The sequence below is a fragment of the Meleagris gallopavo genome, chromosome 1 (assembly GCF_905368555.1).
Source record: "Meleagris gallopavo chromosome 1, MGAL_WU_HG_1.1, whole genome shotgun sequence".
NCBI lineage: Eukaryota > Metazoa > Chordata > Aves > Galliformes > Phasianidae > Meleagris > Meleagris gallopavo.
The window spans coordinates 71,494,913-71,783,270 of record NC_139404.1 but is presented as its reverse complement, the minus strand read 5'-3'; the positions used below and the strand labels follow the sequence as shown (position 1 = coordinate 71,783,270).

Below are 288,358 nucleotides of genomic sequence, written 5' to 3'. Positions count from 1 at the left end.
CAACCTTAATGATTCTATAGGTTTTATGAAATTGCTTTCATCAATGAGAAGCCAATTAAGTAAAATATTCACAAGTATGGCTATTCAGTAAGAAGAAATCTAAGAAATGGTAGTTCCAGAGAAAAGTTTGAATCTTTAAATATTAAACTGAATTAATGCAGTGTGTAAGAAACCAACAGAATCTACACAAATACCTTAGATAACAGCAGGAATGTAGTAATCTTCCTATAATCTGGTTTCACGTAGGCTATTGAAATGGTTTATTCACTACATGTATGCAACCTGTCTTGAAACAAAAACAGCTAGATGAATTGTCCTAATTCACTGAGTTAAAGCCTGGTTATCTAAAAAGTGTGAGGACCAAAAATAGAAACCTCATTTCGCAAATAAAATAGAGAAGATAAAATTAGAATATTTGATATAGACCCTTTAAATCAGAAGAACAGTCTCACAAGAGGAATGGGATTCTTTTGAAACTTAAGAACATTTAAAACCAGCCTAGAAAAATCTTCAGAAGTATTCTGTGAGGAGAAATCATACATCGGGCATGACAAAAAATTTACAGTCTTCCAGCATTCACTTATGAAGTTTGCCCACAATGGTAGAGGCAGATATTGGTGGTAAAACAGCAAATTGCAGTGTGACTGATGGCAACAGAGGAGTTGTCAGACAAAATGGCATCTAACATGGAAACGTGTATGAAGCAAAATCATGGAACTAAATTCCTCCATGCAAAAAAAAAAAAAAAAAAAAAAAAGGCACCTATTGATTTTCATTGATGCTTGTTGAACACTTATGTAAACGAAACAGTGAATGTGAGCACAGTGAGTTGGTGGGAGGTGCTTTTAAGCGGTGTTGACAGCAGAAGAGTGTCACCTCTGCTCGTGCAGACTTTTATGAGAATGTCATAAAATCTCAATGGTGAAATCACTCAGTGGGTGAAAATGGTGGTGACTATGTTGAAAAATAGTGTTTTGTAGTTGAGAATTTACATTATCAAAGACTGTACTCTCTGTATCTGTTGTAATTTTCATGGAAATATACAGGAGGCACTACTTCCGGAGTAACCTGTGTACTTGTGTAAGTTTTGGATATCTGGGTAGGGGATATGGGCTAGGGAAGTGTGGAAGATCTCAGCCTGGGTATCAGTCATTTTATTCAATGTGGTGTGGGATAGTTTGAGAAAGAAAAAGAGAAAAAAAAGAAAGAGAATTATTATGGAAAACTCTCAGGGGGAATTTTTAAAGTAAACCAAGATTTTCCACTTTTTGCCTTGTAAGAATGTTATGGACAGAGTACAGACTAGGATATATTTATCAGTGCAGGTGAGAAATAATCCATGTATTCCTACAAATTATCACCGTTTTGATATTGTGTCTCTCTTTCCTAAGTTCCTCACATTATTTCAAGACAATCTACCATGTCTTTTTTCAAGATCTGTCTCTATTTCTTATTGTTTTCTTATATTTTTCTTACATTTATTCAGAGTTAAAGTTTTCAAACTTGTTTAAATTCAGAAGAAAGAAAAACAAAACATCAAAAATACTTTTGAGGCTTCTATACCATGAGAACATTATTTGTATACTATACCTCTATCAGGGTCAGAAATTTGAACAGAAAATAAAAGAAAAAAATCTTACCCCAGATGGACTGCAACTGGGGAAAAGGAAAGAATATAACAACATTGTCAGAAGAAAAACTTGAAAAAATCTTTTATAGCAGGTTTTTTATTTCCTGGTCATTTTCTTCATTTCTAGTGAGGTCTGCTGTGCAAACTGCATCACAGGCTTTTATCTCTCCAGTTAAAACAACTGATGGTTGTTTCTAATGATCATGGCTAGCTCTAAAACTGTGTCTATATAAATGGAAATGCTTTAGAAAACATGCTGAGAGTGCAGATCCAAAGCAACTCGTGAAAATAGGAGTGTGTGGTTACTGCAAGGCGTAGACTCATCTTCCCCTGTTTTGATGTTGTATCCTGCCCCTTCCCTATCCTGTCCCTACAGTCTTACTCTGAAACTGATGTGGGAAGTTGAATCTCTTCTATGATCCAGTTGAAAACTGCTCACTTTTCTTTTGTACAGTAAGTTTTGTTATTCAGACAAAAATGCTTTCACATATGCTCTTCAGCTGACTGCATGTCATTAAGCCCTATTTTAAAAACAGCAGGTAGGAATTAGTTGCATGCACCAGGCCAAATGGATCTTTTTCTCTCTTACTCATTCATAGCTTTCTAGGAAGGAGGGAATATCGGGCAGCAGGTAGGAGAAATACGCTGAAGTTATTTTTCTTTCAGGTGTTTCAAAATGCTGAAATATTTGTGCTGTTTCTTCATGTAAATTTTAACCTAATAGTTTGGTTTTGGCCTTGATTATTGTTGGGTAATAGTTTCACTAGCTTTAGTTAAGCACTAGCACAGTCTTCTAAAAGGCTTGGATCTTCTTCTCCTTCCAAAGCATTACATCCCTGTGAATTACATAAATGAAAACGATGTAAGTTAGATCATCTCTGGCAACAATAAACTTTTATCGTGTGCAGCAAGTACAGTGAACATATATATATATGAACAGGATTGGCAAAGTGTCATAGATCTTTCAGGGGGTGACAGAGTTCAAGGGACTGATGGGGATTCATTGCTCTTAAACATATTCTAGATTAGTGCTCCTGGGAATACTATGATTATGTTTTGGTTCAACACAAGCAATTCAGTATTCAGTATATGGCTTATTCAGATCCTAATAAGCAGCTCCATACACGACTTAATGTGTGACCAAGGCCTCTGCTTCTCTCTCAGCTTCGCATTTAACATTTAAGAGAAACAGATACTCATGCAAGAAGAACATGGACATCACTGGCTACACTCAAAGATAAAATTCCAAGTTATAAAAAAACAACAAAAAACAAAAACAAAAAAAAACAACAAAACATTAAGTTTCAGAAAGTACCTGCTATTCTATTTTATTATATACTTTGTCAAAACCAAATGCAGTGGAATTGCCAGGTCACAGCCCAAACCAATGGTTAAGCAGCAGGTGAGAAGGCATAGCTAGCCCACAGAGCTTCAGCTGCAAGCAATACATCTGAGTGACCAGATGGGGTGGAGCTTGTATTCACTCCTCCTCACCCTTATTTAAAGGTAAGCAGCTAAGGGAATAGTATCTCTCTAGATAAAGACTACACTTTTCTTGAGCTGTCAGAAATCACTGGAAGGGGTGAGCCCATTTTCATTCTTTATTACCTATTACTGCTCTGTAGTGCTTGTATCCCATTCGAAGGCACAGTCATTACCTTCTTTTGCTGTACACCAAATAATGTGAGTAAAAGAGAAGCTCTCCCATAATACTTCAAAGTTTTCAATGCCTTTGACAAGATCAACTTTGAGGGTAGCGTGATGCACATGTGACAGATGCTGTAGTTGTGGTTGGGAGGGTAAGTGGTACAAGGTCCCTTCCGCAACAGCTGAACAATGCAGCGAGTAGTGTGGGCTCTGCACATTTCTATTTGCTATGTTTTCCCAGGAGAGTGACCAAGGGACTGCTGCAGGAGAAATTGAAGGCAGTAGCAACTTTGTGGTGTCCGACCACTTTAAACTGCCCCAGCAGAGTGAACGTTAGTAATAATACTGTTGAGTCGTTGTGGCCACTCATTCCTTCCCAGATAGTAGCAAATCCTGCCGAGATACAGACTTCTGACTGAGTGAAGTCCAAAGTCTTTATTTCACTCCTTGCTATGAGATCAGATGGCATGAACCTGCAGTTTGCATCTAATTTGAAATTGTCAACTGATATTTGTGTACGGTATAAATTATGAAATATACTTTTTATTGCAATGGTGTAAATAATTCAGGGTGGAGTGTAATGCTGTAAATAAGACTCTTTTTTGTAAATAAGACATTCTTTTGTTTTAAGGAAAAAGTGGATTTTAAAACGACACTGACAATAGCAGTTGTCAAATCATAGGATCATGGAATCATATAATGGCTTGGGTTGGAAGGAACCTTGAAAATCATCCAGTTCCAAACTCATTCTGTGAAGAGGGTTGCCACCTGCTTGACCAGGCTGCCCAGGGCCCCATCCAATTTGGCCATGAAAGCATCCAGGGATGAGACATCCACAGTTTATCTGGGCAACTTGTTCCAGTGCTTCAACGCCCTCTGAGTAAAGGATATCCTGCTAATAACTAATCTCTCCACTTTTTGTTTAAAAATCATTCTTCTTTGTCTTGTCACTGCCTGCTCAAGTAAAATATCAGACTCCCTTCTGTGAAGTACTGAGAGGCCGCATAAAGGTCTTCACAGAGCCTGTTCTTTAGACCAATCAAACCAGCTTCCTCTTAGCCTTTATTAGTAGGAGAGATGTTCCATCCTTCTCATCATCTTTGCAGTCCTCCTATGGACCTGTTCCATCAGCTTTGCATTCTTCCTCTGCTGAGATCCCCGGTCTGGACACTATTATAGATGGGGCCTTGTGAGGTTAGAGTAGAGAGGGACAGTTACCTCACTCACCTTACTGGTAATCCATTTTTAGATGCAGCCCAGGTTCTGGGTAGCAAGTGCATGCTGATGGCTCATATCAAGCTTTTTATCCACCAAAACCCCCAACTTCCTCTCCGTAAGGATGCTCTCAATCAGTTCTCCCATTCTGTATACATATCTGGGATTGCCCCATTTCAAGTGCAACACCTTGCACTTGGCCTTGTTGAACCTCTTTAGGTTTTCACTTTTCAAGCTTATCTAGGTCCTTTTGGATGGTACTCCTTCCTTCTATTGTACCAACTGCATCACTTGGTGTCATCTGCAAACCTGCTGAGGGTGTACTCAATCCCATCATCTGTGTCATTGATAGAGATATTTAAGAACGCTAGTGCCAAGATGGACCATTTGGGGACACACTGGTCTCTATTTGGACATAGAGTCACTTACCACAATCCTCTGGCTGTGCCATTTCAACCAATCCTTGTCCATTGAATAGCATGCACTTCAAATCCGTATTTTTTCAGTTTAGAGATAATGTGGTGGGATGTGGAGACTTCCAACTTGTCATGTGTAGTGGAAATGCTAAGTCACATCTTGAAACAATGATTGGGCACCTGGTAGGAAGGCAGGGCCAACCCAGGAGAGCTCAGGTGCATGCAATGCATCGGTTGATGGTAAGGGGTAGAGCCAGGATCTAGCCCTTCTCAGACCTCATTTAAGGGGAGGTAGTGGAGGTAAAGCTATCTCTTTGGAGGTTGCTGTGTAACTGAGACCTTTTGAAGGTAAGCAGCTTCTTTTACTTATTTATGTGCTTGCTGCTGTTTTGTTTGAGTGAATCCTTACTGACAGCAGCTTGGGATCTTGCTGCTCTGTTCTCGTTGTTGTACTTTCCATTGTATTATGCAATGTCACTTTTATTTTTATTTCTTAATTGCCTGTTTGTAGCTGAATAAATTTGTTGGCTATCGTGAGAGCATGAGTAGATTAGGTAAATATAAGCAATTTGTGGAATTATTTTTGTATTCAAGTACACGTAATTTTATTTGGATTAAGGATTATCTAAATAATGCATCTTGATCCTGTAGTTTTTCAAGCTTTTTCTGGTTGGACATAGTATGACGTGGAAACATATTAGTCTCACATATGGTAACTGAAGTAATTATTTAGAGAAAAGAAAAGTTGGGTTTTTAAGTTCTATTATATCTCTTTCTACGTTCTGAAGGAAGATTGGGTATTATCTGAATGAGTTATTCTTTAGAAAAACTGCTTATGGTTCTCTATCAAAAAGATGTTTCTTTTTGTTAATGACATAATTACTACTCCCTAAAAAATTAAAGAAAAATCATACACCAAAACTTCAGAAGAACATAACTTTTTTCCTTCCTTCCTTTCCTTCAAAGAAAGACCTTTTTGTTTTGGTGTTTCCAGAGCATAAGTACTACTGTGATTCAATTAGCAACTCAAGTGTCATTTACCAAACAATACTTTCTGCCTCTGAAGTATGATCTCCTTAAACCAAGATCTGTAATGGAAAGTGGTAACCTTTGATATATCATCAAATTGTGAGATATATAAAATTGATATTAAATAATATAAATATTAATGCCAGCTGAGTGTGAACTTCTAAAATTTGATGACAGTGAAGTTCATATAGGGACAGAAGTAAATACTGAATAATTTCTTCAGAGAATATCATTCAGTATTGTATAGTGCCACTTTACAAGTTTCTCTCAGGTAAAAATACTTATAGTAATCTCAGTTTATTTGTAGGCCTGTTACACACAGAAATCAAGGTCAGTAAATATAACTAGAACATGCAATCTTTGTTCTTTCATGGCTGATGGAAATTTAATTCATCATATACGACAAATAAGTACACACTTAAAAAATGAAATGCCAAAATAGCCTTTCTATTTAAATCTATGTGTCTGTGCCATTTCAAATATGAGATACACACAAAAAAGCTAACTATATTTCAATAACAGCAGCTAAGGATTTTTTGATTGTTTATTTCTGAACCACAAAAACATCAGAAAGCTTTGTTTTTCTGTGAAACTATCATTCACATCAGTTCTCAAAAAGTAACTATTGGTTTCCAGAGGAATGCTCCCCCTGCTTTATGTGTCATTCTACATTACTTTTGCATTTCATTCTGTTTTCAAATAAGATAAAAAAAAAAAAAAGTAAAATGTAGTAATAAATACAGTGGTAGAACTACTTCTAAGATGCTATGAAAACCAGTCTCTTATAATTAAGTTTTAATATTTTTGTCAGTATCAGACCATTGCTGCTCTGCTAATATACTATTTGTTGACGTTTTATGTAAAAAAAATAAAATAAAATAAAAATCAAAATCAAAAACATCTTAACATCAAGGTACTTGATTTTCAGTATCTCTTTACAGTAGTTGACAACGCAGATAAAAAATAGGAAAGCCGCTTGATAATTATGGCCACTTAAATATTGAGTGTCAGAAATGCATTTTTTAAGAGCCTGGACTGAACAATAGCATTTGAAAAGCAGGTGTAATTAGGTGTTTTCCTATCTGTTTGGTTGAACAAAGGAAAAAAATAAATATATTCCACTGTCCTCCTTCAGTCCATATGCAGCCATTTTCTTCATTTGAATCTTAAAAATGGTAGAAGAAAGTGTAGGAGTTTGAATTTCCTCTTTTTTTTTTTTTTTTTTTTAAAGACAAATAATTCATGCAATTAAACATCCTGGCATACAGTGGCAGGGCTTGGAAACAAAAACTGAGCCTGAATTCCAGGAAATTATATTGATTTTTCTAGCTTCATCCATAAGCTGGATGCGTGTTGAGAAAGATTTGTTCTTGGGTTTTGATCATTGCTCAGATTTGCTTCCTTACCATTTCTTCTTTGGAAGTCACAAGTTACTGATGGAAGTGGGATAATAGCCACTGTTTCAAACTTGTGTGGGAAAGTGTCTGTACTTTTGCTTGGATGAGAGAAGGGCTGAAGTATATATTTTTAATAGTGCTTGAATGTATGTTTACCAGAAAGCCTGCAGAGGGCCAAAACCAGAATCTAAAGGGGATAGCTGGTTAGACCAATGTCAGGAATATTTTCCTGTTTCCTAAGATGCTGAGGGAAAAGAAATCAACACATGCAGAAGAGAGGCAACCAGTTTAAAGACAGTATTGCACTGAAATATGGCTACTGTCCCAAGAATTGGAGAAGTAACCAGCAGACACTGAAGGGAGACCTAAGCCTTTCCCTTTAGAGCAGCTTGGTGGGGCACGAACTTTAAGAAACACCAGTTCACACAGTAATCTACTCCCTCAAAAAATGTGTTTTGTCTGCCTGGACAAGAAGTATCTATTTCATTGCTCACTTGTCATTGTGTAGCTCTAAAAGAAGAAAAGATGGGGAAAAAAAAAACAACCGAACAACAAAGCAGAATCACATATTGCATACACATGTCAGGAAGAGTTGGCATGATTACCAGATGTTTAAGTCCACCTTAGTAATCAGGCACCATGCAGACCTGAATAATAGATAAAGAACTCTTTTCCCTGTAATGATATACGCTTCCTAGAGAGATGACAGATCAATTCAGCTGTAGTGAAAGTGATTCATTGCTTCATAATGACAAAGAAAAAACCTCATGAAGAATATGCTTCTCTCCTTGTTACTTTTCCATGAGTGAAGAACAATGTGGCCTCAATTACTTATTAATTATAAGGATTTTTTTACATGTAGGATGCTAAGTTAATGTGCTTTGCTAACAATAGTTAATTTGTTTCTGAGCAAGACTTCTGAAATATTTGAGTAATTTTCTTCATGTTATATACCCAGATTTGGGAGATTAATTGTCCAGATGTTTCCTTGGGTTTTGTTCTCTCTTTCTCACATAATAAAAATCTTTCAGCACTTTTTTTTTTTTTTTCCAGAAAGCCCGCAGTCCATCTGTTATACTTTGCTGGAGATATAAAGCAGCACTTGCATGTGTATTACAATCATTCTGAAGAGTAAATCTTCACTGTTTCTTTTACAAATAAGGTGAAAGACTCAATTTTTATTTGTTAAGCAATGTCTTGATATGTTGTCCTTTGCCCTAAAACCCTAGTTCTGTTCCCTAATGCCTTCACCTTTGATTTTACTGTCATGTGCTATTATCTTTAAATCCCGAGTCAGAACATCAGATATTCCTGTCTCTTAAAGCAGAAACTTGAGAAAAATATAGCTAAGTCTTTAATACTATCTCCTGTTTAAATACAGCAAAACTCCTTCAGAACATTTTAGAACTTACCTGTCTCAGGATGTCATGAGTACAATTAAATGATAGTGTGCATTTTTATTTCTGTATGTTTAATGAAAAGAGTTCATTCAGTAAGCAGAGCAAGTGAAAAGTTCGTTTAAACTGATACTGAATTTTTTAGCTGTAGCTATAGGAAATTGTAGTTCTGGGTTTTTTTTGTTTGGGAAACAAAACATGAATGCTGCTTTCAACTGATAATTTGGTTGTTAATATTTAAAGCATTTATATACATATCTCAGAAACCTCTCTCATCTCTAACTTTCTGAAGTCTCTCACTGAAGTTAAAATGGGATAACGTTTAATAGAATAGTGAGATCATGTCAAGAGAAGGGACCTGAGGAAGTCAGAACTTTTGCAGATTTCAACGATATATTTGTCTAACAACAACGTTATGATTAGTCAGATAAAATTTGAAATGGATTTCAAATGTTTGGAAAAATATTTCAGAGCCTTGGAGGTTTGCTAAATCATAAACAGGTTTCCAGAGGGAAAAGTAAAAATTGTTGAAAGCTTGTATGGGAACAGATGGACTTGGCAGGATATAGCATTCACAGAATCACAGAATTGTGAAGGTTGGAGAAGACCTCTAGGATCATCAGGGCAGACCACCAGTTGATCATCACCATGCCCACTTAATCATGTCATTCTGTACTGCAGCTACATGTTTCTTGAAAACCTCCAGAGACAATGTCTTTACCACCTCCCTAGGCAGCTTGTTCCAATATCTCACTACTCTGAGAAGTTTTTCCTAATATCTAACCTGAACCTCCACTTGCGCAACTTAAGGCCATCACCTCTCATCACTTTCTTAAGAGAAGAAACCAACCCTTGCCTTGCTACAACCTCATTTCAGGTAGCTGTAGGGAGTGATGAGGTCTCCACTGATACTCCTATTGTCCAGATTAAACAATCCCAGTTCCTTCAGCCACTCCTCATAAGGCATGTGTTCCAGAGCATTCAGCTTTGATGCTCACCTTTGAATGTGCTTCAAAGGCTCAATGTCTTTTCTGCAGTGAGGAGGGCCCAAAACTGAACACAGTGTTACAGGTGTGGCCTAATAAGTGTCAAGTACGGGGAATCACTTCCCTGCTCCTGCTGACTACACTATTTCTGATTCAAGCTGGGATGTGACTAGCCTTCTTGGTACCTGAGCACTCTACTGCCTCATGTTCAGTCAGCTGTTGACTAATGTCCTCAGATCCTTTTCCTCCATGCATCTTTCCAGCCAGTCTGTCTCAAGCCTCTTGCATTGTGTGGAATTTTTATGACTGAAGTTCTTGTTAAATATCATGCAATTAGTTTCAGCCCATCAATTTGTATGCTAAACTGTGAAGAAAGATGGTCTGAAAACCACCAGCATTCCCCAGCTGAATAGTCCCCTTCTAAAGCTAGGTGAAAAGTCAGCTGCTTTGCCTTGGATCCCTTTGGATCCCTCTGAGAGTTGCCTGGGGGGAACATATAGAGAGGATTGGTGCAAGACAGATTTTCAGCCAAAGGTATGAATGTATACTCTATCTAGTTTTTGGAGTCCTGGGAGAAAAACTTTGTTCAGCAGAGGGTCACCTAGATGGCTGTGGAGTACAGAATTGCAGGGTTTGGAAGAATCCTCAAGAGATCATCATGTTCAACACCTGTGCTAAAGCAGTTTTTCTACATCAGATTGCACAGGTAGGCATCCGAGCAGGTCTTGAATGTCTCCATGGAAGGAGACTCCACAACTTCCTTGGGCAACATGTTCCAGTGCACTGTCACCCTTGTGAAGAAGTTCTTCCACATCTTTGTATGGAACTTCCCATATTCAATCTTAGGTCATTGTTCTTTGTCTTACTACATGCCACTGTGAGAAGTCTGACCTCATCCCTTTGTATTCCTCCTCTTTTTAGATCTTATTAATCAGATTTCCCCCCTCCCCCCCCCTCAGTTTTCTTTTCCCCTGGGCTAAACAGACCCAGGTTATTCAGTCTTTCCTCATAAGGTAGAAGCTTCAGGCCCATAATCATCTCTGTGGTCCTCCACTAGATTCCTTCTAGGAGATCCCTGTCTTTTTTTGAACCAGGGAGCCCAGCATTAGATGCAGTATTCTAAATGTTTCCTCACCAGAGCAGTGTAGAGGATCACCTCCCACAAGACACTGGCTACGCTCTTTTAATGCAACTAGGGATGCCAATGGCTATCTTTGCCAAAAGGGGCATACTCATGGCCAACCTATTATCCACCAAGACAATCAGGTCCTTCTCTTCAGAGCTTCTTTGCAAAAGGGCAGCATGAGGTTATTCCTCCCAATGTGCAAGATTCTTTTTGCATTTTATAGACCTTCATCTTTCCTTTTAGTTTATTCATGAGTTCCTTGCTCATCTGTGCAGGCCTCCTATCACCTTTCCCTGATTTCTTACTCTTACGGATGCACAGATCTTGAGCTTAGAAGAAATGGTGTTTAGGTGTTTCATGGGTCCTCTTACCTTCTAAAGTTCTAGCCTATGAGATACCTCCAAGTATGTCTTTGAAGAGGTCAAAATCAGCTCTTTTGAAGTGAGCAATCTGCTGTTGAAAATGCCCACACCTAGGCTTGCTCATCCAAAGAGAAAACCCAGCCTTCCTCATATGCAAATACTGTATTGTCACTAAAAGAACTCCAAGTCATGATCGTTGTTGTGGTTTAACCCGGGTCCTCCTCAAAATGGAACCATGGAGAGAACTGGAAACAAAACAGAACTTGTGGGTTGAGATAAAAAGTATTTATTGAGAAAGAAGAAAATGGATACAAAAAAAGCAGCAATAACTATAAATACAGCTGCAATGCAATCACCCTACCAACTAATGCCCTGCGATTCTGAAGAATGGCCTTCTGTGTTGTTGTACAGTACAGAAGGCCCCCTTGGCCTAATTCAGGCACTGCCCTGGCTTTGCATCACCCCTGTATCATGCCATCATTGCAGCCCCTGCCAAGTGTCCCAGCCTAGGCCTGGATGCACACCCATCACTTAGCAGCAATCAAAACTGTTTCAGATAAAACCAGGTCAATCATCTAACTAGAAAAAAAAAGCTGCAGTATCAATAAAATATTGCAAAAGGTCACTTTACATAGGCACTTCTTTATGTGTGCCAAAAACCACCAAAAAAAAAGTTAATTAAAAAAGCTTTTTATAGAGCAAGTGATGGGTGGACTATTGAGCGAAACTTAATTACAAGTCTAAGTGTCTACTTGTCTTTGGTTCATACCTTAACTTCCAACTACATCTCATACAAAAATGTTTACCCAATCACTAGCCATAGTCTTTTGGAGAAGAACACCTTAGTTCTCAAGTTGCAAACCTGGTCTCTTTTTTCACATCATAAGCTGTAGTTTTTAAGTAGCATGCCAATTTTCTTAAAATCCTTCCTAGGTCATTATCTTCAGTGTTTGTCTCTAACGTCAGTTGGTTTCTGTCTCTATCCTCAAATGATGACAGAAATGTACTTTCAGATTTCTATAAAAACCTTGAAGCACTTAAGTATAGCTAGAATTTAACTCACAGTTACTGATTATGTATGATTTGAATAACCATGTACAAGAAGCCACTCATTTCAGAGTAGCGTGATTTAGTTTAGCTACTCTAATCTTGATTCAACCCAGATATATTATAAAGGCCCCTTGGTTTTCCAGTTCTTCTTTGCAGATACTCGGAGTCTGTAGACTATCTAGAAGAAATGTGATAAATGAGAGCCAATTTATTTATGCTGTGCATTTTGTTTCCACACACACTGGAAAATCATTGAGATCCATAAACTGAAAGTACTTAAAAAACTACTACTTATGATTATTTTCTGGAAATCTGGTGGTAACCAGCTCTCAAAAAGTGAGAAGACTGTTTCAGAAGAGCCTAGAAGAGGAAGAAGAATCAAGGCAGGAAAGGAGATAATTTGTTTCCTCCATGAAAGCCCAACATTTCTCTTATTTTCAGGATTCAGAAATGAGGAAAGAATGAGAAAATGTAGAAGGCAGATGAAAATAAATCAAAAGTTTTGTGTTACTGAAAGTTCAACCTGATTGTTTTTCTTTTGGAAAACCACTCCTTTAGATTGATTGTGAATTTTTTTAATGGCAATGTCTGTACATTGCATCTACTCAAGACAACACCACAATGCAAACATTGCGTCCTGATACTAGGATGCCAGGGGGACCATGACCGCTTTGTGGCACTCAGCATTTAAAGTCAACATAGACAGTATTCAAGTTGTTGTAGGGCAAGTACTGTTGCATGTTTGAACATTAAAATAAAACATAACCAAACAGGTCCAATTAAGTATACCATTTTTTTAAATGACAATCATCGCAGTTATCACTGTAAACTAGTTATTACACCAACCAGCATGTGCTGAATTCAGACAATTTTCAAGAAGGAAGGAAAGTATTTTTCTTATCAAAGGCATTCAGTATGAGAAATGGCACTTGCTAATGTCTTACTGTTGCCAGAATTCCTAAGTTGGTACAAAAATCTTTTTATGTGCTGACATAATTTGAATTTCTTTTTGTTACCATTACATAAAATGCTATTTTAAAGTTTATAAAAAAAGGCCCCCAAAAACATAAGACAAAAAAATCTGAATGTGTATTAACATCTCTTTAACTGTGGTGTTTTTAAAGGTTGCAATTACAGTAGCTTTTTAGTAATACTTAATTATTAATAGATGTAGCAATGTCTTTTATAAATGGTGGGTACCTTTTACAGAGCTGAGTGGAACTATTCTTTACAGCAGCTCACCATATGGTATTCCTATGAAGGTGGCACTGATAAAAGTAATTTTGAACCTGAAAGGCCTATTCTGCTGCTGTTCTCTCCATTCACCTGTATTAGGAGTAAAGTTGATTCACCTGTTTCCTTTATGCTGTAGTTAGCACGTTTCCTGGCTGTTTATATCACCAGGATTGAATAGATTGTTACATTATTCTTCCTATATTTGATTTGCAGCATGTAAACAGAGAAAGGCACAAATTCAGCAATTAAAAATAAAGGACTGAATCTTGTGTCCTTCTGTCAGCTATCAACTACTATAAAGAACCTACAATACTCTTGATAAGATTACTGTGTCAGATGGAATGGTTAAAATTCAATCACCGCTGCATTTTCATTTCCATCCTCTTTTGTGTGCATGGAGCATCTGATTCCACTGAAGAGATACAATACTGCATTGAATCTGGCCTGAGATCATTTAAAGTGAACAGAGAAAAAAAACAAATCACCTCTCTGTTTATGATCTCTTTTGGTAAGTTACTTCTCTTCAATTGGAACTTGCATACAACTGCGTGAAAACAACTACTTTTGTTGTCTGCTCAGTTCCTACCTTCTGTATCCCATATTCTCCTTCCCATTTGAACATTTCCATTTCCTCCCCCAAATTTTAGGGTCTGAATCTATGCTATGCATATTTCTTGGGGACCACATACATGCATTGTCTTGTCTGGCTGGCTCCTGTCAAGCAGACTATTTAATAGTCATATTTTACTTTTTATTCAGTAGAGGCCTTAACTTCAAAATCTTTTTTGTACCAGGGGCAGGTCTGCATGAAAAAGCAAGTTGTGCCTCTATCAATTTGAGTTGAAATTTGCCCTGAGTTCAAAGTGTTGAGGTGAAAATACTAACAGCAAAAAAACAGAGGTCTCACCTCTGCTGAAAGAAGGAAGCCTTAAAGATAATTATATTAATGGTGTTCCCGGTTTTAGTTGCCAAGACACTTTCAATGATATTTGAAAATTTGTGTCAGTCAGGTGAAGGACCTAGTGACTGGAAAAAAAAGCAACATTGCACCCATTTTTAAGAAAGATAAGAGCAATGACACAGGAAACTACCAACCTGTCAGTCTCACCTCTGTGCCAGGAAAGATCATGGAAGAGGTTCTCCTAGAAGCTATGCTAAGGCACATGGATGACAGGGATGTGATATGGGATAACCAGCATGGCTTTACAGAGGGCAAGTGCTGCCTCACCAACCTTGTTGCTTTTTATGATTGTGTAACTGTGTCAGTGGACAAGGGAAGAGCTACTGATGTAATCTACTTGGACTTCAGTCAGGCATTTGATATTGTCCCCTATAACATCCCTCTTTCCAAATTGGAAAGATGGATCTGATGGGTGGACTCTTCAATGGATGATGAACATCCGTTCGAGGTCATACCCAGAAAGTGGTGGTCAATGGCTCAGTGTCCACGTAAAGATCAGTGATGAGTGGTGTCCCTCAGGGGTCATTATTAGGACCAGTGCTCTTTAACATCTTCTTCAATGACATCAAGTGGGATTGAGTGCACCTGCTGGCACAAGACTGTGGGTGACACCAAGCTGAGTGGCACAGTCAACATGCCCAAGGGACAAGATGCCATCCAGAGAAACTTAGACTTAAGCAGTGAGCCCATGTGAGTCTTGTGAAATTCAACAAATCCAAGTGCAAGGTCTTGCACCTGGATCACAGCAACTTCCACTACTCTACTGTCAATACAAGATGGGAGGTGAAAGGATAAACCACAGCCCTGAAGAAAAGGACACAGTTATCTGATTTTCATTCCAACTGCCTTTTTTGTTGGTGTGTTTGTTTGTTTGTTTGTTTGTTTTTAGGACTTCAGGCATCGATCAGACTTTTGGTGGAGAAATCATTCTTAGGTGATATGTCAGCAGAATTGTCTCAGTGCTGTGCTAGTTTGGGTATGTCTGTCCTTTATGTGTTGTTATTTTTAGCACAGCCACATCCACAAAAGGTTCGGACTGTGAAGAACTTGTTCTTTCTTGTTACTTTACAGAGCATGAAGTACTTGTCAAAGTTATGCTTTTGGGCAATCTGTGTTACAATGTGTGCTTCAGAAGATGTATGCTTCTGAAGTAACCCATGACACTCTACAACCTTTACAAATCTACAGATTTCAAATTCTGTGCTATCTTTTGGAACTATCTAGACAGGCACTCAGTAAAGCACATCTGATCAGTGATATTTTTATAAACTTTCAGCATAATTTTGTCCAGAAACTGCTTGTTTCTGTGTATTCTAGTGTCAGCAGGACAGTGCTAAGCATACTGCACTTAAAGGAGTATCTGAAAGCCTTAGAAATAACTTAAACTGTCTACTTTGTGCTTGTTTGTCTTAAGTCAGAAAATAATCTTACATCTCCCTTTTTTATTTGAAACATTCAGAAAAATGCCTTGTGAATGGCTTATTTTGCAAGTTTTGCTGACATAATGTGCTGTTTCCACTTAAATAACCAAATTTTCTTCAGACAAGTAAATCTACTTTATAATTCCAGACATAAGCACTTTTTTTTTTTTTTGCACAATAGTACTTATTTTTTATTAAAATTTCCAAAAATCAAAACGACTACTGCCAATTTATATTACTGAAAACAGAGCTATTCGGCCATAATATTTTCATATAATTTTATTGGCTTAAGAAGTTTTCCTCTTGGATGAGGCAATCCAGATATAAAGTCTAGTAAAGCTATTGAAGAAAGAAAAGTTTAGAAGAACGTTTGAAGTTAGTTTGGATGAAACCTGAACCTTACGTTAGTGGAGGAAAAAAAAATGCTTGAAGAATTTTGTATTTTATTTCTTCCTGGAGACTGGCATAACAGCTAAATCTTGGCTTGGTTTTTTGGGGTGTTTGTGTTGTGTTGTTTTTTTTTTTTTTTTTTTTTTTGCTATTCTCTATGTGTTTGCCATTCACTAAGCTTCTAACAGAGTTTAGCTTCTAAACTCTTTAAAATTATTGTGTTGGAAAAAGTCACCTGCCATGTAATGAACATCTGGATAGAACTTGAGGATTTTACAGATAAGGAGATGCTGGTTGGTGCTTTGGAAAACTTACATGATAGATAAGGTGGTTTTTATTTTGTTATATTTTTATTTCTGTTGATAGTTTTTTGGTTCCATGAATTAGGAAATCCTCCTTTTTTTATTTTTATTTTTTCCAGATTTTTTGGGCAGAAGTATCTTTAAATCTGTCTGTGGAAATGCATATGTTACAAGCCCCATTTGAAGTTTTTTTCCTTCAACTAACTACCCTGCATTTGTGGCTTATTATTACAGTCCTTCAATTCAGTTTCTATTCCTGTATTTTAGGCATGCATGGTAGTTACGCTATTGCCACAAAAAAACTGCAGTGTTTAGATGATGATGCCTGGGAGAACCTATGAAGTGAATTTAGATGAAGAAGTAACCTGAATTAAATCATTAAGTCACATCAGATAAAAATTAATTACATGTTGTCATGTGGTCAAGTTACAGGAAGAAGTTTTGTGAAGTAAAAGAAAGCTGGATAAATTGGAGATGAAATGTTAATTCATAAGTACTTCTGCAGTGCACTTATTTCCAATGATCTCACAGATGGCCTCATAAAGGTATAGAAATCTGGAGACCTTCCTGAAAAAGAAGGGCAAAACAGTATTTCTCTGTAATCAGGCTGTAGAACTTCAACACTGTCTTATTCCTATCATCTTTCATCTTGTATGATTCCCTCTGTTCACTTGCTTTGCATTAAAGTTCAATTGTTTTAGTAACACAATATTTGTCTTTGACTGTCAAAGCAATTGTAGGGTACAGATTTTCAGTAGCTAGATCTCTGGAACTTTTTGTTTTATCAGTTTTTCTAGGGCAACACAGGAGTTGTGTGGAAAAAAAATCATGCTCCTTTTCCTGCATGTGCTTACCAGGACACATGCTCTGGGGGTTATTTAAAATTATAGTAATATTTTACATTAGCACTGGCTGCCTCAGCAGACTTCTTGTGTTTTGCCAAAATTTTCCTCTGATTATCTGTTGGTCTCGTGCAGTAAAATACAATAAAGTGCTTTGTGAACGTTTCAACGCATCAGTTTTCAGCTTTAAGAAAAGATGAATCAGTGGGCAGCGTGCTTACCTATGACATTGGAAAGACTGTGGCTTTTGTTCACACAGTAACGATAGGCAATTCATGGATAGGCAACAATACAAAATCATAAGCCTGGAGTTGAGCAGATATATTGCCACTGCCAGAAAGAATAATTTTGATGAACTGTTAAATTCATTATTCAGTTCCATTACTCTGTCATAACATCTATTCAATCTGTGTCTAGGTTATGTTTGGGTTGTTGTTACAACTTCTGTAGTGGAAGTCAGCTGCAGCGTAACCTTTGTCAATAAAGGACCAACACAAACAGCTGGCTTTTGTATGCTATTGGACATGCTGTCATGGACTTTTTGTTTTCCTCTCTGCTGTCTGCTGAGGTCAGACATCAGTCTCAGGGCAAACAGAAAAACGCTATGATGGTATAGAGATTACCTCATTAAATTGCTATGTGCTATATTAATAGTGACTTTGGCAATGTTATTTTAGGTAAATCTTGCTTTTTCTGTAATAATCATTACAGAAATACTTCCTGTTAATAATGAGCTTCCATCTTTGGTGACTGTAGAACAGGCAGACAACATGGATATGCCACTAAGCTCAATTTCTAGCTCCTTGTTTGGTGTAGATAATAAATCAGCGTTATGATGGTGGCTGAATGGCACATAAATGCATAATGCGTTCTGAAAGGACAGAGGAATGGAAATAGGAGTGAGTCAACTGATTTTCTCTTCTTGCCTCTGCCTCATTTTTTAAAGACTTGTGTTGAGAATCAGTGAGTTAACTTAAGAAACAAGACGTTATATTTGGCCACACCCTTCCAATTAAAAACCTGTCAGTGCTGTAGAAATCCCTCTTTCAGCTGTGCACAGACTTTGCCCAAATGTATCTTAGGATGACCTCTCAAAGGCAGTGCATATGCCCTTCTGACCACAAGACTCCCTTATTGGGAATTTTTCCTCATTGGATCTGAAGCTTCTCTCTGCCACTGCACCAGAGAGAGATGTGAATGCTCACCTGCCTCATTGGGTGAACATCTGGAACCAAACAACCCCTCTGTCTTCTTTATGGTGGCACCTTAAAAAAGAAAGACTGATCATGTGATTTTTAAATTGGCCTTTAAGAAAGGAGTCTTTAGCAAGACATGTTCTAAGGTATCCAAGATCTGATTTATTTTATTTATTTCTATTTTGATGATGGTATTCATTTTGGAAGTATTTGAGACTCTCAGCCTTGACTGGCAGTGTAAAGCCCTTGCTTTAGTGATTCTTGAGATAAAAATTTATTCCTCTTGTGTTGCTGTCCCAGCAGATTTTTTATCTGGCTCTTGTATAACTTTATTCTCTTATATGCACAAAGTTGTCTGTGTGGCTTTGAATATGTTGTTACATTTTTATAATCTGTTAAATGGCATTGCATTTTTAATGGCATAAGTCTATTCACTGAGACTGGAAAGATTGTTAGAGAAAATCATTAAAGACATAAAATGTTTCAGCTTTGTAAATCTCCTGTTATCCCATGTTGTCTTTTGAAAGATTCACTTGACAAAAAATTAAGTATGTCTCCTAAGGTAATTCCCCTGTATTATTTGTTGTTACTCCAGAGAACAATTTTGACATACAGCTTCAGCAAAAAGAAAAAGAAAAAAAAAGAAAATAAGAAAAAATTGAGAAAAGGGGGAAAAAAACAAAACACATTTATCTTGTGATTTTTTTTTCTTTTCTAGTCCAGTTGAAAAGGATGCCATCAAAATATTTTTGGTTTAATGGTTCTTATTTATTATTATCTTGTTAATTATAGTTATCCTTTGGTGGTTTGAGTATAACATTTATGGAACTCTGTCTTTCTTCTATTCTTTAATCAGTTCTTGTGTTGATCATACAAGTTGCAAGATACAGACATTTAAAAACCATATTCTTCTTTAAAAACAGAAGCCTTAGTAGTGTAAAAATTGGAAAATATTCATCTTGCAAGTTAAGTAACTTACAGGAAAAAGAAAAAGGGAAAAAAATGTTGTTGTTAGTTGCTCCAGGTACAATATTAGCTTTCTATCTTAAAAAATACTTACTTTCTTTTAAACAGCGTACCACAGTTTTCTCCTTACTGAACTGATTGCTGAATAGCAAAATCTGTGTAATAGGATCACTATCAGGCAAGTTCCTGATTGCACAAAATCTCAGATGTATAAATATTTTTTCTTAGCACATTAGCGCTATTATTTCTTAAAATAATTGGATATTTAACAGTTCATATTTGTGCTTTATCATTAGAAGGGATTGTTTCCAAGTCTTTGAAGGAAGGATAATGACAGTAGTTCTAATAGCGTCTTCTCAGTGACTGATTTTTCTGGCAGAAGTCTTGAGAGGAAGTGGGAAAATATCAGGATACAGTAGCACAGTAAACATAAAATATTGCATTGTTAAGGCCAGTAAGATCTAGACAAAACATGTTAAAGTAGATCAAAGTTGTATTTTGTATTTATAGCTTCAATTTTTTTTTAAATTCTGTACAAAATCTTTGTTCCAAAAACTTCATCATATTTCTTCAACAACAAAACAAAAAGAGATAATACAATATATTATGATTACTATTATCGTGTTGTACCCAACAGCAGGTTTAGGGAAGAACATGAGTTTCTGAATTTGATGAGAATTTGAATACTGCAATTTTTATGTAGAACTTCAAATTTCATATTTTTACTATGAAGTGTTATCTAAGTAAATTCAGTATTTTATCAGAGTGAGAACAATGTCATTCCTTTTACTACTATTGTCATTCCAAATTCTGCTTGAATATGATTTCATAAGGAACTCTTCAGGTTATATGAATCTACATAAGCCATTCTGCCTTAAGGTATGAGTCAGCTAAGAGCACTGAAAACAGGTCATTGGTAACAGACTTACAATACAGTGTGCGGGTACAGATGCAATAGATTTACTGCGCTGTGTATTTTACAGTTACTGTCCATGTGGAGTGAGCCCACATTTATGACACCTGAGTGTCCCTACGTTTGTGCACATTCTCTGATTTGTCTGCATTTTCCAAGTCCCTAGGAAAAAATACTTTGTGAATAATTTTTTTTAATCGCTAATTAGAAAATGAATGTCCCCTTATTTTTGTTTTCACACATCTGTGTGATGGTGCTAAAGCCCAGTAAATGAAATCAAGTCCCCATATGGCATTTCAGACTCTGAAGACCTTCTTGCTCACAGTGAGCTCTTCCCAACAACTGGCTGTGATGAAAGAAGGAAATAATGCACATTTTGTTAAACTGCCCTCACTGAGGAAAGGCTGATTTTTTATTATCAGTATATAGAGGCAGCAGGCATGATTCAGTTTGAGTGTTGTAATTCGGAGGACATTATTGAAGATAGTTTAAATCAGAACACTGAATACACTGTTTGCTTTCATTTGCAACCTGACTCCCGTGCTGTTTGAAACATGGCTTGACAGACTGCATAATATTAGGGTCTCAATTAAGTATCTTTCCAATAAGAATACTCTTTTGGTTTATGCACTGTGACCTTTGCCTTTTAACATGGACAATAAATTTGCTTTAGATAACCTTTCTAGCTGAACACAGCATTGTCTGCTGAAATTACATAAAATAAAGTGAATTATTTCTGGGTCTGGAAACCAAAATGTGAAGCTCATAATTTGATCAAATGAAAGCATGTACCTGAAGGGGAAAAAAAGGACAAGAAACTCCTGACATGTACCTCTGTAGATATGTCCTATAGATTTTTCTGCATAGTTATGGGTTGGGGAAATAGGACACCTTTGTTAATTTCAGCTATTGCTGGAAACAAGAAGGTCAGAAGTAAGTTTTTTGGCTCTATAGGTTTGTGTCCACAAGAAATACCTTCTTAAAATTTGTAACCAGTGGTTTTGACCATAGTAACTGAGATTGCAGTCCTAGTTAAATAAGGGTGGTATCTGAAATCATTTAAACCACCATTTTGTCATGTCCTATTCAGAGTATACCAGTTCAAAAGCTGCAATTTCATCTATGCTGACCTTGCAAGAGGAACCTCTGTGGTTGTTCCCTGGTCTATATACACAGCTTTTCAGCATCCGTTATTTAGCTCTTCACAAGGCAGGGCCAACTGCCCTGTGATTCTCAGGCCATCCTCAGATAAATCCTGTGAAGTCCTATTGGAGGAGACTTTGCTTTATGAATGAGCTCTTTAAAGCACGAGGTGTAGAAAAACTCAGGATGCCAGAGGCTACTGTGAGGCTTCTGTGCACTTCAGTAGAGATGTCAAAGCTACTGAGGATGGAAATGATGCCCAGATAAACCTACATTCCATCCCTGTCTTGTAATAATAGATCTTGTGGTGTTCTGGTCGGGCTTCTTTAACTGCTTGGACTGCTGAGATAGGAGATGGTAAAAAAGAGAGATGAACTTGATAGGAATGAGGCAAATACTAAAAATTAACGAACTGGGAGATGTCATGGTTTGGGAAGACTGAGACACTGTGGAGTGGTGTGGAATAAGAGGAATCTGAGTTCCTGGAGGTTTCAATTACTGGCCATAAAGCAGTGATAGACAAAAGTTGGAATAGGAAGAATCCTTGGGTTCAAATCTTCTGGCACAGAACTCATCCAAGGGAAAAACCTGAGAAAAGGGGACTTGAGTGGGTAAACGTTATTTATTGTCTTTCTTTCTTTTTTTTTTTTTTTTTCTGTTTTAAAAACTGGCCTTCTATGGCAGAAGATGTTAAGTTGCTGTAGAAATAATGATGAATATTATGATACAAACATCTGAGAATTAGATGTCTCCAGTAGAAAAATTAGTAGTATCAGATTTGCAGCGCTCCCACAGTTTTTCACTTTCAGAGAGTAGCTTTTGGCTGGGAATCAGAAAATACTGCATAAACATAAACGTGTATGAATAAAGGAAGACTGACCCATGGGAATGTTTGATTTTTTTTTTTTTTTTCCTGAGATCACACTTTGAAGCCTGGTGAAAGAATCAGGAAGAGTGCCAAAGTTTCCTAATTTGTTGTACATTGTTCTTGCAGACAGTATCTCCTGTACTCTGTAGAATAGTGATTGCATTTATTGACTTTTTCATTTATACCAGTGTTAATGAAATAGAATTAAATATCTGGTAGATCTGATTCTAAATGTATTCTCTGTGAGGAGTGACACTTATTAAATCTGGTTTCCTATGGGTTTGAATTTTCAAGTATCATGTTTTTTTCTTCCTAAGTAAAACATTAATATGTGTCATTATTTATATGATTTACTAAAAGAAGGTAATATGTCAAATATTATACTTCAGATATTTAAATATAGAGTACTCTCACATCTATAAAAACAATTAGGCTGACTGGTAATAGTGAGTAAAAATGCTTCAAGATTCCTAAGGCATGGAACAAATCCAATAGCAGCAAGGTCTGTGAAGACAGGCAGAAATACTAGAAGTGAGAGAGTTTATATGATCCAGAAGTAAAAACGATTGAACAGTCAATTACTTCTAGAAACTGTTTGTTTAAACACTTAACTACTGCTAGCACTTAAGTGCTCTAGCTAGCCATCTGTGAACAAGCAACAGTGCTACTGTATGTCTCTCAGACATTAACTACAAACCTTTAAGATCAATTCCATTCCTACTCTCTCAAATCCGTATATGTTTGAAATTAATGTGGGTTGTAAATTGCACATGACTGAAAAAAATAAAAAATTGTGATTTAGCATAGCCAATGAAAACATTTGTTTCACAAGTTTAAACTTTCCCATGGGAATACTGAAGCAGCCCTTCTGATCTCTGTGTGTGCATTCAAAGGAAACAATACAAATGCTTGGGAAAATATACTGGAACATAGATGTTGCTTCTCACAGAAATATGACATACTTGTTGGATTTTGTTTGTAGTTAGGGGTAAAAAACTAAAACTGAATTGCAAACTTTTTTTGGTCTGTGGTTTTTATGGTAGGAGTCTCATTTTTCTGTAAACAAGTCTTTCTACACTGTAGAGTAGCTGAGCAAATGATAGTTGATGTGACTGCAGTTAAGTGACTGATGCACCTGCATTTAGGCCAAATACAACAACATCACCACCCAAAGGACTTCCTCAAAATAGCCTCAATGAAACAGACAACAGAGAAACTTCTATTCACTTGATACTTAGGTAAAAAGATCAATACTAAAGGCATGATAACTCCATAAGAATCCTATTCCTCCATCTGTGTTGATCATGATTTTCTGTCTTTCTATCATAAAACCCCCTCTTCTAAGATTGTTGATATTATTTGAGAGAAAAACAGGTGTCTTTCCCTTCAGAACTCAGATACTACTGGCTTGTATCTCTGAAGTAAATGAGTTACAGTGGCTCTATTGTGTAGATTTTTGTCCATTTTGCATATATCCATTCCGGGGGACTTGCTGGGGGAGTACCAAGAATGATCTTCCTCTCCTAACTTGCTGGGACTCTGGCGTCAGCTAGCCAAATAAAATGTTTTCATGTCATTTTAAAAGTACTTGAGAATTAGCAGAAGTAGGTGTATGAATTGTATTACAGGAAAATAAGTTATCAGTCCAACATTATCCCATTCAAAATTGAATGAGTTCTGCCCCCTCTCTCAAGTGACTATCTTGAAAGCACTTGTCAAGGGCAATGGAAAGTCTCCAGACTGTTTCAAGCTCTTCCTTGAAATATCTTGCTGGAATCAAGTGCCTAAATATTTGTTGCCATCACACCTAAACTCATGGGTGTCCAATCTTTTGGCTTGCCTCGGCTTCACTGAGTGAAGAGGAAGTGTCTAGGTCCGCATTTATGCAGGTTGCTCCTATAGTAACACCTCCTAATTATTTATATGGAAACTACAATAGCTACAAAGAACACAATAACAGTATTTAATAAATTATTAGCTACAAATCACTATTTTTCAATATAGTGACCATTTTCAGCAGTGATGAACAAGAGCCTGCATGACTTACTTGTAAAATCAGCACCAATGCAGGTGAACAACTATCGATGCTGCCACTGCTGAAACACTGCGCTCACCACCTCAATATGCTTACATCTACTGTTTTGTCTACTTAAATGTTCAGCAAGCATTGATGAGTATCAATGGATGCAATACCACCAACATCCACCCCTAATGTCATCGGCCAACATCATAAAATAGGAGGCGCTACTTTCAGAGCGCACCTCATAAAATGTATAATACAGTTAATTTATAAGTAACAAAATGTATTTTAATTTTAAATGTTTTTTTATTAAAACATATAAAAATAGAATAAAAACATAAAACTTGTGAGATAATTGGCTTTATGAAACTGACTCATCAGTTTGTTCGATGGAAGTGATTGAAATTCTTAATGAGTTTTCAAGTTTCTTGTTGAGGATTTATGATAAAATATTACTCTTTCTGTGCTTCATCCTTGAAAACAGTTGTTCGCAAATATTTGTACTGCCAAATAATGATGATAAATAAGGCATGATTGTGAAGCAAGGGATATTTCTCTTTGGTAAGACTGGGCGTATTAAAGTCTTACAGAGACATGATAAAATTTTTGATTGCAACTCTACACATTCAATTTGAAAATTCACAAGTAATGTTGACTGAAAATGGAGCTGCAAATAAAGAATTGTTTTGTTTTGTTTTGTTTTGTTTTGAATCTTGAAACTTATTCTCAAATTTCTTTATCAAAATGGAAAGCCAAGCTACATATTTTTTAGTGACTGTGGTTAGCCAGTGTATCAAAATCCACAAAGTTTTTTCCCATAACTTGAGTTAGCACAGCACTGCGCCCTCCCTGTGGCCTTGGTTAAGCACAGATAAGGTTAATTGCACACTGATGTTCAGCTTGTGCTGAGTGACAGTTGCATACATAGCCCAGAAAAGCAGATCCTCCAACACGGTGGCACAGCAACAGGAGGCAGGCCTCATTGCAAGCTGGGCTGGGCCGCAAGCAACCTGTGATCTGCAGCTTGGACATATCTTTCTAAAGTAATCACCTACTCTTTGTGATATCAATGTAATCCTCAGTAGTTGTTTTGTTAGTTTTCTGATTTAGTTTTGAATTATTGCTTTCATATCATGAGCCAACAGTTCAGACCTGTCTTTTCTAAGAGCTCTCAGTACTGTCCCACTAAAATTCCCAACATTTCCAGTAAAGCGAATTTTGCATTGCTTAAAACAACGAGTGAACTTCAATACTGTTTTCTTTCTGCTCTGATCTCAGTGTGGATTCTCAGTGAGTTCATTGTCATGGCTTCTTTTGGAAAAGACCATATTGAAATCACTTTTTGCAGTCATCCAAATGGCATTTGCAGAATATAATCTAATTGAAGTTCTAGCTTTCTCTCTACATATTGAGTTTTGGATATTTGATATTTGACTATGATAGACCAAAAATTTTAGGCATTATTAGATCCTTAAGTGGATTTCAAAGTGGTTTTCTATTTAAGAGTAATTGTGATCTTTCTCTCTCTAAGTGTCAAAACAGATTCCAGTTACGCCAAAAAGCAGTGATTTAGTATGGTGCATTAACCACAGTTAAAAGCTGTGATCTTGACATATGAGTAGGCCTTGTTGCTGTCTTAATAAAGATGTTGTGAATAATGTATTTGTACCCACTGAATTCCAATGCCAAGTTCATCCCAGAAAGCGTCATTTAATCAACTACATGTAGAAAACACTGACAGAGTGTCTGACATTCTTTACTCCAAATTAAATTTTGGTTTTGTATTCAGACTAACACACTGATATTTCCTTTCTCTGAGATGTGAAAAAAAAACCACAACCCATTGCCATATCTATATAGACTATAGATTATCTATGTAGCCATAATGAAGAGATATACCAGCCTTCAATTATGCCAGTATCTTACTGTTTACACTTCTCAAGCACATACAAGTTTAGAAAGAGAGACACTCCAAACAAATCTGTGCCAAAGGAAGTTATATAGTCACTACCTGTGGAGGCATTCAAGAAACTTTTAGATGTTGTACTATGGGACATGATTTAGTGGGGAAATATTGGTAGTAGGTGGATGGTTGAACTAGATGATCTTGGAGATCTTTCCCAGCCTTGGTGATTCCATGACTATATGTGTAAGCAGAGTTACTTTTTACTGATTGTACATAAATATCTCACCAAAAAAACCACCTTTTTTAGAAGCTTGTTTAAAAGGGAATTAATTTTCATTCAAAGTATTGCCTGTATTCAGTGATATCATGAGAGCAACTTCATCTGTTGCAATATCTGGTTTCATACTATAATGCAAGTATTATTGAACATCACATTTTACACCATATATGTGTATTGACTGTCTTAGTAATAACAGCACCAGATAGGAAATGGAAGGTTTTACTGATGAGCAGCAATTGTTCAGGACATTAGGAGAATACATTATGTGTGCACAGTCAAAAACTTCTTGGAGTACTCCAAAGCACACCAAGAGGCAGTAGACACAAACTAGAGCAAAGAGGACTTCCACATATGTAGAAGTAAAAATATCTTCACAGTGAGGGTGACTAAGCTCTGTAACAACTATCCAAAGATGTATGATTTCTATCTCTAGATACATTCACGTCTCAGGTAAGCAATATGCCAAGTAACTTCATGTAACTTGAAGAGTTGGAGCAGAAACCTCCAGAGATCTTCAGCTATAGATATCTTCCAGCCTACATGGTGATCACTTTTTGTCTCCCTGCATTCCAACTCCGTATGGCTCTTTTTGCAAGTGTGACAGGTATAGACAAATGATCTAATCCAGAGGATTTGCTCTTGTTGCAATGCTGGAATCATATTTTTGGTATAACAATAGGACAGGTAACACAATATTTAAATCTTATTTTCTTTTTTGAAAACCTCCTGCTTTTCAGCAGGGAAACTGTAGATTCTTATTTTACTTATTATTATTTACTTATTTACACAAGACCAACTGTATTCTGGACGGTATCAAAAGAGGGGTGACCAGCAAGGTGAAGGTGATGATTGTCCCCCTCTGCTCTGCTTTTGTAATTAATCCATCCAAAATAATTGGAGTAATCCATCCAGACTTGGGGTCCCCAGCACAAGAAAATGCAGAGCAGCTGGAGTAGGTCCAGAAGAGAGTTGCAAATGTGATTTCAGGGCAGGAGCACCTTTCTTGTGAAGATAGGCTGAGGGAGCTAGACTTATTCAGCCTGGAGAGGAGAATGCTCAAGGAAGACTTCATTATGGACTTCTAGTACCTAAAAGAGCCTACAGAAAAACTGGGGAAGGACACTGTCAAGGTGCATAATGACAGAGCAAAGGGTAAGGGTATTAAACTAAAAGAGAGGAGATTTAGGTTAGATACGGGTCATCAGATAGAAGGAGGGGACCTGGGAGGGAAGAAGGGATGGAAACATGTTCCTGTTCAGGATGGCAGGCAACCCCCAGGCCTACCTCACCTTCCCAGATGCTTGTACAACATGTATGAAGCCCTGGGACTTAAGTACAAGCAAGTGAAACATTGAAGAAAATACATCCAGAGGACTGTCTAAGGTGAGGCAGTCAACCTCACACATTAAGACAGCCTCTGCCAAGAACAAAAGAAGGTGACTCCTTTCTGAGAACAGAAGCCTTGGGCCAGGGATATCATGAAAATCTCAGGCCTGGCCTTATACAGCCTTCTGGTTATAACCTGCTACAGGTACTTTGCGTAGGAAGTGATGAGGTTATGGGGAGAAGCCTGAGGTCTTTCTACAGGGACTTCAGGGCATTGGAGTGGTTAGTTTATGGTACAGGAGCTCGGGTGGTCTTTTCCTCAGTCCCTTCAGTAGAAGGGAAAGATACTGAGAGATCAGAAAAACCTACCTGATCAATACATGGCTGAGAAGCTGTCAGAGAAATATTTTTTTTTATCATGGGGCAGTTTATCTGGCACCAGGTCTGCTGGCAACAGATGGGGACCACCTGGATCAAAGGGAGAAAAAGATTCTAGTCCAGATGTTTGTGGGATTCACTAACAGAGCTTTAAACTGCATTTGAAGGAGGAAGAGGTTAAAACTAGACTCACTAGGGATGAGCCAAGGAGCAGCATAGAGACTTCAGACTGTAGAACACTGGCTGGAAGAATCCCTTGGGAAACAGAGTAAAGAAGTCCAGGAAGGCTGGACAATCCTCAAGAAGGAAATCTTATAGGTTCAGGAGCAGACTGTTCACCCATTCCATAAGATGAGCCAGCAGAGAAGACATCTGGCCTGGCTGCACTGAAAGATTTTGCTAAGACTCCAGAAAAAGAGAGTTTAGGATCTTTGAAAAGAGTCGGGCAACTCAATAAGTATATGAAGATGTGGCTGGAAATGCAGAGGAAAAACTAGAAAGGCAAAATCCCAGTGAGAATTTAATCTAGCCACCAGAGGTAAAAATAAAAAGAGGTTTTACAAATGTATTAACAGCAAGAGGGGTAAGAAGAATCTCCCACTTTTATTGGATGCAGTGGGGAAAATTATCACTGAGAACAAGGAAAAAGCTTATATTATCAATGCCTTGTTTATTTCTGCCTTTAATAGTCAGGCTGCTTATCCTCAGGGTAAATACTCGTGAGGCTGCACCTCTAATGCTGTGTTCAGTTTCGTGCTTCTCACTACAAGAAGGACATTGAGGCCCAGGAGTGTGTCCAGAGAAGGGCAACAAAGATAGTGCAGGTTTTGGAACACAAGACTTAGGAGGAGTAGCTGAGGAAACTGGGATTGCGTGGTCTGGGCAAGAGGAGGCTCAATTATGACTTTTTCACTCTCTACAACCTCCTGAAAAGTTGGTTGTAGTAAGGGTCTGAAAGGAGGTTGTAGTAAGGTGGGAGTCAGTTTCATCTCCTAGGTAACAAGGGATGGGGTGAGTGGTAGTGTCCTCAAGTCAATTTAGGGAAGGTAAACTTGGATGTTAAAAAAAATTTCTTCTCCGAAAGAGGAGTCAAGCATTGGAACAGGCTTCCCAGAAAAGAAGTGGAATCCCCATACCTGCAGATTTTAGATAAACGGGTAAATGGGGTTCTTAGAGTCATAGTTTAGTTGGCATAGTTGGTTAATTGCTGGTCTTGATTATTCTAGGGATTTTTTTCAACATTAGTGATTCTATCATACTCTCAGTATGAGGATAAAATACGCACCAAATCTTCATAAAGGTGTATTTGTAAAAAACAGATTTTGTTTCAGAAGATTATTGAGTTGCTTGTGACAGTGAATAGACTTTAGGTAGCATTCTTCTTGGGACGTCTGTCCCCTCTATGTTATGAGTACAGGATGAATATTTATAATTACTAGAATTCTCTTGACTCCCTACTCAGAAGAGCAGAACATAGCAACATGGATGACATGATGCATAACTTGCATATCCACAGTACCCATTTTGACATCATTTTAAATTTTTCTGAAGTCTAAACAGAGTGAATTCAAATGAACTTTTTTTGGAACAATATTGTTCATCTGGCTCTTTGCATATGACCTCTTTTAAAATGCTGGGGTCAAGACATAGCCTGTTGGTCTTGTCTTTCTTCTTCTATACTTGACTGAACAATCTCTTTCATACCATGACTATTTGTGAAGGTCTATAATCCTCAGGAGACTTTTTCTTTATCCTGATGAGTTTTTTCATTGCTTTTGTTTTTTTTCATTGCTGTTTGTTTGATTTAGTTTTTCTGCCATGAAACAAAAGAGAAATTCTCACCCACACAAAAGTTACCTACAACTTATTACATATCCAGTTGAAAATAATTTTTGCTCATTTGAGATTTCATTGGGGTTATTTATTAAGGAAATGTAAGCATAATATTATTCCCCAGTGTTGACCACACCACTGGGAGTATGTCTTGGTCTGTGATCTGTATTTGACTGCAGACTTGCAGTAGATTGATGATAATGAGATTTACTGCAATTAATAAGAATATTCCTCTGTGGTTTATTTCATCATAAAGGAATGATTTGTAATTTCAGATAAAGATTTGAAATTTAACTTATTGTTGCAATTGTATTCTTATTCTCACTGTTGGAATTTTCATATTATTGTAAGGTTTTTAGGTTATAAATCTTTGGCTAGAAGTTCTTTGCTTTTTTGATCCAAGGAAATATTACTCGAGCTATTTAAAGCTTCTCACAATCATTCATTTTCTTCAGTCTCTTCCTTTTCAACTTCTGCGCAAGTATAGATCCTTGTTTGGATTTGAAATATTAAGAAATGAATGGATAAAAAAGAAAGGATTTCTTTTCTGAATTTCAGTATAAGACTACTCTTAAAAAATTATTTACTGTCCTAGAATTTCATACCCAAGGAATGGTTTTATTTAGAGTTTTACTCAATATTACTCTCCGTGTGAACACGTAAAGCCCAGAGCAATTTATTATGCAAGCTGTTTTTCTTGCTGAACTTCAAATTGCAATATTATTTTTTTTTCACTGGGGAGATGGAATGCTAGAGATTCAGTTACAGTTTTTTGTTTGGTTTGGGTTTTTTTTTTGTTTTTTTTTTTTTTTTTTTTTTTTTTTTTTTTTTTTGCCCCTTAGGAAAATTCTGGGCTGAAACAGTCATTGCTTTCATATAGCAAACCTACTAGTTTTTGCTTAAAAATATTGTTATGTCAGTTTGGCTAAGATAAATAGGTGAATTTTCATAGGAACCTCCATTACTGTGGAATGTTTCCTGTTTGACAAATGTAGTATGTGTAGATGGACAACAAAACACTTAAAGGAGGGACATACTATAAAGCTGAAAGCCTTGCTGTCCGCAGTTCGGGGAAAAAAAGCACAGTAACCCTAACTGTCTGCAAGTTTTCAAGAGCAAATATCTACTTTTTATAAATACTATTTGCGCCACAGGGTAGCTGAAACAGCAAGGAAGAGTCACAGGGATCAGAGCCTCATGCATCTTAGACTAGTGGCATGCAATTTATGCAGTCTCTGCTGGCTCACTTTGCTTTCTTTATCTCACATCTCTATTCTGCCTACAAAGATATACAGTAGGTGGAATCTGTCAGGCACGAATCCAGCAGGCAATATGAAAGTGAAGACTGCTGGCGTCAGATTGATTAAGCCTGTGCACGTGTCTGGAGAAAGGAGACATTGCTCTGCCTGAAATTTTAATCACTCTGCCTGAAATTCTTTCTGTTCCTTTTCTCTCCTACTCAGGGCACAGTGGGAACACTCAAGTAAAGCAGAAAAGTAATCAAGGATAAAAACTTATTATCTTACCCCTATTGCTTTGTTATCAACAGAGGTGTATGAAGCATGTGCATCTTAAAAGAACTTCTAACAGGTCTGCTGAACTTTTCTTTATGCAGCATTCATAATGAACACCACATGTTGGAAACATACCTAAAGATTATTTGAAGCAACATTTTGGAAACACCAGTCTCATAGTTTCTCAGCTTACATCTTTAATCTTTGTTTTGTTTACTAGAGAGGACAAAGCAGAAAAGTATTTTGCTTATAAGCTCTTCTGAGAGCAATTCATTATATTTTTAAAATACATGCATATTCATTTTTTATTATTTTAAAATGCAAAGTGATTCCCCAGTCTGTAAAGCATGGAAGTATCCATAGAAAAAATTGTATGTTCACTGTGCAAACTGACAAAGAACTGCAACATGCTGAATTTGCTAAAAATTTTATTGTTGAAGACATTTGCTAGTCTTGTTTGAATAGAAATGCAAGGGTGAAAGATGCTAAAGGGAAGAAAAACCCAAAATAAGAGAAGAAATAAAAAAAAAAAATTAAGAGAATAATTCAGTTTTTCTGTTGTAGAAATTGTTACCTCTAATGTATTTCAGAGTTATCGACTCTGAAAGAACATTGCCTGTGGTACACTAATTGTTTGTTCAATTTCCATATAGTAAAACAATGTGCATGGCAGGTTTTCATTTTTTCTAATCCCTCATGGAATAGATGTCAGAATGTCCTACATTCCTTTTTTTGAAATAAGGGAATGAAATATTTTATACCCCCAAAATTTTCAAAATTGGACTCTTTAGCCCTCTGCTTTCTTTAAGATTTTTTTTTTTTTTTTTTTTTTTTGGCTTGTTTCAGGCGTATGGTACCTAATGTGTTCCATGTATCTCCAAGTCTCTGTGTCTGCTGAGCTTGTATGTTGCCTCTTTTCTCCTTACAAAACCAAAGTTTCTGCAGATTTAGAAGTATATATGACTATTCATAAATACTTATATTATAGTATGTTTGGGTCTCTGTTGAGTAGGTTTTACCACAAATGAAAGGAGAGCAGAGACGTAATTCAGATTCTGGATACAGCAGTGATAATGTTTTACACAAAGAGGAAATACGGGATAAAAACTGAAACAGACAGGCATGCAAGACTTTAATTTTAACTTGCAGATCCTATTAAGTCATAACTATTTGGCTGAATTCCAAAGGCTGCAAATTAAAAGGATTGAACTGAACAGAAAAGTCTTTGATAACATTTAGTCTTTAATATTACAATTCTTGCTTACTGATATTCTAGAACACAGTATAGATAAACTAAATTTATCCAAAACTCTGCTTTTGACTCACAGAGTGGTATGTTTTGCCCAAGAGATGAAAACAAAGCTCTGAGCATTCATAGTTTCTAAAGTTCCCATGATATACTTGCAAAAGCTGAAGGTGTTAATCCTTGTGTCTTGACCAAACTGTTACTTGAGTGGTTGCATTGTACATTTTCTTATCAGAACGTGGTGGTATTTGTCTCTGAAATTCATTTCTAACATTAATAACTATGTAATGTTGCTGAGCCTTATAAAATAGTGTTGCTTTGCTTCTTTGTTCTCCACATGTTCAAAACTCAGCTAGTACACCTTGGACATGTAAGTATTTCATATTATATGTTCTTCCATACTTTACCAGTGGATATAAAGCAGGACCCTTTCACTGAGTTTACCTTCCATCCTTTGAGCTGATCTTCATTTGTGAAGGCTAAATCTCTTGCTGTAAATCAGTACTGCAAATATTAGAAAATAAATTTCTGTCATGCTGAGTCAGATCCTTCAGTCACAAAGAATCTCTCCTGCACCTGTTATTCCTCACTGTGTGGAATCTTGATTCTGAATAAGTATTTTCTCCTCTTGTACACTGGGATCCAGCAGATAGGCAAAGAAATGTCCTTTGCTTAAAAATGTAACTACTGAGCTTGATTATATTTTTTTACTCATTTTCCGAGAATCTGTCATAGCCAAGACTTACATGAGTACAGAACAGGAATAGTGAAACAAAAAGTTTTGCCTATCTGAAAGGAGAAGTTGTATTGCATTTTATTAACCAGAAAGAACGTCTTAGGCGAATAGATGCAGTTCCTTGCTACACTGGGCACCACATCAGAAATTGTTATGAAATTACTTACAGAAGAAGCCCTTTTTTCTCTTCTGCCTATCTGTATGCCTAAAAATTCTACTGCTCTCATTTGCACACCTTAGCAAATGCCATATTTTGAACAAACATAAAAGTGTTTAAAGCTAAAATAATTGCTTCTCATGGTAAAATTCTTCCTTTCACTTTTTTTGAAATTACTCAATTCTACCTACACTCTATTTGACTTCATTGACCTGCACTGTCTACATTTCACATCGTAGTGTGATGGAATTTAAATAACCTGTGCTGTCCTGTGCAATTAAATCAAGGCTTGCATAAGCAGCCATTCACTGAGGGAAACCTTTTCTGTTATTGTCTTCCATTGATCTACTGTGTGCCCTATATGAGCCTGAAGTAATGAGAACTAGTCATCAGTTCCAAGAGCATACAGATAAACCTGTTCTTTCACTACCTGCCTTAGGTGAGGTTCCTTCAAGGCTGAGCACAGATTTTATGGGGAAAAGTCCACTCTCCAAAGTTAGCGACATCATACTTTTCAGCAACAGAAATCCCAGCCTTTTCCGACACACCATTTTTTCCCACATTTGTGCCACTCCATAAGTTCCCTAATGTATGCCTTCCACTAGGATTGTGCAAAAAGTAGTGATGGCATTTTTCTAAGGCTTGTTAGAAGCTTGTAGAACACATATCCTTTAGTTAGGGATTTAGTTCGCTCAGAAGTAGGCATTTGTTTTTATAATTATGCCTCATTCGAGACTTGAAACAATCGCTTTAAGTTTTATCATGCTCATTAGGAGGCCCTGTGTTTCAGCAGTGTTATTGGATTATGTGGCATCTGTAATTATGCTGTAATATCAGCCCCTGCAGCCCTGCTGAAGCATTTTGTTCCTCCCCCAATCTTGCTATGCTACATTGTGTCACAAACAGCCTGTTGTTGTTGTAAACACAGAAGAAACAGGCTTGCGCACAGACAGTCTGTTGACAGTTGAGAGAGATGCAGAAGACAATTGGTCACATTGCTTGGGAAAAAAAAATAGACAAGGAAGGGCATGTTTTTATGAATGCAGACAGTCTTAGTTCCAAAAGTAATTGTGTCTCCAGCCACTGATAATTAAAGGGGGAAAGGAGAGAGTTGAAACAATGTGTTTCCCTTTGATCTGTAATTTACCTCATCAGAAAAAATGTGCATACGTGTAACAAGACAGGTTTGGTGTATAGGTCATCTGGCTTTGTTTTAGAGAGGTAAACAATGGTTAAAAAAGTGGTTCAGGACCATTTTAGGACTACAGGATTTGTATACACCAAGCTTTATATGGCACTGGGAGAGGAAGAAGTACCTTCCTATATTCATTCTGAGAAACATTAAATGTGGCTCTGTCCAGAATATCATGGCTAAATGCATGAGACCATCTCACTAGACAGGGCAAACTATAACTTGCTAAGTCTGTCAGCATCTAATCTTCAGACTGCAAAAGAGGTTACAGAAACAGAGACTGTGCTATTTAAAGTGCACACCAGGCTGCCAAAAGGCTTCTTGTTTTGCTGAACCAAGTCAACAGAAGATGGGTATGAGAGAAAATAACTCTGGCAGCTACATCCAGTTTTGAGCTTGATTTTGAGTTAATTCATCAAGGTGAAAAAAACACATCCTTTTAAATAAGTACCAAACTGGACAGATTCCGTTTTCAGATTTGGAGAGCAGAATTATATAACGCTGTATGCCTCACCACACTGTTGCATCCACCCTAGCCCTCACACCAAAAGGAGCTAAGGGGAAAAACACTTGGAGCCATATGGGCTTATCTCCTTCCTGTAAGTTTCTGAAATGATAATCCCCCAAATGTCTTGATGTTCTTCAGCTAAGAGAAACAGTCTGAGTTCCAGCTGCATTTTGTACAATGTATAGAGCAAGCAGAAGATTCAATCTTCACATACAAAACCGCTTTACTTAAAAACAGAAAATCATGACACACCAAAAAATAAAAAACAAAACAAAACAACAACAACAACAAAAAAAAACACCAACAACAACAAAATCCACAATGTTTTTGCTACATTTGAAATAGTAGTTCACTGTGGACAGCATTAAAAGAATACAACATGCTTATTCTCATTCTGATAAATATAACAATAAAAAATCATTCTGGACAGTCAGATAAGAGAAAGGCTTTAGAGGTGTTGAAAGAAAATAACATATCATTCCACATTATTCTGTTCCCAATAACTCTTTCCTCAATTGGTCTGTTCTGTAACTACAAAAATATAAAATCAACTTTTCCACTCTTTACAAGATGTCATATCACATTCACTACCAGATCTGCACTATACAGTGTATCTGTCACATGCTGTTTGTTAGCTTGGCATGTTAGCCCTGACAATATTCATGTTCATACCTCTGTAAATTGATTTTAGTACAATATCTTCAGTGTTTAAAGTTTGAAACAAAAAGCAGACAAAATCAGGAAGGTGTATTAAGTGTCGTAAAATATATATAAAGATAGTTTTGAGGGATAGAGAGGTAGTGCTTACAACAGTCACCAGAAGTTACATACGAATTTATACTGTCAACTTTGTGACTATAATTTGATATCACAAAATTGGAGAGAACATTAGGTATCAATGACTGAGAGAACAATAATGGTGATTTCACCATTTAAAACAGGAACTTTATTTCCTTTGCAAGTGAGTGCAATCCTTGCTGTATACAACTGCTCTCCTTGGCAAAGACAAGAACCTTGACTCAGATCATGTAAACTACTTTTCCATTGTTGCAAGCAATGTTGTCATACAATAGTTTATCTTATTACCTCTGTAAGAGCTGTAAAATAGGGACTGTGTGATTTTCTCTATGCCATTCTCTGCTTTCCAGAGACTGCAATATAGAATAATGTCAGAATTTGAGTGCTTTTCTTCGAATATTTTTCTTTAAATGCTAAGTGACAGAAATGTGTCTTGGTCAGCTAATAAGAAATTATGATTCTTAAGGAGAAAGAATATCAAAGCAATTCATTTTACTAAAAGTTTAAACATATTTTGCAGAAGCGCACTTGGGAAGGTTAGTTCAGTATTCAATGTTGTTATTGCAGAAACACAGTATATTTAATTTAAACTGGGAATCAGATTTCTTCCTGGATGGACTCATACACATTCACTGCCATTGTGGAAAGAGCTAACATTTTTAAAAATGACTAATGATGTTGGGTGACTAACCTGACATCTCAAAGAAATCTGATGTCTGGACACTGCAGGTCATTTGTCATTAGAAAAAATATTGTACTTTACTTATGTTCCCAGGAGATCGGAAGTACAAACACATGGTGCTTCACTGTGGGAAAAGCGCTGCTTCAGCTATGCATAGGTACTCATATGTTCAGTTCTAAACAAACTCTGTTGTGCAACCAACAACAACAACAACAAAAAGTAAAAAAAAAAAAAACAAACTTAGGATTTGGGTTACTGAACATCAAGGCGTCATTATGCTGTGCGTAATGGAAAAACCAAAGAGTTTAAGTCTGATGAACGATACAAGAGAGTAAATATTAACTGTTTCACACTGAATTAACTCATGAGTATACTACTACAGTCCAAAGCTGCCCACTCTTTCATTAATTACCTATTAAATTTATGCCAGTGAAGACTCTAACAGAACAAAGGTGCCCAGAGCCCCACAGAACTGACTCTTTTCCTGCTAACAACTTGTTTACATTGCAGTATTTGATCAGGATAAAGGAACTCCTCCTGTCATAGAACTCTCATTTTCACTACAGAGTATGCAGGACACACATCCATGTGGCCATGGCAAGTTGCAGGCACAGAATTCTGCTTTTACCATATCTCTGCCACTTTAATTTCTATTCTTTGCTGGTGGGTTAGAGAATTTATACATCTTTAGATGACTTTCAGGCTTTAAGTTAGTTATAAAAGCAGGGGAAATCAGTATTTTACATTTTTGCAAGGAAGATAATAACTATTTAGCAGCAAATATTTCCCCAATGTCCATGTTGAAAGTATACTTTGCTTTTGTCCTAATCCATATTCAGTGTTCTTCTCAAAATCCTCACGTGCTTTACTTCATAAAACAGCAGACGCTTACCTGTATCAGCTGTCTCTTGGCAGGAGACTTTAGTTTGGAATTTGCTTCGACTGAATAGACAAGTGTTCTGAGTTTACAGAGCTGAAACATTAGTTTTTTCAGCAAATATTTTGAACAAGGACTGCAACTTGTATGTATCAGAACTAATCCATGGAGACTGGTGGCTAAGAAGAGCATGAGTGTTACATTATCAAAATAAAACTAATCAAAGTACTTGCAGTCATTCTTCTGCTGTTTGCATCCTGCTTCATTTTATTTTCATTTAAAAAAAAATAGTATCTGATATTGAGCTTATCTGAACTCAACAGTAGTATATGATTTACTTACTCCAAGATAAGCTGAAAAATCTTACCAAGCATTCTACTACTGAAAGTTGAATAGCAGCATCATTTCTACTGGAGGACTGGCCCCATCCTGCAAACTTTACTTGCCAAATGTGTTCTAATATAGGTAATGGAATCTGCTCTTGTGACTTAGGGAAACTAAAGATACCAGACTTCTAAAACAGAAAAACTACTTCTAACTGCCATCCTACCCTCCACCTCCCCCCGCCAAGAGAAAAAAATAAAAATAAAAATAAAAATAAAAATAAAAATAAAAATAAATAAAAATAAAAATAAAAATAAAAATAAAATTGAACGTATTTGTATTAATGGATTAGATTTACTCTCTTTAGAGAAGGTTGAAGGGTATAAATCCATGTATTCATTTTCATTTCAGATCCAAATCTAATCTGACCCAGTGATTCCCATTCCCAGTGTCTTTGCAGACAGCAGAGAGTACCGAATTTTGTTTACTTATTTATTAGTTTTAGTGGAGAGGCAGAGCTAGTAATTTAAATTTACTAGTAATTTAAATTTACTAGTAATAGGTTTTCTTTCCTTTACAGATCCTTTAAGGTTAACCCAGGGACAGTGCAATATTTGCATATTGCAGGCTGAAAGATAATGATTTAAATAGTTCCATATGTTAGGCTGCATTGCACTGTTATTGTGTCATATTGTGTCATATTGTGTCATAATTTTATGATGAGTTTATTTGACGTTCTACTAAGTGAATACATGGATAGAAATGAGGAATAGTGGAGATAAATAGGCTAGATTGTAGCCTCGTTGTTTTGCTGTTGTTTCAGTTTTTGTTTGTTCATTTGTTTTGTCTTTTCAAATATATTTAAAGCAACAGGTCTGTAGGAAAAAAAATCCTGACATGATGTTGACTCCACAGGCCTTTATGAGCAGAAAGCATGAAAAAGAATTCTACACTAGTTAATTTAAAATTCTCTAACAGTTGTGTCTGTCTTCAGATCCCATCAGTAGGAGGAACAAAGCTTTATGGGCTGATATCCCAAACCATCTTTTTAAACAAAACAACTATCCAAAGCTCTGTAGTATAATGCAAGTTAAAGAGTAAGTGCATTAAAGCACATTACCAGTTGTTGTAGCATATAATACAATAGAAATGCCATGACTGAATAGATTTTCAGTGCACTCATCTAGCACATATGTATCAGCCCATTTCTGATAATATTTTCTATATAAATTTTGTAAAACACCTTTCCCCTCCTTAAAAGACACTTCACAGCATTTGTACACCGTTTTGTAGATGGGTCTGAAATGCATTTCAAATGTGGATTCTCCATCCACTTTTGAACACAAAAACCTGACATCACAAATGAGTCTAATATCAATAACTGTTTATGGTTATTTTTAAACATAATTTTAGTGGATTGGACCTCAGCTCATCAACCACTTCTACTCATTGGTCAGAATGTCAATATACAAAAAATGTGCCATGTTTCTAAACATCAGGCAGAGGGTAATCATTATTGTCTGTCTGTTTAAACAGATAAAAAATCTATAGTCTAATAATCTAATCTTGTAGTTCAAGTTCTAAACTGACATTTTCACTGTATTCTTTAATTAACTATGATATGATGGATCTGTGCTTCAGTTTGAACTCTGAACAGAATTTTAAATTGATGCACAAAAACTGTAGATGTAAATAATTGCAGCTACTCTGTCTCTCATAATTTACTCATGTCATTACTCACGTATACTCGTATTACTCATTATATGCTCTTGTATATAATGAACAGCACAGCCAGAAGTTCAGCTAATGTTACTATTCCAAGACATCCTAAAGCTGCAAGCCAGAAACCTAAAAAATCACATAGCATTATTAGTATTCATTTTACATTCTTACACATTTAATTCAAAGTTTTGAATCTCAGATCCTGTACTCACAAATCTGTCTAGAGTCCTGGGAACTGGATGTTTCCCTTAATGAAAGCACTCTTACATTCCTCGTTGCTAGTTCCATAGCATTCTGAAAAAAAAAAAGAAAAACAAAAAGAAAAACAAAAAACAAAGAAACCACATAAAACAAGAAGTATTATGAGATTCTCCATGAAGTCATGAAAGTAAATATTTATTGTCACTTTGGAGATCTAATTGCATGTTTATGAACAAGTGTATTCAGGCTGAACGCCCAAATTACCCAAATTAGATTTTTATCTGCAATATTTTATATGCTTCTTTCCAACATGGATTGCATCTAACCTGTTTTTAAAAAATTTTGCCTATTTCCCTTCAAGGAATTATCTGAAGCAGGGTTTGAAGCAGAGTTTCACATCTCAGTGAAAGTCCTTCTGAGTATAAAATAGGATCTTGACCATCACTACTGTATCCAAAATAATTTGTTGCATATTTTGAGTGTGTTTGTTGCAAAGTAGTGTGAATATAATTTCATAATATTATTTTCATCATTTGTTGCTGGTTAACTTATGGGTTTTGAGCCTAGCAAGAATCTAGTCAAATCCAAGTGTTCAAGTGCTGCCAATTACCATTTTGTTAGATTATTGACCCCCCTCTTTTTCGTCTCTGCTTGTACTAATGACCAATTTTCAAGAGATTGTTGTTTAATTAATTCTATCACATGATGATTAACATTGCCAAATATTTAATATCTGTTTTGAAAGTGTGATAAGAACTAAACTTGCAGATTTTTGTTATTGCTGCCAGAAGTCCAGTGAGTTCTTGACTTCAAGGTAATATAGAACTTTCCATGGAAAACATGAGAACATTATCACTTTCTACAGATACATCTTAAAACTGTTGCACGTATAACATTTGCTGTATTCTTTGAAAGACATTTTAATATTTTTTCCTGGTAATTTAGGTAGAAAGGGAAATTAGGTAGGTATCCACTGCAGTTGGCAATTCTGCAAGCAGACTGTAGATCAATAGTTAAATATTCAGAACGCCTCAATCCAGTAGATAAGATAGTGACTAAGATTTAGCCTAAATATTTCACCAGTATCTTCTACTTATTTTCTTCTCATTTCCTTGCTTCTTGCAGCACAGAGGCTACAGAAGAGGGGGAAGAGTAGACCACTGTTGCAATTTTCCATTACCCATTTTCTCTTCCTATAAATAGATCTGTGTTTTGGTTACAATAAAAAGCAGATTTTCATTTTTTGCATCTTAGGTTTTAAATTCAGCGTTCAGTAGAAAGTTGTCCTGAGTTAGGCACCTTGTTTTTCAGTTTCTTCAGTAATACTGAAGTTGCCAGAAGGAAAATGTTTAGTCTGTTGATCACAGCTAAACCTGAGGGTCTTGAGAGCAAAGTGAACATGCCACTGTGGCTTATTCTTCGGGTAAAACTAGCTAGAACTGCTCATTATGCAGCCTCTGTAGATTCCCAAAGGAATTCTTTAAGCTAAGTGGTCATATAGTTTGGCCATCTGAGCTTCCAGAGAGAAATTACTCAAATTTTTAAACAGCTTTAGATTCAGACAGAAAATGGTCATAAATAAAAACTTTGTTATAAGTAAGACTGTAATACTGATTTAATTAAGCTGCATTTCAGATTCCTAGGAATAATCAGAGTTCTCTGGTTCTCTTTCCTGACCTGAGCACTTTCCTAACACAAGTTACTTTTTCATACATGTGTTTCAGAGCAAGTGCACTACTGAGAAAGGTCCCAGATTCACTACACATTCTTTTTAATCTGAAAACATATTTGATATGCTTATAGGATTTTTTTTTTTCGCATTTACCAGCAGAACTAAGCAGCTGCATGAAAATCATAGAATTTTAAGAAAATAAAAGTAAAAAAGTTGTACAGCTGTTTTTTTTTTTCTTTTAACAGGAAATTCCACCCTGAGTGCTAGTGACAAATAACTTCTTCATCCCCCCAGCCATTCTACAGCAGAGGTTTCAGTCCCTTGTCATGTCAATGGGAGACATCACTGGAGAAAGTGCAGTCACCCCAGAACGTAACCCCTGAAACAAAACATTGAGTCACGGAGTATGCTATCTCAAAGACTTGGAGGGCTGAGGTCATGGTTCTAATAAGGGTGTGTTTTAATTGGTTTCTACTTTTTCTCCTCTGACATCCTTCTTCTCGTTCCCTCCTCCTGTTCACCAGCCTTCACACCTTTGATCCCTTAACTGCTGTGCCTCTAAAACTGCATGAAGAAAATTTCAATTATACAAATATCACAATTACCATGACACATTACAGATAGGGGGAGCACAGATCCTCCACTACTAAGTAATCCTGTAAATTGCTTAAAATAACATTGAAGAGTACTATACACTTTTCTCATCCATTGTCACACAGAAATAAATAGGTCTTTCTTCAACAAGCCTAATCCCACTAAACAGTACAAAATCCTATTGCTCAATGAATTTTAAATCCTGCTTTAGCACCTCATTTGTCCTGGAGTGTTTCATTGTGAAAACTAGAAATTCAATACCTTATTTTAGTTACAAAATCCCTAGCACGTTTGATTTTCCCCTCTCTCCCCCCAGCCTCTCCTCCCATGTTGATTGTTCTCAACAAGCTTTGTGTTACAGCCCTTACAGTCCCTAGTGCAGAAAGTAAGAGCAGCACTGGCCTGCTGAAAACCAACATGCACATTTCTGTACCTACATTTTCTCTGTGAACTTTTGGAAGGTAATGCAACTCTGATACAAGACCTTGCTAAGCTAATACTGTAGTGAACCTCTTTCAAATCATATTTCTTCTTTAAATGCTCTTATGTTAGCAGTATATCTCTGTTGTTTATCCCTTGTTTGTGTTGTGAAACATAATTCTCATGAGTTTCTCATGTTCTTCACAATTGAAGACTTTTGCTTACTAAATTCCTAGGACCCTGAAGATGCACCATAATTGCCTAAAACGTAGGTAGACACTGGGTCTTTTCCTTGATAGTGTGGTTATGCAGCTTGCAGAAACTACATGTACCAGTGGGCAGTGCCTCTTTCAAATACCTGCTATGATGTATGGATTTATGACTACAAGGAAAAATCACTGAACAGTCAGCATCAAGTTTATGAGACCATCATAAGAGGGTCATTGTGGTTATGAAGGAGAACTGGGGAACAAAGCAGGAATTTTACAACATGTAAAACCCACATGAAAACTATTGAATAAGAGCAAAGCTAAGTTTGATTTGTTTTCTGTGGTTGGGAAGATGTGAGTCAGACACACCTCCTGACTGTACTGGAGGAAGTGAGGAGGGAACATAAAACATATGTTTTTGCCTCGCACTGAAAGGATTTATACAACTAAGGGCCAAATCCCTGAGACTGTCTCAGAAAGTTGCTAGATGTGTTGTGAAGAACAACATACAGGATATCAGCAGACAGGTTATTATAGCCAGAAATCTCCCCTTCTTCCTGGATGTAAGTTAACTGGAATTTACTAGAGGTTCTACCTGTCCTAGATCTGCCTCTGCGGTTGTAAAATTCAAAGCTTAACCTCAGAAGTGAAAGTATTGTGTTGCAGAATATATGCCATACATATCTGATATGTAGTCTGAGATCTGTTTTATCTTGCCGTGTCTAAGTACTGTTTAAGAAGTGATTAGAACATTTGCTTTAACTAAAGCTTTTTTAATGGAATTCATTTCTAATGAATTCTAATGGGGAGCTATAAGAAAGAAGGGGACAAGCAAAATCAAACAAATCCTGATTATTCTAAGATCATTAGAGGTAAAACCATGAAATTAAAATGATCGTGGCATAGCCACTAACTGCTTGATGACTTCATTTTCAAAAAGCAGTCTTTTATTGAATCTGGAGCACAACACTTACGAGGAGTGGCTGAGGCAACTGGAATTGCTTAGTTTGGAAAAGAGGAGGATCAGGGGAAGACTTAGTTCTCTACAGTGACCTGAAAGGAGGTTGTGGTGAGGTGGGTTGGCCTCTTCTCCCACATAACTGGGAGTAAGACTAGAGGGGATGGCCTCAGGTTGGCAGCACGGAAGATTCAGGTTGGGTGTTAGGAAAAATTTCTCTGAAAGGATGGTAAGGCACTGGAATAGGCTGCCCAGGGAGGTGATGGAGTCACCATCCCTGTTGGTGTTCAAGAAACATTTCAGTGTAGTACTGAGGGATGTGGTATAGTGGGAAATATTAGTGATGGGTGGATGGTAGAACTAGATGATCTTCAAGATCTTTTCCAACCTTGGTGATAGTAAACTCTTTAGCAGGATCTGTTGTGATAGGACAAGTGAAAAAGTTTTCGAACTAAAAGAGGAGAGATTTAGATTGGATATAAGGAAAATGCTTTTTACAGTAAAATGTGGTAAGGCACTGGCACAGGTTGCCCAGAGAGGTGCCCGTTCTTGAAGACACACAAGGTCAAGCCAGACAGGCTTCACTAGACAGGCCTCAGAGCAACCTCATTTAGCTGTAGATGTCCCTTTTCATTGCAGGGAAATTGCACTATATGATCCTTAATTGTCCCTTCCAACTCAAAGGATTCTATGATTCCATGATAACACATGACCACATTTGTATTGTGCCTGCTTCTGTGTTTTATTTTTTTTAGAGCTTTATGTAATTAAAAATTCCATTTCTTTCCAAGACACAATAGAATAGACACAGTAATCTTGACCTCCAATCTTGATATAAAATTGGGAACTACAAACATTTCATGATTTCTGAATTAACTCAAGAGAAATTAAAAATTCATCTCTCTTATCAAGTGTAAACATTTAGAGATTAAAAAAAAAAAAGTCAATCATAGCAAATAAGTTTTCCTTCTGCTGAGTGGAAGAATGAGGTTGTGGAAAGAATTCAGAGTCTGAGATACAAGAGAAACAACTAAAGAGGATGCTACAGCTGTAAAAAGTGACCACAAAATAAATATTGTACGTGCTGATACTGATTAGAAGGAAAAATATCCAGATGGAAAGCACTAATGTTTAGTATTTTAGATCGTACCTACAAAAGACAGGAAAAACAAAGCCATGTCTGCATCTTAAGATATGGAGGAACAAGAGTTATCTCATTAGTAAAGGTTTATTGAATGGATTTATGCATAGTTTGATGTATTCTACATGAACATGATTGAAGGTAGTATTACTGTTGATGGATTTTTTTTATAAATATTATTTTATGTTTAATGTACAAAAGTTACAAATTTCTCTCTCAGACATTTCAGTTTGAATCCTCAATATTTGCTGGCCTGTTCACTCATGAGTAATGTTAAACATGTGAATCAATTCCCTTGAACTCATTGAAACTGAGCATGTGAGCAGTGATATAAAAAGATGAGGAGAGAGAAAAAACACAATATGAGAAATCCTTGTAGTGAATACTACAATGAGGCAGAGCTGAAATGTGCAGGGCTACACATTAAATTGCACAGAAAGAAATTGATGTTTTTCCTTTGCCTATCTGCATCTTTGATTCTTCTGTCTAATCCTTTCCTATGTGTTCTTTCCTATCCACTTCAGTCCACATTCTGTCCCTTCAAGTAGAAAAGTGTCATTTCCTATGCTTTTGCTGAAGTGAACCAGAGCAAAGCCTTTGTATTCATAACATGCTAAACTGTATTTAAATTTTTCATCGATTCTTTAAAAATATCTCTTTCTCTCTCCGTCCCCAACATCTGAAGGAAAAAAAAAAAAAAAAAAAAAAAAAAAAAAGTGAGTGAGTAACAGGTTATCTTCAGGACAGATCCTGAGATCCTGACAACAAGGTTTGCTACAGGTCAAAGTGGAGACTTACTTACTGAGCTGCACAGGGTCTGAAAAATGGAAGTAGGTTCTAATGAACATCAGACTGGCACTAGTGAAGAGCTGCAAGGCAGCCTGAGGAGAGAAAGCTGGGAAAACTCAGCATAGATGGAAAAGGAGGTCTTGGCAAAGCCTTTGAGGAGCTCCAGAACTGGAATACCAAAGGGTGTCAGAGATCAGGATAGAGGAGTTTTGGCAGAGCTGCACAGAAACACTAGACTGAAATAACAGGATATGAAACTAAGCACTGGCATTGACAGAGATGCATGGGAGACAACTGAGCAGAAGAGCCTGCCTTGCTTTGGCTAAAATGCTGTTACTCCTGCTCTTTAAAATGTGCTATATTCACCCTTGACTAAAAAAAAATTCTTTCTAAATTCTGCTCCTCTATTGTCTTAAAATGTCATTTTGTATGTAAGAAATGATAACACAAATGACAACAGTGATCAGATTTTTATGTTAGTAACTGATTTATGTTATTAACTGATTTGAAAAGCAAAGCAAAAGTGAGTTTTCAAAGGATCTTGGGAGGTTTGGGTTTACGTAAACACAGAATCTGCAGGGAACGTGTGAAGACGTCACTATACAGTATCATATTTTGTTTTGCCCATTACTGGATTAATTCTAAAGAGGCACAAACCATACACATTATCCTGCAGGCCAAATGCAGGTAACTGAGCTCTATTTTTACAAGGATGTGGAAATCTTTCTTTTGCCACTGCCAATACTCACAGTGGGAACTGCTTGACTTTCTTTGAAACAGGCCTAGTTTCAGACTATATGCAGCAGATAGGGCTGGGTTCCAGGCACCAATATAGAATCTCCCAGAAGGGTCCAAATGCCGGTGAATGGTGGTACTGGAAACAACTCTCACACCTACGAGACTGACATGTCTGGATTGAAACAGGAGAGAAAAACCAGCTGCAACAGTGAAAATAGTTTTTAATTCCCTACATTGTTCTCTTTCTTTCAAAGGAAGGCCTACATTCAGAAGAGCAAAAATAGGGAAATCTGTGATAGAAATAAATATTGACAATGCAGAAGCATTGGTATAGTTCTCATGAATTTACATTTTTAATAGGGTACAATGAACAGATCACTGTGGTTTTTTTTTAATAAGAGTTTTTTAATAAGAGTTGTTAATAAGAGACTAGATTAAATAAAATAAATATGTGTTTCTAATCACCAGGTTTACTACAAATGATGTAAAATAGCAGCTTATGAACTCAGATGGAACAGTAAATCTCTCTGCATTTGAATACGTATAATGGTACGCTGGTTACAAACATATTTTCCTGTAATTGTTTGTCTCATGCAGTTCACTGCGCTCATCATTCTGTTATGCTCACCCCTATAGTTAAAGCTAGAGTACTAGCCTTTAATCCCTGATTGCTAAGGCAAGGAATACAATTAAACACAGTTTTAGAAGCAGTAACTCTGTCCATTTTCAGCATTAACACTCAAGTGCATACTTAACAAAGAGGTTATTCTTGACCTTAAGTGCTTCACTGAACTACAGACTATAAATCAGGGCTATAGCTGGTCCCTGAAGCACAGATATTAACTGATTCTGCACTTTTTTAGCAGATTTGAAATTAAAACAGTAGAATGCAAATATATATAACAGGAAATAGTGCAGAGTGTAGATAACTCACAAAAAAAAAAAAAAAAAACCCACAACCAATTACATGGCAACTGTTTGTTGCTGATATGCAGTACAATGAGGCCATAGATTGTATGTGATTGTGTAGGATTTTCCAAACCTTTAATTGCAACTGGAAACATTTTGTAAATATTTCAAAATGTTTCCCACATTTGACAAGCGAGTTTTATAAGAAAACTACACCACTGAAATGATGCTTCTTGGTACAGTGTTGATCATGAGAGTCATTCCTCAGTTAAGAAATTCATATCAAAAAGTATGCTTTTAAAAAGTAAAAAATGTTTATGAATGTGCAGGAATATTTTTATTTATTTGCTTATTTATTTTCACTTGGAAGATTTTCATTCGTATGAGTAAGAAATCTGTAGTTACAAGGCTTAGTTCTTTATCCATGAAACATTAATCTAAGTCTTCAAGGACTCCTATTGAAAGCAATAGTGTAATTCATGAGCATTAAATTGGGAGCGAGCAGGTCTGGGCCTGAGTAAGGGACTCTGCATGATACATTTGTCTCTAGAAGCCATCCATTTCACTTTTTCGTTTGTAAATACATTTTTACACTTTGTAAAAGTTCAGTAAAGCAGTTGAAACATGAAATGGGAAAGAAAAGTCTACAAACACGAATAAAAGTTTAGTCACTACTAAGAGGTATGTAAGTGATTAGCACTAGCAAAATATTAAACATCAGAAATCAGAGTTTTTCATGACTTGCATGATTTAGCTCTGAAAAGCATGAACCTGGGGTCTGCTTTAGAGTCAGTTAACAGCTCTTTCTACTTTTCTCTTTCAAGGTGTTTGTGGAAAGCACCCATTGGTGCAGACTATACTGTACTTAATTTCTGCTCTGATTTATGTGTTGCTTACAAATTCTGGCAGAGATGTAGAAAGGGACCCTTCAGCAATATGTATTAGTAAACATGCTTACCACATTCAGCTTTAGGATTTCTTAATAATGATAAAGTCCTAAGCAGATTTGTAGATTTGACTGTTAAAGGTCTGATATATTTAAAAATCTTAAATACTTCAAACTCTGTTAGCATTCAAAAATTGACAGACCAAATTAGCCAGTCCTCTTTTCCTTGTTCTCCTTGAATTTCCTTTTCAATTTTCAAGTTTTGCATAGCACAACCAGCTTCTTAGTTCCATATTTTTACAGAAGAATATTTATTAATTAACACCCATTCACTGAATTAATATATGTATATACATATTATTTCTTACAGCTCATGGTTGGTTCCAATTCACTAAAAACATGTTCACGACTGAAAATCACTAGGAAAAAAAGTCTTCTTTTCTATGATGAACAGAACTCTTCACTCTGTTTGTAAATGACAAGTGGAAACTGTCCAGCCATTAGAGTGCAATACCCACTGTCTCTCTGCTACTAAATATACCCTTGGAATGAAAGTGTCTGTTTCTTTCTCATTCTAAACACCAGAAATCTGGTATGTGCTCAAAGAAGGTATTTAATTTTGATCAATGTATCTGCATGAGCAGTTAGGCCTGCTCAGGATATTACCAGTCTTTAACATTTGACCTACTGATGCAAAATTTTTACCTTAAATAAGACAGTTCTAAGATTCTGTATGGAATATTTTTTCAACAGTTCTGCAAAGATTGAGAATTTCAAATATCTGTAAATCATGCTTCATTCTTTACCCTTTTTTTTTCCAAAATTTGCACCCCAACCCAAGCATATTGCTAGCTCAAGAGATCCTCCACCATTTCTTCCTTTTCCAGCATCTTCTCCAGTGCCTCAGAGATCCTAATTATCATTACATTTACAAGTATATTGTTTCTATTCTTTCCATACCCTGCACATACAGTACATATGTTTCCTTTCTATAATTCTTCATCCAATAGCAAATGAAAGTGAGTTTCAGCATCTTCCTTGTTTAGAAGCATCTTAAAATCTAATTCATGCCTTTGGTATCAGGCTCAGGTCTGGGAAAAACAAATTGCAGGCAAGTTATACTCATAATTAATTAATTGCTTTTGCTGGCTGATCCGAGAGTCTGTTCTTTGTCTTATGTATCAGATAGTGTCATGACTCTAAGATTCCTTATAGCCATAGCAGCTAATGCACCTTAATGTGTTTGTTTTGCAGAGTCTTTAGATGGATTCCAAGCTGCAGTCTTATTAACAGAAACCAGAGCATGGTGTAAACAGCCTTCCTGATAACCATGCGTTTGAGGCCTCTCATTTTGACTCTTCTTCCTTGCTTCTACCTGAACTCTTTCATTCCACTCACAATTTAGGTACAGCAAAATAATCCCTTCTTACAGTAACAAACACCTTGCATTCCCTTCTCTATTGTTTCCAGCCTCACATTTTGTGCTGGCCAAAAAATCACTTTTGTAAACATAGTCTGATTCCAGCACATTCTGTTCCCAAAGCACAGGCATCCACTACAAGGATGAATGAGGAATCCTCCTATGCTCTATGAGATTTAGGGCTCATGATTAAAATTACAATGACATCCAGGTGTGAGGTGCTGGCTTTATATCTGAAGCAAGGGAGCAGTAGAGTTAAAATGTAGTATGCAAATGGCAACATTGGATTAAGCTGCTATTTTTACTTGTTTGAAATGCTTGTTTTAAAATCAATCAGATTTATTGTAGTAGAACTACAGCTAATATATATATATATACCGCACAGAAATCCTGGGCATCAAAGGGATCTGAGAGGATTTAGTCTTTCTCTCACCATCTCTCATCTTCGTAGTTCACAAAAACAAGATTGCTGAAACCCCAGGATACATGAATCAGAAGTCCATTGAGCCTAATTGCCTGTCTCCAACAGTGATATGGATGCTTTGGGATAAGTAATAGAACAGGCACAGAGACATACTTGCTGTGGTTCTTCATACTTGCTCAGGTTTGCAGCATCTATGGCTTAGAGGTTCCTCAGATCTTAAGCAAATATTTAGATTATAGGTGCAAAGAGTTAGATGCATCCAAATATTGTGTTTTGTGCAGTTAGTAAAGGTATGCGCAAAAAAACTTTTGAGAACTGGAGGTATCACATTTCTTGTGCTACGTCTAGGCACTAGTGTTCCTTGCAATATTTACTAGTTAAATCTTACAGATTTGCTGTATGAAACTAGGTATGCTTAGATAGTGTAGCACATGCAACAATATTTTCCTTTAGGAATTTGGGTACAGAGAAACAGAAAAAAAAGAACAGAAGATGTCTTCTTGAGAAAGAACAAAGCTGTTAAAGAACAGCTGTGAAGCTGAAGGAACAGTGGTTTGCACTGAAGACTTACAATGCCATTTAATAAAACTAAGTAATCAGAAGCATCAAAATAAAAGTAACAGACAATAAAAGGGAGCCAAGAATCATGCAAGTCTTATCAAAGTGAGCCAAGGATGGGATGGAGCAGGGGGTGAGGATTTCAGCCAACTTTTGTTAGCAAACCTGTGAATGTAAGAGCTAATGAACTTCATGGGACCACCAGAATGGCAGCTGGATGTCCTTTCTTTACCACTCATAACCATGACATTCTGGCAAATTCTTAAATGAATAATCAGTCTTTTTTTTTTTTTTTTTTTACAAAGCTTATGAATTTCACATTCAGAGATTTCATAATAAACTCATGCAAATAAGTGCTAATGGGTTCAGTTTTCATGTGTGTACTTCAGAGTGTGAAACAATTTGCAGTTTTTGTCTTCTCACTTAATAGAAGTGATGTTTTGACTTGCAGTGAGTCAAGTGAAGTGCATGTTCTTCCTCTGTGCTGTACATAAAAACAGGAAAAGCCAGTCTTTTGGCTGTGCTTTTTCTTTTATCATTGGCTGTTTGACATGTTTTTCTATTACAGTTCACAGCAGGGAGCATTTATCTCCATTATGAAAACTAGTTGGCTCATTGTTAGGAAAAAAAGCTGAACTTCCCCACTAGGAAGTAAAATGTCTCTGCAGTGAAGTAGGAGGGCATTCTGCAGCTGAAGTCAACATGTGCTGGTGCTAGGTGACTACATGCAGCTATGGAGACTGGTGCTCCTTTCTCTGATTAGAACAAACAAGTTTCCCTCACATACATTGGGAACTGGTGATATGCATAGCAGGCATTTGCAAATCCAGTAGTGTTCCTACTTCCTGCCCACTAGAGGTGGGGAGAAATTTTGGTGGCAATGTCTTTTTGAGCAACATTACTAAGAAGAAGCTGTGAGGTTGTTTTCTTTCTTTTCTGACAGTGGTTATTTTGATGGAAATCTGCTACCTCCTGAAAAACATCTGCTTTGTTCACTCAGAAGTGTAATAATTGAATTTTTTTTCTACTTGTTCTTTCCATCCAAAATAATAAGAAATACAACATTGTTTTCAGTTGTATTTTACTCGTGATCACTCTCTTTAACAGTTTTCATACTGAGAACTAATTTTTCCTTTTTTTCCAATGCAAATTTCATAACATTCATACTAATTAGTGCCCTATTATTCACGTGGAAGTGTCTTAGAATTTACCTTTCTGTTCAGCAAGCTTGGTACATATAACATTTAACTCAAAGGTACAAGCAAGACAGTTCAAAATCAAGTCACAGACTGATTTGCTTCTAACAGTAGACTTACTGGATAGCGTTTGAGTTACACTACATCTTGGAGAAAAGCTGCTCATTACAATCAGTCCAGATTTAATAGACATTATTTCATCATTCTAGAACAAAGGATAAAATGTATTTTAAATTTAGTTGAAATAACTGATCAAGGACAGAAAGCTCAAGCTGCATGGCATTTCATAATGGACTTGAATCAGAAATTTGTATCTACCCTTTTCAGCAAAACTCAGATCTGCAGGCAAACTTTGGATATGCATAATGCTATTGCCAGAACCAGAATCAAGAATAGGGAAAGCCAGATCTTAACATTGATGCATATTTTATGACTTGGTAATATATCTGTTAATGTTTAAAATGACTAAGTCATTTACTTTGCATTTTTTTTAATTCATTGTTCTACGGCATGTTGGATAGTTGTTTATCGATTTGATTAATCTTATTATTGTATAATCCTGTACTCATTATTTTGAATATTTCTCTTGGGTGAGCATTTCTTATTATAAATAGGTTGCAAGCTAATAACAATACCTGTAAGACTAAAAACAAAAACAAAAACGAAGATAATACATAACTGATTTCTCACTTTTACCAACTGCTAGTTAGTTACTCACCTTTTATTAACTGCTAATATAATGCTTGGGTTTGTGCACTTGCCTTTTGGGCTCAGTTTGACCTTTTAAACAATATAAGGCTAGGAGACCAGACTCAAGAGTTCATATTGTAGCAACAGCCATGCACTGTAATTTTTTCAGAGAATGCCAAACAATTGTTTTAGTGCAAGTTATAGTAATTTCATATGCTGTCAATTACCTTTGAAATTTGCATTTCTTTTGTTCTTTTATTAAAACCTTAGAAATTCTGAATACCACATTATATCTGTGGGAAAATTATTTATACCATCTTATACATCTTATTTATCTTACTAAGATAAATAGGTCATGAAATGCTTGCCAATTATAGCTTATGTAATTATGGATAAAAAGCAGTACAAGAAAAATAAATGACTCTAATGAAAAAATACAAAGCAAACAAATTCCAAATATTGGGGTGTGTTTGAGTTTGTTTTCCTAAGATTTTAGAATTCCATGTGGCAAAGAATATAAACTTCCTCATCAAACTTTTTATTAAGAGTCTAATCTGCTAGAACTGCTCTGAAAGTAATGACTCCTATTTCGTTATGTAGGCCCATGATGTCAGAGGTGGATGCTGACAGTATGGCAGTAGACCTTCCTAGCAACATTCCATTCCATTTTGTTGTTGTCTACTTTAAATAATGTACATTGAGATAGAAGTGAATACTGTTATTTGCAGAAGTACTTCTGCTCATAAATCTATGAATTAAAATAGAATAGAAAAGGATCTAAAAATCTTTGGAATATTTAGATTTTAAAGACATGTCTTAGCATTGTATAAACAAAAAAATCAAGCTGTAATTCTTAAATCTTAAGATTTAGCTTTACTTATCAAGTTGTATAATCAATAGAAGAGTTCTGAACTTCCCAAGAGTAGAAGTTCATTCTCTGGTAAAAGATAGATGTCAAAAACACTTTGGAAGGGAGATCAAAGTGAGTTTTCATCCATTAGCAGAGTTTACTTCTAAAGAGCAAATACTTGCCTTTGAAATGGAGTAGAATTCCCCAGGTATAAAGTGTCTCCAAAAACATTCCCATAAATACCAAAGATAACATCCTTTAGCTCTTATTTTGAGTCATAGTAGTATGTATGCTATATCATATTATCCTACAATATATTTTAGGAAGGAAGGACAAATATTTCCAGCAAGGACACTTTTTGCTTACTCCTATTTGCTACCTCCTTCTGAAACTGTTTTCCTTGACAAGAAAATATAAATGAAGGATTCCTGATATGTCAGTAGATTATTCCTTCTTTTAGAAGCATCCTTGGAAAGGAGCTAAAAATTTTACTGGAGTCAACAATAAAATTCTCGTGGACTTAAGCAGATACATTCATTCATGGTTGAAGTGGGAACCCTTTTTGAAAAGACATCCAAGATAATGATAAATAGTCATTACAATATTTCACTAAAGCTTGACAAATAAAGAGGATACTCCTGAAGACAAGTTTTAATAAAAAAAAATAAATGGTTGGTGTCATTATGAAAGGCAACAGGGTGAAATTCCACAGATTAATAGTGAAAACATCAGAAAGTGTTTTATGCATTTTATGCATTCAAAGCTCTTAAACATCTTGGAACAAAACACAAAATTCATAAATCACATGTAACAACGACCTGCTGTAACAGATGCCTCGAATAGACCCAGAATTGATCTTCAGTATTCAGTCTGTATAGCTGTTCACTGGCATACATTTTCAATGTTATTTTGTCCTGCTGCAATAACTATGCATTAAAATCGACAGGACTTTTTAATAAAAGAGTCAGTAAAGCTTCTCATTTGTAAATCTAATCCCTATTATATTTGCCTAATTTGGTTACATCTTCATTGTTACTGCAATAGCATGTATAGATCTCATGCAAGATCAGGAGCTTGCAGTACCTAGACACTGCACAAATAGAGAATATGAGACAGTCCCTCTCCCTAAAGCACTCCCAGTCTTCATAGACACAGCAGGAAAGAATGCAGAAGCATGAAGCACTGAAGTGATTTCACCTAAGGTCACACAACAGTTCATTAGTAGTTTGAGGGAGATGAAGCTGGTCTTTCTGCTGCTATTCCTAAACCTCTTAAACTACACTTCTTGAGTGTTGATTGAAATTTTCTTTAACATTTACAGTCGTGATGTTGCCCTTCTTAGATTTTTAAGTAATATGTTGGAGATTTGCTTGTCACAGAGCTGATCGCTACTCCTATTCATATATTAATGTTAAAACCTTTAAAAGTGACATTAGTTTTGGCATAAAAGTCCAGATTCATCGAAAGGAAAGCTGTTCTTCTGAAAATAACGATTTATAAATAATAAAATTTTGTCACAGTTGGTATCTGTTGAACAGTTTCCAGTGCTGATTAATGAACTCTTCCTTCTTCTAATCCTTGCTATAAACTCACTTTGTACAGGCACGGCCAGTGGTACTTTTTTGGTCAGGAAACGGAGCTGATTGTTTTAGAATTATCTGAACTGTGATAGACCTGAATATATCTAACATACAGTGATAACTGTAGTCACATATTTTATCTGTTTTTGAACCAACTTCAATGCTCACTAAGATTATTTTGTTAACAGATATGATTTCTACGGAACTTTTTTGGTTCTCTGGAAGAATTTTGGTGAGGATTGAAGGAAAGTACAACCAGGATCATCCAGTGTGTCATTATAATACAGCAGAATGGAATTTTGAATGTATCACTTTAACTGTGACTGTCAGGTTTTTTTAAGCAATGCTGGAATACAGTTTGCCAGCCTTTTGGGCCTATGGTATTACTTTTCCAGCTAGCCATAGATTCTGTATTTTCAAAATTTTTGAGAAACCTGATCTTAAGTTTATATAAGCCCTGTACTGATATTCCAGCCTACATGACTATATGATTCTCTTTTTTAGAGATGACAGAATCACTTTGTTCTCACACTTCTTTTATAGCTTGGGCAGGACATCATCTAATTCTGAAAGTTTTACGATACCAGTTCTTTCAACACAGCATATGCAAGCAGCTAAGCCCACATTTTCACTTTGCCCTTTTTGTCTGTATCTCAAAGTGCATCCTTCAGCTTCACTTGCAGAGTGGATCCACTACTTTTTGTTCTTTTGGCACTGAGGAAGCACTGGTGTTGCTCAATTTCTATGTTCTGATAGATTTAGAGACTTGAAGACATGTTATGTTTCTCTTGCAGAGGTGCTATATGTATGTATCAGATTTATAAGGCTGACACGGGAATCAGTACATGCTGTCTACTAATTGCATTCGTCTTCAGTGTCCTATTTACTTGATGTTGCTGGTTTGGCAGCCTCTCATGTAAGCAGGAAGTTTTTGGATGAAAACTTCAGAAAAGTGTTTTCTTTAAAAGCACTTCAATCACTGCCATGTTTTTGCTTTTGTTGTTCTTTTTCCTTTCTTATTCTTTATTAGCCAGATAGTTTGAAGGGAAAGGAAACCTTTTTTATCTGAAAAGTTCATCTTACTCTGGTAAACATTTCCCACCTGAAGGCCTTAACCATGTCCACTGTAGCCATTTGTTCAGTTTCACACAGAGGATTATGCTTCAGGTGGGCAAAAAAGCAGTGAGAACAGATGGAATCCCAGGAAACAAAGAAACCATTCTCATGTAAATCCGTCTCCAAAAGAGGAAAAAAAAATACATTCAGTGCAAACAGTCCTTTAGTGAAACCTTATGATCAAGAAGTCAAAGGCACAAAAGTCAGAAGTTTCAGCAGTAGGGTTTCCACAGCAACTCTAAACTTGACTGTCTTGTTGAATTTTTCATGACACTGTTAGCTTTTGTGTCTACCTTCTATCCCAAATTGCTGTGATGGATCTGACCCTTAATGTTTGAGAAAGTTAGAAGTTTGGATTTTAAATGTCTGACAAAATTCCACCTCTGTTTAGCACCACAGTTTAACTTCACAAACTATGAGCATATGTATCTAGAAAAGGGCTGAAGTTGTTTCTGTGGGAACTCTGAGTTGACCTATCCGACTTCTGCAGATCTAAAAAGTCTACAATAAAGATGCATAAGTAGAAAATTTTTATATTATGTTTCTTTTTCATTGCATTTTTTTTTAATATAGTGGGAAAGTATATCATCTGTAGTTCCTTGCAACATAATAAGATAGAAGGCACTACTTCCATAGCAGCCCTCATAGTTGAACTATATGCCTAGTCTGTCTGCAAGTGTTTCAGTCTCCTTATGTTTGTTAGTTCAGTCCAAGTAGTTAATTTTCCCACCACCTTCAGGGATTGTGTGTATGTGTACAGGAATTAGCTAGACTTCATGTTGCCAAATAAGAAGAAGATAAACATTACTGAACATTATGGAATTTTCTCTTTCCCAACTTGCCAAACTGTATTGTATTGAGAAATAGAGAACTGATCTGCTGTTTAGAGATCAGTCTGCTATTTAGAGATGTGTAACAAAAGTGGGTAATATAATTGTGACTACTAGTGTGATTGTGATTTTCTTTTTAAGCAACTACTGAGGTGATGCTTAGGTTTCTGTGGTTAGAAGTGATTTATAGACTACAAGAAAACAGTTAATAATTCTGAAAAGAAGAAGAAAAATATGCCCCCCCCACCCCCTTCTTCTTCTTAAAAAAAAAAAAAAAAAAGGATATAAAAATGACAAGAGCCCAGAATGCATTGAGTTCTTGCTGGTCACTGATATCAATGGGAGGAAGAAGAAGTGTTTCCATCTGCTGGCAAACATGCTAGAACTTCAAGAGATTTTTCCCCCTTATTTGGGGGGACAAATGATGTACCCTTTATTTGAGTACATCTAAACAATTCTTGAGGATTATTAAATTGCTGGTATAAATGCCCACAGACCATGATTTTCTCTGTGCTGTTCCCCTGACACCCATTATCTAAAACATCCATTTGCAGCTGTCTAGGTACTTACCATCTGCACCACTGACACTTTCAAAGGGAGATTAGCAGCCAGACATGAGGGATTTCTGCAGAGCAGACTTGCAGTGGGGAGACTAGGGACCAAGCTATGGCAACTGGCATTTGAAGGTGGAAGAGGCCAGTGAATGAGAACAGGCTAGGGAGAGAGAACTACAGAAGTATGGTGAGGTACATGCTCTTGAGGAAGCTAGAATGTGGCTAAGCAGAACAAAATGTACTAGTTAGGGGAGAGGTTTGCTGAAGAGGTGTCTGTAGGTGTGCTGAGCATGTGATAAAACTGAGTTCGAGCTGGTAGTTATTCATGGTAGGCCTTTTGGTAAAGATTTAGAGAAAGAAGAGGGAGAAAAATGGCTTTCAATGAAAGCACCCAGTCACTTGTCCCATGTATCATCTAGGAATGTTATTGAGGTTGTGCATATGATTTGAGGACTTTTTGGAACCTCCTTGAGGCAAAATCACTGACATTAAAGGAATTTCTTTGCCAGCAGAAATGATGGTGCAGAACAGAACTCTTACTCCGCTACCCGGGGGATTTCCATGATGTGTGCTAAGCTACTGCAAGTCTTCAGATGGCTGCCCAGCTTGTAATTAAGGTTCTGGGGTAGCTAAAGGAGCATATTCAAAAATGTCTTGAACCACACATCATGGCTTTAGTTTTCTATTTTGTAAGGAGTCAAATTTATTAACAATTTGTATACTTGAAGCTCCGTATGCTGGGCAACACACCCCACTCTTATAATTGTTAATGGCGATAGAAAATATGCACATAACCCCACTGCATAGTGCCTAGGCAATTTGTTTCTAACAGTGAAGTTACTACAAGAGAAGAAAATGCTTATATCTTGACTTTATTTCACCTTAAATCTCAGCATTTAAAAAACATTAAATTACTTGGTAGTAATCAAAACAAGCTGGTTAAATTTACCTTTTAGATATCTGAAATGGATCCCTGATTTATAGCTTGGAATATTGTTATTTAGGAAGATACGGTTGTGAGAACCTTTGACTGATCTGTAGTAAAATATTTTACTGCTTTCATTTGCCTGAACAAATATTTTCAGAACATTAACAGAAGAGTTCAACAAAAATTTAAAAGCCGATAGTATAATTTCATGTACTAGTATTTATATACATGGTCCCACGGAAGCTAAAAATATAATGTTTTTGTAGATGATACACAACATAACGTATACTGGCCATACAGTACATAGTATCTAAAAGGGAAGGAGGGAGAAGATTCCTTCAGTATCTTCAATAGTACATCATTCATTCTAAATGCAGCTTCTACATGTTAGCAAAATAGAAATTTTATTCTGATAAATAAAAAAACTAATATCACTAAGGAGATGCTGTTGATGGTAATGTCACAAAGAACGCAACTGTAGAAAATCTGTGTGTTACAGAATGCAGCCTTTGCCTTTACTGACTAAATTTTCTGTCCCCCAGTAGTTCTACCCTATTGCTCTTGACAGGTTGCTACTCCTTAGGTGTTTGAGAGGAGGTTTGCAGTGTAGGTTCATCTCATCTCTGAATCTTTTATTCAAGCACAGTCCCATCTACTGTTCACATCATTAAAAATTAAACCTGAGTTCAAGCATCTCTGACCCTCATCCAGGAAATTGCCAGTAGCCCTGTGCTCAGGACAAGAAGATAAGCCCTACCTTACATTTATACTTAACATACATGTACTTACATGAATAAGTACAGCCAGTTCAAATTAGAATAGCCTGTTTTCACTACTAACTTTTTCTCCTTCCCTGCCGTATGAAGTTACAAGTCAATACCTGGTTCTCAGACTTGCCAAGCTTCACCTATTTTTTTCACGAGCTGTCAAAGGCTTGTTCTAGCACACCCAGTTGAAACAATGAGTTCAGTTTGGGTCCAAGCCAATATGACAGCTCACCTCTGCCAGCAGGGGCAAGACCTACTTCAGCTGCACACTGCTTTCCTCTCTCCTCTATCCATAGTAATGCAATACTGTTCTGAGCCAGTTCACAGCACAGATAACTGTGTCAGCACAAGAGCAGTCTGACAAAACTCATGTACTCCTTCTGCCAGATCAATGAGACTGACCAGGTGAGTTGCAACTAATTGTCAAGGATGGTGGGAAGGGGAAACAAAGTGAAAAAGTACTGTTCCTTTCTATATTAGTAATTAAATGTCAGTTTGATTAAGCTGAAAATTTTAACATTGCCTTCCAAGAAGTTGTTTTTTTTTACCACTATTTAATCTTATTATTTCTGCTTTTGACTCAATGAAGTTCTTCTTTGCCCCACACTTCATCTGCTTTCTTCAGCTGTATTATCATCAATTAATCTTATCCAAAATTAACCCCCCAGTTCCTTCTGTGTTATTTACTTTGATATTAGCACCCATATGGCCCCAAAGTAGTCAAAGAACTTGAGCTGACCTGTGGTGCATGCCTTTCTTAAAGGCAGGTAGGAAGGGGTAGGAGGGGAAAAAGAGGAGAAGTTTTGCTTGAGTTTTAACATAAGAGCTAGTAGACAAGTGAGAATGAGCAGGACCACAACTACACAAAAAGAACAGTAAGAAAAATGAGTTAACAAAGATAAGCACAAAAAATTTCTGCCCCACTTAGGCAGTGCCGTTAGTACAGTGTGTCATAGAGCTGCAAGATCTGGCTGCTCCCAAAAAAGGTGGGCAAGCTGAGATTCATGGGTGACTCTAGCTTTGCAGTGCCCCCACTGATGAGGTGCAGACCACCAGGATGAATCCAAGTAAGGCAGAACTGAGGGCTGTTAATGTGTCCATCAACAACCATAGTCAAGGCGAGAGCCAGGTCCAGGGCCTGGTCAGGAGATGAAGGAAACAGCATAAGGGACAAGACAAGGCCACAGTGTGTGTCAGTGTATTTACTAGGTTCATTCTGGAGACAGGCACAGAGACAAATACACTACAGCATGGGTGTCCAGCCTTTTGGATTTTCTGGGCCACAGTGAGTGAAGAGGAATGGTCTACGGCTGCTTATAAAATGTATCTAATATTGTTAATGTATATAAGTAACAAAATTTATTTTATATTTTTATATTTTTTATTAAAACATTAAAAAAAGAGCAAGGAAACTCATAAAACTAGTGGAATGTTTGACCATGTTTTTGTTAAACTAATATATCAGACTGGTTTGATGGAAGTGGCTGCAATTCTGACTGAGTTCTCAAGTTGTTCATCATGAGTGTACATACTGCCAAAAAGCAATGACATGAATAAGGAATGATTGTGAAGTGAGGGATATTTTTCTCTGGTAAGATAAGTCTCATAAAAGCCTGGTTAAAAACATGATCAAATTTTTCAGTTGAATATCTGATTGCAGCTCTTATACATTCAGTTTGAAAATTCACAAGTAATGTATTTATGTCAACAGAAAATGGAGTCACAAGTGTACCCCAAAAAATGATGATTTTTTTGACCAGTGTTGAAACTTCTTCTCAGATTCCTTTAATAAAAGCTGTACTTTTTTCACTGTTCACAAGACTGAGTTCAGTTAATGTATCAAAATGCATATTTTTTTCCTCATAATTTGGGTCTGCTCTGCACTTCCCTTCCCTATGTCTTTGTTTCAGGACAGACAGTGCCAATCACACACTAGAGTTTGGTTGTTGTTGAGTGATAGATGTGCACTAAGGCCAGATCAGGCCACTCAGCATGACAGAATCACTGCTGTGATGGCATGGGGCAGCTGCAGGGCAGGCTGGACTGGCCCTCATGCAGAGCACAAGCCATGGGTTGGACATATCTGCACTACAGCATCCCTCTGGCAGTGTCCAGTGCACCAGTGGGTGCCCAGGCCTGGGTTTAAATGGGGCTCCTGGGCCAATGGGCATGGGTGTGGAAAGGCCAGAATGAGTCCCGTTAGGGCCATTAAAGCCTCTGAATGTTCCCAGGCCCTGACCCTTGGGCAACCTTTGTAAAGTGAGGCTGGTTAGGGCTACTTACTTGGGAGGTTTTTGCTGTGGGTTCAAATTCTTTTTGTTTAATAACTGTCTATGAATAAATATTTGGACTCAAAAAACCTTTGTCACCAAACTTCTAGTTGAAACCCAGTTTGCTAGGACAGTGTGTACATACCTTGCTTGTTTCATGACAGTTAAACTACTGCAAACCAACTCTTCCTCCTCCCTGTTTCTCTCCCCAGCTACTCACTGCTGTCACTGTCTGTACAAGTACCCTTTAGAGCTGCAAGAGAAAGGCTACATTAATGTATTCTGTGACATTCAGTAGTCTCTGGTTATGCTCCTGCTTTGTGTTCTGTTATTTACCTTGTACATACTATGATTCATTTTTTGCAAACTGGTTTCTACTGTGTGAGTAGGTTAGATGTTGTCTTCCATTTTGGTAGGAGCTGTTGCAGTTCTAATTCTGATGCTGATATTTTTTTAACCTTATGTAAGAGATTATTTAATTTTCATTGTCTCAAAGCTTGCTGGGGACACAAGTCCAGGCAAGTCCAGGCAGGGGTTGAGAAATCCTTTGTCTGGGGGACACAGGTGGACAAGGCCAGGGGCAAGGAGAGAGAGAGACAACCTACAGATTAATACCTGTGAAGAGGTCTTTTGTGTGGATTTACCTCAGGATGATGGCCATCTCAGGGGGTACTCAGATGACTCTTGCTCAAGCACCCAGAGATGTCAAGTAGGCAGGAGAATAAGCAGGATAAAAGAGGAATCGAAAACCATGAGGTTTAGGTTTTTCTGGCAACAGATTCCTCGTGAAGAAGAACAAAGGTGTCTGCCATCAGATTCCTCACTACGGAATTCCTGCATGCTGACGAAGTCTCCTGGGCCTGCTACCTGAGTCCTGCTGTTTCCTCCTGGATTGACTCCGCGACTTCCTCCTGTCACCTGTTGCTCTCTCCCCACTGCTGCTTTTGCCTCGGACCTTAGAAACGTTGTGCAACGGGACTGCTGCTGGATCCTGGTGGTGACTCTATCCCCGCTTTACACAATTCTTGCTTCTTTTCTATCTTTTCTATTGCCCTCCTTCCCTTCCCCATCTCCCTGATTAGGATTTATAATAAACTGGTTGGACTAACATATGAACCGTTGTTTCTTAATCTCACGCTGGGTATACAGATATTAAAAGAACCTCATCTCCCTCCTATAAATTGGAGCGAGACACATTAGTGTGCTTATTGATCATTAATGTAACCATCTCATGGATTTTTAAACTATGGAAGAGTTGCTGTAAATATGAAAGCATAGTATAATGTTAGTGCTTTTGTCAGGAATTTGAAGGCAATGGAAAGAAATAGCCAAGGACTGTCCAGGACAAATATCTAGTACTTACATGGAATTTACATTCTTTGAGTTTGGGGGAACCTACATATAATTTTTCACAGGACTGCTTGATTGTAATTCCCTAGATGATTCCTAAAGATTCCAAGATTTCAGACTGTATGAATACTCTTGACTCTATTTTAAATCAGAACCGAATAGACTAATCTGAATTTACCTATTGGTAATGAGTTCAGGACACTAACAACATTGGGCAAAAGAAATATACCTGAACAGTGTGAGGACCATTAACTTTAACATTTGCCAAGTGATGAGAGAGTAGTCCAGACCATGTGTCTGTCCTTTACTGTATATTTCTTTGTTTTGTGATGATTTGCATTTGGAAACATAAAGAGATTCAAAGTTAGAGATGTTGCCATAATGACCTCTTTAATCTTGCGTGCAAAACATCTCAGTTTACTTGCTGTCTCTGTTTTTCAGTGGCAAGCATTATAAGACAGAGCATTCATGAGCTGTTTGTAGATAAATTTAGTTTTTATATCCCTTTTTTTAAAATCCTGATTTCAGCATATTTTCTTTTGAATGGGTTTAATTTTCCACTGCTAATATCCTAAAACTCTATTAGTTATTAATGGCGGCAACTCATAAACACAGTTTAGAGTCTTTGGAAAAGCATGCCAGGAGACCAATATGAAATCAATTCTGAAGTCTCTTGACCTCAGAATTGAAGGTTGATAATTTACTCATTGCTTACATGACCTGGAGAATGAAAGATTACCAAGTCAGTTTAAACTAAATTACTTTTGACCTTAAACTAAGCATTCACATGCAATTAAAACCACAGCTAAGACATTGTTGAGATTATTTTGAGTTTGTACAAGGGCTGCTCTGAAGGTAATGTCTCCTATTTTATTACGTTGTAATGGATCAGCAGCAGAGGGGCAATGAGACAAGATGGTATCTGTCATGGAACCAAGATATGAAGCAAAGTTGTGTCACTGAATGCCTCTATGCAGAAAATAATCTAACCATTGTCATTCATCAGTGCTTGCCAAAAGTTTATGGAGACCAAACTGTGGATGTCCACACAGTGAATTTATGGGTGGTTTTTTAGCAGTGATGACAATCTATTAAACACTCAAAGGAAAGGTTGGATGGGGCCCTGGCTGATTGAATACTTGTTTTAGCAGCTGACAACATTGCCTGTGGCAAGCAGATTGGAACTTAATGATACATGAGGTCCCTTCCAACGCAAGCCATTCTATGATTCTGTGATTCCATGATTCTATGAAAGACAAGCCACATTCTGGATGGCCATGAAGATCTTTATGTGTGCAACATGCAGACTCCTGTTCATCACAAGTGAAAATGCATAGCTAAAGGTGATGACTATACCAAAAAAGTGTTTTGTAGCTGAGAATTTGCTCTAACAATGATGTTATTGTGCTCTTTTTATCTGTTGTCATTTCCATGGTAACAAATAGGAAGAATTACTTTCAGAGTGCCATCCATTTATCCTTTGTGCAATGTAATAGAGCTGGAATTTTAAGATGGAGGTGGGAGACTTAAAGCATAAGAGTATTGGGCTTTTTTGGAAGCACAGGTTGATAACAGGAGAGATAAAATTTTTGTGTTTAATACAGATTATGCACATTGTGTTCAAGAAGTGTTTCTGTCAGTGAATTTATGTACCTTTGATTCATGGAGTGTTGCATAAACGTTTGATGATTTCTATCTGTTCTGATTTACACTTCTGCCCTGAGGTTTGCTTTTTGTTTGGGTAAAACAAAATTATCAAAGAAAACTCACTTTAAGTTACAGTGTTTCAAGTGGTTTTTCTTTCCAACCCATGCTAAACCTCAGATTTTGCATAACTTAATTTTGCGTAATTTCCAGGGAGAAAGATAAATTGTCTCAGACTTACTTGGAATGAGTTCGAGGCTTATAGATTTATGAACCTTTATAATACTAAGTGTGTAATTCATTATCAAACAAATTCAATATTGTGACTTGCTGGAGGTTGGGAGGATCCTAGGGAAGTTCTACACATCAAAGTCGGTTGGAAGAGAATGTGTTCTTATTTCAGCTTCATATGGTCAGATGATAATTACACATTTCACACTGTGAATACTCAAGCTGCCACCTCATCTCTACAGCAAGTACCTCCAGATCCAACATGAAGCCAATTGCTCAAAAACAAGATGAAGATAATTTGCAGCACCTATATGCCTGTTCCATGGATTAAAAAAAAAAAAAAAAAAAAAGAATAACAGTTCAGTGTTAGTCCAGATAGCATCATTCTCTATTTTTATTTTGTACTCACATAAAGCTTGCAAGAGAAGCTTGAAAGTTGCCAGAGAACAATCAGTGGAAATGCATAAAATGAAATAAAGAACACCTCTTCCTCTTTTTTTTGTTTGGACATATTTCTGAATCTAGATCTTCTAAATGGCCTTTGGGATTGCCAATATAATTGCATGTAATAAGCTTTCTTATTACAGAAATTCAAGTAGTTAGCTACCTAATGAGTGTATAATTATTTAGGAACACTTGATTGCAATACTGGCATCCTCAAAGCCTATTTAAAAAATGAAAAACAAAACCCAAACCTAAAAGCTGCAGACTTTGAAGCATGGATACTAGAATCATAGAATCATAGAATAGCTCAGGTTGAAAAAGACCTTCAAGATCACGAAGTCCAACGAACCTAACCATACTACCCCCGCCACTAAATCATGTCCCTGAGCACCAAATCCAAATGGTTTTTAAACATATCCAGGGATGGTGACTCAACCACCTTCCTGGAGACCCTATTCCAGTGCTTAACAACCTTTTCTATAAATAAGTTTTTCCTGATATCCAATCTAAACCTCCCCTTGTAATTATCCTGTCAATTAGACAGCCTCATATGAATGTGCAAATACTTCCGTATGAATATATTTTTCTTCTGTCAGATCTTCAATTGCTAATAACTTTTAGTGAACATAAGTGGAAAAAAAAGTCTTCAGAATGGACTTTGCCCATGACAAAACTTTGAGTGGCTTTTTTTGAATCCATCTGCAGAATTTGTTAAAAAAAAATAATGAGGCAAGCATATTTCAGAACACTACTGATTAGCTGAAAATTGTTGTAGTTAAGGCCATACCAGTATTTGAACTGGATCTGTCCAGCCTAATCTGCTGTGTCATAGGATTCACATCTTATATATATAATTCCTTATAGTAGTATCCTATAAAGGAGACTACCTCTTCTCTGAGGCATGTGGTTATCATTCTGTCCCAGGCAGCACATGGTAGAGCACATCTTCAGGTAGAATCTCAGTCACTTTGAGGAGAAAATGCATTAATTTTATAAGATAGGAAAACATTTCCCCTTTGAAACGTGGCTACTAAAGTGGGACAAAATGAAAAATATTGTCATTTCAGACTTCAGTATTTTCAGAATGTTTTGTTTCATAAGAACTTTAAAAGTATTTTCCTTGTGAGTCAGGATGGAAACAAAGACAGGAAAATTAGCACAGATTTTCTCACTCACTTTAAACAAATAATTTTTCCTGTTCTTTAATAGTAAGTCATCATTAGCTGGTGTATTAACATTTTCCTTCTGTACATTCACTGGCTAGCCTAAAAGTCTGCAAGAAAAAATTGCAAATAAATTGCATCATTTCCCTGAAGGTAAAGTAAAAATTCACAATTTTTTAACAAAAGCAGATTCTCAATAAGCAAAATAAATGAAATCTCTTACAATAAGTAGCTAAGAAAAACAGTTTTCACTGAAAATTTTGCATAGGTCTTGCTTGCAGCTTTTAGGAAGAAATTAATTTCTGTGGTAAATGCAATTGGGCAAATGAGTCATTTAAAAAAAAAATTATGAATGTTCTTATATGAAATACATCCTGAAAAAATAATAATTGTGTCTGTTCAAAGTTTTCTGTGAGCTTCTCTGTGTACAATCACTGTTGTCTGTAAAATGGTTTATGCATGCAGAAATATTTAAGAAAAAGAAGATCATTATATTTATGGGTTGTTGAAATGTCAATTCCCATAATGTTGAAGTGATTCAATCATTCTGTGAGTCTGTGATTTTCTTGGCACAAAGAGTATTAAAAACTGATGCTGGAGGTCCAAAAGGGGCTGTAACTTTGGTGATGGGGGGTCATTAGGCAACTGTGAGAACATATGTGTTGTTGACAAGGCCTTTGAAGGGTGAGTTTGAAAGTGAACTAACAGTAAGCTAATTTTAAAATTAGATTTCAACAAACATTTCTGCTGGCATAAAGTGTTTTTTGTGTATCAGAACTCAATGCAAGACATTAGGGGAGGACAAATTGATTTTATTACAAGACAGTTAGCTTCAAGGATTCACAGTTATAAATGTATATTCATAAACAGAAAATGTATGTGCCCAGTTTTGTGAATCATTAGAATTTATTCTCTGCCCTTTGTTACTTTATCAGGGTGTTTTAAGAACCCTGCCCTCTTCTCTAATGTCTTCCACTGTCTTTTGGTGACTGGCGTGGTTTTTTGCATTCTGGATGGAGGCATTCCTTACTGTAGGCTGTCTTTCTAGTTTCTGAATCAGCATCCTAAGAAGCTAAACACAAATGTTCTGTGATATTGATGAATAGGGTCCTAACAAGCACCCACAATACTCTTAGAGTTTTTTCCGCTGTTTTTCCCTCTCTGACACGGACCTTCCCATTTATTTTCCATTCCTGCCCATCTAAGCATTTCCATTATGATTCTCTATAATTATTGTGTGCATGACTTACCACAGGCAGAGTAAAAATTATAAAAACATTTTATGCTTTCAGACTCTTGTGCTTCCCCAGGGAGCAATACACTCCCTTCCCTACACCGCAGCCTGGCCTCCCTGCTGGGTCAGAGGCAGCACATTTGGCACTGCTGAGGGTCTCCAGGAAAAAGACCTGGAAAAGGTAAATGATTGTTTCTGCTCTGGTTGGAGAGAGGAGGCTAAAAGCTGAATACTGCCAAACTTAAAGTAAAATAAGACGCTTTGATACAGCATATAAAAATCTATATATAAAGGCCAGATGCCTTTCTGGAAAGTTACTTTAGTCTTAAATAAGGTTTTCAACTCAGGGCAAGGGCAGCTGTGTGAAACGCAATCTCCTATTACTGTTGAGTGGTCATCTTCATGATCTAACGGTCTTGTTTGATTTGAGATGCTGGTAATGTCTTACAGTGCTGAGTATCTGGGAAAACAGGGTAATTGCGAGACAGGTTGCTCAGGCACTCAGGAGAAGGAGAAAGAGCTTATATAATGGACAGGGAAGAAAGCTTTAGAAAATGACCTCTGGTTAGGAGGAAATGCAGTGGCAGTTTACATTGAGCCTGCAGAGCAGTCTCTTTTTTCATCTTCATTAAGGCAACAATTTGGTATTTCAGAAAATCAGTCCTTGCCAGGCATTATATTCTCAAGACAGAAAATAATTGAGGCATAAATACAGTGCTCAGTCGTTGCTATATATTAACAACACCATGTTGCTCCCATAAATGCTAATATAGTAAAGAGGAAAACACAATTTGGATTGTGGCATTTTTTGAAGTGAGTAAACCAGGCAGCATTGCTTTAGTTTGTCTGTGTCTCTGCAAACACTGTTCGGGTTCCAGAAAGGCATTTTTCTGCTGGGAGGCTGCCTGAGCTTGGTGGAGGTCGTCTCTCTGATGTAGTTTACTAGTTCTGCCTGTATTTTTAAAAAAGGTGATTCAGTGAAGGATCAAGTCATAATGAGGTAGAAATGAAAAGATACTCTTTTCTAATAGTGGTAGTTTTAATAGGTGGAACAAAACCATGTCATTGTCAGCATTTCTCTGTTTTCTAAGCAAATGAGAACTGGCATGGGGACAAAGGCATTTCAGCTGTCTTAGTACCAGAAGTAGTCATGGTACAATGCTAAGTCAGGAAGCTATTGTGGAAATTTCTAGAAGCAATTTGCTCAGAAAATATACATACATATCTTTTTGTATTTGTATTTCCACATTGAAAGGACAGTCCTATCACATCATCTGATTTGTACTGGCATGGCAGGAAGAATGGAAGAAATAAAATGGCAGAAAAGAGACCAGACACTTTCATTTTGCTGCCAACAAAACGTAGAGGAAAGATGTAACCAAAATACCCAGAGGTTCCTTTAATTCTCAGATACAATTTCACAAATGAATTGTTCAAGAGCAGCTGGGCTCCCAGGCATGAGAACATTCTATAGTAAGCTTAATTACTCACGCAATTTAATTAAAAGGAGACTAGCACAGAGTTTTTCTCCCACTTTCTCAATAAACCCACCTTGTAATATTACAGAGCAAACTTGTAACTGAAAACTCCAGCTGTCCAGAGCTAAGAAATACAACACAAAGTGTAAGGAGATTTTTTTTCTCATTAAATCACATTTGGCAGACAGGTTACATCTACCTCCAATTATTTTCAGAAACTTTCTAGGTTTTTTTATTCTGTTGATGATCATCTTCAGGAAAATACCCTACTCCACTGCTTATCCTACTGGCATTTCCTCTGTCAATACGCTGTTTTGCCAATTCCTCCCTATTAATGATGTCTTAGTTCTTCCTCTTCTAGTGACATTTCTTCTCAGAACTCTGCTTTTTCTGTTCCTACACAACCAGTCTTCCCCACTTGAACCCCTGGCAGCTTTGCTGTAGGAAATCTACTTTCTTTCTCACTTCAAGGATGGCCAAGTTAGAGAGGGAAATAACATTCTGGATTGAATTCAGAGAGGCAGCAGTGTACAACGGTAGTGGATGGAGATGATAAATGCCACAAAACCTTCAGCAAAATAACAAGAAAACAGACTGCAACCCTCTCCCCTGTACATATCATTTTTGTATTTTTTCCTCCTTTACCCAAGGCTGTACCTATGAGCAATTCCTTCATAAATTCAGGTTGTCAGCAGCATTTGTTGAGGTCAAACAAGCCTTCAGAAAGCCTGTTTTTATAGAAGCATATTCTATTTTATTTATTTTTCTCATCCAAACATGGACTTGAAAAGAAAATGTTCAGGTAAGGATATGTTTAGAATAGAGATGAGATAGGCTGAAGGAGGAATTGTGATAAGGAATAAAGGGTAAATATTTTATACAATATTCTCTCAGGTTCCAGTACAAATGGCATCTTAGGAAATGTCAGAAATCTGAGTGGTGGAAATTCTCCAAAGGTATCTGTTCTTCAAAAGGCTTTGATGAAAACTTACAAGACTGGAAACCTCTCTTGTAATATTTATTTTGTACTGGTCCTGGCTTGGGATGGGCTCTGGAATCAGAATCATTGTTTGCTATCTGCAGATGTTTGCATACCAAATTCAAACTGCACAATTTCTTAACCTGAACTGTTTAAAAGACTTTGAGACTTTTTTTTTCTAGCTCTGCTTAGCTGAAAGCAATACTAATTTAATTTTTATTTATTGGTAAGAAGAATATTTTTTATTTTGGGTTGTTTTGATGGCAGCAATTCTTTCAGTGAAAATAAGGCTTGGTTATACCTTATTTAATAAACTCAGTTGAGATAAGTGTACAAAAGGAAAACTAAAGTTACAACTGAGAATCAAAGCTATTTCCCAGAAATGGAGGATAAAAGTGAGTTCTTTAAATGCAATGGGAAAACAAAAAGGAAGATTGAGGCTGAGCTTTTCAAATAACTTATTTATATTTCAGTTGCCATCACGGACCCAGTCAGTGTTTGTGCTGGCTTAGCAACCTATGTCAGCTGAACAGCTCCATAACAGATGGTACTGAATGTTACTCTGAGCAGGAGTTAAAACATTATCCAATGACCGGTACTAAAATACAGTTAGTGTAACTTCATATGTGTTTTCTCTTTTACTTTAAATGTGTATCCTCAAACTAGTTTTGCAAATAAGAACAGAGAGCTGTAATTGATCTTGCTGAAGTGGCCTTTATTTTCCACAGTTCAAGATCAAAGCAGTTATGTTACATTAAATAACTCTTCTAATTAACGACATCTGAATAAACGACACTAAAAGCAGCCTGGAATGCTCGTCACACAGTCTGCAGCCATTCTGTATCACATTTGAATAAAGCTGCTCCTCTTGCCTCCACAGCTAAGTGAACTCTTAATAATTAAAAAATTATTCTGGATTGAGAGCTAAATCAGGTTGATAACAGGCTTGTTAGGGGACTTGCATTGTGCTTCAGTGCGACCTGGAATTATTCTACTTTTCCCTGGCTTCAGATCCATATCTGTTTTTCTCTTGAAATATTCTCTGTCTGTTCCAAAGCAAGTTAGTCTGAAAGTTATCAGACTCCATACAAAATAAGAAGAAAAATACAAGCTTTGAACTAACACTAACTTTCAACAAACAGAATGGTGTATAAAAACAGAAGAAATAAAAATCCCTGAGATTAGTTTCCAGAGTCAGTTTGTATTTAGTCGTACCTCTTTCCTTCTTATTTTAAACTGAACATGTATGACTTCTTTGGCTTAGGCTACTGCCTTGCTACAACTGAGGGGAAAAGTCTTAAACACATCCAAGTTTTTAAGCTAGAGGCAGTGACTTTTCATAGTGAGACAGAAGCAGAGAATCAGACCTGGGGCTGTAGAGCCTCCTTGGCATGCTGCAGTCCCACCAGGCTCTGCAACCTCAAAGTCATGCTCAGCATCTGCAGAGCTGAAAGCTGAGCGAGCCAAGCAAGAGGGGCCCCATTCCCCCTCACCCACTAGCACGGTTTCTGGATAGTTACTCAACATTGAAGCAGGGTGGGATTGCTTATAGCACACAGGTTCCAGGTCCTCCACCCACTCCCTATCTTCTTTTTCCTGGCCCTACCACATTGATATGATAGACCTGGTATTCATAAGCCAAACCAGGAAAGACTCACTGTAGTTAAGAACAGCTTTGATTGTTCTTAAAATTGAGTATCCTTCTGAGCAACCTATTAGTGGAAAGGCAAGGAACACATGCTTTTGGCAAAATGGCTCAAGGCTTTGGTCCTCTTGGTAGACATAGTTAAGATGATGTCAGTATTGTTTATGAATCCAAATATGTGCTGCTTCATTATTACAGATGGTTATAGGCTTCCACTATTATTTTTTCTTTATACTCTAATAATTTTTAAAAGTCCTGATCACTTGTTGAATCCAGTTGGGGGATTTTTTTTACAAGACCTGACATGTTGCTAAGCTTAAAATATGGGAAAGCATTCTGTTGTCTGCTTGTCTGCTGACACAATTCTAATCATATTCTTTATAATTGAACCTACACAAAAGCATACACAAAACTGCCCCACCTAATAGTAACATCCGTAAGGAGGTGTAAAGTTTATGCTTGATTTTGTGGGTAAAGCTTTTGAACTATTAAAATCAGTTTGATGTACACACGCTCTTTGTGTGTGTGTGCCCTCTGCTGCACAGATGCAGGAGAGCATGGCTCCTCCCATAGGGGCAGAGGTGTAGTGACCCATCTTTATTCCTGTTTAGAGCAAAAGTCAGGTCTTACTGATTTCATTTCAGAACCAGAGCTATATAAGGAGTTAAATTTTCACATCTGTGGCATAATACTTGCAAGCATCTGGACATTTCTATCGGCTGTCAGTACAAAATAGCATGCAGAAGGGTATGCAACTGTGGTGTTCACTACAGTCCCCCTACACTGTTGTTTCAGGAATTGCATATCCCAAAATATCTAGGAGATTCACTGCAAGCATTGTTGTACTTCTCTTGAGCATTACGGAAACACAACCTAAATTATCTCTGACCTTTGTTCTAGCCTTTTCCATGGTTCTAACATATTATAGACTGATATCCTCAAAGGATTTTGCTTTATCCAATTTACTGAGCTAAGATGTAAAGATCAGCAGAATAAATATATTGGGATAAATATATTGGGATAAATATATTGGACTCCATTTATTGGACAAGTGTAACCTGGACAATAATAGATGCATTTATTAATCCTAGGAATCAGAGCTAGGAAACAAAAAATTGACTAAAATCTCTGAAAATATTTAGAGCTGTAGCTAGCCACACTGCCACTAAACCTGTTAGGAGGATAGCTCTGTCTTTTACACTGAGCAGGAAGGTAACTCATCAGCGAGTTGCTAGCTGACATTGTGGTTCTTACAGATTTAAAGTTGCGATTAAGGTAGCATATCCACATATATTAATACAAAATTTGAATTAAAATCTGTTGGGTTTTTTGTGATTTTTTTTTTTTCCCTTTAGTTAGATCTAGTTTTCTTTCTGTTGTAGTTCACAAATAACTGTCATTTTTGTCTTAAAAGTGTATTCAATTGTGTGTCTGCTTGCAAGGCAAACTTAAAGAAACATTGGAGACCAAATACTGAAGCCCAATTTCTGCCGAAGGATGGAATTAGGAGTAAATGAATGCCCTGATTCATTTCCATTTCTGACATTGATCAGCTTATCTATATGAGCCTGTTTAAACAATCTATTAACCATTTATATAGATTACATTTAAAAAGAAAAAAGAAAGAAGAAACAAGAAACAAACAAACAAAAAAACCTCTTAAGTACATATATGAAATTTCACGTCAGTTATATCTAGAGGATAGTTTAAAGTTTTTATTTTTACTGGCACACAAAGCAGATAGGCTAAACCTTAAACTTGTATTTTTATATATGATTCCTTGGTTTTATATATGTATGAAGTATCCTTAGTATGGGTTGACTGACAAAGATTTCTCTATCAAATACGTACCATTTACAAGCAGAATGCTGTCTCCATTCTTTCTTGTCACCAGCCCCAGGAGCTCTGCTGGGGCCTTGTTGTCAAGCTGAGAGCTTTTCTTTCTCCATAATAAAGGTCCTGCAGGCTAAACTACTGGTGAGCCTTCAGTGACACTCTGAAATGCCTTTGATGGGCTTACACAAATGGAAAGATTGGTACTTAACAATGCTGTTGATGGTATACAAGAAGTTTTTTAATCGTACTCACCCTGCTTGTCTGAGTGTACATACATGAGTATGTGTCTGATTATACATAAGTATGTGAAATGTAAGGATTTATGTAATAGAAGCATTTGAATTTCAGCCATATTTGTGCATGTATGTAATTATTAAACAGGGACATCAAATAGAAACAGCAACAAAATGCTGCTTAAAGCTTATTTAAACAAACACACATTATGTGATTGTTGCACCTCACTCCAATCAGAAATGCTGATTTTATTAAAGAGAAAGTATAAAAATTGAAATATAATTCATTTTTAAATAAAAGCCCTCTTTATATCTTAATTACATCATTTTGAAATAATACACTGTGCTTTTTCCACATTTTAAAGGCTTCATCTCCAAAACGTGACATCCAAATATGTGACTGAGCCAGTGCTTCTTTTTTCCCAGTTAGGTGCCCTGGTAGGAGGCAGCAGGCTGTATTTTCAGGAGACTGAAACTTGCTGGCAAGTTTTCTGGGGCTATCATCACATGTCAGAGACGATGATTGCATGAAACACAGGCTTCTTATCAATGCTGTTTCCTTGGAAGTCAGATTTTGTTTTTCTTAGTTCATTCCCTTTAAATGAATGAAAAATCCCATGGAGAAGGAGTCAGTCATCAAATAAAATTCTTTTTCTTATAATTGCCAAATTCATTCTTCCTCATAACGCTGCCAAAATTTTTCATTGGTAAAGGGTGAGATGGTTAATTGCGTGGTACACTCATCTCCAGTAACGTGGCATAGTTGATGTGGCACAAATACACTATCCTCTGGGTAAAATCCTATAGGTAAGTTACAAGTTCTGTGTTTGAGTACCAACACAGACAGCCACATGCACACACATAAGTCCAAATGGCATGTCAAGTTCCAGTTTTCCTGGTACTAAGCTTTATCTTTTCTACTTCCTAGAGAATTCTTTTAAAATTCTTTCTAAAATTCTATTTAAGTAGTACTTTTTAAAGGACTTGTTTTCTGTGCAGATCTCATGGGCAACCACTCAATAAAAGCAAAATGAGGAATGCAGTCATGGTTCTATAAACATTTCACATTCTTCAGACTGATGCCAGTTGTATGCATTGACAGTAATCCTGTCTAATCCCCTCCACACGTATTATCTTTGTACACCTACTTTCATTATCTCACATACCATGTCTATATTCTTATAACCACAATATACAAGAGGGTAAAGAATCAGAACAAAATGCACATGGGCACACAGTGTTCTATGCTACAATTCTGCATTATGATCTTAAAATTTATTCGTAGATTTGGTGCATAAAGTCAACATCTTAAGATATCATTAAGATAACACTAACATAGTTCTCCTTCTGTTTGTTTGTTTGTTTTCCCTCCCACTGGTGCATATCTGTGTCTGTTTTCCTTGGCAGGTTAACTGAAGCACAATGCACAGCTGTAAAAGTCATCAGGAACATGCAATATTTTGTAGTCAGAAGAAGGTAGATGAAGTTTCAGGTAAGCAGCACTGCTGAATATAAGGCCTTCTTGTAGTCTTAACTACATGATATTGAAAATGCTCTGGGAGTTTATTTGTCTTTATGTGCATTGATTTAGTAAGTCAAGGATACCCTTTAGGCTCTCAGCCTCATATTTACCCTAAGAGATGCTTTTCATGATGTGTGCAAAACTGCCATCTATAGATACAGTGTAATATGCAAAGGTCCTGAATTTGTGGAGACTGCATAGTTATCTTTCAATTCTCATTTTTACAGCATTTCGCTTAACTTTGATTTTTTACTATACTGACCAACATATAAACTGCTACTCATCCACTAGTAGAAATGAAAACAGGATTCTGTTAGGTTGTTTTCTCAAATGCCATTATTGTCTACTCAAATCATCTAACAGATGATTAGATGATGCTCAACTAATTGTATGCTACACATGGTTCAGATATCAATTGATTTTACTGAATAATACTACACTGCATAAATTTTCTTTCCAAAATTCTTTCCCAGAATGAGACATCATAGAGATGCTTTATTTTATTAAATTCTGGATCTTCTGGAAATTTGATGTCTTTGTGTAGCCTCGTTATATTTTGCATTGAGGTTGCAGAGTGAACAATGTACATGTGTTGCTGCAGGAAAAATAAAAACAAAAACTGTCATCTTTTGCCTGTTTTCTAAGGCCTGGTATGATAAAAATTGTTTGGAACTTTAATCTGGTGTCATCCTTCTAACAACCCATGTACCAGTGTTGCCATGGAAATAAGTAACCTAATTCTAGGCTGATTTTCAAAGCCCCTGTTATTTCCATCTGAAGATTCATACTTTTTTTCCAAGAGTTTCCACAGTGAGTTAGTCAGCTTTCATACTCCTTTTGAACACGTTTAAAAAAGATAAAGGAAAAGTCCGAATTTCAGGCAAGTTTGATTAGAGCTAAGCACTTAGTTGCCTGGTGTAGAAATCTTAGATAAACTTGCCCTGCTCAGAGCCCTCTATTTGGGGTGACAGACTAGCACATACAGTTCCCAAGATCATGCAAAAATGTATCTTCAGATGGCCTTATCTTATGAAAGAAGATTAGGAAAAGTTGGTTTGTTCAACTCAGCAAACAAGAGGCTAACACAACTGTACTAGAAACACATCAGAGAAACTGCTCCCATCAGAGCCTTCTCTTCTCTAGGGTGAAGAGCCCCAGCTCTCTCAGCTTGTCCTTGTAAAGGAGGTGGTCTAGCCCTTTGATTAACTTCATGGTCCTTCTCTGGACTCACTCCAATGACTTGATGTCATTCTTGTGCTGAAGGACCTGGAATTGGACACAGTATTCCAGGTCAGGTCTCACCAGAGTAGATAGAGGGCAAAAACACCGCCCTTGACCTGCTGATCATGCTTCTCCTGATGCAACCCAGGATACTGTCAGCCTTCCAGACTGCAAATGCACACTGTCAGCTCACATTCAGTCTTTCATCAAGAACCCCCAGATTCTTCTCCTCAGGGCTGCTCCCCTGTCATTCTCCATCCAACCTCTCTCTGTACCTGAGATTGCTCCATTCCAAGTGCAGGAACTTGCACTTGGCCTTGTTGAACTTCATGAGGTTGGCATGGGCCCACCTCTCAAGCCTGTCCAGGTCCCTCTGGATGGTATCCCTTTCCACTAGAGTGTGAACTGCACCACTCATCTTGATATCACCTGCAAACCTGCTGAGCGTGCACTCGATCCCAATGTCCATTTTGCCTACGAAGATGTTAAATAGCACTAGTCCCAGCACTTATTCCTGAGGATTGACACTAATCACTGATCTCCACTTGGACATTGAGCTGTAGACTGCAACTCTCTGATTGTGACCATCCAGCCAATTCCATATCCGGCAAGTAGTCCATCCATCAAATCCATTTTTCTCCCATTTAGAGGCCAGAATGTCATGCAGACAGCGTCAAATGCTTTGCACACATCCAGGTAGATGATGTCAGTTGCTCTTTCTTTTTCTTCCGACACACTAACACCATTATAAAAGATTACCAAGTTTGTCAAGAACTATTTGGATTTAGTGAAGCCATATTGGTTACCACAAATCACCTCCTCTTTTTTCCATGTGCCTTAGTAGGGCTTCAAGAGGATCTGCTCCTTGATCCTGCTGGGCACAGTGGTGAGACTGACTGACCTCTAGTTCCTTGGATCTTCCTTTTTTCCTTTCTTGAAAATGGTGGCTATGTTTCCACTGTTCCAGTCAGTGGGAACTTCAGCAGGCCGATATGACTTTTCCGATATGATGGAACCACATTACACTCTCCTCTAAGTTGCATTGTACATCCTAGTATATCTTAATATACATGACAAGGGATTCGTGCCTGCAAATTTTGGCGGTACATAAAATGCTTAGATCTAGGCTTTATGGAAAAGGAGGAAATAGAAATGGTGAAAGTTGGAAGGATATTTTACTATGCTTTAGAGGGCTCAGGCAGAGTGCAGCTTTCAGTACTTCACTACTGAAAGATTTAGAGTTAGTGATTTAGTGAAAGGGATAACAGATAGAGGACCTCTACTGAGAAAGAAAGGAAATTTCATTGGTAATGAGTAGAATTAATTATGCACATAGTTGCCCATGGAGGAGAGGGGAGGAGGTAAGGAAAAATCCCTAGCACATCTAGGCACTGCGCCATGCATCATGTTTAAATAGAGTGTCCAAAGGAGAGGACAGAAAATTTAGCCAACATGTTCTCAGAGCACCCCCACTAGTCAATCTAAAGTGTAATACTGGCACTGTTTCTCTGCAAGAAGACAATAGACTGCTTTTCTGGCCAGAAATAGTGATGTGTCAGCGTCTGCAAGAAATGAAGCTGGGAAAGGGAAAAAAACAAAAACAAAAAAAGGTGATAAACTCAAAGCTGAAACCTTCCTCCTGCCAAAATATCTCTTCTCAGAAATGCACAAAAACGAATGTGCATGCTTTCAAATCCATGAAATCTTCTGAAAGTAATAATGAAGGTAAGGGCTGGTAGCTGAGCTCAAGAGAGGCATTTTGTCATGAGGAGCTTTTGTTTCTTCATTCATTTCACAGAATTTGTTTCCATTCCAGTTCCATGCTTTCATTTGAAATTTCTAGGATCCTGTGGCTGCCTTCCAAACGACTCCAGCACATACTGTAGGTGTTCAATGCATGAGTGCACTGGTGCATGCTAATGGCTCTGGCTGAAGCTGTGACAGAGTGGAAACAGACAACAAGATGACTAATGAGCTGTTTTCAGTAATTTCCTATTACCAGATTTGCAGTTTACCTTTCTTTTTTTAATTATCTTCTTGAGTCAGACCCAAAAAGGAGACATCTTGCCTCACGTTTCCCAAGAGGGTTAGATAGATTTCCAAAAGGAATATAATTTATACTTATTCCACTCTCTACACAAAATATTTTTACTTGATGAAATTTTATCTTGTGCACTTGTTATAATCACATCACTTTACACAAGTTCTCTAAACTTGCTTCAAAATTCTGCCTTTTTATTCACAAGAATAAACCACGGCTTGGCAGAAGCGACTGGATACTCATTAGAATGGGAATAAAGCTGGGCAGATGGCAAATTTTTTAAGCTCTTTTGCAGTTTTTGTCCGCCCATTTTTTTTTTATTTGAACTTTTTGTCTGATCTAGTAAGCAACATTAGAGACGAAGAACCAAGAAGTCTACATGCAGCTGTCTTCACACTTATGAATCTGTCCTCCCATTTACTTAAACAATAACATTTCTGTCACCGGTCATCTTTAATCTTCAGAGGCATTTAATTCTGCATCCGTGTGCTATGAATTGAGCCTGCCTCTGTGGTTCAGTTCTCTGATGTTATCATTAATGTATGATTTTGGAATTAGCTGAGAGATAACACGTGGTAGTTTTAGTTAAGTTATATGAGGGCTGCTCTGAAAGTACTGTGTCCTATTTTATCATGTTCTCTTACAACATCAGAGCATCAGTATGGCAGGTTGAACGTTCCCACCAATATTCCATTCCATTTTGTTACAATGTGACAGATGACAGCAGAGGGGCAGTCTGACAAAATGACATCTGACATGGAAGTGCCTATGAAGCAAAGGTGTGTCACTGAATTCCTCCATGTGGAAACAATTGCACCCATTAACATTCATCAATGCTTGCTGAAAGTTTATGTAGACCAAACAGTGGATGTTAGGACAGTTAAAGTTGGGCTGCCTGGGCAACATTTTCTTAGCAATGACAGTCATTATAACAGTGAAACAGTGGGTTATCTCCACTGGTGCAGATTTTTACGAGCACAGCATGCAGGCTCCTGTTCCGCACTGGTGATAATACATAGCTAAAGGTGATGACTATATTGAAAAATAGTTTTTTGTAGCTGAGAATTTGCTCTATCAAATCATGTTACTATGCTCCTTGTATTTGTTGTAGTTTCCATGGAAATAAATAGGAAGCATTACTTTCTAAGTGATCTTCATGTACTTTGGGTTTGTGTTTTCAAATACACTATGGAGGTCTACTATTTTGCTCAGTTAGAATTAACATGATGATATGACTCTAACTGACACTAATCAGAATCATTTGTCTCCATCTCCACAGTAAACATACACTTCTGCAATGCTTACATGTTTTTTTATTCATTGCAACAGCCATTGCAAAATGGAAAACAAAAAACATCTGAAAGACAAAAAAAATAAAATAGAATGGAGATCTGTCTGAAATAAAAATCAAGATTATAATATGCTTACCTTTCAATCTCATGACTCTTTCACAGCAAGCTCAGAAACCATATGACGTACATGATGTGATTGAACAGTACTCATAAGGACACCTCAATATGATCGTTCAGATAAAGGAACTTCAAAGAAGTTGTGTCCTGTTACTCATGAAGTATTTGATTTCTCTGGTGCCAGCTGGCTTTAGGGGAGATGTGTTCTTAATGAACTGTAAATGTCCGAAATTGCAAGCACAACAGGGAGCACAGTATCTAGAGTATTTAATTTAGAGTTATTTTTAACCTTTTCTATGATCAAGTGTACAATTCTCATTTATTCTCCTCCCTCCCTTCAAATGAAATTTAAAAAATGTTAAGGTGCATGCTGTGAAATTTATAGTACGATGTGAGCCTTTCTGCTCACCTTTTTTTAGAATAGAAAAGCTTTTCAAAGAATGATTTACCTTTCTGCCTCCTCTATGTTTCTCCACAGTTTAGAGAAGTTTTGATCATTTGCACTATTCTCTCTTTCTGGAGCTTTTTCCTGCCCACATTCCTTCTTGCACAGACTTTGTCTGAGTTTTGGAATTGCAGCTGAGGCATTTTGCCACAAAACTATTATATTTATTTTCAGCACAAAGTGTACTTTTCTGTACAAATAATCAGACTGAACTCCTTTGGCTCTTAAATGAAATGAAAAAACAAACAAACAAACAAACCCCCCCACTTACACGCAGAAAAAACCCTACTGTGTTTTCCTTGCCAACATATACAGATATGAAATCTATCTACATGAAATTCAAGGAACCATTGTGAATAATAATAATAATAATAATCCATTCTGACTGTGTAGTCTTCATTAACTTTGTTATCTTTATTATTAGACAACATTTGAGGAAGGAATACCATGATTTGTTTACAATATAAAAGCCTAAGATATAAAATGTTAGTACTCACAAAAAATAAAAATAATAATATGGTTTGATTCTGGACAAAAGCCTTCTAAGGAGCTAAAGTGCTGATTGCATTTATGTGCAGCAAATCAAGTTAGTCTTGTGGTTTTAGTTTAAAACTATAAATTCTAATGTTAATTATTCTCTTATGCTTTTCTTAGTAGCAAAGTTTAAGTTGCATGGTAATTCCACTGCCAGTAATTCTCTGTTTGCTTTTCAGATTGAACCATTCCTTGGGAAAGCTAGGCCTTTTTTTCCCAGGTATCTTGACTGTATTTTAAGTATTTACCTTCATAACTTGTTGAAAATACCTGTGGTTGTAATAATATGGGTTTATAACCTAGTCAAATATGAATTAATATAATCCTGTTATTAGGCTCTGAAAAGTCTGTGGGAATTAAGAATAAATGTTAGAAATGTGTATCAGCGCATGACAAGTTGGAAATATCTGCCTGGAAAATTTTTCCACAAAATTTATTCTTTCTAGATCTTTTGTGCATGACTTAGAATATATGTTGATTAAAAAGATTTCTTCCTTTCTAGACAACCTATAGATTTTAGTTTTGGAAAGCTCAAAGGTAGATCAAAGGTACAATTCTGGAGGAACTGGGATAGCTTGAAAGCTAGAGTGGTAGAAATGTTATGAAATTCAGTCATGAAAAATGCAAGATCAGGCACAGGAAACTAGTTTAAAAGGAAAAAAAACAGCAACCCTACTTGCTAGTAGTAGTGATCCATCTGGCATATTTGAGAATAAGAGTTTTTATGCTAATTAATTTTAAGAAAATACCCATTGAATGTAAGAAAATGTTCTTATGTAGCTATGAAAAAATTATTCTGATCCTAGGATCAAGAGACAGAGTTTCAAGACATACAGGAATGTATGTATATAAATGCACAAGATCCAGGTAAAACCTTATATAAAGTACTGTGTAAAATTCTGATTCCACATCTTTAACATGCACTAACAACAAGAAACAGAGAAGAAATATTAGGATGGTCAGTTCAAAATGAGAATTTGTTCTATTAGCATTTTTTAGCCAGCAAAACAAAGCACTGGAGAGATTAGCCTGGTCATTTCGCAAAGGGAATAATTACCAGTGGGGCAAAAGAATTTCGTAAGATGAAGGACAGTATAAGCAGAAAAGCAAACATTTATAAACTGGTCATAAATACTTTTAGGCTGAAAACTGGAGGAAATTCTCTGACCATGCAGAGCAGCGAGATTCTGTTAGAAACTTCTGGTGGGAATCGTGGATATCAGAAATCTGAGAATGGGAGGAACTGAAAGAAGTGACCATTTGTTATAATAAGAAATTGTCTTCAGATTTCCAGAAGTCTCATCTCATTCTCTGTCCCTATAAGCTCAAAAAGGGCTTAGGAAATCATGTTCCATATCCTTAAGTAACTTTGAGCACACATGGACATATGTGTAAATGAGAGTCAAGGAGTGCCAAAGTTATTTCAGAGCCTTTAAAAAATGCCTTCATACTACCAGAGGTTAAAATTGTTTGTAAGAATGAGGAGTGCCTCTCAAAACACAACACATTTTTGACATCTGATTACTGCAGAAGGCTCAGAAATACAGTCCTCTTCTGTGTAGATGATGTGGTTTAAGACCACAAGAAAATAATCAGTCAGCTTGAGTACATCCTTAAATATTTATGCTTGGGAATTCATTCCAAAGCATGAAAAATGTATTGTTTTATTTCAGATTTAATATTACCAAATAAGAACTGTAATTTCTACTAAAAAAATAATAATTGAGGTCCTTTTTATGAAGCAGCATCTTGTTTCAGTGGTGTGGAATAATTAGAAGCATTGGCTGCAAATAAGTTAACTGTGAAATAGCTTTCTGAGTAGTTTGAGTAGTGCCAAATTTAGCCACCAAAGGTCATAGCAACCACGGGGAGGATCTTAGATGGCTCTTTGCATTTGACTGAGTGTTCAGAATTACTGAGAAATAGCCCTGGGGTTATGTCTATGAACTATCATTGGTTCAGTCCCGAACAAGTCAAATGGAAAACCTACACGTAGAACAATAAAAGTAGACCTGAGGTAACACACTAGAACTTACTGTTCCCGGCACATCCTGCAGAAAGATCCTTCAAATATAATACCAGCTGACTACAAAGTTTGAGAAAAGTCTGCTACAGGGTTTTTATCTTTTGTTATCATTTTTTTAAATTAAACAAATTCTTGCTTTTACTTTATATTTGGAAAAAAATATTGCCAGTTTCTACTGAAGTTAGATAAATTTTTATAGGTTTGTCTCTAATTTTTTTATATGATGCATAGTCTTACTGGAGAGAGCCCTACAGGACTTCATAGAAATGTGGGTGAACCATAATCTGTGCTCTGGAGAAGATTGTGTCTTTCAGTTATCTTCCCTTGTTAGTCTTCTCTTACAACAAGGTTATACTGCTGATAAACTTTGATACACCTGTCTCAGGTGGAGAACCAAGGTGACCTTGTGATGTCTATCTGCACAACTCGCTAACTGTACAGTGTTACACCTCTTGCATGGATGTATGGACTGAATGAATATTTAGTGAGAAAACTGAATGAATACTTAGTGGGAGAAGTAACAGTTGTTAGGGCTACAAAACTAGCTAAGGTCAGTTACGGTTTTGCAATACCAAACCCAGAAGTTTTCTGATCTAGTAGTTATTTTATCTACACCCTCCACAAATCCAAAAAAAAGTAGTTCAAGATAAATAGTTTGTAGAACTAAAACTAAGGTTGATTTATTATTAGTCTCAGTATTATCCAACTCACCAATAATCATGTGACAGATAGAGATGAATGGTTATGGTATTGGTCTTGTTTGAGTGGAAACATACTTTTGCACTATCTTCCTCCTCTGGAATTAGAGTTCAGCTTGAGTTTTTTTCAGAATGAATAGGCAATTATACATCAAAAATATTTTTTTCTGTCTGATATATCTTTCCAATTCAAAGAAATTACTAAAAACATAATTTAAAAACAGTAAAGGAGGCTGTTTCTTCCAGTATATGTTATTTTTGTATTGATGGCAAGCAAAAGAGAAATTACAATGGAAAGAAAATGAGACCAGCAAGAAAAACATGAGAATAATTTTCAATCAATCTTCTATTTTCCTTTTTTTATTTTACTCTTATTCAAAGAATCTTAGGATCTGATTCTAAGCCTGTTGAAATGAATGGGAGTCTTTCCAGTGACCTCAGTGGGTTTTGGATCGAGCTGTTACTGAAACCCTGTTGTCAACACTGATAATAATACATGAAGTAATTTCAGTGTGCCTATTGTATTACTCCTTTTCCAAAAGTGAATGATGTCATAAAAGATCTAGAATCTGAATTCACTGGAAGCAGTTTTTTCTGTTGTTTAAAGTTATTTTCTCAAACATAAAAAGTATTAAAATCTGTGTTAGAACAAGATAAGGATTAAATAACGGAACAACAGCCAAGCTGGATCAGGGTGGTCCTGTCTGTGATGAAGCCAAAAACAAAAGTGCTTTGGGAAATGTATAAGAAAAGGGCATGCAAATGCCTCTAACCTTCCTGTAAGCTTCCAGCCATTTGCTGATCAGAGATTTCCCGATGTTGTTTCTGTCTATTTAGTAGTCTAATTGGTTTGCACTTAACAAGCTTGCCTGGTTTCTCCTGAACCCTATGTAAAATTTGAACGTCTGTGATATCCCGTGACCAAAGTTTCGTGAGTTAACTTGCATATACACATATTGTCAGGATTCCTCCCTTTCTGCTTGTTTTGATCTGGACTTCTACCAGCTTTCTTTGAAACTTCCAGTATCAGGAACAGATTTAAAAATATTAAAGTAATGAATGCATATTCCAAGGAACTAAATTCCATGTTTATGAATTTGCCCAGAAGAAAGTTCTAACTTTACTGAAAGTCCATTTCTCTGTTCCAGATAACACAAATTATTCTGTAAGATGAAACAAAGATTCCTGTAATAATTGGCAAACATCTTAATAATTTCAAAGTATTGCAATAGAGACAAAGAGTACATTAATAAAATTTACTGAATTAACAAAGAAGACATATTCTTAACAATGTAAATAAGAGTGTAATGCTTAATCTTCACTGTACATGATGAAGTTAATTGGTTTTGAATGCAATTTTTGAGACTTACTGTAGTATTTCAGGGGCAAAGGTCAAGAAAAATGCCAAGATAAAACAAAGATACAGTGTCTGGGTTCATGAAATTAGGTAAAGTACTGACATTTATCTGTAGATCATCCTAACCTTTTGTGTCCACAAGAAGAGAGGCAGAAAAAGGCTTTACTGCAAATATTGGCAGTCCCACTGCTTTATTCCTCATTTTCTGTAGTCCCGGTGCTTAATTTGAAATAATTTCCTGAGGTTTTGATGTGTCTTTAGCAATCTGGAATAATAGAGGTGTAGCACAGCTCAAATTCTTACTTTTCTGTTTGAAAAAATAATGAATTTCAGAGAGATTTAAAAATTTCTTGAGTTAGCTGACTTATATTGGTATTCACTGTAGAAGTGAAAAGGAGGAAGGACCACCAATTTTTGAAGTAGAGTGGTCATTTCCAGCTTTCATCATTTTCAGACCATCCTGCTGCAATTTAATTTCTGTCCTAATGCTCTCTGTAAATATTTTTTCTAACCAAAATACAAACCTGTTTTCTTAAAAATTTGATATATTCTCATGAGATGAAATAAAGTAATTGAGTAAAAAATTAAGATCAAAGTATTGTCTATCATTTGGTTTGTTCTTTTATTCATTTCAAATGGAATTGTGTGGGTTTTTTTGTAAAAGTAAAAAAAAAAAAAAAAAAGAAAAGAAAAGAATAACCAGCAAAGTTTGTATCATTTGTCATTTGTATCATGTTCTACCACTTGGAGAAAGATTTGAGGTTGGTCTTTCTTGTTTTCTCAGCTACTAAATATTTTAATGTTTTAAGTTTTTAAATTTTTTGTTTTTTGTTTCTTTGTTTTTTACAAGACGCATCTTATGTTGATCACTAGAAAAATGGATATGGCACTATTGTGAAAATTTAGGAAGTAAATGAATAGCCATGATGTTTTGAAAGCTGCGTAGTGTGTATATACATTAGCGAAGGTGAGATATTATGTAGATGACCCAGTAACTATTCAGTCTCCTTCAGGAGAGTGTATAGTATCTATTGCTTATAGTACTATATTATATGATGGAAGTCTAAATATACTAAATAATGGTTTTATATCTGCCATGTGATACATGCTTGTTTCAGGACTTTTTTTTTGTTTTTGCTTTTGAACTAAAATTTTTCCACATGTTTTGCAGTCTCATTATAAATGACTATCTACTTTCTTAATGATGATGCATGTTTCCTTTCCATCTGTACCTTTAACATATATATGCATTGTTAGTAGAATGTGTTAGATTATCTGTATCTTTTATTGCAGATCAAATAAAACTCAATAGTGAAAGAAAGTTATTCTGGATTACAAAGAAAATAATGTAAAAACTAAAATATTTCAGATTTGTAGCTATAATATATTTTCAATTACGTAAAGGTAATCAATCCAACATAGAAAGTCTAAAGTCATATTCTTTGGAAAGATACAAAAAAGAAAACATAAACGTGAGATAAAAATCAAATGTATATGTGCAATGATATCTAAACTTCTGTCTGCCCTTCTTACCTCATTGTTCTGCACACTGCATAAACACATTTAGATAAAGATGGTCTTTATCTGAGTGAAATGGTTGCAAATTAGAGCTGAATGCTGACTTAAATAGAGGCTTATAAGAAATGGGAAAGAGTGTGGTCTTCTGTGACATGCAGCATGATTGTCAGTAAAAGGATGGAGAGGACATAGCTACATGTGGGTATGCCATGCTTTTCTCTTCAGCTGACAGCAGTGCTACATGCCACAAAATAATTTCTTACTGCTTATCTGATTCCTATTTTCTTGTTTTCTGTTCCATGCCACATTCAAGAATAGATAAAATAAGAGAAGTTATTAACTTAGTTTGCTGGTCTGTTCATGTCCTAGTGATTAGAAGGACATATTTAGAGCTGGTGAGGAAACTATCCTTAACAAAAAAGATTTGATCAAAAAACTATGCATGTTTATTCACATACGTACTTTGAAAGATGATAACTGTCTAACGATTTACTAACTAGACTGCAGAATCAATTGCTTCATGTTAGACAGAAATGAATATATTGATAAATTTAAGCTTCATTTCCTTTTCTTTTAAGAGGAGTATGTGATTGTGGACTAATCAATGATGAAGAGAATATATGTATCAGTCAAGTTGCGATACTTATTTTCTCTGCCCTCATAGTGTCCTTGAACACTATTGGAATTTTCTCTCAATAACACCTCAAATTTTCTGATGCCTTTCTATTGCTTGGGCAAAGCTGTCAAGAGACTACATTTTCAATGTTCTAGAATAGGAGAAAGAAGCTAGGTAGATTTGCTTTCCAAAGAAGTCATTACCCAAAGTCCTGTGCATGAATACAAGTTATCTGGAGATGAACTTTGGTTACTAATGTATAACTGAACACATCACATTAGCAAATGTATACTCTGCTAGTAGGAAAGCAAGACTAATCACTGAGGAATGCAAGTATGTAAGTTTCCTGCAGGATGAGCAATCATAAGGCAGTGAGGTTGTAGGATGATGCACTGTAAATTTACACTTCGCCTTGCCAACCCATAAGCCCTTTACATTGTGTTCATGCCCTAGACAGAATGTGCTGAAATTGCCCTAAAAATGTAAGACTCAAAAGGTCGTAAATTTGATAATTTACGGAACAAATGAGGAAAAATTACTACAGCTGAGTATTGGAAAAAGTTTAGATAAAAAGTGTATCCAATTTCCTTTACAAGGGATTCTAGGTTACTTTAGAATTTTTGTTGTTTTTATGTTTTGAGGAGTATTTTTTTTGCTTGTTTGTTTTGTTTTCTTGTGAATGTTTTCTCCCAGCTCAAAATATATGCGTTCTTATGTCTTGTTTCCTGTGAAATAACACCCCTAAAGTATGACATTCCTTTGCAATCAGCCTTGTAAATACAAAGATATCCTCTGCTCTACACTGCTTTCATTCTTGACTCCCCATCCCACTATTTGCAGTGTACAAGTGAAGTAAATTGAATGACTGGTTTTAGATAAGCAGGACTCATTAAGGCCAGAAAGGAAAACGAGGATGAATATGTGAAGGCTTTTCCTAGCACCACTTCACAGTAGGGGCAGATCTCTTCCATTCCCAGTGCCAAGTCCCAAGTCCAAGGGGGCTATCTCTTCCACCAACAAAATAAATTAAATCTATCTATATTCCTTTACATAAAAATAATGTACATTGCACAACTCAGTTATACTCAAAAAGGAGTTTATAGCAATGGATTATACCTATTCCATCTAATTATGTGCAGCTGATTGAGATAATTAAAGAAGGAATCAGATCAACTTGGACTCTCTCTGTAGATCTTCATGTTCACAGATTTCACCAAGGTCTAGGTTGCCCTTTAGACTAAGATAACCCAGTCAGTTAGACAAATTAACTCCTATCTTTTCCACTACCTTCTTACTCCTTTGTACACTTTGAAAAATTCTCTCTTATGTTGCTGTTGTTTATACTACCCTCTCTTTTACCAGCCTCTCTTTTGACAGAAATACCAATACCAATACCAATACCAATTGATAATTTGTCAGAGTTTATTCTCTGTCTAATGAATATCACATTTTTATTCAGAAAAAAGGATAGAGAAAGGATACCATACTATAGGAGCCAGACTAATTCTGGTAGATGATAAGATATTTATATGAAAGCTTTATTTTTTTCTAAGTAATCATATCTTATCTACAGACATGCAAAATAGTATCTTAGGATGATTTACTTTAGAATTACAGAGCACCATAGTAAAGAATAATATCCTAATTTTTGAAAGAGTGTTGATGAAGAATCTTGTGCATGTCATTCAGCACTTTACCTGCCATTCAGATTTAGTTCTTGATTTTAAAAGGGATCACTGTCATGTTGATGCCAAATCACACATTCTGTAGACAGGAACTGTGACCAGACAAGGTGTTTGACTTACCAAAATTAGTGAGTTAAACAGACAGGCTACTATGAAGAGCCTTTGAAAATAGAAATTGTTGATGTCTCAGTTACAGTCTTGACGATTTGTAATGTTTATTTTATTTTCTCCCTCTGCAGTTATCTTTGCATCATTTCTGCCCCTCCCCTCACTGTCTTCTCTTCAAGAATATGTTCAGCTGTGCTATTAATTGCACAGAAGTATGCCTTAAGTCCAAAGCCCAGTGAGACTGTATTTTTTCTCCTGATTCCAAATATCCTCAAAAGTTTTTCCTAGTTGAATGATAACAAAAGTACAAGTTTGCTTAGAGAAGGAGTCTATTTTTCTAATAGTTAATATGCCTATCCCTAAAACAGTGGTGATTCTAAAATAGTATGCTTTCCATGAACAGTGGCACAGTAACTTTTGTGTATAATATGGTGCAATGTTTCAGACAAAAGCCCACTTAAATTTAGCACATGCATGGCTTATTTGTGTCCTTTTATTACTCAAATTTGTCATGCAAATTTTCTTTTCCTGTTTTCGCGAAAGAGATGAGAAGCAAGTTCATTCAGATTTCTTGACTATGCTTGTAGAAACATCCACAACATGGATTTGAAAATTTAGCAATAAAATTGTTTGTTATAAAAATTGAATTGTTTTGTGTGAGAAACATTGCTAACATTGTAAATACTTCTGGAAGAAGCTGTTCATGATCTCCTGACCCGTATTTATGAAGAAAAGAGGTCAGAATGTTATGAAAGTGTTTGCCAGTGGTTCAGATTTCACATAATATGCTGTGGATTTGATAACTTTTGATTTCAAAGTCTTAATTTGAGTACTGCAAGATATCTTCTTGTAAGAAGAGGAATACAGGAAATGTCTGCATACACAGACATCTTATGCTCTGCCCTTACAGATTAAACCCATAGACCAAATTCTAGTTCATTCCAAAGACTACTATCCTCATCGATGCTGTACTAATTGTAAATGCTTAGAGAGATGATGAAGAAAAATGGTTTATCTTAATCATATTAAATGCCTATTTAATATGATCTTAATGTCTATAGAAAGCAAGTAGAAGGCAATAAAAATATGTCAAGATGTTTTCATAAGATGATGCTACAAAACATATTCAATCATTGCAGCTTCTTTCTAATTCTCAAACCAAGATACAAGTGTGATACAGTCCAGGGCATTTGTTTCTTTCAGTACAGATTAGCCTTCTGGTAGGTGTACTGAACTTTTATGTTTTTGCCAAGTAAGTAGAAACAGTGTGCAAAAAGGGCAAACTTTTTTTTGTAGAATTTGTTTCATTTTGGTGCTTTTGTTTTGTTTTAAGTATTTGTAACTTTTTGGCTCTATATCTTAATGCTAAGATACGTGTTTACATAGTGAAAACAAAGTTAAGCTTCCCAGATATCTCTATTCTAACAGAACAATAGAAACAACTGCATCCTGCTGTCAAACTGTTTCCCCTAAACTATTTTCCCATGTCTACTGGGCTCTCCTGCTTTAATAGTTCAGTGCATAGTAGCTGCTTTGTGCCCAAATGTAGGACAATATTGAAATCAGGAAGGACAAGCTGGGTTTCAACTTCTGAGGAGAATAAATGAAGTCCGCACATGTTTGACATCAGGCTCCAGCTAGTGGCGAAAAATTATCTTTCCCTTGGAACTAGAAACCTTTGAGATTAGCCTCATCCCTGGAGAAATTATTTTAGCATTCAGTCACCAGCATAGCCATGGCAGCCTCCCAGCCAAGTGACATATCTGATAGCATGATACATTTATGGACAAAGGCCAGTTCGGTGTAGCTTGATGAAAAGGCAGTGCAGATTTGAATGTTGCATCTGCTGAATAATTTGTATCAATAAGCTATTAGGACAAGTCTAGCTCAAACTGTTTTTTCTTTCCAGTATTTTCCATTTCATTTTTGCTGTTTCTTTGGAAAGGAACTGAAAAGTATTTCACACATTCATAGCTGTGCATAGTCCTATATAAAGCTATATTTATGTTTTGGCAAATTTTGAGAGGGAGGGAGAGAGAATTGTGCATTTTTGATTGTTAGGATGAATTTCACTCCTTTTAGATGTTTGCCACAATTTGGGTTAAATTGTTAAATTTGTTGTGCAGGAGGTGTAGGCACAGGTTTCTGAAGGAAGTGGTTGCCTATTTATTAAAAAAAATGTCCAAAAGTTTCAGTGATAACAGCCTTCCCTTAATTTTTGCTAGAGCAATGTTGTCTGCAGCCTCTCTTTTGTAACTGTTGGGACTCTATGTGTGAGTTCAAGGTAACAATGTACGGTTGTTTGGGATGAAGCAGCACGCAAACTCACAGAGTTGAAATACACTTGAATTAATTCACTCTAAAGTGAATTAAGTGAAGCTGACTGGACAGGGATAAAGTGCAAGGTGGGAATTGTGAGGCAATATGTTAAACCCTTTTTGGCAATGTCAGTTCTGGGCAAGGCTTTACTCATCTCATTAACAAGGCACAGTAAATTTACCCAAAACACTTTTCAATCTGTTTTTCCCTGAGTAGAGCATAAAAAACATATTTGATTGAGGACAGTATAATAATCTATTGTGATTCTTTTCATAAAAACATTGAGATGTTTCGAGAAAGAATCATGTTTCTTCCCCAACATGTGCCATTTGGCCAACCCTTTCTTTAGACTGATGGCAGGATTTTATTTTAAATTGTGGTATGTAGCCATTGACAGATTCCTTTAAAATGTATTAAGTGGAAGATTGATTCCAAGATGATGTTCTAGAGTTGATGTTAGCTTCTTTTAAAAATTGTGTACTAATGAGTAACTAATGATGAAATGTGTATTCTTTCTTTCCTTGTCTTTTCAAAATCAGAAACAAAAATTTTGTTGTTCTGTGTCCAACTGCACAGCAATCTATAAACAAAAACAGAAGAGAAAAGAATCTACAAATGAAAGGTTAGAAGGGACAGCTGTGTTGTCTTTGAAATCTATTAGGTATTTTTATAATTATATGTCAGTCTTATGTGGTATTTGCAGTTATGATTTATGTCTGTATTACCATAACTATTTCCATACTTACAGACAACATGTGATAATTTTGAGAGCCAAAAGCAACCATTTGGTAGCATTTAAAAATGCGGAAACATTAAGGGAAAACAGGGCAGTAAAGCAGAACCCTTCTGAACTTTATCCATCTGAATAACGTGAAACAGAACAAAGGTGCCATCCAACAAAAATAAATGTAGACGTTGGATTGTGGTGGTAAACTCTCTCTTAGCTAGTTTTAAGGTTGGGAGCTAAAAGGATGAGCTCAGAGAAGGGGGATATTTCCCTATTACCTTCTTCCTCCTGTATAACAACAGAGAGAGAGGGATGCTAGTGAATCCGACTCCTGCTGTGATGCTTTTCAGAAGGCTTTTTGCAAGTGGAAATTTTGTAATTTTTTTAAATATTAAAACAGGATGATAGTTCATGAAAGAAATTCTCTGAGAGGCAGCGCTACTCCTTGTATATAGGAAACATGTTTCATCCTGGTCCTTTATTATTTGCTAATATGCCTGAGTAGTGCTGATTTATGTAGCGCATCTTCTCAGCACCAATGTGGGAGGGTCAATACTTATCAAAGCTATAGCAGACTAGCACAAATCCATCAGATCTGCACTCCGCCTATGAAGTCACTGGATTTTTATTATGAAGCTATCACCTAATTATAAAAAAAAAAACAAAACATCTTCTAACCTTGTTGCAGTTGGTGTTTCAAGCCAAATTGTGCTTTCATTGATGCTAGTGGAGGTACTTGGAATTTGCACAAGTGTAAATTACAGCAAATTTCTTACATGGCCTTGAACAAAATTCCAGTTCACGTCCTCACATCCTGCTCAGTAAGAGTGAATTGACAGAGATGAGATGAAAGCAGAAATGTAACTCAAAAACTTACAATTAATCTGTATTAAATCATATTTTTCATTTGTTGTGCCTAAGAGGGTCTTTGTGACATACTGGGGATTTAAGGAACCATAGATCAGAAGTTGTGCATGTATTCTCGTATTGACACCTCAAGTCAGGCTTTTATTTTGAAAATGAAGTAATGCCGGTTGAACAGCTTAGATTTCAGCTGCACAGCTTTTCTCCTTTTCTAGATGACTTCTTTATGAGAGTAACTATGGCAGTTTGGGCCTCTTGGTTAAACATTTGGCATGGTTTTACACTTCTGAGATAACCTTCATTTAATAAAGTAGGAGAGAGAAAGGCCAGTTTTGAGCTGCCTAGTTGCAATGGCAATGTCTGAAGGATCATAAAAAAAATAAGACCTAATTCTGAAACAACTTTGAAAAAAAGAGAAGAACAGAGATAGATCATATATTCCATAGCATAGATGAATTAATCCTGCCTGAATTCTCCCCTTATGGTTTGTGTTGTAAAACCTTATCATACATGGTACATGGTAGCACTCTCCTATTATTAAAGTCATACACACTTTCCTTTGTAAAACTCTTTTAGGTGCTCGCATCTTTGCCAAACTAGCCATCTGGGCTGAAATTTGCTGAGGCAGAGATCTGCCTCAGCCTGAGATTTTTTGGAAAATTTACATATGAGTGTGGGTCATATATCACAGTAACCTGATGCACTGTGAAGATTCTCTCAGAATTAAATACAAAAATGTTGATGAAAAACATTTGAGCTTCTTCTAAATCTGAGCAAGAAAATTGGACAGAAATGGAATATTATCTTCCAGACTTCAGATCCAGAGTCCTGATCCAAAATAGTGAACTCAGCAGGACGCTTTCATCTGGGTAAGGTTTTGATTTTTAACGGGTGACAGAGCGAAGACTTTCACATAAGCGAGTGTTTTCCAGGACAAAATTCACCACCATAAATCAAATGTTAAATATTACAAACCCCAAAAATGCGTGTGTAGATGACAGTGTCTGCTCCCCAGTGATTGCACTGACTGTTGATTAGGATCCAGCTTGAATAGTTTGATCTCGTTTACAGCAGTCTCTAGGACTGCTGTGCTTAGGCAGTTGGTACAGACTTGTTGCTTTTCTGCTCTCTTGGCTGGAATTACTTTGATAGAACCAAAACTGCATACTCTGCCCAGGACACTTTGGAATATATTTAGCTGGGAGGGAGAAGGGGCTCATGGCCATATGCTGCATAGAAGATCAAAGCCAGTTTGCAGCTACCTTACATTTAAAAAGAAACAAGGAGAGTTTCCCACATAAGATAGACCCTATACTAAGAGAGCATGCAGATTAGCTGTGAATAACCGATGAAGATAGAAACATAAAAGTGATTTAGTATTGTTAGTACATAATGAAGCCTCAGGGGAATAGAGTCTTTCAAAGGTTAGTATGACACTGGAAGTCTAATCTATGTTGATGTGCCTGGCCTGTGTAACCTGACTGCCTGTGCTGCTTATAGCCACAGAATCACAGAATCATAGGGGATGGAAGAAACGTCTGGAGGTTCCCTACAGTAGATTGCACAGGAATGTGTCCATGTGGTTCTTGAATACATCCAGAGAAGGAGACTCCACAACTGCTCTGGAAGCATGTTCCACTGCTGAATCCCTCTGAATTCACTGTGATATTTTTATTTTATTTTATTTTATTTTATTTTATTTTTATTTTTATTATTTTTTTAATGTTCAGGTAGAACTTTCTGTGTTCTAGTTTTCACCTGTTACCCCTTTTCTTTTCATCACTGGGCACCACTGAAAAGAGCCTGACCCCATCCACTTGACATCTGTCCTTTAGATATTTGTATGTGTTGATACAGTCCCCCCTCAGTATTCGCCAGACTGAGAAGTGCCAGGTCACTCAGCCCTTCCTCATCAGGCAGATGCTCCAGGTCCTTAATCATCTTTGTGACCTTACACTGGAATCTTTCCAGTAGTCACTTTTCTTGAACTGGGGAGCCCAAAACTAGACACAGTGCTCCAGATGTGGCCTCAACACAGCAGAATAGAGTGGGAAAATCACCTCCCTCAATCTGCTGGCCATGCTCTTTTTATTGCACCCCAGGATACCATTGACCTTCTTGGCCACAAAGTAATACTGCTGGCTTGTGGTCAACCTGTTGTCCAGCAGAACACTTAAGTCCTCCTCTGCACAGCTCCTTTCCACCATGTCATCCCCTAACTTGGATTTGTGTGTACAGTTATTCCTCACCAGGTGTAGTTATTCCTCATCAGGTTCCTCTCTGCCCAACTCTTCAGCCTGTCCATGTCCTGAATGGTAGCACAGCCTTCTGGTGTGTCAGCCACCCCTCTCAACTTTATATCATCAGCAAACTTGCTGAGAGTGCACTGTGTGCCTTAATTCACCTCATTGATGAAGATGCTGAATAAGGGGATAGGGGGAACCTTACATCGGCCTTCCTGCTCCTGAAGGGAACCTACAGAAAAGATGGGGAGGGAATTTTTAAAATGACATGTAGAGAGAGGAATAGGGGTAATGGCTTTAAACTGGAATAGGGTAGATTTATACTAGATATTAGGAAGAAATCCTTTACTGTGAGGGTCATGAGACACTGGAACAGGTTGCCCAGAGTGATTGTGAATGTCCTCTCTTTGGAGGCATTCAAGGACAGGCTGGATGGAGCTTTGAGCAACAGTAGTGGTGTAGTGGGAGGTATCCCTACCTATAGAAAGGGACTTGGAACAAGATGATCTTAAAGGTCCCTTCCAATCCATAATTCTCTTCAATCTGATTAGGGAGTAATGCAAAATGATGTCTTCATTCAGTATCACAATTGTTTTGAACCAAAATCAAGAAAGGGATCATGAGCTCAGAGTTATTGACTTTGTAATTTTTGAGAAAAGAAGTGCTTGGGTGGAGAACAGATACTCTGCTAAACCTCCTGCTCCCAGAAGAAAAAACTGCCACGTGAGCTTGGCTGTTCGCAGGTCTGGCCACAAAGCAAAGCTCCTTTAGCTCTGTTACATGGAAGCAATGAAGAAGTTTGTCATTCCTGAATCTCAATGATTTTTGTTGATTAAGCCTCAAATCACCCCACAAAACTTTGAACTGAAATTCCAAAAAATGACAGAAATCAAGTCAGTTATATGTATTGCTTTTAATTTTTTTTAATACAATTCTAAATCAGCTTAATGTTCTAAATGGTAAATCACCCTAGTCTCCAGAAAAAGTCTTAGTTAAGAAATATAAAAACAAAGTATTTTATAATAATTCTTCTTGACTCCTTAAATAATAAAAATAAATAACTTCATTAAACCAATCTTTTCTTACAAACAACTTTTAAAAAATTGTTATTTTCTCATGAAAATCAATTTAATTTGAACAATTTTGATGAGCACCAGTTGATGCAAATGTTAAACAATTTGATTTTGAAAGCTATTTTCAAACATAGATTTTGCAGCTGTTCTCACTTGCTTATGACTGCATGCTGCAAGTGATGTCCCACAGATAAAGTTGAAAGTTTTACACTGGAATGTCCCTCCAACTGAAAACGACAATTTGTTTCCAATGGAATATTTTTTAAAAAGGTGTCACATTCTACTGAACTGTATTTTAAATCATATACTGAAAGCAAGGATTTCCAATTTTCCATTTCAAAGTAGTTTTTTGAAAATCAGAATTAAGGCAAAATAGCTTAATTTTTCCCATGGGATCATTGCAATTGAATTGATTTTTTCCCAAGTCATTTGTTTTAACTTGCTATTTCGTTCTGTTTTGGAATGAAAAACTTGCAATATGAAGATATTTTATTGGCCTTCCAGTACCTGAAAGGGGCTTCTGTACCTCACAGAGAACGTGAAGTAATATTGCAATAGGAAAAATTGTAACTTACTTCAGAATTATGACAGCTATTTCACCTACCACAGTTTTCACATTAGTAAGAATTTTTTTATTATTATTTGAATGTAATGTAGAATATTGACCTCTATTTCCTCTTGATTAGGGAAAATACATTAGAAAATGCAGGTATATATGACCCAAGGGATTACCAGACTAGCAGTGAGATTCATGTTTTTTGCAGGAACTGTGATGCTGAGCCAGAACAAATATCTGGTTATCTAGTATCCCTGGAGTTATTCTCTCAGTGTTGACCAATATCAGATGCTAAAAGGTGAACTAGAAGATTAGAATAAGTTGAGTTCAAAATTGCTACAACTAAATCGGCTGTTTGCAATGGATTATATCTAACATACAGTACAAACAGTATTGCTGCACAAGTTATTTTATAGGACAACACAGCTTTGTAAAAGGTAAACAAAACAGAATACAACAACACACACGCACAAAAATCAAGATGCAATGGAATACTGTGGCAACCTTCCTTGGTAAGTTGTCTGTGTTTAGAGATGAAAGTCTTCACCCTTCTTAACAGTACATTCTTAAAAAGATCTTCAGTAAAATCCTATGAGGTAAGAAAAAAAAATTCAAGAAACTGAGAACATTTTTTACCTATATCTGCAACATATAGCTTTAAATTTTATATAGCAGCAAATATTTATATAAAGCAAAAATATTGAGCAAATCAGTGATACATACTTCTGTAATATTTTCCTACTAGTAAACGTTGATAGATGGCATTCACATGTTTCCTGTTTAGAAGTTTGCTTTTGATTTCAGAACCGTGTACAGGGACGCTTTAGTAAAGCACATGATAGTCAGTGTGTCTGATACGTGCTGCAGCCCTTCGAGACCAGAAGAAGGGGGCTGGGTTTCAAGCCTGGGGTACCTCAGATCTCTTCTGATCACATAGGCACAGTGCTTAGTTTGTCACAAGCTTGATCCTCACATGCATTTTTGTACATTGCCAGAATACAGTCAAAGAATTCTAAACCTCTAGTTGGCTTATCCAGGAATTTATCTATGATCTTGTAATTAAAGACCTGTGTTGTTTTTTTTATTATCAACAAGTGTTTTTTCTGTAGTTTAAAATGTCTTTGTGTGGAACAAATGTGCTTGTGAATAAACCAAAAGGAAGGAAACAAGGTCTAGTGGCTCCAGTTTCAGAAACACAGGGTCTTCTGCCAGAGAATCTCAATTCAAATGCAAACAAGGCATAGCATTCCCCTCTATAAGCCAGTATTTTGCTACTTCAGTTGTTTTAAGGTACCCAGATACTGTGGTATAAGTGGTATAATGCACTATTCAGATTCATATCACTCAGCATCTAGAGGTCTTCCTCAGCCTCAAATTTTGCTTTCTTCAGAGTCCTATGCCTTTCTGTGGACTGAGCATTCTCAAGCATATCTCCCTCAGTCTCTATCTGAATGTAAAATGACTCTCTTTACCTTTGAGGTAACATTTTCGCCATCACATCTACAGTATCTAGTGTTTTTAATTCTGAAAGATTTTGTTGCCGTAAAATACTTCAGGATAACAGGATAATTCAGCTTGTAGGGAACTTCAAGGAAATGGTTTAGATACTGCAGCACCTCATTGCTTCTACTGTGCATATATCTCACTTGTCTGGTAGTAACATGTAGCACGTAGACAAAGAAGTGATTGCTCAAAATGTGCCAGGTTGTTGAAGGGAGGTTGTGAAGCACTGAAGTACCAGGCCTGTGCTTGTTCAAGAGACCAGCAGCCATGGCTGAAACGTGCATGTGAAACATGACTGTCCTTTGTGACTCAGTGATTTCAAAATTTGATGACTACAAGTACCAAAGTTTCTGTGATATCTTCTCTTCTGAAAATCGCTAACAAAAACAGGAGGCTTCAACTGTCACAAAATAGACTGTTCCTTTTTCAGTTTTCAAGAGGTGAAGACTATAGAAATGGCATGTAAAACAAGTTCAACAGGTAAAGAAATTGGCCAAAACAGTCATTCACATCGTAAGCCAATACAGGGCCTGCTTTCACCTATCAGGTTGTATGGGAACTTCTGAATCATGGCCTGAACCTCTGATTGATCACCTGAGGCGAGCAATGAGTCAGCCCTGGGAGCACAGGAGAAGGCAATTTACCTGTGCTGCCAGAAGGGGTGGAGTTTGGCTCCACCTTTCCTAGACCCATTTAAGAGCTGACTACAAGTGGGGAGGGGTCTCTTCTGGAGATCCCTCCTTTGGAGTTATACATCCAGCCTAGGACATGAGTAAGCATTCTATCTATTCTCTTTTGTATGATAACCTGCTTAGCCAAGTTCTCTGGTATATTTTCTAATTATAATATCTGTATGTTCACTGATTATATACAGCTCGAGTTAGATTTTTTACTTAGATTTCTGTCTGGATTTAAGATTTGGCTTGTACAGCTTCCCTGTTTTCTCAGTGTTGAGAACTGTAGGTTACTGACTGTGGTAGTATCCCAAGTCTCCTTCTGCTCTATGAGTTTTTTAAAGCTGGTATCTGAGACATAATTACATGCATGTTCTTAAAATTGTTATTTTTCACTTTGTAGGTACATACAAAATTAAGAAACTTGTAGTTTCAAAAATCAAAAGAGCAGTAGGACAAATGCCAAATATGTAGGGTTTATTAAAATCTAAGGTTTTAATGACAGTTTTCAGATACTGGTAAGTATTACTGCAGACTGCCCAGGGGACATAGAAAAATCATCTAAAAGGTCTAATAAATGCTCCAAGTTAAAGGACTCTGGCCTTTTCACAACTATAAGTGCAATGACAGATTCTTTACAATTACGAAGTTTAGCGTGAGTTCAGAAATCTCCCAGGAAGTAGGTACTGACATAAAGACATACCCTAGGAGACAGCAGAAGCATGTGTTCTCTGTTAGAAAGTCAAAACAGATGTACCTGTGAATTTCCTATTCTGCTTTTCCACGCACTGCCTATTAATGTTTGTTCTGTTATTGATGTTTGAGGTCCATAGTGGCTGCGGCCTTTACATGCTCTCTGGAACCTCTCACCATATGTATGTAGAGAGATTCTAAAGCTGCAATCAGCAAGTTTGCCAGTAGACCTTGCTTGCCAGTAGACAAACTAGTAACCTGTGAAGGACTCAATTTATAATCTATAGCAAGACTAACAGATTCCCACAGAAAGATCATTAATATATTTGTGCAGTGCTCAGTTTGCCTCAGTGTTTGTAATCAATTAGAAGAAATAACTGTTGTCTTTGTGTAACTGGGTCTCCCTTTAAAAAAACTTATAAAAAACTGAAGGAGAATGATGGTCCTTGGTGAAACTGATGCATGCCAGCACAAATATACATCTGAAATTAATCTGGGCAAGTCACTTAGAAAGCAATTTTGAAGGGCAGAAAGTCTGTATTCAAAGAGTATGATCACTGTGAATTTTTAATTATCTTAAAACTGGAATACCTGACTTCAGAAATGTCTAACTTGATAGTCAATAACATAGTAATGCCCTGAGGAAATGTAATTCTGGGACCCCCTTAGGTCTGTCCATTCACTCTCATCATTGAATCAGTACAGTGGGCAGCTGCTTTGTGATGACATCATATGTGCTGTCTAAGGGAGGGCTGGAGGATATGATCTATACAAGAGCACTGGGGAGGAGGATGGAGGTGAAATATGGACTCTTGCTGATTGTAGAAACTGCAAATCAGATTTGCTTGAAAAATTTCATAGCCTGATTTCCAAATTATGCTTCAAGCCATATTTAGTTTGAGTCTGGTCCTGTAGCCTTGCAAGACTTAATCAGCCCTTATTTGTGTGTGTGGTCACTGTATGTAAATTGAGTGCAGTGGTACAGTTTTGGTTTAGCTTTTGCATTCTTGCTTTTACATGTTTTTTTCTGGGTATCTTTTACATATTATGCCTTTGTTTTTTAGACTATATAGTGTTTTCAGAGCTCTATGAATACTCAGTATTGTTATTATTTTGGACTGGAGGTTTTGATAAATATGCTCAGCTCCCAGTAGCACATTCTCAACTCACTATCCACAGAAAAAAAACCCTTCATTTTCCAGATGTTGAAAACAATACTTCTAGCCCCAGCTACGAGTAACTATCACTGTAAGGATCACTGCAATGGACTAGATCCCAAAGTCCCAAGTTGTGATTGCAAAAATAGACTTTCACTCTTATGATAAAAGTGTACTTTCTTGTGTAAGATATTGAATGGTGACAGCAACTGCTACAAATCTAACACAACATTAATATGTAGGGGAAGAGAGTAATCAATATGATGCTGAGTGATTTCCTCCTCTGGCTAGGAAAGCAAAAATAATTTGCTTGAATTGGAAAGTTAACTTTCAGTTCTCAGAATATCCTTTTCCTCTTACTTAGTTTTGCTGAATGGTTGGGCAAGACGACTATAGCTCAGACTGACTGTAGTAATGGTTATGTCATTCAGCAGAGAACTAACTCCCTTGTGTGAGCAGAATTTTGATTTATTTTATTTTTTCTTCTCTTTTAAGGTGGCACATACAGATGGAGGTCAAAAAAACAGAACTAAGCTGTAGCCAGAAATGTTCCTATTTTGAAACACTGAAAAAACTATGTTAACTTATTACAATTTCTTTTTAATGAGGTCATTTATGTCAGAGCAGAAAAAGTGCAAAATAGCACAAAATAGAGAAATCTAGACACTGTAAAATATGCTAACAGATTTGGCACATGCATCACTCCCTTAATATGCCCCTAATGTAACCTATAGATCCCACAAATGACCACGTTCTGTTTTTATATGTAAAAACTCCTATATATGTAACACTCATAAGAGTAGCAGTCTTACTAGTAGTAAAAGATTATGGTCTTTCTATATAGTATATAGGTTTACTTAGAATGAGTCCTTGTAGAAGAATGCAGAACCATGGAAAACGGTTAAGATGTCACGATTATAATAATTTAACATTTAGAGGAATACTTCACTTTAAGTTATAGTTCCAAAATTACACTGCTCATTCATGATTTTTTTTTAATGTATAATTGGCTGCCTCCAAAACTGTCACAGTAGGAGGAAAAAAGCTCATTTTCCTTGGCTTGTGTACTTCTGCTATTCCTGTGTTCGTTTGGCTTGGCTTGGGTAAAGAAATTCTGCAGTCTGAAATAACTTTTTATATGTTGGCGTGCACATTTTACTAGAATAAGCAGGCAAAATAGACCCAGGAGGATACAGCTATGATCAAAATATATATTGTATTGCACATTTTGATATATTAGTTTGCATTTATGAATCTCTTCAATTCTTCATGGTAGTGGCATACATACAGGCACATCCTATCTGCACATAAAGACTTGAAGAAAGATGTTTGGAAACAAGATACGATTAACAAGGGGAGGAGAGATGTAGAAGGAAGTCATTTGAAGAATACAACTTTCTCTCTCAAATATAAAGCCGAGAGAGGATTGCTATTGATCTACTGAAATATATTCAGGCAAAAGCCTAAAATAGGAAGTAAGAAATAGGAAAACATGTTCCTCTGTCGATTGTCCCTTTCATGTAGGCATGGAGAGATGTCTCTCTCCACTGGCAGAGCTAGACTCTTCAAACATGGATTCACATTCCCATCTAGCCTGGACTGAACTTTTTTCATTTTTGGGACTGGGCTGAATCTCCCACAAAACGCCCAGTGCTGGCTTTAGCTGTTAGTCTGATTTCCAAATTATTGATCATCTACATCAAGCAGCAGAGGAAAGACCACAGTCCAGCAATGCAGCTGTGGGTGTGTTGCTGAATGAGGCCCTATCAGGCAGCACGTTCTCCCTTCCTCAAATAGTAACTTTGCCACAGAGCCTTCCACCCTGGGTCTTCAGGTGTGTGCCACGTAAGGACTTACTGGTTCATTCCACGTATCTTCCTAATCTGTGACTTTCCTCCGAACCCCACTTGTAGGATTCTCTGGTAGGTTGATTTGTGGTTGTGTGACAGTATCTTGACCAGAGAACGCAGAGAAAATCCCACATGCTCGCAAGGGTTTAACATAAGGTCTTACAAAGTAAAGTGAAAAGAATTCCAATGAAAATATTTAGGCAATCCCATGATTCTGAATGTCTGTTTTGCTGCCCTTGCCATTGTGGTCTTATACTCTAAAAATGTTGAATTAATGCGTACTCACTGCCCGTTATTGCTGGTGGGGAAACTAGAAGAATTTTTCTATACATATATCATTACACTGACATGGGGCTGAGACATAAATGCAGCAGTGCAGATAGCTGTGCCATGTGAGAAGCAGGACTAAGAAGAACATTAAAGCTCAACTTTGAGTAGTTCTGTGCTTGTTTTGCAACTGAGATGAAAGACACCTTATTCTGCTATAAACAGGAAACCCGGGCCAAGTCTGTAGAGGTTCACGCCCAGGGCCACAACCTTGAGGAACCAAGGCTTGATGTACTTGTCAAGATGAAAATCACTACACACCCTATGATTTGTGCATTGTTGGGACCTGCTCCTAAGCACATCTCGGCAGAGATTTCTATTTTTTTATTTTAAAATTTTATGTAGTAATAACTAGGGGTCAGTAATATCCACATCAAAAATGAAGCATAATAAAAACTTAAAGATGGATTTGAAATATCACATTTTTAAGTCTTTACACTATTGTCCAATATGGTAAGGCAAAATAGAAAGACTAAAGAAAATATGATGCAAAATAGAAAGAATAGAATTAATAACCCGTTTCATAAATACTTTCCTTCTCATCCAATTTTCTTTAAATACAGTCTTTTAGGTGTATATTACTTGGGACTGTACATATAGCAAATCTGGCTTTTATACTTCATTCAAATGCCATTCAAGATGTTTTCTTTTGTTTTCTCATTCACCTGTTGTACTCATAATTCTAACTATAATTTCATTGAAAGGAACTTCAAAAGTTACTACTGATCTAAAAATTGAGAATTTCAACCTGTACAGCATTAGTGCATGAGACACCTACTATGAAAACTGAGAGAGAATGCAGAAAAATCCACCATAATTGCTAAGCTAGCTCTGTGAAACAGCAGTTACACAGAGTAATGCAGATTTTGTAGGATGATAGTGTAATACAGAATAGCAAAGTGTAGGAAATGAACTAAGAAATTATACATACGTCAATTCAAGAATTAACTAAGCAAACTTGTGTTTGTAGTTTCTGTGAGATGGTATATGGAAATATATGTTCTATGTGATGTCTCTAGATCTTATAAATGACCATTTTTGTGCTTAAATACAAAGAAGATATTTGTGTTTGTGCCACAGTTTTCTCTTTTAACCTATTTTTTATTTATCCCCATGATGAAAACTGCCATAGGACCAGAGAAAGTAGTGTCCAGTTTTAAAGTAAATCAAATTTATTGGTTTCTTCCTTTCTTCCTTTTGTTAAGTTTTTAACTGTCCAGTAGTGGAGGACAAACACCAAGTAGACAACATGGGCCATCTTATTAAAACAGATTAATAGTTTACAACAAAATAGATTTTGGCTTCTATATTATTTAGAAATATTCAAGTGTGGATTATTATCATTTAAATAATATTAGGTTTACGTGTATACATATGTTCTTTATTTCTAAGCCCTCCTCATCCTCATTCCCCAAACCATTAATGAAGTTTGCTGCTCTTAAAATAGCAGTTGTGCATGGAATATTTAATTGCTGGTTTTCTGTTGTCATTACTGCCATGGTATGTTGGTTTTGGGAAAAAGAAAAAAAAAAAAAAAAAAAAAAAACAAAGCAAGTATTCCTCCACATTCAATAGGAACCTATGTTCTGCAACCATTTGTCCTGCAGCCCTCATGGTACTGTGGCTGAGTTACTCCACAGACTGGCTGAAGCAGGCAGTATGCATTTAGACCTCTCAGCTACAAGCAGCAGAGTTTCATAGGAACCATTAAAAGCTGCGTTTTGGTTTTTTGTGAGCTGAATGATTTATTTATTTATTGTGTTTGGATTTATTTACTGGCAGTGTCAAATAAAAGATTTTGCTTAGGACCTTTTCATCTTCTGAGTGTTGCCTGTGGACTTCTAACTGGCCGCACATAGAAAAGTTTCCCCCCTTCCCCCAAGTGGACCTGTTGGTTGGAAGAAAGCCTCACAGGAAAACTGCAGTGTTACTAGTACAATGACACAATATTTCTTTACCACTTACAAATACTATTGCCAGAGTAAATTTTCCTGAGTACTTAGTCTACCTTTAACATGTAGTTTATTAAGCTTGTAAGAGTGGTGACGTGTCATTTTGAATATCTTCGGCCTCTTGAATACTGTTAGTACAGAAAGGTGCAAAGGAGAAAATAAACTGGAAAAAATATGCAGCAGATCTTTTGGCATTTTTTCTACATTTTCTTGCTTAAGCTGGTCCTTTTACCAATGTGCACATCTATGTGTGATGCTGGTTACAGTGTTTGCTTAATGTGTTTTATTTAACATCTCATTTAGCATATGATTCCCTCTTCTTTTTTTTCTCTTCTATAGCTGCATACAGCTGAAACACTGTTTGAATAGGTTGCCTCTAATTTCAATACTAATTGATATCTTCTAGCTGCAATAATGTTAATTCATTTCTTCATTTTTATTTACATATTTGTAGTTTTTTAGATTTATCATTTTTCTTACTGTCTGTTTAAAAATGTTGAGATTTGATTGGATTTTCAATAGTTGATAAGGAGATAGAGATGAGAATAAAGGATTTTCTAGCATCCTTTTAATTGTATTCAGTATTTGTGGCAAAAACAGACACTGTACATATCTTTTGGAAAAAACATAGCTCACGAACAATGAATACAATGGACAATTGTTTGCGTTTGGACAAAAGACAATGGTTTCTTGGTTGTTTGATTTGTTGCTATTGTTCAGTTTGTTTGTATGCATTTGTTCGATAGCTCAGCAAAAGTGTTAATTCGTTGTTAGTGCCACAATACTCTCACATAAGATGCGAAAAAGAATACAAATTATTTTGTTTGAGCATGTGTTGTGGGAAGATACTATATCTATTGCAATAATCCAGGTAGAAAAATAAATAAAAGGAAGAAAAAAGGGGGGGGGGGGGGAAACGCCCAGTCAAAATTTTCAGTGATTTTGAAAAATAATCCTGTTTAAAAATGACAGGTTCAGGAATTCTAAAGGTGACTGATACCTATTTACACAAAAAGAACTCCATACCAGTCTCTGCCAGATGACAAACCATGACCAGGCTCTCAGGTACTATGGGAAAAGGTAGAGAAAAACCTCAACAAAGTCCAAGCAGATACGGGAGTGGAAGCCTTTTAAAGGAAGGGAGGCAGCTGGAGCTTGGTCAGAGACTTCTGTTGTAGTGAGCCTGGAAAATTTTGTTCATACGTCAACCAAATCCCACATAAGAATAGAGGGAAGGAAAACAACACTCCCATTTGCTCTTTATATGACAAACAACAAGACTTCTATGAGCAAAGCAGGAAATTCTCTCCACTTACTAAAAATTTCATGACAACACGGATATTCTCTCCTGCAGAAATTGACTTGCATGTGATTTTGTCATTTAAAGAGATTGGGAGATGCAGATAGCTCATCTGACTTGGATTTCTTGGTTATAGTGTTTATGCTAGTAGATGGACTTCCCTTTCACTCATAGTCTTTACCTTAGAATAGCATTACTATTTTATTTTTTGTCTTCTAGAAAACATTATTTGATCCTTTGAGTGATGGTTTCTTTCATTTCCTTCCCAGAGCCATTTGTCCTGAGGTTCCTGGTTGGTTTAGGCTATGTCCACACATAGACAGACCTAGAACATTAGACTTGATGCCAATGAGCAATGACGATGACATCGAAAGGCAAAAGAGGAAGTTGGACTGGTCAGTCAAAGTAAATGTCTGATTTAAAAGGCAGTAAAAGAAGGAACATGAGTTCATTTTCAACTGCATACATACAGATGGCAAAGGAAAACTCCGCCTTTGGGTCCAGTAGTGTCAGTAAGTGTACAGGATAAGGAAGTGTCTCCGAAGTAGAAACATTTCAATACCTTAAATAATAGAGTTTTAGGATAGTTTTGCTGCTGAATGTATGCTCTTTACTCTCCAAGGTTGGAGGAGACAGGGACCATAAACAGCTAGTGCAAAAAGCAGAAATACTTTTCAACAACATCTTACAGGCTGTCTACGGGCTTTGCCACACCACCTCCTTAGTCCCTTCCCTTTCTGTGCTTTTGTAGGATTGAGAGCCTTGTGGGAAGGAAGCATGCCTCCCAGCTGTTGATTTCTATCTTCTAGGCATGCAGGAGGGAACATAAAACTCTATATGTGCTTAGTATAGGTGGAGTATTTTAGTTTTATCTCCTTCATTTATAGCTAGCGTAAAGCCATGTTTTGTGATATTCTAATTTCACTCCTAAATCCTTTTTTTTTTTTCCTGTCCTTCCCTGCCCTTCGCAGACCTCTCTGCCCTCCCTACCTTGTCCTGCTCTGCCTTGCTCTATTTTTTCAATACAGATTGCTAATAGAAGTAAAAAATGCCCTGATTCATCCAGAGAAATGTAGCATTTTTCATGATAGTAAACCAACACCAAATATTTATTATCCCAAGATCTAACCTCAAGGACAGTGTGGCAGATGTAGTTTAGAAATGTTCTGTTCATTACTACATCAGAACAGTGCTTTCTTTTTCTCCGAGTTTTTAATCATCTCAAGTTGAGATAACTGTCAGCAGTTTCTTCTGGTAAGACACAAGTTTGCCAAAAGTATATTCTATGTGTGTACATATAAATACATACAAAGTATACACTTTTTGTAATAAGTCAAAGTCTATAACTAAATATTCTTTAAAATAGATAAAATAAATTATACATCATTTAGGTAGTTAATTGTATACTTTCCTAGATCTAAGGAACCATGCAATGCAGTGAAATAAGAGAGAAAGTTAAAGGCAGGTTAGGGATATTCATTATTTTTCCCAGATAAGCATATTCATATCTGTGGAAGTCAGTGCCAAATAGACTGCCAAATGTGAGAGTTTTGCAGGGTTTTATACTTTGTGGGTAGTGAGTGCACATTATTTAGCATTTTCTCAGTGAGACAGATACTTCATGCCTCTTCGTGCTTCAGAGCATCAGCCTAACCCCTGTGTGATTGATTTAGAAAAATTGCCCACAGCAATCAGCTAATAATGCAGTCACCACTGTGAGACATCTTCTGTTTATCAGACCCAGATGCTAGACCCTGTTTTCCTTTGAAAAAATTACCCTATAAAGACTCTGACTAAGAGCTCTCTGAAGTTCACGATAAGCTTGTCAAAGACAAAGTACCCAAACTTCAATAACTGTAACTGTAAGCATCCCTGAAAAACACAACAATGGACAAAAAAAACTGATGAAATGTGGGGGAACTCCAGTCAGACTGTAACCCAGCAGCTAGAAGAACACTGGAAAGTAAAACCAGACCAGCATAATCAAAACAACCCTTTGTGTTTTTTGTAATTCAGAAGACTGTCTGAAATAATAATATGAAAAAAGAGATGCTGTTTAAAAAAAGCTGCCACTGGCTTTGTCATCTTGTTTGAGATGGCAATCCTTAATCAAAAAGATAACTCACTTTAAGCCATTTTAATAAAATCATTAACCAGGTTGTAGTACATATTTAACCACTGATTGAATGAGATTACTTCATCATGCCCAACTTATGGGATAAAGGAAAATATAATGCATTTTAATATAAAATAAATATAATATACTGCTCAGAAAATTCACAGCTGTCCAGAGTTCATGGTGATTATCAAAAGTCTCCATGTATAAAATAGATCCAGACAGTGCTCAGTTTGTCTCTACACATTTTTCTACCTCAAGAGGGACAGAGGTAGGCACAGAAACCTAACTACACTCGCACATCTCAAACTCTTCTGTTTTTTTTTTTCCACACTGTTCAATCTCTAGTATTCTACAGTGCTTTGATCAGAGAGAATTTCACTTAGAATAGCATCGTTTCCCCTCTGCAACTCCTCTCCAGCACATTCTGACAAAGTTAAAGCAAATTCTCTTTACGCTAATTAAATGAGGAAAAAAAGTATGCTTGTTAACAGTGGTAAAATTGAATAGTGATTTTTCATGATTGTCAAAAATGTCTTTATCAACAGAATTCAAAACAGAAATGGAAAAAAAAATTATTAAACAAACAAACAAAAAAAAAAAAAAAAAATTGAGGAGTCCTGACATATACCAATAGAGGCTATCACAGTCCTTGGGAATTGCTGACATGAGCCTGGTGTTCCAGAACTGCATGGGCTGTCAGCAGGCAAGCTTGAATCTGCTTTCTGTTTTTGTTTTATTTTTTTAATCAGTAAAATTCCTGTGTTTTAAACAGGGTCGGAGGAGTGTTTTGATACAACTTAGAAAAAAATGTTTTAGCTAGACTTGCACTTTTCTTGCCATCAGTTTTCTTGCCTGATGCACACACAGTGTGAGACTTTTCTTAGCATCCCTGGGTGCTCATGTAGACAATACCCAACCCCAGCAGTCTTCCAATAAGCCTTTGCATATGGGTATTCCTTGCCCACGATGCCTGCAAAAATGCAGTGTAAGCTAAGTAAATCTTGAGGTTTTTTAAAGACTTAAAAATTGGTCCAATTTCAGTCCACGTTTCAGAACTTTCCACCTTTAATTATAGAAAATCCTGAGCTCTGCTACACTCTGTTTCTTCTGCAGTCAGCCTGTATTAAAACACGAAGCAAAAAAGATACTGTTAGCTTTGCTTCAAAATACTAAATTGTTTATATATTGTGGTGAAGGAGGGCTTTAAAATAGCTTCACTAGATACCTCAGTTGGAACAGAGGTGGAACATGCCTTGCAAAGTCCGTCCTTGTGTTTGAGAGGACATATGCTTTAAATTCCTATGAATCAAAAACAATTTCATGAACGAAAGACTAAAGAACTTGAAGAAATTTCTATTTGCTCCATGTGTATTTATACAAGGGACAGTATTTTCAGACATAGTTTTCATTTTCTTGAAGGAAACATACAATATCTGCTCTTTACTTCCAAGATGGAACACTGCCAGATCCAATGCTGATGCTGGTTAAATAATATTCATTTCTGGAGAAACCATACAGGTACAAACTTGTGGTTTAGACCAAAAAAAGCACACTGAGAAACTGATTCAAAGGGAAGTTCTCTAATAGTTGTTCCAGTCTTCCAGTTACACAGAAATAGTCTCAGTGCTCTTTCAGTTTGAAGCAGAGATTTATGGTTAATTATAGCATTTCCCATGAGTGCATGTTTGTGCTTTAGTAACAGCTAGTTGAGGAGGAATGTTGAAATAAGAATGTTAAAATAAGTTCAGGGCTAGTACATTGCTCTACAAAAAGATACATATTAAAATGTCTCAGCATGGGAACTTCCTTATTTCCTTATAAAGGAGATTACATGACAAAAGTGATGCACCATTAGTCATTCAAAAAGCTGGCAGCAGGAGATGGTGATTCCTTCCACTGCTTTTATTCCTCATTTCTCATCTGTGGGCAAGTCATTCAACACTCTCATCTGAAAAATTACAACAGTCCAGGTTAAACAGTGAATTTAACTCATACAGACCATGAGTTCTGCAGAGGTAAGCAGGTAGCCCAGTAAGGCAGACAAAATAATTCATTGTCGAGCATACCTATTTTGGATAATGAAAATGTATTCAAATGTTCTAAATTCTTCAAGTGCACATGGTTGGCAGCAGCACTGCTTTGGCCAAGCTGAAATTCAAGGCATCTTTCCATTTCTTAAAATGTTTTTGGGTTCCCCACCCCTCAAGCCCCTATGTGATAAATACCAGTGGGGTCCCTGTTGGATACCTCTTGTACAGCAATAATGCCAAAAAAAATGTAAAACAGAACAACCAGGGCCATATTTTTTTTCAAGTTGGGGAAGCAGCTTGGATTTTTTGCAGGTAATTTCAAGTTTCGGAGTATTCTGGGAGACTCCTAGATTCTGGTCTAGGGAGCAAAAACATGAACCTGTGTGATATCCTAATCTCTCAGAAAGTGTGGAGGGATGCATGAGGAGTGGGCTCCATAGAGGCAAAGTGAGAAGGACAGACACGCTGGTTTTGTTGTGGCAGTTAGGTCTGAGACAGAGGTCAGCTCTCTGTATCATTTCTTCTTTCCATGCTAATAAAAATGCATTACAAAGCACATTTCTAGCAGATACATTGTGACATCTGGTTAATTAATAAAGTACTATTTAGTAAAATATCAGACACCCTCCTAAAGAGCATATCTAGTATTCGTTCTAAATTTTTCTATCAGAAATCTAAAGTGCATTGCAACTGTTTACATGATGTATTCTTCTTCAATTCTTACATTTCTGTGCTATGTTTACTATCATGGGAAACGAGCCTGTGTATGTAAAATATACATCAAAATTTGTTGAAGATTTGGTAGGGCAAGAATTTCATTAGAACTGAGCAGCCTTGGCTAAGGGGAACCATTTCTTTCTAATAAGATTTCTTCAGGTTTTCTGTTTTGGGGTGAATTTTAATAAAAATGGCCATTTTGTATTTTATGATTCATTTTGCATGTGCAATGTTATTTACAAAGCATTTTCATCATTTAGAAAAAGTCTAACTGACAGACCACATCACCTGGCATCCAATAAAGGCACCTGATCTTGACTTCTGTGGTAACTTACTGCTTATTCAAAACGTGTGGTTGTACAATGCCCAGTAAGTATAATGTTAGTGTAATCCCATCCTTATTTTGTAATCTGCATTACATTTGACTGAGGAGCTATACTTAAGCAACCGCTTGTTCTGCTTTCTACACTGAAGGCTTCTATAAACAATATATTTTTCTTTAATATTCACGCAGAAGGAGAATATTAAAAAACAAACTATGGTGCCAAATGTTCAAAGGCTTTGTATTCCCCTAGCTACTAATTCTATGACTGTGGAAATATTTCTAGAAAAGCTAAAGAGAACCTTCCTTACTGAACTGAAAATCAAAGAGCACAAAAGGCAGCAGGCATCAGAATAACTAAGTTTAGCTGTAGCTGTACTGGAGATGCAGCAATGAAGAACAAGTATACTTTGCAGATACATAGTTACTAAAATAGAATATCATAGATTTCCATGTGGGGTGGGAATGCCTATTGAGTCAGAATGAAAAGGAAACACTTGTCAAAATTACAGACTTAAAATAAATAAATAAAAAGAGAGAGAAATGGGTAGATAAATAAATAAATAAATGGAGAGGAGGGAAGAAAAAAAGCAAGAAAACAACTTCAAAGTGAAAGGAAAATGAGAAAAACTTATGGAAAATATTTGAAACACATGGGATGTTTTACTAAACGTACTTACTAATATATGTTCCAAAGCAGTAGAATTTTTTGAAAGTATACATTAACCTGTACTTGGATTGTAATTCTCCAAGTCTCAAAAACTCCTGCAGATACTCAGGCGGGTTAGAAAAAAAAAATAAAAGAAAGAAAAAAAAAAAAAAGACTTTTCCCTCTTCTGAGCTATTACCATGGTGGATTGAAATCAGGGTAACAGGATGCAGAGAAAGGAATATTTTAAAGACTGCATAAGTAACATTCATTTAAGATTCTGGTACCAGAGGGTAGATATAGGAACAATGTCTCTTCCACCCAGCTTCTCTATTATACCTGACCAGAAATTGGATTTGAAAGCTATTGTGAACATTTAGCTGTCTCAAGAGAGAAGTAGTGTTAGGTGCTCTGGACACGTAATAAATCCAGACTACAGTGATTTTGCAAAAGATGTCAGTTATTGAAGCAAGGCAGAAAGTTGGCCATCCTAGGATAGAATTTATCTAATAAAACTGAGCCGTTCCTTCCATCTCTATTTATCGGTGTAGGAAAAAAACTGATTACCTAATTAATTCTAAAGAGTCTGACATAGGTCAGACGAATCCTCTGGAGGTACATGCTTCTCTCCATTGACTGCAAAAATAGTCCAGATATTGAGCTCACACGTAAAGGCCATGAAGTTAGCCCCATTCCTACCTGCTGCAGTAAGAGATGCACTTTCTTTCTCTTGTTAGAGAGGGCAGTAGCTTCACTGTGACAGCTGAGTCCTGATGGGAAAGGGTGCATGGGGAATGATAGTCTTTATCCAGATTGAAGTGATTCCAGATATGGTCACAACACTATTGCTGAGATGAATTAAATAGAGTTGCTCTCCGGTTAGGTTATATCCTTTCTATCTTGTCTTTTAATTGCTCAGGACACTAAGGTTAGCATTACTCTATTACCAGATGTATTTTGTGTATCAAAATCTCTCACTGAGAAGTATACATTCCTTACAAGCTCAAATTTTGTCCTGAATACATGTTTCTCACTTAGTATGTTCTTCTGTATTGGCTCTAGACTCTACAGCAGTCTGTGAAATATTAGGATGGCCTTTTTACTACTGGTAGAAGATTGCTGGCAATTTCTAATGTGGAGCTGCAAAACAGGATACAAAAAGCAAAGAGAATTATTTTAAGATGATTTAAAATAAACCAAGTACTATTTTTAGTGTTTACTACTTCTCAAAGGGATTTTCTGTAGTCTGAAACCCAGACCGCTGAGGTTTACCACTGCTTTTACAACATTTTTTTTCAATAATGCTGTTCCTTTTTAAACAGTTTGTTTTGATTCACATGGCTTTTTATGTTCTCCTGCATATGCAGCCTAGAAGGAAGGATTTACCTCCATTGCATGAGTCAGAGACATTGTACTTCCTGGGTCTAGCTTTTTGCTCATCAGGGAGACTGGATCTCCCCTTGAGTTCATTTGTCTCAGAGATAACAGACTAAGGCCCAGGACTGTTTTGGTTTCACCGAAGCCTACTCAGTTGCCTGGGAATGATACATTTCTAAATATATCTCCTTACATTTGACTTAGGAATGTTTGCCAATGTAAAGCAATGTAAGGTAAACATTTTTTTTCTGAAGTGGTGGGGAGAAGGTAGTTTCTTTTTAATGGCAATGAGTCTTTAATTATAGAGTAATAGAATCTATAATCATGGAATGACCAATGTTGGAAAAAACCTTCAAGATCATCTAGTCCAACCATCCATCTACCACCAATATTTCTCCACTAAACTGTGTCCTTTAGAACAACATCTGGATGATTCCTAAACACCTCCAGGGACAGTGACTTAACCAGTTCCCTGGGCAGTCTGTTCCAGTGCCTCACCACTCTTTCAGAGAATAAATTTTTCCTAATATCCAAACTGAACCTCCCCAGATGAAACTTGAGGCCATTACCTTTCACCCAATCACTGTTATGTTGGAAAAGAGACCAACTCCCACCTTACTACAACCTCCTTTAGTAGTTGTAGGGAGTGATAAGGTCTCCCCTGAGCCTATTCTCCAGACTAAATAATCCCAGTTCCCTCAGATGCTTCTCACAAGACTAGTGCTTCAGAGCACTTATCAGCTTCATTGCCCTTCTCTGGACGTACTCCAGGGCCTCAATGCCTTTCACGTAATGAAAGGCCCAAAACTGAATGCAGTACTCCAGGTGTGGCAATACTGTTATTTTCCTATAGTCTGCAGTCATCAGTTGATATTACTGTGCCTTTGAAAATTAGCAAAGATTACCTTTGCCTGTCATACTGAACAGATTATCTTACTTTATCACTCCTTGTGGCATTCTCTGCTAACTTTTGTATAGAGAAACCAGTTATGTTTCATATAAAGATGATGCAAAAAAAAAAAAAAAAAAAAAAAGACCTTGAAAATTAATTTTTGACTTCTTAGAAATCAGTATCCCTTCAGCAGGCTTTCTACACAGGATTCTGAATGAAAGGAGAATATTTGAACAATAATAATTATGTTTTGTTAACAGCCCGCTGTATTCCCACAGCCAACACTGAAATGTATTTGCATCTCAAGAGAAGGTAGGCACAGAATGTGTTCCAAAGCTCTGTGCTGTGGTTAGACAAGTCAGATAGCAGGATCCATTGGAGATGTTCTGAGTGACTAAAAGAGCTATCAGATAGCAAGACGTAAGGCCACTACAATCTAAGTATATCTGTATTTACTTGTACATGCTTCTACTAGGGATTCAAAAAAATCAACACACTTGTCTTGGGGACACTATGCCTATCATATATCTTCCTTTTGTGCTGAGAAGTAGTTTTCAGCTGAAAACCCGAGAAATGTGAATAAACCATACTGGTGGGTTTTTTGTTCATGACAGTTTAATGACTGATTATCTGCTGTAGAACAAGAGGTGAGGAGGAGCTTAATAAATTTCAGAATGGAGGCCTCCTGACTCAGCATTTTTTCATGGCTTGGATTTAATACTGCTACAGACAGGCAGATACTATGCTAACTCTGGCCCAAAATTTTGAGATTAACATCAAAGGGAAGAGCAAAGCACCCCTTAGCCAAAGAAACAAGCTGTGCTCAGCTTGCCAAAAAATATCATAAAGAGCATGGAGTTCTCTCACTGTGGAGAGCAGCAAATGCCTCTCTGCCATGATGGGTTGGGGTTGCCTGTAGTGTTCCTCCAGGAAGACCATGAGTGCAGTGAGCAGCAGAGCTACTGGTGCCTCAAAGAGAGAATAATTACAGTTTCATTCAAACAGAGCAGTTTTGCTGTTCCTTCCCAGCAGGAAACACACAACCCTGGGCTTCCACCCAAAGTTCCACCTTGCAGGTGCCCTGCTGTGCAATAAGGCGCCTTGTTCTCAGGAATGGATGTGCCAGGAAACACCAACAGAGATAGCCAAGCCTGTGATCTGATTGCATACGTGCAATCTTTAGTTCTAAGTACCTTCATGAGAGTTAGTGAAGAACTGGATTCCTATCAGCCCTGCTTTCTAGTGGCCTAGGTATCTGATTCACAGGATGACAGGGGTATGGCAGGGAAGTAAGGTTTTGGGCCTGTGCTCTCCTACGCCTTTGTTCTAGGGCACTGACTGCATACTGTGAAGCTGAGGAGCATTAAATGCCTCTGGGTGAGAGGACGGTGAAGATGAATCTGAGACTTTCCCTGTGCTCTAGAAACTCCTGTAAATGGGAGATCCTGGAGAGAAATTTGACACTAGAATTATGTATGGTGATTTGTGAGGTTGGAAAGTCACGAACGGATGAACCTTGTTCTGTGTGGATAGAGCTGGAGGTACTCAAAGTGAACTGAACCTTGACAGCTTGTGCAACTCAGAGCAGCTCAAGTTCACGTATGTTTTAGGCTTAGTGCTCCCTATATCCATAAGTCACAATTTTTTCTGGAGCCATTTTTATGACTTCCCAGATGCTCAGCTGCACAGTCATTACTCCTTTCAAGTGAATACCTGATCTCCCAAATAAATGGTCTACAGCAGTAATTCTTATGTGAGAGGGCAGAGGACTAATAATGCTTTAACTCCTGTTGCTCTCACGCTTTCCTGCTATTCTTAGGCCCAATGAGGGAGCACATGGAGAATTTGCAAAGAGTTGGTGGCAAAATGCACAGCAGCATCCTGCAAGCTCTTTTGTAGGACACATAATATTGGAAATAAAAATAGAATAATAGCTTTGTGAGGTGACACAAAGATTCACTGACACAAAGATTCACTGAAAGACTTATGTAAAAAAATAAAGGAAGATATTTGAGAAAGTGTCCAAGTTGCAGAAATCCTAAACAATGTGTTGTTTTTTTTTTAATTGTAAAATACTTAAGTGAGCCTTGAATCATATATAGCACCATGACAGTACATGTCATCTGCTGACACACAGAGAAAAATTGAAACACATTCAGATGGGAACTATTTTAGGCATATACCCTCTGCTTGGCTCAGGCCGTGTGTTTGGATAGCTACAAACTGCATCGTTCTCCAGTCAAGTAGCCATGGGTTTGGCAGTGATCTTCCTCCCACAGGAAGATAAGGGAGTTTGTACCATGTCAATGACCAGAGGCAGCCACAAAACATTAGGCAGGCTCCTGACTGTCGAGAAGTTGAAACTGCTTGAAAACAACAGGGTCAGTCTGCTCTCAAACACACTGATATTATCTCATTAGTGGTGGCATTTACAGCACAGCACAAGGAGCAAAGAAGAGAATTAGTTAAAAAGAAAAACAAAAACAAAACCAACAAATAATTACAGTATATGGAATCATTAGTCAGGAGAATGCTATTCACATGTGGGCTTTTTCTTTGTTAAAGAAATAGTTCCCATGGATCACATACAATCAGCAGATTATCAATTCCCTATCTTACCTCTGAATAACATTCTCCTTCCAGATAGCAGAGAAGGAAGGTATTTTACCTGAAGCTCAGTCCTGGTTAGTAAAACTTAATCTTCTTTTTATTTTTTACTTTTTTTGTTGGCAAGCCAAGAAGCGCGATATCATTTGTAAGGATTCTATTCTATGTAATTCTCTCATTTGAGAATGAGAGAATACTGTGGCACTCTTCTATCCTATCTTTGTATGTTGTAATGTCACAGATTCAGCTGTAACTTTACTGTGGCATTATATTATAAATATTCAAGAGAATATTTATAGTATTTATAGTATTCATAGTATTCATATTTATACATATTTATAGTATACATATTTAGATCCAGGAATTTGGAAATATTGAAAAATAAACTCTTGAGATTAGAAGCAGTCTTTTCATTCTCTATCTGTAGGGCATCCAGCAGGAGTGGAACACAGCTGACACTCTTAGCCACAGCCCTAGTCTGCTAATAACAAGCAAGCTATGCCTAGCAGCAGAGAGAGTAATCAGAGATGTGAGAAGTGCTAAGGAAGTTTTCTTCAGTAGTGTATGGGGCTGCTGAATCACAGCCTGAACCGCTGATTGATCACATGAGGCGAGCAATGAATCAGCCATGGGAGCACAGGTGAAGGCAATTCACCTGTGCTGCAGGAAGGGGTAGAGCCTGGCTCTACCTCTCCTAGACCCATTTATGAGCTGACTGCCAGTGGGGAAGGATCTCTTTCTGGAGATCTGCTCCACCGGAGTCTATTATGCAAGCCTAGGATAGGGTGCGTGTCCTTTTTTCTTATTCCAGTATAATAATTGCATCAGCCAACCTCCTGGATATACTATATCACCTGTATATTCATTGATTGTACAGGTAGCATGCTGATATGAACCAATATATTTCCACCAGCCTGTAAACATGGGCACAAACATACAGGGAGACCTCGCTGTACATTTCTTGAAGGGAGTATTTAAACAGGAGGAGGAAGGACTTTTTATTACGGCTTGATAGTGATAGGAAAAGGGGGAGTGATTTTAAACTAAGACAGGGGAGGTTTAGGTTATATATTACGAGGAAGTTTTTCACACAGAGGTTGGTGACACAGTGGAACAGGTTGCCCAAGGAGGTTGTGGATGCCCCATCCCTGGAGGCACTTAAGGTCAGGCTGGATGTGGCTCTGGGCAGCCTGGTCTAGTGGTTGGCAATCTTGCACATAGCAGGGGGATTGAAACTAGATGATTTTTGAGGTCTTTTTCAACACAGGCCATTTATGATAAGAATGTTTGAGATGTTTCAATAAGTGCCTCAAAACAGAGCTGCTTGACACCATGCCCACTAAGCACTTCAGGCTGGTCTATAAATTGTATTAACTCAAACCCTGAAAGTGAGCTCAGCCCTGCAATCTATTTACGTGTCCTGTTCTCACATGCTTTTGGGGGTATTTGACACAGGAAGGATTGTGGGGTCAGAATTTGTCTTTTCTGCTTAAAGTACATATTGGGATAACTTCCTCGGAAATTGCCTCCTGTTTCATCCCTGGTAAGCACTCTCTACAGTCTCGGCACTCTCAGTTGTGATAAGCAGAGGATGAAGTTGCATAAGTAATCAGCTATGAAAATCATCACAGTATGATAGATTAACCATTGCTTATGCGAAATACAAGAAAAAGGCAAAGGAGTTTTTCAGAGAGCAACATAGAGCAAATAGGAGACTGGGAGACACTGAGTAAGAAAAGTTATAAAGGGAAGCTGGGTTGGGGTGGAAAACTTCTCTTTGTATACTCACATTACAACCATGTAACAGGCAATTTTCTTTTAACAAGTAAGTGATTTAAAGGAAGATTCAGCTTTTAAAAACAGGTTAAACTCCTTAAGCTTACAGAACAAAATAATACTTAATCATGGTTTCTTAAGACATATCTTTTATTCAGCAGAAAAATCTTCGTATTCACTCTGTGACAGTTTTCTGTTCAAGCTGTGTTGATGTACTGTACTTTCTCTGGCAGACCAAATTATATTGTTTCTAGCTAATTCACAGGTGCAGTTCTGGCTCACATATATATGAGCCCTCATAAATACAGACACTTGTATGGGAACTGCTGAATCACAGCCTGAACCTCTGATTGATCACCTGAGGCGAGCAATGAGTCAGCCATGGGAGCACAGACGAAGGCAATTCACCTGTGCTGCAGGAAGGGGTGGAGCCTGGCTCCACCTCTCCTAGACCCCATTTAAGAGCTGACTGCCAGTGGGGTAGGATTTCTTTTAGAGATTCTTGGTGTCTTCTTGGCTCCTCTTGGTGTCTTCTCAGCAAACCTGGGATAAGGGTAATTTTTCCATCCATTCTTCTTTAGAGTGATAACCTGCTTAGCCTAACTTTCTTGTATATTTCTTAATTATAACATTCGTATGTTCATTGGTTATACAGCACTAAAATTACAATTTCGAAAAACGTAAGGGGAAAAAATCTGCTCTTAAATTCACGGCTACTTACCAATGCAGTTTCCAGAAAAAAAAATCCTGGGGAGTAGTCTGCAAAGAACCAAGAATATGTTGAAAATGCAAATGCACAAAGATATGAAAATATTTAAGGTCTTGCTCAGTGGTATGGGTATCCTTAAATGGATTCTAACAGGATTCTTGCACCTGCTACAGTGGGATTTGATCTAACAATACATTTTTTTCCCCAAATTACCAATTTGGTGTTTTCTAGATGTGCTTTTCATTAAATACTTAACAGTGATTTTATGCTGCATCTGATTCTGTGATGTACTGGGGACTGTAATATTAAAATAAACTTTCAAATAGCAGGGTCTCTAGTGTATTTGTTGCCAGATATTAGTACACTGCTTTATAGCTCTGGTTTCAGAGAAACGAAGTGTTTCTAATTTAACAGAACTAGTGCAGACAGATGCAAGCGAAGAAACACTTAAAGAATAGGCCAAGAGCTACACTAAATAACACAGATGCACCTCAGTACTGACAGAAGTTTTGCAGTATTTTTTTAACTAAGGAGTGAACTTGCTCATGTTCTCCTGCCCCAGAAAACTCCTTTTTCAAATTATTGTCCCTACAACCAGAAGGTAGATGTATGATAAGAGAAACTAATAGAGGTAACAGCCTGTAATGTTTTTAAAAAGATATTATCAACTTTGTCTCAGAGATGCTATTGGTAAAAATGAGTTGCTTATATTTTCTTCTATTTCTTTAAACAGATTATATTTGAGTTGCTGTATAGTTAAGATCTTTATCTTTTGCGCAAGAACACAAATTAAATGTACAGAAATTTGACTATGAACTGAGAAAATAATTTCTTTGATGCTTTTACAAGCTATATGTTTAAGAAGCATATTGCTATTCTGTCCTCTGTACAGATTATTATTATTTTTAACTTATTTATTTTTCCTTTTTCCTCTGCCCAGAACATCTTTACACTAGGCAGCTATTCTTGGATTCAAAAGTGAGACAAATGCAGAGATTTTTTTTCTTAAATTACTACTTGAGAAACTTCCAGGAACATAATTGGCCATATATATGATCTTGATAATTAGAGATGTCTGCAGCTACTTTGCAATAAGTCTGCATGTTTATTATTGTTATTTATTCTATTGAATATGTGCTGATACGTCACCTTAAAATCTTTTTCTGTGTGAAGGCATATAAAAGGGTGTGAGGAATGTATTTTGTTTTTCTTTTGTGCTGTTTTTAATTGTTCTTCATTAGTCATTCCTTTTTGTAAATTAGTTTTGTTTTTTATCATATTTCTCTTATTAATAAATTTATTCACTGTACCCTAGTTTTCCCTTATAGTCATTCTTAATGAAAGAACTGATTGCAGGCATCAGTATAACTCACTACATTTATCAGTGTATTGAGTTGACTTTGAATGAACCTGTAAAGACAATTAAAACACTTTGTAGGTAAAACTAAGAGCAATTTGATTGTTCTTCAAAATACTACAAAATTCTCAGCCTGTCTGGCAAAATTGCTGTAATTTTAATTCTACTCAGACAGGGAAAAATACAAAGCATTTACTGGAGCAAGTGGACAATTTATTTAACACAGTAAGGTAAGGCTGCATCATGCTTAAAGAGCTCTACTCAGGACAGCTCCAAGAACAGAGGCAAAAGTAGTATTAAGCAATCCTTACCAGTCCTTCCCTCAGCACTTAGGCAATTATCAGCACAGATGTTTTTTGCACTGAATAACACTGTGGGTGTAATTTTTGCATCAGTAATGGCTACTAAGTTAAAAAGTACAGAGGCAATTGTGTGGCATTAGGTCTATCCTTGGATTTTTCCCAAAACCCTCTGGAGATTATATCTTGCAGCGTGAGTTCATGAAAGGCAGGTCCTGCTTAAACCAACCTAATCTGTGGGTGACTGATCCATCTGGTAGATGAGGGAAAGGCTGTTGATAGTCTCCCCAGACTTCAGTAAAGCTTTTGATACTGTCTCCCACAGTATTGTCCTAGAGAAGCTGGCAGCCCATGGCTTGGACCTGCTGGCTATTTTCACTCAAATTACCACAGGAAAAGCAGCCACCTGCATGCCTTAAAAGCAAGGTCCTCCCTCAAAACAGGACTACCCAGTGCCAGGGACTGGCCCAGGGCACAATCCAAAAAACTCACAATCTATACAAAACTTGCTCCTCCTTAAAAGAAAGTGTTTGTCTTACAAGTTCACATAGGTTTAGAGTGGGAGTCTCAGGACTATTTTAAGACTCTTAGCCCCTTGGAAACTGGTGTTCATTGGATCTAGCTGACCCAGACTAAAAGGCTACTAACCAGGTTAGAGAAGACATGCTCTGTCATTTTTTGTACAGGAAGCTGACTTCCAGTGTCTGGTCTGAAATTCAGCTGTCTTGCCTTCACAGGTACTTTAGAATTTGGGTGAAGGTTTACGGGAGCATTATCCTGCAGAAGCTGACGGCCCATGGCTTGGACACATACATTCTTTGCTGGGTAAAGAACTGGCTGGAGGGCTGGGCCAGAGAGCAGTGGTGAATGGAGTTAAATGCAGCTGGCGATCGGTCATGAGTTGCGTTCCTCAGGGATCGGTACTGGGGCCTGTCCTGTTGAATATCTTTATTGATGATCTGGATGAGGGGCTTGAGTGCATCCTCTGTAAGCTTGCAGATGATGCTGAGCTGGGAGAAAGTGTTGAACTGCCCAGAGGTAGGTAGGCCCCTCATAAGGACTGGTCAGGCTGGATTGCTGGGCTGAAGTTCAACAACACCTAGTTCTGGGTCCTGAACGTTGGCCACAACATCCCCAGGCAACACAAAAGGCTTGGGGCAGAATGGCTGGAAGACTGTGGAAGAAATGGCTGTGGGGATGTTGGTCATTGTATGCCTGAACAGTCAGTGCTTGGACAGCAATGTGCCCAGGTAGCCAAGAAGGCCACTGGCATCTTGGCTTGTATCAGAGATAGTGTTGCCAGCAAGAGCAGGGAGGTGATCTTCCCCCTGCCAACTCTGGTGAGGCTGCAGCTCGAGTACTGTGTTCAGTTTTGGGCCCCTTTACCACATAAAGGGCATTGAGGCTCTGGGGAGTGTCCAGAGAAAGGCAACAAAGCTTGGGAGTGGACTGAAACACAAATCTTATGAGAAGCATCTGAGTGAGCTGGGATTGTTTAGTCTGGAGAAGAGGAGACTCAGAGGATACCTTATTGCTCTCTGTAACTTCCTGAAAGGAGGTTGTGGTGAGGTGGGGGTCAGCCTCTTCTCCTGCAAAAGTAGAGATAAGGCTAGAGGGAATGGCCTCAAGTTTCACCAGAGGAGGTTCAGTTTGGATATTAGGAAGAATTTATTCTCTGATAGAGTTGCTGTGGCACTGGAGCAGGCTGCCCACAGAGCTGGTTGAGTCATCATTCCTGGAGGTATTCAGGAATCATATAAATGTTGTTCAAAATGATAAGGTTTAGTGGGAAATGGTGTGGTAGGTGGATGGTTGAACTAGATGATCTTAGAGGACTTTTCCAACAACGATGATAGGTCTATGATAACAGAGATAAATATTTTATGCGCCTATTTAGGAATATCTATTGGGCTCCTTTATTTTGATAAGTTGATGCCAAAAATTCTCTCAAATCCTTGATTGGAAGTCCTAATTCAAAATATTGTGAAGCACATCGCAAAATCTGACAAAAAGGTGAATACAGCAGCTTTTGCAAGCCTTGCATAAAGCTGGTCTTTGGTGAGAAGAGATGACTATATCATGACTACAGAGACCTTTGCTTCTGAGACTTAAATAGAGCATTCTCGCTGGTTGCTACTGATATTACAGTTTATGGGTAACAATTAGGAAATGCTCAGAGCATGACCCCACATTTCTATTACTTATTTCCTTTTTAAGCACTATATTTCTGGGGCTGAATTAGTCACAGGGCCTTGTGCCTAATGCTTACTATCTTGCCTGCAGCCTACATTCATTCAGCAGAAACTTTTGACTTGAGTAACTGCAACCGAACTCTCTAGGTAACATGCTTGGTGAATGCACTATCAGTCAAGGACAGCTGGCATGAGAGATTATTTCAAAAAGTGTACACTCATATAATTCCATAATGCGGAGGCACCCTTCTTAAACAATACTCATGATGGATGGATGAGAGAACTAATCTCCCATTCAAAGTACAGAGACTCCTGCCATACTGCCTGTGAAGACTGACATGAATATCGTTTATCAAGGACAGAGCTCTGCCTATACTCGACTCCAGCTTGAACCGAGGGCACTAGCTGATGAAGCACAGCCATAGCATAAGCTTTGCAGCATAGCGAAGCTAGGAGGTCAGTGAGCTGACAGTGAGCTGGGTGACAGTCCTGCTGAGAACTGCCAAAAGGACAGATAAGGTTTATGGGTGTTTTCAATTCAGGTTATTCTTAATTTGTTGGAAAATGCTTCCCACCACATCACAAGGATCCCTCTGGTGACAGTTAGGGCTAGACTAGGATAACTGGAACTCTTGGAGGCATTGCAGGCATAGGTCTAGAGGACCCTTTTCAAGGTACTGTGCTGTCACAGGCAAAAGTCTGCAAGATACTTTCTTTTATTTCTGTTTATTTTTCTCAATTACATCTTAGAATGCAGATTCTGAAGTTTAAGACTAATGATTTTACAGCTACAAATATCCATATGCAATCTCTAGTATTAATAATTACTCCTCTGGTTTGGGAATGCTCACTTTTTAAGTGATGTGTTTAGAAGTTCTTCTGCTTCCTCCCTCCATCTTGATGATAATCAAAAACTGAAGCTTTCTTTGTATGAATTATCAATTTAGCTCCAATTAATTAATAAATATCAGGTCATTGCATCCAAGCAAATACTTTCTGTACTGTAAGCAAGACATACTGTTAACTCCCAGCATGAAATTCAGTTTAGTCCTTTTTCATGTAAAACCAAATCTCTTTCTTTTTGATTTGTTAAATTTTCCAAATTGGAATCATTACTGTAACTGCAAATGCGTGATAAAAATAACAGCATACGCAACAGTTATTACAGATAAACACACTGGAACTTTCACTCTAGTATTCAGAAAACTGTACATCATAAAACTGGCCACTGTGGGCCAAACACATGCTCCACATAACGCACTACCTTGTCTGCTGCCTTGACTAATAGGAGAAAGTGTAGAAGAAGATAAAAATCTTTTTCCCTATTGTACCCTTCCAACTTCTAATAGTCAGTGGTTCTCAGGCCCAGAATGTTGTATTGTAACAACAGAAATGTAACGCTCCAGTAAATCAAAATTAAATTGCCATTTGTTGACATTAAGTCACTCAATCTGATTTTATCATGGCACCCAGTTTTTAAAATTTTGTTTCTTTAAAGGCAAATTGTACATCATTATGCCTGCTCCAAAGAATTAAATTGGAAATACTTCTATTCAAATTACAGTGCCTAGGAAAGAGTTTTGCAGCTTGGGAGGGATCTTTCCCATAAAAAATATGGGAAGAATCTTTCACTTTGCCTATCCAGGTGAGAGAATGAGCGAACTTGCTCCTGTGTTGTGCAAACTACTTGAGTGTTACAGTTTTTTTCTCTTACTTAACTTTCTTTCTTCTTTTAATTTTCACTTTGTTTTTATATATTTTCTTTTGGTTTGGTTTGGGTTTTTTTTTTTTTTTTTTTGGTGAGTATCTAAGTGGTTTCACATTCATTATTCTCCCATCTTGATCTTTGTTGTATTTTTTTTTAACTCCTACTGCCCCTTTTCCCAGCCAGTTCTTATGAGAATGGAAATGGAAACTTCAAACCTGTAGGTAAACATCTGATTAGAAAACATGCATTGATCCTCTTCCCTTATCAAGTCCTCTTTCACTGCTCTGTAAACAAACATTTCTCTTTAGACCATTTGTTTGGCTGTCAATCTGTGAAAAGTTAATGCAAGTTCTTGCAATTTTTTTTAATGAAAACAGTTCTATAAAAATATCATATGGTTCACTGAGGCCTGCTCTTGTAACTCCAATAAATACAAATCACTTATCATTTTAATGTCAATCACAAGGAAAAAAAAAAACCTTTAAAAAAAAAGAAAACTATCTCCTTTTAAACCCCCTGACTTGTCACTCTTGACTTCAGTTATTTGTTCAATATTTCAACAGCACCAAATAAATGTGTCAGAAACACTTACCATTTCTGAGTCACCCTTACTATCCTAGATAACAGACTCTTCAAATTAGAGGCTTTCTCAAAGAGATCAGCATTGTTCATTCCCTTTATTTCTGCCATTCCAGTATTGTCTTCAGTGTATCTCATGAGAGCTACCTATTATCAAAGCTGCCTAATTCTGCCCAATCTTTCTTGATAATTCATTTCCCCACTACAGACTGTTTCAACCATTCTGTTTTGTACTTTTCCTAGTTCTGAAATGTTAGCATTACAAATAATGCACAACACTGTCTATCATATTCAGTGTATGCCTGATGGCAGAGTAGATTTCTCCATTAATTATAGTCTGTGTATGCACACCTATCAACAAAGTTTAAATGATATCTGTTGCTAAGAAGCGTTACTTTCCTTCACTTCCTATGTAATACATGACAATATCCTCTACTAACTTTCCTTTCATTGCTTATTTACTCATATCCATTTTAGACAATCAGAATTTTTCCTAATTATTTGTGATTTATGGCAAAACAGAATAATAAGCTTCAAGAAGCAATGTATTCTCTCAATGCAAAAAATAATAATAAAAGAAAGGATACTCTGATTACTGTGGACATATTCAGAGATGTGAACAGACCAGTTGGATCATTTTATTATTTATCAACAATATTTCACTTGTGAAAATCTAGAACAGTTAAAAGGGGAAATCGTAGAATACTGTCTGATTTTAAATATTGCATCAAACTCTGCTTCTGAATGTACTTTTCCTTCAGAAGTGTTTGAGAGTTTGGCTTTAAGAATGAGTGACAACTTTAATGTCTCTGTTTTCTGAGATATCTTTGTGAGGTCTGATATTTAGAACACGCATTTTTTTATCATGGAGTTTCAGTTTGGAGACCTCAAAATAAAAAGTAGAAAAGCTAAATAGTTGCTTTTCAAAAAAATCCAATCTTCATGTCTGCTCCATGTTCTTGGAATGCAGGTGAATATGATAGAATACCAATGCTATACTTGACATTTCCAAGGACATGGTCTTGGACACTGACATATCCTTTTTCAGGCTTGAATTCTGCTTTGGGGTAAGTAGCAGTGAAAATCAAACAGCAGAGGCATAACAACAAACTATACCTATAGCTTCCCTGAACACTCCCCAGGGCTTCAATGCACTTTATGTGGTAAAGGGGCCCAAAACTGAACACAGTACTCGAGCTGCAGCCTCACCAGAGTTGGCAGGGGGAAGATCACCTCCCTGCTCTTGCTGGCAACACTATCTCTGATACAAGCCAAGATGCCAGTGGCCTTCTTGGCTACCTGGGCACATTGCTGTCCAAGCACTGACTGTTCAGGCATACAATGACCAACATCCCCACAGCCATTTCTTCCACAGTCTTCCAGCCATTCTGCCCCAAGCCTTTTGTGTTGCCTGGGGATGTTGTGGCCAACGTTCAGGACCCAGAACTAGGTGTTGTTGAACTTCAGCCCAGCAATCCAGCCTGACCAGTCCTTATGAGGGGCCTACCTACCTCTGGGCAGTTCAACACTTTCTCCCAGCTCAGCATCATCTGCAAGCTTACAGAGGATGCACTCAAGCCCCTCATCCAGATCATCAATAAAGATATTCAACAGGACAGGCCCCAGTACCGATCCCTGAGGAACGCAACTCATGACCGATCGCCAGCTGCATTTAACTCCATTCACCACTGCTCTCTGGCCCAGCCCTCCAGCCAGTTCTTTACCCAGCAAAGAATGTATGTGTCCAAGCCATGGGCCGTCAGCTTCTGCAGGATAATGCTCCCGTAAACCTTCACCCAAATTCTAAAGTACCTGTGAAGGCAAGACAGCTGAATTTCAGACCAGACACTGGAAGTCAGCTTCCTGTACAAAAAATGACAGAGCATGTCTTCTCTAACCTGGTTAGTAGCCTTTTAGTCTGGGTCAGCTAGATCCAATGAACACCAGTTTCCAAGGGGCTAAGAGTCTTAAAATAGTCCTGAGACTCCCACTCTAAACCTATGTGAACTTGTAAGACAAACACTTTCTTTTAAGGAGGAGCAAGTTTTGTATAGATTGTGAGTTTTTTGGATTGTGCCCTGGGCCAGTCCCTGGCACTGGGTAGTCCTGTTTTGAGGGAGGACCTTGCTTTTAAGGCATGCAGGTGGCTGCTTTTTCTGTGGTAATTTGAGTGAAAATAGCCAGCAGTTCCCATGACTACAAGGCACAGATAATTCATGTGCTCTTGAATAACCAGAAGGCAAAAAGATGAGGAAAAGGGGGTGAGGTGGATGGGGAGTGCTGAGAAAAGAGCAGGCTTTATGAGCAGAAGAAATTCCCCCCAAATCCCTTCATAGACGCAAAAGAAACAGCCTTGCCTCCACTCCATCTCCTAATAATTCAGTGTCTGTGTTTCTTGGCAGCTATGCGTCTTTCTTTTTACTTTTTAACTTTGGGAAGAAAAAAAAAAGGAAAAAAAGATAAGTTAAGTAGTATTTTAGCAGAATTCTGTTGAAAGCATGTATGTATATCTTCTTTTTCTTTACTTCTCCCCTCCTCCTAATAAATCTCTGAGGTCAACATTGTAATAAACAGCAGGAAAGGCCCAATTTTCTGCACCTGTGGCCTTGTTTGTCTATATATTTCTATAGGTGAATGGGCACTAGAGATGCAGATAGGAAGTAAATTCAATAGGTTGGTTTAAAAAACTCAGCATGCTAATCAGCAGGCACTCAGGTGAAATGGCTTTAAAACCCTGTTAAAATAGAGCCAGAGTGAAACAGGGGATGCAGCTACAGTGCATGCAGTTAAGGGGCTTTTTTGAATGTAAGAACATGGTATTGTTAAAAATAGTCCCTAGTCAAGTAGCTTGTTATTCAGGGCACCAACCCTTGTACCCGAAATCTCTTAAATGGAATGGAAGAATTAATTTTTCTTTAATCTCTTTTTTCATCCCATGAAAGTTTAGTGCTACGAAGTACTAGACTAGCAGCCGCACATAATAAGACCTTTTTTGTTTCCAGAAATAACACTGATAGAGGCAGCAACACTGTGAGCTCCCCAACACGCTCTTCTCTCTGGGCAGGCTGGACGGGAGGTGTCCAGCACCCACCCTCAGTGGTGAAGCATCATCATGTGTATTGTATTAGTGCCAGCAGTGATGGAGATAGCTGTAGAGTAGGAAATGTCAATAGGACTGAACCTCTACCCACTACCTTGCTGTCCTGTGGCAAGGGAGAGTCATCCTCTCTTAAACAGCTTTCACCATAGTCTAAAGCCATAATTAGCAGTACGAAGAAAATTTTGATGCTAATTCCAGAGAATCAGAGTAAATAATTAAAGGTTTCTAAGTTGGCCACCTAAAAAGGTGGTCTATTTACAGGACGAAGTAAACATTAGTTGCTAACAACAAAGACTCAACCCAAAATGGTATCAGGATACCACAGAAGAGATGAGAGCACATATAGGCATTTCTCTTTCATTTTATGTCTGCCTTTACTGCAAAGTCACTGGAGTATGGAAATCTAGATCATCCTAGCTGAGTATCAGCCCTGCTAACTGCTACTTGACCTGAGTCATCTTTATTTCTGAGGACAGATGAAAAGCCACAAAAACATTTTCTAGTCTAATGTGGCTCCAAGTTCTCTGAATGTGTAGAACACATTTTTTCCAACCAAGATACTGCTTTATGTGAGATCTTTATATGCTGAGAGATACACAAATTCTCTCCCATTTAGACTGATTTATTTATGTAGTGTTTTTACAATGTCTAATGCAAGTAGTTTGCAAAGCCAAACGCTCCAAGAATTAATTTTCTTCTGATATTTCAGTTTCCAGATAGTGGATGTTTTGTGAAAAGATCAGATAGATATCAGGTTGTTATGGCTCCCTGAAGAGTAAAAAAAAAAGGTTAAAAAAAAGTTTAAAAAGGTAAGCACAAGCGCAGAGGCCAAGCTGTTTGCTTTTATTTGAGTTTACATCTGGGTTATGCTGGTTCTGTTGTTTATTCAAGACTTTAGTGAAAAGTTGCAGTATCCACCCATCTGAATACTCGCTCACTTGCACAGTATTTCAGAGGAGCAAACCCAGCTCTTGAAGTAGCTGTGTTGTTAAATTTATTTGTAGTATGAAAAAGGGAAGGCTGAAATAGAAAAAGCTCTCACTAATTTTTTTCCTGATGTGACTCTCCTGAGTTCAAGTGAAGTTCCAGCAAGGATGAGTGTAGTCTATTTCCTTGTTTTCCTGTGGGAGAACATGCGTGGAGAGGAAGCCTTTGCCATTGAACTACTTCTGTCAAATTATACTAAAGCTTTACACAAAGTATCATCAGTAAAAGTTTAAAAAGGGCAAAAAAACAAAAGCTATTTATCAAAGCTTGACATAAATTATTGACAGGAGTTACAAGTGTTTAGCTTAGAAGCAAGGAAATGAAGACAAATGAAGACAATTATCATTGGTGGCATTAATAGCTTTTTGATTTTTTACCACATTGCTTTATTATTCACACTGTTAATGTCTCTTCAAAACTAGCCTGTATAGCTTGACTGAACATGTGTACACAGTCATATATGTGTACTTAATCTTAAATACAAATACTCAGCCACAGATATGTTTGCTCAACTCTTTGTTGACTCTGGTGATAATTTTGAAGCCTAAATACCAGTTAACAGCACTGTAAATAACTCAGAGGCAGCTGTTTATTTACTCATTATATTTGTCAAGTATTTTTTGTAAAAACAGAGGCATAGGATTAGCTTTCAATTGCTTCCTTGATACTGGAAAGAGATACCACTCACCTGTGTTTGTGTTCAGTGTGAGCTATCCTGTCTGTTCTGCCTATTCAATCATTCTTCTAAGTTTGAGAAGCACTTGTGTACTAACTAAGGCTCTTTCTCAGACTTATCATTTAGCCTTGGACAAATTGCTTTATCCAAAGATGAAGCAATGGGCAATTGATTGACATGTCAGTTAGCCTGTTTATGGAGATGACTTTTAGATACCAGCCAGATATGGGTACTAAATTTAAATGTATGAAACACATAACTAAATACATACTAATAACTTTGGCATGTGTAACCAAACTGAGTATGTTTGAGATATTCAGCCTGTCTGCAAAATAAGATAGGAAGGAATCAGCCTAGCTATGAGAGATCTGTATTTGTAGATCATACTCTCTACATAACCAGGAATCTGGTAGAATAGTCCTCCATTAATTTGGGAGTGGATTAAAGAGAATCCTATCTGACAATTTTATCTGTGTCATCCAACTCTTTGCTCTCATCCCCCAAAGCAGACATATCCTCACCCCAGCCTTGTCTCAGATTTCTCTTCAGCACAGAAGATAACCTGTATTATCTCCAGTACTTCAGCGACAGCCAGGAATAATAACAGTAAGGAGCTGGATATCAGAAAAGCCCAAATCTGTCATGGTATGACACTCTGCATTGCCTTTGCAGCAATAAAATTACTGATGGGTCAACAGAAACTGCATCCAGACACAGCTGAATCCCCTGTGATACTTAAGACAGCATTTGAATTGCAATTGTATCTGTTATTTATGACTGTTGTTTATGGCTGTTAATTTATAATTTTGCTGATAAATGTAGTCTGTAGTATATGGCATGGCTTTTATGTCACTGTGTTCCTATAGCATTCCTAACAAGGCTCACATGCATTACCTATGTAAGTCTTTCTAGTAGTCAGTGGAAGCTGAAGGAACCATTTCACACAATGCTGGTATTTGGCAGTCAGTGAAGTGACTCTATACAGCTATTTGGCAGCACATAGCAGCACTAATCAATATCTGAAAATAGGACATCAGTGTTTTTCATCCAACTGCTGAAAATCAAATGCACTATTCTTTGCTCTGGAGATATTCTATACATTCATTGATATGGCGCAGGGAATTTTTTACCATCATGCTTTAGAAAAAGCTCTGCTCATCTAACAAATAAATTAATTAAAAAATAGGTTTAAAAATTAACAACCAAGTCTTAAGTTATGATTTTTAAAGCCCTCTCCCCGTGTCCATTCCTGATATCAAACAATTTCGAATTTGTAGCTCAAGCCTCTAGGTCCTGCAATAAATAAATTTGTCTGAAAGAAAACTGAATCTATCCCCATCAAAATTATTTTGCATTTCTTAATTTAGAGATAATAGAAAAATAGATCTAAGTCTCCAGCTGCTTGGAGACACCCTTCTACCATGATTTCATTTCTAGAAGTAGTAGCTTTATAACAATATATTTTGCTAACTTTTTGGCTTTTTTTTTTCAATGTTATTTTCAGTTTCTGAATAAATTAGCGAGGAAGATGAGCTATTTCATATGACAAATATTGATGCCGCAGTATTATTAAACCTAAGTTGTAAAGAACCTAGGTAAAAGTATTAGAGTGCTAAAAATAATTACTTCAGTAGGTGGCACTATTCCCTCTGTGTCCATCCTAAATCAATACACTTATGTGGTTCTCTGGGGCTCGGGACTTCTAAAACAGAGCCTGATGTTTGCGATTGTTGAAAACCATTCATTGCTTCTCCTAGCAGTGAAAAGCACAGTCTCCTACATTCTGGTCACAAGACAAAAACACAACCTACTTTCCCTCTATGTTTAAATGGATGAGGTGTTTGTGCTTAGTTGGTTGGCTTTGTTTTGGAGGGGAGTCCTGACTTTCTGCCCTCAAGTAGGTATTTGCTCACGTATTTATGTGGTGCTGCTTTAGTAACTGTTCTGTTCCAGTGCAGAAATGCTGCAAAATGAGAGGTCAAGTGTCTCCCTAGTACACAGACTGAACAATTCTTCATCTCTAGCTTGCAACAGGCATTGTATAACTCAGTGCTGTGGGAATTACAACAACAACAACAACAAAGCTTATTCTGTCTCTGAAATAAAAAATATTATCTTAGAATTATACAGTGTGGTAGCCTCAAGGTTTCTGCAACAGTGCACAGATAGCCATCTTTTAACAAAATATGATCAACTGCAATTGGAATTTTGTCACTTCTCTTCATTTTTAAACAATATGAATTAATAACTGGTTTTAATAATTAGTTGCATGTGGCTTCACTTTACACTACAGTGTAACAGTGGATTCATTTTCTAGGATAACTGTTGAAATTTTTTTTTTTTCCTTTTTCTTTCTGTTTCCTTAAATAGCATATTCCTTTTGCTTGGGTAATCTTCTCTTTAACTCAAGGATAACAAGCAAGCACAACTTTATGGAAAGATTTGTAGAGAAGTTCTGTATTCACCATTTTAAAGGAGAATCCTCAAAATCAGATGTCTGTGTAGCAAGGCTGCACTTTTAAAGCATCTTTGTGGCACTTTGTGGTAATTGTGCTAGCCACAAATAGGACATGGAATAGATAGGTCTCCTATAAAGCAGTTACAGAGGCAGGATATTGCTTAGTAAGTGGCCAGAGAGTCTCTCAAAATCAAGGAATTCCCAGATGAAGCAATCTACCCAGGCAGGATCATGTGCATAAATCTCATTCTATAGGTTTTAACTCAGATCCCATTTGCTTTTCAGTCCCTGTCATTCATCTGGAATGCAAATTTAATGGTAATTTTGTATGTTGGGACAAGATCAGAAGGCAGTTATTAGAAGTCAACAGAATCAAAGCAAATTTTCTGTTAATTCCAATTTGCCTTTGCCAAGTACTGTTAGGGTCATCTTCTATCCTTAATATTCTACCCATGAACATTCCTGGGTATTCACCACATAAGACTAAGAATAGTTCAACCATTTAAGGGCCTAAGCTTACACACAGAGTCTGTGTGTGTAAAGGATTGCTGTCCAGGATCACTGTTAAAACATTCTAGCAGTCCAAGTTTATCAATAATAGAGGTAATAAAATAACATTATCCAATTTCAGCTTTCTTCCCTTCTTAAATTGTCAGTTCTTTGCCAAACTAGGGGCCAGTTTCTGTACACATGGAAACAAGAGTCTGGTTTCTAGCTATCCCTTAGGGTTGACGATTATACTTAACCATATTGTGCTTTTTCATAATCTAGCAGCATATCTATGTTAGTTAGTGAACGAGTCTACAGCACAATATGGTACAACTAAAGAAACAAGAAACTAATTCAGCCGAAAAAAAAAAAAGCCAACACACCAACGCATCTGCAGATGGAGTTTAGAAATCTGTTTCTAAGTCCAAGTCTTTAGGAACATGTTCATATGTTCCTTAAGGTACTAATTCAATCTACAGAGGTTTTCTGCCATATACATATGGATTCATGGCAGAAGGCACTTGAAGATTTGATGCCTGTCTGCATTATCACCAGTGCTGTGTCTTTTCCTTTGCCATCATGTAGTTTCTGTCCCGTTTTCCAGTAGATGACAGATAATTTGCCGTATCCTGGTGGTGACACTGAAGCATTTTCCTCGTTTCTCCTTTGTTACTTCAGGTTGCGAAGTCCAACCATTTCAAAAACATGAGATTCAAAGAATGATTGCACTTAAAGGAGGCCAGATTGGGGAAGGTAAAGGAAGAGGAATTACTCTGCTTTCTACAAATTTTCTGTCCACATAGTTCACACTGGAAACTTCACAGCACTCATAAGAGCTTTCTTTATGCTTATTTTGAAGAAAAAAGACTCATACACCGAAGACATAGTTCAGGAGCAGTGATTCCAAAAATCTCCAGTATTTATGACATTGAAGCCTGATTATCTGCATGTTTGTAGATAAGTACCATTTTCTAACTAAGTATTAACATAAGTATGTAAGTACCACAAGACACTGTTTTTCAGCTATGATCTACGGCTCCATAGATTATTTCTAAGGTGGCTATAGAAATTAGTAGTAAATAGTAAGTACATAGTCAGGAAGCTTAACTTCTTCACTTAGAATTCCACACCCATATGAAAGAAAGAAAGAAAGAAAGAAAGAAAGAAAGAAAGAAAGAAAGAAAGAAAGAAAGAAAGAAAGAAAGAAAGAAAGAAAGAAAGAAAGAAAGAAAGAAAGAAAGAAAGAAAGAAAGAAAGAAAGAAAGAAAGAAAGAAAGAAAGAAAGAAGAAGAAAGAAAGAAAGGAAGAAAGAGAAAGAAAGAAAGAAAGAAAGAAAGAAAGGGAGAAAGAAAGAAAGAAAGAAGAAGAAAGAAAGAAAGAAAGAAAGAAAAGAAAGAAAGAAAGAAAAGAAAGAAAGAAAGAAAAGGAAAGGAGAAGAAAGAAAGGAGAAAGAAGGAAAGAAAAGAAAGAAGAAAGAAGGAAAGAAGAAAAGAGAAGAGAGAAGAAGGAAAGAAGGAAAGAAGGAAAGAAGGAAAGAAGGAAAGAAAGAAAGAGAGGAAAGAAGGAAGGAAAGAAAGGAAGGAAGGAAGGAAGGAAGGAAGGAAGGAAGGAAGGAAGGAAGGAAGGAAGGAAAGAAGGAAGAGAAGAGAAGGAAGGAAGGAAGGAAGGAAGGAAGGAAGGAAGGAAGGAAGGAAGGAAGGAAGGAAGGAAGGAAGAGAAGGAAGGAAGGAAGAAAGGAAAGAAAGGAAGAAAGAAGAAAGAAAGAAAGAAAGAAAGAAAGAAAGAAAGAAAGAAAGAAAGAAAGAAAGAAAGAAAGAAAAGAAAGAAAGAAGAGAAAGAAAATACTAAGTAGTTGTCCATATGCTGGCAAAGTTTGAAAATCCTTACCCAGGAAAAGACGTTAGTGATAGAAAAGAGGCAGGTTGTATAGACTCAGTGATGGATATGGAACATGGATATGTCTCTTGGCAGGTTGACATACTGTGCAGGTGGTTTTAAGTGAGCAAGTCCAAATATGAGATGCTTTCTCAGGAATTGTAACATTTTGATTTGCGTGGGCCCACTGGTGCTGCTAAAAAGGTCTGTGCCTTGGGCAGGTTCTGCTATGCCTAAATCTCTTCTGTAGTGAATGAAAATTAATTTCAAAATTGCTGTTTATGACATCAATGAATCAAGAAAAGGAGACAAATTGTTTCCTTCAGCATTATGCACTAAAATTAACAAGGGAAAAAAAACCCTTAAAATAAACTTTTTGAACTATTTTAATGACGTGTTATTAGCACTTTATTCCTACTATTTCACGAAAAAGTAAGAAGTATGAAGAATCAATGCCAGCTATATAAAAATCACTTCCTGAATTAAAAAAAAAAAAAAGTGTATATAATATCTTACCATTTCTTTTGAACTCAGCAAATTTTAAGTTTTTATTTGAGTGAGAATAGCGTTTTTCGTACAAGTGGCCCAGCTAAATTTTTCCAGTAGAGTTTATTTCCACAGTATTTCCCCAGTGAAAAAGCTCCTGGTCCTTTCCTGGTGCATTCAATATGGATCTTCAGCAGAGTTAAATGTGAATTAATAAGGGACGCATGCTGAGAGCAGTTCAGGCTGCATAGAACAGAAGTCATTCTGCTTTCTCTTCTCACTAAAAACAAGACAAGCTAGGTACCTAATTGCTTTAACCCACACTGTATTAATCAGCATTGGGATATACTCAAAGTCCTTAAATTAACACCTCACCCCCAACAGTTTCTCATGTGGGAAGCTCACAGTGACATGAAATGATTCTTAAAACACTCCATCATTCTCTGGGACTGCTCTAAGTGATCAGAAATGCTTTTAGAGTGCTCTTCTAGTTCCCTAGCCTGAGGGCTGCCCTATCAGCAGTATCAAAAGAGCAAACATGAGGCCTAACCAATCTACTCACTGCCTAAATCTCTGTGCATATCAGTGCTCACCATTTCCACCAAAGCTGAGTGAGTGAGTGGAGCAGGACTCAGAAACTTCAGCACAAGACAGCCATCCTACTACATAGATGTGTTTTTTTTTTTAAAAAAAAAAAACAAAAAAACAGATAGAACTTCTATAATAGTGTAGTTATTTGAGGTCAGTTAAGAGGAACATTGACATCCAATACTTCTGTTCCGGAGAAAGGACTGTTGTATCACAATCTCCTTAAGGGCTAAAAGGAAGATCTTCCTAAGTGCAGAGAGCTTGTTTCCAAGATTCTGGTAATCTTGATGTTCAGTATAGAGAAAGTACACTATTTTGTTCTCTTCAGCATGGTAAGAGGTATATGTAAAGAGAGTTTCTGTAGTGGATCTAATCTCTTTAAGGTTGGATGCTCACCACAGCTAGCACAGCAGGCTCGAATGCCAGGGCTTGAGGCTTTCACTAGAAAGGAGGTCTTCAAAAGAACTGCCTGGCTTTGCATGCAGATAAAAGATCAATGTATTGAGTCAAACTGTACAATGTGGAAAAATTAGAAGAAATATATGTAGTGACTGACTGGTTGCCTGTCCTGCCTGTCCTGATAGGGACTTCTTGGCAGTCTCCCTGTTATCATGCCTAAGGTTGTCTGGACCAATGTATAAATGAGTTTCTTCCTCTCCTACCATAAGACACTTGCAGTCCTTCTTCTTCACCCACCTTTCACCAGGAAAGCCTGTGGCCAAAGGAAGTGGCCAATGAGGTGAGTTTGTAGCAGGACAGGGAAGTATTCATGAGAGATGACAGTTTCTGTGATAGGCTCTGCCAGGGGGGTGACTGAACGCAGGGACTGTTCACAACATGATACCTCAGCAGCTGCTTTGGTTGTGGCAGTGAGCTGTCAGTTCTTACGGTTTTATGGCACTTTCATCACCATCTGTCACTCCTTTAATGGCAGAGTGTGCATGTCTTGCCACCTTCCCCCTGCTCCCCCACACACAATACGTTAAGTTCCTTAGACAGATGGTGGTGAGTAAGCTCTGCTCCATGTCTTCTTTTGGGTTCATCTTGAGGGACTGCAAGAGACAGTAGCCAGATAGGGTGTCTCTGGTAGCCCAAAGTAGGATATTAGAGTAGAAAATGTAGGATTATCATACTAACATGGGAACTGCAGTCAGCTCCAACTCTATTTTTATGGATGTTTCTGTCATCCTAATGTAGGCAGGCTGTTGGGCAGCCACAGATATTTGGCCCTGTCTTCTGAAAGAAAAGTAGTCGAACTGTTAGTATTTTCTTGTACTTCATAATAAACTGAAAAAGCATAGAACACAGATATATACATTTTTAAATAAAATTGTTTATGTACATACAGACACACCCCAAGGATTAATATCATTTCCTTGCCAAGGAACATATGTTATTTCAACTTGATACATTTTAATTGCAAAATCCTGTATGTTCTTTTCATTCCTTCAAAACAAGAGAAAATTCCAAGTGCGCTGTAGCCACCATAATCCCCATGGCTCTCTTCCATTGCTAATCTACGTCTGTGCCATAAACACACGTGGTTTGAAAGCAAAGATTTCTCAAGCCTTGGAGAAGCACTCCCAGAAAGAAAAAAGATCTGGTTTTCCATGCATTAACTTTAAACTCTTGAATTTTTTAATGACTGCAATCTTAATGCTGCGCATTATACTGTTATCTGCATTACCTAAGGGGGCTAGAGGGAGAGTTTGTGGCTGAAAGTAAATTTGACTGTAGCAATTTTTTTCTTCTTATGTTTTCCTCTGATTGGTCATTTGATTATAGTGAATCCCAAAAGGCTCATGGATTAAAAACAAAGGCTGGTTTGTAAGTGAACTTGCTGTTGATGGATTAGGGCAGTGTGCCGGCTGTAACCAGATCCACAATACAAGTTCATTCATTTGGAGTGCAGCTCTTGACTCGCATTACACTCTCTCTGACTTGGCTCTTTACCATCCAGCCAGTGAAACTTTACACCTCTACAATTTTATCACAGCCTCAGTTCACCAACAATGTGTGTCGTGCTGTGAAAAATATAACTATAAATCAACTTCCTACATATGGTAGGGTGGTAACCTTGCCAAAGACCCTGTTCTAGAGGTTGTCGCTAAACAGATTTATGTGTGTGTGTGTGATGCATATACACATATGACAATCAAAGGCTACCACAACAGAGTGCTCTTATTTTCTCAGATGACATTTCACAGTATGAGCCAAAATAGTTCATTTTGTAGCACAGTGCAATGTATGTGAAATTAATATGAATAGATGTCTTTTAGATTTTCACTCTAAAGCCAAACACATTTGAAGATTTTTATGTCATTAGTTGGAAAACAAAGAAAAGCAGGCCCACATTTCTGTGTTACACAGAAGAGAACTTTCACCCCTGCTTTTTTTTTATCTCCCACACTCTCTTTGGCTCGCGTGCCACTCTGAACATTCCAAATCCTTGGAGAGTGCGATCTTTAAGAGCTGTCATTACACTTTTCAATTTTGACAGAAGATAAGGAAGAGAACAACTGGTTTTAATCATGACAGATTCCATGTCCAAGAAATCTTTCCAGAAGTTACTCCCAGGAGCTGATATTTTCTGAAGTCTCTTCTGTTTTCAGGGCATTTGTGCACATTCACACAATCCAGAGATCCTCTCCTACAGATCTTTTCACTTGCCAAACACCGTCCATCATATACAGGAAGACTAAACCACAATGTACTTTTGCAAAGTATGCACAGTCACCTATTTCTTCTATGGAAGAGAGCCAGGACTAGGAATGCAATGTGAAATGTGAAGCCCCAAAAAAAGATAATCAAGCAAAAACTGTGCTGTGCAATTGGCAGTTCTGCCTGAGGAAGAAAATCTCCTGCAAGACCCATTTCTTGTCAGCCTTCCTACTGATGATTTGCAAAAATCTAATCCTCATCTCTTGACCCAAACAAGGTTGCATCAGAAATTTTACAGATACGCTTTCCTGATGAAACCTCTCCGAGCTAAAGCTATGCTTTGGATGTAACAGAAGAAAACCTAGGTAAAGAAAGATCAGTTTACTTAGAAAACCAGGAATCTGTGGCAGAATGAGTTGTGAAACTAGCTTTATACAAATTTGGCTGTGCTGTGCTACAAGAGCTTGACTCGTGAGGTTAAAGTATACTGTGATATTGTTCTTCCCCAGGGAGAACTGGTGACTTGCACCAGATAGGTGTTTAGCCATACAAGAAAAAATAATGAAATTCAGGGAAACTCTCATGTTCTGTAATGATTTACTCCAGTGATGCTCCAGTTTCCTCTTTTGTAGACTTTTGTTCTGTCTTGGAAAAACCATGGCAGACCAGGTGCTATATCTGCAGTCAGCACATGGCTGTCACTCTTGCTTCTGTGCCTTAATTCTCTCAAACTATAAAGTGTTTTATTCCTTAGTCTTCTATAAGTTCTCTCAGACATGGAAACAAGACACAAAAAAAGATTAAAAAAAAGAGCTTTTAAAATAATTTTAGAAACAACAAGCTCTTCCATGTTTCATTACCTTTTCTATATAACAAGATTTTGCATTATCTGTTGCTGAAGTTTGTCAGAATTCTGTGGAAAACCATTCTTCTGGCTTTGTCAGCAATGAATCTGACAGCTGGTAGGCTGACTGGTGGGAAATGTGTTCAAATTTTTTAATTAAAAACTGATTTTTTTTCATTTTTACATAAAAAAAAAAACTTGTCCAACCACAAACACCAAACACCACTGAATGTTTTCTTAAGCAGATAAAAATCCTGCTGAGACAGCAGTGTGAAGCAGTTTCTTGTGCTGCCTCATGGCTGAACTTGTCTGGTATTAAAGATTTACTTGCGTTTTCTCCATAAAGAAAAAAAAGACTTGCTGGAGTAGGGACATAAGGAATTAAATATGTTCCCCTTATTTGTCTTGATAGTGCAACAGTGGAAGAGTATTGTGGAGCGAATCTCCCTCGTCTGTGTTTTGAGCTTAGTTTTAGGTTATACAAATTAAAAAACATAGAATCATAGAATGATAGAATTGTAGAATCATAGAATGGCTTGGTTTGGAAGGGACCTCAAGGATCACCAAGTTTCAACCCCCATGCTTCTACCAGGGCTGCCAACCTCTCGATCAAGTACTAGACCAGGTTGCCAGGGGTCCATCCAACTTGGCTTTAAACACCTCTAGGGACGGGATATCTACAACCTCTCCAGCCTGCCCGTTCTAGCACCTCTCTGCTCTCTCAGTAAAAAATTTCTCCTGGCATCTAATCTATATTTCCCCTCTTTTAGTTTCCCATTCCCTCTTGTCATATCACTATCTACCCTTTTAAAAAGTCGATTTCCCTCATGTTTATAAACTTTATTTAAAATATTGGAAGGCCACAATGAGGTCTCCCCACAATCTTCTCTTTTCTAGGCTGAACAAACCCAGTTTCTCCAGCTTGTCTTCATAGGAGAGGTGCTCCAGCCCTTGGATCATCTTCATGGCCCTTCTCTGGACCCTCTCCAAAAACTCCACAACATTTTATTACTTGGCTTATAAATTTTTATTAGTTACTCAAGCATTCACATTGGAGCCAGTTTTAACATTACAGCAATCTGCAGTATTTAGGATTGTCTGAGCTGAGAAATGAACTGTAACCATGAGTAATAAGAAGTACAAGGGAAACATAGAAAGTATAATGCAAACTTAGAGTATTTGACAATGAATGGAAAAACCACCTATGCTTTTCAATTTTTACATTAAGCCTTTGAAAAATTAATGGTCTGGAGTCGCCTGTATGAAGTAAAATAGTCACCATCTTACTCTAGATCCTATTGAACCAGTATCTGCCGGACAGTATGAAAACCATTTTCATAACTGGTTTTCCTGTTGTCATTTCCAGCAGTAGCATTCAACTGAGTGACTTCAGACCAAACCAGGATTCACTGAATTCAGGGGCAGACTTTCCCAAGAATTTGGTGGGCACTGGACATTGTCATTTTCAGAGATAGTACAGATTAAACTGTAGATGAGTGTTACCTTGTATCTCTTTACCTCCTGTTCTACAGATAAATAGAGGCTAGGGGTCAATAGAACATGGCTCACTAGAGCCACGTTCATTGCTGAGACAGGGAGATGCACTGTCAGCAAGTGCTACCTGAGCTGGCTAATCCCTTTTGATAGTTATGCTTTTGGGATTATGCCTTTTAGTATGCTTTACAGTACACAACTTACAACAAGCACTTTCTGAGACCAATTCAAGGACAGAGTTGAGAAGATAAAGGGAATTCCAGGGTTTAAATTCTTGTGTTTTCTGAAAAGTAGATTCTGTATTTGAAAAGTCATAAAGTTGCTGATGTAAGTTCACAACTGCCAGCTGCTTCAGATAAACCATTTCATGAAATTGCACCATTTGCGTAACTGTTGTTTACGGAGTTGGAGAACAAAGATAATCAAGTTTTTATATGAAATCAAACAGTCAACATATTGGGCATGCTTACATTTATGAGAATTTTGGTGGTGCAAGAAAACCATGCCTGGTATTGAACTCAGGAATATTTATACAATATCAGTTTCATTTTCCCTTCAAAAAAAGCCCCATGTTTGTAATTTAGGTTTGTCACTGTTTTCAACTATGCCTAAGGAATGCACCATAGCTTATCTTCTCAGAGTACTTGAAGATTATCTCATTCTATTTATCTTTCTCTTGCTTGGTAAGTTTTGAGTATTAATTAGTTCCAGATATAATTTTTCTATTTCTTCCATGATTTTAATCACTGATCTGTAATTATTCTATATTTATCGCCTGGCTCCAATTAATTGCTGTATGAGTATTACACCCACTGCAATGCATTTTAAAACTGTGGCTTTGGCTGGTACAGTTTGAGAGACCTTACTTTTCCACGTTTTTATTTGTGCTAGCTCTGCTCTTTGTAGAAAGGAGGCTGGCTGGCTGTAGAAAGGAGGACTGTACAAAAAACCCTCATCTTCTGCCAAGTCAGGACACCTTTTCTATATTTCTTTGATTTACAGACTTCACAACCTTCCTGAGATTGGAGATCCTTTCATTGTTTGAAGAATTTGAGATTATTGTTGACATCTCCACCTTGTAATAAATTCTGCCTTGATTTCACTGGGGCCAGGATTTCATTGGGACCTTACTTTTTGTCCCAGTTTCTATGAATGTATTGGGTAGGTATAGAACATAAAAAAAACCATTAGCTCATCTGCAAAAAATGACACTTTAGATCCTGTTTAGTTTCCAACAAAGACAACTTAGCTGTGCTTTCCTTTCAGATTCAGGAAAATAAAGAGGTGCCAATTCAAGACTTCTCCCCAAGTATGATTTTATTTAGAAACCTGAAGTAATTGCACTCGTTACTCAGTTCAGAAATATTGAGGTCTTACATATTTTATCCAGTTCACAGCTCCATACAACCTCATGATTGTTGCTGTGACATATATTGTATATCATTAAGAGGGATCTTCGAGATGCTTCTGTATCTCAGAAGGTAATGATATGTACCTTTGGAATCTCCTTTTGCTCTGTCTATAAACTTATGAAACACAGTAGTGTGTAGCTGAATAATATAGAATTCACATGTAGTTGCAGAGGAGAGAGTTGTGTGAGCTGAAAGCTTTACTTTTCATCCCTTCCATCTCTGTATTTCTGCACTATGTTTTTCCCTGTCTTGACTACAGGAGCATGATATTTAACAGAAGCTTTGAGCTTGTGTTTACCTGTTCTCCCTGAATTCAACTCAGCTGAGCCTGATGAAAAGCTGCCATATTTAAATATATGTAATGTATATATATAAATATATCAAATTATATAGTTATATACATATACATATTACTAGTGCCTTCTTGAACGAACAGTTAGCTCCAAGTCACCATTAAGTCTTTTTAAAACACCAAGCTCTTGATATTACACATTCTAAACAAATGTTCACGTTTAAAAAAATCCAGATATTTTAAAATGAATAGGTAAGAGGACCAGTGAGTTTCTTATTACTGGGCAAGCCATCATTATTATTTAAGCTGCTCCAGATGTACAATGCCCTAATGTTGTTTATAAATGTACACATGCACAAGTACCTACAAAACGAAATGAAGTGCCATAATATTTTTCATTCTGCTATTAAAAAATTAAAAAGTAAGAAAAATATATATGTGGAATTCAGCACGGAAACAAAGGTTTGTCATGTCTTCCAAGACAAGAGATCTCAGGTACTGATGGAGTATGTCTCTAGAAAGGTATTTTTAAGCACTTTTATCATTGTATTTTGTGAGGCAGAGAAAGTTGATTTTTCTTCTGTGAGGTGAAAATTTTACAATTATTTTCATATTCCTTAGTAATTGTCATAAAGAAAGAAACCTTACAAAATAGCATAGTAGAGTGTAACAGATCTGTGAAATCAGGCTTTCATCATCCTATTAACAGTTTTCTAAGAGCACTGGAATCAAAATGTTCCCAATCTTTATCCATTCCTACTCCACCACATTCAGCACATGTACAGTTTTTTGTTTTTTAAAGTCCCATGCTTCTCAGCCTTACTGCGACAGAACAGAGGTGATGATTGTAAACAGATAAAATTCCCAAACTCAAGGGGAAAATGGTCTGTTTGTGACAGACTCATTCTTACATTCATAGGTGCTTGTAGGATCTATTATATCACTACAAAGAAAATTGCTATGAGCTGTTTCTTTTTAAAACAAATTAAAATAAGGAAATATTAAAAGGAAATAGGGAATTATATAGAATAAAGATATCAAGAAAATATGGAAGGTAGAAAATTATTATTAAACTGTGTTGCCAGTTTATCCAGGTATAGCTAAATTAGCAATGTGAAAACAATAAGTGATCTTTTCCCAGCTTACAAATCAGACTGGAATGGGTGAGGCCAACTTCTTATCTACAAAAGAAAACACAATTGTGCCAGCAGCTGGGTTGATGAAATTGTGCCAGATATCAGCTAACTAAAAGTATCTTTATTTGTAAAATATAATCAATGCAGGTTCATTCTGGTGCTATTTACTTCCTGTTCCAGGAGTTGTGATCAAGGTGAGTTGATAGATCTCATTGCTGCTGCAGATTAATCAGGTTTGGAACTCCCAGGACATTCTGGAAGGTCCTCTTAGACAAATTCCATGCTTCCTATCATGTTCTTGGTTAAGCACAGACAAAAGCCACGGTGAAACTGCTTACAAAATGCTCTTTACAAAATGCTCTTGGCTTGCATGCTATAACATAGCTCTCTAAGCATGGCCTGTTGTCCCACATCACTTCATTTTCCACATTTCAATCCATTTCATGTTAGCAAAAGCTATAGGAATCAGTTAACAGCCTGCAGGGTGGTCTACGTAAGGAAGACCTTTGATAATTCACTACAGTTACTACTTGGTAATTCACTATTAAGCAGTAAACATAATGTCCAAGGTGAAGTTGTTTTATTGACTGCTGTTGTACTGTTGTACTCCTTAAGGACAAAAAAAAAAAAAAAAAAAAAGCCACAGAATTTGATCTTCATAAACATGTGCAGGCAAGATTTTGCAAGTATTCCCTTTATAGATGAAATCATATTGGCAAATCTCTGTCTATGACTGTATCTCTACTATTAGTGTAAGATCAAAAAAATTCAGTCATTGGATTAATCCTTCTCACACCTTCCATGACCCCAAGGTCTGTTGCAATGCTCCTGTAATTGCACAATTCTAATTACATAGGTGCTGGTGATATCCATATGATTGAAAATATGCTGGTTTTTTTCAGGACCCTTTGAGCACAGAATAGACCTGATGTGTGGGCATTAATTTAATTAAGGACTCTGTTTTGGATCCTGCTTTCAACTTTGCCACAGAACTCTTGCCACAGAACTTTTGCATGACATTAAGCGAGTCATCAAGCCAGGTTCTCCACAGAAAATGTGACTAACAAAAACCTCGTTACACTAGTGTAGGGAAGGAAAACATTTGCTTTCACTGTTGAGAGCCCTTTCAAAATATCCTGATAAAACCCAGGTACAATTACAAGGATGCTCACGCTGATGTCTCTTGCATTTGTTTGATAGTCTCCCTTCTAATGTTACTGAAACCTTTCCAGACTTCTGGCTAGTTTCAAACTAATACTTTAAAAAAAGAAAAGGAAAAAAAATGTATAGACAAAGTGGTCCCCTCTACTCAATCCACAGAACCATTTATTTTCTCTCAAGTGTGGAATTCCCAATTTTTCAAGTCAGAATTTCTGAAACAATCAACCTACTTGAATCATCTGTTTGTATGTGGCTCCAATCCTTCCCTTCCCTCTCACCAAATGGGAGAACATTGAATAGAAATCCTTAAACTTAAATATTTATTTTAAATCTTTTTTTTTAATATGCTATGACCCTCTGTGAACTCCATCTTGATCCTAGTCCATGTGAGGTCATGACCTACAGCTGGAAGTCACTGGCCTAAATCTAAGACATTAGTTGGGCTTCTTCCCAGAGATGGCTTGACAGAGGTTCACTTCTGTAGCTGTGATGCACTCTTGGAGACGATGTCCTGAGCTGACATTCATGGGATGTTTGGCTTCATCCAATTCAGAAATCTTGCCCCATGGAGTTTAAGGAGGAACAAAGAGCACACAGCATAAAAAGGAGGTCTCAGTTTAAGCTCTTGGCCTTGATTCCTGGGCTCTCAAACTGTTTTCTCCCTTATTTAATTTTTATCATGAGATGAGGGAGATTTTTTTTTTAACATTACAGTCATTTTGCATTGATTAGACATAATACTCTAGCAAGAAAAAAAAAAACTAGATAAATATCAGAAATAAATTTAAATAGAAAGGATGATGGAAATAGAACATAATATTTAAAAGATGACTGTGTATTTTGGATGTTTTCTGACAGAGATCCACGGAACCGGCAGCAACAAAGACAAGTTGAATCAGGAACAGCAGAATGCAGCAAAAGTGATCAGCAACTGGGAGAATGAATAGTGAATAGTAACATAAAAGGAAAGCACTTGAGAATACAAGAAAAGGAAGAATCAAATGGAGCAGAAGCACTGAAGAACAAATTAACATTGCTATTAAAGAAGAGAAAAGATACAGGATGGAAATCATTGTGAACTTTTGGTCAAGAGAAGGGAAGGCAGTGGCAGTTGATGTATTTTTGCTTGAGAGTAAGAAAAATAATGCAGAGCTAACAGAAATTCCGTTCTTGTCCCCTCGCCAAGCTGCTGTGTCTCAAGACTGCATATCCTAACTGGAGTGACTGACCTGTAAAACATGGCTATGTCAGCTTGTGTTTTTCATTCAGAGACTAGAGATTGTTGCTGTAGGCAGGAACTCAGCAAGACCTGCAGGTGGCTGATGTCTCTCAGGCAACAAAGTATCTGGTACTACAAAGCCAATCCTTGCCCTTCTGATAGGTAAGAGAATATCAGGTCAGCTGGCATCAAAAGCAATGAAATGAGAACTGCTGCTTCTCCCAAATCCAACTCCTCATGCATCACTGTTCATAGTTCCTTAACTGTCTTGGCCTTGCTTCTTGCAACTCAAAATCCTTGTCTCAGTGGTTACAAGAACAGACCCGTGCCATTGATTCCCATGAAGCATATTACTGTTATTTTTTCAGAACCTTTCATGGCAATGTGTCTTCTCTATACTGTTATTTCCTGAAAATGGGCACTTGCAGCCAAGGACAAATTGTTTTAGATTCCCAGACTAATCTGGACTCTTTGTATGTCCAAAATCTTTAGAAACTCCTTTTCCAGAAGTGCAGGTGCAGAGATGCTCTGGCTAATATTCTTCTTCGAGGAAACCTGACTGGCCCTAAATGATGATGAGCAGACAGGCTATGCCCAGGATTCTTAAGTATCATTGTTCTCTCACTGTGGCATAAAAAAACCTATAGAGGATGCTTACTTCATTTTTCTCACTGCTTGACAGCATTATTTGGATAAAGGTTGCCAATGGTCTTTATTCTGCAGTGCTCTCTTGACTTCCGAACTACAGATATGTTCTGGCTATGCTTAACTTTGGCAGATACCTCACATAATCCAAGACTCCCTGCCCTTCTTAAAGAAGACCCTTGTGCTTCTTGCCCCTTTTTGTCCCTCACCCACAGCTTCCTGCTTGATTTTCCATCTAAGAATTTTCTGTTCACCAACATCTGCCTTCAAAGAGCCATTTGGAGAAGGAGTTACTTTAAACTTTAGTCAACCTCCTTAGCAAATCTACTGCTTGTTCCAAGTTCAATTGTTAAATCTGAAAACCTTCCATATATTCTATCATAAAGGAAATGAAAAAATGAAATCCATATATGTTTGCATATTATAAGAGTATCAGACAGAGGGAATTCAGTAAGAAATCTAATATCCTTTTGAGGTGAATGTATATGGTAAATCATGTTTTATAGTTGAATGAGGATTAGCAAAGCCATAACTGATTTGTCAGATTTTGACTGAATGCCAACTTTCTTATTACAAGTACAACATTTTAATCAACTTCTTTTCTGAACTGATAGTCTGTTGAAGAAACAGACCAGATAGTTCTGTCTGACTTATTGTGTTTTTAACAGTGGGAAAAAAAGGAAGAATTAAATGATCTAGAAGCAAAATTTTTTAAATTTTGGTGAACTATAAGACAATCAAATTGGATGTAGGGGAGGAAATAAAAACATTTATTAAATAAGTGATTGGATTTCCTCTTGTATACTATGACTTTCATATACAGTGCAGTAAATAAACTATTCAACCAACTTCCTATTGCTTGCTGTAAAACATTTGATATGAATGGTCTGCTCGTGATTCATTAAGTCTTCTGAAAAAGTAAAGATTGATTCAAATGCTTTAGCTCCGCTTTGTTAACCTCATTAGTACTCAGCAAATGGCAATGAGCTGAGAAAGAACAGAGCTCATTTTGCTCTCATTTTGCCCCAGTGGCCAGGGCATTGTCTTCAGAACATTTATTACAGATGTCAGAATACTAAGTCCTTAATCACCATGTTACTAATTGATACTTTATTTTTTAGTGTCTGAATCAACTGAATACTGGATGTGCGAAAATTTCACATGTGAAAGTACTTAATATAATCAGGTAATACATTAGTGAGGTACTGCTCAGCTGTCAGTCTGTTGGAATGTCAGGAGGTGCCAAGAAAAACATTGCAAATACAAAAAAAAAGAGGTGGGAGGGAGAAAGGTGAGATGGTACATCAGAGTTTCTTTAGAACTGACCAGTACGGGACTACCTCTCTAGCTAGAAATGCTTGAGTTTTTTCCTTGGAATTACATTGTGCTACCTTTTGTCACTGGTGAGATATGAACAATGTGATGCTGATAGCAGAAAGAGTTATTAGTATAAATAATAAATAAAACAAAAACATGCATAAAAGATAAATACTTTCCAAAGAGATTACTGAGTTCTACTTTAAGAAATAATTGAGAGTTTCCACTGTTGTTAAAAAGAGAAGTAGGTCCTGGAATGATTGAGGTGTTGCCACTTAATATTAAGGAAAGTCTTCTGAGTGATTGAGAATCATAGAATCATAGAATCGTTTAGTTGGAAAGGACCTTTAAAAGCCATCTACTCTATCTCTCCTGTAATGAATGGACATCTACAGCTAGATCAGGTTGCTCAGAGCCTGGTTCAGCATGACCTTGAATGTCTCAAGAGATAGGGCTTCCACCATCTCTCGGGGCAACCAGTTCAAGTGCTTCACTACAATTATTGTAAAAACCTTTTCTTTAAATTGAGTCTAAATCTCTCTTCTTTTAGTTTGAAACTATTTTCCCTTGTCCTATCTCAACAGACCCTGTGAAAGAGTCTGTTGTCTTATTTCTTATAGCCTCCCTTTAGATATTGAAAGACTGCTATCTGGTCTCCCCAGAGACTTCTCCTCTCCAGGCTGAACAGCCCCAACTCTTTCAACCTGCACTCATAGGGAAGCATTCCATCCCTTGGATCATTTTTGTGTCCCTCCTCTTGACACACTCTAACAGGTCCATGTCTTTCCTGTAGTGAGAACTCCACATCTGGAAGCAGTACTCCAGGTGAGTTCTCATCAGCAAAGACTAAAGTGGCAGGATCACCTCCCTCGACATATGATGGCCATATTTCTATTGACACAGAGGTAGGTAGGTTTCCTCAAAGAAACAATTTCATATTCAGTGTTGAGAGACAATGAGTTTACAGACAAGTATCTGCTGTTTTCCAAAAGGATGTGAAATGGACTTTGCGCTTCACATTCTTAATAGTGTGCATCTCAGCTCCTCTTGAAAAAAGGATGTTGTGTATACAGAGGGTGTAGGCCTTCGGAACCAAGGCCCTTGCCAGATTTCAAGGTGAAAGAAGGGTGCTCTTACAGAGACATTTTGATCAGAAACATAAGCTGAATGCTCTAAATTGTTCCCTGAGTAAACCATTTTCTTTCCCATATGACTACATAGGAAGAAGCCAGACTGTTAGAGTGACTGCATGAAATAGTGCAGTGGGAAGCTATGATCATGTTGCAATACTCTTAACAGGTCTACGGCTTTAGGTCACTAGTAACACAATGATCGTAGAAACATAGAAGCATAGAGTCATAGAATAGTTTGGGTTGGAAGGGACCTTTAAGATCATTTAGTTCCAACGCCTTTGCTATAGGCAGGGATACCTCCCACTAGACCACATTGCTCAAAGCCCCATCCAGCCTGGCCTTGAATGCCTCCAGGAAGAGAGCATTTACCATATGGAAGGTGATCCAGCCCTCTAACCATCTTTGTGGCCCTTCTCTGGACCCAGCTCGATGTCTTTCTAGTGATGATGCCCCACCTCATCACATGTATCCTCAAAAGGATGTGATGTTTTATGACTGCTATCCTGAATGGTAAGCCAGTGAATCCTTAAAATGTACCCAAGAGGGGACTGGTCTGTGCAATGGAAAGTGTCTCACCTTGCTCCTTGAATAAAATAATCACATTATCTCAGTAGCATACTTACACAGGGCCTAAAAAGTTTTCTTTTACTGAAAAGTTTTTACTGTTAAAAAAAAAAAAAAAAAGAGGATGAAAAGGAAACCTTCCTCTGTGTGTGTGTCTGAATCTTCGTACCTGTACCCACATCTACATGTAATTACACAGCATCAAGGCAAATGACTCTTTCTTTTCTATATTTCATTCCTAACTACTGATTGAGAAAAGGACAATCTAAGAGAGGAATTAAATATTGTTAAAAATATTTAATTGTAATTTGTAAACCCTCAACTGTGATTTTCAGATAAAGGGTAAAAACTGTATGGGATAAATTCATATAAGAGCTAAAGAGCTTTTGTGGTGGTTCGCTTACTAATAATAAAGGTGGCTTTTATACTTCACTTTGGTTTTGTGGGGCTCATGAACTTAAATTTTGTTTTTATGGTCTTGCAAAAATGTAAAGTGATAAAACCAAAACTTGCTAACTGTCGTGATAAGACAGTCATTTTTAGGTAGTTAGAATGCCTGTACAAAAAAAATATACCAGTATAATAACAGTTGCTTTGACTTACGCTAATTAGATGTTATACACCTTCTGCAAACTTGCATATGAGAGATTCTGCATCAGCTTGTGACTCATCCATGCAGCTTGGAGGAATATATTTCTTTCATTTAGTTGCCTTTTCATTTTTTAAAGATCTGAACCCGATTAGATATGGTCTAGGCATTGATAAGCACAATGTGTTTAGTGAAAGAAGTGAAAAAAAGAAAGATGGTTAAGACAGTGAGATTGGTGTCATGTGAAGGCAAAAAAAAAATTAGGACAGGGACCCTAGTATGACAGAAAGAGCTATGAAAGCACAGAGGTCAGCGGATGAGAGGAGCAAGAAACAGATCAGCTTCCTGCCAGGAGGGGAAGGTGGTAGCTTCAGACAAAGGCAGATAGACGAAATAATGACTGGATGCCTGTCTTCTTTTTTTCAGTTACTATCACCATCTGTTACTGATAAGTACTCTGTTTTTGAAGGAGAGTTGGTACAGTAAGTGAGCCAGCCCACCAACATAGCCAGCAAAGGAAAAAGACAAGACCAGGTTAGAAGAATGGGAAATGCAGAGTTTTTTGTATCTGATAGTAAACACTTTCATCCTCTCCTCCTGCTTGAATAATGCATCCTAATTTGACATGACTATACTGGTCACCAAGTTCATGCTAGGGTTATATAATCACAATCTGATCATTTTTCTTAAGTGCTGCTCAGCAAAGAATCCTTTTATGTGGATAAAGGAAAGCAGCTATTCTTTTCCTTGTGATTTTTGGCTTAGGTTGATAGAAGTGTCAGCCAAGAATAAAAATACCTTTATAATCTTCATTCTTTTCCCCTACAACACTTGTGAGTTGTACTATTATTTCTTCATTGTTCTTCTATCAGCTGAAAGAGAACTTGATGCTTAATAGTGTATGGCTTTGGTTCAAGTTTATTGAAGCATTCTTCAGAAAATGAGTGTGGTCTTCAGATTGTACCTGACCATGCGTGTGTAACTTCAGACTTTTGTAAGTCCTTTTACATGGAAGCACTGAAAGTTGGAACTCAGCCGCATCTCATTGTTCCACCTCTGTGTTATATGACTTCTGTGACTGGCAAAGTTTAGAATTTTAGGGGGAAAATGTCTGAAGATGGTATGCAAAAAAACCCTAAACTTTCAGTTATAGTTTTACCGATAAATTTAGGATCACTGCCCACAGGTTACTCATTTAATCTTCCTTTCCCAGCTCCCAGGTCATCTCTGTGGAAAAAGTAAAATCTTGTATGAATCCTTAAAGGTTTATGCGTTGGAGGAGAGGGTTATGGTATTATCGGATTTTATTCCTGTGCAGAGTAATTCATTCTCAATATTGTGTTAGATTTGCTGTGTTTACAGAATGTGGCCACTCCTGTGGCAAGGCAGGAGCTTTCATTTAATCAGAAAGGCCTTGCCAGTCCTTTGTTTAACTTTCCTAGCACTTCGATACTAGAAAGACAGCCCTTGTCAGATACCTTTAAATGAAATAAGGTAGTAGCACAGACACTGCACTTCAAATTGCACTTGCAACCTTATCAGTATTTAAGTGTGTTATTCTCCATTTGATGGGAGACTTTAAAGGTAAGTAATGTTGCAGCAAATAGCCTGGGTGGATCAACTTGTGACCATCTTCTTTATGAAGGGAATTGCAACGGTAGGAAAAGTGAGCTATTCTGGATTATAGGAAATTTAGACATTCACTATTTTGCAGTTAAAAAAAGAGCCAACAAATACTTTTCATAATTATGATGTCTCAATTTAGGTAACTGGTCAACTTGCATAAAATAAGCTTCACATAGTTGGCTGGCTGTTGCTAGAATTGGTGTGATGAAGCATTCCTTGTAAGCTGCCATTTCCACTGATCATGAAGAGTATCCAGAAAGATAAATTCAAGTAAATATTTAGCTTCTGGATGACTGAGGCTACAGGAGATGGGTCCCAAGCATACTGTTTTCAACTGTGGTGAAACATTATTTTTGCTTTGGGTGCTTCTTATATAAGTGACTGCCCTAAGAAAGCTTCTATTTAGTGGCAAATATTGCCTCTCCCTTTTTTTAAAGTGCACTGACTTTCTTCACATAACCATCCAAAGAACAAAAACATAATTATGAGAACTTTACACACAGGTTTAATGGTTTTAATAATGAATTATTGTTATCTGACTGTCACTTTAGCAAAAGACATAGGTGTATGGTACTCACATACATGTAGAATTGCTGATATCAACATACAGTATCAGGATACTTTTTGACTAGATTTTAAACTTATGTTGTACTTAAGTACTTGCTACACAAGAATCCAATGATTCTCATCGTACACTTGCTTGATGGTGATTTTTTGGATTTTAAATTTTGTAATCAGCAGCAATGCACTGAGTAGATACTTCTTCTGACAGCAGTTTTATTATCTGAACATCGTTTCCATTCCTGCAGAACAGAGAAAGTAAGAGTAGTACATGGAGGGCTCTTGTTCTGCCGAAGATTGAACGTGGCTGAAAAAAGCTTGTTTGTGCCTGTGTACTAGGCAGATGGTTTGCTAACAAACAGAAAACACAACATGTATAAGTTACAATGGTCTTTGCAGAATGTATAATTTTGTGCAGTTTAGCTTCATGGCTCATGCACGATCAATCCATCCCTTCTAGAACGTATTGGCTGTACTTTACAAATGGAGGGATAAAAGGAATAAGTCCTGGAAAACTGAAACCTATTATAGTACTAATGTCATCTGTCAGGGATGGGTTTTGCAGAAAAATTTGAGAATGTTAGTGGAGCAGTTGAATATCAGGTCAATACATTATATAAGAAAAACACATTATAAAGAAATGAGTAATTTTTTATTTAGTGCTGGCTTTAGATGATATACAATAAAGACAGAGTAGTCTTTATAGTAGGGGTTGTAAATAGATATCTCTGCACTGAACCCAATGAACTTTTGCACTAAATAAGGCAGGATTCTTGTGGAAAAAAAAAAAAAGAGTGTGTGATCATGTAATTAAAGACTCTATCATAATTATTACGCATAAAAAATCTGAACTAAGGCCATGGTCAGCAATAGTTCTGGCACTTCGAAGCGTTTGGATGTCTGACTTTGTGTCCTTAAGATTTTCAGGGCTGGTTTGACTTTTTAGTGTAATAAGTGTTTAATACTGATGCTTTGGTGATCTTAGCCTTATAGGTAGAAAAGATGACTGGGATTAATGTTCTATATTACTTTTTAAAGGTTTGGGATACATGGTATTTTCAGGTCAATTTTATACATATTCATAAATGGATACATCGTAAGATGACCAAAATTTTTTAATCTTCAGAGGGACTAAACCAGAGAGTAGCTTAAAGCCTTAAGTAAGAGTTTGGTTAACTCTTCTATGGTATTATAGTTCCTAGTATCTAAAAGCATCTGACCTTTTATACTGCCAGTTTTCTTTAAATGTGTGGTCAGGAACAAGACTGGAAGAGAAAGTCATGCTGCCTGTGGAACAGAGAATGGCTACTTAGCATCCAAATATGTAATTAGGGAGCTTGTCATGCTTTTTTAATAAGTTGTAGTCATTAGTAAATTGCCAGTCTCATACCCCTCTGATGATTCAGAGTCTTTAAACTTGACTGGACTGGCCTAATTCCATGCAGAGCAGATGCTTTTTTGTCTCACTTCATTCTTTCCCTTTTGTTGGGAGCTTCAGCTGCAAAGAGAAAAAAAAAAAATGCTAGCTGCAAATAAAAGATTCCACTTCTGTGCCAACACCAGACACGGAGATCTCCCTTGTCTCCCTTTCTCTGGCTTGAGAGTAAGAGTTCTGATGCCATGTCACCCCTCTCCCTTAGGGAAAACTGAGATAAATCTTAAAACCTGCACTAATGCCTTTGGAATTGTATTTAGAATTTTACTGCATGGACCCTGAGGAAAAATAATGCACATTAATAAGAAATATGAAAGTGGATTAAAATGCACCTGCATTATCCCATATAGATATTGTCACTCAAAATTACACTGATTTTAATTTCATCAAAATTAATTCACTTCTAGTGTAAATTCAGGAAAATTAAATAAAAGTATGTTGACTTCGAGTTAAATGTTTATAAATCAGTAATCAAATTTCAATCAATTTCTTAATTTAAACAAGCAAGTATTTGATTCATTTGATTACTGAGTAATTACAAATGAACTTTTAAATTAAGTTGGTCATGTGGCATTAGGTTTTAATTTTAAATTGAATTAGTTATATGGCATAATTTGTTGAACCAGAAAGTCACCAGGCCATTGCCCACAAACCCCTACAATTCTGAAATTATCCGCAGTGTTTTAAAATGCTCTGAGCAGAATCTTCTGAAACCCTCATATTCATTTGGTATTGAATTCAGTTTACAGTCTACAGTAAGGATAAGGAGTCCTAGTGCTTTTTCCTTGTTTATTTCTGAACAATATATGCTCAAAAAACATGCATGCTGTGTCTAAGCTTACTAGCTATCTCCCTTTGGAGATTTTTTTTGTTTCTCACTGGATTCTCACAAGCATATGAAATGGTGCACAAAAGCTTGCAAAGATTTAAGATAGATAAAGAAGTGATTCACTCATCATTTTTTCTTTTTTTCTTTTTTTTTTCCTGTATTCATATGTACATTTGCACTGAGAAAGTCAGTAGTACAGTGCTTTGAATTAATGGGCATCCCAAGACCTATTGTCATCCTCTCCAGATGTTCTAGTTGGATTAACAGAAGTAATAATATTGCCATATCACTTTTTAATTTGCTTCTGCAAATTTATTCCCTGCCTCTTCCTGAAAGCACAGCTAAATCAGGGATAATTGCAGTCATGAGATGAGGAGAGAATAATTAGCTCTCATTCTGAAGAACTGTCTTCAATATATTTTGAAACTACAGAAGTTAGGAATTTTCAAGGCAGTGATTTTGAGACATACATGAAAGAAAGAACACAAAAACATTATTGAAATAAAACAGAAATCAGCCAACACTATTATCATAGAATCATATAAAATCACAGAATAGCCTGGGTTGAAAGAGACCTTAAAGATCATCTAGTTTCAAACCCCTGCTGTGGGCAGCATTGCCAACCACTAGACCAGGCTGCCCAGAGGCACATCAAGCTTTGTCTTGAATGCCTCTAGGGACAGGGCATCAACAACCTGTCTGGGCAACCTGTTCCAGTGCATCCTCTGAGTGAAAAATTTCCTCCTAATATCTGATCTGAACCTCCCCTGTCTCAGTTTAAAACCATTCTTCCTTGTCCTATCACTATCTACCCATGTAAACAGTCATTCCCCCTCCTGTTTATACACTTCCTTCCAAGTACTGGAAGGCCACTATGGGGTCTCCCCAGAGCTATCTCTTCTCCTAAGCTAAGCAAGCCCAGTTCCCTCAATCTTTCTTCATAGGAGAGGTGCTCCAACCCTCTGAACATCTTAGTGGCCCTCCTCTGCACCCTACTTGTGTGGGGGTCCCTAAGCCTGGATTCAGTACTCCACATGGGACCCTCACAAGAGCTGAGTAGAGGGGGACAATCACCGCCTTCTCCCTGCTGGCCACCCCTTTTTAATGCAGACCAGGATATAGTTGGCCTTCAAGGCTGCAAGCACTCACTGCTTGATGTCCAGCTTCTCATCCACCAGGACTCCCAAGTCCTTCTCTGCAGAGCTGCTCTCAAGGAGTTCTTCCCCCAGACTGTATAAACACCTGGCATTTCCCTAGCCCAATTGCAACATCTTACACTTGATCTTGCTGAACCTCATTAGATTCACATGGGCCCACTTCTCCAGCCTGTCCAGGTCCCTCTGGATGCCTTCCCTTCCCTTCAGTGTACCGACCGCACAGCTTGGTGTCATCTGCAGACCTGCTTAGGGTGCACTCAAATCCACCATCTAATTCATTGACAAAGATGTTGAAGACCACTGGTCCCAAGACCTACTGTTAGGGAACACCACTTGTGAATGGCCTCCACCCAGACATAGAGCCCGTGATCACAACCCTTTGGCTGTGACCAGTGAACCAGTTCTTAATCCATCAAACAGTCCATTCTTCAAATCCATGCCTCTCCAATTTAGAAGGATGTGGTGAGGGACCATGTCAAAAGCATTGCAGAACTCTGGGTTTGTGACACCCGTCACCCTTCCCCTGTCCACCAATGCCATCCCTCAGTCACAGAAGGCCACCAGATTGGTCAGGCAAGATATGCCCTTGGTGAAGCCATGCTGATGTCTCGGGTCATCTCTTCAACTTTTATGTGCCTTAACGTGGTAACAAGGAGGATCTTCTCTATGATCTTCCCAGGCACAGAGGTGAGGCTCTCACTGGCCTGTAGTTCCCATTTCTCCCTTTCTTAAAAATGGGAGTAATGTTTCCCTTTTTCTAGAATTTCACCCAGCAGCCAATGATTTTTCAAATATGATGGAGGGTGGCTCAGCAGCCATATCAGCCATCTCTCTCAAAACTCTGGGAGTGCAGAACCCTATTAGTTCACATGACATTGTGCTGGGGACCTAGATAACAACAACCAACCTCTAGATACTGTCTTCTATTGATGCAGCCACTGTATGTCTATCCTAGTGTTCGTTTTCAGATGTACATCAAATATACATTCTGTTCAGCAGGCCACAAGATGAATTTGAAGATCTAGGCTGGGCTGTCTTCCTTGTGTTACATACCTCATAAGTTACAATATGCTTTCAGAGATTGTTACTTCTAGATTAGAGGAGAGCTTGCCTTCAATATTTGAAGCAAAGTGGGAGTGTACAGAGAGCACAAGAGAATGTAGGAGAGATATTAAGTTTTCCAGATTTTGGATGTTCAGGTGCTAAAGGAGAAGAAAAATAACTTCCAACTGCCAGAGCGATGAAGAAATGATTGAGTGGGCTGATAATTCATCTAATAGTGCATAAAGACAGTTATTACAGATGTCAAACAGATGAATTACCACTATAGCCTTATCTGATCATCCTAGCTATCATATTCAAGGTATGCGTATGGTCTTGTAGGTTAGTTAGGGCTGCCAAAGATGTGGTTAAGCTGGAGGTCACTACACAGGCACAAATGAGAAAATATACTTTTCTGATACTTATAACTTCTGGCAAAAAGATTGCTTTCCTTTTAGATCCTAAAGGACATGCTCCCTTTTCTTGAACAGAAGCTTTTTTTAAAGGGAATTAGTCCAAGAACCATGGATTCCTCAAAGAAGTTCTAGACATTCTGCTGACAGAGGGCAATGCACTTGCTGAAATGAATGTGTTACAATGCCTCCTTACTCCAGGAAGAATTCTACTGAAACCTAAGATGGATATTCCCATATTAGATGTGATTTGGTTTTCTTTCCTGCCTTTTCTTTGACTACAAAATATTTGCTCATCCACGAAGATCATGTAAATCCTTAAGATCCTTCCAGCTATGTTATTCTCTGCAACAACTTACATAGATTTTCATCTTCTGTCTCAGTTTCAAGTCTGCCTTTAACCACTGTTTGCAACCCCTGCAGCTCTGTCTGTGTCTGAGGAGCCTTCAGTGCGCACAATCTGCACTGCAGACCATTGTTTGTGGTCCTGATGCAACTCTAGACCAGACAGCTCACATAAATCCCAAATGTCTAGCAGAGGTCCAGATGTTTGGCTTCAGCCACAGCCTCTCTACATCAGGCAGATTAACTGGTATATTCGTTGTATTTAGTGTTCTTCCCTATGTAAACCACTCAGGCATGCAAATTTCTAGAATAGGAGAGGATAAGAGAAAAATGAAAAAAATCCACTATTTCCATAATTTCTTTTCTTCCCATGTAATTTATCAAGTTACTTCACCTTACTACGAGCAATGTGTATAGCAAATTCAGAAATGACCTAGACTAAGGACCAAGCACTTTCACTTGTTCTGCACCATGTCCAATTTCTGTCTTGTTAAATATGAGAATAGATTCAGGTGAGGCTATGGTGGTTTGACTTCCACCATATGGTTAACTCTCACTGAGTATGTCAGAAGTTTTCTGAGGATATTGTCCCCATTTTGCTGGCATAATTGGCAGTTGGGTGGACTAGTGTTGCTTTCTTCTCTTCTTCTTTTTTCTTTTTTTTTAACTCTCAAAGTGTGATAATTAATTTTTCATTTCAAGCCATCTTAGGAAACAGTATTGTCACCCTCACTGATTCCTAGGTGCTAAAGCAAGCCTCTCCAAAGAGATGCACAAGCTTCTCCAATGCAGCAGGCTTGCATGGAAAGAAGTAGACACAAAGCTATGATGATTTTATTGGATTATTAGTTATTCACTGTGGTCAGGGAATAAGGAGGAGGCAATGGAAGGAATTACAGAGCACAAGGTAGTTGAAAGAAATGCATCTAAAGCAAGGAAGTTCTGTGAAGTGCCTTCTTCCTAAAATAAGTATAATGAGCAAATGATAATTTTTTGCTTTATTTCAAAAGTAGCTAAGGGACAGTTCAGAAAGTCTCATATATGTAAATAAAAGAGTGAACAGAAATGATACAAAACTTTTCTTAATTGAACCAGAGCAGATAAACAGAGTGCTTCTAGATAGTTTCCTTGACTCATTTTTAAGCACAGTGTCAACTTTTGCCAGTATAAGGAGACAAACTTGAAACTTTTACTAAGAACGTATCTTAATGTCAGTTGAGGTCATAGTTTTACTAACACTCCATTGTCCCATACCAGCTGGATTTTAGTTTCTGTTGCTCAAAATAGGTATTGTTTAAAAAAGCACAAGAAGAATCAATGTTAAGTTTTTCCTATCTCTCCCTCTGAAGAACAAGACTTTATTCTAATTCTTTTGTTTGCTGATAACTCACAAACCTGTTGAAAAAGACTGCTGATCACTTTTGCTGTAACTCAAGTGGAGACCATCAGCTGGGCAGCCCTATTTCCAGTAACCACTTCCTTTCTGGTTCAAGTGATCACTGATAACTATCAAATGGTGGGTGTAGAACATCCTGTCCCATAACCTACTCAAGCTTTTACTTTGACTTTGTATTTTCAAATCCAAGAATAATGTGGGGACCATATGACCAATCTGCCAGTACAATTGGACATTTGTTGGAGAGCAAATGTGAAAAGCACAGTTCAAGTACTTCAAAACATGTACCAGTCCTAATCCTGCATCATTGGCTGATCTAGTTGTTTCATTTTGTCCAGAATGTGCTATTGTTACATATTGATATCTTCTTGTAAGCTGCTTATTAGTCAGATCCACACGCACCTGCTGATTTACTCCTGCAAGCTCTCAGTGTATTATTTGCTAAAGCAAAATCTATCTTTTCATGTGAACACATGCTTTTCTCTTAACTCTCAATTTCTGCAGCAAAAGACAGAAGGAGTGTTTTAAAGACACTTAGTTAAAGACAAGTGAAATGAATTGAAGCTTGGGATACAAACAGCTATTTCTTAGTATCTGGTATATTTCAATGAAAAGGACTTTTGTCTTAAGGTTATGTTTTAATGGCTCATTTTTCATTTGAATAGGGTAATTTGGGAAAATCTGGAGTTTTTCTGGAGGAAGAGTTTAAAGATCCAGGAACGTTCAGTAGAATCAGATCACGGCATGCTTTTCAGGGTGTCTTGAATCATTTTTATTTTTCTCCATGTTCCAGAAATGTCATTGGCAAATGGTTTAGTGCTTACAGGTATGTGATTATTAGAAAACCAATTGCACATGCGCTGATCACACAGTTAGTGAAACGGTAACTCTTAGTTACTCTAAAGGTAAGATTAATTTTAGGCATTAGATTTCAGTTTCCTAAGCAAAAGAACTCTGCTTTCTCCTGTGAAGTTAAGGATGAAAAGCAGTGTCAGGCCTTTCAAAAATCAGATATTATTTTATATTTCTTAGAAGCTATGGGACTGACTTTGTATTTCTCATTCTGTTCTTCAAGGCTTTTTCTCCATCACATGTTGCTGACCAGTGAAATAATCTGGTGGTTCTTGACTAGAAGCCTTGTACCTCATTTGAAATAGAACACGATTAAGCCATAATGTTTATCCTCAACAATCATGTCTTCTCTTTCCTTGCATCAGTGAGATGCAGCGCCCTCCAACCAATCCACGTCAAAATGTAAACTTCAGTCTCCCCTAAATGTCATCTTGGCAACTGCATAATGAAAAGAGAAGGCCACACAGAAATATATTTGATTTTATAATTCACCTAAACCTTTCCACAGACCGAGAACTTATTTTCTGTCGTGTATTTGTCTGATATATATTTGTCCATTAAATTCATGCCCAGGCATATTAAAATGAAGTTGATATATCATGTAAAATTTGTGTGATTCAACATAAGATATGTTATTGTCTCTCATGAGTTATCTCTCTTAAAGAGATTTCAGATATAATGGATAACTGAATGAGGAAAATCCAGTGATGGAGTCTCTGAGCTGGATAGCGGAGTTCTACTTTGGCAGTAATTCAGTAGTGTTTATGACAATAAGAAAGCAATTTGGTGAAAGTGAGGTAAAACAGCTAATACAGAGCAAGATAAAAATGCAGTTAATTCAACCATCAGGAAACTGACCATTGAAAAATGGTCCTGTTATGTCATTTTGAGTCAGTCCAGATTGTGAATTTACTCAATCAACTCCTTGTTTAAGTTTCAATGCTAAAAAGACCATTTGTCAGACTGTCACTCAAACAAACTTTATGCAATAGATACAAAGCAACTATAGTACATAGCTGTGGTGTAGCAAGACACAGAGGCCTTTGCCAGTAACATTTTTCTTATACTGTTTGTATTTCATCAACCTTTCCAAAAGATAAAGATGTGATGGTGGGAAACAAAATCCAGTAGTCCAGTGGTGTTTATCAACTGGTTAGAGGCAGAATTGTATGGGAAGTCAAACTGAAAGTGAGTAAAGGCAATAAACAGAATGATAGATGTACTGACACCTATTTGCATGTTGTTTCAAGTTGTTGACAGGCTGGGATATAGCCTGTGCATACACAAATGCCTTTTTGCCCTCACGTTTTTGCCAGGAATTCTCTATGTAAGCAGCAGTGTAACTCTGGTGCCTATGTCCAACAAAAAATAAGCTCAGCAGAATACTGTGCACTACAATATTGTTTACAGGTCTTATTATTTCTCAAAGTATATAGTCAGGAAATACAGAATATTCATCTGAAAAGTTCTAGCAGATTCAGCAATCAAATGCATGCTTCTGTTTTAGATGAGAAATCGAATAGGAAGCACATAACAGTTCTTTAAAAGCAACAAATCTTCAAGGATAAATCATGATTCTTTTATACAAATAGCCACACTAAAATCACCAAAACTACCACATGAATGTTCAGTACTGTGAATCATGCAGACATTATTCTGAATTGGCATTTAAAAGTGATGACTGTGGAAAGTAAGGCTCTACATACAGAAGTCCACTGCTAACAAAACAGATTCCTCTCTCCTTTTCCCACCAGTCACAAATTGGAACCAACAAAGAAACAACTCTATTACTTGAGCTGGATATCTGATGTTCAAAAAAGTAGGAAAAAGAGATATGGTGCCAGATAATTTCTCCAGTAGGGAAGAGATGGACAGCTAAAATCTGAGCTGTAAGCCTTTCAAGATTTTGTAATTTAAGTTAAATAACTATGCAGCTAATTTAGGTGATATTAATAGAAGTGCAAGGGCTAACTTAAGTGTTCTGTAGACTGAGTTGAAATGTTCCCATTACTTTATAAGCACGTTCAGATTATTAAGTATCTGCTACTTGGTGTCCCATGTTGTCGAACATGAGAAGCTGGGTCAGACAATAGTTAAAGATAGTTCCGTTACAGATTTTTAAGACTTTATATAATGCCTTTATATAAACATTCCTACAAAACTACTCAGCAGCAAGCTTTCATTTAAACTTCCTCTCTGATTCTCAGAACTTTCTAGTTTTAAATTTGCTGACTGTTGCAGGCTTGAGGAGAGTTATTGGTTTTTTAGTCACAGAAATGAATGAGACATGGTTGAAAAAGTAATCTCAAAGATATTGTCATAAGCGAAGTACCACAAACATGAAATTAACCTAGTGAATTTTGATTAAGGAGACCAGTTTAGGATGCTCTGATGAGAATGGCTGATGGAAAACAAAATTGCAAGCCAAGGTTACTTCTAAAATCCCAGCTCTGACATCAGCTGTACAGTGGAACGTCATAGCACATTACAGTTGGATTCAGCTTGCTTAACTTTTGGTTTCTAAATCTCCAGGCTAAATTTGTCCATAGAGCTTCTTCTATAGCATTACAACACAGATGTAAGGCTAGGCAAAACGAAATGCTGTTTGGAAGAGCTATTACTCCTCACTGCTTCGGACTTACTGACATGAAGGAGGTGGCTTTACCATTCACTTTAATCTTACCTGAGATGTTTATCAGTCACACTCCTGTTGCAAGTAATACCAGCTGGAAATGGTCTGTAAAATTTAGGACGAGCTTTCAATGACAGATTAAAGTTCTTTAGATGCATGTGATTATTTCTGATGGCATTTAACCTGGCAGAAACCCTACCGTAAATGAAAATCACTGGTATTCAAAGTAAGAGGTAGGTTTGTTGCTTTTTATCTTTTAATCAATATGTGCTGGTTGTTCAGGCAGCCCCTCCAAATATCTGCAGTGCAAGAGAAAGTGGCATCTTCACTGATGGCATAGGAAACTCAGCAGCATGCTAATCATGTACTGGAAAGCACGTTGGTCCAGGCTGCAGGGCAGAGAAATGACTATTGCTAGCACTGGGTATTTATCTCTTCTGCACAGGATTTCTTCTATCTCTTCAAGACCGCTTAGGCTGTTTTAGTTCCCTCCTTCATGAAACTGCAACAAAGTTGCAGCTGCACAGTGGTTTGTGTTTGGGGCAGGTTGCTATGCCTGGCAAGAGTCAGGGAGGAGAGGGGCCTTCACTGTACCGCAGCATGAGTGCCGAGAGCCGCTAACCAATGTCATGCTTGGTGCAGGGGCTTTGTCAGGCCTGCTGCAGAAGCAAGCCTGGCTGATAGTCTTGAGCTGGTATAAAAATGTCATCGCTTTGTCTCACAAACACAAAGAAGCATACAAAATTTTTTAGCTTACTGCCAGATTAAAAAATGGAAGTGGACAAGCTAAACTTGCCTGTCATCAGTATACTAGGCCTTACTTTCTGCTCCAATATCTCCACCTCTCGTCTGCATATATAATTCACAGACGTTCTTTGACAACTAGTTTATTACTGTTTACTAAGTGTTTACAGCATTAAATGCACTCTGTAAGAGATAGGTATCTTGACTTGGCCTGGCTTGGTTTTCCAAGATTGGCCAATCTGTGTTCTTCTAAACCTCCTTCATTTTAGAAATTACTTGTTGCAAATACAATATATTTATAAAACACTTCTAGAGTAATGTGGAATGTGTAAACCCTCCACGTTCTCTGTTCTCTTATTCCTGACACATCAAAGCAGAAGCCACAGGGAGACATCTGTCCCTAGTTAATGTCATGGCTATGGAGGTAGAACCTCCTCTTATGTTTGGGCCAGCGTGGTCAACCCTTTGATGGATGTGTTCAGCCTTCATCCAGTTTGATCACCCTGTGCAGCCCCTTGTTCAGATTTGCTTGTGAACAAGAATGTCCTGACCTGAGATCCTTTTTAATACAGCAGGGATCCGTGATATAAACCATCAAAGGAAACCTTTGATCTTTTGACTATCTCTTAGTCATCTGCTGCACAATGCAAATAATAATGAAAACAAAGCTAAAGAGCAGAGCAGCTACATTAAAGAATCAGGCTTGTTGCTGGCAATGAAGCTAATCACTGAGGATTTATCCTTAGACTGAAAAGGAAAGAGGGGGGAGGGAAAAGAAAAAAAAAAAAAAAAAAGAGAGAGAAGAAAAAATAAAGCTGCGCTCAGCAGTGAAGCCTCTTTATTAAACTGAAATCTTCCAGGAACACTAGTTTTATGTCAGAGAAATTTATCAGATAAACAAACATGCAGCCACTCTTTACAATAGAATTTAACAAGTAATCCTGAATGCAGTGTTATTTACTTTTTTCATTTTAGGCTAATTTGTAAAGAAATATGTATGAACATCAGAATTTCAATATTATCACTCAGTTTTGAAGTAAAAAAGTACCAGCATCTTCTCTGCCTTCTTTCTATTATTGTTTTTGTCACTTCACCACTCCATAATAGGTACTTGGGATAGAAAGTATGATGATCAGAAACTGAATGTCTACTTGGGAAAACAATATATGAAGAAAAAAAAAGAAAAGAAAAAAAAATACAACAACAAACTAACCTGGAATGCTTTCATTGTATTCTCATTTGATTTTGTAAAATTTTCATCCATAAAACCTATGAAAACATGTGTGACTTGGAGCCTGAGGAAGCATGTGCATGCATATCCTTAAGTCTTGATTTCAAGCATGCATGATATGTTCTTTTGCCTATGTTCATCCTGCACATTATTATGTAACTTACGTGAAAATTTGGTCAGACAAAAAGCCTTGATATTTTTAATTCTTTTTTTCCTAAGCAGTCTATAAACACTAGCTATTTTTCACTTTGTGTCTGTTATTGGTAACTCTGAGCCCTGCTCAAACTGCCAAACTGTCTCTGAGTCTAGAAATGTTATACAGCTTCCACAGCCTGTTCCCAGTGACAAAATGTGTCACTAAGATAGCCAAACTGAGACAGTGGGCTGAATAAATATCTGATAGCTGCTGGACAAAATGATCTCCATCACTTCTGTGAATACTGACCTCAGTGGAAAGCAATGATGATGATGCTCCAGAGGAGGTTTAAGTTGGATATCAAGAGAAACTTCTTTACAGAAAAGGTCGTTAAGCACTAGAATAGGCTCTCCAGGGAGGTTATTGAGTCACCATCCCTGGATGTGTTTAAAAACCATTTGAATGTGGTGCTCAGGGACATGATTTAGCGGAGGATTGTTAGAGTTAGGGTAGTATGATCACGTTGCAGTTGAACTTGATGATCTTTAAGGTCTTTTACAACCTAAGCAATTCTATGATTCTATGATTCTATGCTGTCAAATTTACACACTTAATTTCAGTTTTTCTGGACCTTAGAATTCAGGGAAAATCTTCATCTTTTCTAAATATTAAAGCTAATTTAAGAATAAAGTATCCAGAGGACAGAGAGCTTTGGAACAAAAGTGAAGCTAGAAAGCTCCAAGGATGAACAGAGATGTGGGACCACAAGCACATTAAAAGTGATACAAAGAAAGTTTCAAACAAGGTTAAAAGCAGTGATGAAGATGCTATCAGTTTCTGTAATGGAAAAAGAAAACACCTTTTGGGGAAGAAAATTTACCGTATGTCATAACAAAAAGTCAAAAAATATCTTTTTTTTTTCTTGAATAGAAATTTAGAAACAACATCCAATAAGAGAGGCAACGAATGATGCAAAAGATTTAGCCATGATGAGGGTAGCAGTAGAAAGGTGCCCCAGACAGGATGTCAAGCCAGTAGGTAAGCAAACTGATTAAAAATCCTATGTAGGCTTTTAAAAAGTGTATCTGAAGCCACAATGCCCCTGCAAACTATCTACATCTTGTCAAATGAAACTTCTTCTATAAGAAGCCCTTTCCATTGGAAAATGAGTTATCAGCACTCATCTGACAAATGCTGTTTGAGATTTCAGGGAATTCAAAATGTTTTGTGAGGGAATTCCAAACCAATCAATGTGAAAGGTATCATATTTTCTTGTCTATGTAGAACTCTGTAATATTTTTTGCTGTTATTGCTTGTTTTGTTTTTTTTTTCTTCAGGCTAGAAGTTTAAAAAAAAGACAAATTTTGGCTGAAAGGAGGCAAAAGTGCATTCTGAAGCACACAGGCAGCAGTAACAATCACTGAAACAAAGGACAATGAGCAATCTACATCTTATTTCTTACATTGTTGATGCTTAGTCCAGGTGCCTCCAACACTTGTCCTAAAACCTTTGCAATAAGCATAACCCATATAGCCAGAACTTTACATTGGGCAGCATTCCTCCCTCAGTCTGCCTCTAAAAGGACTGCTAGGCTATTGAGCATCCTTCAGCCAAAAAGATGGAAGATCCCTAGAGAATGATAGCAGGAGAATATGCAGGAGAAAAAAAATTGTTTAAAATATACAAGTCTTTATCACAATTAGGGAACAGAGTATTAGAGAGGAAGGCAAACAGATTTGCTCCAAAAAGCAACTCTGAGAAAAAAGAAAAAAAAGAAAAAAAAAAAAACAGCAACTTTTTTCTTATACTCTAAAGACAAGCGATGAGCACTACCTGCTATTTCCATTCTGTTTTAGTTTAGAGAGATTTGACACAACATTATCCCTTTTACCTGCTAAGTAGGTATTCACAAGCAAGTCCAGACTAGTCCTCTGTGTTAGAAATCATAATGGAGTGAGACAGCTTGGTAGTTGCCATCTCGAAATGGCATCCACTTTAAAAAAATGTTTTGATAGAATCCTGGAACAGTTTAAGATAGAAGGGACATTGAAGAACATTTGATTCCAACTCTGTGTCCTGGGCGGGGTTACCACCCATTAGACCAGGTTACCCAGTGTCCCAGCCCAATCTGGCCTTGGACACCCTCAGGGACGGGGCATTCACAGCTTCTCTAGACAGCCTGTGCCAGTGCCTAACTACCATCTGCTCACAACCATCTACCTATTATCCTCTTCTGGGTGAATGCCTTTACCCCTGTCTTTTCACCACATGCCCCTCCTCATCTTTTTTGCAGGCCATCTTTAAGTACTGAAATGCTACAAAGGCCATCTCTTCTTCAGACTAAACAAGTCCAGCTACCTCAGTTTTTCTTCATAGAAGAGAAGCTCAAGCTCTCTGAGCATACTCATGGGTTTCTCTGGACCTGTTCCAATAGGTCCAAGTACTTCTTATTCTGGGGCCCCAAAGTTGAACACAGTTCATTTTTAGATGCTGAGGGAAACTGTTTAAAAAGAAGCCTGAGAAAAACTCTTGGGTTTGCTATGTTTGACAATAAAGTCATCTTAGAAAGGACACAAGCAATTCTCCTTCAACAGCTGGGTGAATTTGGGCAGACACTGAAAGCGTAGGTGCATTGAATTTTTACTGTGGCCCATTTCACAAAAGACAGAGCAGTACAGAGAGGTTGACAATACCATTGTTCTTCCTAACTGTGGCTGGACTGAGAGGCCTTCACAAGATTTATTGTCCCATCACTGAATCCTCAGATTATATCCAAAAGAATTTGAATTGGTTTTACTTTCACATATGCATGCCTTCCATATTTTGCTCTCCTGTCTTTTTAGCACTCAGGTTTTTAAGTAGTTATTGACAAATGAGTGACAATTTTACTTAAATACATTGTTAAAGGTATTTGAAACAGAAGAAAATTTTTAAAAAGAATGATATTTTAAAAGATTGAACAACAGAAGAATCCCCCCTCCCTTTTTTTTTTAATTAACTTTTTAATTTTGTTGCCTCTTGTTCCTTTCTTTTTTGGACATAGCAAACAATTTTTTTTGTTGTGTTTACTCTTATTAGTTTTTGTGTCACATTGCTTTAATTTCTCTGTGTATTTTTAGCAAACCACTGCATTGTGTACAATTAAAGGAAAATCCCATTTTTGCAGTGCTTTTTCTAAGTTATTGTTTCAATTGTGATACAACACAAAAATAACCCCTGTTCCAGGGAGTTTCCAGTGCAAGACTTAAAGAGAATATAGCCACCAGACTCCAAATTCCCCACAAAAATAAAACACTGATTGTCAGAAATAATATATAGGATTCTTCAACATGAAGAATCTAAAATCTTCAACTGATCATGGATCCTGCAGGAATAATCATGTCATTTCAGAAGAAAATAAAACAGGCGTGTCTTGTCAAATATAAGACATTTCACACACTATCAATTTTATGGATATAAATACCTAAGGGCATGCACAAACTCTGTGATCATCAATGGGAAATTGCCAAGTGAGGACAGATTCGTTAAACATAAAAACTATCAGACACCCAAACCCATAAGTTAAAATTTTAAGCCTTGAACATTATGATACTGCATATAACTTAAATACATTTGGAGACATTTTTATGCAGCTTAGAATAGAACAGAAATCCCTACTAATGTACATAGTTCCTCCTCAGCTTAGTTTGCTTTGACAAAAACAGTATTAAAGGAGTTGTATGCCTTTCTACATCTTGTTGCATCTGAAAGAAGCTGGTGATAAACTGAGTCTAGAAAATTTTTGGAAACTTGCAACTGGATGGTTTGTTAAGGTTAGTTTGACAGCTGGTAAACCTTTGTAATCTGCAAGTATAAAGAGGGGGTTCTCAAAAAATATTCTCAATAGCAGTGACTAATCTTCGACAGTAGCTGCTATCACCAGATGAAATCATCAGCATACTTCAGCTACTGTTTGAGCAGCAAGTCTCTATTTACAGTTTTAAGAAGCTCCATGTGTCTCAGCAACAAGGTACAATTAAACTTGAAGTTTAAAGAGCATGGCAAGCCTGAGCCTCTTTTTCTCATCCTGCTCACCAAGTTACAGTCACCCACAACAGCTACCAGGAAATGTCTTTGTGCACTGGACACAGTTTAGAGAATAACTTGAAACATTAGTTGTTTAATTTGTCATTTAAGGAAATATAGTGTGGATTGGTCTATAATCTTGCATTAGGGGCTAAAGATGAAAAGCAGTAAGGGACTGTTACATTCTTGTAGTGAGAGAGATGTTCATTCCCTTCGCCTGGACTTATCCATCAAGTGCTTGCTATTTTATCCAGCTCCAGATTTATTACTCATTCACAGTTACCATTTGTAGTCTTTTTCCCCTCTAAGTCAGGGAATTGGCAAAACTGACAAAGACTCATTAGTTTTCCCGAATTTCTTCTTAGATCTTAAATTACAGAAAAAAATACATGTTTTTCTGTTGTTTTGTTGTTGTTGATATTATTGGTCCTTTTTTTTTTTTTTTTTTGCTTGTTTGTTGATAAATATATGTACATATACTCATAACTGAAGACAAATGTTAGGTTCTTGCTAAAATGTTCTAGTGACCTAATGCTCCAGGCATAACAAAAAATAAAATCTAGATTCCTAAGTGAAATATTGTGTCAAATATTCTTCATGGTATTCTGTGCCACTGTGTTCAGAACGAAAATGACATGTTTCACAATCATGCAACCCCTTGTCTATAGCTATAAAATATCTACCCTGAGTCCAGGCAGGAGGGGGTGGAGGAGCTGGATGTAGTGTCAGTGTTAAGTGATGCTGGACAGCAGCACAACCAAATCACATGTTCTGGAAGATTTTGTGCCATGATGTTGGCATTTAAGCCAACTAATTCCAAGTGCTTTCAAGTTTTTCTTTTCAATCCTGGTAAGCCCAAATATTAACTGAGCAAGTGCTAGGAAGTAATAATATTTAGAAGCTGTGAATGTTCTTAGCAATGCAGTGATGAATCGTGCTTTTTTGCTCAAAGGAGTCACAGAAAAAAATGACAGGTATAAATTAACCAATTTGCAGCAGTTATGTTTCTCATCTTGATTTCCTCTTCAGAGATAATGAGGAAAGGAGGTAGATGGCAAAGAATGAATAATTGTATAACACATGCCCAAGTAGCAAACAGCAACAAAAAATCTCAGCTGATTGTGCCAGAGATCCTGTAGGGAGTGCTGATTATGGGTGATTTTGTGAAGGAATTGCAATTAAGTAAATTAAGACTGGGTTTCTTAGCAATAGCTCTGTTTGAAGTTCAAACAAAAGATAAAAGTCCCTGTAAAAATAACAGAAGCAGTTATTTTTCTTCTCATGCTTTATTGTGTTATATTAAATTGATAATGCTCATGTACACCCCATTTGCCCTGCAGCTATGATTCATATGTATATGTGTATATGCTTAAATGATAGACACAGGCCCTCAGAATTGACCACAAAAATTTAAACAGGAAGACAGATGGCAGTCTTTTATTCCATCTATATTTCACTTAAACAGCTACTCTTATCAGAACTGCTGCTTTGGGAATCAGTCATTCTTATTTGTTCTTTGTAAACTAGAGAAACACAAGTTGCTCTTTTGTGAAGGTTCTGGTAGTTGACATATACAATACTAATCTATATGTAAGAAAACTGGAAAAAAAATTACCCAGAAACACTTAAAACGTATTAGTTGAGCTTAACAGAAATATTTTGCCTAAAACCAGCAAGTTTAGGGCTTTGATTTTGCTTTCTTTTTGCTATTGTAAGGGAAAACATTTGTGGAGTCACTCTGATTTACAGAGTAAAGAATTGAATCCTTTTTGCATGAATTAGTAAAGTCTCAAATTAAACGAAGCTGGCAGAAAAGAAAGAGGCACTTAAGTATCCTTTCTCACCAGTCTGGTAGCTTGCTACTAAAAGAAAAGAAAAAAGAAAAGTCTGTCAGGCTGGACACTGTCACAGAGGATTTGTGGAGTTAATTTACCTATTTTGCACACATGTATTTTAATAAGATTTAATGAGCTGTTGAAAAGAAGAGTGCTGGTTTTTGTTGTTGTTGTTGTTTTTCTTCAACTGATGGCAGTAAGACGAAAACAAGCAGCTTTATAGAATGATGTTAACTGGTAGTTTAGAAGTAAGTAGAGTTCCTGTGAATCTGTATTGGCAGCACCTGGTAAAAGCAGGTGAGAATTCCACTGAGATAATGGCAGATAAGGGGCAAAGCAAAATAATAGGGTCTTATTTGCAAGCATCAATAGCATATCATCAATCCTTTCTCTGTCAGGACATCTTTTAAAATCAGTGGAAGTCTTGGCTGTACTGAAAAGTAAAATCTGGGACTAGTAAAACATCTATAGTATATCAAATGCAGGAAGCTTTTTCAGAACTGTATAGTTTTTTCATTTTTGTAACACAATTTCAAACTGCAGCTTTAATAAGTGAGGACCATATAAGACAACCACAAGAAGCACTGTTGTTCCACGGCAAAGGGAGCTCAACGGACTCAGGTGCTGGATAATGAGATTTTCGGGATAATATAAAGATATGCATCATAAAGATCAAGAGAAAAAAAGCATATGCCTAAGGAAAATGTCCCAGTTTACTCCTGAAATACTTGCATGTTTCCTCCACCAGTAACAGTGGGGAATGCACACCACTGTCCGCTGAGGGCTGAATTTTGGCCTCTTTCTTGCAATCCAAAACCAGCATAAAGGAAGAAACTGCTTTGATTTCATATGTTCCTTCTTAGATTTGCTTTGCAGTGTGCTGGAATACAAAGGCTCTGCTCTTCTGTTTTGGCTGAGCTCCTCAAAGAGCAGCATCCAAAGGGAATGATAGCAGCAGCAGTGTTTTTCAGTCCTGTGCCTTAAATCATCCATCCTGATACCAGCTGCAACACTGAGTGCCTGGAAGTTACATAGGAGATAAGAAAGTCTTTTGCCTCTGTCCTGCAGTTTGTTCTCGTTAATTTGGGCAAAGAAATGTGACCTGGAGATACCCACTGTATGATGCAGACATAAGGTGTATTCAGGAGGAAATTATTTGATTTGTGGAGCTCCAAAGATGTCTTGTACCATGTAATATTTTCATCAGTGTTCTTAGTGAATTTCTAAATGACTGGGAGGGACTGCACGTGTTCCAAAGGATAGGAATGAAATTCAAATTGATCTTGATAAATTAGAAAAATGACCTGGAAAAATAGCATGAATTTCAACAACAAATGCTAGTAACTACATTTAGGAAACAGCAATAAGCTACAGACATGAGGAATGGGGATGCATTAAAAAGAAAGCAATTTGCAGAGAAATTGTTGCAAGGGGCATACTGGATTCAGGCTGAAAAAACTCAGCAATGTTGTGGTTTTCACTTCCACTCTATTTCTTGTAGCCTTCTAAATCCTTAGGTCACAATATGATTGTTGTTCTAATATTGTAGTTTGAAGGATTGGAGAAAGCAGAGAAGAGGAATGGAGATAATCAAGGGTCTTAGATAAATGGCCTACAAAACAAGATGGACTAATCCAGAATAATTTTGTCTGAAAAGAATCATAGATTCATAGAATGGCTTAAGTGGGAAGGACTTTAAAGATCATCGATCAGGCTGCCCAGAGCTCCATCCAAGGCTTTGAATGCCTTCAGGGATGGGGCATCCATAACTTCTCTGGGCCACCTGTCCCAGTGCTTCATAAACCTCTGAGTGAAGAATTTTTTCCAAATACCTAACCTAGGGCAACTCCCTCAACCTTTATTCATAGCAGAGGTGCTCCAGTCCTTTGATCATCTCCATTGCCCTCGTCTGCATCCACTTTAACATCTCCACATCTTTCTTTTACTTGGGGTTCCAGGCCTGGACAGAATACTCCAGAGGAGGCCTCAATGAGGGCAGAGTAGAGGGAGAATCACCTCCTTGCTCTGCTGGCCACTCCTCTTTTGATGCAGCACAGGATACAGTTGACCTCCCAAGCTGCAAGCTCATATTACTGGCTTATGTCCAGCTTTTCATCCACCAAGATTCCTGAGTCTCTCCATAGGGCTGCTCTCAATGAGTTCTTCTTCCAGTCTTTAGATATATCTGGAATTGCTGCAGGGCAAGTGCAACACCTTACACTTGGCCTTGTTGAACCTCATTAGGTTCACATGAGCCCACTTTTCAAGCCTGTCCAGTTTCTTTAGATGGCATCCCTCTTTTCTACTGTGTCAACTGTACCACTCAGCCTAATGTCATTCACAATCTTGCTGAGGATGCACTCAGTCCCATAGTCTATATCATTGACAAAGATGTCAAAGAACACTGGTCCCAAGATGGACCCTTGAGGGATACTACTCACTGGCCTCCAACTTGGACATAGAGATGTTGACCATAATCCTCTGCTATGATCCCATCAATTCTTTATCCGCCTAATAGTCCAGCTTTCAAATCCATATCTCTCCAACTTAGAAGTAAGGATGTGGTGTAGGACCACATAAAAGGCCTGTGAGAAGTCCAGATAGATGACATCAGTTGCCCTTCCTTTGTCCACCAAAACCATCACTCCATTGTAGAAGTCCACAAGACTGAGCAGGTACAAACTGCCCTGGTGAAGCCATGTCTCAAATCCCCTGCTCGTCTCTCATGTGGTTTAACATCTCTTCCAAGATGATCTTTTCCATTATCTTCCCAAGCATAGAGGTGAGGCTCACTGATCTGTAGGTCCCTGGGTCTTCCTTTCTCTTTTTCTTGAATATGGGAGTGATGTTTCCTTTATTCCAATCACCAGGGACCTTGCCTGTCAGCCACAACTTTACAAATATGATGGAGGTTGGCTTGGCCACCACATCATCCAGTTTCTTCACAACCCTGGGATGTATGTCATCTGGTCCCATAAGCTTGCACACATTCAGCCTCATGAGGTGATCTTGTATTTTTTTCATCCCTAAGAGGGATTTTGCTCCCCTAACTCCTGACTAGAAGTTCAGGGACATAAGAGGCATGGGAAGCCTGGCTGCCAGAAAAGACCAAGGCAAAAACTCCATAAGTACTTCAGACATTCTCTATGTCTGAGGAAGCCAGCTGTCCTTTCTCATTTATCAGAGGGGGTACATCCTCATTTGCTCTCCCTCTTATGACCAACGTATCTAAAGAATCCCTTCTAGTTATTTTTCACATCCCTCATCAAGTTTAATTCCATCTCTGCCAATAGCTTTCTAGATCCTATCTCTGCATGTATGGGCAACATCTCTGTACTCTTCCCAGGACACCCAACCCTGCTTCCACTGCTCATACTCTTCTCTTTCCCTTCCTTTTCCTCAGTTTGAACAGCAGGTCCTTGCTCAGCCATTCTGGTTTCCTGCCTCCCCTGCTTGAATTCTTCTGCAGGGGAATGGAGAGCTCTCCTGCTCTCAGAAATGCATCCTTAAATTGCTTCCAATTCTGTTCTGCTTCTTTGTCCCTGATCTATCCAATATCTGGACCAGGAAGTTATCATCAATGGACTCCAGGAGTCTCCTGGATCACTTGCAGCTCTCATGCTGTTTTCCCAGCAGATATCCAGTTGATCAAAATCCCCCATCATGATGAGAGCCTGTGTTCATCAGACCTGTTATTGCTGAAGAAAGGCTTCATCAATTGGCTTGATCAGGCAGCCTAGTAGTAGTCCCCAGCCACCAGACATTCTTTATTCAGCTAGTCCGTGATTTTAACCCACAAGTTTTCAACCTGTTCGTGTCTGTTTTTCACAGGCAGTCTATCTCCTTCTTAACATAGAGGGCAATTCCCCCACCCCTCCTACCTTGCCTATCCCTTCTAAAAACCTCATAGTCCTCAACCATAGTATTATAGTTTTATGAGTTGTCCCACCACATTTCTGTGACAGTAATTTAGTCACTGTTTCCTAATTACACCATGATTTCCATCTCCTCCTGCTTTTTTGCCATGCCGCATGCATTGATATAGAGGAACCTCAGCTGGACTATTAGACTTCTCACCTTTTTGGAGATTCTCACCGATCTGAGTTTTTCCCCTGCTGCTTCCTAAAGTGATGGTGTTCCCTGTCTCTTCCCTGTCACTCAGAAGTACATCCCCTTCCCCCATCAAATAAAAAAAAAGACTGAGGGAGGAGCATGATCCCACAAGTATGTCAGTTCTGCAGAGAAGGACCTGGGTGTCCTAGTGGACCACAGGCTGACCATGAGCCAATAGTGTGCCTTTGTGTCCAAGGCCAATGGTGTCTTGGGGTGCCTTAAAAGGGGCATGGCCAGCAGGTTGAGTGAGGTTCTCCTCCCCCCCTACTCTGCACTTGTGGAACCTCATCTAGAGTACTGGGGTCCTTAGTTCAAGAAAGACAGATACTACTGGAGAGAGTCCAGCAGAGGACCATAAAGATGACTAGGGGCCTGAAGCATCTCTGTATGAGCAATGGCTGAGAGATCAGGGACTGTTCAGCCTGGAGAGGACTGAAAGGGGATCTTATCAGCACTTATAAATATCTAACAGGCAAGAGCTGAGTGGATGGAGGCAGGCTCTTTTTAGTGGTGCCTAGTGACAAGTCAAGGGGCAATGGGCACAAATTGGAATACAGGAAGCTCCATCTGAACCTGAGAAAAAAAATCTTTGAGGGTTTCAGAGTATTGGAACAAGCTGCCAGAGAGGACTCACCTTCTCTGGAGATATTGAAAACTCACCTGGATGCTCTCTTGTGTAAACTAATCTAGGGAACCTGCTTCAGCAGGGGGATTGGACTATATTATTTCCAGAGTCTCTTGCAATTCCTATGATTCTGTGATTCTGTGATAAAAGATATTCAAAAGGATTTCTGTTTTCTATTTACATGCTAGTTAAGATAAAATGGAGCAAGTAATGTGCAGCTTAAATAGAGTTCACTTTCTAACAACAGAGAAAATGAAGGCTTGCACTAGATTACCTGAAGGGCTGTAGAGATCTTTAAGGATAGACTTAATAAATATTTACCAGGGAGAACAGAGATGTAGCTGACTTGCCTTGTGACATTCTAGGTCTGCTTCTGCTGCACAGTGTGGCTGTGGTTCACCAACCACTGCCAGCAGCCTGGAGGGGTGATATGTGGCACAGTGCAGTTCCAGCAATTGCCCAGCACTTTAAGGGCTGATAGGGATTTGTTTGGCAGGTGAACATGTGTCAGCAGACAGCCTGTAGCTTATCAGCACTACCAGAAATTGACAGGAGTTAGCCTAAGATGCCAGTAACATAACCAAGAATTCAGACGGATGCATCTGTAGAGTGAGGCGCCAGTCCCAGATGTTGGGCATGGTGCTGTTCTGCCTCATCATCTTCTTCCAGTTTTCTCTCTCTGCCTCTTTTATCCCTCAGAGATGATAATTTGGAATGTTTTAGTGAACAAATAAATGTCAGTGATGTGTGGATTTCATGATGCATCTCTTTGTGGTACGTCGTTTTTCATCTGTATATCATGAATTCCAATCGATAAGAAAACTGTATATTTCATGTAAAAAAAAGTACTGGAGAAATGAACTAATTAACTGTATTGATAAAAGTTGTTCTGTGACACATGAAAATATGTTAGACGTAATATTGTTCTTAATAAGCTTCATCCAAACTCTGTCAGACATACCATCAAACTGTGAAATGGAAATGTAAACAGTAAGGACAGTCATTCGAGGTAATGTTGAAAAAAAAGAACAGAAGAAGGATTTTTGCCTTAAAGCTATCCCACAATGTTTAACTCCACTCTCCAGAAAGCTGCTGACAGCACCATAGCCAAGGCGGGACAGTAGCCTCCCAGAGTTATGAAACAGGAGTGGTATGATTTGTTCTGCAGAGGGTGGAGTAAGAATGAGGGCAAGGCTTGAGGTGTGGTTTTGAAATGGTGCACTTAAGGTCACGGACTGGCTGGCTCCAGGCAGATTATTGCCCTTATGCCTGCAGACGTGCCTCTTAGTAGTATACACTGCCTTTAGAGATGTCACAGAGTAAAAACAAACTATCTCAAAAATGATGTAAGCTACCCCCTGGCCACTGCATAGAGGTCAGCATCTTGGTCTCAGAATATAATTCTCTATTGAGGTCACAGAATGAGAACTTTTCTGTAACTGAAAGATGAAGAGTGGAAATGTGTTTTTAGAAGAAAGAAGAGGGTTATGTAAAGGTTTCCTTAAGAACATCTGTGTGAGCATGACTGTCTGTTTGGAAATTCCTCTTTGTTTAGCAACTAATAAAGTTAGGCTATGCACAACATTTCTGTGCTGCAAAATCTCCTTTTAAAGCTGGGCAATCTGCCCTCTGACACCTGCACCTCCTTCTTGCCTTATCCTGTGAAGTCAGGCTTCAAGGCATAATGAGCAGTCAGTCCCTTGGAAGGCCTGCAGGGCCAAGGGAAGCATACCACTGTTCTGTGACATCCCCTGTGAGGTGCAAACCTGCTCCTGTCACAAGCCTTCCCTGGGGAACCAAAATGACTTCAAGAACCAACAGAAATAACTGCCTTTTAGATAGCGCACAAAATAAGCCACCATCATCTCTATTACCTTGAGAAGAAACTATGTCTTTGCAGTGGGATCCTGTGCTCCATTTCATTTCCCCAAAAGGTCATCTCTGGTTCCTGTAGAGTTCGGCACCATTTTTCTTCTACAGTTTGACAAGTCCCATAACTGTAGTGGAGTGATTGCAACCACAAGACTCCTTTCATATTCTTGACTACTGAAAGGTATCCCCTCCCATTTCAGTTCTATGAAGAATAGTCTTTTACTGTACATTTTTAAGTAGTTTGAGTGAGTTGGTGATGTCTTCTGATTGCAGTGTATTAGAATATCTGCTTCTGTTGTCAGTGTGACAGATGGAGTAACATAATAAACCTAATTTCTGGAAGTCATTCACTTTAAATTGTTTGTTTGCAGATGCGCATATACAAGCAGGCACACAAAAATCTCATTCAGACTTTTGGACTAGAGTTTGTCCTGCTTGTTTCAGTAAAAAGATGACAACTTTTGCAGAAAAATGTTGTGAGCAGATATGGAGAGCTGGAGTGAAATCTTCAAACTTCGATTAGTTTTGTCTGCTCTATGGTTAGCATTTTCAGTCTGCTTGTAGATACAGTGTCTCTATAAAGCATATGGTGTTGAAAACAAAGTTGGCCATCCCAGGAGAAATAAAACTGATTGTCACTGGAAAAAAAAAAAAAAAAAAAAAAAAAAAAAAAAAAAAAAAAAAAAAAAACCTTTTAATAATTGTAATTTGGTTTTAAGGCACTTGATGCACCTGCTTAGTATGTAGCAGAATTTCTCTTCTGCCTAGCCAGTCATTTCTGATAGCAAGGCCATGATTGCATGCCTGGCTCCTGCTTCATGCATATGGATACACAAAGCCACAGAACTATAACTTGTACCTGTGCCACATAGCGCTACAGTCTGTTCTCACTCAGCAGAGCCACTCTCACATGTCAGGCTAGGGGCCTCCGCTGTAGGGTGGGCACTGGTACACCTCCAAGCTGAGGCTGAGGCCAGGGTAGGGAAAGGAAGACCCGAGAGAGGAGGTAGTGTGAAGCTGTAGGAGCTCAGCTACACCCAACAGAAAGTGAAGTTCATCAGAGGATGCAGCAAGTAAGCTGCAGACTATTTTCTCTACTTACAGCACCTGGCAGTGTTTTTCACAAAAAACATACCCGAGGCTCCTTGGAAAATTCTTACTGTAAGAGCAAGTATACTAACCTGCAAATGGTTGCAGACTGTCCATTGGCTATACCACATCTTTTTTTTCTGTTTGAACTTCCTCTGTCCCTGTATTTCATCACCTACAACTTCACCCTTTTGAACACTTTAAAAAACAAAAAAGAATTATTAAAAAAATAATAATAATAAAAGGAAAAACAAATACAAAAAACTCCAGACCTGAAACACAGTGTTGCTCCTATGGAAAGCAGCAATTAAACTGTGACTGATAGAGGGGAAGTAGAATCCACAGACCATTATTTTCAATTTCATTTGATATTCACATACACTGGTATACAGTGTTTCCCAAGCAACATACCTTCAGAGAAAATACAAGTCAGCATTTCTTTAAGTTAAGGAAGAGCTTAGCTTAATGTAAATAACAGTTTTCTACTCACTGCTGGCTCTGGACAGCATAATGTTTCAGAAAGCACATAATAACATTTGCTTGTCCTTTAAAGAGTATTATTCAAGTGAAAGACCAAAGAACACTTAATTAATAACAATAATTGACTAATGAATACAAATGAATAACATATGATGCAATAAATTGATTTAATTACTGTTGCAGTTAAATACAATGTCAGCACCTTTTTATGGAACAAAACCAACCCACAAAAGTTTTGAAATCACAAACTCCAGGCCAAAATTTTTACACTCACTGCTTATTTCAGATGCCATTTTTTGGAGGACACATGCAGAAGATGAAGTAATGCAGAGCAATCTTTTGCAGAACAAGGGTGCTCTGGGCTAAGTCGGCTATCCTGAATTTTGCATTTGAGATTGAAGGGTCACCTATTCACCTTTGGGAATCCCAGGCATATGTTGCAGCAGGTGCTTAGCCTATTGGACTGTGAGTGTGTGTTGTTTTTTTTAAACAGACATAGACATGTTGAGAGTCTGCTTTATATTTGTAAGACACATTCACCCCCTTTTAGGCAGCTGCAAAGAATGAGTTCTTGTGTTTGGTAGGCTAAACTCTGGCTGTGGTTAATTCATGCCTCAGAGCTCAAAGCTTTTAAAATGCTGGGTGGATCATTGTGGTTTTTCAAAATTAAGGTATTTCATTCCCCATAGTTTCTCCTTTGTGTGTCATCATTTTCAAAGCTTTTATGGCAGACTTAAATTTAGATTCCTTGTGGCTTTGTTGGGGCACCACCTTTACCCTATGTGGTCCAATTTTGTGCTTCCTGTCTTGAAAAGATGGTGCCAAGATAGATGGGGAGCTTCTCAATGAGGTAACTAGGGATGGGATAAATAGCATCACATATCATTCATTTTCCAATTTCAAGGCAAGAAGTATGCTTAGGTATCTAAATTCATTCTGAAAGAATGGGCCATAGTTAAGTGAAGGCAGATGTATTTCATGGTCCTTGCACTAATTTCATGGTTAGAGGGAGTAGTCAGGGATATATGGGTGTGAGTGCATAGCAAGATAGACAGATCTATGTATGACATACCAATTATTTCCTTGGAACTTTAATTGCACTGTCTGCCATGTAATCATATTTACAGGCCATCAACATTTTCCAAGGTGGTTACCTAAAGTTAGCTTTCTATTTTTCTGTCAAGGTTGCTAAACGAAGAAGATCAGAGCTTTTAAAATGACAGTTTTAACTGCCTCTTGCTCAGCCTTTCAAGAAAGAAAACAGCTTCGATAAGCAGATAACGATGAGCATTTCATTTAGGAATATGGATTTTAAAATCTAGGCTTTTTCTGTTGTGAAGAATAATGTCTGGCTTTTAGATAGTTGACCTGTGAGTGCATATAATAAATTTCTGTGCAGCTCTAGCTCTGAAAGTATGTTTCCTTGCAAAAGTTTGAGGAGAGAACTTTCTGTGAACAAGTAAATCACTTTTAAAGCATAATGATCGCAGATGTTTTCGCAGTGTGGAACAGTTTCCACTTGAACTGCAAAATACTCTTTTAAAATGTAATGCATGATGAAGATCTGAGAGTTACTCATCAGTATGCTTGTTTCCTTGATTATTTTGTTTTCACATACCTCTTCCTGTATTTGCAATGTAATAAAAAAAAGTGATTTAAAATGTCCTGTCTTCTACATTGTTACCTTATTTTGTCTTAAGTCTAGTGCTTTTTCATTTATCATACAGGACAGGAAAGTCACATCACCATTGTAAAGATGTAGATGTCTATGCAGCACTCTCACAGTTGAAAACAAGCAAAGTGATTGTTTTCTTGCTACTTTTGTAGAGTGACACTTTGTCTGTTAGTCATGCAAAACTAAGGAAGGAGGGTTATTCACACTTGAGGTTTTATCCTCAGTACAAATTAATTAAATTAAAAACAGAAGGAAGATGCACTGTATATTCTTTCCAGATACAATTATCTTGTTGACTTTAATTCAGTTCTGGAAAGTTCATTATTAATAAAAATCTACCATGAATATGAAGCAGACGTTCTTATCTGATACAACTGTAACCTGGAAAGAGAGAATCCATTGAAGTTGTAAATGAGGTAAGAAGAAGAATAAAATGCATAGCAGAAAAGGGGCAGGACCTGTAGTTCAATCTTTTGGGATTTAAACTGTTATACAACTGTGAAATCCTAGGCCCATGTTGATTAGATCATTTTATTCTCCTCTCTAGATCTCTCCTTTGGGTTGCTCTTGTATTCTGTAGTAATTCCCTTTTTAATGGCCTCTTTGGCTCTGGAAAAACTCATCTTCAAACTCTGACATGAAAAAAAAAGTTAGCTTTCTTGGCATTGACATGTGGATTGAGAGGAAGCTAATTTGTAATAAAAATTGCTCCTGAACAAACTTAATACATTTTTGAGAGCTCCACAGCTGTCAGACAATATAATGAAAATACTGTGATCCCCTGTTATCAAATAGAAAATTAAGTTTAAAAATGTGAAAGGAAATAAAAAATTCTTGAATGTAGCTTTTGACCAAATTTTTGAGGCACAATTGTTTTTAGTGATCCAGCTCGCAATTTCTCATAGGCATCTAATTTTCAGCACCTGACAGCTCTCTTAAAATGACCGAATGCAATACAGATTTCTTTTTTTTTTTTTAGATAAACACACAGAAGCCTAAGACACTTTCAAAGTAGTAAAGCTGTGACCATAATTTCCAGCACCATTTAGGCTACAGTGTTTGGTTTTGTGCTTTGCCTGCCTGCTTAGACTGTAAGACCTTCGAAGAAAATAGCATGCTCTTCTTTGTGCTTTATATAATCCCTTGGAAAATTTTAGTTAATAAACAAACATGCAAACAAAAGAATAAATTCCATGAAAAACATGCAGAATATTTGAGGCTCTAAGTATCTTTTTAATGGGATATTTCTTGTAGAAGAGTCTGTTTTAAAATACATGTGTGTCAGCTGTAAAATAAGAAAGCAAGGTCCATATTTGGATTCATTTTGTGGTTCTGATCCATTTTCTTTTCATTACAGCTTCTTACCTTCCAAGCTGTCTCTGGCATGAAAAAGAGATGGGGCAACCTTGAGGATTATAGAATAACAAAGTCTGATGGGTGTTTGAGAGACAGAGGAAATAACGAGCTCGAAAGTCAGGTTCTGCAAAAAAAGCACCTGGAACAAATGTATTTTTCTATTATTATATGCTGAATTTGTTCTCCAGAAGCACTGCTTGGAATTTAATAGTGGCTTTTCTTGATGAACAAGTTTGAAAAGAGCTTAATCACAACCAAGTGATACTTTGCTAATTTTAATAAGACAGATAATTATTGGTCATTTCCACGGGCATTTGAAGGGGTGGGGTTTGGGAGGTTGGATTTTCTTTTTTTTTTTTTTTTTTCAGTTTGGAAAAGAAAAAGCTTGTGAGCCAGATGTTATGTCTCAGATTACAACAGCCTGCTTGGGTTGCATGTGTACAGCAGGAATAGGCCTTTTGCAGTACCAGGAGTTATGTCTAACAGATAGCATAACTATTATTATTTACATAGTAGTCTTCCAGCTCAGTCTGAGGCATGCCGTAGTTTTACGCTACCGTGCTTAATGTCTGTAGGAGTGACTGTGAGATGGCTCTCAAAGAAAGTTCTCTCTGTCTCAGAGAAAACCCTGCCTAAGCTGCTGCAGCAGGGAGACACTTATGCTATGATATCATAATATAGTCCAGCACCTGAAATTTCTGTTAGCTTGGGCTGCAGGTGCTGTGTAGAAGTCTCCCCAGAGTACTGCAATAGATTACTTACAGGAAAGATACTGCTTGGGTCAGTGAAGATGGGGTTACTTTACTGTGACTCAACATAAATGTTACAGAGCTGTCTAATGTTAAAAAGTTAGTGTTTGGACAAATCAAAAACATGAACAAAGGAGGAAAAAAAGTCCAACAGAGCATTTACAAACAAGCCAGACTACTTTTGTTTATTCATCACCCCTCCACCATTGCTCCTATAAAATGTCTGTGAGGAGAAAAATATTCTGGATGCAAACATACTAATATTCATATAAGGAACCACTGTTCCAAGCACTTAACAACCATAAATTGAACTGCCTTAGTATATGATCTCTGATTATCTTTTAAACCACAGCCACACTTTCAAAAGCTACACAATAGCTAGCATCTGCATGTTGACGATGTTTGCAAGAAGCTCAGCATTTGCAAAGGTGCTTACACTGGAGTTACACTGTCCTGAAAAATTCAATAATTAACATGGATACTTGATGGTGGTCATGAAAATGCAGCTGGTGCTGCTTCAGAAAGTCTGTGTGTAGTGCCGTGACGATAGGTAGCTTTTAAATTCAGAAACAGCTTTCCCAGGCCAAACATTTTTATGAACACTCCTTTTATCTTGTCAGTGCTTGTTAGCATGCTACACTGTTTATGAAGCACAAGATAACATCAACCCTACAAATATATTTTGTTTGTAGGAGTGGTTTCTTTTTTCATGAATATATTTGCATACACAACCTGGCTAAAAAGCAAGCTGTGAACAACTAACTAAACTACACTGTTAAAGCAACAGTATTATTCCATAATGCAGAGAGGGAAACCGCCTTTATATCTATATGTTCTCCAGTTATGAGCATCATAAGCTGTTTTTTTTTAAATAAGAGATATCCTTAAGTGGGAAAGAATCATCCAGACTTTAAAAATATAGGCCTGACTTTATTAATACAGACTGCAGCTAACCAGAAAAAAATAGAGAAAATAGAAGTGGAAGAGTTCTTGTCACGTCTGAATAAAAGACATAGAATTAAAAGTCTACCTACAGAAAGTTAATTTTAGGGGGAAAAAGATTTTGTTTAAATTTTTGCAGATAAATGTTGATCTTCTTGAAGATGTTAGAAGTCATTAGATGCAACTTTAACTCATAAAAATTGCTATTACATGTTTCTTTTTAAAATGTTGATGCTAGTGGTAATCTGAAGTTCACATTCATCCACAGAGTCAAATTTGTCCTAGCAAGGAAAAGGAGTTTATCCTGTAAGACTAGGAAATAATGCCAATTTTTACTGTTTTCTTTGTTATGAGCTAGCTTAATTGTGCTCCAGAACATGGGAATCCCAGGGAAATTCTTGACAAATAAATGTTATCTTTGTCTTAAATGCATACCTGTCCAGGGCCTCACTTCCATGTATTTGTCCAACCACCTTTTGAACTCTGCTAACCTTTAGCATGCCAAGTGACTTGTAGCAGTGAGACCTCATACAGTATACCTGTGTGCCACCTGGAATACTGCTTCCAAGCAGCAATTTCATGACCCTTGTTCTTTCATGGTGTTAGGCAATAGATAATCCTTCTTCAAGGCAGCAGGCTGAAGAAGTACTGATCACAGACCTGCCAATTCTTGCTCACAATTCAGCCACCATCACACTTCATAAAAGGAGAAATCCACCAGAACTGATTCGTGATTGCAAAGATATAAATGACTCTTGCTAAACGTTTGAGGTGCTGTCCATGAGGAGGCGTGTGTGTCCTGTCAGAAGCATCTGGGCAATTGAAATTCTGGGCAATTTTGAGTGCCCTCCTAATACCAGAGTTCTAGTGGCCCCCATTCATGCAGGCAGTACTTTGGAACAAGGGACCATGCTCAGAGAAAGACTGCTAATCTTCATCAGTCTATCAAGCTGACGTCAAATATGATCTACACAAGTACATTGCTCCCACACATACTGCCAATTGAGGATTTTTAATACCTAACTTCCTTTGTGGATCTGGACATTAACCTTTTTACAGTTTTTATTATTGGCAGTGTACATACTCTGAACAGAAATCTTTGTCATTCTTCTGTACAGACACGATTTTACTGTGCTGTTGTCTGCTGGAGTACTACAGTATCCAACCTTTCCTAGAAAGGAAATTAAACAACATATCTTTAAATGTTATGTGATCCTGAGAACAACATCCTAACATTTTATAAGGATAAATCCTGTCTCAAAAGTTGTTGCTTCTCTTTTGCTGTGGTTCACCACACAGTTGTCTGAGCACAAGAAAGAGTGTGAGACCAAGTGGTAGTCAGCTCATCTCACCATGTCAAGTAAACTGTATCAGTAGTGGGTCTGTGTGTTTGTCCCAGTTTGAATCTCTCTCTTTTAAACATAGATACATGGAAGAGCGTAAAGTTCTCCACACACACACACACACACAAAAAAAAAAAAAAAAAAAAAAAGGTTACCCCTGCCCTCTAAGCAATGGTCACACTTTCCAGTTTTTACTGGAAACACTTATCATGGAATTACAGCAGTCTTTTTCATTACAGCCACATGCAGTAGCTCTCTGTCATATTGTACTGACCAGCATTTTCAATCTTTCCTGAGATGTTTCCAAATGGAGGATTTATAGGTTTTTCCAAAACCTTTTATCATTAGTTCATAAGTGCATGACCCATTACACTTCTTTTATCCTAATGGTCGGTGCAGTTCTTCATGGGTGACAGTTTGATCCTTTGCTGTACTGGCATTGTCCCAAATTCTCATTAAAAAAAGTTTGATTAATGCATTCCTATTTCTATTATTGTGCCAAAACTATTCATGAAAATAGTTGAAGAGATCAGTCCAAAAGCTGATCCTTTCATGAGTGCACAAGAATGTTTTTGCTTCTACCTCCAATGTGGCAATCGCTATTGTGTGTTTGTCACAAAGGCGCATCTTTCTCGTGACCTCAGCCCTGACACAACCTTCTTGCATAACTCCTGAGATTGGCTGCAGCTTCCCCTACTTGTGAGCCTGACTGACAAATTCAGCTGTGAGTGTCACAGCGTATTACTCCCATGACCCCATCAGAGAGAAACCTAAGTAGACACAAGATGGATCATCAGTCAGAATGAGACTGCAGGTAGGCAATACATTTTTTCTATACTGGCCATCTGATAAAAAAAAAAAACAGTATCCTCAAGTGAGAAACTTTGCAAAACCTTCATCAGTCAGAGCTGACTGTTCATGGGCCTTGGAAAACCCCACAGAATAAGTGTTAGCTTCTGTCTCCAGCAGACTCCAGCTTAGCCATCTTCCTCTGAGTGTGTGCTTATCCATGGCTTTCTGGCTGTTCTCTCTCTCCTTCACCACAGTCTACTTAAGCAGCTTGTCTTTCAGGTGATTCCTTTTATCCATACTTTGGGAATACACTGCTGAAATTTAATATCAATGTTGTCATTATCTCTGCTAAAGTTTTCTATCAGGTAATGTGCTATCCTTTCTGAAGGTTTGCCCCACACCAAGTAAAAGAAGATTCAAATATCTCCATACTTCCTGTCTCTCAGCCCTTAGACAAGACAAGACCTTAATACATTCCTATATTTAATACATTACACTGAAAAACAGCAAATATGCAAATGTGAAAATGTGAAAACTATTTCCATGTTCTTTACACTGTCAAAATCTGATCTGTTTCTCCTCCTGCCTTTTGTACTGTAGTCATGGCCTGTACATTTTTTGAAAACTACGTCAAAGTTTTTGCCCTATTTTATCTTAGATCTACTTAATTTTTAAGCAAATAACTTTAAGGCTCATTTTTCTTTTTTCTGATCACATGGCTGAGGAGCCCTTTGTCATTTGTTTCAACACAGTTGAATTTTCTGAAAGAATTGATTGCAAACTTCTTTCATTAGCCCAACACTTATCTAGCTTTTCTTGGACAGATCTTTTCCAAAGATGGAACCTTTTCTCAATATTTTTTAGGATCACTGATTATTTATGATATGATATATTTGTTTTGAGATAGGGTGAACTGTGCAGTCCTTCTCCAAACAGCAGTCTGAGACAAGTTTCAAATAAGTTTGTGTGCATTGATTTAAAAATAGTCTAAGCTTACTCCATGTTCAAATCGTAGAAATTCTCAGGCCAGTTTTTGTTACTAATTGTTTCCTTAAATTCATTGAAATTTCTCCTTTATTTACAGTTCCATTTTGTTTCTTCTTCTGATAATCTTACGGTGGGTTGAATCATGAGACTTCATGTCTAAGGTTAGTACTCTGAGCAGCTTGTCTGCCATTTCCCCAAGTACTCGCCAAAACAAAATCTCCTTTTGCTGGTTTCACAGGAGGAGCCATGTGATAAAATAGTCAGATACTTCTGCTAAAAACCTGTGGTACCTGACACTGGTAGAATTTATTCTCCAACATATTTTTGGAAAGTATTTCAAAACAACAGAAAACTCCAAAGTGTTTCCGTCTGTACTACTGTTGCACATACCTTTATTCATATCAAAGTGTGACTCCAGTCTGTAACCCAGATGTTTTCACATTTTCATTTGAAATGATGAAATGGTGAACAGATAAACAGTCATAGGGTGTTCTGTTGCTGGTGGTGGCAATTGTGGTTGTTTTGGGTGTTTTTCTGTTGTTGCTGTTGGGTTTTTTTGTTTGTTTGTTTTTGTTTATTTTTTTTTCTGTTTATCTGTGTTAGCACTCTTAACGTACAGGGTTACCCATTACTTCAATCATTACATATGTAGTTTCAGAATAGCAAGTATTTCCAGCAGCTGTGTTTTAGTCATAATACCTATTCCAACCATTATTGCACCAGGTTTGTGTTATTCCCACAAGCTTGAAAAGTGGGCCCATGACAATCTAAAGAGATTCAACACGGCCAAGCTCAGGGTGTTACACTTGTGTCAGAGCAATCTAGGAGAAGAACACATTGAGAGCAGCCTGGCCAAGAAGGACTTTGAGGGTCCTATAAGATGAAAAGCTGAATATGAGCCAGCTGAGTGCAATTGCAGCCCAAAAGGCCACCTGTATTGTGAACTGCAATGAAAAGTGCATGGCCAGCGGGGCAAGGGAGTTGATTGTCTCTCTCCATTCTGCCATCATGAGGCCCCATCCAATGTACTACATCTAGTTCTGAGACCTCAAGCACAAGTAAAACGTGGAGCTTTGGAGGAGGGCCACAAAGATCAGAGGGCTCAAGTACCTCTGCTACAAAGAAAGACTGAGGGAGCTGGGCTAGTTTAGACTAGAGAAGAGAAGGCTCCAGGGAGACCTCAATGTGCACTCTAGTAATTAAAGGGATCTTCTAAAACAGGAGGAAAATTGACTTTTTACACAAGCAATTAGTGATAGGACATGGAGGAATTGTTTAAACCATGGGTGTCCAACATTTTGGCTTGCCTGGACCACACTGAGTGAAGAGGAATTGTCTTGGGCAGCATATAAAATACATAATATAGTTAATATATATTAATAACAAAACTTCTTTTATATATATCATTTTTCATGAAAACCCTTAAAACAAAAAAAAAAACCAAAAAAAACAAGTAGGCAACAAAAACATAAAACTAGTGGAATATTTGACCTTGTTTATGTGGAACCAGAGCATCAATGTCTGGCTCAATGGAAGTGGTTGCCATTCTTACTGAGTTCTCAAGAGATAATTGTTGTCAGAGATAATTGACCTAATTTTGCTATATTTTGGTTGTAGGAGAACAATGTTGATAACACATTGTTTATTGTTGCTACTAAGCAGTGTTGTATGGAGCCAAGGCAATTCTCAATGAAAGGCCCAAGGAGCTGGAGGGGAAACAGAATTAGGATTACTAACTTCAGCTGACCAAAGGGATATTCCATAATATATGACATAATGCAGAAGGAGTTTTGAAGGGGGTGAGAGTTTATATCACTCTCTTCCATTGCTTGGGGGATGAGCTGTGCATCAGTCAGGGGATGGTGAAGAATTGCTTGGGAATCACTTGTTACATACATTTTAATATATATGGGCCTTGGATAGGACACATCTGGTTTAAACTAAAAGAGCAGAGATTTATATTAGATACTAAGGAGGAACTTTTTTAACAAGAGGGTAGTTTGTTACTGGAACAAGTTGTCCAGGGAAGGTCTGAATACCTCATCCCTGGGGGTGTTCCTGGCCAGACTTGGCAGCCCGATCTAGTGAGTGACAACACTGCCTATGGTAGGGAGGTTGGAACTAGATAGTCTTTAAGGTTTCTCCCAACTCAAGCCATCTTATGATTCTATGATGTTATTTTGAAATAGATTTCTTCATTTCAATGTATGTCCTGACCTTTCTGTACAAAACTAATTTCTGCTTCCAGTTGGCCGTATCTACCACCAACAATCATCTGCCCAGATGCTATTCTCATCCTTACACTCTTTCCACCAATTTTCTCTTGTTCTTTCAGGTACTGTAATACCATTCTTTATCAAGTGTGCTCTGTGGACTAGAACCAGGCATGAAGATCATATGTATGCACTCCAGCTCTTTCTATTTGATGTATAATAACAAGTTTTTCTCTTACATTTTCACAGATTATCAATGCCCCTTTCCTGTCCTACTTTCCTGTAGTTTCTTAGGAAAAGCATTTTGAAAAAGGGATTTTATTTCTCATGTCCCAAGAGTGGACCATTCAGACATGTGTTTGTCTTTGCTGAGGTCAAATAGGGAGGTAGGTAGCAATGTACTTGAACAAGCATAATTTATTATTTAAAACAAACTACTCTGAAAAGAGTTATATTGAGTTAAGATATAATCCTTTCATTTGTTTGTAAACAAGCTATTTAGATTATCTTACAAATCCCACAATGGCTGCTGATTCTGTAAAAAGGATTATACAGTTTGTTTTTGGAAAAGTCCATTGCTTAACTGGACTGGATATTAACTGGATATTCATTAATCAGAGGTATGGACAGCAGAACAAGCTGCCACATGTGCACAACAATTACTTTACTGTTGCAAGTTCACACCTGAATTTAGCTTATAGGAACAGGCTTATCCAGCTTAACTCCTAGTGTAATGTTGGACACATTTCAGCTCTCATCCTGAGAGAATATCAAATAGTCTTGGAAGCTACAGGAGTGGAGCTAGATAAATATTTATAATATTGAAATTCTGCCTCAAGTTGGTTAACTTCTTTTGATGTCTCATTAATATGTGGCCTTAACACTTTAATAAAGGGTTTTAATAGATTATATCACTGGTAAAATGGTGAAAAGTTCATATAGAGACTTCAATGAGTCTTATTATCATATCTCTTTGTCCTGTCCTTTCCTAGAGACTTAAGATTTATGTTTCTTACTTTAATTTTTAGGTCTTCTGGCAACAACTGTGGATGAAAGTTATATCAAACATAATAATTCGTTAAACAAAAAAAAAACCCCAAACACATAAATAAGCAAATTAAAAGAAAAACCAACAACTTAAGTGTTTCAGTAGCACAAATCAGTTGCGGCTACAGAGATATATGAGTAAATCTTGGATAATAATAGCAAAGTACGTAACAGGCTGCTCACCAACCAGCATGTGAAAAACATGGCCATGCTGGCTCAAAGTGAGGTGATAACTGATGATACAGAGTAATAAGCTGGGCAGCCACACAGCCATGCAAACACAGAGCTACCGCTGCAGGAGCTGAAACTGTTGAATGCCTAGGGGATAAGCAGTCACGAGTCTTTCTCTGCGTGATCAACTAATTTCTCCTGTTGCATCTGACCCACAACTTACAAAACCATGTTTTTATTTACTGCATGGAGGCAGAAGAGACTCACATATTTGCAGAAGAGCTTTCCTAAAATGAAGTGTAACAGAGCAGAGATTAGAAATCAGTCTGTCTTCTGTCAGGTACCTGCTCCTACCAAGCAATGAATTAAAAAAAAAATAAATAAACAAGCAAAACAAAACCCTCTTACATAGTTCAGATTGTATTGTATTAATTTTTAACTTTGTGCTTATATTGCCGAGGAAGCCTCAGAGGAAAAAGTAAGAAGTATTTCTACAGCCTGTGTATATATTCTAAATAGAAAGCTGATTTGGAGTCTTCCTCAGAGCGGGGCTCTGTCTAAAAATACCAGAACAAGGAGGTACTCAATGAAATAGAAAAGTGATTTATTCAAAACTGATAAAAGGAAATACCTTCTCACATGGTGTTTAATTAAACTACAGGAAGGTATTGAGGCAAGAATTTAGTACTGTTCAAAGGAAGGATTAGTGTATATATATATAGCTAATCATCATTTCTGTGGACAGAACTAAAAGGCTAAAGAAACAGAAAACCGAGGGTACAACTGCTTCAGACAGTTTCTGGAACTGTCCTCTGAAAACTTGGAAGCTGAGCCATGTCACAGACAGATCCAGGACAAAAGGAGCTGTACAGGTCAGTCTGGGTCTGTGAAATGGACCTTGCAAGGAAAACTGAAGTGTGCACTCTGTGCAGGCATAGAAAAAGGAAGGATCAAGGCTGGCTGAGTTTGTGATTAGGAAAGTACAATTAAGAAAAAAGTAGCATCATTGCTAAATTCTAAGTTTGATTTAGAAAGTCTTTTTTGTTCCAACACCCAAAAGTGACAAAAGGGATTTGTTTAGAGGCAAAAGCACAGAAAAGAGATAGTAATATGGTCCATCAGCATGATTGTCTTCCTGAGCCATGAGACACAACAGCAGAAAGGAAGGATAGCCAGAGGTCTGCAAGCAGTCACTTACTCTTCTGCCAGGTGCTCCATTGATCTGGATGCAAATTTAGAGTTCATCTTCCCCACTCCCAGCCCTCACATGCAGTTTAATTACTTTCTTGGGCTTGATCTTGCAAATTTTGCTACTACATGTAGCATTCTCTTGAGTTTAATGGTTTAGTTTAATGGGCTGCAGAGCTGGAGGTGGGATCCAGGACTCGGCTGCCTATAGTCAGCCACAGAGCTCTCCAACAGTGCCTGCATGCTGCTAATTGAGGCCCGACAGCTATGAGGAGGGGGCTGCAGGGGCTTTATTCTTCCTTCTCCACATTTAGTTTTTCCATCCTGTTCCCCATGTGCCAATGCTTCTTATTCCACCCTCCTCCCAACACTGGAGAAAATTATGTTTTCTCCAATGCCTCAATCCTACAACCCACCCCAGGCCACTCCATTGCTCTCTCCTCATTTACCTGTTGCTCAGAGCAACACTGTCAACATGTCTCCTTTTCTCCAGAAAAAGACCCAAAATAGTCTGCTGGCCATTCTACAGACAGGAATCAATGGTAGCTTTCTCACTGTTGGTGTGAGTGAATATTATCTGCCCTAGCACTACTTCTTATGGGAGAGAGGAGAGTAAGAAGAGTAAGCTGTACAGTGTTGCAAGCCACTTGATATGAACTTGACATTTAGATGTATTACTCTGATGTCAAGAGGGTAGCTTAAATGGAAAAAAAAATAATTAAAAAAAAAAAGTTAATACAACAGAAAAGCTCAGGAACAGAACAGAATGAGGTCTTTTTTATTTTATTTTATAGCCCAAAGTTACTCTCTGTCACAGCTACAGAACTTGTAGAAAACCACAACTTTTCCTTTCTTTCTTTTTAGTTTAGTTTAGTTTAGTTTAGATTTAGGTTTTTACTTGGTTGAGTATTGCAGCCAACAGCTGCCAATTAACTTCTTTTATTGCTCTCATCATTTGCTGGCACCTAAATATTTATTTAAGGATATTTAATTTTGCTGAAATGTGAATGGCAATTTAGCAGGAACAAAAAGTCAAACTGAAGCAGAGGCTTTTCAGCCTCTGTCACATCAGAAATCCTTAATTTATTGACTGAAGGGGTCTTGGTATCTAACTGTCAAACTGGTACAATGACAATTTTTTTTTTCTTAAACAAACAAACACTAAGGGCAGTTTGCAGGACTGTAGAACATGCAGGTAGGTTGACTTGCTTGCTGCATATATGCAACTTTCTTAATGCCGTGCTGTGCACCAGAGAGTTTCTGAGTTTTTTATGTGAACGGAGTGCCTTGAAATTGGCTTCTACCAATAGCCTTTAAGGATGTGATCTTTAGTCTACTGAAGTCAGTAGAGAGGCTCCCAATTTCAGCCTCCTCTGAATCAGTTCTACTTCCAGTATCAAAAGCACATTTTAAATGATGTCATCCCTTGCAATGAAAATATCGGTGCATTAAATAGGGTGAGCTCAATTCAGCCTATGACTAACTTCAAATATTAGGCATTTTTAAACAAAAATGTCTGCATGTACAGTCATGCTTCTTGGACTTGATGTATCCTATGAAAATAATAGTTTTAAAAAGTCTTCATGAGCATTCATTAAGAAAGATTCTCATGTTAAGGCAAGATACATTTGCCACAGCCAAGAAAAGGGGCAGGAGGGAGACAAAAAAGTGAGAAGATACAGAAATAGGAGAATTCTTATGAAAATTAATCAGAAAATAAGTATTTTTCAGTTCCAAATGTAGCCTTCTATAAATCTGTAATAAAATTTTAAAATACTAGTGTAGTGTTCAAGTAGAAAAAATACCTTAAATGGCATGAAATTCATAGAACCATAGAATCACCAAGGTTGGAAAAGACCTCCAGGATCCTCTAGTCTGACCATCCTGCTACCAACAATATCTCCCCAATAAATCATGTCCCTTAGTACAACATCTAAACATTTCTTGAACACCTTCAGGGACAGTGACTCTATCACCTCTCTGGGCAGTCCAGTGCCTGACCACTCTCTCAGAGAAGAATTTTTCCTAATATCCAACCTGAATGTTCCCTGGAATGACTTGAGACCATTCAGTCTAGTCATATCACTAGTTATGCAGGAGAAGAGGCTGACCCTCATCTCTCTATAACCTCCTTTCAGGTAGCTGTAGAAAGCAATAAGGTCTCCCCTGAGTCTCCTCTTCTCTGGATTAAACAATCCTAGTTCCCTCAAGCCACTCCTTGTAAGACTTATGCTCCAGACCCCTGGCCTGATTTGCTGCCCTTCTATGGACATGCTCCAGAGCCTCTATGTTTTTCTTGTAGTGAGGGGCCCAAAAGTGAACACAGAACTTGAGGTGCAGCCTCACCAGAGCTGAGCACAGGGGAATGATCACTTCCCTGCTCCTGCTGGCAGCACTATTTCTGATAGAAGCCAGGATGCCATTGGCCTACTTGGCTAGCTGGGTGCACTGCTATCTCATGTTTAGCCAAGCCATGTTTAACCAACACCCCAGGGCCATCTTCCATACAGTCTTTCAGCCACTTTGCCCCAAGCTTGTCATGTTGCCTGGGGTTGTGGTCAAAGTTTGAGACTCAGAACTTGGTGTTGTTGATCTTTATCCCATTGTCCCCAGCCCAGTGATTTAGTCTGTCCAGATCCCTCTATAGGGCCTTCCTAACCTCAGGCGATTCAACACTTCCTCCTAACTTGATGTCATCTGCAAACTTACTGAGAGTGTACTTGATCCCCTCATCCAGTAACGGTTGAAGATTCTCCTTAGCCTTCTTCCCACTGTTAATATATTTGTAAACAAGTATTTTGTTCTCTTTTACTCCAGTGGCCAGGTTGAACTCAAGCTTTTACCTTTATAATGTTCTCCCTCCATATCCTAACATTTTCTTCCCTGCATTACCTGTCCCTTCTTCCACAGGTGGTAGACTCTTTTTCCCTGGAGCCTCAAAAAAAGACCTCTGTTCATCCATACCAGTTTTCTTTCCTGCTGGCTCATCATATGGCATGAGGAGACAGCCCCCTCCTGCTCCTCTAAAACTTTCTTCTTGAGGAGCTTCCAGCCTTCCTGGATCCCTTCACTCCTCAGGACCAACTCCCATGCGATTCTCTACCAGCATCCTGAATATTCAAAGTCCACCCTCTGGAATTCCAAGGTAGCAGTCTTGCTGACCTCCCTCCTGACTTCACCAAGAATTAAGAATTCTAACATTTTGCACTCACTCTGCCCAAGACAGCTCTCGATCACCACATCTCCCACCAATCCTTTGTGAACAGCAGATCTAGTGAGGCACATCCCCTGGTAAGCTGTCTTACCAGCTGTGTGAGGAAGTTGTCTTCCATACACTCTAGAAACCTCCTAGACTGCTTCTTCTGTGCTGTATTACATTTCCAGTATATTTTGGAGAAGTTGAAGTCTCTCATGAGAACGAAGGCTGGTAATCACATAGCTTCCACCACAGAGCATGTAAAACACCTCATCCGCCTCTTCATCTTGGTTAGGCAGTCGATAACTCCTCCAAGATGTCAATCTTGTTGGGCCTCCTCCTGATCCTTACCCATAGAGACTTAACCTTATCATTCACAGCCCCAAGCTCAACAACATCACAGCACTCTCTAAGAGCCACACCACTGCCCCTCCTTCCTTGCCTATCCCTCCTGAAGAGCTTATAGCCATCCGCTGCAGCACTCAAATATTTTAGTCAGAAGAATGTCTATATGATTATACATAAACATTATTTTTCTGTTTTTTTTTCCAATTGTTACTAAACAAAATAGAATAACTCTGCTATTTCGGCCAACTGAAGCCAAGTCTGAGAGGGTTGTAGGTAACAGGAAGATGTTTCAATTAACATTGCAGCTACAATACTGACTAAAAATCTCTACTTAGAAAACTACAGTTTCTGAAGGAAAACTATTTTGTCTTCCTGGTGAAAATTCTTTGAATAACCTTATCTTTACATGAGAGAAATATGGTTAAATAGTCAATTATGAAGTGAATGCCATATTGAGAATTTTTTTTTGCAAGGTTTCAAAAATCAGTAGCATTCTTGCATACACACTTAAGGAAGAACCTGCTGTATGTAATTCCATTTGCACTGCATCACTCACCAGCTTTATTAGAAAATAATCAAAACAAGTGGCCAAAAGCATTATTTTTTCTATTCCCTCTATTTCTGTAGAATTGTTCTGATAACTGAGTTCTTAATGGAGAACCCTAAAACTTTTATAGGAGTGATTATAATTAAATTAGTAATAACAGCAGAATAATATGCATAGAAAACTTCTGATACTGCTAAAAAAAAAAAAAAGCTCCTTCATACCTTTTCCTGCTGAAAAAGAGACTTTAAATCAAGTGTAAATGAAGCTATAGTGTGAGAATCAAAATCAAATTTTATAATAACTCGTGTACTACTTGAGTTTTTCCAAGCAACTGTGTGAATTGGGTAGAAATATTTGCTCAGCTTTGCAAACAACAGGAGGAATAATCAGAATAATAAGAAAAACAGAGGGAATATTAACTCAGAAAGTTGAGAACTGAGTTTTATTTTTAGCTTTTTAGCTGTAAAGTTTTATTTCACAAGCCACTTTATTTGAATGGTCTTTGCATGCCTTTTGCAAGCAATGGCTACATACACATACCCATAGTCTATGGGGAAAGCAATGAATAAGGTTAGTCGTCAGGATGTGACAGTTTTAAAATGTCTTCTTTAATCCTAACCATGAAAGGTCAGATTAAATTTGCCACATTTATTGTGCCATACTTTATTGCCAAATGTTCTGTCTTATCCAAGCTAATAGAGGATCTAAGTAAAAATGTGAAATAAAGCTTTTGAAACTCCGCAGAAATATTTACTGGGAACAGTATAAATAGACCTGTGACCTCCGTTGCGCCTTTCTAAAATCTTAAGGCTTTTTGAATCAGCTCTTTTCTCTGAACATCTTTCCCATGCTTTAGGGACAACTTCTGCCTATTGCTCACAGTGCTGCATATCACCGTACCTGCAGTCTCAGTGTCAGGGCTCGTGTTACCATGCTGCATTGTGCTCCTCACTTACAATTGCTATGGACTTTTTCCCAAGTGCAGCAGTTTGGCAATACTGCTGTCTAAGTGTACTGACGTGGAAGAGTCATCTAGGCACTGAAATGTGGATGTGGAATATGATGGTACCAGCCACTCTTGTTTGCCTGGGAGAAATGATGGTTGCTCTCCAGGAGACAGGGAATTGCACTTAGTCTCCAGCAAGAGACCTTTGTGTTTAATACAGGGGAATGTTTCCACAAATTACAGTTGGATGTAGGATACTACAGCTCCTAGCACCTCAATGTTTTCTTCTTTAAACACCTATCACTTGGATCAACAGGAAGACCTCACCTTGCCTATGTCATGGTGAAAAGTTTCACTATGCACTCAGCTCTCAGTTATTTCCCATAGTGACAGCTTTAGGTGTAATCTGCAGATCCTTTGGGGTTACCTGTGTACATGGCTATTAAGTTTTGTTGCTGTTTGCAACAAGTGGAAATTTAAACTGTTGCAGCAGTGCTACCAATACTTCAGCCAAAGTTCCAGACACTTCATACTTGCTGGAATTTGGCCCTTCCTCTGTAATTCTCTCATATTTTTATTTTTTTTTTCTCTCCAAACAAGTAGCCAAGCAAGACATTGCTCAGGTCTTGAACTAGGTCCCTGGCACAGCTCCCTAAGCACTGAGAAGGAGAACTGTTCACAGCTCCTCTCAGGGCCCTCCAAGCATTTCCAGATGGATGGAGGGTAGACACAGAGCATCAAGAAAGAGATTGCATCCAAGAGGAATTTCCCTGCCACCCTAAAAGCCATGGCTTTTAGTCTTGACTTTTCAATTTCTTAAAGAACGGCAACTTTCCATGAGGCTTAATTGTGGGGGATTATATGGTTTGGTTTGGGATTTAATCTGTGTCAAAACAAATAGACCTGTCCTCCAAATCTGGACTAGTAGCACTCTAAAACTTCCTAATGGTCTGGCAAGGTGTTTGTTAACAGGAGGCTAAGATCTACTGTATGCATTCCTGTCTTCTCTATATTCCGTGATGAACTCAAGGATTCAAATGTGGAAGCAACAAGCAAATCCCAGTCTGCCTTCAGATATCCCTTGTTGTACTTGTAAGCATCCAGAAGCCCATGCTTCACATTCAGATCCTCTTAGGAAGCCTTAGGAACCACCCAGAGTGTATGAACATTGAGCTTTGTAAAATATGAGTCTAACTGGATAGTATTTAGAGAACAGTGGCCTTCTCAGCATTCTTACTGAGTTTTCCTGAGAACTAGATAATTCACATTTAATTCAGAAGTTCTAGCTTCTATATAAAGCACACTTTCTCTTCTTGATTTCTTTATTAATTAGAAATCATTTTAGCTTCACTCACTTTAGTGGAGCTTCACTGGCTTACTCCAGCTGAAAACTTGGCTTGTTGGTCACTGACTTCTACATATTATGCTGAATTTCCTCTTTCCTTTCCACTTCTACTCTTTTTCCCTCTAGACAGTTTTTCCAGCAGTTTGTTTCCTTCTCTGTTTTTTGTTGTTGTTTTTTGTTTTTTTTAATCTTCAACATTTCCTTGTTTTCCTTTCCAATCTCTCCCCCAGTTCACTTAATATTTTCCTCTCTCCATTCCTTTTGGAGGGACACCAAAGACTCTGGTGCATAGAGGAATATGAAGAGACAGGTGCAGAAGGGGCTGTGTGAATTATACAGTATGTGCAGGTGACACCATAACACAAGAAAATTTGTGTTTACAGTTATATCCAGAATCTTGTAAATTTTTCAGTTTATGCCAATGTTTTCTCTCTTTTTCTTTTCTTTTTTTTTTTAATAAGGGCTTTTTTCCTTTGTATGGTGGTATTCACAAGAGTATATTTTTCCTGAATTTAGTACAGCAAAACAGAAATATACTAGGTAGATAAATACACTCATTCTCTGCAAAAGCAAAGTCACAATCTGAATCTACACACACATAAGCATGTGTGTGATTTTTATTACTGAAACATGGTGAGACCTCTCCCATGACTGGAGTGCTGTGATGGATGGCTACAAGCTCTTCGGAAGGGATAGACAAGGAAGAAAAGGTGGTGGTGTGGCCTTCAATATTAAAGACTGTTTTGATGTAGAAGAGCTTGGGGTTGGGAATGATAAAGTTGAATGTTTATGGGTAAGGATAAGAGGGAAGGCCTGTAGGGGCAACATCTTGGTGGGGATCTGTTATAGACCGCCTAATCAGCATGAAGAGATGGACGAGGCATTCTATGAGCAGCTTGCAGAAATTGCGCGATTGCCAATTGTTCTCGTGGGAGACTTCAATTTCCCTCCTATATGTTGGAGATATAATACATAGCAAAGGAAGCAGTTCAAGAGGTTTCTAGAGTTTGTGGAAGATAGCTTCCTTACACAGCTGGTAGGAGAGCCTACCAGGGGTGGTGCCCTGCTAGACTTGTTCTTCACTAACAGAGAAGGACTGGTGGGAGATGTGAAGGGAGATGTGACTGCCTTGGGCTCATGAAATTGTAGAATTCTCTATTCTTGGAGATGTCAGAAGGGTGACTAGCAAATCTGGCAAAACTGCTATCTTGAATTTGAAGAGTGCGGCCTTTGACCTGTTCAGGGTGCTTGTAGCATGGGTCCCTTGGGAGTCACTCCTTAAGGGTAAAGGAGTCCAGGAAGCCTGGATGCCCCTCAAGATGGAAATCTTAAAGGCACAAGAACAGGCTGTCCCTGACTGCCGTAAGGCAAGCCATAGGGGAAGAAGACCGGTGTGGATGAGCTGGGAACTACTTTTGAGATTCTGGAAGGAAAAAAATCTGTGTCCTCTGGAAGAAGGGACAGGCTACTTGGGGAAATTAAGTATGCAGGGAGGAAGTTAGGAAGGCAGAAGTCCAACTTGAACTCAGATTGGCCACTGCAGTAAAAGAGAATAGGAAATTCTTTTACAAATATATCAATGGAAAGAGAAGAACCAAGGAGAATTTCCATCTTTTACTTGATATAGTGGGGATTGTGACCACTGAAGACAAGGAGAAGGCTGAGGTCCTCAATGCCTTCTTTACATCTGCCTTTAATAGGCAGATCAGTTATCCTCAGGGCACTTTACGCCCTGATCTGGAAGTCTGGGATGCTATGCAAAATACATCCCTAGTGATTCAGATGGAGACAGTTAGACAGATCCTCCTCCATCTGAACTGTCACAAGTCCATGGGACCAGATGGGCTCCATCCTAGGGTGCTGAGGGAGCTGGCGGGGGTGATTGCCAAGCCACTCTCCGCCATCTACCAGCGCTCCTGATTATCTGGAGAGGTCCCAGAAGATTGGAGGCTTGACGATGTGACTCCAATCTACAAGAAGGGCCGTAAGGAGGATCCAGGGAATTACAGGCCTGTCAGCCCGACCTTGGTACCAGGGAAAGTTATGGAGCAAATCATCTTGGGTGAGATCACATGGCACATGCATGGCTTCCGGGAGATCAGGCCCAGCCAGCAAAGGTTCATAAAAGGCAGGTCGTGCTTGACCAACCTCATTTCCTTCTACAACTGGGTGACCAGACTGGTAGACGAGGGAAAGGCTGTTGATGTAGTCTACCTAGACTTCAGCAAAGCCTTTGAAACCGTCTCTCACAGTATTCTCCTGTGGAAACTGGCTGCCCATGGCCTGGACAGGTATGCCCTTCTTTGGGTAAGGAACTGGCTAGAAGTCCATGCCCAACGGGTAGCGTTTAATGGAGTTAAGTCCAGCTGGCAACCCGTTTCAAGTGGGGTCCCCCAGGGGTCGGTACTGGGGCCCATTTTGTTTAATATCTTTATTGATGACCTAGATGAGGAGACTGAGTGTACCCTCAGTAAATTTGCAGATGACACCAAGTTGGGAGGTCGTGTCAATCTGCCTGAGGGTAGGGAGGCCCTTCAGAGGGATCTAGATAAGCTGGATCGCTGGGTTGAGATGAATGGGATGTGGTTCAACAAGGCCAAGTGCTGGGTCCTGCACGTTGGCCACAATAACCCCATGCAGCACTATAGGCTTGGGGCTGAGTTGCTGGATGACCGTGAAGAGGAAAGGGACCTGGGGGTATTGGTTGATGCTCAGATGAATGTGAACTGACAGTGTGCCCAAGTGGCCAAGAGGGCCAACGGCATCCTGGCCTGCATTAGAAATAGTGTGTCCAGCGTGAGCAGGGAGGTGATCATCCCCCTGTACTCAGCACTGGTGAAGCCGCACCTTGAGTACTGTGTTCAGTTTTGGGCCCTTCACTACAAAAAAAGACTCTGAGGCCCTGGAAAGTGTCCAGAGAAGGGCAAAGAAACTGGTGAGGGGTCTGGAGCACAAGTTTTATGAGGAGCAGCTGAGGGAGTTGGGATTGTTTAGTCTGGAGAAGAGGAGGCTCAGGGGAGACCTTATTGCACTCTACAACTTCCTGAAGGGAGTTTGTGATGAGGAGGGGTTTGGCCTCTTCTCCCAGGCAACAAACAGGACCCGAGGAAATGGCCGCAAGTTGTACCAGAGGAGGTTCAGATTAGATATAAGGAAAATTTTTTTGTCTTAGTGGTCAGGCACTGGAATGGCCTGCCCAGGGAGGTGGTGGAGTCGCTGTCCCTGGCAGTGTTCAAGAGGCATCTGGATGAGCAGCTATGAGGTTTAGTAGCTTGTGGTAGCAATGGAAATGGGTGGACAGTTGGACTAGATGATCTTATAGGTCCTTTCCAACATTGTGATTCTATGATTCTATGATTTTACTTGCTTGAGAAATGCCTATAAAATCAATCAGATTAGCTGTACAACTGAAGTCACACCATGTTGTTTGGAGCATTTGGCCTTTTCCTATGGAAATGAAAGAATACAATTGGAAGGAAAATGATTGTAGAAAATTTTGACCTGTTAAAAATTATTTCTCACCTAGACATTCCAGGGAAGATGTTGTTTTTATGTTTTCTCTCTAAAATTTTTACAGGTGTCGAAGAAGCAGGATTCTTAAGTCCACCAAATACTATTTTAATCTTTTTACATCCTTGCATTGCTTCTTTCTTGTCCTATTCCTGATTTTGTAAAAACTATGCAACTTGGACTGATTTTTCAGTTTGTGTATATACCTGTATCTGTCACAGTCCTTTTCTCTGCTTAGAGACAATGCAAATGAGTTTAAAGGCTGTAATGGCAATATTAAAAACATTCTAGCAAGAAATGAAATTGTACTTATTTATAGTGATGCATTGTTAAGAAGGCATATCAAGGTTTCAAACACTAAAATTCTTTGAAAGACTTCTGAGACAACAATGCTATGTTCTTGGCAATTGCATTATTTAGAGGCAACAAATGATGCTTTTGCTCCAATGGAATAAAATAACAAAACAAAACTATTATCTTTCCCTACTCTGATAGTAAATTGATTTTACACATGATCTTTGTTAGCTGTTTCCTACTCAGAAAATTCAGGGCTCAACATAGCCTTAGCATCATGGGCTGCTTGTTCCAAGGGTTGTTTTCCCCACATTTTGATTTCTTGTCTTGAAATGACATCACACTTGTCACTTAGTGTCACATGCCCTTCTCAGGGCCATTATAAACCTTTATAAAAAGTATTTCTAACATTAGCCATACAAGGCCATCTTTCGCTTGCTCTTTTTTTTCTATTTTGACACTTTTCATCACCTTCCTGATCTGTATAACAGTGAAAGCTTGAAGGAGGGATAAAAGAGATCAGTGATTTTGAGATAACATAGGGAGCCATATTTCCTGTATTCTTGCTGCTATTTCTTCTTGTCATATCCAGGGGTTTAGATACAGTTTTCTCCAGATTAGATTGCAGATGTTTCTGACTGCCTTTTTGCTGCCAGTGTTGATTTTCTTACTTTGTTGGGTTTGTTTTGGGGACTCTTCCCTCCTTCTACACATCAGGCTTGGGTATGCATCAGGCTTGTCTGCCAGTATCAGTTGGATTTCTCTCAACTCATTTTCTCTGAGACTGCAGATATCTTTTCATCTCTTATTTTTTATGTCCATGGCATGTACTTTAATCCCCATGTAGTTAAAGAATTGTAGCCTTGCTTTTGTCTTTGAGCTCAACATACTAGCATCTGGGTGAAACTTAATGAACTACACAGGAGGTAGATGATCTAGTTATCTCTCCTGGCCTCTAACTTTATGAAACTTGCCTATCTGATATTCTGTAATAAATCAGGAGAAAGAAATGAAAGACCATAATGTCTCCTGTACACACACCTGCTGATCATAAAAAATGGAGAAAGAGGGGCTGAGTGATGAAGGGATAATGCAGCTTTTACATATGAGTTACAAGTTCAAATGCACCCCTGAATCACTGAACGTTTTTGCTGATTGGAGCCTTTATGAAATGTGTTTAGTGGGTTCTGCCAATTTCTCAGTAAGTATAAAAAAACCTCAGTACTCTAATAGCTCACATGAACTGGCATGGGTTCTCAGTTTTAGAAGTTTTATTCACATCAGTGTAGGGGTACATTGGCTGAACTGTAATTTTTCATTTTGTCATTGGCTGGTTGGGGAACTAGCAATGGCATTTGCCTTTCAGAAATGCCAGGTTCCCAGAAGCCAGAAAATCTTACTAAAGCAGGCTGGGACACACTGCCACACAGAGAACATAATAAACACAGAAAATCCAAAGCAAGGAATACACAACAGCACCTTGTCATGTTAAGTTCAAGTTCATCATTTGTTCTGTTCTGCATACATTAATCTTTCACCGTGCAAAATAATTTCACGGACATTCTTTCTGGGGAAGGAGAAGCGGAGGGGAACTGGAGGTGGAGAGGAGAGGAGAGGAATTCTATTTCTTCTTATTGAATTTCAGAGTAATGTAAAAATTAAAAGCCCCACAGAGGATTTCCCACCAGGAAAAAAACTATAGCTGTGCTCATGCTTGTTCTACTAATCCATTCAACTTGCTTTAGAGTCAGAAGTAACAATCTAGCAAGAGAGTCCCAAGCTTTCTAGTCAACACCCATGACACTTACGTAGTCACCCAGATATTCCTCCATGGCTTGCTCCTGGCTTTCTCCTGGAACCTAAGAGTACCTAATTTTTTACATATGAACAAGATATCACAGGGCACACAGGAATGTTGGCAGACCTTCATCCAGTTCCCTGGTCACATGGGTAAAGAGCTATCTGATTTCTAGGTTTCACCTGTAATGAAATTAAACCCTGAGACCAAAGTGATTAGGCAAACATGTTGGATGACGCATCTAGTGAACAAGTCATTTTTCAGGATATGAATATGCTGAGATAAAATTTTCAGCACATTTCTTGTACTGAAAGATAAAGACAGCAGTGTTAGCATGCTGGAAATACTCAGTAGCTTTTAGTTTGCATAATTTCACACACACTCACACAGGGGTGCATGTGCAGCACAGTAGATAATTCCACTCTGGCACACCACTGTTGTGCATATTTGGTCCACAGGTGTTTAGTTTTACATTGGCTCACCAGCTAGCTGCAGCCAGATCTGCCTATTGTCCTTGAGCAGCGCTGGTGGGGGCGAGGAGCATGTGCATGCTGCATGAGTGTGCCACCAGCAGTTGTTGCCCCAAGGAGGGTAATTCTGCCATTAATCCTTCCCAACAGAGCTGTGCCAAATCTCCTGACCCTGCAGCAGTGCTGAGCAAGAGACACTTCTGCAGGTACTATATCCTGCAGCTGAAAGGTGAACATCTTGCAGACGCTGAGCACTCACAGCATAGCACCTGCTACAAGGTCCTCACTGCCCCACTGATTTATATGCGAGCACGAATCTCATTGACCAGGAGCTGAACTCCAGTAAAATCACTTTAAAGCCGCCTTTGTGACTATTGCAATGAATTCAGTTTTCTTTTTTTTCCTTGCTTAGGTAAATAGGTCAAAAACAGCAAAACAAACTCTTTCCTCTCTTCTATATTCCATGTAAAAACACAAAAAAGAAAGCATTGAAATGGATGACTGTCTTCTGTGTCAGTTTAATGAGCTTGTACTTGAGAAGAGCATACTGTGGTGATGGGCACTGAAGATATGCTTGCCAACATATGTTGGCATATGAAAAGAGCTCTTAAAGTCTGGGCATAAACTTCAGACTTGCAGAGACAATTTAAAAATTATCGGTATTTCTAGTGCAAAGAAGTTCTATAATCCTCCTTAGTACTTTTAGGTGGAAGACTCATGTGTCAGTTTTTTTCATTAAGAAAACCGTGATTTCATTTACAAAGATGGGAACTTTCAGTATTCTGGTTGGCATCACTGAACAAAAACAACAAATTATTAAGAGGTCTTAAGAATGAATAATTCACAAATTATCATAATTAATTCACTAAGGGAGTTTTGAGTGAAGACAGTATGCATTTTGTCAGCTCTGAAAAGTCCATCTCTTCAGAGCTCAGCCATATTAATTTCTTCACAACCTTTGATTTGTAGATCCTAGGAACTGCAAAGGAGGCTGAATATTAATGCAAAATGTAGTCTATTAGTCTGTCACTTTGAACAACTAATTTATGTCATCTACATACAGTGCAATGTATATATATACAAACATGCATAACACTTTTATTAATACAGTCACTAGTGTTTGTGTCTCAGGTGTAGCCTAGAGATGTGATTGCAGCACCTGAGCTAACTTTAAGCTAAATTTGTGCACTTGTCAAAGAGCCAGTGTCTCCTACATTCTCAGTTAGTGCTTCCTGAACCCCGAGCTGCTGCTCCACTTTGCAAGTGAGTGGAACAGCCTTGGGGTAGTACAATATCTCAGGCACAGTGTGGAAGTCTTGGTTAGAATCAAGCTTGCCTATCCTCTCATAAGCAGATCCATATCTGGAGAAGCTGACAGAACTATAGCTCTGGTGTTTTGGCCTTTCCTCAGCTCTTTTGGGGATTTGTTTCCCAAGTTTGTCATGTAGCAAGTAATTGTAATGAGCTGATCAGAGACCAGACAGAATTGCCTCACTCATCTGAGTGCCAGACCCAGGTCCAATAGCTTGTCTGGGTGATTGGTTTGTGCAGCTTTGAGCATTGATTATAGCATAACAACAGAGCAAAGAAGTGCAAAGGAAACTACACCGTCCTATATCATCCCAAATCTTTCACTAGCCATAGTTATCAGGATATTACGTCAGTGTGCATATTAGATGCTTGGCTTACTTTGGCACTTTCAAAGAGAAAAGCTGCCAAAACACTTTCAAGAATTTGGCCTTGAAAAAAAGCAAACATGAAGTCAGTTGGCAGTCAGAAGATGTACCCATGCCTCCTGAATCTCAGGGTAAAGGCTTAGCCATGAAGCTGCTCTTCTGCACAAGGTCTGTTGGCAGTACACAGCTTTTGTTTTCAGCAGATGATAAATGCACTCAGAAATAGAGTTTTGGAGAAATTAAAACAGTTCATGAACTCATTTAAATACAGGAATCTGTTGCAGCAAATATAGTGAAGGAGAGTATTGAAAACATTAAAAAAAAAAAATTGCACTTTTAGAAATGGAAAACTATTGATTATACAAAGTTTAAATGTTTTGTATTATTAACCCTAAAATAAAATTTTCTTTTACTCCAAGATGGCCTTTAAACAATTCAAGATATATTTTGTTAAAAATAAAGCGAAAAAAAACTTCAAAGCATTTCCAAAGCAAGATGACATCATTCCAATTAATCCATAAGAACATTTTAAAGTTTACCCATTTCATTATAAAATGCAGAAAAATTAAATACCTTGCCAATTGTGCTCTCCACCTCAGGTCACTTCCTGTGATATATCTGTAGATTTTGCTGGGATTTTTTCAAGACCTCTATCCCCTCTCTGGCACCACTTCCCTCATAAATCTAGACCTCACTCATCACCCTGTTGGCTGAAGCACCCTATCAGCTCTCCAGTGCTGCCATTCAGTTTATTCAGCTATGTATTTAAAGCAGAGCAAACTGACAGTTTGCTGCTACTCCAAGCTGGAGTTCTGTGAAGATATCTACATACAGAGACTGACTGAATCAACTCTTCAGGGATGCTGCAAGGCAGCAGGCTTAGCTGATGAGCTTCTAGGATTTTCAGGTGAGGCTGCCCGTGGAAAAAAAAAAAAACAAAAAGAAGGAAAGAGAGAAGGATTGGGAGAAAGAGAGAGAGAAGGGGAAAGAAAGAAAGAAAAAATGAAGGCAAAACAAAGTAAGAAAGCAAGAGAGAAATTTGGATCATAACAGAGTAAACTCAAATTAGAACACTTCAGAATTAATTAATTCCTGGAAAAGAAAGAGAGAAAGAGGGGAGGGAAGGAGAGGGGAGAGGAGGGAAATAGATGTAGGGGGAGATTCACTGTTGGAAACTGTGTACAAGACAGTCAGCCACGGTCATGATGACTGTGCACAAATCATACTGCAGGCTGATTGCCTGACACAAAAGGTGTTCCCCACTGACAGACACCGGGGCCAGCAGTGCTCAGCTGAAAAATTCCCCCTTTAAAGACATTTTTTTTTTTTTTTGCTTTTGGTTCAGAAGTTTTTCTGTGGCAGGAGTGCACCCAGTCTTAGCTCTTGCAGCTGGCACTTACAGATCTGCCCTTGTTGGCAAGCAGTGTTCAGAAAGAAAGGTCGCCTACATGTAGGAAAGTCAATTCCCTGTGGCCATTGCAGGGAAAGTGCTCCAAAGGTCCCAGTGAGGAATGCTGCTGACAAGATGGAGGCTCTGGGGAAGCAGTGCAGGGAATGAAACATCAAGACTGTGCGTATCCTGGTGCCTCCTGTTACAAAGCCAATAAACAGCTGTCTTGTGTCACAAATGGATCTTTCAAGTTGTTTGGCTTCCTTCCCAGATATAGTGAAGAGTTTCAAGAAAAAGCAGAGCCAGCTCTGACAGAAACAGCAAGGCACAAAACCTGTTGTTTAGCTACCAGTGAACCTAGTAGAGTTACAGTTTTTACAGAAATTTGGTCATGAATCTGGTTATCTGCAGTGGAGAAGATAATAAGTCCATCATGGATTTGTTTCCCTTGTCTGTAGAGAAACAGAGAGGTCTTTGGATCAGCAACTACCACCTGTTATTAGGACCCAGCCTACAGTATTTCTACATGTTGTAAGCTTGTGAGTTGCACTGAAGAGCATTTTTCATGACATTTAATTCAGCTGTGGTATATCTGGAGCATACTGAGTTGCAAGGACCAAGGCTTCAAGAATGCCTAGAATGTAGTTTGCAAAATATGTGATGCAGCACTCTAATACGTAATCATAGAACAGCTAAGGTTGGCAGGACCTCTGGACCAACCCCTGTCAAAGCAGAGCTACACAGAGCAAGGTGCCCAGGCCCATGTTCAGGCAGCTTCTGGGTGTCCCCATAGAGAGATTCTGCAACCTCGGCAGGAAAACTATGCCAGTGCTCCATCACATGCACAGTACAGAAGTTCTTTCTGGTGTTCAGAAGGAACCTCCTATGTACAAGTTTGTGCCCACTGCCTCTCGTCCCTTCACTGAGCACCCTTGTAAAGAGCCTTACTCCATCCAGTTTGCACCCTGCCTTCACATAATTGTCCACATTGATGAAATCTCCCCGAGCCTTCTCATCTCCATGATGAGCAGCTCCAGTTTTTCAATCCTTTCCTTATAGATAAGATGCCCCAGTCTCTTAATCATCCATTTTTTGTTAATTGAGAGTTGTGGAGGGGATTTAATGAGGATCTTTATGCATAAAACATATCAGCTGATGTATGAATCAGCCATACCTATCACAAGAAAAGCAACAAATTCAAAGAGAATAGCAGGGAGGGTCCGCACCTTCTTCATCTAGCTAAACTTAGACAAGAGTCAAAATACTCATACAGCTGTGCTTTTTCTCATGTTCTACCATGGCTAAGTGTAATCACACCCACGTGCACCTGTGTACAATAGCTTTCCTTCCCATCGTGTCTTCTGTACCAGGATGATTGTTGGCCTATGTGACAATTTAGTCGATGGCTAGATCTAGTATATGGTCTGTATAGATATGACAGGGTTAATAGCCCTATATCATTACAACTGTAGTGCCTGACAACTGGTGGGACTCCAGACTTAGGAGTTCCACAACAACATGCTTTCTCTTTTTGTTTGTGGCACTTCCTTTCTGATGGCAGAAAACCTACTTGTCACATGTCTCCTGATACTGCATCTCTCACACAGAATTTGGAAGTCTGACTGTTCTTTTGGTTCTCAGAGTAGCTGCGGCTGAGACAGACACAAAACCCCAGGGTGGCAGAAATTTTGCCATGTTGCACTTCTTGCCAAGCTATCAAATTCCAGTCCTTGCTGTTGTAGACATTGGCAAGAATCCCTACACCGGTGCTTGCCAGGGGCTCCTGAATGGTTGTCACAGAATGAGGATGCCCCTCAAGATCAGCAGATATGTGATCCAAAAAACCAAAACAGATAAAACTTATCAATTTCTCTGCTGCAGATGTACATGCCAGCAATGAGAGCACAGACTTCTTCCTCTCCCAGCAGGTCTGCAAATGCAGCCCAAACTTAGCATTCTCTCTCCTTTGGCAGACATTTCCAGCTTGTATGGTTGAGAGGCACAGAGAGTGTGGAGCAACTTGTTACTGGTGATTGTGGTTTTTCAGTGCAATGTAGAGAACGTCCCTATGAAAATTTGTTTGAGGTCAGTTGCTTTGAAGAATCTGCTCTCAAATGTCCTTTGATTCAAAAAGTATTAATACTTACAGGTTTTGGAAATAAGACTTTAGGCTTTTTATAGTAATGTTAACTTCCAGCTACCAGTATCATTAACTAAAGAATGGAAAAGCTACTAACATTCAATGCTATCAGTTAAAATCCAGAAAAAAACTTATGTTTATTGAAAAAGTATTTGCCCTCCAAAAGAGTCTTCTCTCTTGAGACTACTGAAGTTCTTAAAGTACAGCCGTAAGTTATTCTCACTGGGTCTGACAAGTGAAATAATCATGGACCATAAATACCTTTGCTTTGAGATTTCTTGTCAAGCTTTGATAGATCTTTGGGCGATTTACATGTTCATGAACAAAGACTGGTAGGTTAAAGACCGATACGTCACCCAGCCTGGAAAAAAGCTCTTTCTATGACTACAGTGTGAAGATCCTTATTGTTTGAAGGAAGCGATGTAAAATAGCATGTCCTCCTTTGAGACTTGTAGAAAGCCTAGCAAACTGTGTAGACTAAGGTAAGAATATTCTGCACTTGAAAACCAGTTTTGCATTTCCTATGAATGCCATGGTTACAGAAATAAATAAGTCCGCGATTCTGCAGGTAATGTTTTTTTATTTTTTTCCTGCATATGATATGGAGAGGGAGAGTTAATTCCATGCACCAGCATTCCATGACAGCTAGAAAGAAAACAGTGAGTGCAATGGCCAACCACAGAAGTTCTCAAGAAACAGACAACTGTAAATGATGTCTGAAAGGCAGATATCAAGAATGGCTGAATACAAATCAATATCCCTGAATATAAGGGAGTTTAAAAAATGATTCTTTTGGTATCATGATTTATTCATTAACCCCAAATTCAATACGTATTCAAGGCTCAGCAGCAGACTTAGAACTTGAGAGGCAAAAGGGATTTGTATCATTTACCAAACTTCAGATACTGACTTTTCTCCTTCCTCACCAGCCTTCCAAATCTTCTAACACAATACAGATTTCAGCACATTTCTCTAAAGTGTCTGATTTACCTCTTTCATCAGGCCTAAATGGATGTAGCTGAAACGTATGTAAGTGCAGTGCATAGTCATTTACTATCACAGAGTTAGGTTATATTTAACTTTTAAGGAGAAGCATGTGTACAAAATAGAAAGCTCCAGGTTTATTATATAACCTCAAGTTGCATCTGCCCTTTCCCCTGTCTTTCATCCCTTCTATATCTTACCTGCATGGGAATGTAAGGACGAAGTCTGTCCAGCACAGCATCCCCATTAACACTTGGCCTTCATATTTAAAAGGGAAGGGTGTTCTAAATTTTGAATTATACCATCTAATGTCTTCTGAAAACACACATTACCTCTAGTACTTTATTTTTTCACTGAGCCATTGGCAGGATTTTTGCACCTTCATTCCACTCTGACTGGGTATTCTGTGAAACACATTAAAACTCAAAGGCTCCTGAAGAGTCTTTCTTCAATTTAATTTTTATTTTTTTAATATTTAAATAAAGGAGGATTTACACACTTCGACAAGACATAAAATAAGAGGGTAGAAGCAGGATTCTGGATGTTGTATTTGAGTTACTACAGAAGGTGGACGCTATTACTGAATTTTTACATCTACAAAGAATTGTTTTTATAGTTAGAGGCAAAGAGGCATTTCTGAGTAGTAGTAGCTGTCACTTTTTTTTTATTTCTCTGCATATGGTGTCCTCCAGCCGTACAGATCTGAAGGTTCATATTTGGAAACAGCAAAGACAAAAAATAATGTTTGTGTACATTTCATAGATGGTTTCCAAATATTGTCATGGCCTTTGGGAAGCCATATTGTTTGATGCTGTATGTCCACTATTCTAATGAACTTTCTCTGAAGAAATTGCTACTTTTATGGCTCTAGTTTTATCATCAATATTTCTTATCCAGGTTGATATGTTAACATAAGATACTATTTGTCTTTATTTGGCATCTATTAATAGATACACAGAGAAGTTCATATAGTACATATATATACTATCTACCATTACAGTCAAATATATACATGTGTATTTGTGTGCATGTCTGCACATTAGGCATATATGCATGAGATATAAAAAGCTTAAAATAGGACTCAGGCTGGCAAGAATTAATTTCATGGTTGATCAAGTTTGATTTATCTCATTCTTGAGGTGTAGTATCCACTGCATTTTCAGAAAGGTAATCTCCTGTAACACTGGATTGTCCTCTCCCAAAAAATAAACATCTGGATAGCAGTTCTGCTTCAGGGTATCTCACACAATACAAGTTCAGTATAGCTTTTTTCAGTAATCTTACCAAGTTATACTTGTGCTTGGATAACAAATGTTTTACCAGGTGTCTAAAGAATTTATCTGTTTTCCTTTCTCTAAAGGATCCTCATTCTAGGAAGTCTCTAGAACCTTTTATTTTTTCAGTACAGTGCTAATAGGTTCTGAGACCCTGATAGTTTGATCTGTATAACAAGGAAATTGTGCAGTTCAGCTTAAGTGCAGACTAAAGAGAAAAGGACTCAGATTCAGCTTTTTTAATTGATCCCTTGAGCATTTCTCACACAAATCTGGAAGGTGATGCTCTCTGACAGATGCAGAATAAGAAGAATCCTCTTCCTTCTGGATAACTGAATTATCCAGCAAAGAGACCAGTCAATTAAATTTTAGGAATGGAGCCATAGTGTTATGAACAATAAAGTTCATAAGGTTCAGAAATATGAAAGTGTCTTTTCGTCCAGCTTTGCTTTAACAACTCATCAATTATTCCTTCTCCCTATGTAGGTAATAACTGGAATTTCGTGGTGTTTGAATTTACTTACTTACAAAACAAAAAACAATTAAGATGATAGACAACCATCTTCTTCCAACAACTGTTCCAATCTGAGGAGATTAATGCCTCTGACTAATTTTAATCATTGCAATTGACAGAAGTCTTGGACCATACCTGTATGTGCCTATGCTGTTTAGATGAACACTTTCCAGCTAGCTGAAGATTGAGAAAGATACACACTGTAGCAGGGCAGTAATGAAGAGTTAGGGAAATGTGAAACTTAATACTCTGCATCCAAAAGAAGATGAGTTGCCACAGTATACCTGAGTCTTTTGCTCTTTTCTTCCACTAAGTAGCTTCCAGTTTCTTTGGTCTGCCAGAAGACAATTGAACAGTGGATGCCAATGTGTATTTTCATTTTCACTAGCCTACTAGCAAGAATTAAAACTTCTAGTATAACTGCTTTCAAGTAATCAGTCGATGGACTAGGCAAGCTGGCATAAGAGATCTAAGATGGTATTACGACTGAAGACTGGGCAAGTGGAAAGGCCTGAAGGGACTAAAGAGTTCTGCTGCTGGAACTGGCTCTGCCATTGGTTGTAAACTGGGTTCTGCATGCCATGTTCATGTGTAAGAAGGGCTGGTGTCTGTCCCGTGCAATTTACCACTTCACAGTCATCTTAAGTAGTTTATGCTGATCAGCCTTTTTTTTACCTTAACTTCAGTAGAGAAGGCCAATTCTATACGCTTGTTCAAGGGTCTCCTCCCTTAAGAAACACTATTAAAAAAAAAAAAAAAGTTATGCAGTGCACTCAGACCTATATCCAAATATTTGTACACTCAGACCAAATATCCAAATATTTGTTCTTTGAATGCATTCTCATGGGCCAGAAAGGAACTTCCCCAAATACATGACTAATAGCAGTCCATGTGGGTGTGGATTTGCTGTGGTCAGGCACATGCACGCCCACAAGCTCACACATTCATACAAACACACAAGTCTGGTAATTGTTTGCATATTTAGTTGTAGAATTTTTGGCATCTGGATGTTCTGCTAATTTTTTTAACTGCAAATACATTTGGGTCAGATTAAGATAGACAGCCAAGGAACCATATCAATTTCTCAGCCTTACGACATCTGGTTTTACATTTACTTGGAGCAGAAATGAAACAGATTTGCAGGCTTCTGTTTAGTGAACATCCAACATAAAATCATATTACCAGCAATCCTACAGATAACCTAATAGGGACACCTTAGGTCAAGAGACAGATGAGTTACTAGAGCTATCTCAGAGAAGTTGCAGGGTGCTGGGGAGTTAATCCAGAGAGTAGCCATTTCTTGTTAGCCTCTCATTTTCTTGAGTATTAAATTCATTTACAAACATGTAAATGTTCTCCATTCATATTGCAAAATGAGTAATTTGTAAAATGGATAAAATTTTAAGTCATTTGCAAAATGACTGTTTCATTTTGTAAAATGACTGTTTCACTAATTTCTGAAAAAAATTGCGTAATTTTTCTACATACATATTTCTTCAGAACCATACAGTCACTTATATCAGTCATTTCACAAAATGAACACATATCTTGCTTTATAACTGCGAAATACACTATGCGACCTTTCGAACTCTTAAGGAGAGGTACTAGGTAGTTATTATGGACAATTCAACAGCACAGTTCAGAGTATTGCAGTTACTGGAAAACATAAATTTTTCTCTGAATTCTCATCCATAAGCATAGGCAATACTTCCCTTTTTGTATGTAGTGTACAGCAACTTCCTGGGCCAAACTATAATGTATGGCATCCCATCAAAATACCTTGTGGTGTTGTAGAGCTTGGAAACCTGAGGACACTGGAAAGGGAAGTTAAACCCTGCATGAATGCATCCAATCATCCCAGTGCCCCCATTTGTCTTAGACCCAAGCTCATGGTGGGTTGAGAACTGGCTGACTGGCAGAGCGCAGAAGGTCGTCGTTGGTGGTGCAGAGTCTGGCTGGAGACCTGTAACCAGTGGTGTCCCCCAGGGGTCTCTGCTGGGTCCGGTCTTGTTCAACATCTTCATCAATGACCTTGATGAGGGGATAGTGGCCACCCTCAGCAAGTTTGCTGATGATACGAAGTTGGAAGGATTGGCTGACACGCCTAAAGGCTGTGCTGCCATTCAGCGAGACCTGGACAGGCTGGAGAGCTGGGCAGTAAGAAACCGGATGAGGTTCAACAAAAGCAAGTGGAGGGTCTTACACCTAGGGAGGAATAATTGCATGCACCAATACAGGCTGGGGGATGAGCTGCTGGAGAGGAGCTCTGCAGAGAGGGACCTGGGCGTCCTGGTGGACGACAGGTAGGCCATGAGCCAGCAGTGTGCCCTCGTGGCCAAAAAGGCCAATGGCATTCTGGGGTGCATTAAAAAGACCGTGGCCAGCAGGTCGAGGGAGGTGATCCTCCCCCTCTACTCTGCCCTGGTAAGGCCTCATCTGGAGTACTGTGTCCAGTTCTGGGCTCCCCAGTACAAAAAAGACAGGGATCTCTTGGAAAGAGTCCAGCGGAGGGCCACAAAGATGGTGAAGGGCCTGGAGCATCTCCCCTATGAAGAAAGGCTAAGTGAACTGGGTCTGTTTAGCCTTGAGAAAAGACGACTGAGAGGGGACCTGATCCAGGTTTATAAATATCTGAGGTGTGGCGGCCATAGCGGTGAGGCCAGTCTCTTTTCAGTGGTACGTGGAGACAGGACGAGGGGAAACGGACATAAGCTGCAGCATAGGAAGTTTCGCACGAATGTGCGTAAGAACTTCTTCACGGTGAGGGTGACGGAGCACTGGAACAGGCTGCCCAGGGAGGTTGTGGAGTCTCCTTCTCTGGAGATATTCAAGTCTCGCCTGGACGCCTACCTGTGCGACCTGGTGTAGGGAACCTGCTTTGGCAAGGGGGTTGGTCTCGATGATCTCTAGAGGTCCCTTCCAACCCCCACAATTCTGTGATTCTGTGATTCTGTGATTCATTCTTAAGAGAAGAGAAAGCTGTTACCCAATTTACGAACTCAGTGGAATGGCCTCTCATAGGTAATTCTGATGCTCCTAGCAGTACTAGACTGTAATGCCACGTCTCATAAGAAGATTCTGTCTGCAATTCTAGCCATTTAATGAATGTTCATAGTGGTTGTGCCTAGGATAACTTCTAGCGTGTCAAGTAATAATTGAAACACTTCTGATGCCTCAGGTTGCCCATGATTCTAGTCAGTCACAGAGCCCTGAATCTTGTAGTCACAGATTTCGTAGTACGATTATACCTTTATTTATGTGTATATGCATTAATGTATACACACTGTTTTCACAATCACCCAGATTACAAGCCTGAGCAGAAGTCTGTCCTGGCCAAGTATGGACTAAGCAAATCTCCCTTACTGACAATTAAATAGGCAACTGAAGTAATTTCAATTCTGAGATATTTAGTCCAGATAGCAACATTTTCATCCCAACTATGCTGTGTCTGTGCTTTTTTAAATTCTTCATGATGCTGGGGGGAGGAGGAGGTGGGGAAATTATTTTACACATTCTAAGCAACCATAATTATTAGCAGTTATTCTATTCAGCATGAGTTTTCAGCACAATGTTGGAGTTACAATGTTTTTTTCTTCTGTGGGTTTTGCCTCTAAAAAATTAAAGTTGTCTGAAGTTGTATATATGTCAGTTTGAGAAAGGGAAAATCCTTATCTTTAAAGAACAATGTAAATGTATTGCAAATTGCTTCATATTTTGAGATCCAAATCAACTTTGAGTTTACCTTGCAAACTTGGGTCAAAGTTGACTGCAGTCCTGATGGACATTAATTTCTCTTTCACCTCTCAAAGTAAGGGTCTCACAGTGACTCAGTGGTGTTGAGGTGTTGGAGTCCCCTTCTTCTGCCCCTTAACACAACCCTCCCACACCAACTAGTCATAGGTAGATGAACATTGCTCTCTGCATTTCTTCAGGCACACAGTTTTTCAGACCCGTATATTTGTGCTGAATTACAGGCTCTGGATGATCCTTCCTAAGTACTACATAACATGCCTTTGTACAGCTCCAAACTGGACAGAGCAGATACTTGGTGCTGTACTGAACAATTGAAGGTGGTGGCATTTTCTTAAGGACTCGATTTGATTCATATAGGCATGTGGAGTCTGTCCATCAGTTTCAGTGGGATTTTCGTCAGGTGTTAGAAAGGTGAAAAAGATGTCATAATCTGGAAATTAGCATTAACATCCAGGTTGTGAAAATATTTCCATATAGAATATGCTTCAGACATGTCACCTCTCTCAGCTGCATTTATCTTAGTAGGCAGCTTCACACCTTGCCACATAAATGAATAGAGTAATGTGGCTCTCAAGATGTTAAACAGTAATTGTTTGCATTTTTACTTTTAATTGCTTTCAAAAGTTTAAAAAAAAATAAATAAATCAATTGTGCATTGAGTTTTCCTTAAGTTTGGAAGTGAAGAAGTCACTGTTTCTTTCTTCAGCACCATGTAGGCATCGAAACAGAGCTGTCCACAAGCCATACAAATATATATATATATATGTATATATATATAGATCTCCTTTTCTCCCCACAAAAAGAAAAAGAAAAGAAAAAAAAAGGAAAAAATGAAGAAAACAGGAAGGAAATAGGAAAAAACACTAGTCTATTTTTGCACTTGACAGGAGACACATAAGACTCTCTGTGGCAGTAGAAGGACCATCAGTTGAAATTATTGCTCCTATTGAAACAACTGGAAATTTTTCATTTAAATTTCCTTAGCTCTGTATCTGTCAGTGTTGTCCCACTGTGAGTATCAGGCCTGTCACAGAGATAGTGAAATGAGAGAAGACTGAAATGAGAAAGATGCCATATGTTATTTGAGTAGAGTAGCTTATTGTCTTACAATAGTTAAAATGAGTTATGATGGGCTTTTCCCTGACGTTATTTAAAGAAACAGCATTCATTAGGGACAAGCTTTTGCCAACATACACTGTCTAAACCATAAAAAGGTCACATGATTTTATTTCCATTTAACATGTTTTTTCAAAGCCAAGAGCATTGTAACAACAGAGCACATAGCTCAGAATAACTGTCCTAGCATTCTTTGCATCTTGGTGCACTCTTAAATAAGCACTGACAGATATTACAAGTAGTTGTCAAGAAGATAAAAAGAGGAAGTTAGTTCAACACCCAAGAATAAATATCTTATATTTTAACAACATAAAGGAGTCAGAGTCAAACACAATACTCTGTTTCTCTTACATACTTTCTGAATGGAATCATTGAAGGATTGCCACAGTCACATAGTTAAAGGTTTATCTTCTGACACAATGGATAATATATATGTAGAGACCAGCAGCTAGGTTTACTAATTAAGGGGGATAATTAAGGGGGATCTTCAGTAACTCCAATTTGAAACAGCAATTTTTTATGTATGGACCAAAGCAATGCCTTGAGGCTGTAAAGACATTAGGTTCCTGAACATCCATGACAGGTAGAGAAAGAGATCCTTGGAGTCCATTGATACCTGCTGATATTTGCAACATTGGCACTTTTATATTTTTGTTTCATTTCAAGCAGACTTGAGCTTCAACAGGCAGCCCAAGTACAGTCAAGCATTTTCCATAGTATAAACATTTTCTTCTGTCAGTTTGTCTGGTTATCTGTTCTTATCTTCCCCTTCTCTGTGTTACACAAAGGATATATGGACAAAATATACCCTTAATACAATAAACCTATAAAGCAAAAATGTTAATAAGATATATTCTCTGTGAGCAGTGGCAACAAAAGCCATTAATTTAGGTTTATTTGCATTTTATGGATGGCAGAGTTCTCTGTTGCTACAAAATCATTCAGGGTAGGAAAACTATAATGTCTATGAAGAGTTTCATATAGCAGGGTAATAAAATAGCAAAATGAGTTCAGTGTAGGTGAATGCAGTACACAAGGAGAGAAAACTCTAAGAATCCTTTTCTGAAATTCGCTAAGAAAGACAACTGAGCCCAACAGTGAAAAAGGTATTTGGGAATTATGGGGGAAAAAAATGTAAAGCAAAGAGAAGATATATTCCAATACATTGCAGAATAAATCCCTAGTGGCCCCATATCGTGGATCTTGCATACAGTTCTCAATACTCCATTTCAAAAAGATTATGGTAGAGCTGAAAAGAAAGTACACATAGGGACCAGAATGATCAAAAGTATAGGAGGCTTCTGTGCAAGAAGAAGTTGAGTAGTGTCGCACACTTTAGCCTGGAGAAGAAACAGTGGGGAGAGCCCATCAGATCAAGCATAACCTACAGAAGAAGTAACGGGTTTTCCATCCTTCTAATTATACACGAGAACAGCACTTATCAACTTAATCAAAAGAAATACCTTGTCTGTGACTGATGATGCTTTAGATATATGTAAACAGGTTCAAAGCAGTAAAGAAGACAAATTAACAAAAGCAAGGTCTATCCAGTGCTCTGACAATGTGGATAAGACCTTTGGCCAGTTTGCTAAGAAATACAATGCAGAAAGCAAACTCTCTTTAACAGTCTATTCTGGGATGCTATCAAATAAAGGATGTAGGTATAGATAGACCTAGGATATTCCTACATGTAACAATGCACTGTTATATTTTCTTTCTCAGATTCAGAACTTATCTCCTGAGAGCACTGCTTCATTAGATACTTCTTAAAGGTTTATCAAATAAAAGTTACCAAAATCGTAACTATAAAATAGTAATTTCTCTCTCATAATTAATCTTCTGGCCTAGCAATAAATTTGATTTAGTTATATTGTTCAGATTGGCAGCATCTAGCAATGCCAGTGCTAGAGAGGAAGACACCAAATTTAAAGAACCACTAAGAGAAGGATAGTTTTTATGATTAAAATACAGATTTGGCATTAAGGGAGCTAGGGACATGACACGGTCCTTCTAGCTGAACTTGGAAAAGGCTCTAAATAACTTCTAATTTTTGATTTCCTATTGATGATAAGAGTGCTCATGTTTCCTTTCACCTTTCATTAATATTGGCTTTGTAAAACATGTAGGACAAGCGTTTCCTTCATAGTTAGCAACATGTTAATGGAACATTGGTTGCTACTCTAAGGAAAACACAAATGCCATGGCTTTCTATTTCACTTAGAAGACAGCATTATGCAGTAGAGGACAGCATTACGCAGATTGACAGGTTGAAACTGTGTACTGGGATTCAGTTGCAATATCATGACGCGTTTCTTTGATTCTAGGGCCCACAACTAGGAAAGAATGTGACTTATTTCTAGGCAATCCCCCAACCAGTCCTAGTGCCAGACAAGTACATCAACAAGCAAATGGTTCCACCACTTGCTTTTCTTTCACTTCTTCTAGCCCTTCTGTAACCAGTTACAGATGCACAGGCAGCGTGCATATTCACTTCTTCACAGATATTAATTGATCTGTGAAAATGGACTGTTCATTTGAGCTGGGCTCTGGTTTAAATATCATATAATCATAGAATAATAGAATAATTAAGGTTGGAAAAGACTGGGCAGCCCATTCCAGCACCCAACCATGCTTTCAGCGAACAAATTTTCCGCAATACCAACCTGAACCACCTCTGATGTAACTTGAGGCCTTTCCCTCTAGTCTTATTGCTAATGCCCGCCTCAACACAACTTCCTTTCAGGTAGTTGTAGAGAGCAATGAAGTCTCCCCTAAGCTGTCTCTTCTCCAGACTAAACAATCCCAGTCTCCTCAGCCGCTCCTTGTAAGACTTATGGTGCAGACCCCTCATTATTGAGTGGTTTTATCACTTTCATTTTAACTACCTAAAATACCAAAGGTGCTTAACTCTAGCTCTAACTTGTCTTGTGGCTACTTGCAGACTCCTGTTACCACAGCTTTCTGGAGTAAAGGTGGCAACTGGTACCTACGTGAGGCTTAAAAAATAAGAAACTAAAGTTAAGTAGAATTAAATGTAATTAGGAGGCCAGAGCAATTTTGTCCTGAACAGAAGTAGTGAAATTCTTTATTTTTTTTCTGCATTGAAAATGATTTACCAAAGTTAAAAAGTTTTCAAAGTCCCAAAACTATTGCCAGCTCTGGCCTGAATTTGTAGAAATAATGTTGTTTGAAATCAGTTAAAAGATAGAGGATAGCTGTTAAAAAAAAAAAAAAAAAAAAAAAAAAGTAAAGCTTCTCAAATAAATAGCTTACTGTATTGAGTAATCCTTAGCTGTAGACAAGACAAATTGATAGGGAAGGATGAAGCTTTTCTTGCAAGATCAACTGCAGAACTATGTTATTTTTACTACATTCGTATTACTTTTGGCTTAGGATGGTAATATATCTATTACAAGGCCAGAACTACTTGGTTTTATTTCTCAAAGACTTTCAGGCAGAAGAAAAGCCTTGTGCTTTCGCTGTCAAGTGCAGGGTAATATTTGGTCAATATGCTCCTATGGCAAGTGTATGGCTATAGTACTGCAGTCAATCATGTGTATGCCAGCAAGTGTCTGTGAGCCCAAAGCAGAGTAAAACCAACTACACACTGTAGTCTCACAGAGTTGTCTGGGAGCCATTTTCTGGGTGCCCAGCAGTCAACCTTATAGTCTCAAGCAGCAAGAGTGTTTGTGGCAGTAAATTAGCTATTGAAAAGCAGTTTCGGGATTCTGAAAACATGGCCTCTTTCACCTCACAGAGAACATACTAAACAGCAAAATGCTTAGTCACTGGGTGAAGGAGTTCCTCAAGTTTGAACCACAAAAACCCCCAAGACCTCCTTTCAAAATTCAGTAAAAAAATAGAAATGAAAGTTCCTGTTTTCATATTACACTGAATTTTAGATTAAAAACAAAACAAGAGAAGTGTCGCAAAAGGAGAGTCTTGTCACTACAGGAGGAGGTGCTTTGGGATTCATAATCTTCCATTTGATGTTCCAAAGAACTATAGACTGAATAAAAGCATGTGGGAACAAAATCCCTGCAAATTTGAGCAAATTTTGACTGTTTTTGAGTTTCCAGGTGTGACTGAAACCCTTACACAAAACAAAACAGAAAAGTAGAGGGAAGAATGCCTGTGCTCTTCCATTCAATGTAGGGAAGCAGCTGTTGGTTGCTTGAAGTCAGAAGCATATGTATTGTAACAAAGAACATAAACTACATATTTTTTAAAGGCTTCCTACATTAGTTTAGTCCATTCTTAAATATGAACCAAAAGTTTATGTTCCTTTGATTCCTCTGTTGAAAAGGTTTTCTGCCAAGTCAGATTTGAAAAGGCACAAAACAGGACTGCTGCATCATTTTTATAGATCATGCTAAGTTCATATCAGGCAAATGTGTAAATCTAGCACTTGGCAATGTACCCTGTACTTTGAATGAACCACATGCCATAGGTGTGTTCAAGTGAAAATACTGTGTTGATTTTGGACACTTTATGCATATATTGATGCATTTTGGCCTGTGTGGGCTGAAAGAGAACGCAATGACCTGAATAGCCAAGCATGAATCTCAGTTAAAACATTTACACAGCTGAGACCAGGATTCTCTCCTGTGCATAGAAACTGTGAAATGCTTCCCAATGTATCGCTGCCTGAAAGTGCAGCATGAGGGAAGACCAGTTTAGCAAATTACATTTAGAAAGAATGGAAAGACATTTCCATTAACATCACTGGAGCTCTGTTTTTACTTCCTCCCTTTGCTGAAATTGTCATCCATAATAGGAGAGCAAAAATGATAATAAAACACTGTGAATAAAGCACTAAGTTTTGAATATAGTGACACAATTGCTTCAGTAATTAATATTTTGTACACTTTCTTCTTGACAGAAGAGTTTATATGTGTGTATGTTTATACACACTTATCTATGTATGTACGTATGTACATGTATTCATAGACATACACATACTGTGATGATATGTATTAGGTCAATGCATTTCAAACTATCCCCTAGAAATGAGTCTACAGGAAGACAGAACCTCTCAGTAGATATCTCCTGGGCCTCATACAGCTTTTGGTAAGCCTGACATGTTTTGGCAAAATGAAATAGGAACCCAAACGCTCATACAAATACTGGGACAACGCCTGTTCTCTGCAGTGCCCTCAGAGAGACTGCAGGAGGTATTAGGACAGCTCTTTACTCTCAGTTGGCTTAGATTCCATGGAAGCATAAACTTTCAAGACTTCAATTTTGTGGAAGGCCAACACCTTTGCAAAGGAAAAGAATCCCAGAGATAAAAGAAGACATCATCCGTCTCCAGCTGGGCACATAGCTATTGGCCACAACCCTCTGTCTGCAATTATTTTCTTATCCACTTAATAGTCTGCACTTGGAACCCGTATCTGTCCAATTTAGAGATAAGGATGTGATGCAGGACCATTACGAAGTCCTTGCAGAAGTCCAAGTAAACAACATCAGTCACTCTTCCTTTGTCCGCCAATGCTGTCACTCTATCATAGAAGGCCACCAGATTGGTGACTGGATTGGTATTTGAAAATTCAGCCTTTTTTTTCTCTTGCAATGTTTTATCCCTAACCAAATTCTAAGTTCTGAGGTAACACCAATTCAAAGTGCCAGCTACAAAGTCATTAGTATCACTTCCTAAAATAAACATGAAGAACTTCCACCCAGGTATCAATGAGACCCAACCTTTCTTAGCTTGTGAGCTTCCGTAGCAGAGCTGCTGGTAGCCAAACAAAATGTTATCTTAGACATACTTTGAATCAGGGCAATTTACTCTCAATTGGCTTAGATTCCATGGAAACGTAAACTTTCAAGACTTCAGTTTTGTGGAAGGCTAACACCCTTTGCAGAGGAAAAGAATACTTTGAATCAGGGCAATTTACTGCCCTGTGCATTTTCATCTGTGTATTTTCATTCAGTGTATTGCATTACTTGAGATGTTTCTGCTCCAAATACAAAGAGGTACTTTGCAGACTTTCTTTCACTAATGTAAGTTTGAAGAAAAAAAAAAAAAAGGAAAGAAAGAAATAAATAAAAAAAAAAAAAGGGAAAAAGAAAGCAAAAGAAGGAAAAAAAGAAAAAAGTGATTGCTACTCAAGATTCTACCTCTACTGGAAAATGGAAAGAAGAAAAGAAGACCTATCAGGAAAAGGTCATGCTGCTTCATAAGCTATTGAGCATCTTCAAAATTCAATGTATTAAGAGATCTACTTTATAGAACCAGTCAAGAAAATTGGGACAGAAGTATGTTAAAATACACTGCAATTCCCTAAATTCGAACAGAATATAAGTGTGTGTTGGTTTGCGTTTTTTTGAAAATTTTGATAGAATCATAGAATCTTTAAGGTTGGAAAAGATCTCTAAAATCATCTAGTCCAACCATCCACCAACCACCAATATTGCTCACTAAAAATATCCCTAGGTACTACACCTACCCTTTCCTCAAATACCTCCAGAGACAATGACTGCACCACTTCCTGGCAATCTGTTCCATTTTTTTACAATGCATAAAGTTAAACTCACACAAATCATCTCATTCTTAAATTGTCATAACTCTTCTCAATATACTGCGCATAAAAATTCAGTTACTCCTATGTTTTCAAAATGTAATACAATATTGTGTTCTTTCTCTAGCAAATTCACGTAAGATACTGGCTTTATGGAAAAAGCCAGTACCTTTTACTTTAAACAGCTATCAAGAAAGACTGCATGTATAGAAACGAGGAGTGGGGAAATACCATTTCTGAGTCAGGAGGAATTGTATAACTTTATTTTGATTTTCTGTGAGCTAGTGTGTGTTACTAACAACACAAATCAAGTGTTCACTGATGGAAAGGAAGGCAGTATGAAAAATTTAGATTTAGAAGAGCACCGTTTTTTTGTTATTTTGAATAACATTCATAACAGAAAAAAGTCAAAGACACTCTAGAGAGGAAAACTGACCTTCAGTCTTTCCTAGAAATGCATACCAGGAATAAATAAAAATAATAATGATTTAAATAAAAAACAACCACCAGCTAGAATTGGCCTATGTCAACTTATTGTTCAAGATACCATGAAGTATAAGTTCTGAATGTGCATCAGGCCTTGTAGTCTACATAATAAACCCCACCATCTGTACAATAAGTAACAATAAATGTACCCAGCAAGAAATTGATCATTACTGTATTTTGATATTACTATAGATGAAAAGTGTACGAAGTATGCTTAGGATACGGTGATATAATATTGCTACAGAATGTCAGAAGACAAATTTCTTAAATACCTGCAACCAACTCTGATATTGCTCAGATTCTTCCTGTTTGCAGTGGACTGTGAGTTAGTGCAGGGCTCAGAGTGGATATGGCTGTTACCTTCCTCTGTTTGGCAGATTTCCGCCTATCTGGGGAACTCCTGTTATGGAAGAAATAGCCATGGCTGATGAGTCAGCTCTTCTGCTGTTGTGGCTGGTGGGATCAAAGGAGCAGAAAAGCTCCAGGAAGTTCGCACACTGCGAACGACACAACACAACGCAAAGGCTCCTCTCCTTAATATAGTGAACCACTAAAAATACATGACTGTGATAACAGCTCCAGCAAATAGCTGGCGTACACAAATCTAAAAATATGGGTCCTATTCTCTTGCCAGAGGATACCAATAACGTCAGTGGGATCCCACTTATAGATAGTGGGAAGTCTAAAGGAGTTACTCACATCCTGCATGAATCCATATCTCTTTGAAATCCACAGCCATTCCTTCTGACCATAACTTTTTATTTACCAGTCTATGACATTCAACTAGTTTATACTTTCCCATTCTCTTTTAACTCATTAACTTTTAACACCCATTAACTTTTAACCTTAAGAGAAATCATTGGAGAGTGATTTAAGTTTTTATTAAAGTAAACTTAAAAGCTTAGGACTCCATGGGCGTAAAGCCCTAGGACCCTTCTAATTTCTCACCAGTGACCTTTATCTCTAAGCTCTGCTATTATTTAATTTAGATTCAAGACTGTTTTTCACCGCGTTTTCTTTGCATAGAGATGTTTCGAGATTTCTTTGTTTGTTTGCTTGTTTAAAAAGTATTAAGAGGTTGGTCCTGAAACAGCTGGATGCTAAAGGAGTTTGGATTTTATCTAAATTTTTGTTGTCCAAAATCATCTTTTGTCTTCATTCTTACCAAATTCTCAGTTGCATATAAAGTACTGCCTTACTTGTTTCAGTATGTATATTGCCTCTTATATTTCCCATGTTCAGGAACACAATATATTTTTCCCTTACTTAGACTACTGCAATCCCAGATGTCAATACTGGTCTCTGTTCTCAAAGCTGAAAACCTGTGAATTTGCTTTCTATATTAAAAGCACTACACCAGAAGCTGGAAAATTTAATCACAAAACATATATCCCGCATTTGGCATGTCAGTAGAATTTAGTAACTGTAGAACATTTTCACAGTAACACTGCTGTCATTCAGAAATAAATACTCTGTCTTTGCTTTACTCTAAGGAAGCATTCATGTACAGAGATCATTCTGTTGAGTTCAGCAGAGTCATTTCTGGCTATCACCAAGAAGTAACAGGACATAATGAAACCACAAGAAGGCATTCAGTTAATGGTACGTCGTTTCATTAGGAAAAAAATTCCCCTTATAAATTACTTGCATGGTCTTAGTGTCCTAAAGTATTTCTTTGACTCTATGTCCAGGTTATCTTTCATCACACATAGTTGCATAACCTAAAATTTGAGGGATATTATTTGTTTTCATTAACGTTGACTCATTTTCTGTCCAGTAATAATTTTCAAGCAATTATTGCTGAATTCAGTAAGGTTAGGTTGCTGCATCAGGAATCAGGATGTCATTTACTGTCATGACAGCAGCAACAGCCCCTAAACCATAATTCTATTTTATACCACATCTCTATGTTTAGTGTTACTATTTGGATATTGTACATATCATGACAGTAGAATCTGCCTTGGTTTATTTGTAGATAGCCAGAACTTTATGTTTCAGTTATACTTTGGTACATCTTCTGCTCAGTGTTTTCCATTGGACTGAAATGATAAACAGTGAGTAGCAACTGACTAGGATGTGTACAATGCTGACAAAATTCTGGGTAGTAATGAATGAAGCTTTGTTTCCAGTGGTCTTACTTCTCTTTCTTTTTTAATGGAATATTGAAATAAATGTTTTCAGAAAGAATTTGAGAACTAGTCTCCCCATCTGGATATGACTCAGATAGCTAACTTACATTGAAATAAATTCTACAAATACCAGATCTGCTACTCATCAGCTTGTAATATGTCTGTGTCCTTCATCAGAGTGACTGTATGCTCAATTAAAATATGAAATTAAAACTGGTCAAAACGGAGAAAGTATAATATGTCATTATAACCAATGAGGGCAGGTAAACTCAGTAAGACATGGCTATCATTAGGAGGTGGGAAAGAAAAGACAGTGGAACACACTAATATGTCAATGTGGTAATAAAATGATGCTAGCCTCTGTAAACTATGTGTTTGCTTATTTGAAGCACATCCAAATGCCATCACAGGTCTTTGTGTTTTGCTCTTGCACAGCTCTTCTACAGCTTAGCAAACCTTTGAACAAAATTCAGATCACATCTTTCCACTGTTCTTTGACCACTGTTGGCACATTAGATTTCTTTTTGTTTTAATTCTTATTTCTGAGAATTATTTGAGGTGTATCTTCTTGATAGTTTCATTATGAGCAAAGCAGAATGCATATAAATACATAGACCTGTTTATTTCAATATATTTTTTCTGCACTGCATCTAGTCAGTGGTTTCGCTTAGAATTTAGAGAATGGAATAAAAACAGGGATAGGCACTCCTTGCATTCTAATGTAATTTGAGTAAAACAAAAGATAACTATAGGCTTTGTTATCTTAATTATTATATACAGACAATATAGAGCAAAGATGACAGTGCATGATTAAAGCAACTCTTATTTGTTTGCAAATTATTAAAGTAGTTCCAGAAACTGGACATAATTTCAGTAATATTTATTCCTACACACCTGTTCTAAGGACAATTTTGTTCAGATCCATATACCATAATGAGATAAGAAAACATAGAGATAATATTTATCTATTATTATTCCACTAAAAGGACTAAAATACATCTGATTTTTTTTCTGATTACATACGCCTGATGGCATAAAACATTTTGATAATGCTTTTTCAATGTTCATGACAGACAGTCCCATCCTCTAGGCTGTAACTCCCTTTGAGTTCACGTGACATTTTTCCATAATGATCAGGCCCTGTGGTGTTGGTTCATCAGTTGCAACATATCCAGATAAGAAAAATTTGAATTGATGAAAAGTAGGGAATTATTTAATGGCACAGATTGCTGGCATAGCAAATAAAAGTTAAGGTGTATATAACTGCTGCAAGAAAAGAGAAGAGAAGAGAAGAGAAGAGAAGAGAAGAGAAGAGAAGAGAAGAGAAGAGAAGAGAAGAGAAGAGAAGAGAAGAGAAGAGAAGAGAAGAGAAGAGAAGAAAGAAAAGAAAAGAAAAGAAAAGAAAAGAAAAGAAAAGAAAAGAAAAGAAAAGAAAAGAAAAGAAAAGAAAAGAAAAGAAAAGAAAAGAAAAGAAAAGAAAAGAGGAAAGGAAAGGAAAGGAAAGGAAAGGAAAGGAAAGGAAAGGAAAGGAAAGGAAAGGAAAGGAAAGGAAAGGAAAGGAAAGGAAAGGAAAGGAAAGGAAAGGAAAGGAAAGGAAAGGAAAGGAAAGGAAAGGAAAGGAAAGGAAAGGAAAGGAAAGGAAAGGAAAGGAAAGGAAAGGAAAGGAAAGGAAAGGAAAGGAAAGGAAAGGAAAGGAAAGGAAAGGAAAATGAGAAAAGATGATAAAACAGAAAAAGGGAAAAAAAAAAGAAAAAAAAAGAACAGCAAGAAAAAAGATGAGGAAAGAACGAAAAGAAGATATAAGAGAAAAGAGAAGTTGAAGGCAGGGCGGGGAAGGTCAGGAAAGAAGAAAAAGGAAAAAGATGAAACAGGAAGGAGGAGAGGGGAGAAAAGGGGAGAGAAGATGAGGTGAGGAAGTCACGGTAAATGATTCAAGGAGGAATTTAGATGGTTAGCTCACATGAATACATATTTTCAGTCCAGCAACAGTTTCAAGGTCACTGTAACTATGGAAAAAGATACTTAACATACCTTCTCAGTGTTTTATGGAACTGAGTCCTCAAGGACTTTCTGTCCACATAGGAAGCCCTACAAATTTAGCAGAGCTTTAAGATGAGCTCCCTATACCTGGACATTTGTGTCCCAACATGCACCTGAAGACAACCCTCATAATATCTGGTAGATATCACATTGGATAAAAGGATGGGCCTGTTGGGAGACCACTGTTGCAGTGGTTCACAGATAATGGACCATTATGATAACCAAAGTTGGTAGCCAGGTGATCCAAAACTGAACCATGGAACTCTTTTAAACAATTATGTACTATCTTGAACAAAAAGTCTGATGAGATAGGAACAGCACGGTATGCCAGAATTTTATAAGATCCCATTAACTCATCCAAGTAGCTGAAGTCCACTGCTTCGTGAAGAATATCTCCTGACTGAAAGTCTAAACATAACTAGTGGGAACAAGCAAACCTCATCCCAGCACAAACTTTGCATCTCTGAGGCTTGAGCAGTTTCTCAAAAGTACAATTTTGGATGGCTTCTAAACGGAGGTCAAAGACATAGTGAGAGGTAATCTGCCCAGGAAATATCAGTCAGTAAGTGTAACGAAGCCAGATGACATAACTTACACTTCTATTCTGCTATAGAAATTTTATGCAGTACCAGAAAATTGTTCTAACTTTTTCAATCAAATGTTTTCTGTCCAAATGCTGGATAAAAAGTATCCAACCTCTGAGGCAATTTTAAGGTGGCTTTTAGCCACCAAAGCTCCCAGTGTTTCTTTAGAGCATTTTCATTTTCTAAACAGCATAAAAGATGTGACTTATTGATTGTTAAACCTATTTCATAATTTCAATAACCTCCAGGGGACTGATTAAATTTGAAATACTTTTGCCTATTTTAAAGGAAATCTAATCATGTTTTTAAGTCAGCCTTGGAACACATGATTCTTTATTAACCTAATAAGCCTCCATTATCCCATTCCCAAAGTACTATTCAAACCCTGCACTTAGTGTGAAATACTGTGCACTGGTTAATTAGAGCATATTATCTTGCATGAAAATGTTGAATCTTATTCTGCAGAGTCAGTGCTTGGAGAATTTGTTAATACACCGCATGTACCCAGACTGGTTCTTATCTGGGCCCTGGCATGTGTTAGCAGTGCAATTACCCACTTGCAATTGCTGCCTGCTACTTGGCAAAGGGGAATGCTGAACAGAGGGTTATTTCACTAAAGATAGAAAGTGACTCATTTTGATTACTCAGTCATGTCCTCTCCTACTTATGCATGCACAATGGGAAAGTCTGATGGTACCAGAGAAAAGAGAATCAGCATGTGTTCAAGTCATTCACCATTTAGTTGCAGCAAAACCAAAAATCCAACAATTATTACAAGAGGGAGTAATAAGACATTTCGTCTTTGCACATTTAGAAGGCAAATCAGAATTTAAAGGGAAGTGACAAGTAAAAAGTGGCAAGAAGTAGAACATGTTAATAACTCAATTTCATTTTTGTTACCACAGTTGCATCAGCTTGGCTTTCTGGTCTTTTATTATTGCAAAAAGGAAGAATGTTTTCATTCAAACAACATATTGCTTTAAATTAGAGTAATACATTTTATATTAAAAATGTTTTTATAAAATATAGTCTTCCTAATCTAGTCTAGGAGGTCTGACTAGACAGTGTATGTCAGTTAATATTTGTTTAGCCATATGGTGACTTGATAGCCCCAGTTCCACATTTAGCCCAAGCCTATGGAGGTCTTGCAAGCCTCATAAACTTTCAGAGCTAGGCCTTGCATACATATTCAGTAACACTAGAACAATTCTTATGAGACTGTTCATAAGCTATGTCCCATTTTCTACTTAAAATGACAAATTCAAAATTTTATGACACTAAAAAGGCTATCCCTAAAAGGCCATGAATAAACTGTCTACCTCCACAATAATCTGTTGTAATTGATAGCTCATTCATTAAAACATTATTATGCATTTTCAGTGTTCATTACTCCAGTGATGTGCCCTTAATCTAAAGCAGTTTTATTTCAAAAATTGGAGAACTGTTTGCATTAAATGTTTCATTTCATCCCCATAATGTTTAGACTAAAGGTGCCAGTCATTTGAAATGCATGCATATTTGCGGTCGTAAATCTGACAGACATTTGACAATGGCATATTACTGTAGTAAGAACATTTTTAAGGAACGTGAAGATGATGCATATTGTGCTTTCCTACCACACAGCATACATATAGACAACTTAATCTGTAAAAGAATAATTAATCTTTGTACCCTTCGTGATTTTAAAATAAAGCCATTTTTTTCAGCTCTTGTGACATCAGTAGTAGTACATTAAGCAAAACAAATACAGTTTCAAAACCATAAAGTAAAACTTCTGAATTGAAACGTTTTCTTAAAAACATCAACCCTGAGTTACCAGGAAAGCCCCTCACATAATGACTGCAATACTGATGCATGCTTCTTGACCTTTCATCAATGCACTGTGGCTATCCTGAAATCTTCTACAGTAAAGTTCATGACTCCCACTGCTGAGAACTCCTTCCCCACAGTTGAGTCCTAGCTCCATAGTCATATGATGAGTTTTTTATTTCTGCTTCTTGGGGGAGAGAAGAAAGAAAGAAAGAAAGAAAGAAAGAAAGAAAGAAAGAAAGAAAGAAAGAAAGAAAGAAAGAAAGAAAGAAAGAAAGAAAGAAAGAAAGAAAGAAAGAAAGAAAGAAAGAAAGAAAGAAAGAAAGAAAGAAAGAAAGAAGAAGAAAGGAAGAGAAGGAAGGAAGGAAGGAAGGAAGGAAGGAAGAAGGAAGGAAGGAAGGAAGGAAGGAAGAAGGAAGGAAGGAAGGAAGGAAGGAAGGAAGGAAGGAAGGAAGGAAGGAAGGAAGGAAGGAAGGAAGGAAAGGAAGGAAGGAAGGAAGGAAGGAAGGAAGGAAGGAAGAAGGAAGAGAAGAAAGAAGAAGGGAAAGAAAGAGAAAGAAGAAAGAGAGAAAGAGAGAAAGAGAGAAAGAGAGAAAGAGAAGAGAGAAAGAGAGAAAGAGAGAAAGAGAGAAAGAGAGAAAGAGAGAAAAGAGAAGAAAGAAAAGAAAGAAAGAAGAAAGAAAGAAAGAAAGAAAGAAAGAAAGAAAGAAAAAAAGAAGAAAGAAAGAAGAAAGAAAGAAGGAGAAAGAAAGAAGAAGAAAAAAGAGAAAGAAAGAGAGAGAGAAAGAAAGAAGAAAAAAAGAAAGAAGAAATGTGTGAAATCTCTTTTATCTTTTGAACTCTTAGAAGTATTTGCAGTATCCAAACCAGAGAGGCAGTAGTGATGAGCAGGAGGCAGTGAGCCCCTGGCAGCTTAGCAGACACAACCAGAGCACACAGGCTGGAAAGATTTGGGCAGAACGAACTCAAGAGTAGTAAAAAATCCTCTCTTAGGAAATGAAAACTGTTGACCAAGAAATTATCTGCACTGTTGTAATTTTCCTTAAACAAAACCTTTAATCACTGTTTCAATTATACTCTGTAAATATATTATATTTACATTAAATATAAAAAATATTTTTAGTACCTTAGCTAAAAGCTAAAAGTTTCATTGGAAGGAGGTAACATTTTTTTGCAAATAAGAACATTAAAACATGATCTCAATACAGAGGATGCATTAAATTCTGCCCAAGTATATATATTCAAACATTTCAGAATGAAAATAACTCCAGTAATTCTACCTTTTTTCCACAAAATGATTTCCCCATTTTTCAGCCATCTGTAATTATAACAATAACATGCAGGTGTTTCCTGTTAAGATGGTAATAACTGTTTCTGGGGACAATAAAACCCTTGGGTTAGGCCCATTTATCATATTTATACTATAACTTTATGTTGCATCCTGTTTACAAGATAATAATTATATATGGGACTGAACAAACTCTTCTGGTGCCAGTCCAGTCTGTTGTGTTATATAGGACCAGTAGGACGAGACCAGGACTCTTCATTTAAAAAAAAAATAAAGACAGGAAGGAGTTGCTGTTTTGCTAAGCTAAGAAGTCGACTCTGAAAAACAAAACTGCCTCCACAATGAGCTATCAAATGTCTTAAAGCCTTCCCTGATGCCAGACTACTCAGTCAAAACACATCTATATGAATTCTTTAGGGTGGATGTCAGCAGGAGGTGTAAATGCCCACACGCAAACAGGTTTTTTCCTTCCTGTCCTCCCTCCTGTCTTCAAACTCTCCAACCAAACTCTTCCAGGGTTTGGTTCCATGGTGGCTAGGGTGGTGGCAAGGTAGTGGTGTAAAAGCTTCCTATATTCCTTGCCTATATTCCTTGCTAACTCCCTGCTTTGTGCTGTGGTTGGAATTTTAATATATGCCCTTTTCTTGTCCTGAGTGAAAACCTAGGAGGTTTAGAAAAAGAACACTCCAGAAGGAAGCTATTGAGCTTACAAGTCCCCTGCTAGACAATCGCATGACAATGGGATTTTTTTAATGCAAAGCTCTCCACCTTGCCTCAATATCTTACACTGATGTGGGCCCAAATTTCCTGCTCTATCTACAGTGCCAGTTCCCTTTGGCCTGTGCTTTCCACCTCAATTGCTTAACAGTCCACAGAACCTCGTGCAGAGGGACAACAGTAATTCCTTTGTCAAGGTCAAGACTTTGGGGGTTGGGGAAGGAATTTGGCTTGTCCTGCGTATATAGGAAAGTAGCAACTTGAGCATGAAGCACACACTTTGCCATTTACAGGAAAAAGATACTAACATTCAAAAAACCTAGTAAAATAAATTCAGAAATGACTAGTGCATTAGCTTGCATTGTAGCCTTGCTTCAGTGTTTTACTGTTATTTTTTAAGAGAAAAATACGGCCCAAACTTTTTTTTTTCCCAACATACTGCACAGTATGAGTAATTCAAGAAGAGAATAAAGGCCAGCATTGTATAGCACACTTTCTCATGCGCACACAAACCTCCTTCCAGCTTACTGAAGGAATCAAAGGGTAGAGGGAGTGTCTCCAGTGTTTCATGTAAATGACATCTTTTTTTCTCCAGTTTTAATGCCACCATAAACTCAGTGTGATGAAGCATTGATGAATAATGAGCCCATGACACATCGCACTTTCAGAACGGCTCATACACTTGGCATACGTCAGGCCCCATTTGTGTCAATTTTTTTTTTCCCACTCAGGCATGGATTTGTAAACACTTCTACGGTAACTAAGAAATGGAGTCTTATTTTTTGCTTTTTAGAGATGCTGTACCAAATGCCCACACAGCTAACACTAGTTGCCCTCTATCTGAGCACTAGTGATCACTCACAGAGGTCACTGCTGTGCCTAGGCAGCTGAGGCTTGATTCATTGGAGCTGATTCATCCATTGTCTTTACCTTACCATGCCATACATCCATATGTCATTTTCCCTGAAGTAAAGTCCTGATGGCACTGAGGAGATAAACTGAGATGCCTTTGTAGAAATGCAGTTTCTTATTTATCAGATGACTTAGAGAAAGTTGGATTTCTAACTAGCATTTTATTAAGAGTGACCTTTTAGGTATATCATTCTCCTGTATTTCTTGTGAGTAGCTGAATCTATAACTTCTGGGTTTAAAACCCCCATGAACTAAAGATAACTTAGGAAAGAAGCAGTAGACAGTTCACAAATCACTACAAACCCAGCAGCCTGAAGGGATAGGGAGCTACAGTGATATAAACAGAACTAAAACTCTGGTTATGGATCTGCTACAACAGACACATTTTCATCTATACCTGCGAGGACAACCTGGGAATCAAGGTCTGTCCTTCTGTGTGATTTCAGCTCTACTGGCCACGGGGACGATCACAGAGGATTTCTTGGCACAGACCTACTTGAGTCCTCCATCTTAATGACTAGTCTAGCCATTTCACTTCTTTGAAATGTCTGTTTGGACATAAAGCTATGCTTCTGGTTTGGCCTCCTCAGGATTTGTGTCGGCGATTCACATTTTAGCAGGTGGGAACATCCCACATGGAGAGGCAGAAGAAAACTCAACAGTACAACTACAGCTATAGAATAGGGAAGATGTTTTCCCATGAAAGGAGGAGGCTGGACACAGTTAGCAATTTTCAAGTTTGGCAAAATAGTCCATTATGTAGATCAAAAGGCCTGTTTTCTTATTCTTCCATGCAAGAGTACCAGCAACATAAAGAGTTGCACTATAGAGATCATCTGCAGTGTCTAGCCCACTGTACAAAGTTTTCATTCATTTCTAATTTGCCTTTTTCACTCTGCCTACATTGAGAGACAATTTTTTAACCTTTTTTTTCTAATAAATGTTTGTAAATTCTCAAGTATGAAAAATAACTCCCTCCTATTCCTTAAAAATGTCCTCAAATTCTGTAATTTAGACTTCAAAAGGGAAGAGGACATAAGGAAAATATTTCAATCTTCATTGCTTTGAAAAAAAATGGAAATGTTTAAAAATCAGCCAACATTTTCTCCACTGTTAGGAAGAATTCTATAATGCTTTTTACAAGGCTGGTTAGTCTGAAAGATGTGTCATCAGATATCCAAGCTGTCAAGAAAGTTGTGAAGAAAGTTGCTGACAAACCATGGATGCTTCCTTCTTTTTCAAAGTCATTACTGACCCAAATTTAGGACCAAAGATGACACTCATATACAAACAAATTATTTGTATTTGTATTTCTGAATTACACAATGTTTCTTTCCCTGTTTGACAGTCTCTCCGTGGGTAAGATAATCCCCAGTCACTCTGCTCCACTTGAGTTTTTGGGTCATTCACACCAGAATGAATCAGTGCATTTTATCTCCTAAAAATGCCATTAGGTTCTTTTACTTTGTTATGAAACCAGCAATATTCTCTGTTTCATAACAAGACTCCAGAAGATAACTGAGCCAATTTCTGATGCTGATTGAAATGAATTCCTCTGGGAATGAATTTTTTCTGGCACAAACCCTGTAACATTTATCAGTCTTTTCAAGCAGATAATTTATATTTTACAATTTATTTAAAGCTGTACACGAGGCTCATTATTTGCATCTAGAAAAAGATACAGATAAAAGCATGCTGATAAACTACTTCTAATCTCTCTGTACCAACCTCCTTCAGCCCCATACAAATCTTCTGGTCAATGATAAATTTGGCAGCTCTGTTTTCAGTATTGGCTCAAACTCAGCTGATCTGAATGCTCTTTTTAAACCACAAACAAGAACAACTCCTCCTTTGCAAAATACATGGTCACAGGCTGCAAGTGTTTAGGCTGCAAAAGGGTTAAATCCAACTTTTGCACAATCACACTGACTGCTCTCATTTTATTTGCCTCCTTGATTTTATGTCAGACACATGCCCACGCTAAAACTACAATACAGTCAGTGTCTGGATCTCTGACAAAGATTAGGCTTTCATCCCTATTATTTGTGTTCCACCTAGATATTTTTTTTTAAATGACTTTTAACAGAGAAAAATAACAGTCATGGTTTGGGAGTAATGGTAATGGATTCACCGTTAAGTAGCTTTTTGAAGGATCTTTAGGATCCAGGTTCTGTCTGTTGCTCTGCAGGTATCTATGTATCTTCAAAAATGTTTCCAGTGACTGATGTGGGAAATTCAATACTATCTGCACAAAATAATGAGGAAAATTCTACATCCACCCCAGAAACTGTGGTTTAAGTTTCTGAGGAGCAGCAATAAGGTGAAAGAAATACTCTTTTGATCACATAGGCCAGAAAACTTGACATTTTGACTTAGCGTGTTTACAGGACAGTGGCAACCTCCAGTGTCACCTGCAAAGCTCTGTAAGAAGAGTTATCTATATTCACTCTGGACTTTAAGTTTTCTTTGGATCTAAATCCAGAATAGAGTGGTTACTTCTCCCTCCACCCCTCCACTCTCCCCCCCCCCCCCCCATTTCCCACTCTTTCGTTAGTTACAGAGTTAGTGCACGTAGCTTCTTCCTGAGCTCTCTTCAAGTATCAGAGACCATTTGGAGAGATTCACATCTTCACATCTCTTCCTGGGCTCCACTCTGGCAGCACGACTTGTCTTAAACACCTTAAATGAGGGAAACAAGGAATTTTTCATATGAGATGTGCCAGTGCTAGACAAAACAATAACAGGTTTTATATCTCCTTATGTAGTGAAATTGCCATTGTAATTTCCATAAAGATTTGAAAATGAATTATTAATTGCCTGATCCAAAGTCTACTGAGACCGGTGAGGGCCCTAAATAATCAAGGACAATAATGATACAAAGAGTAATTTCAACTTTCAAGGATATATTATCCTTTTTTTTTTTTTCATAAAACTGTTTAATCAAGTTTCATTTATGCTTCACAGCATACAAACAAATATACCATGAAGCATTTGTCTCTCTTTTCAAAAACAGTTAAACAGAATAACATCAAATCATCAGCATCAATCAATCCATTAATTTCAAGAGAGTTATATAAGGAATTATTTCTGCGCTCAAAACCTCAGTAATCTGAAACTGCAGAACAGTGCCCTGTTACTGACTCACAGCTGCAGAGGGAGGGACAAACTTTATGACTGGCAAAGAAGAAGCAAGTGAGTTTCAGCTGTTGTCTGGAATTGCTGAAGGTCTTGTAGCCAAGTCAGAGCTACTGCTACAGCCTGTGTGGGCAAATCTACAAACCCTAAAGTCTCACCATGTGTTTGCACATCCCTGGTGCAGTATGTGTATACGGTAAAGACACTACATAAGTTCCACATGCTTACATCTCCCTAGGAAATACCAGAGAGAGATAGGGAAGTCCTACCCTCAACCCTATCCAAAACTGCTCAGTTTTAGCTCCTCTCAAAAGCCTAACAAATCAGTGGCTTTTCTCTGATGCCCTGGAGCACAAACGCAAGCTAATAAAAATTGGAGCCAGCACAGATAGCATACAATTGTAACTAGTTTTTAGGTAATGGTCTTCCAGGCTACCTCATTCTCATAAGCAGGCTTTGAATTACGCTTTTCAATTTTAGATAAAATTGAACCAATGGTTCTGAAGCATTAGCAAACTAGTTAGAATTAATGGGCACTTTGATGTCATCATTTCTCTTTAACTTGGAAACCATTAGTCAGGCTGCAAAATCATTTCTCCCTCCTGACACTTTTCTCCATTCTGGTTTGTGCCTGGCTGGATGTTGCACCATGCTTTGATCATATTGCATTTTCTTGACATTTTACTTCATGAATGCTCTGTAAAACATCAACCTCCACACTCTAATACTGAGTATACTGTGATGTATCTGTAAACAGAATAAAGACAAAATACCTCTTCTGCTGCTGACAGAAACAAACAGTTGTTCTGCTTGTGCTTATTATTTCTTATAAATATGTACTAACAGTGTTGAAATTGCCCTGTAGTGGAGTCTGAATGCATCACAATAATCTCATTGGACATACTGAAAGCTGGACATACAGTCTGGACAAGAAGACAAACACTTCACTCATCTGTATTATTGCTCTGATTGTAAATTCATGGGGCTACCCCTGGTGCACTCCCACCTATAGCCTTTTGGTGAAAAACTCAGCACCCATAAGAGCACACTCCAAGCTACAGAACAAGTATGAATATTAAGAGGTATATCTAATGGCATTCAGAGGCTCAAATGTAGGAAAGGTGATATCAGCATGGCTTCATTCTTCTCACCAGCACCATTTCTAACTTTATTATTTACTAACTTGCATCACCTAGGGGAGAATTTTGGGCAATATAGTCAGTGATCCCTGAGGGGGATTAATTCTTGGGGGTGTTTTATCAGACTTCAGTCTGGTTTTCCTTTCCTCTCCAACCCTCCTTCACCCCCCCCCCCCCCCCCCCCCCAATATTTGAAAAAGGTGTTTTGGCTGGATTTACAACCACAAAGCCCTACAGATTTGGAGGAAAAAAAGTCTCAGGTGGTACTTAAGGAATTCCTCATTTCTAAACCTCAGTGGATTAAGCTTTCTGCACTAATGATCTGCGTGGGTGCTTTTGTGTAGAATTCTGAATAACTTTATTGATTACACTGCGTATAGTACAAATCTCTGGATCCTTGTTTTTCTTTTCTTAAAAAAAGCCTCAATAAATACATATAGTACCAGAATGGATTAGCGCATTAGCCCTTGCCTTTGCAGACTTACTTGAAATCCAGACAGGATTTCAAAGAAGAGAATCTTAGCAGACAGAATCGTGCTTCTCAACAGAAAAAAATTCCATACAAGGGAAAAAATAAATAAATCCCACACCTTTAGCACAATCATACGTATTTGATAGTTGCTGAGACACAAAGATGGCTACAGAAACATCACAACCAATACTGAGATGCTTTGACAAAGATGACTCAGAACTGGGATAGCATTCATAAAGTTGAGAACAGAAGGACTTTACTAAAGCTGAGAGACTCCAGCTGCCATGATGGAAGTTACAGGTGAAAAATGAAGTTATTTGGCAGAATGGTTGGACCTGACTGAAATGGCAGCACGGTGCCCATAATTTTGTCTTTTCTCTGACAGTCTCCTCAAGTATTTTCTTCCTCACATCTCCCAACACTTGGTTCTTTTACACAAGTGAATAAATGAGAATAGGAATTCAAGTTTTAGTTTAAAGTAACCTGCAGGACCCAAAGCTCACTCTGTTTTTAGAAAGAAAACAGGATTTTTGTCTAAAACCAGACTGTCTCCACCCTGCCTTTCTACCCTCCCTTGTCTTTTCCACCTGTTTATATATTTTCACAGTGGGATAAAACATTCATTCCCTCCGAACCAGGGCTCAGCTGTTAGGAATGGAAAATAATACCAAAGTTTGCAGAGTATTTTTAGCCCAGGGAAAATAAAGCAGTTGCAAATACCATACACCCACCGGCTCCTCCGGCTCATAGAGATTTGTGTCCAGAAAGTAAGGAAAACACATGACCAGTCTGAACCCATTGATTTGTTATTCACACCAAGTACTCTGGAGTGACTCACTCAACAATCCCACTTTTCTTTTTCTATTTTAAGGTGCCTTCCCCAGAAGTCACATAAACTTGTCTTTTCCCATCTTTGCAGCACTGGTTCTTCACAGCCATACAGGCACTCAACTGGCCTTAGCTCATTACTTTTTTTTACAGAATAATCAGCAGATTGAGATGGGTCTCGTATTTCTCTCTGATCTCACAGATCTCCAGGGATTCGCCTCCTGAAATAAAGACAGTGCACAAGGAGATACAACACTAAACAGATGACACATATTTTAGATCCACCTAATGGCTGCTTCTGGTTTCCAGACACCCCAAATGCCATTTGTTTTTAACAAATGGCCACACAAGCAGTGGAGATGATATTTTAAAAATGTCTTTGAAATGACTGACTTGCCTCCAATGGCATTTGCAGCATGTGTGCCCCTGACAGTAGCTCTCTGTGCTGTCACGCTTCTCCAACTGCAGGTAAAAATTAGGAATTCTGAAAAAGAAACTGTAAACTGATAATATGGAGTCACAAAAAAGCCTGGCCTGGTTGGTTTAAGTACGAAAAAAAATGGGATATAGATCTCACCAGCGTCTACTGTTAGGTTTAAGCATCCTTGGACTGTGAGCTCTAACTAGAGTTTAAACTCAAATTGTTGTAAAGTAGCGAGTTCTTCATTGCTTCATGAATGGTATAGCATTTTGTAAACAAGAGCAACACAGGATGCTGGCAGAAAGGACATTTAAATAAAAATTAAAAATAAATCAGCTGAAAGGAAGTTATAAATCCTGGAATATTTTTATGCTTTTTTTATCTTTCAGTTTTCTGGGTTTCTCCCTAGAAAATCTGAAGATTTTGTACGATCGGGTAGGCCATTCCCCACTGTACATGCCCCCTCTAGAGTAAGAAAGAGCATTCTAGCTCAGCTTTGCAGCCTATGTACAGTGGTCATAGTTTAACTGTTAAACAAAAGAGAACTGAGACTGTTCTCTTGTGTGATGCCAATGGGCTCAGCACAGTTCCCACCTATCCTTTTATATTTCAAACCAGAAAATTCATATGCAGTCTATATCTTTAGGGTGTTTCCATGCCCATGTGTCCTCTCAGAGGGCAACACCTGGCACAGAGCTCCAGCACCTTGGTAGCAATTTGATAGTATAGATAACCAGGTGTCCTGACTCAGTCCCATGACACAAGCAGAGGTGCAGTCACTGAGCATAAGGCCTGTTAAGTGTGCCAGACCCATGGCACACATCAAAACATTGGAGCAGAGCACACATACTAGGACTCACAGGGACCATATTCATTATGAAGGCATCACAGACAGCTCAGACGGGCACTTCTGTCCAAGAAATCCTGGAAAGAAATATGGCAAGCCCTCTGGGAGCCATTGAACTCTCCTCCTCCATATCCATTTACTTAGTCATCATCAGCACACTGTTATGGGTTCACTTAGTTGTAGGAGTATTCTCAGCAGACCTCCTTAAAAAGCACTTTCTATTTGAGACTGAAAAGCAGCTGCTGATAATGCTGCCTTAAGCTGGCCATTTTGCTTCTGGCTTCTATAGGTTCCACATTTTTCTGATCCAGCCAGCACAATAAGCATTTTAGCTTCCATTGTCTGGGATTTTCAGAAATGCTCAGCATTGGCCTAACTGATCTGCCTGTAACCAACATTAAGTGGGTTACTTGTTCCACTTCTTATTCTTGAAACGATTGAGCATCAGCAAAAAAAAAAAAAAAAAAAAAAAAAAAAAAAACATATGCAAAGCTGAGGCCAGCATACAGTTATTCCAGTAGCTGACACAGTGCTAAATGAATGCTGACTATTTACAGCAAATGAGTTTATCTTCTACAAAATCTTCAGCATGCTATTTCTGGAAATTCACTGCTATGATTTGTGAGCAAGTAATTCAGGGAAATGATTCCGTTAATCAGTCCACTTGCAGGGCAGAAGGGAGGAGAACTATATTTCTAACACTTTCAGTCCTTCTATGGGGAAGTAAATAGTATATGCTTGGAATTATCCATTAACAAGTGTTTTAACCCTTCCCACATCTATAAATCTTGCTGCCAATATATAGCATAAATGACTTGTGAATTAGGCTTTTTCTTTTAGTAAGTCTCAGAAAAGCACCCCCTCTGACTGACCAGATTTACCCAGCTTGGATACAGGGGGTCAGTAAAGAGCCATCCAGATAACTCTAGTTCAGATATTTAAATGGCTGGATCTCTGTTTATCAAAAGTTATCTTTTAATTTAAAGCAGCAGTAGCATTCATGTATTTCAATCTTTCTTCAATTCTGAGACCCTGGGCAGGTGGGAATCCACTGATGGCTCTTCAGCAGCAAACTCAAGCACGTAGCAAACCTAAAACCAGAGCCCTGAGAGCCCAGTAAGAAATCCACAAATCTCACAGGAGTCTACCAACCAAAGCAGAAAATATCTAGTACAAAGTAACATTGGCAAAATCCTGCCTATGAGTCATGAGGGAGGGAAGAACAAGTTTCTTTAAGGGTTTTTTCCCAGATGCTCTTTCTGAGTAGTCTCACAAAACCTTTGGTACAGTTTCCTGTTATTTTCAGGACAGAAGGGGAAAATGGACATTTTACTCCAGACGCATATAGCCTATGCCCTGTAGGCAGTCTTTTCTTCCACTGTAAAAGTGATAACCTCATAGTGACTTCAATAGTACAAGACTTCAGCAGACTCAAACTTCTTCAGAGTCTTTACACGTGGAAAAATGGAGAAGCAGAAAATTTTGTAACTTATGACGAGAGCACTGTGGGTGGAGGTTGGAGTTTAGATGGTAGCAGTTTTGTTGTACAACCTGAAGAAGATACACTTCGCAGAGGAGCACTGACAATCTCCTTGCATCTATTCAGCAAGACCCGCATTTAAATGTTTACTTAAATACTTACTTGTGGCTGCTAAAAATACAATTTTCCAACAGCTCTCAAAAGGGATTTAAGGCTCATTCAGCCTTAATTTGGATGTCAAAAATGGTATTTGGAGGAATCTCAGTTGTTCTTTGAAGGAGGACAGACTTTTATTTATTTACCCCAGGTAGACAGTTGAGTCAGGTGACTAAAACCGGCTTTTTTGGAAGCTGGGCATTCACCTTGGCTTGCAGCAACAACTACTTACTACATGGTCCCACATGTAAGCAGGTAAATATTTGGCAGCTGGTTCTCTTTATGCAGCTAAGTAATAACTTTCAACATTATGTCAGGAGAGATTAGGAAGCAGGGAAAAAAATGTGCTAAAGAAAATCTGGACTTAAGCTGCTGCATGGTACTTAATCAGTATCCCTGCCACATAGGTTGCAGCAGGCAGTTCTACCATGGCCTAAAGGTGCTAGTTATAGAGATGTTTACAGATGGGTCATTATTGAATACTGAGATAAAATATTACAGTGGAAAGACATGTTTAATAAGCTCCATCTGCCCATTAAATTAGAAGAAAATTCCTGCAGCAAGTAGTCAATTTGAAAAACAAGCAGTGTTAGGACTGAAACAAACGAGCTGAGGGGAAAAAAAAAAAAAAAAGCAACCCTTGAATTACTCAAACTGGAGCTTGGATAGTATAGATGGATGTTTTCCTTGTTTTACTTTTGTGCAGATATTTGCTCCTGCCAGCGCAAGTAGCTGCTGAACCCACAGCAAATCTTCTTTTGCCTTTGTTTTCCAATATCCAGAGACTGCTTCTGTGAGATTGTAGACTGTATCACAGGGCTGGCTTATACAACACAGTAGTTTGTAAAAATGTGATATGTCTTTTTCAAAGCAGAGCTCAGAACAGAAATACAAACACAAACAGCATGGTCTGTCAGCGTCTTTCCCCTGTAGCTCAGGGAAGCTGATTGTCCTCCTTCCCAGCCGGCAAAAAATAGGATAATTAAAGCCTTCTTCCTAAGGTCAAATGGTTCTGGACAGAACAAAAGAGAGGTGCAGTGCTGGTAGTAGTGCTGGGCTGCACACTGCTACGCCACAGCAGCCAAAGATTCCTTTCTTCTCTGCTTACCTGGCCCGTACCACAGCAGAACCCCAGCCCATGCTACATCTCCTTCTCAGAATACAACACATAAATTTAGTCACGTAAATTCCATAAACACTTCTTGCAAGGGAAATCCAAACTGGGATCCTTCAGGCTCATTCTCTTGTCCATTCAGCAGATGCCAGAAGAGGCTATCAGTTGCAGAAAGGGACAGAGATGTGCACATCAGCTTTCAGTGACTTGGTTTAGGTATCAGAAGCAGCACAGCTGCTGAATGTTTATTGTAATGGAAGAATACACTGGCAATATATTTTGAGTACGCTACTGAAATGTAAAAAGCAGATGAAGTATGCAGAAAGCTGGCTGAGTCACTTTGAAGTTACAACAGTAATTGTTTTTGTAAACAGTAAGAATTCCCGTTACGTTTCTCAGCTTAGTCTAAATTTGGGAGGTTGGATGTTGCAGACTTGGTAGAACTTGCTGATCAGTTTCCATGTTTCATCTGAGGTACTTTTCACTTTGGGGGCCAATTGTGAAGCAATTTAGATACAAAGAATAGCCTACTCTAAAGGAGGTAAACTTGAACTGTGTACTCTTGGAGGCAAGACTACATTGGGGCTTAAGCAAAGCTGCCTTTTGTACTTCCATGTTTGTTTTCACCCAGGAGTAATAATATTTTGTAATCCCAGGGAACTTTATAAACATGTTGAACTTGTCATCTCTCAAGGTGACTCTCTCATCACTGAATCAAACCTGATGGGGATTTTAGGTATTTGCTGAGTCTGTGAAATGTGTTACAACTTGTTATTTTTCAGACAATTACACTAAAACTTTCCTATGTGATTCGGTAGCATTACAGCTTCTTCCTCTGCCACTGACAGTGGACCCCTTTAGGAAGATACCCAGCTAGGCAGTCCAAATCTACCGAGGTATACATCCTCAGGATAACCCTGAGAAATGAAATGTGTATCTTGGTAAGTCTTCAATCCTGGCATCAGCTGCAGCAATGATACAGCATAAGGGCATCTATCAATTCTGATCAAACATTTCCTTCCAGTCAAAATGGTTAAAAAAGAAGAGGCAAAAAAAGAGGCATCTTTCAAGGTCTCTTTTCAGTGAAAGGGTGAATTTCCCCATTGGCAGTAGCCTATGACCTCACACATCCTTTGTTCCCTATGAGGGTGAAGCCGCTGAGCTTTGAGAGAGGCAGCAGCAATAATACCACCCAAACTTGGGAGTTCATGGGCTTGCTAGATCTGGCAGCAGAACGGCTTAGAAGTCCCCACATGCCATCTCCCCAGATGGCTTGACCAAAGAGCAGGTCAGACTGAGATAGTTCATTCCCATCTCCTTGATCTTCCCCTTGGGCCTTGATCTTCAAGGCTTCCCAGGAAGCCTTTGAAGCAGTGCATATTAGGGCAAGACCTGCTGCCTTAGGTTTCGATCCTCACAAATTACATCCATCTTTTACCCAGCTCAAGATGTTATGTTGAACAATAGAAGCAGATACCAAAGACTCATTAAGGCTCTTTTCTCCAAGCACAAAATTGGAGTATATCCAATCCAAGGTTTTCAAAGACTGGACATTATTTAGTCAATCTGCATCTCAGGGGAAGATATTTAGCCTGTTAGCCTTAATGTTCTTTAAAGATTTCAAACATGGCTCCTGACAATTTTTCAAATGCTTCAGATTCAATCTTTAGGGGAAAAAAAAGTCCAAATCATCTCTTTCTCCAGGAAAATATATTTTATTTTTCTTTGAACATTTTTGTTAAAAGATGGAGAAGTAGGCTGTCAAGGAACAGGAAGTTGTTTTATTTCTGTTCATCTGAGGATGTGTATTTCACTTGCTGCATAGCACTTTCCAATATAATTAATAGAATAAAATAATATTTCTTTTTTCATTCATCTTAAGAATTTATTACACGTGCCAGGTGATAATTTGAACATGAATTAGGCCATCAGCCTCAGAAATGAAATGCAAAAGTGGGTGATTTTGAAGGAAAATTGTGATTTATAGTCTGTGACTTATAAACTGTGATTTATAACTTGCAGTAGTTATTTTATTGTGTACTTTGTTTTGCTCCAGGACCTTAATCTTGTTCAGTCTGAATTTAATACATATCATGAAGCCATTTGTTTATTTACAAAATTTTCTAAAAATCTCTAAGTAGAAACAGCACTAAGATGCTTTTGGAGAATTACGACTCTAGCTCTTCAGATGTTGTGCAGTTGATTTACTAAATGAACTCAAAACAGGACTTGCAAAGATATTTCCCAATTGTTCATTTTTTATGAGAGCCACTCATTTTAGGGGTCTTACAATATTTATTATCTTCAGCTTCTCATAACCACTTTCAGCTGGGATCCCATTTCAGTCTTTGATCAGTCTTGGAATTTGTGTGGCAAAATGAAAAGGAAATATGGCACCTAGAAGAGAAAATGTTTCAATAAAAGAAATCTCATTCTGTAGTTGGAGGTGTTTGAACTAATTATAGAAAGTCAAATCTTTCTTATTTGTTTAGGATAAAATATTGCTGCCTGAAAATAATTCCCACTTGATGAGAGGCCTGTAAGCAGTAGGTTAATGCATCAAGTCCAGCTACTGAAAGATGAACAGCTCCAACACTTAGTGTTTCTACAGTTAATGCCTACATGGTTTTCAGCCAACAGAAAGTAACTGCAGTGTTACACAATTTTGGACAGAGCCTGTGTGGCTTAGGAGAGGCTTCACAAGATGCTTCCCATCCCAATGCTAGCAGTCTGGCAGCTCTCATCAGCACAAACTCAATTCCTAATCATATCTTCAGGCTCTGCATTAAATGTTTGACTTTCAGTTAGCTCTCTTTCAGTAGAATTCTCTTTATGCTGAGTTTTAGTTTTACACTTTTTGCCTGCAGCCCTTAAAGCTGAACTGGCACCAGCCAAGTGGTGAAACTAGATTTTATCCTGTGCCTGAGCTCCTGTCTGCCCACTCATTCTTAAGTCAACTGTAAGACTACACCCGGGGCACAGCAGGGACACAGACTCTTTAAAAGATTTTATATCGGACCTGTGCTAACTGGACAAGGCTGGGAGGGAAGGCAGATGCTTACAAACTACAGCATGTCCCTGTGCTGGCAGGAGCAGCACCTTCTCACTAGTCACTCCAGCCTCATCCTCCTGAGAATTACAGGAGGGAATCCAGCTATTCTACAATGTACACATGCACACAAAATAGAACAGCAATTTATGACATAGAACCTGACCCCCTAAATGAATTTGGTTATATTAACGCAGAACTGACCAAAAGGCAAGACTGACAGGTCTTCACCCTCTTCTTCCACCATTCAGCCTCCAACAAAACTGATGTTAGCACTATTCTAAATACGATATCCTAATGCAACACACACATGCATGGTATCCCTTTAGATTTTGTTTATATCTTCATGAGAACCTTGGCAGCTGCAAAAATATATTTGAGTTGTTCACTAAGCTAAAGATTTTTTTCTCTCTTATTTCATATATAGTTATAAAGAGGTGGGACTTTTGGCAGTTATATTGCACAGTTCTATCTGCTAATCACCATGTCCACCAAAGTTAAATCATAGAATAATAGAATCATCAAAGTTGAAGAGACCTCCAAGATCATCCAGTCCAACTGTCCACCTACGACCAACATTTCCCAACTAAAACACGTCCCTTAGTACAACAGTTCCCTTAGTACAACATATGACAGTTCCCTTAGTACAACATATGACAAACATGGTTTGCATGATTAATACATTTAAATAATTTGAAAATGGGCAAGCTTTTCATTGTTGACCACTTTAAAATATGATGCTTCATCAGAATGAAAGAAAGTGGAATGTTAACAGGGCCGGGATGCTAATTACATACATCTGAGTCCTCCAGGCTTGGTAACTAGATGTGAGTGTGAACAGCTGGAAGTGACAAACAGATTTTTACAAGGCATTACACTGAACTTATCCAATATTAGTGACTGGATATTATCAGTGTCAGCATCAGCCCTTTAATTATATTTGCGCACATGGTGCTCTTCTTTTGCTGCCTTGTGCTCCTGTGCTGGTGATTGCCGGGTGTTGTGGGATGACAGCTGGTGCCATTTTGTCCCACGGGTGACTTCATTAGCACTGGCAGTTCCATCACATGATTGTCATCTCACTAACGAGTACATAAACCACTCCTTAGGACTCAATCAGAGAGTGGTACAAATGCTTCTAGTTTTGCTGATTTCTGGGTTTTAAGGGAACACACAAATAAAAAACATTGTCCCAGAGCTTATCTGGTTTTCTTCTGCTAGTGCTTCTGCTGTTGTGTGCAAGTCTTTGTCCCAGATGCATTACAAGAGCAGAAGTTTGGGAAATGCTGTTGATACCACAGTAGGAGGAAGCAATGAGATGCTCACTGCTGGGAATATAGGATGTGCATTCAGAGCTCTGGCTTGCAGGGAGTTCTGTAGAAGGAGGTTAAATTGACTGACTGGAAACTGGACTACAGGAACTAGGATTATGAATGGACATCCTAGAAACAAAAAGGGGCTTCTGCTGCCATCAGTGCTGATGCTGTGCTTGGGACTCCTTCATTTTTTTAGCCCTGTCCTAAGTCCCTGCAAGACAAAAGAACTAAGCAAGCTTCCCACCTTGAGAAGACAGGCCACAGTAACACACAAGGTGATAGAGACCCTCTTCTCTGCTTGTAGCAGAAGCAGCCATCTCCCTTTTACCTCTATAGCACCCCTGATCAACAGATATGAGGCTCTGGGACTGAAAAAAGTAGGTGGTGTGGGTAAAAGTCAAGAAGAAACAAACACATTAAGCAGATCTAACCAAGGTACAACATTAGAACTAGTGCTACCAAAAAAAAAAAAAAGGCAAAGAAGGAGGAGATCAAGCAGGTGAAGGACTGGCTGACAAATGATGGCTGAAGGACTGTGTTATGATGAGTGCTTTGGGTTCCATTATCTTGCATAAATCTTTGAGAGACCAAGCATGTGGTTATCAGATGGAACACAACTGAGCAGGTGGGGCAAGAGTTTTGTGGGAAGCAAACTGGCTGGGCTTATTACCAGAGCTTTCAACTAGATTTGATGGGGGAAGAGGATGGAGTTCTGTGTGATAGAGAATGGCCAGGGAACACTGTCATTTCAGGAAATAGTAAGGATAATCCTCAGAATTGTCCCAAAGGATCTTAAGACGGCTCCTCTGAGAAGGTAATGCTGCCAATAACCTGGCTGAAGTGCCTCTCCATCAATGCATGCAGCTTGGGAAATAAGCAGAAGGAGCTGCAACCCACAATGCAGTTAGAGAACTATGACCCCACTGAGTTCATAGAAATGTGGTGGGATGATTCACATGACTAGAGTATGATGACTGAGTTCTGCAAAAGAGGCAAGGAAGGAGGGGCAGGGGAGTTGCCCTCTACCTTAAGAGGTATATAGAGTGTGAAGAGCCGCCTCTGAGAAACAACCATGAACAGGTTGAAAGCTTGTGGGTGGAAGTTAAAGACTGGACCAATAAAGGACATCTGGTGGATAAGGCCTTCTTGCTTCAACTACAAGAAGTGTTGTGCTCACAGGTTCACATTTGCTGGGGGATTTCAACCACTTACTTGGATGTGTGCTGGAAAACAAGCAGAGGAGGCAGAAAACTTGAATGAATGGGCAAAAAACTAAGAAGGGTTTCTTGAGGCAATGTAGAGGCAATGGAAGCAGGAACATGTGGCCTGGGAAGAATACAGGGATGTTGTCCAGGCATGCAGAGATGAGATCGGGAAAGCTAAGGCACAGGTGGAACTGCATTTGGCAAGGGATGCGAAAAATAGCAAGAAGGGATTCTATAGGTACATTGGTGAGAAGAGATAGGCCAAAGAGAGTGTACCTGCTCTGGGAAATGAGAACGAAAAACTGTCTACAACAGACATATAGAAGGCTGAGATACTCAAGAAGTTCTTTGCCTCAATCTTCACTGGCAGCTAGAATTCTCACATCTCTCACATCCCTTACTTCCCTAAGATTCTAGCTGGGGGTTGGTGGAGCAAAATCCCTCCCACTGTAAGAGAAAAGCAAGTCTGAGACTGCCTCATGAGACTGGATGTATATGTGGATGTGTCCCATCTAAAGGGACCTGAACAAACTCAAAAGGAAGGCCCATGTCAACCTAATAAGGTTCAGCAGGCCCAAGTGCAAGATGTTGTACTTGGGTCAGGGGCAACCCCAGACATACATACAGACTGGGAATAGAATTCCTTGAGAACAGCCCTGCCAAGAAGAACTTGGGATTTTTGGTGGATGAAAATTTTAACATGAGCCAGCAGTGTACACTTGCAGCCTAGAAGGCCAACTGTATCCTGGGCTGCATTGAAAGAGGAGTAGTCAGCAAGGCAAAGGAAGTGATTGTCCCTCTCTACTCTGCCCTCGTGAGACCCCAGTTAAGTACTGCATTCCAATACTGGGCCCCAGCACAAGAAAGGTGTGGAGATTTTGGAGCAGGTCCAGAGGAGAGCCACAACGATCAGAGGGTTCAATATACTTGTATATATCAGCAGATCTTTAGATGGCTGGAGCACCACTCCTACAAAGACAGGCTGAGGTAGCTGGGCTTGTTCAACCTGGAGAAGAAAACGCTTGAGAGAAACCACATTGTGGCCTTGCAGTACTTAAAGGGAGCTTATAAACAGGAGGGAAATCACCTTCTAACATGGATAGATAATGATGGACAAGGCAGAATGGTTTTAAACTAAGAGAGGGAAGATTTAGGTTAGATGTCAGGGAGAACATTTTCACTGAGAGAGTGGTGAAGCACTAGAACAGGTTGCTCAGAGAAATTGTGGATGCCCAACCCCTGGAGCTGCTGGCCATGTTGCATGGGGTCCTCGGTATCTGATTTAGTAGTTGGCAAGCCTTCCCACAGCAGGAATTCTGGAACTAGATGATCTTTGAAAATCCCTTCCAACCCAAGCCATTCCATGATTCTAATTCTATGATTCTGTGGTTTTTCTTAGGTTCTCTTTCCATGATACAGAACACCCTGGTCATACTAGCCCTGATCCTTGTAGGACTGGCTGTCATCTTGTCGTTAACAAGAGTGTTTCTGTGGTTTTGAATGGGCTTTTTGTAGGCACACCAAGAGCTATGAAAGGATTTAGGCATCCAAAATAACACCCAAAATTTAGACCCAGCACCCACAGCTTGCAAACAGGATGAAATAAATGTTCCCTTGGTATTTGATGTGTATTCCTGGGTGTGTCCAGCAGTGCCTTGGTCTTGAAAGAACAGTGTAGCTCAGAGCCCGACTCATAGTTAAGTCCTATCATGACCACAGATGTGGTCTTTTTCTATATATTTCACAAAAATGAGTTGATTCATTTAGTCATCCCCAAGCAAATCCACTGAATGATGCTCTGTATGAAGTGCTGTGGTAAGCGTGGCTTTCCTTCAGAGCCCAGCGGGTGACAGAGGTGGCAAGACTCCTGCTTTAACAAAGATTATATTCCCTTGGGTACAGGGGATCTGCCTTCAGTTCCTAACAGGGTGGTGTCAGGCACATTTTTCCCCTACAAATATCACACTTGCTAGGCTGTCCTGAGAAGGTAAGGTCATTTCCCTCTTTCCTGCCCAGCCTTCTCCACATGACTCCCAGCAATGAAAGATGCATTTAGCTGGAATAAGTGGGGGCATAATTTCTTTCCCAGAAAGATCTACCACTGCAGATGTGAATTTTCATCCCTCTGGCAAGGGAAAAGCTGGCCAGATCTCAGTGGGTGCCCAAACTACTGGGTGCTTGTACAGTCAGTAGTCCTATGCCACGGTTTCTTATCAAAGAGTTGGATCTAGTGAGGTCCTTCAGAAGAAAAGGGATTGCCACCTGATTTTAGGAAAGCTCCAGATCTTAAAAAAAAAAAAAAGAAGAAGAAGAAGAAAATCTCTAGGGAGATTAATGTAATTTATTGCCTATTGCTAACAGATTGGAGGAGTAAAAACTAAAGCCTTCACTGTCCTTCACCTGCTCAAGTATAGTATCCTACCCACAAAATCCTGTCCTACCTGAACTGATCCTGTGTGGGCTTCCACACCGCATATATTCAAGCACTGCTCTAACATGGGTCTGTACCACAGGGATCACACTTCTGGAGCAAACTGCTCCAGCACAAGACTCCACAAGCTACAGAACCACCATGATCTCCTCTCCACAGGCTACAGCTCCAGCCCTGGGCCTGCTACTGAAGGGGATCTGTATGGGCCATGTCCTTCAGACCACATCCACCTGCTGCATTCTTTGGAGCTGACTGAAGCTTATCCCTTTTTGACATGGGCCAGCTGCCCTTTGCAATCTCCCTGCTACATAAGCCCAATACAAGCTCATACAATATATATCATTACCACAGTGGCCTATATTCTCAGGTCAGAAAAAGCTATGAGCAACATCAGAAATCCAGGTTAACTGTAGAAAGACTGTAATACGCCACAAAATCTGTTGCAGTATACACTTAATCTCAATTCCTGCAATGTGCTGTTCCACAGTGCCAGGATTAAACTTTGATAACCAAGGTTAGCCTCTCTGCCCTTTGGTACACACATGAGGAGGTCTGTAGGTAAAGTATGGAGTACAAACAGCCCAGAGTCTGACCCAGCACCCAGGGAACTGAGAAATAGGTATCCCTCCAGAGTTCAACTGGAAAAATACTGAATGATAAATTTATCTATTTGCATAACTTCAGGCTTCTTCAGTTAAATGAAAGTTAAACTGACTATCTCCCTATGGCTGCAAAATGAGAAGACTTTCCTAGTGCACATGTGCACCCACATTAGTGGGAAACACTATAGATAAGTTTTTTCTGTTTAGTCCAAGTTAAGCAAGGATTTGAAAGTTTTGGAGACTGTATATTCAGTCATAAATCCAAGAGGGTCCTTAAATGCTGAATATTAAGAACTCACTGCAATGCCAAATCCCTTGTCAGCATGAGCAATAATGCACAATCTTCAGAGTCTGTGCTTTAGACAGTTCAATTCGGATCAATTTGATTTCAAGTAAGGCAACTGAGAAAAAAAAAAATTCATTCAAAACCCCACCTCTTGCTTTTAAATAACTGTATATCAGTAGCCAAAACAATTGCAACTGCTGTGTTCTCTATGCGTCCATTTCTAAACACAAGGACATTTTTATTTACTAGACTACAAATTTGTGTAGCTAAAGTGTTGGCTTCAGCTTGCAGGGCTATTTTTCAATTTTCTTCATTCCCTAACATCACAAAACGTAGCAAATGTTTGAAACCTAAAAACCTGCTGACATTAAAATTCTCTGACTCATTTACTTCTCTGAATGTCATGTGGTCGAAAGACGAGACAGATTTTCTTGCCTCTGGCCTAGTTTTCCCTTCCTGATCTGAAGATGTCGGCATTGCTAAAGCATCTTGGTTTGGCATTTGTTTTATCTCTTGTTTGCAATGATACTGTCCTGAATAGCACTTTCTTTTTTGTGGATATTAAAAGGGAAAAATAATAGTGGAAAATATATTCGTCTTTTCTGAAGAAAAACAAGCAGAACTAAATGTTGAATCACAGCCTCTAGCAGTCTAGAAGACTAGCTGTCCCAAGCTGCAGAACAGCTATCCTTTCTGCAGCCTTCTCCTCAACATTCCCATGCATTCACACATGGACACATCAAGCAACTTTATTCAATTCAATGCTGATTCTTCAGATTATTCAAGAGAACCACGCACAAGCTAATGAAAACTTTGACAATATCTGCAGCCATCAATTCAGGTATTCAGTTTCATAGAATGGCTTAGATTGGAAGGGACCTTAAAGACCATCTAGTTCCAACACCCCTGCCATAGGCAGAGTTGCCAACTACTCGATCAGATAGCCCAATGCCCCATCCCACCTGGCCTTGAATACCTCCAGAAATGGGGGCATCCACAAATTCTCTGAACAGTCTCACGATCCTCTGAGTGAAAAGTTTCTTCCTAACATCTATCCTTAATCTCCTCTCTGTAAAACCATTCCCATTTGTCCAATCATTGCATGCCCTCGAGAAAAATCACTCCCCATCTTTCTTGCAGGCCCCCTTTGGGTGCTAAAAGGCTGACATGAAGTCTCCTAGAGCCCACTTTTTAGTAGCTGTATCATTAGACGGTTTCACTGAAATTTAACCTCAGGTTGTCAATGAAGGTAGCCTGGCAGCATTTCTAGTGTGCAGCAACTTTGTGCTAGTGAGGTTCTAGGCTCTACTAATGGGAAACATGTTTAATAAGATGCTTTACCCAAAATAGAGGAAAGCATAGAAGAAAAGAACAAAAATAAAGCAAATCATCTGATACATACCATTGACCTGTAGGGGCTATGTTAGAACCTTCAGAATTTCACATCACTATGTGAAGGTTGGATTTTGTGGCAAAGAGAAGATGTGTTATTGAGCAGCATAAACATGCAACTCTTCCACTCACCTTTCTGGAGAGGCACAGCCAAACGTTTGCACCATTTACATCCTGCCCCACAAGTTATGCCAAATGCTAGTTGATAATAAAGTCAAGTAATACCGTTGAACAACTACAAGAAGCCCATTGTCTGCTTTGGCACTTCTCTTTCAGCAACTGAGTAGACTCTTAAGTGCCTAGGAGTCATTAGCAGGGTAAACCCGGGCAGAGAGCTTGCATGCAGCAGGTGGTGCCACCTGTGTCTGCCTAATCCTGCCCCAAAGCAGAAGGCCATCACCCAGTTCTGGTGTGGGGGGAAAGGGGGAAGTCAGGCGCTGTGTGCTGGTGAGTCAGAGCCATGGAGGAAGTGAGCTGATGCCATAGCTCAGAGCACTGTTTATACATTGGAGTTGTGGCACTCCAACAGATCTATTAACAGCAGGTTAAAACAAATGTGAAGATCTCATCCTTCTCTTTTTTGGGAAATATAGTTGAGATGCATAGCCAGGGTTTGAAAGGAGGCTTCCTCTGGGAAAGTTCAGACTGCAAACTATCTAACGAACAGTGGCATGAGACAGAAGTAGTTTCAAGAGGAAGTACTTTTTACCAGTATTATTTATGTATATATCCAGTTCATAGTAACTCTCTAGGAGCTTCCTGCATTTTGACTTGACCAATGAAAAAATATGTAATAAGGCCCAAATGACAAACGGCTTGAGCAGCATGATACTCTTTAAGTGAGTCATATGGCTATGAATCAATAGAAAAGGCAGAAGATAGTGTTCCTTATTCAGAAGCTGGTAAAACTAGTACGAGTCTGGACATCAACATTTTAAAAAACAAGGTTCACACGGTGCTACAGGTTCTCCTGGTAGAGGTAGATGCATATTAAGTCCAAAATAAGAAAAATGTAATTTCAAATAACTGGCAGTAATAAAGTTATCAAATCAAACATCAAATAGACAATGAAAAGAATTCCTCTAGGATAAACCATGCTGAATAGCAGCATTTGTCGTTCAGCAGTATCCAGTGCAGAGAAGTTTGTGTACAACTAATGAAGGCACAACAAAAAATAAAAGCAAGCTATTCTCATGACTTCACTGTGCAGGAGTCTCCCTTCCAGTGGGAAAGATTTAGATAAACCTGAAAACCACTAGTCTCATTCAAGAGAAAACAGAATACTTTTAGATGGGCGAGAAAGAGCTTTTTCATACAGACAAGTTTTTTCAAGCTTCCACAAATTTCTCTTTCATGTTGAATTAAACTGAAACCTTTTGAAATGTTGCATGTCAAAAAAGAAAGCCAGACACCAGAATAATCAACAGGTCTGAAATTAAGGCTGTTATCTGGACATGGGAGGCCCAGTTCAGCTCCCCATGTTTCCACCCCACTTGGAAATCAAGGTTCACCAGTAGTTCATGGCTGGCGACCTATGGAGGAGTTCGGTTTGTCAAGCTAATGAATGTTCCCTCTGAACTGGCTGCTAAGTTCCCAACTCCCCTGAAAACTGCTAAAAAGCCTAGGATTTTACAACATCTGTCTTGTGAAAGGGGCTGCAAGGCCTTTGCACCTAATTTTCTTTAAGAAATGTGCTCATAATTGAACTGGGTTTTTAGGCCTGAATCCATCTGATTTCTGGAGCATGAAACTGCATACTGTATCAACATGTATGATGAGTTCTGATAACTTATAAACAATTTCTGTCTTTATAATATAGCAGTCCTGAAAGTATTGGTTCAGTGGCTTTATTGCTTGCATTTCAGTTCATGGTAGAAAATCTTGTTGGAGTCTAAGTGAGTACAGGAGAATTAGAAGAGCCTAAATTTATGTGGCAGTGAGAAAGAAAAATAAAATAAAATAAAATAAACTTGCAGCTTATTTGTTTAATGGGCAGCAAGCAGCAAACGAATTGAACATCTAAATCACATATGTGCATTTTATTCTCTGCTAAGACATAAACAACGCAATGAGCATTTCCCGAGATGCAGAACTCACAGATGGGGAAATAACAGATTTTTACCCAGTGCTTTGGCACATTTTCGCATTCAAGATCTGTGCCTTTTAATTTTATTTTGAATGAAAGCACATGCATTCACCACATATGCTCAGAAGAATGGTAGAGAAAATCCTTTGATATTTAAAGTATTCAGAAATAAATGAAATAGATAGCACAAAGTTATTGAGTTATGAGACAAAATTCTAAGAACTAGCTTCTCTGGAGGCCTGTGGCATTAGTAAAATAACCAGAATCACAAAAGTATAAAAATTAGAAAGAGTGAATTTGGTGCTCCAAGATGTTACAAGGTTGGAAGAGGTCAGTAATTATGGACAGCAAATACAGACCATGCTGCTAAATGTCATAACAAAATCAGTAAATGCATTAACCATGTAAAGCATTTACTTAGCAAATGATCATGTAAAGTGGATTACTTTATTTTGAATATTTTCTTAGTAATTATGTCAGTGGAGGTGTTGGTTGGGTATAATTTTCTTGACAGTGGCCCACACTCACGCTTGGCAGGCTGGAGCAGGCCATACAATGGTGTGAGGCAGAAGTCCTAGGGAACTGGGCGCCAGTTAGCTAACCCAAGGGAAGTACAGTCTGCTTGCATCTTCCGCTATTCCACATCTCATCAGCAAGCCTGGAGCCCTGGATACATCCCAGCCACACACATGGCCAGGAGGGCTTTTAGATGTCAAAGCCTGGGTTTCAGTGGTGCCACATGACTTTCCCATTAAGGAGCCAGAGAGAAAGTCCGGTTTGTCTGCAGCAAAGGCTCACCCTCAGTGGAACGGGTCACAGTATGGCTTGCCAGCTTTGGAAACCCCAGCTGTCCTCAGGCACAACAGGGTGAACTAAGGACAGTTTTCTTTATCTTTAAATTTCCTTGTTTTCTTGGGCACCAGCCAGACCCTTTGTGTTGCTTTTTTGGTTTGGTTTTTTTTTTTTTTTTTTTTTGAATATAGCTGTTTGTGGTTTAATTTCCTTTGGTATTTTTTTTTGTTGTTGGTTCTTTTTTTTTTTTTAGTATTTTTATTCCAGTAAAAACTCAGATTCTCACTGGAATTGTATAACAAGAGTGATAAGAAAAGCTCAGTTATATTAAAAAGCTTTCCCATGAGATCTGGCAAGGTGTTCAGACAATCTCACACAGCAACTGTGAAATTATTTTGTGCCACCACTACAGGAGTGCCTGTTCTTCATAGCTTTGGTGATAAGACTTGTATTAACAGGAGACAGAGGAATGTGGCTGCCATAAGGTCTTCATCTACCTTTTTCTGTCACAACCCACTGAGGGCCCAGAAGAGGACATCATTCTGAAAACTGTGTTCAGATATAGTTAGTTATGTTAATGCTTGCTTTTGGTACTCTGTTAATTCCTTAATGGTAAGATCTGTCCTTGGAAAAGACCTTGCATACAGATCATCAGTTATAAAATCCTTGGACCATGGGAGAGGTAACTATGGCTGTGTTTCCCTAAGCAGCAGTGGGGTACTCATAGCCACTTTATCCTCTCCTTGCACCATCTTCTGCACTATGCCAGCTCAGCTGTTCACAGGGCTGCATGATGAGCCAGGTCAGGGAACTGATCCTGCTGAAAAAATAACCATTTGTGTTTCCTGATTTCTGTTTCACTTGCATCAGTTTCCTTTCCCAGTTTCCTCTGTGGCCATACAAACAACTATTCTGGCTCAGACAGTGGCCCACAGAGTGGCAAGCAGAAGTCCCCACAGGTGCAGGAGCAGCACAAACTCTGCTTACACTTATTTATGACATTATGATGCTTAATGCTAGCTACAGCCCTGGAAAGGATTTTGATTTTAAATTTCAGCCAGTGGCATACCTAATTAGCAGCAAAGTTATAACTCATTAGGCTAGAAATACACAGTGGAATAAACAATATATCAAAAATGCTCATCAGTGATGTAATTCTACAAGTGAGTCCTACCGAGCACAGCCAGTTTTGAAAAAGATTCAAGTGTTAGGTGCAAAAGTCAACTCTCATCATCTCAAGGGAAACCAAACATAAAGACAGAAAAAATCTTTGGCAAACAAACCTCATTCTAGCACTCACCTCAGTCATTCTTTTAGTGTTTTACAAAATGATGACCTTACGCTGAAGGTTCACAGGAGGCAAAACTCCTATGTATCTCAAAGAGAAATATTATAGAAGTTTCGTTTATGGGAACAGTGCCAGAACAAAATTAAAATCACTTTTCCCACCACTGAAGTGCAGTCACCTCTAGCATGGGTTCTGTCAGATTTATAATAGCTCACAATTTGGGCCAGAGAAGACATTTTCATTCCGTAGCTGAGGTTACTGTGCAAATAAGACATTATTTTACAAAGCAAGTAAACTATGCCATGGACATCAGTGCAGATGTGAAATACAGAGGGCACCCAAATCCTTCAGCTACGGGAGTAGGAGCTCTTCCAGTGACGCCATGTTGCCAGTGATCACAAATATACTTACAACAGATTTAATTGAAAGTCTTGAGATACTTGGCAGACTGGGTTTGGAATTGGGGCAGGAGATAGGGGCGCAAGATCCTGGAGGGAAGCTGCAAGAGTCCCAGATTTTCTTGGAAACCAGAAGGACCTTCCACATCTTCACAATAATGGAGAAAACTCAGAAAGCTCTATGGCTCCAGTGCTCCAAAATCAGAGGGACTTTTTTTGTTATGCTTCTGAAAGCAAAAAATAGAATGAAAAATCAGGTTTCAGAGACCTTGATGGAAATCAGTTAACCTTTATGTTGCAAGAGTAAACTATTTATTCACATCCAATACAGAGTTTTCATTATCTCCCTGCAGTGGGTGATGGCTGAGCTTGCTCACCATCTTTGTATGATTCCCCTCACATTCAATGATAAATGCCTTTTGCCCCTGATGTTTGGGCTTGGAAAGGCTTGAAGCGTTGTCCTCAGTGCTGAACCAAGTTGTTGCCACTGTGCAACCCCTTTCCAACAGCCCCATTCCATCTAGGAAGAAAGCCAATTTACATCTAGTGGTGTTAGCGTTTGAATCCTTGGAGGGAAACTTGAGAGAAGAGAAAGGGGCCAAGCTTTGTGGATGGACAGCATAAGGACAAAGAAAATTGCCAGGTCTTGCTGAGAAACAAAATACTTCAGTCTGGCAAGCCTCTTTGCAGACTGGGCTGTCCTTTGGATGCCTGTGCTCCCTGATAAATACATCTGCACTTCTGCAGCAAGTTACTTTTGTTTATGGTTAGCAACAAACAGTACTTGCATTGAAAATGAGTTCACTTACCTAAGCTTTGGAGGTCTCAGAGTTCTCCAAGAGACACTTTCCTTTTGCCACCCTCAGCAGACAGACTGTGCCTCCAAACCCAGCAGAGCTCCCTGTACCTAGAGACAACACACCCACTGCTTGCCCTGGGGCTGATCTCTTCTCACTCAGCCTTTGCCGTCCCCTCCCTGAAGGTGGGAACAGATCATTTTCAGTGCAGCTAAAGCACCTCCAATTCCCACTGCTAAGCTTTCTCTGGCAAATAGCAAGCATACTCCTTTTGGTCATTCCTTGCTCTTCTTCTCCTTCCCTATTCCTTCTCCTTTTTCCTTCCCAACCATTCTGCTGTTCTTCTTACTGGAAAGTGGTGAAGGAATAAAATTCATGTGAATTTCAGCATAGCAAATCAATCAATGACCTCAAGAGATAAAAGGTCTGCTGGACTCACCCACCAGCTATTTTCTTCTTTTGCACGTCCATATGTGGTGATCATTTATTTCCTGATAACTGACTGCAAACAGGAGACAGACTGCTGCTAGTAGTCTAACCCTCAATGCCTTTTACTAAGCACAGAAGTGTGATGAATCTGCATGGTCCTCACCGGTGCAATTTAAACTGCATGTGAGCCCAAGAAGTATTGACGGTACGTTGCAGTAGAAAAACACGTTTTCAAGATATGCCAGCCCATACACCTAGAAAATCCCCTGGCTTCTGGGGAGTTGCTCAGAGGACTGCAAAGTCATCCCCTTGCAGGAAATTTTTTTTCTTGATGGAAGGAAAAACAGGAAGCATGTGCTGCGGTCAGGATTACCCATGCCTGGTCTGCCCGTGCCCTGCTGGGTGGCTGAGCTGGCAGGACACCTCAGCTGTACATGCATGGTGTCTCCCAGAGCCATTTGTATCACCATGTTTCTCCTGGGGGGCAGCAGGGTCTCATTCTTATATTTGTGACTGACACTATGTCTGCATTTCTCCATCTCAGCCAGTACACAAAAGGCGTGGCAGAGCACAGCTGCCTACTTGCTGCCAGTGATTTGCATGAGACAAACATGCCAAGTTTAGCAGAGGCACCAGACAGAGATGGATGCCATACCAACACCTTGCAGTTTGGAAAAGGAAAGTTTTATTCAGAAGAATACTGCCATGGCAGACCCAGATGGACAGACTGCTGACATTTATTTATTTTCTGTTCTTATATCCTCTAACTATAATTAAAAAGCAGGAGATTATAGCTATAAACCTACCTAAACCTATGTATAAAAAGTTATAAATGCACAGGGCAGTGCAGAGCACAGGACTTTGGAGCATAGTTTGCACAGTCAAAATCACCTCCACAGCTGGAAGTACCTTTCTGTACAGTTAGGCTTGCTGAAGGAAAACAGCTGGAACTGAGTCTCTTCTCTCAGTATTTCCTTCCCTGATCCTCCTTGGTTTCTTTGTTTTAAAGCAAGGGTTCAGATGAGTCTAAGTTAATATTTGCACAACACTTCCACTAAGTGAAGTGTCCATATAAAGCATTTAAGTACAAGATTCAAAGGCAGCATGCTCTTGTGGTGTTTGAACACCATATAACTTCTTACTTGGGAGGTAGGAGAAGAAAAGTGGCAGCTGGAAATAGTTACTGATTTCCTATGGGTTCCTCCCAGCTCCCTGGCATTTTTAACCTCTTTTTCACAAGTTATGCAAAAAGTGCTCCAAAAGAAATGCCTCCTATTTTATTATGCTGGCCAGCAACATCAGAGGCAGATGTTGGTGGTAATGGCAGTCAAGATTGAACCTTCCCACCAATATTCTGTTACATTTTGTTTCTGTGTGACAGATGGCAACAGAGAGGCAGCTTGATAAAATGGCATCTGACATGAAAGTGCAAATGAAGCAAAGATGTGTCACTGAATTCCTCCATGCAGGAAAAAAATGACACCCACTGACATTCATCAGTGCTTGATGAACATCTGTGGAGACCCAGCAATGGGTGTTAGCAAAGTGAGGTGGTGCATTTCAGGAGAGTCGATGGGTGACAGTGGGTCACGTCCACTGGTGCAGATATTTACAAAGACAGCATGCAGGCTCTTGTTTGTCTCTGGCAGAATGCATAGGTACTGGTGGTGATTATGCTGAAAAATACTGTTTTGTAGCTGTGAATTTGCTCAATGAAATAGTGTTTTGTGCTCTTTGTATCTGTTGTAGTTTCCATGGAAATAAATAGGAGGCATTTGTTTCAGGGTGACCTGTTTCATTCCTTCATTTTTTCCTTACTAATGTCCCCTAAATAACCAGTAGTCACTGATGCACCTGGAAAGCTATGGAGAAAGGTAGAAAGTAGGTCACTGACTTGTTAAGTGTCTGACTGGGTTTCAGCTGTACCCTGCAGAAGGCTAGTGTTTCTGCTCAGAAAGCTGTTGAGCAGAGACCAGATTTCAGGTTTTCAGAGACGTTCAATTTCCTTTGGGAGGAAACAGGGAGTAGGAAACCAAGAGAGATGAGTTCTTGTTTTAATTTAATTATTGAGGAAACTATATTCCATCACTGGCATCCAGGATGTTGTTTGTTTTTTCTCACCTCAGAAAAACTGACTAAGCTGCTCTGTGGGCAGCCCCAGTACATTTGATTTGTTTTCTTTTGGCAGTCCTGATGCTGCTGGCTGACTCAGGAGCCTAGGACCCTTTATTTGTACTAAAATGGAAGTGGGAGAAAGGGAGTGGAAGGAATTTGCATCAATGGTAAATCACAATAAACTCTTCCTGATAGTGCTTGCTGTTCTTTCTTTGCACTCATTGTCCTCCAAAACCTTATAGTGGAAGGTTTAGAGTTTGAACCCCAACTTGCTGCTGAGCTGTAGAAGGTACACAGGAGACCCAGCTTTGCATAGCCAGCCACCTCTGGCAGTGGTGGTGCCAGCAGCCATGGACACTTTTACCATGGACACTTTTACCCGGATCCTGTTTTCCCAGCATTTCATGGTCAGTGTATGAAGAGAAAAAAAAAAGAGGGAAATACTGCACTGGGATAAAATGCAAAAAGAGTACTGTAATGCAAAGTAATGAGTTGGTTGTGTTGTACATCAGGTTTAACAAGACCAAGTGCTAGGTCCTGCACTTTGACCACAACAACCCCAGGCAATGTTACAGGACTGGGGCAGAGTGGATGGAAGACTGTGTGAAAGAAATGGGTCTGGAAGCCAACAGTGTGCCCAGGTAGCCAAGAAGGCCAATAACATCACGTCTTGTATCATAAATAGTGTTGCCAACAGGGGTAGAGGAGTGCTTGTCCCTCTGTATGGAGCTCTGGTGAGACTGGACCTCAAGTACGGCATTCAGTTTCGGACTCCTCACTACAAGAAAGACATTGAGGCTCTGGAGCATGTCCAGAGAAGGGCAACAAAGCTGATGAGGGGTTTGGAGCACAAATCTGATGAGGATTGGCTGAGGAAACTGGAACTGTTTAATCTGGAGAAGAGGAGACCTTATTGATCTCTACAACTACCTGAAAGGAGGTTGTGGTGAACTGGGAGTTAGCCTCTTTTTCTACGTAACTAGCAACAGGACTAGAAGGAATGAGCCTCTATTTGCACCAGGGGTGGTTCAGGTTGGATATTAGGAGAAATATTTTGTCCAAGAGACTGGTCAGACACTAGAACAAGCTGCCCAGAGAGGTGGTTGAGTCACTGTCCCTGGAAGTGTTCGAGAAATATGTAGATGTGGTACTAAGGGACATGATTTAGTGAGGAAATATTGGTGTTAGGTGGGCAATAGGTGGTATGTGGTAGGTAGATGATCTTGGAGGCCTTTTCCACCCTGGGTTATTCTATTACCCTATGATTCTATTTTCTTTCTTTTGATTTTTGTTTTGAACATTCAAGAAATGGACAGAGCAAGCTGTTTACTACATGAAACAAAGCTGGACTGAGACATTTTCAGGCCACTAAACTTGGATTTCAGTCAGCCAACTTGGATTGACATACTGGATGAGCTACAGCCGATTGGCATGGAGAAGCGAGCAAAATATGCATCTGTCCTGGTGCCAACTTAAGCTAGGCTGTCGTTTTGTTTGGTGTCTAGAGAGCTGGTTTTCATAATTAAACCAGCCTTCAAACTCTTTTTAAATAAAGCTGAAGAAAAGAAGAACTGAAAGGGATTCCTCTTGAGCGTATGCACACTGCTGTAGCAACTCTTGCACCGTTCTCTGTGCAATCCCTGAAAATGTTTCCCTTTTTTTTTAATACTTCCCTAGTAATAAACACACATGCTGGCTGGCATGTGTAATTACAGAGCACGGAGGCAAAGAGGAGCTTTCTTACTGGGCTGAATCTTCCATGCTCTGGGGCATTTTCTCTCACAGAATTATTCCTGAAATTTTGCCACCCCAAGCTGCTCAGTGACAGCAGCAGGTTGCTGTACCTGCACACCAAACTGCTGCAGCTAAAGTGTCGGGGCAAAGTACAAAATACTCTCCTTTATCCCGGGAAAGAGCTGGAGGGGGAGGGAGTGGCTTGTTTGGGTTTTATTCCCTTTGGGGTTTTTTGTGGCTTTTTTTCTGTTTCCCCTGGCATCAGAGTCAGCAGTGACTTCGATTATATCCGCCTGATGGAGTCCAAATTGAATCCTAACCATTATTCATGTTATGGAGAATGCGGGTCAGGGGGGAAGGATTAAGCTGTACTCCAAATTTTGTTGGGCAAATAAAATGTCATCTCAAACAGTGAATAAAAGTGTGAAAACTGTAGCCGATTCCATTGCTAAACCAGGCAAGTGAGAAAATAATCTAGGTGCCCAAAGTGTTAAAAAAAACAGACAGAGAGGCAGAGCAAGAGCTGCACCCACTGAGGTGCCTTTGGCCTCACGCTGCACACTTCCCACATCATGTAGGACATGGCAGAAATCCAAGGGGTTCTGACTATTCAAAAAATGTCCAGATCCAGGATAATTGCAAGCTCTGCCATACTATGTTGTTGATTTAAGTCACGGATTCTCCCATTGCTGGCTTTTATTGCTGTTGTTGCTGTGCTGATAAAAAACAGCAAATGTGAATGGGACAGAGGAGCAAGGAGGGATTCCTTATTTTTTTCAGTTTTTTATTCATTTTCTTCCCTTTTAATAGAAACTTTAAACTGGTCTTTTAATTCTCATGAAAGGCTTTTATTATAAGAAACAAACTTGCAAAAATAAAAGCCTAGAAATGTAGTATTTTATTTTAAAAAGGAACTTTTAAAAAGAAAACTTTGAAAATCTTTTACATCAAAGAAAGAGGAGAGGAGAGGAGAGGAGAGGAGAGGAGAGGAGAGGAGAGGAGAGGAGAGGAGAGGAAGAGGAGAGGAGAGGAGAGGAGAGGAGAGGAGAGGAGAGGAGAGGAGAGGAGAGGGATAGGGGAGGGGAGGAGGAGAGGAGAGGAGAGGAGAGGAGAAGATAGGAGACGGGAGTGGAGGGGAGATAGGAGACGGGAGGGGAGAGGAGATAGGAGAGGGGAGGGGAGAGGAGATAGGAGACGGGAGGGGAGATAGGAGACGGGAGGGAGGGGAAGGGAAGGGGGAGGGGAGGGGAGGGGAAGGAGGGAAGGGGAGGGAGAATGAGGGGAAGGGGAGAGAGGGAAAGGGGAGGGGAGGGGAGGGGAAGGGGGAGGGAGGGAGAGGGAGGAGGGAGGGGAGGGGGGAGAGGGGAGGGGAGGGGGAAGGGGAGGGGAGAGGGGAGGGGGAGGGGAAGGGGAGGGGAAGGAGGGAGGGGAGGGGAGGAGGGGAGGAGGGGAGGGGGGGAGGGGAAGGGAGGGGGAGGGGAGGGAAGGGGAGGGAAGGGAGGGAAGGGGAGGGGAGGGGAGAGCAACCACTATACTTCAGTCTAAATGATTTATAGAAAAATTTTTCAACTCTTCTATCATTTTGGTGTTTTGTATCCAGAGATTGGGTAATTTACCATTTTGAATAACTAACATACATGAAAAAGTAGACATGCAGAAAACTAAAATCTTTGCAAAGACGTTATTTGCATAGGAGACAGGTCCTCGAAAATCAACGAGTGTTGATTTCCCTGGAATTGTATCAAGAGGAAGGCAGCTTGACTCAATGGTGATGAAACACAACTAAAACTAGTTTTAAGTGTCAGCATCCGCAGTAATAAACAAAACTGCATGTTCTGTGATGGGATCTAGGCTTTGCTTCATGCCATTTACAGACTCTTTGCCATGCCATGCAGTGACCACCATGCTCACATCAAGCAGGATAACTACTCAGTAAACCATATACCTTTTCCTTCCTCTGCTAAGGGTGAACATTTGAAAGGGGTTTTCCCTTTACTTTCATGAATTTTACACTGCCACTTTCTCAGTGCACTATAATCTTCCTGCTGTTGTGTTTCCACTTCAGGATTTTTTTTGAGTCCCAGCTCACACAGATCTTCTGCCAAACTCTGGCTCCTATTTCAACATCCTGGGCTTACTACTGCTGTGCAAAATAGCAGTACTCATTGTGACAAAAACATTTGCATTTAAGAGCAGCTACAGTGGAGCAGTTTTGCAAAAATAATAACTAATTTTTCAAATTGTTGGCATTGCTTCATGTAAGTACTGACTATTGTCAAAGCTAGGCTTTTCTGAAATCTCCACCCAGAGATTCTCTCCTAATCTTTTTATCTAATTATTTGAAGCAGAAAACATTTTCAGCCTCCAGATCAATTGAATCTGATGGATCAGAGTCAGCCACGGTAGAGAGGGAGGATGTGTGAAGACTTTAGTGAAGAGTTCAGTTCTCTGAGGCTCTCTGTAGGCACCAGATAAAAAGATGTTGATCCAGAAAACAGCACACACATATTTAAATTCAGAAGCCCCACCAAGACAGCTGTCTTTTGCAGACTGCAGAGATAACCAGGCTTTCAACTGAAACGACCTGGTTTGGCTTCCAGAATGAGGTAGGCTGTATCCTCACTTTGGAAATCCCTTCTAGATATCTGTAAGTTTTAAAGGACAAGTTGTGAGTGTTGTATTACCAAGACAGCATTTACTTTGTTCTGCTTGGAACAAAGGTGCTCCCCTGGTGACTTGTGGGGGCTGGAAGAACTCTCCAGGAGAGCACTTGTAAGCTCTCCTTCACAGCCTTGGCCACAACTGATGCTTTCCCAGCCACAGTTTGTCCTCATGACTGTCTAGGAGATATGAAGCATTTGCAGCTGACCTTCAAAATGAAGGTTTAATTTAGAGCCACAAGGCTCCTTCTGCTCTCAGCTTTTTTTCTTTGAATCTCGCAGTTTGAAAACCCAGCTTCAAGCCTAGCATATAAGATGGCTATGTGCAAGCCCACAGGTCGCTTGCATTTGTCTCTCACTGCTTCCCTGCGACTGTCCCTTGGCACTGCTGCTTAATTAGTTCTTTGTCACTGGCCTAGGCACAGTAGTGCAAGCGCAGCAAGTGATGGGAACAGGGAGAGAAAAAAAAAAAGGGACATAAAAGAGATTACAAGTTGTAACTGGTTCTTTCGCAAATTTAGACACACTGAAACTGTTAATGTTATAGAGCTTTCAGCCATGCAGATATACAGAACAGGCTTTTTTCTCTGCATTGCACAAGAAGACCATGTCCTGTGACTTGAACTCCTCTGATTTACGGCATTACAAATGAGAGATAATAATACTGGCTCCTGTATCCCTTCACAGCTATGCCACAAACTGTCGCTGCTGCTGAATCTCATCGCTTCAGAGGAAGGTATTTTCCTGCCTAAAAAAGCATTGAAAATAAACAGTTACAATGTGTTCATAAACTACTGTGGTGAGCACAGGAGAAATTAATGGACTTGTGTACTTTTAAGAACTTAGATGTTAGGCTTTTTTACAGGAAATATATTCATTCTCATTTTTTGTATGCATGACGGAATGCCCAACAGAAGCTTCTGTGTGCATAATAGCTGCCTGCATCATGCATGTTACTAAATATTTTGCTCGTAGAAATGCCAGTTTATGCATAAAATAGCCCAGAGATAACAGATTTTACACAGTAAGAACCATTTATGTTCCCTCAGCAGTCCTTTGGCTGGCATTCTCAAAAATACCAGGCGTCTCAGAATCAATAACACCTCTTGGCACTAAAATGTCCCAAACCCAATAAAACTTTTCTCTTTGATGACCAGTTGAACAACTTGTGGGAAATGTTTTGATGCCTTGCCAGGAACAGATAGTTTTTCTTTACTGGCTGATCTCTTTGATATTGTATTGGGATCTCAAGAATTTTTTTCTCTGGAGGGCTTTGAGAAAAATAGGTCTCATTCTTTGACTCTCACAATATATCCTGCAAGGATTAAAATAAAACTTGTTTATAATCTATTGCTTCCTGCATAGAAGGGGCTTGCAGAGTCTGCCAGAAAACATTGTACTTTGTTGCTATTGCCACTGTGGGGTTTTTTACGCAGAAATTTACCTAAGGCCAGGCAGCAGAATCAATAGTCATGGTTAATGGCAAATTATTATGAGTTACGTCAGGATTAACTTGTTCTTGTATACAGGACAAAGTTTCATTAGCAACATTGAAGGCATTCTGGTTGTTTACCAAAATAATATTTTGCTGCTCTGGTTTTCATGAAGTTCTCACTTTTCCTATATAAAGAAATTCCAAAAACTAGAAATAATGAATTTTAGAAAGAATACGAAGAAAATCAGCTGATGGTTGCAAGCAGCAAAATTGTTTACAGGCTCAATAGTCTATTAACTGAAAGGATAACAAGAGCAGACTAAACCTATTAGTTGAATCAGCAATATGAAGTCAAATTTACTAGATATAGCAACAAAGAAGCAATTCACCACAGATCAATGCGGACTATGGATGTGCCCAGAGGCTTTGAACTTAAATAAATAGGAGCAGCTGTAAAATATTTTTTGTTAAATTAAAAATCCCCCATTTTTTTCCAACACACCAGCATCTCCACCTTCACTTTTCCCTTGTTTGTGAATGAGTAGTCCTGGAATCAATTTTGAATGATATGAATCATTAACCTTAAAATCTTTAAATGTCTGCTCACATCTGTATGACTTCCCTTCACTTGAAAGGGCTAGAAATGCAAATGAATTAATTTGCAGGATGAGCTTGATGCAGAAAAATGTTGTTTACCTTACTATGTTTTGAACAGTCCATGGTTACTCCCTGCTTTGAAAAGAAGGCAAAAGCCATATGATACCACAAAAAGTTCTGAGACCTTTCAGCAGCTACTGAAATTAATCTGATGAATCCAACACTAGCCACAGGCAATGTAAACAAATTGACCCTGTGACTTAGACATAGCTTTCCTTTACCTATAACTGGAGAATCACTGGTATCAAGGGTTTCAAAAAACTAAAGCTCTGTTTTCTCACTCAACAATTCCCTTTAAAAATGTAAAACACATAATATTACATTAAGTAATCTGTACAGCGAGGACACTTGCATTTTAATCTACAAATCCTCCTAAGTCACTCTGTCTTTAGAACAGAATTTGGGCTTAGAATTCTTGAGTTTAAGACTACTAAAGCCTTAGACGGTGTTCAGGTTTAATTGCACAGTTATACAATATTTAACTGCACACCTAACTCAAGGCTGTGTTAGGTGATAGGTTTTCTGAGACAGCACATCCCACAGCCTTGAACATTGTACTGAGTATTTTCCAAGTTCTTGTGGGACACTTGCCTTTTCCCCTTGATCCATCTGCAGAGGAATAGTAAAATAGAAAGCTCTGGTTTGACCCATCCTTCTTTACAGTGGAGCTGCTTAGGCTCTTTACCTTCATACATCTCTTTGGACATGAGAACTGGGTGTATGATGATTTGGCTGGATACCACTTCAGTCCTGTCTTGTCAACCTGAGAAGACAACAGTAGGCTTCATCTAGAAGCTCACATAGGGTTAAACACCACAAAGCAAAAACACATAGGTCAGCTGGGGATACCTCACTGCTGACTTGCTCTGGACCAGAACAGCAAGCATAGAACAGTTGTGCTGTATCAGTGTACATCTGTGGATTGATCAGCTCTGGCTGCAGAAACATGGGAAGTATGTCTTAAATCTTCAGCCATAGAAAATCTCCAGTGGGAGAAAGCATCAGTTCAGGAGGGGCTGTCATTACCTGTGACAACTTGGCAATTCCAGATCTGTCCATGGTTGGTGGTTGTGTTGTTGGTCCTGTCAGGCTTCCTGCTCATGATGACCTGCAAGACAGCTACTACTATAGTTTGACAGAGCATGTTGCAGAATTAACAGCACAAATAGAAAGGAAGATGTTTCTGACGTGTACTGGGGCAGCTGACATCACTAGTGTGGCCAATATTTGCCTTCCACCAGCTCATGTGCCAAACAGAAAAGATTATACCAGTCCATTAATGCATGTCTAACCCTAGCCCTATACAAATTAATAAACATTAATAATGCAAATTTGTCTGATAAATGCTAGAATTTCAGGGTCTTCTGGCATTTATTCACTCATGCTGGAGATGTATCTCTCTCTGCAGGAAGTATCAGCATCCACTGTAGTTCTCTAACTACCCTGGTTTCTGATGGCAACCTTTGAACTGCAAGCATCAAGTTTAATCAGATCTAAAGAAGGATGGAAAATTAAATTAATTTGTATGTAAATGAATAAACATAGGCCAGATAAATTCTATAGAACACACATTCAACTATTCATATTCATCTTCACTGCCTATTCTGAGAGCTGCACTGCCTTTTGTTATGCAGATTATTGCCACATGCTATAGTTAGGGAGAAATGAGCTAAATATTATGCTGTTTTGCAACCTGGTTCAGGCATCCAGCAATCACATGTTTTGCAGCAGGGATCGATGCAAGGGGAGAAGGAAAGTGAAGATTGAATTTTTTTTTCCCCTGCTTTATTTGCCAAGATAAATGTGAGCAGTACAATTCACCTGCAACTGGTGTCATCAGGTTCTGTGCAAAGCTTTGATATCACCTTTCCATCCTTTCCTTCATATCAAGCACCCAGCACCAGTAAACATGCATTTCATTCAGAACCAATAGTAGTATAGACAGCCTTGTTCCCATAATGAAGGAAGGAAACTGGGAAGAAATCACTCTCAGCATTACCCTGGGAGTCCACAGGAACTTTCCTTGGGCCTGGACTAGTGAGGAAGTAGAGGAGGTTGTTCTCCATGTTCATTCCCATGCCTGTAGGCATGGATGAGTGCAGGGCCCAGCCAGAGCTGGCTACAGGTTTTTGATCCCATACCCAGCTCCCATCCATAACTCTGTGAACAATACACACCAGACTTCTGCATGTCTTAAACTTTAACCTTAAGCAATTTGTCCACACATAAATATTCTCATTCTTCTCATAGATGTGTTTTTGTTGTGCTCTACACCATGATTTTCCATTATTAATGTCTTTCAGCTACACTAGTAATAGCCAGGCTCTTTTCCTTTTTTCCTCTTCTTCCCAGAGGGTTTTTGGACAAGGGGAAGTAGGGAATGGAGCAGGGAGAAGTACATGTGTCATAAATCAGGAGGCAGAATGAGCTTTTCCCAAAGTACAGGTGAAGCCTCACTTACTGATTCTTGTAAAATATATATTTTAGACTGTAATATAAAGGGACTTCATATGCTTGAATTACCTTTGAGAATGAATGTTACTACTGTGTATTAAGCCCATCTGATTACTGTGAAAAGAGGAGCTTTTCATTAAATGTTTATATTTGTTCTACATTGTTATAGATTTGCTGGCTATTTAGCAGCTGAAACTTTTTAATAGTTTTTTAATAATAATAATATATATATATATATAAAAAGCTAAAGAGATTCTGTCAGGTTTTGGAGGCCCAAAAGTTGACCTATTGTCTCTATTTGCCAAGTCCATGTAAATCCTTGCAGTGTCTCAGCAAAATTATTTTAAAGAGGGGAGAGGAAGAAAAAAAGAGATTAAAAGTGACAGGAGACCAACAGGCAGTGATAAAAAACACATGCAGCTCAGCACAGAGGTAAGCAGCCCCTCAGCAAGAAATCTCCAAGCATGCTCCATAAGATGATGAGTAACCCCTACCACTGCTTTACTTCATTCAGAAGTCATGAGTCAGTCCACTCCTTTCCAAATTTTAAGGGGGAGACTGGCTTCCTTAGGCTTTAAAAATAACGATACACGTGGGTAGGTTTTGTTTTTTTGGGGGAGGGAGGGGTTTGCCTGTTATTCTGATACCCAGACCACTTACTATGCATTCTGCTCATGTTTTCCCATTCTACTCATCAGCTCTGTGGCCCAGTGCAAAGTTATTTCATGTCTTAACTGAAAGCTGAGGTTCTCATCAAATCATTGCATTCCAGGAGTCTAGGCTTAACAAACAATAAATATTACAAGTGAGGCAATAATCTCTGACAGTCTGAACTGGTGATTGCTGCAATAACAAATCTGGTTGTTTACGCAGTGAAGAAAATAGACACAGAGAGTAAACAAGCTTCAGTCTGAAGATATAAATCTTCCCATTGTGAGAAATATCTTTAGAGAGCTGTTTGTTTTAATTAATAGTTTCAGGATAGTGAATAATTTAGATAAAATAAACTTCACCTAAACCCAGAAAGAAAAAAAAAGAAGAAAAAAAAAGAAAAAAAAGAAAAAAAACAGCAACCAGACAGAAGATAATTTTTTAATGTAGACAAATTTCAGTTAGCCTTTGACTTAACATTTTCAGGTAAGAACTTATAGCTGGACTCCTGAACCCAGTTTTAAAGAGGTAAGTATCTTGATTTTTAATCCAGACATCCATGTAAGTTCCTATATAGAGATTTAGGAAATCTAGAGGTCTTCATTCTAAATAAGATACATTGACCTCTTTCATAAATGTATTTTTATTGTCATATATGTGTGGAAAGATATATATACATCTGTCAAATTCCTGGCTTCAGGCCTTCACTTGGCAGTGAGGAGAATATGTGAGGAGGCAAATGAAAAATAAATCTTTGCATTCCTCTAGCACCTTTCACCTGAGTATCTCAAAGTCATTTGCATCACGGAAGAATTATGCCATATGGGGAATTATTTTTAGCCCAGATTAACTAGAGAGAAATCTATAACATGTAGTGGTTAAGTGACTTATCCCATGTTGTCGTTGCTCATGCGATTGGTTTTCTGGCTTGACCCACACTAGGAAGTGCTGTCTGCCTCATAAGCAGGTCCTTCCTTGCAAAAGGAGGACTTGACGTTTGTTGGAAGAGGAAGAGCATGTGGAGGTTCAGTCTAAGGTTTGGATTTCATCCACAGCTGATAATCCCTTGCTCCAGTGTCCTCTGGCCTCCATGTCAGCCTTGTGCTCCTTCTCAGTCCTCAGCCTCCAGGCACTTCCCCCTGCCACCCTTCTCTCCTCCTTCCTCCAAACCTTCTCACATCCCATTTCCCTCTGCCTTCTGGAAAACACAGTCCTGATCTCAAAAACTTTACAGGCTAAACAGACACAATTTTATGCGTGGGTGAGAGTGTTGCTAATAAAAGCACTTGTCTTGCCAGCACCCTAATCATTTTGCTTACGTGTTTTATACCTTTCCCTCATTCTTTATCTATTTCATTTATTTAGATTACAAACTCTTCAGGCTGGAGATCCTGCCTTCTTGTGTCTTTACATCCCCTTCCACAGCATGGCCCCACAGCCAATTGGAGTATGCAGCTGTGCTGCTACCATAGCACACACAGTAATAAATAAAACTAGGACTGTGAAGAGATTATAATTAGAGCTGTGCAAAACTCAGTGGTTTTGGTTTGCATTGGATCCTCCCTGCTGAGTCTACATTGTGTTTTGGATTTATATGCAAAAAAACTCAAAGCAAATCTCCCAAAGTGCCAAGTGTGGCCTGGTCTGGGCTCAAAGTCATGCACAACCAGGGTGTTTTCAACAGTTCCTCCTTGAAATTATAAATCTGCCAAGGCTAAGTCCAGGTTTACTGAAAGGTTCTTGAACCTTTGCAGATTTTGGGGGCCAGCCAAGTTTTCGGTCTCTCCCAGCCCTGCTTAACATACTAATTGCCACACCATAATGCCCTGTGGCTAACAAGAGGATTTAATCTTTCTCAGCAGCACATGCAGGTCTACTTATGAAGATCATAGCCAGCTTTAAAATCATAATTTAGATTTCCAAATTCATTGTTCAAGGTGAACAGAAACACACCCACCATCTTGTGTTGAGACACTTACTTTGCCCCCTTCAGCAGAGCCATCCCTCATCCTGCTTACCCTGGTCCTACCAGGACAGTGACAGAAAAAGCCAAGCGAGAGCTGCTTGATGGCACAGCGCTCATCTCAAATGCTTGAGTGACTTCCTCAATTGCCTGGGAAGCATTCCCTTGAAATCCCTGCAAGCTCTCATTATGCCAAAACAAGCTGTGACAGCCATCAGGTTTATGCTGCAGGTTTCCGAAGGGAGTGTCTTTTTCTAAGACTGATGGAGAGTAACTCGACCTTGTGGAAGCCCCATTGTTCCTTAGTAGCCATGTGTGCATGTGCATGCAACTATGCACAAAGTGAACATTTGGAAGAAGAGGCAGAGTGAAGTATCAATGACATCTCTTTTGTTTGTACCAAGTGTACCACATGGAAGACATGTTTACCAGGTGGAAGATGTGGGGCAACACCATGCCATGGAGGTCCCCATGATGGAAATCAGAGAGGCCAGAAGAGCAGCAGCCACTCAGGCCTTACACCCAGGGGATGTGACTGTGCCAGCAATGTAGGGAAAGCTTTTTAAATAGCTGTTTGCCAATATGTTAAACCATACAGAAGTATTTTGAATGAAAACATTTCCATTCCTTGCCTGTGATAGAGCAGAAAAACAAAGTGAGAGACATCTCCTGGGGTATTACCAGAAAATGCTGAAATTAGCCTACTCAGTAAGGACTCAACCTAGTGCCCCTAGACAGTCTGGGGCATAGAAATCTAGCAGTACTACATTTTGCCAATATTTCACTTGCAGCTCTCCCAAAAGACTGGTTCCTGGCTCTTCTGCCCTGACTGTGCAAGACCATGTGTGCCTTTGGTATATACTAAGTCACAAATGTCTGGATGAGAGCTGCCAGGAGCTTCTACGTCAAAATGCTTCTTCTCAAACTGCTGTATCACAGAAAATTGTGCTGAGATTGATGAAATTTTGAGGAAAAATAAGGGAAAAAAGTAAGGATTTGAATGCAGGTATTTCGGTATTTTCAAAATGAATAGTTGTAAGGGCGTGTATTTCAGTAATTTTTGTTTTCTGCCAATTATTAGCTAATAAAAAAGAAACAAATTTAGATTTTATATGAAAGAAAATGAACTACATGATTTTATCTTCATTTGGCATGTTTTAGTGGCTGCTGGATTTTTTTTATCTTGAATATTTTTGCAGGACAGGAAATCCAGTTCCTAATTAATTAAAGCCTTAGTTCAAATTCCTAGCAGTTTTGTTCCTCACTATAGACATTTCATCTGAGTATACAAGAGAAAAGAGAAGGCAGGGAGAAGACCTCCAGGTTTTCTGGAAGGAGTGCATCAATTGGAGCACAGCACACAACTGGTTCACTTAGGCCTTTAGAACAATTTAAGCCTGATGGAGGAGGCCCCAGGAGCTGGGTTGATGGCAGGGATGGGAGAATCATGTGTGATGTGACTTCTTTTCTGGACTGACATGGTGAGAAGGGCCTAGGGCAGGAAAGAGCACTGGTACCCAGACTGTCAGTGTCCTCACACATGCAGGTGTAATAATGAGAACAATGGGAAAGAAGTCAAAGTGCTCGCAGGCAGCCAGATTGTTTTACAGGAAGATACTTTTCACCTCAGCACATCTCCAAGGCATGAGACCAGCTGAAGCACAGTTCCCCGATGCTCCTCTGGGCTCCCATTAGCCAGCACAACCCAGAGCTAAAGAGATGTGAGAGTTCTGCTTGCTAATACACTGGTAAGAGTGTCACATGGCAGAGATGGGAACAGGCAGACACTGAACGAGTCTTACACACAAAGCAAGAGACTGGTCTTCATACCCAAATGCTATTTTAACATTGCATTTTACTCCTTTTATTCATCTTTTAATTCTAGGGATAATTCAAAAGAGGTGATTTCTCTGGGGTTATTTCCAAGAAAGACAATCCTCAGATGATGCAAGGAAATACTGAAGTGTGCTCACCATATGCTTTCCTGGGCTTGCTCCTGAGCTCAGCAAGGACACACCATACAAATGTATAGCAGGATGAATGGCAGGACAGGGCACCTCAGGTGGGCATGTCTTGGTGACAGTGGGGCTTAAGCAGTCTTTCATTCTCGTTTCAGAGCTGGGCATGCATTGAAGAAATCAAAACACTGTGGTCAGGCAGCCAAAACCAGAGCCTCAATGTCATGTATTCATGGTGATGGTCATTTTTGGTTTGCACTATACTGGTGCAAAAAAACAGCACCCAATCATAGCTAGGATTTTTAACAAGCATGTGAACATGAAAGCAAAAGCTTTATTAAAGTAATAAGTATTAATTAGCAAAAAGATAGATATCTTACTTTCCTTCTGACTGATAACTACTTCCATATGGAGATAAATAAGCTTGCTCTGAAAGAAGAAAAATACTTCAGAACAACAAATAACCCAGGCATTTTCAATATGTCTTAGATATATTTGACATATTACAGATTATATTGAGTTTGCATATCAAAGTCATCATTCATAGCTAATAAAAGTAATAAAACTAATATATGAGCATGTAGATGTAAAGCTAAGCAAATAAATCTGCAGTGTTTTCAGTAGTTCTAACAAGTATCTATTTTATTAATGAATTTTAGCCTATTGACTTGAAAAAGTTTTTCCTTCACAGCAGAAAATTGTGTGAAGACTTCTATGGTTTCTAGATTTTACCTCTAGAATCTCAAAAAAAAGCTGGTAATCAAAAATCTTAATTAAACTACATCACCAGTTCAAATTATTTTGCTAAATAGTAGGGCACTGAAATCTCACCAGGCCATTCTCATATTCCTACACCTCAATGTTCATGTTCATACATGTCCCTTTTTATTGCTGTACTTTTTCTCTGCAATGCTATATGAAAAGAAGAGACATGCAAGAGGAAAACGATTGTTTCTGTGCATAAAATCTATAATACTCTTCTCCCTAGCAGTACTGTCTGCAATATAAGGCTGAAGAACTTTAACAATGATACTAAGTAAGGACTTTTTGTCCTTAATAGTGCAATGCCTTGCAACAGAAAGCTGAGGCAGGTTTCTGCTGACTTAGCATATGCCTCACAAGAAAGAAATCTATCTGGCAATTATGGTTTTGCGTCTCCTGCCCTGTCTTCTGTTGTTTGTATAACACAGCGGTACTTCTGCCACAGGCTTCTTCATACAGCTGTCCTGTCAATGCCAGTTTTCATAGGTAATCCATCTAGCTCAGCAGAGTTCAAATAAGACACCACCCTGTCTTTAATTAATGCTTTATTTAAGTCTCCCCTGGGGATGTAGCCATGCTGATTTTTCAAAATTCTCTGTTATTTTTCAAGCACAAAAGAAAAGTCCACATCTGAGTTTCTAGACTGGGAAAATCTACTTCACTCAGTCTTCTAGTCTCAGTCGATATTTTAAATCCCTACAGACATCTCTACAGCTACTGAAAGTGTTATGCATTTAGTTGTCCAGATTGGGAAGGAGAAAAAAGATAAATTCAGTCAAATTCATTCACTCTGCAATTTCTTCTCATGTTCGGCATCCACATTTATCATAGCCATAGCCAGTTTATGCACTAATTTATGCTATCATAGACCTTTAAGCCCCACATATTACTCAGAGCCCTTCAGATAATGAGCAGTATCAGCTCAAGACACAAACCATTTCTTGCTGTGTAGCTGTTTGTCCTATGCCTGCGGCTTTGCTGGTTGGGATCTGAATGCTGTGGCTTGGTATGACGGAGCTGATACAGTCCTTAGTGTGAGGTCACTGTGGATGCAAAATCACATCAGATAGTCTACCCACCCCTTACGATGTTTTCAAGATTTTTTTTTTTAAATATACATGTGACAGTGCTGTTAATCAGACCTGATGTACATGAGCAAACTAGTAAAATATATCAAATGACAGATAAGCAAGACAGACTAAAATCAAAGGCTGCAGCAGAGCATGTTTGAATCAGTAAGAGTCAAGAACTGGTACACCCTCAATCAACACTGTCTGATAATATTTTACTTGCTTTGGGTTTTTGTGTTTTAATGAGCAAAGAACAGTGTTTTGTAATCCTCATTATTTAAATGCATAGCACCACTTTGTGCTTCTGTAGCTTCTTCCTCAAATTATGTTGCATGTATTAAGCAAGATTTGTGGCATCTTTCAGAGGGTGTGAGAGTTTCAGTGATTTTTTTATGTACGGGTTGTGGTCATAGAGGCTTTTTTTTTTTTACGAGAATTAAGAACAGAAATTTTCATTCACACTTTTCAATCAAACATAGTACAAAGATATATTTTTCACTTTTCAGAAGCCATACAAGTTACCTCCTACCAAGTTTATTCTACCTCTCTAACTGAAAGAGCACGCCAAAGTGAGTGTCCACCAATTTCCCCAGAACAATGAAAGGTGTGTTGTAGGCTTGATATCCTGACATCAGCATAAGTCTGCACACAGACCAACCCTCAGTTTTGCTAAAGGCTTCAGCTGAAATTGTATGACAGTTCTTTGGCAGAGCTGAAAAGTGAAGCCCAGGTGGTGGCCTCCCAAGTGACACCCTCTGATCTCTAGACAATCATCCTTTTGCTTCCTGATTACATTTTTTTCTATCATGACTACAGTGTCATACTTCCAGCCTTGCTCTACTGAGTCCATTTCAACCCTCAAAGAACAAACAGTAGGAAAAACAAAGGTACACCACCATCTTTTCTCCTCCAGTCCCTTTCCAACATAGACTGATCTTCTTTCTTCTGTTATCACTTGTTTCTTTCCTACAATTGAGTCACCATTTTAGACTGCAATTAGCTTTTGTAGATCTATGGTTTCTGTTTTGGACCAAGACTCAAATGGATTTCATATGATTTCATACAGAAAGAAATGAAATGGAAGATTACTTGATTCATGGGGCTAATAAATATTTATCCATCCAGAAAGTGACTTGTTCTAAATGCAAGGAGACTATGCTAGAAGCTCAAATTTTTGAAGTCCTAGTCTAGTCCTACAAGAACTGCCTGGAACTTTTCTAGTACCTACATGTCTTACTATCTAGATCGCCATCACCATAATGCCTGTGCTCCTCCCAGTAATGACACTCCCTCTCCCTCCCTTTGCTCTTCTTGCCAAACTATAAGAAAAGATGGACTGATAACAGAAAGTAAAGTTTTTTGTCTATGTGTTGATGGAGGGCAGTTTTCTATCAACACTTGTGATAAGGCATATAAATGTTACCGTTATACACAGTCCAATAGCTGGGCTACTTAGATGGTAACTTAACTAGATGTTAGGTCAGTGGACCTGGACTAAGTGAATTAACTCACTGATTTCAGCAAAATTAATCCTTGCAGTTAAGCTAAGAAGAAATAAACTTGCAACACAGCCCAAAATATCCTCTCTGGTACAGCAACTGGTCAAACGTATTCAGTCATGAAACTGGCTGGGCTAAAGCTTTTTTCTCATGGAGGTAATTTAATACAGCTTAAAAAAAGCAAAAGTAAAGACAAAACAAACAGAGTGTAGATGGCTTGGTACCACTTCTTCAAAGGTTTAGGTGAGGCATAAATACCAAGTTCATCACACCCATGTAAAAGGCTCGGTTTATCACTATCATCTAGTAAAAAGTTAAGCTCACTTCTTTCTCATTGTTCCGTTGACACCACTGACAAACATGACTGACAAACATTTTCTTTTTTGTTGTTTCTCTCCATCCTGTATTGTTTAGAGATTTTAAAATTAAATTAATCAGCATCTTAGAGCATAAAGTTCTAAGGTTGCTTTATTGTGAAATTAAAGCATGACTCACAGTAGCTGTATATCCACCTTTGTGGCCGGACCAGCTTTGTTATTTTTCTGTGTTGTTTCTTTCCATGCTGGTTTTGCAGCAGAACTTGTAGCCACACAATGTAATGAGCTAAGAAATGGCAGTGCGTCATTCAGGGTGGGTCTGAGCAGCGATGTCGCAAAGAGAGATGGCAAGATTACAGGGAGGATCTGAGCAGGATCTGGAGGAGGGTGAAGAAAGAAACGTCCTGCAACAACAGAAATAACCATTTATGTATGTAAATCACGAGAAAGGGAACTCTTCAAAGGCAGATTTACCTACCAGGGAATTCATTGGGGAAAAAAAAAAAAAAAGAAAAAAAAAAAACCAACAACAAATGTTTGAAGGGACTGGCTGCAAACAGACACACAGGTGCATGTGCACGTAGCTAAAATGAAGCAAACTCCCTCAGCAGTTGCAGCACGTCCAGCTGCTCAACTGCAGCTCTGGAAAGTTCTCACTGTGGCCACTCAAGGAGTGGCACAGCTCAATTCCTTCAGCTAGAAAGAAGTACTTCTGGGAGCCACAGAAATTAAGCTGTTTGGTTTCCTGTGGCTCTGCATTTTGTGGTTGATTAGTTGAGCTTTTCCTGCGGTCAGGGCATCCTGTGTGGATTCTCTGGGGTCTAATAATTCAGTTCACCTTCCTCTTCTGCCTTTCCTTCAGTGAGACACTGATGTCAATCTCTGTCTTCTGTGTAAGTGGCAGACTTTTAGAAACCTGTCCAGACTTTATATCTGTAAGAATATTCTGTCCCTCTCTCAAAAGTATCTGAAGATGGCCAGCTTATTCCAAACCTGCTGTGGCAACATAGATAAACAATCAGGTAAAACTCACTTGGGAAGCCAGGATTCAATAATATCACATCTTTAAAGAAGCAGTAAAGCTGCTAACACAACCTGTGTGAATCAGGCCTGTTTAGAAATCCAGGGCTGAACTGTTGATAGATACCTAGCAATTAGGCATAGGACATCTTACACCAGGAGCAAAAACTGTAAACAGAGATCATATATTTCAGAAATTCATTGTTGCAACTCTGGCATGACATATATAAGTATATAATGCTCACCAAAGGGTTGCCAACAGGAAATACCCCAGGAACAAAATGCAGAGAGATAGATTTTTATGTTTTCATTTAAACAGGAAAGGTAGGTGGAAACCAAAACAAATGAAGCTATGCTTAAAATAAAGATTACTATATTCTAGGCCACTAAAGGCTGTAACACCTGACCTAAGAATGGGTGGGGATGTTTGGGATAAAGGAAGGGAGGCCTGGAAAACTGTGGACCTATCTAGATAAGTTTGATGAAATGAAAATAAACAACCGATATCTGCTAAAGGGTACGTGGAATAAGTCAAGCAAGACAGCCACGTGGTTTACATATTTTTAGTGTTCATGGAGAATTGGGTCTGCCAGAATAATAGGCTGTCATGGAAAAGAGCTCTGTGCTGGTTTTACTCATGTACCTTTGAGGTTAGTTGCAAAAGCTCCCATTGACTGAACTCAGCCTTTTCACACTATTTTTAGTCTCAGTAAAATGAAGTCAAGAGCTGCATGGCTAACTGTTGGGACTGGCACACCGTAGTGAGATGCTTCCCTGTGCTTGTACCACCTAGCAGACTTGCTTTGGAATACAGCTTTGTTTCAAGATTCAGGCCAACTTCAAATCTGTTACAACTCACCCTCAAAACAGTCAGTTAATGGGAACTTGCTCATGAAAGTCATTTTGCTGTTGTTTTAAGGGGAGAGACACACTGCCAGTTCTCTGCTGATACTGATGCCAAAGTCATTTCATAAAGGATGCCACAGTATATACCAATTCTCATTCCTCAGAGACTGAAAAAAAAGATGGTGGTGTAGATATGTGCAGAAGAGTACTTTCAGAGACTCCCAAAGCTTATCCTAAAGTTATTGCCTTGCAAACTGCTGACCATTTCTGGCTCCTGTCCAGCAAAGCACTTAAATATTTGATAAACTCTGAAGCACTCTTAACAGACTTCAAACCAATACATCCATAAGCTCTGTGCTGGACCAGCCCCCAAAAGGCTGAACAAGAGCTGTACCTTGAACAAGAGAAGTCTCCCCCCCCTCCCCCGATAGTCCTCGTCTGACATGGTAATTTGCTTCTTCCAGGACAGATACCAACAGGCCACATCAATATGCACATTGGCTGGCCATGATAAAAAGGAAAAACAAAACAAACGAAAACAACATAACCACGTAAATGACTTGAGTATTTTACTGCAGAGAAATTTCTCTAATGGGGACAAGCCAGATGAGAAAGAGGTGATTTTGCATACAGCTTTGTTTTGCATGCAGTGCTGTAGAGAAAAGATTTCCTTTCCCAGAATCAGCAGTTTCTGGATGACAATAAATCCACACAGGGACACGCTAAAGCATATAGCAATTCCTAAAATAAACAGTTCAGACTTCTAACTGTATGATAGGCATTAGTAAGTTTGAATAATTGGATTTAACTGTAGGCAGAAAGAAGCTACAAGACCAGATGTGCATATAAAACTAAACTTAGCTAATCAAATCAGTCTACCATCTGGTACAAGAAGAAAAATCAGGTGGCAGACCTGGTCAACATGAGGAAATGGCACAAATGTCTGGATAATGAACTTTAGTTAAATCAGTGTGTTACACAATTCAGAAATGGAAACATCCATAAAATGAATTGTATTAGTCTAACTAAATTGTATCTGATTTAACTAAATTAACACCATTTTCCCCTGTGAACTAGACCTTAAGTGACCTATCACAGGTAGTAAGTTGGAAATATTTAAAAATAAGTATATGTTTATGGCAGACAAAGGTTCACATACACTCTTCTCCCCATGCAAAAGAAATCTTCCCCATCAGACTACTCTTTTCCTAGCATTTGAGGATAAAGCCCTCCAATTAAATGTGTGCAAGTCGGAGCCAATGCGACCTGTTGCATTTTAGCTACCTTGCAAGCATGGAACTGAGGCAAAGGCAGGAAGCTGAGGAAATTGTAGGGTCTTGGGGGAGCATGTATAGGCGGTGGTGGTGACCTCAGATGTGGACCTCTGCACGAGAATGGGTATCCAGCAGACTGAGCTGGGAGTACTGTTGGTTTGGAAGTGCTGATCTGGGTTGTTGTGTTTGGATGCAGTGGAACAGATTGCAGCTCTAGCCCTAGCTGTTACCCATTTTGCAGTGCCATTGCAAAATATTACGTAGTAATCTCTCTCTTGCAGACACTCTGGGAATGCCCTTGATCGCCTCCTGCATCCGCTGTTCTTTTGTGGCTCCTGGTCATCTATGCTTAGGCTTGCTGTTTACTGTAGAATGAGGGCTGCACACTGGAAACAGAAAGCCTGGATATCTTGTGGTGCTTCCAGTAGCACTGCACGGTGCTCAACAGAGTCTCTTCCAGTCCTCCATCTCTATGACATCTTTGACGGATAACACAAATTGGACCATCTTCTTCCCCATCCTCCATTTTGTGCTGCCTGCCTGCTAACAGCAGCCTCGGCATTTTGCATGTAAGCTGCACAACTCAGCCATTTTGATCAGTTGATGTAGAACCACTGTAGACAGGGAGAGAGTAGAGGTTTAAGGTGATAACAACTTTATTTCATTTATGGGGTTTAGCTTTTGGTACAAAGTTCCACCTACTTGGCAACACGAGCATGTTTGTGAGTTTGCAGATTTACTTCAGTGCTCCAGCAGATCATCTTTCCCTTCTGCTACTCCTCTGGAAATACTTCAAGTCAGCGTGTTGTGCACATAATTGACAGTGGCTTCCAGCCTCCACAAATAGTATTAAAAAGATAAGCACAACCTGGGGGCGGGGAGCGAGAAGGGGGGATTTTCTTGCTTAAAGTGCAAAAGATTTGGAGAAATCATGTGTCTGCTCCTAGTTTTCTACACATGCATTTTGTTTATAGTGTACATGTGCAAAAACAAGTCAAAGAGCTCTCAGGGGAGTTAGGAATCTGTCCAGCATGTGGCAAATCCCTAGCACAAGACAATCCTCCACACTGCTGCCATTCTTAGGGTCCCCTCAACACAAGGTATTTCTGCTGCAGGAGTTCAAGGGATTATTTAGAAAAGGGATTGAGAATGAGAACCAGCTCTCACAAGCAGAGGTTTAAAAGCAACGACGATTCAAAAGCTAACCTGGTACTCAAGGTTAACAGCAGGGACGTGCTGTGTCCCGGAGGGTGACTATCCCAGTTCCCCTTCGGGGCTTGTTGTGGCTCACTGAGCTTTCTGCAAGGAGTTTTCTTTTTCCTGCATGTCACCGTGTAATCCAGCCCCTTTCCGGGGAAGGGGAGCGGGGGGAGGGGATGTTAAAACGAATAAACATTTCAACACTCGTTCAGCTCACCTCATAGCCCCAATAAAAACAGTGTAATATTTTAAACTGCTTTTGCCGTCTTCTTTCTACGGGGCAGTTGAAGGGATATAAAAGCATTCTAACAATTTTATAGGTTGTCTCTGTAACTCTTTTGTGATGTAGGAGAACAGGAGTTTTGTTGCCATTTGCCCGTGGACAGCTGCCAAACTCACCTGTCTCCAAGGAGCCTGCGAGGGACATATCACATCGCTCTGGAAACTCGGGGCTGGGCAGGATGGCTTCTCACTTTACTCAGCTGAGAAACATATTGCACAATTTAACCCCTTACCGAGCACTGGCCTGGCCCTGCTACTCAAAACCAGCAGCTCATCCAGTTTGCAGTAAGATTTAAGGAAAGCAAAAGCTGCTGGATGGCTTGAGAGAAATCTAAAACCAGGATTTTTTCTCTGAAAAACCCTTATCCATGTGAGAAGTCTTTTAAACCTGCTAGTCATCCTAATGATTACGGTGAAGCCTTTACATGTCCACAGCTCTTTTGTCACTCTTTAATCTTGGTAGCTAGCCTCCAAAGTTGAACTCTTTTTATACAGGCTCCAATTTGACAAGGTACTTAAGAATTTGTCTTTCCAACTGAAGTTTTACTGGCTTAGTTGCATGTTCAAAGTTAGGCATATGTTAAAGTATCTGAAGCCAGAAAATGGTGGCTTTATCCTGTGTGTAAAAGGCAAAGCTAAGGATTAGAAGAACTCTGCCACTGACCACATTTCCTTACAGGTCACTTCATGTGCAGGATCCTGCTTTTAATCTCAGCAATGACAGTTAAACCCCTCCCATGTATCTGGCTGGCACGGGAGAGCTGTGCAGCTCTGTTTTTTACTGTTGAAAAAACATTTGCAGATCCTTGCATGGAAGGTCTGACAGAAATGTAGTGTAATCTACTCCCTTATGTATGAATTTCTCTTTTTTTTCCTCCTTACAAACGAATATTTACATTCTCCAACCTCCTCCTCTCTGGAAAGAAAAGCGCATAAAATTATTCTCAATCACGTTCTTTTACTGAGTTGGCAAAATGCAGAGAAATGCAGAAAGTTTAAATTATATGGAATACATAGGCATAATTTATTTAAGATCAAGCACAAAGATCAAAATCTACAAAGTTTTACAAAAGAAAGCCCCAAAAGATCTTTCATCTTCCTGATTCCATTTCCCTGCCTACATCTCTTTTACACTACTATAATGTATTTGTTCAGCCTTAGTTTCTGCTCTATGCAACATTTCTGCTTAAGAAAGATTCTGTTGAGTCATTACCAGCCTCAGCCAAACAGGCTTTTCAAGAATGGAGGAGAAAATAAAGGCTGTGGTTTTCAAATTAATTCCATGCTGTTTAACCCTTCAGCCACTAGTGACTTCCAGACTTCCAACCAACTTAATACCTCGCAGATTATGCTGCTGGTGCACCCAAGAAAATGATGTTTCAGTCAGTGAACACATAAGTGAGGGAGATATGTGCCACAACATCACCAACTCTGCCAACAGCTCATGAGATAAGGGAAAAGACAAAGTTGCCCCTGGTGTCACAGGGTCAGGCAGGTCAGAAGGCAGATGCCCCTTATCAGGGTCTCTTCCCATGACCAAGGAAAATAAAGTAGCTGTGAGAGGAAAACTGAAATCCGGAATGAGAGATGAGCACATCTCCCTTTGTGAGTAGGAGAAAGTCTCCACTCCTTCCTCCTCCAGCTGGCATCAGGTTTTGTATAGGAGAGTGGTTGTCAAAATGATATAGCTTGAATGAGCTTCTGGTACCTTGAGGTTTGAGAGGCCCCCCAGTGAGCAGACATTTAGAGTGAGAAAAGGCAGAAGAAGGGAAAGTGGATAAGGTGATCTTCTTTGCACTCATTTTTAAAGCAATCTCACCCTGCTATACTTTCAGTCCATGCTGCCAATAGCTATTTCTGTTATCTTTGCACAGAAAAAGGCTGCAATCCTTCTTGCTCTCATTCTCTCTACCTTGTTAATGAAAGCTCAGTTTAGATCTGATATCACTTTAAAGGCTCTGCTATCAAAGTTTATTAGACCCACTGGGACAGATCATAGTTTTCAGAGACTCAGACTTTCACAGGAGATAACTGTAAAACGAACCATCCAATGTTCTTAAAAATGCTCATTTTTCTTGGGCTCATCTGTTACACAAAGCTGCACTGTATTCAAGCATAATTATAAGCAATCTCAATGGCCTACAAGCTGCTGGCCACAGTTTTGCCTTTAGAGTAAACTACAGCCATCAACAGTCCACAGCCTGTCATGCTGGCTGACATGAAGTCGAGCAGGATGCCATCTGTGGTGAATGCAGGCTTTATCACAGCAATGGGATAATGCCTCTCTCGGGCTCCTAGATATAGGTCATGATTATAAAAAGTGGTAGGAAGAAATCCAGAGTTGCTTTTCCCTGCTTCTGTCTAGAGACTGCTTGAGAAGTTTCATCTGGAGAGCAACGAAGTGAGAATTTGCGTATCAAGCTTCCTATACAACAGTTTTTTCATTACTTCTTTGTAATGAAGTCATTGGTATTATTTTGTGGTTTTCAGTAGGCTATCCTCCTAACAGTGCATGGGAATAAACACAGTACCTGTAGAATCTCTAACTGTAATATGTAGCATAGAGGCATGTATTTACAGTGATAGGAGGGGAGCAATTTAGCAATTTACCCACACAGTAATGGAAAGCATAACGTCCTAAAACTAAGGATGATGATGCTTTGGGAAAGGTAGTAGGAGGGGAAAAAAAAAAAAAAGAAGAAAAAAAAAAGAAAAAAAATAAAAAGAAAAACACCTCTCAGGATAAACCAAAGAGAGAAAGGGAGTTTCAGGGCACACGTTTGCAGAATGCATCATCACTGAGCTGACAACACTGGGAAAGTGCTGGCAGACAAAATGGCTGACAGAAGTAGTCTAGTGCCAGGACCAGCAACGTCCTGCTCTTCTGCTTCTACATAACATTGCTTCACACCCTTGTCCATGTGACTTCTTGGGATCACTTGGCTTTTGTGTTAGCTAGAGAGGCTGGCTGGAAGAGCTCTTGGTTCTAGAGGACTACAGAAGCCAGCTTTCCCTGCCAGGGTTTTCACCAGTGACTGCCTCTCACCAATAGCATGTGCAGCCATTTGACAGCTCATCTGCTTTCTGATTCCTTAACAGGTCATGCAGATGGACCAGAAGCTAGATGACATCCTGACAGCACTCCAGGCTCAGTTCAGGGATCAGCCACAGGCACAGATGTCAGGGCCAGCCGCTCCACCTGTCAGACAGCTACAGACAGCCTCAGATTCCTCCCCACTGAACCGGAAAATTTAAAAGCCGGAGGACAGCCACATGCCACCCTCTCATTCTTTTACATCTGGTTATTTTTAAGTCTTGGTGTCTCAGGATTCAGCTGTGTTGTTGCTGAAATGGAATATGCTGCTGTAGTAGATTAAATGAAAAAGAGAGAAGGAGCAGCAAAAAGCCAGTCATGCCCCTAGGAGAGCACATAAGTTTTGCACCTGTTTTATTAGCTAACCTATGTCAGCCTGTGGCAGTCCTTCTCAGCCAACCCCATTTAGGCTGAGGGCGCACACATAGACCACTCTGGTAAGGTAAGCACCCAAGCAAGGATCAGGATGACCCATTCGTGGACAAAGGGGGAAAAAGGACTGTGTTTTTGGCATTTAAGCAAAAAATTTAATTCTCACAGCATGCCCAAAAAGGGAAAAGAGCCAGCATTTGAACATGAAACAAATGGAAATCACTGAACAGGAAAATTAAACAGCATGTTTTGACTTCTACCAAGCAGTGAGGATCATAAGAAGGGCAGATTTATATGTTAGTGTGAATGACAATGTAAAGACAACAGGCTACTGATTAAAAATATGGAAGTGTACACAGGCTGGTTGACATATGAAAGAAGCAAGGACTTCAGCTAATTAAAGCAAAGGGTTGCAAATGAGATGAGATGCATGTTGGAACAGACAGGCAAGAGAGATAGTATCTGCGTAGGCTTACTGCACAAGAACACTCTAATAGCTATCAGCTACACTAATGACTGTTGTGAAAAACGTTCTCAAGCTTTTACCTTCATTCAGCAGTGGTTGTTGAGTCTAGTTAACTTTTAACATAAGAAGCCTGTACGTTTTTCAGCTTTGAAATATCTATATAGCTCAGCTCAAGTCTCTGAGTAACAGTGCTGCAGGAGGGCTGCAGCTGTGACTGAGAATGGAAGGGTATCTTAAAGAAAACAAAAACATGCATACTGATGATGAAAGCTAATCACTGCTTAAATAAACTTCTGTGTATAATTTTAAGTGCTTGGGGTTTATTTTCCTTGTAATTTGGTTGTAAATTGAGTGCATATGTCAGCTGAAATACTGTCACCATGAAATGAGTCTTACCTTGCACTCCAGAAAAGGGATGATACAACACTTGCTAAATATGTAAATAATAAATTGAGCTAAAAAGGGTGCAGTGCTATTTATTCAAGTCTTTTTAATATATTTACATAATTAACCATCTGAATGAACAAAAATCAGCAGAGAAAAGACCTGATTCCTGGGAAATGCTAAATATATTCTATTCCCATTCATATCCATGGAAGCAAATCCTGCACTGCATTTAACAGCAACCTGAAAGACTGGTCCCTTAATAAGCATTTATTTGGACCAATGAGTGGTCCATTTCAATGTAATTAAAGTAGCTTGTAAATATTACCTGTCCCTTTAAAACTCTTTCCCAGGTTTGTGCGTCTGGGAATTCAAGCTTGAAAAGAGTACAGTGAGACTGATTCCAATCTTTAGATTGCAGGCGCGTCTTAGAATATTAATGATGTGTGAGAAGCAATTAAAAAAAAAAAAAGTGTTTTTAATTAAATCAGCTGACAAACCACCATTCCATCTTGTCTGATTACTACAGAGTTACTGAACATGACCAAATACATGTAACGTAACCAATGTAACGTTGGAAAATAATTAATAATCATTGTCAGACCACTTATTTGCTCCTGGCTTTGAGACAGGGCCATGAGCTTCAATAATGATCCATCATATATGTCACTGACTCTGGCCACTCAGATCTAAATATGCAACTAGGCACCAGTGGTAGGTACAATTTCATTAATCACAGGTGAAAAATAACCCTTGGGATTCCACTGCCACAGAAGTTCAGAAGACAATGCAGCTTTCTGCTTTCTGTAGAAGGTCTCAGGGATTTGTGTGGCTAACACAAGGTGAAACATCCTTCTGGTACATTGCAGATGTTTTTGTCATAGCTACGTGTGGTCACTGTTTTGTAGATTGAGGAATACAACAGTACTCATTAATGATTCTCAAT

The 288,358-nt window shown here is 38.4% G+C and overlaps 2 long non-coding RNA genes and 1 pseudogene across 5 annotated transcripts; 1 reads left to right on the top strand and 2 right to left on the bottom strand.

Moving 5' to 3' along the window:
* The first annotated feature begins 46,011 nt into the window (after positions 1 to 46,011).
* Positions 46,012 to 287,297, top strand: LOC146545404 (potassium voltage-gated channel subfamily KQT member 1-like; annotated as a pseudogene).
* On the bottom strand, positions 245,029 to 260,073 carry LOC104912476 (uncharacterized). The gene is made up of 3 exons (XR_794694.4): positions 258,783 to 260,073; positions 257,987 to 258,200; positions 245,029 to 245,525 (listed from the first exon to the last, which is right to left on the bottom strand). It is a non-coding gene; the product is annotated as an uncharacterized LOC104912476 (long non-coding RNA).
* On the bottom strand, positions 264,512 to 283,197 carry LOC146545405 (uncharacterized). Of its 4 annotated transcripts, none has more exons than XR_014885788.1 (11): positions 282,821 to 283,197; positions 282,317 to 282,482; positions 281,625 to 282,228; positions 278,653 to 278,878; positions 276,524 to 276,631; positions 275,207 to 275,255; positions 274,842 to 274,986; positions 268,827 to 268,908; positions 268,650 to 268,736; positions 268,388 to 268,563; positions 264,512 to 266,452 (listed from the first exon to the last, which is right to left on the bottom strand). It is a non-coding gene; the product is annotated as an uncharacterized LOC146545405 (long non-coding RNA). The 4 variants fall into 4 exon arrangements; XR_014885789.1 differs by having other exon boundaries at positions 282,317 to 282,449; XR_014885790.1 differs by having other exon boundaries at positions 282,317 to 282,395.
* Positions 287,298 to 288,358: the final 1,061 nt, after the last annotated feature.